General features: G+C 41.0%; 7 protein-coding genes and 2 pseudogenes across 29 annotated transcripts in view; 6 read left to right on the top strand and 3 right to left on the bottom strand.

Moving 5' to 3' along the window:
- mapkap1 (MAPK associated protein 1) overlaps window positions 1-14,775 on the top strand; it is an 82,058-nt gene extending 67,283 nt beyond the window's left edge. For all 5 annotated transcript variants that reach the window (XM_088416880.1, XM_088416881.1, XM_088416882.1 and 2 more), the window contains one exon: window positions 7,454-14,775. In XM_088416880.1, coding sequence (XP_088273006.1) covers window positions 7,454-7,576 — 123 coding nt within the window. In that variant the 3' untranslated portion in view covers window positions 7,577-14,775. The remainder of the gene's footprint in view (window positions 1-7,453) is intronic.
- An 11,795-nt stretch (window positions 14,776-26,570) lies between these two features.
- LOC148421784 (uncharacterized) lies at window positions 26,571-28,570 on the bottom strand. 2 transcript variants are annotated; one of them, XM_088416236.1, is made up of 2 exons: window positions 27,149-28,570; window positions 26,571-26,998 (listed from the first exon to the last, which is right to left on the bottom strand). In XM_088416236.1, exons 1-2 carry the CDS (start codon window positions 27,530-27,532, stop codon window positions 26,582-26,584), a joined length of 801 nt encoding a protein of 266 aa, XP_088272362.1. In that variant the 5' UTR covers window positions 27,533-28,570; the 3' UTR covers window positions 26,571-26,581. The 2 variants fall into 2 exon arrangements, with proteins under 2 accessions (XP_088272362.1, XP_088272361.1); XM_088416235.1 differs by having other exon boundaries at window positions 26,571-27,028.
- Window positions 28,571-51,568: 22,998 nt separating this feature from the next.
- On the top strand, window positions 51,569-52,318 carry LOC148421785 (uncharacterized). The gene has a single exon (XM_088416523.1). The coding sequence runs from the start codon at window positions 51,569-51,571 to the stop codon at window positions 52,316-52,318; it is 750 nt and encodes a 249-aa protein (XP_088272649.1).
- Window positions 52,319-53,884: 1,566 nt separating this feature from the next.
- On the top strand, window positions 53,885-56,181 carry LOC148421786 (uncharacterized; annotated as a pseudogene). Its single transcript, XR_015865919.1, has 2 exons — window positions 53,885-53,969; window positions 54,201-56,181. The product of XR_015865919.1 is annotated as an uncharacterized LOC148421786 (transcript).
- Window positions 56,182-60,344: 4,163 nt separating this feature from the next.
- LOC148421787 (uncharacterized) lies at window positions 60,345-168,434 on the top strand. 15 transcript variants are annotated; one of them, XM_088417452.1, is made up of 8 exons: window positions 60,345-60,959; window positions 62,056-62,492; window positions 62,578-63,042; window positions 63,860-63,982; window positions 64,061-64,113; window positions 64,191-64,292; window positions 159,318-159,534; window positions 165,363-168,434. In XM_088417452.1, the coding sequence occupies exon 8, from the start codon at window positions 166,016-166,018 to the stop codon at window positions 167,606-167,608; it is 1,593 nt and encodes a 530-aa protein (XP_088273578.1). In that variant the 5' UTR covers window positions 60,345-60,959; window positions 62,056-62,492; window positions 62,578-63,042; window positions 63,860-63,982; window positions 64,061-64,113; window positions 64,191-64,292; window positions 159,318-159,534; window positions 165,363-166,015; the 3' UTR covers window positions 167,609-168,434. The 15 variants fall into 15 exon arrangements, with proteins under 15 accessions (XP_088273578.1, XP_088273571.1, XP_088273585.1 ...); XM_088417445.1 differs by having other exon boundaries at window positions 62,578-63,982; XM_088417459.1 differs by lacking the exon at window positions 159,318-159,534 and having other exon boundaries at window positions 165,363-166,467.
- A 2,551-nt stretch (window positions 168,435-170,985) lies between these two features.
- Window positions 170,986-175,303, bottom strand: pdf (peptide deformylase, mitochondrial). The gene is made up of 3 exons (XM_088416774.1): window positions 174,934-175,303; window positions 171,941-172,538; window positions 170,986-171,862 (listed from the first exon to the last, which is right to left on the bottom strand). The coding sequence occupies exons 2-3, from the start codon at window positions 172,494-172,496 to the stop codon at window positions 171,705-171,707; spliced, it is 714 nt and encodes a 237-aa protein (XP_088272900.1). The 5' UTR covers window positions 172,497-172,538; window positions 174,934-175,303; the 3' UTR covers window positions 170,986-171,704.
- A 436-nt stretch (window positions 175,304-175,739) lies between these two features.
- On the top strand, window positions 175,740-182,259 carry polr2c (RNA polymerase II subunit C). The gene is made up of 9 exons (XM_088416773.1): window positions 175,740-175,946; window positions 176,057-176,106; window positions 177,265-177,333; window positions 177,411-177,463; window positions 179,542-179,670; window positions 179,744-179,795; window positions 180,979-181,147; window positions 181,260-181,334; window positions 181,954-182,259. Exons 1-9 carry the CDS (start codon window positions 175,861-175,863, stop codon window positions 182,096-182,098), a joined length of 828 nt encoding a protein of 275 aa, XP_088272899.1. The 5' UTR covers window positions 175,740-175,860; the 3' UTR covers window positions 182,099-182,259.
- A 17,887-nt stretch (window positions 182,260-200,146) lies between these two features.
- Window positions 200,147-200,936, top strand: LOC148421790 (uncharacterized; annotated as a pseudogene).
- Window positions 200,937-214,612: 13,676 nt separating this feature from the next.
- The window catches only part of tat (tyrosine aminotransferase), a 27,276-nt gene continuing 6,888 nt past the window's right edge, over window positions 214,613-235,000 (bottom strand). For all 3 annotated transcript variants that reach the window (XM_088416410.1, XM_088416408.1, XM_088416411.1), the window contains 6 exons: window positions 234,991-235,000; window positions 226,353-226,505; window positions 220,781-220,909; window positions 218,260-218,343; window positions 214,902-215,000; window positions 214,613-214,811 (listed from right to left, as the gene is read on the bottom strand). The exon at window positions 234,991-235,000 is cut by the window's right edge and continues 43 nt beyond it. In XM_088416410.1, the coding sequence (XP_088272536.1) occupies window positions 214,671-214,811; window positions 214,902-215,000; window positions 218,260-218,343; window positions 220,781-220,909; window positions 226,353-226,505; window positions 234,991-235,000 (616 nt within the window). In that variant the 3' untranslated portion in view covers window positions 214,613-214,670. The remainder of the gene's footprint in view (window positions 214,812-214,901; window positions 215,001-218,259; window positions 218,344-220,780; window positions 220,910-226,352; window positions 226,506-234,990) is intronic.

Here is a 235,000-nt window from a genome sequence, read left to right on the forward strand (position 1 = left end):
CGTGAGTTATCCAATGTGGAAGCACGCAAAGACGACAGGTTAATGTTCAAGGATTGCTGATCTTATTTTGTTTTGCCTTGGACGAAAATTATCCGTAAGTACGCAAGTTGTCAAAAAAACCCGACACTTCGGAGTGAGGACGGCATAAAGATCTTGTATAAAAGTTTGTGTTTGATATACAATATATACAATATATATATAATTGTATTTATAATACTAGAGCTGCAAGAAGCTATAACGGGCCCTTGCAGACCTGAGCACGTTGAAGTATGAACAGTTCGAGGTATGAACATATTTGGGTATGAATGTATTTGTGCATATGCAGGCGAACTGTGGAAGTCAATGTTTTAGAAAAGGTCATATTTTCATTAGCATTTGTTCAATGGGCGCAACTAAGTAATTAGAATTCTGAAATCGGTAATATATTATTTTCTGCCACAAGGTGATTATCGCACTACGATAGAATATATGTTTGTTGATGTCTGTTGGAAATGACTTTTATTCAACATGTGAAGTCGTGACAAGATGAGATCATCTGGGTCAAACTACATCAGCATTTACTGTTACGATAAATCGTTGTAATGAGCACTGCTGTATAGGCCACGGCCATTATCAAAACATTGTAATATTTAGTGGAGGAAATTAGGCGTGTCTGAAGGCCTGTCAGAAAAAATTCTGTAATATTACTTCTCCAGGCTCGACAAGTTACATAAGAATCAAAGTGTAATTGTTTTTTTGTTTTTTTGTTTTTGCTGCCACCAGGTGGCGCCCGCACAAGGGAAAAAAGTGTGTTTAGCATTGGACTCCCATGAAATTACATTAAGTTTTATCGGTCTGGCCAGACAAACTTGAGATCCTTAATGTTATCTCAATATTCCCCTGACTAATTTTCCATTAATTGACTGAAAAGGTATAGCACAGAACATGAATGGGTAAAAATTAACTTTTTTGTCTGCCACCAGGTGTCGCTATTGGTAATTAGAAAACATGTCCCGGAGAAAATGTAGACCATGAATCTTAATGATGCTGTAAAGTTTCAGATTTTTCAAAGCTTGTTCAGCTGAGTTATAAAGGATTTTGTTACGGTGGGCGAAGGAAACATTGTTTCATATGATGAAAGCCCACCTCCGTCATATATTTCATGAAATATATGGAAATGGAAATCCCATGGGATCGTGATTATTTTTGGACCAGTTGTGCCTCTAACTCTGATATTGGTCTAGGCCAAATTGAAAGTTTATGGGGTCAACAGTATAAGAGAATGTGGCAGCAGTGGAAGACTTACAAATGGCTACCTCGTGGTGCGATGGCGTCTATTGCCGACTCAGTACTTGTCAATGCTACAGAATTAGTCCTTTTGTTTCCATTGATTACGTGCAGCTGCGTGATTAACGTGCTCGGCTTGTGCTAACGTGACAGCTGTCAAAAACAGGGGCGTTCGCCGTGACAATGCCACTTTTGCCATTCCATTTACTTTGTTGCGCCAGTTGCACAAATGCTAATGAAACTATCATTTGAAGAAAAGGATATGGTGTCTGTGAGAGAGAAGTCTTTTGAGTGGTCTAAAGGAGAAGATTCAACAGAAGAAAAGTAATTTTAAAAATGAATTGCGTAATGCTGTTCTTATCTAGTTGTATTAAAGCTTCATTATATTAAAAAATTGAAATTTGAATCACGACTGCCACAAATGACCAGAAAATGAAACTACAAACTCCTTTCTTCACTGAACCTGCAAACTCCCTTCTTCACGCGCAAGTGATTTGTGAACAGCTTAAGTGGTAGACTGCAAATAAGGGAATTGTAAAGATGCTGTATGGTAAAATCTTGCATAATGCCGCTTAAACTACAATGTTCAGGTCAGTGAGATTAGTTACATTTTATTCATTAAAAAAAAAGTCAAATTCAAAACTCAGAACAAGAGGTTACCTTCATCTGAAGTAGAAGTAAGATTTTAAGCCCAAGCCCACACCCCCTACTTGAGTGAGAACTCGATGTTGAGCAAACGCGATGTTGAGCAAGGGAGAGAGGAGTATCGCGAACAAGAGCAAGATGTTGAGCGAGAGAGGGCTATCGCGAGCGAGCAAAAAGGAATTTTGAGTGAGCAACTTTTTTTTTGTGTTCAAAATCCATCGGCGCTCGCTCAGACTCTTATTTCGCGCTCAGGTTTTTTTCTTGCGCTCAAAATCTGTTTTCGCTCGCTCCGTTTTATTTTCTGCGCTCAAAATGTTTTTTTTTTAGCACGCTCGCAATTGTGGCACAACTATAATTTTTTCTCCTCCAAGATGGCGGCGCGTGTGGACGCAACGGCCACTCGCTCTTCCGACAATGCGTTGTTTTGTTCGTCAAACAAGTGTTTGTCTGAAAGTTTTTCCGGTCAGTTTACGCCACAATACGCGTACAATCAACGGGTCTTCTTACAAATCCGGAGAAGCAAGATTTGCCAAGTTTTAAACACGAAACTGGAGAACTCGCTAAGGGAACTGGGGCTGCTACGCCGGCCTGCTAATTCACCGGACTCGCCTGCTACCCCGCCGGAAGCGGTGCGCCAGGACGAGGAAGCGGGGCAAGCGCGGAGGTCTCCGAGCTAGGCTAGAGGCTAACCCATCTCGCCCGGCCATACCATCTATCCTTTTGGCGAACGTTTGTTCACTGGACAACAAAATGGCCAATATCCGGCTTTTGAGATCAGCAAACTGAAAAGTGAGTGACTGTTGTGTGTTAGTTTTCACTGAAACATGGCTAAATAGTAACATTCCGGATTCCGCTATACAACTAGAGCAGCTAACATGCTACAGATCCGACAGGGCTCTCGCGGAGGGGGGAGTCGTACGGTGGCTGCGTGTGTGTTTACATCCGCAAAGCGTGATGCCGGGATGCCACTGTAGTATACAAACACTGCTCACCTCTGGCGGAATTCATGATCGTGAAGTGTCGCCCCTTCTACTTGCCAAGGGAGATAAGTTCAATCCTGCAGTTCGCGACCTATATCCCCCCCAACTAACAACAGCAACAGAAGTGCGGCGCTGAACGAACTTTACCAGGCTATCAGTGAACCACAAACAGCACAACCAGACTGCTTCATCATCCTCGCTGGGGATTTCAACCATGCTGATCTCAAAACTGTTCTCCCCATGTTTCATCAACAAATCCACTTTGCAACAAGAGGACATAACATTTTGGACTGTGTTTACACTCAGCACAAAGGAGTGTACAAAGCCACCCCCCTCCCCCACATTGGTGCCTCTGACCACCTCACTATTATGCTATACTGCCTGCATACACACCAAGAGTGAAAGTCATCAAACCTGCACTGAAAGAAGTAAGGGTGTGGCCACAGGAAGCGACCTCAGCCCTAGAGGACTGCTTTGAGTCAACAGACTGGGACATTTTTAAGGAAGCAGCCACCTACAACAGCGTCACAGATATTGAGGAGTACACAGACACAGTGACCTCCTACATCACTAAATGCATGGATGACGTGACCCACATCAAGAGGATCACCACACGGGCCAACCAGAAGCCATGGCTAACAGGAGGCGTCCACAGGCTGTTGAGGGCCAGAGACGAGGTTTTCAAAGCTGGGGATAAATCAGCCCTGAGAACAGTGAGAGCCAACCTGTCCCGTGGCATCAGGAAAGCCAAACAAGAATACACAAGATAACTTCTCACTTCAAGGACAGCAAGAATGCACACAGCCTATGGCAGGGCATTCAGGCTATCACAGACTACAAACCTGCACCACAAAGCTGTGAGAGTGACATCACTCTGCTCAACAACCTAAACAGTTTCTTTGCACGCTTTGAGGAACAGAACACCACCCGCCCACAGAAAACACCACCACCTTTGCACGACCAGCCTCGTGCCTGTCTGCTGCCAGCGTGAGGAGGACACTCTCCACCATCAACACCCGGAAAGCAGCAGGTCCAGACAACATCCCTGGCAGGGTGCTTAAAGAGTGTGCAGAGGAGCTGAAAGATATTTTTACAGACATCTTCAACACCTCCCTGAGGCAAGCCATTGTGCCATCAGGCTTCAAAGCTGCCACCATCATACCTGTGTCAAAGAAATCCTCCCCATCCTGCTTCAACGACTATCGTCCGGTGGCACTGACACCCATCATCATGAAGTGCTTTGAATGACTAATCTTGTCACACTTAAAATCCATCCTGCCCCCTAGCCTGGACCCGTATCAGTTCGCCTACAGGGCAAAGCGATCCACAGAAGACACAATCTGCTCTGCCCTCCACCGCCCTCCACCGAGAATGCTGTTCATAGACTTCAGCTCAGCGTTCAACACCATAATACCACAACAACTCACCTGCAAACTGGACAAACTGGGCCTCAGCTCCTCACTCTGCAACTGGCTGCTGGATTTCCTCAGCCAGAGGCCTCAGGTGGTGCGTGTTGGCAACAACATCTCAGGCAGAATCACCCTGAGCACGGGGGCCCCACAAGGCTGTGTGCTCAGCCACCTCCTTTTCACCCTATTGACACACGACTGCACAGCAACCCACAGCTCCAACCACCTCGTGAAGTTTGCTGACGACACAACACTGGTGGGCCTCATCTCCAACGGCGACGAGACCCACTACAGGAAAGAAGTGGAGCTTCTGACCAAATGGTGCAAAGACAACAACCTCCTGCTAAACATCAGCAAGACAAAGAGATGGTCGTCAGCTTCCAGAGAGGCCATACCCAACACCCCCCACTGACCATCGATGGTGCTGCAGTGGAGAGGGTGAGCTGCACCAAGTTCCTGTGGGTGCACATCAGCGATGACCTCTTCTGGACCAACAACACTGCATCTCTGGCCAAGAAAGCACAGCGGCGTCTCTACTTCCTGCGCAAACTGAAGCGAGCAAGTGCCGCACCACCCATCATGACCACATTCTACAGAGGAACCATCGAAAGCATCCTCATCAGCTGCATCACCGTGTGGGGCGGGAGCTGCACTGACTACAACAGGAAGGCTCTGCAACGCATCGTGAGGACAGCTGAGAGGATTATTGGTGCTTCACTCCCCTCCCTGCAAGACCTGTACACCACCCAAGCCATCACGATTATCACCGATACAAGCCACCCTGCACACAGTCTGTTCATCCGGAAAGAGGTATAGGAGCCTCCGCTCCCGCACCACCCGACTCAGGAACAGCTTCACCACCAGGCCGTAAGACTGCTGAACTCTCCCCCCTTCCCGCCCGTGAAACTGCTGAACTCTCTCTCTCCCCTCCTCTCTCCCACACTCAGCCCCAGCCAGAAGAAACACCTAGCTGGCAGACAAAGTTTACCCCCCCCCCCCCCCCCCCCCCTAAACTCATACTTGGTCATGCACTGGCAAAATTTGGACAGACTTGCTGCTGCCATATTTATTTATAATTAGACTTCTATTGCACTAGCGATTACACTTAGAACTATAACAACTACCTCAAATGCACACAACTGGGACAATCACAGTCAGAGTTGTCTTGCTTTGTCTCGTACTGTTGGATTGTTTTGTCATATGCTGCTACTTATGTCTTGTCTTGGGGTACTCTTGCCATACCTGTTATTTTGTTTTTAGTTTTAGTTATTAGTTTAGTCGCTCTAACATACTGCACATTACTATGGATAAGAATCTAGGTTTTAGGATTGTCTCGTCTTGCGCACCTGCACTTAGTTATTGTACATGTAAAACGCAGAGGATAGTGAGAAACGCAATTTCAATTCCTTTTAATGCTAAGCACATGTGAAGAAATTGACAATAAACTTGATTTTGACTTTGACTTGACTTTGATAAAGCGGTACTTGGCTGTAAAGATATTGCACAGGGGGTACGTGACTAAAGGTTGAGAACCACTGTCCTACACGGTTCATCAGATGGACTTCAAATTTGGACTTTACCATCTCAAGACCAGACACAAAAACTGAAAAAAAAATACCTTGTCTTTTCAAAATACAGTGGGCCCCCGTGTTACGAACTTAAGCCGTTCAGCGGCTGCGCTCGTAACTCGAACTGCTCGTATGATGGGCAATCCAAACCTATGTTAATTAGTGAATGCGTGCAACGCGTGCAAAAACCTTAGGTAAAAACATCACGACTTTATACACATATTAAAAATTAGTAACAATCTACTGTACAGTTAAATTAAATAACATATACAAAGGAAAAATGACATTTACCTTTGGGGCGACGTGACTTGAGCTGGGTGGAGGCGGAGGGGAGCAGAGACCAACCCGCAGAATTTATTTATTTATTTTCTTAAACGAGAACATATCACCGGTGATTTCCTTCTCTTTAATCCATAATAGAAGAAGCCTCTCCATTTTGTTGTCGACCGAGGTCCGTCCCCCGGCAAGGAAAGTCTAGCCCTTAGGAGATTGCCGAGCGGTTACGGCCATACTCACGAGCAAGGTTAACTATGTGTGCGCCTCCTTCGTGTTTTTTTATTATCTCCTGCTTCGTTTCTATTGTCATCATCCTCTTACTTCTTCCTTTACCGCCACTAGCACAGCGGCATCGTGCCGCGGCACAGATATTGTCAGTTGTGCCGCGGGAAATTATCCCCCCGGTCCGCTGTCTAAATTTACGGCATTGACTGAGCCGCGGTGATCAAAAGGTTGGGAAACACTGAGCTAGATGAAGGCGTTCGGCCAAGCATATCGGCATTTCTATGATTGACGTGACGCCGGCCAATAGTATATCCGCATCTCCGTGAGTGAGACCGAGACTGTGACCTTAATCGACCAATAGCATATCGGCATCTCCGTGACTGACACCGTCAACTGTGACATTGTAAGAGCAATAGTGTTCATCGTGACCATGACAAGCGTGAACAATTGATTTTGTTGATGCAGCAAAGCGAAAATAATTGTGCGAACATATTGACCGGCGGCATGTCGGATTGTTCGTTAGACGAAAGGTTTGTGCGTAAGTGGGGGACAAAAAACGCCGCGGTCCACTCTCGTAAGTCGAAAAGTTCGTAAGGGGGAGTTCGTAAACCGGGAACCCACTGTATTACATATGTGATGGGGGGCATCAATGCTGGCATTTCATAATTCATTTGCCATGAATGATGTGGCTCATCTTTTAAAGAACCTTCTGATCTGATTTTGTCAACTTGCAGATTTACAACACATTTGTGTCTTCTGGAGTGCTATAACCCACCTGTTATACAACAAGCCAACACCAACCCTGTTCCCACACAATCACAAAACCCATATGTTCCCCGCTCTTTGTACCATCAAATATGTCTGTCAAAGCCCTGAACTTCTTATTCTAGAATCTAGAATAAGAAGTGTAGGATTAGATCTAGAATCTAGATATTGCCTAATCAAAACAGTGTTTTAATATGTTCAGCATTTTTGTAGCTGTGTGAACACACTCTAATATTGTACTTTATTTTTTATGTGAAGTGAATAATTGAAGTGAATAATTTTAATTTTTCATTTTTCATGAAATGCTCTTTATCAACAGGTGAATTATATCCTTGAGTCACGGGCCAGCACCACACGTGCCGATTATTTTGCCCAGAAGCAGAGGAAACTCAGCCGTCGGACAAGTTTCAGTTTCCAGAAGGACAAGAAGACTTCCCAGTAGAGAGACTACATTTGTGCAGCTACCATTTTGTCAGGAACTGTACAGCCGCGCACACACAAACTTCACAAAGACTTCATTATCATTTTACAGAGTAACTCACCAACCGCCTCAGATACTGTAGATATTCGGTCAGTAGAGAGAAGTGGTGGGTCCTCACTCCTTGTGTCATTTTTTTTCCCCAGCATTCTGGGTTCCACACTTTAGTCTTCTACTTCTTCGACTGTTATTAGTCTTCTACTTCTTCGACTGTTATAAATGAGCACAATTTGTTCTGTAATTAATATGGCATAGGTCTAACCCAGGGGTGGGCAAACATTTTGACTGGAGGGCCACAGTGAGTTATAAAATTTGACAGAGGGGCCAGGCCATGAACAGATGGATGGAGTGTTGCTGTAAATCAGTGGCGGTCCGTGCATTTCACACTTAGGGCTTCAGTGATTCGACCCCTCATGCGCACAGGTATGCATTACTGGGTTTCACAGGCTATTTTTCTGAGCATTTAAACATCAATCAACTTGCATCAGCAATTAAAACGTATCATTATACGTGATACTGCCAATACTTAAAATAATTAACAATAATGTAAAATGATTTGTCCACAAAGTTTCGTGAAGTCCACCAAGTGTCATATCGTCGTGGCATGTTGGTGATGAGTGTGGGAAGCTGCATTAAAATGCAGATAGGCATGATATGAGATGAGCTAAACAAAAATATCTATTACTCGCAGAAGCTGGGCAAAACACGAAAAAATGCCGGATCAAAAGTAACAACAGCAACAAAATACAAAACCAAACTCACAGGGAGAACAACGACAGCGAGACAAGGAATTTGCGGAACTGGCACAAGTGCTGCGGTCAGCAAATACAGCAATGTTTTAGACAACTAAATAACTAAACTGGCATTTTAACGGACAAAATGACGCAAACACAAAACAGCTGAACGGAACGAGAGGCGCCGTGGAGGAGACATAAGAGCTGGAACACGCTCATGACACGAGACACAAATTACACTAACAACAGACAGCAGCCAAAAATAACATGAACTCAAAAGCGAAATAATTCCACAAAATAAAGCCACAACAGGAAAAGCCCAGACAGAATGTGACACCAAAAGCAGGCAAGCTTTAACAAGATTGTACGCCAAATTACAAATCGCACTTTATTATGAGAACACCTTTTTATTTCTTTACCACTAATTGAATATGAACTAAATAAAATGACGAAAACATAATAAAAATGAAAAAAAAAAGATTGACTCACCCAAACAGTGGTCCAGCACTTACTTCAATACAAAATCCATTCGTCTTTCTTTCCTCAGAAAGACTTCAGTGACTTGCTTGCTAGAGTTTCTGTGTTTCATTTTCAATAATAAATACTTTTGTATTACTTAAGTAAAATTGGCAAGATATTGGCAGATTCTGACTTTCGCGATCAATACCTTTCAGCCAAAACGTCTATATTGATCAATAAGCATAAATAAATCCTTAAAATAACACAAAGGGATTTATTAGAAAACCAGGGATTGTAGCATGAAGGGAGGGATGTGTCAGATATGTGTGGTGATTTTAAGGTCTCTAAACTAATCAACAGCAGAGCTATTGATCAATATATTTGTAAATTATTGCTCAATAAGCATAAAAAAATCCTTAAAATTATGAAGAGGAATTTATGAGAAAACCAGAGGTTGCAGCATGAAGGGAGGGAGTTCAGTGATGTGTTTGGGGATCTTGGGAGTCCCTAATCCAATCAACAGCAGATCTATTGATCAATATATTGGTAAATTATGGTCAATATGCATTTAAAACAATCCTTAAAAATAGGAGTTTATTAGAAAACCAGCAGTTGTAGCATAATTGGGGGTACTTCATTGATGGTTGTAGTGATTTAGGAGTGTTTACCCCAACTCAATAAGGGGAGCCAGTGATTTATTTTGAGGGTATAAATGATTAACAAGCATTTAAAATAAATCCCCCAAATTTAACAAAATAATTTATTTAAAAAACGACTGTTGTAGTGTGATTATGAAAACGTCATTGATGTGCCCAGTGATTTTGGACTCCTTATATTAAACACTATTGGAGCTATAGATGAATATTGTTTATTAATGATTTTTAAGAACAAAACTTGTACAAAATTAAACGTTTTTTTTTAAATCCAAAAGCACTGTTCCAATATGATTATGTTAATGTCTTTAATGTGTTACTTTATTTCATAATCACAAATTGTGGCGTTACTGTTTTTCCCCCTCCTCATCTAGTAATTGCAGACGGCCCCTGCGCACTTCCCAGCCTCTGCTGCTCATAGAGATCAATTGCGTCTTTTCAGCGAATCAAACGGTTTGAATATTTTACAAATGTCTTTTTATTGACATTGTAGCAAGTAGTCCGTGTTGTGAAGAAGGGACAATGGCAACTTTCGTGTTTAGGCAACGTTTTGCCTGAGAGGTATTGATCGCGAAAGTCCGAATCTGCCAATATCTTGCCAACTTAACAAGTTTTTGTATTGACATTGACGCCAATGCTGTAAGTTGCGTCGGTCCGATTTCCGTTTTGCTCTTCTACAGCTTGGGTTAAAAAAAAGCGAATAGATTTGAATTTTCTGCTAAATGTCCGTGGCTCTGGCTTCAACGTACACTCAAGGGTTGCACAACCATGAGCTAACCGTTAGCTCATGTCTATGTCTACTGTCGAATGTCTCTTCAGCTTCTGCCTGTTGAACAACAGCGCCGGGGTGCGCTTCATTAAGTTCTACGGCGAGTGCCTGTGAGGTTTCAATCTACTCCTGCCCCATAGGCACGTTCGTGTCAGTCATGAAGCGCACCCACAGCAAAAGACGCACGCACACACATACACCTTGTTGAGGCAGAGAGAGACACACTAAGGAGCAGCCGTTTGCCAGACCGTTGGAAATGTCTTACCTAGATTTATTTTATAATAAAATGGTATTTCAAGTGTAAACTCTCCATGGTAATAATCTTTAATCATGTACAGATTAGATTTTAATTCAATGTCCGGGCTGGTGCTAATATGAATGCAGCTGCGCGAGACTTCAAAGGAAAAGGGGAACAGTTCACTACTGTTCAGTGTATAAGGTTTCATAATTTAAGATTTAAGTAAATATGTGTACTGCAGTAATATTTGTCTTAATATGTAAAGCATGGAGACTTTTCACGTTTTTTTTTTTTTTTTATGTGAAAAGTGGCTCTACTTCGCCGGATTTTGAGTTCCAGAATGTATCATGATAAACAAGGGTTCACTGTATAGCCAAGATTCGCCCTATTCTGTCTCCTAGTAAGGCTGAAACATTAATTCATGCATTTTTTTTACGTCCCACCTTGACTTCAGTAACACATTTTTTTTCTGGACTTTCCATGTCTTGCATCAAAATATTGCAGTCAGTGCAAAATGCAGCAGCAAGTCTCTGGACAAGTATGATCACATTACCCCAGTAGTGGCCAACCTGCATTGGCTTCCAGTACACCTGCAATTTAAGATGATAATTACTTGTGAAATTGTACACGGTTTAGCTCCTTCCTATCTCATGGACTTAATATCACCATATGTTCCGTTCAGACACCTTCAATCACAAAACGCTGTTCAAAAAGAAGTCTGCTGGATCCCTGGCTATTTCCATTCGCGCGACAGTGCTCTGGAACCTATGGAAGTTCATGCAACCTCCTCAGTAGAAATACAGTATTTAAATCCCATTGAGTTAATGGGTCTGTCTGACCGCAGCTTTCTTTTCTTTTCCTTCCTGTCTCCTTTTCACGGTTTGAAGAGGGGGCTAGATATGGACATGCGTTGATCCACCGATGCAGGTTTTGCGATGGACCTCCTCCGCTGTGGCGATTTTGTTGGAATGGACCCACAGGGCCGGACTCTTGAGGAGGCTCTTACCCGATGGCTTCTCCTGACATCATGGAATCTTCACACTGGACACTTACTGCTTAATATGGCGCAATGTGTTTTGGCACTTGGCATCTCGTGCAACCTGTTGAGCCTGGAAGGAGGGGGGGGGCTCCATCTGCAGTCCTTTCTCAGGGTTTCTTTTTTTTCCCAATTGAGGTTTTTTCTTCCTCTTATGGGAGCACTTGGAGACTGTGGTGATTCAGGGCTATAAAAAATAGACTTGATTTGACTTGAGTCACAAACTCGTTATCGGGGGAGTTGTGTGTTGCTCCATAGCAACAATTTCTCACTCAATTTACTCTTCATTCATACATGGTTTCAAGGTTGAAACATTAAATCAATGGTACTTAAGAGTCGATAGAAGATGTGTCCATGATTTTTGTTTTTTGTGAAAAACAAAATCCAAACAAACATGTTTGATTAGTTTGTCAACAGGACTGCTGCCATTTTGTAAATTTTTGTGGTACTACCTCTGGTGGTCTGAATGAGTTACTACTGAGCAATACACAACGGGCGGCATGGCTCAGTGGTAGAGTGGCCGTCTCCCGACCGAAAGGCTGTGGGTTCGATCCCCCGACCATCAAGACCATGTCAAAGTGTCCGTTAGTAAGACGCTGAACCTCCAATTGCTCCTGCGTCATCAGTAGGTAAATGACTAGTTAGTGTAAAGCGCTTTGAGTACCTAAGGTAGAAAATTGCTATATAAGTGAAAGTCCATTTACCAACTCACCAGGTATGCATTTGTGACTCCTGTGCAACAGGAATTTAGCAAAAGTCACATGTAAGAAAACCACCAATCCGGAGGCCCAATGATCACAGATCACCCTGATTACAAATCTATGTATGCATTCAACTTTGTGTTTACGCATAAATTCTTTGGATTCTTGTGGATTGAACTACGAATGTTAACTTTTGCTACAATGATTGTCCAACATTTATCACACATCAGCAAGACTATTACAGACAGGTAATACAGACAGGTTTGGTCTATTTATTTAATCATTTATTTATTTCTAATGCTTTACAAAATCAACTTGTCATACGTTTGACACTCCTGGATTTAAGATTGCCAACCCCTGTTACAGTCTTTGAATTGTGTGCACACATTGCACACGCGCGCGCACACACACACACGTATATATATTTATACAGCAGTGTTTTCTCGTTACGTCTGGCTTCATCTTTGATGCTGCGTCCTCAGTGCTTCAGGTTTTTTTTTTAAAGGTATATTGCGGACAGATGCACTTTAAAGTTTACCTAATGCCAAACAAACAAGTCAATTGTAATCGCACATGCCATGGGCACTCCTCCGACATCAACCTAGAGTGGAGTCTGTAGCTGAACAGGGAAGCGAAGATGACTCCTGGGCAATGTACGCGTCGACACAAATCCTGACAATGTTGCAACAATAAAATGACTTGAAGTTTAATATCTCTAAAAACCCTAAAATCATCACTATCTGAAATGGTATATAGCTTCTCCTATTTTAACCTGAGGATGTAAAGCCCAAATGCTCTTCTTCATCCTCACCTCTGTTTAAACATCCTCGTTACTCTTCCACAGGAAGTCATCTTCAGCCCTGTCCAATTTGTTTGAAATGAAGGTGTTCAGAAATGGTTTATTTATCATCTTACTTGGGATATTCTCCCAAGCTTTTCTTCACCCAAGTGACGACTATGGTGAGATCAGAGTGTGGAAGGTTTCACCTCGCTTTGTTTTTCTCCCCACGTGCAGACATCCATGTGTGCCACTGCTTGTTCAAGCACAAGTCCAAGTGCTGAAGGAGACAAGTCCTTTTCATGATGCACCAAAGTCTGCCAAAAGAAATTAGCCACGCAGCCTTGTCGACAAAAAAAAAGGCACGTAGGCGGCGTTTGACAAAATGGATGTTCCAATATTCTGTGCAAATTTTCTAAAACGGATTTATACTGTATAGAAACACAGGTATATTTACTTATTTTAAGCCCTGTACATGACATGATTTGATTTTGCATTCTTATTATCGTTATTAAAACACAGATATGCAGAGAAAATTGGTCTGGTCTTGAGTTATGTAGTTATTAGTCGACTCCTACTAATATAGACGTTAAAAATGAGGGGGAAAAAAAACTCGACTTGTTAATATGTGTATTGCAGTCTCAAATGTGTAAAGTATAAATACTTAACACATTTTAAAAATTCTACATACATTCAGATTCATGAAAATTCCTGGGGGGTGGGGGGTCCTGCTTTGCAAATTTCACTTTTTGCAGGAGGTTTTCCCAGGAATCCCATTTGCGTTGTGCCATCTTTCCTTATAATGGAATTTCCTTATGTGGGAAATGACAGTATGTGTCCTGCATGAACGTGCAAGTACGTTAATAAAATACAGTACGTGTAACAACACAAGCAGTAAAATGCAAAATTGTATTGTCCAAAACCAGTTTGTTAAACAAAAACTGCAATATTCAGAACACTTTCGCCATCACGCATTAACAAGAAAATGTGCAATTGCTGCACGCACAGGGATGAGCGTGCTGTGTGGGCTCACATAAAACCAGTCATTGAAGACCTGCAGTCAGCATGACAAACATTTTCTGTCTCTCCACATGATCAGCGATGGCCCTGTGACACAGTATCTCTTTCCTTATGAGTACTGTGCCATTTACCTGGGGATTCAAGAGTCTCACATGGAATTTCGGTGAACGAGGACATGTAAAAGGTGCTCCAGATGGTGTTGATGCATGTGTGAAAAGGATGTTAGATCAATTTTTTATTAATGGAAATGATCTGCAAACTCCAGAAGCCCTTTTTGACTCGCTTTGCAACAAAGGCATGACATCATTGTTCAATATGATGAGATATTTTGGGCCTAATCTGTGACATTCATGGAAATAACATAAAAGTAAACTGTATGGCCCAACATGGGCAAAAGAATGCTTTTCAGTGGCCTGAAAAGGAAGACTCCATCTACTACTCCCGAGATGACTTTCTGAGCCTGAGCCCTGTGGCAGGGCAGCTAAATTAACAAACCTGGCCTCACCCATGTTCAACTTCTAGCTGCAAAATGATGGTCACAAGTCAAGACAAACATTTGTCAAAGCTGTTCAAATTGGTCATAACATGGTCTAAAAATGTTGATAATCCTAGATTTTCTGAGGTAAAAATGTTAGGTCAAATGTTATGAGCCTGATGTTTTCAAATACAATAATTACAGAAAGAGACAATGATTTATCTACATTTTTGTATATTGTCACATGATTTGAATTTCTGATTGTTGTAGTTGTACCTTAATACATTTCTACGAATTGTACAGCGTCTCGTCTTGTAATGTTGTCATGTGGGGTGACATCATGTCATGGTGTGACACTAATTCAAATGCAATTAAAAGGTTTTTCGGAAGGTTTAGTACAGGGGTGGCCAAGTTCGGTCCTCAAGAGCCACAATCCAGCCTGTTTTCATTGTGTCTCTTCAACTAACACACCTGATTCAAATGATTAGCTCATCAGCATGCTTTGCACAATCCTGATAACGACGCTGATTTGACTCAGGTGTGTTGGTTGAAGAGATACATTGAAAACAGTCTGGATTGTGGCTCTTGAGGACCGAACTTGGCCACCCCTGGTTTAGTAGATCCAGTGAGGTGTATTTTTAAAACAAGGCGACGTAAATGCTGTTGGCAACGCATGAGAATGTGCGCCAGGTGTGGGCAATTCCAGGCCTCGGGGCCCTGCATGTTTTCCCGTTTTCTCTCTCAAACACACCTGATTCAAATGATTATGATTATTTTCAAGCTCCAGCAGAGCTTGTTGATGAGCTAATGGTTTAAATCAGGTGTGTTAGGGAGAGAAAACTGGGAAACATGCAGGACACCAGCCCTCGAGGACTGGAGTTGCCCACCCCTGATGTACGCCAAGCTTTTCCCTTTGCCTGGGCGGAGAAAGGTCAGTCTTGGCTGGTCTGAGTTACTCTTTTGCTGCTTAGCAGCTCGGCTTGGCCTAGTCTTCTTTTAGAGATTTCTCTGACAGGTGGCAGCTGTCTTCCTAATGTTCATCTTGTCCTTCTTAATGTATGTGTATATATGGAGCCTCAGTGATTTTGAGATAGTGGCATAGCTCTCACATCCATTTTTTGTGTATGCTACCACTGTGTGAATGGTCGCCTGTTGCCGGTTAACCACCAAAGTGGAAAACTTGAATTTCAGAATTTAGTTTACAGGCATATATATATATATATATATATATATATATATATATATATATATATATATATATATATATGAGGGTAGTCTAGCCTAGCTTAGTCTTCTTCATATTTCTTGATTAGCTCCAGCTTCGTTTCCATATAAACTATCTTCTTACTTCTGTCTTTAAGATCACTGACAATCGTGGGACCCATGGCTGATCAATTCAAGTTTGAATTAAGGACTAAAATGCACTTGTAAATGCACTTGTAAATGCACTTGCAAGCACTCACAGGCGAACAAAGCTTCAACATTCCACCATTTTGGAAACCGTGACGCCAAGCAAAAGCAGAGCAGCATATATGTGCTTCCATGAAGCCAAGACCAGACCAGTATCTTCAGGAGTCGTGATGCCGACCAATAGCAGACCTGCATTCAAGTGACATAAGCGGTGATGCATGTATAGATGTACGAGCACGGAACGAATCACGCACACAAACTGATCACCACGTTTTGAAGAGGAGTATTTGTTGTGTGTATATATATATATATATATATATATATATATATATATATAATATATATAGATAGATATATAGTGGGCCCCCGTGTTATGAACTTAATCCGTTCAGCGGCTACGCTCGTAACTCGAATTGCTCGTATGATGGGCAATCCAAACCTATGTTAATTAGTGAATGCGTGCAATGCGTGCAAAAACCTTAGGTAGAAACATCACGACTTTATACACATATTAAAAATTAGTAACATAATCTACTGTACAGTTAAATAACTAATATACAAAGGAAAAATGACATTTACCTTTGGGGCGACGTGACTTGAGCTGGGTGGAGGCGGAGGGGAGCAGAGACCACCCCGCAGAATTTATTTATTTATTTTCTTAAACGAGAACATATCACCGGCGATTTCCTTCTCTTTAATCCATAATAGAAGAAGCCTCTCCATTTTGTTGTCGACCGAGGTCCGTCCCCCGGCAAGGAAAGTCTTGCCCTTAGAAGATTGCCGAGCTGTTACGGACATACTCACGAGCAAGGTTAACTATGTGTGCGCCTCCTTCGTATTTTTTTATTATCTCCTGCTTGGTTTCTATTGTCATCATCCTCTTACTTCTTCCTTTACCGCCACTTGCAATTTTAGAAGCCATGTCTAACAGATGTTGGCAAAGTCTTCACAACATTCCTTCCTTCGGTTTTTCACTCATTTTCTCTCCTTCCTTCCATCCCGACCAGCTGTGCCATCAAGCTAGATAAAGGCGTTCGGCCAATAGCAAATCGGCATTTCGGTGATTGACGTGACGCCGGCCAATAGCATATCCGCATCTCCGTGAGTGAGACCGGGACTGTGACCTTAATCAACCAATAGCATATCGGCATCTCTGTGACTGACTCCGTGACTGAGACAGTGACTGTGACATTGTAAGAGCAATAGCGTTCAGCGTTACCGTGACAAGTGTGAACATTTGATTTTGTTGATGCAGCAAAGCGAAAATAACTGTATGAATACATTGACCGGGCTGTTGGATTGTTCGTAAGATGAAAGGTTTGTGCGTAGGAGGGGGACAAAAAAACGCCGCAGGCCAAAAAAACGCCGCAGTACACGCTCGTAAGTTGAAAAGTTCGTAAAAGAGGGAGTTCGTAAACCGGCAGCCCACTGTACATATATATATACATATATATATATATATATATATATATATATATATATATATATATATATATATATATATATATATATATGCCATACATTTTGAAATACAAGAGACATTACAAAAACAGTACAACAAAATATTGTTGTATGAGAACACCACACCAGAGGTACCAGCAGGAGCTGCAGCTCCAGAACCAACCACCAAAAACTCCATCTCTGCCTCTTTCAGACATAAGATATAGAGAGAATATGGATTGATGGGCAGATGCAGACACCTCCGAGCAACCCGTCCGTGGTTCTACCCTGTGGTAGAACAGCATGATGTCACCTACCATAGGGTAAAACCACTGACGCGACACCGGAGACAGTGATACAAAGCAAAAAAAAAAAAAAAAAACACCAGAAAGAAGACACGAACACAGTGGTGTTGGATGGAGAACTGAGGAAGACAGAAGTTACATTTGAACATTTTATTCATGCCTACATGAACAAACGTGAACCAAATTTGGAATTAAGGCCACCATCCCACTGAGGAGCGAACATTGGTTTGAAACGGTGAGGGCAGCGGCTCATTTGTTCTTTTCAGCTTTTGTTCGAGGTCACTGGCGTTCAACGGGTGTTGAAAAAATAGTTACAGCTGATATGTGCTTCTTTTTCACAAGGTAATTTATAAAATGGGAGTGGAGAAGGAGCAGCCTGGAATGTCTTGCAACTGCCCAGCGAATTCCCAGTAAATCTAGAGTCATGAGCCTCACCATTGCTTGCCAATGTTCGCTTTTCAGGGGGATAGTGACTTTAAAAGCTTACGGCATGAATATCTTAATACTTACAATATTGACAATTAACTTTCACCTGCTAGTGCCAGCATCGTGAAGGTTCTTCTTTTCCCTCATGAGCCTCAAACGAGAGTAGAGTCTCAGACGAATTGCTTCACATTCGTGATCTAATGATGCAGAGTAGATGATGCTTCTTGGTGTGGACAACAATTTATCTTACAGAATTTATCAACAGAGAACTGATCTCAAACTACAGTAACGTTTCAAAGGGTGCATTGAAACGAGTTCACAAGCAACATCTGTCTGGATAATGATATTTTCACATGGCTTGAAAAAAGCATTGGGCTGAAAAACCGAATATTCACATTCAGTCAAGAAACCGTCAACAAGGACTTGATTGGGACAAGGTGGACATCTTTGGAAACAATGTATGGGCATTAATTTAAATATTATTATTTTTCTGTCCCATTAGAGATTTTGTACTTTAATGATATAAGTCCACAAGTCTGTACTTTTACTAGCTCTGACTGACTCCGACTGACTGCTCTCAACCACATCATCCTTCTCACTCTGTAATATCAACAGCGGCCAGAAGCGGCGCCAAATAAAAGGGAACAGGTCCAAAACATTATTTCGGATATTGTGCCACGAGGGCTTGGTATCCACTTACAACAGTGGTGTCAAACAATTTATTATTTTGGGCCGCAATGCAGTGATAGTTTCTGTCAGAAGGCCGGAATGACTGTGAATTCAAATACATTTTAAGTGTGTTGATCACACATTTACCAAGATTTGATATCAGAAGCCGGCAAAAACTGTTCAAAAGAGATTTGGAGAATAAGAAAATGTTTGTTTTTCTTCCCAAATTTTTAAAAGTTAAAGACAACTTGCAATTTTGGTATTTTAGTCAGAAACCTGAAGTCAAATCAGCATTTCAAGGGCCACAAAAAGTGAGGCGGGGCCGGATCTGGCCCCCGGGCCTTGACTTTGACACCTGTGACTTACAAGAACATTGTACTGTCATCTCGTGGTGGAACGGGTGTAAAACACATTACAGGTTAGATTCAAGATGGCTGTCAAGAGTCAAAAATGAAGTCAGTCACTCCCAGTAAAAACCTTGACCAGGTAAAAAATGGAATCAAATTCTAGTCAGTCCAAGAAAAGGTGTGGAGTGCAGTGAAGAGCATCTCCACTAAAATCAAATGAAGCCCAAATTGAGCATGAGGGGGGAAACAGTAGATGATAGAGTTGGACCCCATTGGACTACATAAAACAGTAAATTGATAAAGATTTGATGAAGTTATCTCTGATTGAAGTTATCTCTGATTGCTCTAATGCTGTGACTGCATAGAAGCAGAAGTACTCCATTCAACACATCAAACTGAAGAAATATATGTCTTTTGGTGATTGTATTCTGATGTCTTATGTACTGTACCTTGTAGCCAAGATGTACTGGACTAGAACCTTGAGATTTGATGCTATTAATGAAAGGTTTACACATAACAGATTATTCAGACTGAGAAAATTATTTAAAGTGGTCATATGACATTCTTGACGATTTGAAAGAATGATACATTTTGGAAGTAAGGTCTTTTCTGAGCTGCCTTCTGAAAGGTTGCGAGTCTCAGGCAGGGTGAGAATACATTTCTATTGATGAACAATGATTCCATTCACGGGAGAGTGTCTGTGACGATAATATCTGCCGTTGAAACCGAACCCAGATGGCATTAAAAATTTTGCACAACAGCCATATTGCTCACAGGGATACAGTTAATGTTTCCTCTTTGTTTTTTGCAATTAGGGTAAATACTGCTGTGTTCAGGCACCAAATATAGAGTTTTGCCACAGTATAAAGTGAATATCCGCATATATGGACATGCTATTTCTCAAAAACTACATCATGTAAAAGTATTTTTGTGCATGTATAGCCAAATAGCCAGAAGAAATTCAAATTGTTAATTTTAAGGTCTAATTCTGGTATTTTCTATGTTATAGGATGCACCAAGCGTTTGGTGCCAATGTAAAAACTATAGCAAAACAGAATTAATCTCATTTTTGTAAATTCTGCATATTTTCTTGTGTTCAAATCTGTAAATTAGATATTTGTAATGGTTCAGATTGTTTCAGATTTCCCTCATTGTGAGCAGTCTGTGAGCACCTCGCCATGTAACGTTGAATGTGCTGCTGTCTTAAACATACCTGATTCAAAAGATAAAGATCATTTTCAAGCTCCTGCAGAGCTTGCTGAGCTAATAATTTGAATTAGGTGTTTTTAAAACAGAAGAATCAAAACATGCAGGATTGCAGCCCTCGAGGACAGGATTTTGAGACCTATGAAAGGATCTATTCCCTTTTAATAATACATATGCCAATGTGTAAACAAGGATAGACTTGGACGTCAGTTCAGTCTGCTCGCTTCTTTTATTGAAAATAATTCTATAACAACCTCAGCTAACACGAGCTGCTGTTTGCTGCAAGTGGCACTTGCTGCTAACAGCCACCTGACATCCACCGTCTATCTCGTCCCGTTATGGTAATTGTTGGAAGGAGGAATACAGCCGAGATAAAAATCTGCATCTGTGCGTCAAAACTCAGTTTATGTGGCTGACAAATCAATCGTCCTTGAATGGTGTAAAAATAAATAAATAAATCTAATCTGTAAATTTGTGGCTGGATAACAAGCTGGACTGGTCATGCAACTCAGGCCACCTGTAGAAGTGAAGCAAGAGTAGAGTGTATATTTTGAAGGGACTACTATCCTTTAACATCTGCAGGAAACTCCTGTGGATGTTCTTCCAGAGTGTGGTCGCTAGTGTCTTCTTTTATGCTATGGTGTGTTGGGGAGGAAGCATGTCAAAGAGGAACTCCAAGGCTGGATACATTTATCCGGAAGGCTGGCTCTGGTTGGTATGAGCCTGGACCCCCAGGTGACAGTGGTAGAGAGGAGGTCCATGAAACCTCTTGGCTATTATGGACAATGCCAGTCACCCTCTACACTGTCAGTGCTCAAGAAAGCACATTTAGTAACAGGCTGCTTCTCCCTAGGTGCAGAACCAACAGAATTAAAGACTTCTTTGTCTCACGAGCCAACAGACTATACAACTCTGTACTCGGTGGGAGGGGGAGAGACCGTGGGAGGAAAAGGGAGGGAGAACCTACTGCAATGTAGTACTTAGAATTTCAGCACTCAGCACTTTCTCCTGCCATCTTTGACTGTGACTGACCAATACTACATTGATAGCCGGTTGTGTTTATCATGATGTTTTTTTAGTGCATATTGGCGTGTTATTTGACCCACGTATTAAAATTACTGTTTTCAATGAATAATATCAATATCGAAAGACAGTACCAAATAGTGCTGTAGTGATCTCCAAATGTCACCACACAACGTTATCATTATAGGAAACTCCCGTAACAATAATTCACAATAACAATAAGCCATCCATAATCTTAACTGCTTATCCTTACGACTGTCACAGGGGCACTGGAGCCTATCCCAGCTGTTTTTGTGCAAGCTAATCGCAGGGCACACAGAGGAACAACCACTCACACTCGGTCAAATAAAATCATGGTATATATTTATATACAGTAAATTTAATCCAACAACTGCAATTTTATTCTTCTTCTTTAATATTGTCCAAAGTATCACTATAAAGCATCACTATAAATCATAAAATATTAACGTTGCTGTTAATCATAAAAAAATTCAAGTTTTTCATTGATAAAAAAATTAAAAAATTCAGCTCATTTTTGTACTTTAGAAAATCATCTCTCAGTCTGGCTTAAACCCATTTGTGGGCCAGAACCGGCCTGCAGACACTCCTGGTCCATGTAGTTCACAGTGCCATGACCACCTGAATTGGAAAGTACTGTTTTTGTTTCACAAAGATGTGCTAATTTTAACATTGTAAAATAATGATGATATCATGGCAACCTTAAAACAGCAATATGACATTAAAGTTACATTTCTACAGCCAGACAAAGTATGCAACACGACAAGGTGAATGAACGCCATTAAAATCTTTGTAAAACATTTAGTCACCTTTGTTATTTGCGACTAGCCTAGAGAAGGCTATAATTTGTGCTGTCGTACCGACCAAACAACAGTGCTGACCTGTCTGCCTGGCTATCGTTCTATCTATCTTTCTATCTTTCTAACTGCCTGCCTGCCTGTCTATTGTTGCTGCTCAGGTAATATATATATATATATATATATATATATATATATGCACACACACACACCCTCCATTGTGGAGGTTGTGTTCCAGAACAAGTTAAAATCTGCAAAATGAAAATACAACATTTAAAATACACCTTAGGTATGTTTAAGCAAAGTTTTAAAACAATTACAGAGCAGGAATAATGGTATGGTACAGAAACAATGGTACAGAAAAGACAAAAACCCAGTTTGTTGTACTTATTTGTAAATTTTTCTAGTGTGTTTGTATTTTCTCGGGCTGTCTGCAGTCAGGTCAGCATTGTATATGAGAGAGACTGTTCTCAATTGTCATAGCTGCTTAAATGCATAAATAAATAAGTTAAAGGATGTGAAATACAGGTAATGTAGAAACTCAACTACATTACACTTATCACTGCACTAACTAAATTCTAAGTACTCAAAGCAAAATTGGCTAGAGTGAAGTGCGAGTAAAACGAAGGATACTTACCTCATCTCAGGGGCATGAGCCAGAGGGTCTTTTTGTTTTACAGGAGCACTGGACAGCTGAAAGATCAACCTGAGAGTTAAATCTAATAAGAAAATAAAATAGGGCTAGGCACTGTTCCGTTTCTCATCCATCCACTTTTCAATGGTAAATTTTCACATTGCCTTCATGATTTCACATGAAGGCATGGAAGTATTGCACAGTTTCATATCCTTTCTGTCTTTTTGGTTGTTAGCACGAATTGAGAATATGGAATAACACAACAAAAATTAAACAATACATGAAAAGAGGGGGTCAAACTTACTCAAGAAGCCATCCAAGTCCTCGCAGTGTCAAGATTATACATCTGAGTGCCAACAGATACGAGTAAGGCAGGTTGAGTGTCACAAAATGTGTGAGGATGTTTAGCATTGCGAGAGTCTCTTCTCTGCTCCTTGTGGTCTGGGGGAACTGAGGGAGCTGGTGTATTAGTGGCTTGTATGCCTTCCAAAAAAGACATGCTTTGCTTGGTAGGAGGATAAACCAACACTACTGTTCCAATGAGTGCACTTGCCTGTATGGCTAAACCCACCCCTTCACTTTCCACAACCTCACTTCAAACTCCCTCCACCTTCAACATGGTGCCCCTCCTTAATGCACAATAAGGTTTACCTCCTCTCTTCTCGTGCCGCTGTGAAAGTTGTCATGGACGTGCAATGTCTGAAGGAACTGAGGGCACATTCATGTTTGTTCTAGACTGGCTAGCCTCTGCCCCACCCAGTCAGTTTCCTCAACCTAGCCACAGTTCTGAAAAAGGCACTTTATTCATTTTGGGCCTAGACCACGATGGGGTTTACTCAGACAGCAAATGCATAGACACATGACACACACACACACGCGCACGCGCACACACACATGAAAACAGCATTTGAGTGCCAAAAAGTGGGAAATTTGTTCATGGCACACAGTCATTCAGTAGGTAGCTTTGCTCGTTATTACTCAGAGTAACTGCCAGACAAATCCACTGAGTCAAATAGTAACTGAAAAGATGTTAAATTGTTTTGGATTATTTTACCAACAAATGTTAAAATTACAAATTAAATGAATGAATGAATGTATAAAGAATTATCAAATATTATATAAAACAGGTATTTCTATTTATTACTTGATGTACCATACTTATTTTAAGAATGTGGGAAGAAGGGAGAGCACAATGGATTCAAAACTGTCACGGGGGAGTACGGCGGTTGAGGAGGCCGGCATGGTTGCAGAGGAGGAGGACCCAAAAGCAGGGGAGCGTCGGGACAGGGGGTTGATTAAATCCATTTATTTATAAACGAACGGGAACAAAAGCGAGAAAAACAGGACGGCAAAAAACTCGAACTAAGGGCGCAGGCAGGCTGGCAAAACAGAAAGCAAAACACTATGGACAGGCTGGCAGGAAAACACGGAGCTGAGGGACTCGGGGCAAGACGGGACTACGAGACAACAATACGATAGAGACAATATGACATGACGTGACAGAGACAATGATCCGACACGGGCTGTAACAGACACTAGGCTTAAATACATTCACAAACTAATCAAACTAACACATGGCAGCTGGGCAGGGACAACAGGCAAAGGGAGCAGATTGGAGGACACGAGGCGCAGGTAACAGACAGGTGGACTAAATCAAAACTAACGCAGGCAGACGCGACAGGGGCAGAAACCGGAACTATAAACGTAAACAGAAACAGAACCCCTCAAAATAAACCCACAACCCAACAAACCATGACAGAACCCCCCTCTCAAGGGACGGATCCCAGACGTCCCAAAACAAACCGACAAGCAACCAAAACCGAGGCAGGGTGGGCGGAAGGGGGACCGGAGGAGGGCACAGGAGAAAAACAAAAACAGTCCAAAGGCACCCCTGGTGCCAAACGGGATGCACCCGAGGGGGAAAGTCCAGAGGACGACCCGGTCGCCAGAGCGAGTCAGGCGGGCGACCCGGTCGCCAGACGAAAGGTGCCCTGCGGGGCGAATCAGGTGGGCGGCCCGGACGCCAGACAAGAGGCGCCCGGCGAGGCGAATCAGGCGGGCGGCCAGGACGCCAGAGCAGATGTGCCCGGCGGGCCGAGTCAGGTGGGCGGCCCGGACGCCAGACAAGAGGCGCCCGGCGAGGCGAATCAGGCGGGCGGCCAGGACGCCAGAGCAGATGTGCCCGGCGGGCCGAGTCAGGCGGGCGACCTGGGCGCCCGATGGCGAACAGCAAGCCACCCCAGGTAGGCTTGTATCCCGGTTGCCCCTGAAGATCGGCAGGCGGGGCGTCAGGCGAGAGCGGAGACGTCAGCAGGGCGGCGTCAGGCGAGAGCGGAGACGTCGGCTGAACGCCGTCAGGCGAGAGCGGAGGCGTCGGCTGGACGCAGTCAGGCCAGAGCGGAGACGTCGGCTGGACGCAGTCAGGCCAGAGCGGAGACGTCGGCTGGACGCAGTCAGGCCAGAGCGGAGGCGTCGGCTGGACGCAGTCAGGCCAGAGCGGAGGCGTCGGCTGGACGCAGTCAGGCCAGAGCGGAGGCGTCGGCTGGACGCAGTCAGGCCCGAGCGGAGGCGTCGGCTGGACGCCGTCAGGCCGGTGCGGAGGCGTCGGCTGGACGCCGTCAGGCCGGTGCGGAGGCGTCGGCTGGACGCCGTCAGGCCGGTGCGGAGGCGTCGGCTGGACGCCGTCAGGCAGGTGCGGAGGCGTCGGCTGGACGCCGTCAGGGAACAGCCACTGGGTGCAGACCACAGACACGAGTGAGAGCACAAGACTGACCTGGGACAGGGGCGACCACAGGGAACCGTCTGGCATCTCTGTCGTCTGCGGCAATGGTGGCATGGCTGATAGCTCAGGCGACTGCGGCTGCCGCGCCGAGGCTGGCGGCTCAGGAGGCTGTGGCAGCGGCGCAGAGGCTGGCGGCTCAGGAGGCTGAGGCGCCGTGGCTGGTGGCTCAACAGGCTGAGGCTGCGGCGCCGTGGCTGGTGGCTCAGGAGGCTGAGGCAGCGGCGCAGAGGCTGGCGGCTCAGGAGGCTGAGGCGCCGTGGCTGGTGGCTCAACAGGCTGAGGCTGCGGCACCATGGCTGGCAGCACTGGGAACGGCAGGCTGGACAGAGACAGCCACTGGGGGCCAATCAGAAACGGCGGGGATGCCAGGAGACTGACTTGGGATGACCGAGGCAGACGGGCGACTGGCTTTGGAGTCAGACGGGCGACTGGCTTGGGAGTCAGACGGGCGACTGGCTTGGGAGGCAGACGGGCGACTGGCTTGGGAGGCAGACGGGCGACTGGCTTGGGAGGCAGACGGGCGACTGGCTTGGGAGGCAGACGGGCGACTGGCTTGGGAGGCAGACGGGCGACTGGCTTGGGAGGCAGACGGGCAGGGTTCACAGAGCCTGGGGTCCGGCTCGCAGGGTGCACAGAGCCTGGGGTCCGGCTCGCAGGGTGCACAGAGGCCGGGGTCCGGCTCGCAGGGTGCACAGAGGCCGGGGTCCGGCTCGCAGGGTGCACAGAGGCCGGGGTCCGGCTCGCAGGGTGCACAGAGGCCGGGGTCCGGCTCGCAGGGTGCACAGAGACCGGGGTCCGGCTCGCAGGGTGCACAGAGGCCGGGGTCCGGCTCGCAGGGTGCACAGAGGCCGGGGTCTGGCTCGCAGGATGCACAGAGACCGGGCGCTGGCTCGCAGGGTGCACAGAGACCGGGGTCCGGCTCGCAGGGTGCACAGAGGCCGGGGTCCGGCTCGCAGGGTGCACAGAGGCCGGGGGCCGGCTCGCAGGGGTCACAGAGGCCGGATGCCGGCTCGCAGGGGTCACAGAGGCCGGGCGCCGGCTCGCAGGGTTCACAGAGGCCGGGGACCGGCTCGCAGGGTTCGCAGAGGCCGGGGACCGGCTCGCAGGGTTCGCAGAGACCGGGGACCGGCTCGCAGGGTTCGCAGAGGCCGGGCGCCGGCTCGCTGGGACAGGGGCGGTCTGCCGCCTTGGCGCTGGGACAGGGGCGGTCTGCCGCCTTGGCGCAAGGACAGGGGCGGGTAGCCGCCTTGGCGCAGGGACAGGTAGCCGCCTTGGCGCAGGGACAGGTAGCCGCCTTGGCGCAGGGACAGGTACGGGTAGCCGCCTTGGCGCTGGGACAGGTACGGGTAGCCGCCTTGGCGCTGGGACAGGTACGGGTAGCCGCCTTGGCGCTGGGACAGGTACGGGTAGCCGCCTTGGCGCTGGGACAGGTACGGGTAGCCGCCTTGGCGCTGGGACAGGTACGGGTAGCCGCCTTGGCGCTGGGACAGGGGCGGGTAGCCGCCTTGGCGCAGGGACAGGTAGCCGCCTTGGCGCAGGGACAGGTAGCCGCCTTGGCGCAGGGACAGGTAGCCGCCTTGGCGCAGGGACAGGTGGCCGCCTTGGCGCAGGGACAGGTAGCCGCCTTGGCGCTGGGACAGGGGCGGGTGCCGCTTCAGCCCGCCGGCAGGAAGTTTGGGGAACAGAGACCGGTGGTACAGACGCGACAGGAGCTTGGGACAGGGTGCAAGAAGAGGGTGGTACAGGACAGGAGGAAGTAGGCAGGGCGCGGCAAGAGGGGGACACAGAGACAGGAGGGAACGGATCGGAAGGCTGAACAGATGGGTTCTGGTGGTCACTGGGGCGGTGGCCTTTTCGCGGGCCCCTCCACCGGCGGCCACGAAATGCCAACCGGGAGCCCACGAAAAGGTCACGGTCAAATAGGGGCTCTGAATCGGAGTCTTCGGACGAACTGTAAAAGGACTGGCCGGACTGATAGTCAAAATCTGAATCAAAATCATAATCAGAGGTGCACGGGCTCGAATACGGAATATGATAAAATGTGTTGACGCAAGAGGGACGCGGGTAAACAAAATCAGGACCGGTACTGGAACGAAACGTGACGAAAGGAGGGCAATCCTCGATATCGGAAAAATCTGAGTCCAACGTACAGTAAGGTGCGCGAACAGGAGAGGAAGGGTGATCGGGTGTGCGGACAGAAGGTGAACTACGCAAATCAGAAAAATCGGAACTACAAAAAACGTGCGGGGACAGAATCGTGTCGTATGGGAGGTCGGAGGAACACGAGGGAAACGCGGAAGTAACAGACGCGGGGGGCGGATCAGAAGCGGGGACAGACGCGGACTCGGAGGGGAGAAACACGGAAGAAAAAACAAGAGGTCTCACACTGGGGGAACGGGGCTGACCGGCGGGCTGAGAACGGATGCGGGCGGGGCGGCGGCGTCGAGTCCGCCGACGCGGACTTCCCGCTGGGTCCTGTGCTGGTCGGAACATTCTGTCACGGGGGAGTACGGCGGTTGAGGAGGCCGGCATGGTTGCAGAGGAGGAGGACCCAAAAGCAGGGGAGCGTCGGGACAGGGGGTTGATTAAATCCATTTATTTATAAACGAACGGGAACAAAAGCGAGAAAAAACAGGACGGCAAAAAACTCGAACTAAGGGCGCAGGCAGGCTGGCAAAACAGAAAGCAAAACACTATGGACAGGCTGGCAGGAAAACACGGAGCTGAGGGACTCGGGGCAAGACGGGACTACGAGACAACAATACGATAGAGACAATATGACATGACGTGACAGAGACAATGATCCGACACGGGCTGTAACAGACACTAGGCTTAAATACATTCACAAACTAATCAAACTAACACATGGCAGCTGGGCAGGGACAACAGGCAAAGGGAGCAGATTGGAGGACACGAGGCGCAGGTAACAGACAGGTGGACTAAATCAAAACTAACGCAGGCAGACGCGACAGGGGCAGAAACCGGAACTATAAACGTAAACAGAAACAGAACCCCTCAAAATAAACCCACAACCCAACAAACCATGACACAAAACATAAGAACTGTGAGGTAGAGGTGCTAGACGTGCTTTCACGCTCAAATCTCACAACCGTCATCACTTGGATGAAGAAAGTTTGATATATTATCCTATTGTCCTGAAGACAAATCTTCGAACAGTAACGAGGATATTGGAACAAATGGTGAGAAGGAAGATAAGTACGTCTGTGAGTTAAATGGAAAGAGCTATTTGGCGTATCAGATATTGATGATGACTTTAAGGGCTTTTTAAAAAAAAAATATATATATATATATATATTCAGCCTTTAGCACATCCGCCCCACAGCTCCGGCCTTCCTGTGTCAAGTTTGCATGTTCTCCCCCAAACCGTTTGAGTTCTCTCCAGGTACTCTGGCTTCCTCCCACACTGTCAAAAAGTTAATTAATTGAAACTTCAAATCATTTCGTTGTTGCAACATTAGTTTAAGCGTTTGGTCTACAGTGTAGACTCTACACCAGGGGTGCCCAAAGTCGGTCCTCGAGGGCCGCTGTCCTGCATCTTTTCCAGGTTTCTTTTCCTGACACACCTGATTCAAATAATCAGGATCGTTATCAGATTTCTGCTGATCTTGCTGATGAGCTGATCATTCGAATCAGGTGTGTCAGGAAAAGAAACCTGGAAAACATGTAGGACGACGGCCCTCGAGGACCGACTTTGGACACCCCTGCTTTACACGCTTTGCAGTCTTGTCTCACTCCCGCCCCACCTCCGCCCCCATAACCTCAGCATTATATTATTTTATATAAAATGTAGAAATGCCTCCAAAAGTACCATAATTCCGTTGATCTCTGTAACCACTAAGGTCAGAGGTAGACTTATAATTGCATTTTTGTAAAATTCACCCACATTGAAGTAATAAAAAAAAAAAAGGGGGGGGGGGGGTCAATTTATAAGTAAGGTCGAAATACGGTAATAATAATAATACAGAGAAAATCATTAGTGACTCAGCAGTCACTGCTCAGGGCCTAATAATCCAGAGAAAAACAATAGGGACATCACAGTAATAATCCAGAGAAAAACAATAGGGACCTCACAGTGGTCGCTGCTTGCGCACTAAATAGAGCTGCAAGCAGCTATAAAAGGCCCTTGCAGCCCTTGGATTGTTGAGGTACTGACACGTTGGGATAATTACACAATGGAACTGAATGTATTTGAAAATGACAATGTTCAGGATGTAATTTTCCTTCAGTTTCATTCAGCACTATGATGATATGTAAGTTTATAGAGGTCTGTAACACATGACTTGTCTCTCTCATTGTGATATTTGCTGTGTTCTAATTATTTATTTTACTTGACAGTGTTTACTATCAAGTAAAATAATAATAATAATAATAATAATAATATGGAGAAAAACAATTGAGACCTCACAGCGGTCACTGCTCAGACCCTAAAAATAATAATAATAATCAACATCATCATCATCATAAAATATCACCTGTTATACTGTCAAATATTACTTTCTATCGAAGTCGTTTTTTTTAAGACTTCTACAAAGAATATACAGGCACAAAAACATTGGTGTCTAGTCAACAGTATTCACCTTTCAGATGCTAGACTAAAATTTACTCTCATTTGTGGGTTGGAAGCAAAGACACAGTTTGTAAGATGCTTTTATAAACACATACAGGCATGCACACTAGTCACACAGAGTCCAGTGTATTCTGATGAATGAACACAGGGCCGACAGTAATTGGTGGGCGCTGCAACTGCTTGAACACTATAAATGTGCGTCTTTGTGACTTTATGCTGTGAAGGTATGGTAAGCCTATTTGTGTTTGGTTTACCGACATGCCACATACTTTCACAATCAGAGCATGCAGGACTGCCAAAAGTACAGTATATGTTGAGTTTTCTCAAGATCATTTCCAAGGTGCTCCTTAACACAGAAGTTTATAGTAATGGGATCAGATTCAGAAAGACTATTTGTCATTCTAGTAGTTATAGATGTGCATCAATTGAAATGTTGTTTGATAGAAAAATAATGAATATAGAGTAACAGAATATAATACTGTACACAGTATATGAAATATGCAATGATATTGCACCCATTCAGTGTACTGTGCAGCGCAGAACTAAAAAATAAACAGGACACTGAGGCAGAGGTGGGAGTAACAGAGAAGGGAAATCTTCCATGCTGTGATCTCACAACAGTCGTCACTTGGGTAAAGAAAGCTTCAAATTGGCCAGGTCAGAAGATGGCCCTAACCCTAACCCATCAAAGAGTATTGGGGATGTTTGAATGAATGACAAGAAGGAAGATTAGAACATTGGTGAGTTTAAATGGGAGGAGCTATAGTGATGATGAAGTTTAGGGCATTTTGACAAATTAATATTCAGCTGTGTCAAAAAATAAAGCAATGAAACTTCAAATCATTTTATTGTAGCAACATTAGTTTCATATTTTGTCTACGTCTACATTGCTGTCTTGTCTCGCTCTTGCCCTGTGGGAGTAAGTCAATTATGTATGTGCAAGTCACAATGTAGTCTCACTTTGTAATTGAGAATCAAGAATCTAGTAGGCCCGGAACTATAATTCTGGTTCTCTCAGAACTATTTGTATTTTAACATTTTGGTGCTAAATCTGAAATCCCAATTTAAGATTCAAGAGATTTATCATCATATGTACCATGGAATGAAATTTTTATTCTGTTCACTTCCCTGAGCAGCAGACTACAGTACATAATTGAGTAATAAATAAATAGCAATAAACAACAGAGACAATGGTGCTCATAATGTAGAACAGAATATCATGTAGTGCAAAAAAAAATAAAAACATAAATTCGATATGGTTTTATCTTTCCTAGGGATGACTTGCAAAATATAATTGAGAATCATTGCTCTAGACCAGTGGTCCCCACCCCCGGTACCGGGCCACGTGGGCTGCACCCGAAATAATGTTTTGGAGATGATTTAGACGATTTAGTGCACACCGAACGCAAACGAGGCGAAAAAGCGGAGCATTTTGTATTGTAGTCAATGGAGTTCGCGTGACTGGGCGCGAATGCACTTCGAGCGACGCGAATGGCCGCGCGCGGTCACGAGAAGCGAAATTTCGCCTTTCACGTGAAGTTAAATATTTTTACTTTTTCCGCGTTTTGCGTCGCAACAGCCAATCAACTTCGGGAACATTCAACGGCAAGAATGAATCATGGCGGCCGCTTTGCGGTCACTGGGAGTGATCCAACACGGCCAGCTGAGCTTTCAATACAAAACAGAGCCAAGCAAGAGCACTCACCTAGCTTGTAGAAAGGCTGAAGCGAGAACTTGGGACAACTGGTATGTGCAGCGTTTGCTTCACTTAACAGCTGTTGAACTGTAGTTACAGTGCTAAGCTAACGATAGCGCAGCGTTGTCAGCACAATATTTAGCACGGTCTCGCCACTGCGAGATTGCGACATTGAAAACTTTTGGCGCCGCCTCTGGCTGCTGTTGATATTACATATATTAATTACATACATAGTGAAAAGGATGATGTGGCTTTTGCAGCCGCACCCCTCGCCCCTGTCCACAATATAAATCTAAGGCGTTGACTGGTCCGTGGTGATCAAAAGGTTTGGGGACCACTGCTCTAGACAGTAGTCAGGGTACACCCTGAACTGGTTGCCTGCAAATCACAAGGCCTGATACAACTCAATGATAAAAATATTTGTTACTTTTTTGTGAACAAAATTCAAACTTAACTGAATTAATGTGGTCACAGTAGTTTGCATTTTCTCTCATAACTAGGGGACATGGCTGTGTTCAGAAATAAACTAATTCTAAAAGGAATCAGCACACACCCATCATTATTTAACCTGCTACGGTTTGAATTGCAATTCAAGTTTTTTTTTTTTTTTGTTTTTTGTTTTTTTTTTAAGTCATATTCACACATTGGACACTCTCCCTCTGAAACAGAACATACCCAGAGGACACTGTGTAAGTAGGACACACACTATGGTTGATCCATAATGATAATGCAGAAGACCTGGACCATGCTGCTTGGTGCACCATCAAGGACTCTCTGCAATCATCAAGGGCGCACACGTGTTCAATCTTTTTTCTCTGTACAACTGACTGTTAGCAAAAGCCACTTAACTTGTTTTGCATTCAGCAGCTGGCCTCTATGGTTGAGACCCACAATAAGAACTTTGAAGTGCACTTTGTTTTGCATTGTAGGGTGTGTCTATGCATGTGTGGTTGATGTTTTTGTATGATTGTGTGAACCAAACCACAACACTGAAAAACAAAAACAAAAAAATGTATTTAAAAAAATGTTTTTATTGAACCTTATGCCCCTGTTACCTAGGTGCACTTACCTACTAGTGTTAACAGCAAAGTTGAGCTAATGTCTTTTGTAGGTTTTATAGTAATTAAATAAGAGACATTGTATTTGTGGTGTCATTGTTTGGTCACAAACCATGCATTTGGCCATCCTCTTTTTGTAAACTTAATATATGTACAACATAATCCATTGATCCATTTTCTTTAACCGCTTATCCTCACAAGGGTTACAGACTTGCTTTTGCCTATCCCAGCTGACTTCTTGTAGTAGGCAGGGGACACTCTGAACTGGTTGCCAGCCAATTGCAGGGCACACAGGAACAGACGGCGCTTCAGGCACCCAATCACACCTAAGTACAATTTAGTGTCCAACACACCTGCCTTGCAGGTTCTTGGAGTGTGGGAGGAAGCTGGAGTACTCAGCGAGATCCCATGTGAGCGGGGGTGGAGAACGTGCAAACCCCACACAGGAAGGCCGGAGCCAGCTGGAACTGAACTCAGATCCCTTAACTGCCCCCTTTCTGTCATCATCGGTCCGCCATTTGTTTCATGTCGTAAATTGTAATCGTCAGTCTGTCAGACCGTTGGTTGGTCATTTTCATGGCCTGCTGAGTGCATTTTGACTTAAGTGAACTTCACTGTACAATGAAATTATTTCCTGGATATGTACTAAAACAACGTTTTGCGATGAATACATTGTTGTTTCAGTTGTTTGAGTTGTTTCAGCTGTAATGCAATTTTGTTTTAAGCAGCGTGGCATTTAACCTTAGCACCTTAGTGCTTAAAAATGTGAAATTTATTCTCCCTGAGAGAACATGGGGCGTCACACACAAAGTATTTTTAAAACCCCCATGTCACAATGTCCCTGACTTACTTATTTTGGCTGTATTTGTGTTGTTTCGTCTCCATCTGCAGGCGTTTCTATTTAATTGTCACTACAATTCTGCTATTGGTTGGCGTCTGCTCAAGGAGATGGTGGTCTGCTATTGGGCGGCCTCACTTGCTTCAAAATGGCGTAACTGTACAGCTTTGTTTGATTGTGAGTGGTTACAAAACTGTATTTATAGTGCATTTTACTGCTTAAATCAAAGAAGAAAGGGTTAGCAAAGGGTCCCAGGATTGCTAATGATGTTAAAGAGAGAAGTAAGAAGATTATTTATATGGATTTATATTCCCTTATTAGGGACAATGGGCATAACAAACGGCACTCAAAGGTAAATAAATCCTTTCTATATTTTTAATTTGTGATGATTTGTGATTGTATACATGTAAATTATATATATGTGGCACTTACTATACTATTTTGGTACCAATTTTTAATATGTAAGTAAAATTTTAATGTTTTTCCCAGGGGTTCTAAACGCATTAGCTATTTAACATAGGTTTGTTCGTTCATTCATCAGACTTGATATGTTACTAATGCGAAAAAAAGTCATTAAAATTTCGTGTGTTTTTTTTTAAACAGTTTTAAGCACCGTACCTTTTAAAATATCTGTTACATTTAAAGGATATCTTTTAAATCAGCTTATTTTAGCAAAGCTGATTACTTGTACAAGAAAGCACCCAGGAAGACTAGACTCTACTTTGGTATTTAAGTATGTTGCAGTTATTTCAGTAGTGGCATACTGACAAACACAGATGTCATATTTAAAAGCAACGATGTTGATTTACACTGTACAGTATATGGAGGACGCTTAGGCTATTACCAGTCATGAGTCCTTGCTCATCCTACACTGTCATTTTATGTTTTTGCAAAGGAAAAAAAAAGTCGTGTGTGCACAAAACATTCTTGTCCCTACAGAACATGATTTAGTCCTAAATTTCCTATTACATGCACCAATCTAACACAATACTTAAATGTATACAGTTTTTTTTGGAACATGGGGAGATCTAAAACATGCAAGAGAATTGTTGCATTGGTTCCTGCTTTTTTAAAATAATAATAATAATAATTATTATAAAAAATAAAAGCGGGGGAAGTAGCATTATTCAAGGATTCTGTGTTGCTTTGGCTGCTGAAATTATGCAAGAAAGTGCTTGAGTAGGCGTGCTTTTATAGTCTACAGTAGTGCATCAGATAAGTACAAAGATGGAATACTGATGTACGCTGAGATTGTATCAACTTTAGAAACGTACCTAGCACACTTGTCTGCTTCTGCTCGCTCTAGCGTTTGTACTGTCATTCGTGAATACTTGGATTTGTTTGGTGATATTCCCTCGCAAACTAATGTGATCAAACATGACATTGATGTGGGAAATCACAAGCCTATTAAACAGCATGCATATTGTAGTAATCCAGCGAAACGCGCTGTGATGGAAAAAGAGGCAAAGTATCTGCTTGACCATAATTTGGCAATCCCAAATTGCAGCGCTTGGAGTTCACCTTTGCTGCTTGTACCCAAACCTGATCAGGCACCACACTTCTGTAATGATTACCGAAAGGTTAATGCAATCACAAAACCAGACTCATTCCCGCCGCTCCGGATGAATGACTGTGTCCATTGTGTGGGATCTGCGAAGTAAAGTAATCCCTTGTTTATCGCGGGGGTTACGTTCCAAAAATAACACGCAAAATCCATGTGGTCAACTTTATTTTTTTTATTATTTTACAATGCAATACTGAAATAAAAAAAATAAAACCAAAAATCAAAACCAGTTTTAAAGCCCAAAATTAGTAATTAGCAAATAATAAGTAAGTAATTAGTAATAAGTAATTAGTAAATATAGTAATACAAGGTTGGAAACATTGTCACTCGCGTATTTCACAGTCCCAGCTGTGCCTATTTGTCATAGTGTGTGTGTTTGCTCTCGGCACGCCTACCAGTCAATTGATCGAGTCAATTGATCGGCTCCCAGCGACCAAGCTGCCAATCAATGTGCTTACTAGCATGTTGGTAACGTACAGAAGAGACACGGGAGAGACGAAAGCAAGCCTTTGGATCCTCTTGCCTTATGTCATAAATTGACAAGTGAAAAACCAATACAGTACAGCAGCAATATTTTAATTTTAGACAACAGTAAAGCTCCTGAGCCTATCAGGATTCAGAGCACAATGCACTATAAAAAATATCCACACTGTAAAAAATCCATGAAGCAGCGAAGCCGTGAAAGATGAACCGCGATAGAGCGAGGGATTACTGTACGTCACAAAATTAGACCTTCTTAAAGGCTATTGGCAGGTGCCTCTAACCAAACGTACCTCTGAAATTAGCGCCTTCGTCACGCCTGATCACTTTTTACAATACACAGTCATGCTTTTTGGACTGCGTAATGCACCAGCCACCTTCCAGCGGTTAATGAACAAGGTTCTTGGTGCTGTGAGGTCTACCTCAATGATATTGTGGCATCAGAATCAGTGAAGGGACTAACGGACGAGGAGCAGTCGTCGAAATCAGAAAAAAACAGACTCAAGAAAGCGTGAAGGAGGGAAAATAGTTGGGTATGGGAGCTTGGAAAGAGAGAGCACAGAGTAACAAAACAGGGCTGATATGAGGAAAATTAGGGTGAAGGGCTGTCATGTTTGGTTGAGTTTTGTTGTTTTTGGGGTTGTGTGGGTTTTTTTCATGTTCTTAAGTTCATCCTTATGTTCTCTTGCTTTTGCCTTTCCTGTCTGTCTCGTGAGTTTGATCTTGTCCACCTGCCTGTTTACCTGCCCTCCTCATGTCATTCAATCACCTTCCCCTGCCTTTTGTCTCTCTACAGCTGTTTCGTGTTTTTTCGTTCAGTGTGAAATTTAAGTCCCCAGTTTTCATTCAGTTCTTGTTGGGTCATTGCTTGCCGTAATCTCGTTTTGTAGCTACCACCTCGCTCCAGTTATTTCGTGTTTTCTGAGAAGCCTTGTTGTTGTTTGACTGTTTTAATGACTGATAATTTAAATGTAATAGCTTGGCCTATGCAGTTTTTCTCTCTGGACGAATCGAAATATTTCAAACTGTTGGTTGGTTGTGAGTTTTGACAGCACTTTTGTTGTATTCCTCCTGTTACCTGGTTGCACCTGGTGAGTTGGTTCATGTTTTGGTTGGACTTTGTATTGTTTTTTGTTCCATATCCTCCTTCCCCCATCTGTGATTAAACCTACAGTATATTATTTGAGCCACATCCCTTCAGTCTTGCATTTTTTTGTGAGGTTGTTTGCATTCCAAATAAATGCGACCTGTATGACCTGTGTTTGAAGGCTAAACAGGACAGTTTGGGCAACTCTCCTGCATGCGCATTGAGGACACTGTGACATGACACACAGTGGGTGTTCTTAACGCTAGTATTTATGGAAGTACCTGGCAATGTAGAAATGGCTGTCATACCATTGCCTGAATATTTCCAATCTGTTCAATTTAATGAGTAAATTACATTGAGGAGCGGGATTTTTTTTTTTTTTTTGCCATAGCGTTTTGTGCAATGCCAGTAACGTCTCTCTGGCTTGTGAGAAGAAGAGACCTCACTCTCCCTTCAATGAGTTGTCTTCACCTCATCTGATATTGCTTTGTTTTTTTCTATTTGCTCCCACCTTTTTGAGCGAGGAATTGTGATGACACACTTCAGCTAATTGCAATTTTTTTTTGCACCAATGCACATATAATCAATCTTGTGACATGCAACTTCTTCTGAACAGCCAAGTGTCCATTTCCAAAAGCAGGTTCAATAAACTCTGAGTTTAACCCTGAGCTGTGAGTTGCCTTACCCCTGTACGGGAAACTCTTGAGTTTTCGGTTCCAGAAAAACTGAGCTGCGTTAGTTCCATAAACTCTGAGTTTGTTCACCCTGTTAAACGCGTGCATGACGACAATAAAAAGCCATCATCAGTGGAGCACCGATACTACAAGTCACTATGGCAAATGAAACCAAAATACGATCAACTCATTACACTCCACTAGAACTGGAAGTACTAGTGTGTGCTTATGATGAGTATGAACAGATAGTATTTTGGAAAAAAAGCAACACTGCTGCAGCGGCTAAGGAGAGACAATCGGCGTGGGAGAAAATTGCTGCCCGAGTCAATGCGTAAGTTAATGCAGTATTCATTTAACATTTAATCACACTGTTTATAATATTATAGGTGAAATCAGTGATGTTCAGGTATAAATTTTATTGTCATTTAGGTGCAATCTCACAGGCATAAAGCACACTTGGCAGCAACTGAAAATTAAATGTAAAAACATAATTCAAGCAGGTGAGGCACAATTTGTTTATACCCAGAGGCCCTTGATTGTAATTCACATCGGCTGTAGATATATTTAACATTAAACAAAGTCGCATACATATTGTACAGCCTTTGCCTATAGGCTGGACAGCAGGGCAACTGGGTAAGTTTTGTTTTGACGCGTGCGTCGATCAAATAATTTCAATAGTCTCTTTGCGTTGCGTTGGATATGCCAATCCGTTTATTTCGTCCACATTCCTTTTCGTTCAATATCTTGATAAAACAATAATTCGGGTTACAAACCAAACTTAAAGACCACTCACGTTCGCACGTTCGCACGGTCGAAAACTGTTTGTGTCTTGCCCTGTCGCACCTGAGTGCAATCACCAACTGGCACGTATTTATGTAACCATGGCAACCATGGTTCCACCCACCATAGATTGGCATGTCTTCAGACAATTTGTTTAACTTTCTTAATATAAACAAATTAGAATACACAAAAGGCTTTTTGGCTCCAACACACCGGCCCCTAATTGAGAACGGCAGGAGACCGTGAACAATTCAAACCAATATTAACATAAATGGAGCCAACAAGTCATGTAAACGAAAACAAAACAAACCTCTTAGAAGCTTAAGAGTCTGCTTCTTGAATCAAGCAAAGCTTAGTTATTGGTCTGTCCAGTGTGCTGGTTTTTGTTTTAACTCATGCAGAACGCACTAGTCCCTTCTTGTCAGCATAGATCTCTAAGACCCTTCCCAGCAGCCAGGATACACGTGGGGCTGTTGCATCCGCGATCAATACAATGTCCCCCTGCTCCAGAAAGGTCTTTGAGTTCTTTCCAATGTTCTACAAACTGCGACAGTCTCTGCTGCATCTCCTCCTGGCCAATGGTGTTGTCATCAGACAGCTTCTTTCCAGTATCAAGCACAGACTTAATTGCCGGCTCATGGGCTCCCAATTCAGCCTCAAGCGTTTCTTCCTCAGATTCTGCACTCCAGTCAAATCACGCCCATAGTCTTCTGAACTTACAAGCAACTTCTTCTCTTTGATCCAAGACTCCTCATCATCTAAGTCCCTGAAGAACTGATGTAGACGGTGAGACTCATTCAGCTTCGCGTGGCGGCTGGCTGCCATGCTCTTTATTTTGTTGAAACGACCATTAACAGCACCACGCTTGTCCTTCACTTGAGAGGTATCAAAGGCGTTGCTTGCCATCAGATTGTCCATTTAAATCTTTCAGACGATCTTCATGGGCTGAAATATCAGCCTCCAGCAACTGATGTTTTTTCAACAGGTTGTTGACTGAGGCCAGATCTTTCCCATAGTCCTCTGAAGCAAGAAGTGCTTCCACCTCAGAGAGCCAAAAATCAAAGTCTTTGATGCCAGTGTTAAAGTTCTGTTGTTTATTGGCTTCTTTGAGTTTTTGGCTCTTTTCAGCAGATTTGTTGACGAGAAATTGCCACTGTTCATCCAGCGCACCAAGGCTTACCTTAACTGCATCTTCACTGCCAGCACAGGCACCTCTCTGGATGACTGTGTTACCAGTATCTATGACGCCACGGATTCGATCAGCATTGGCATGGAGCTCCGCCTCAAATGCTTGGTGCTTCTGATGTTTACTCAGAAGCTTGGATAGCTGAATGTTGGTAGGGTCCTTGTAGGACTCATCAGAAGCAGTCTGCAGTTTCTCACTGATCCAAGCTTCTATTTCATCCACATCTCGGCTGAATTGCTGCAGGGTCTGGGATTCACCAAGTTTTGAGCGCTTTTCAATCATCTGGGTCTTCAGCCGACGCCACCTGTCAAGAACTTCATTGCGTCGACTGCAGATCTCAGATTTGGCATAATGGTCCGCTCCTATGAGTTGATTGGCAAAGGATTGGAGAGCAGCAATTTTCTCTTCCTGCACATTAATGGCTTTATCAAAGTCTTCATGTTTTTTGACTAGTGCCTCAACACTATCAAGGGAGTCTCCCTTGTCGTCACTTGCAAGAAAGGCTTCACGAGCTGCCATCCAATTCTCAGCTTGTTCACAGTCTCTGCTAAAGAGCTGGAACTCCAAGCATTGGTCCAGCATCATGCGGCGCTGTACCCAGGCCTTTTCCAGGTCAGCCCGCTCCATTTCTAAAGTTTCCAATCTTTGCTTGATCTCGGGAGTCGCATAATGTCCTTGCACCAAAAGCTGGTGCCCGAATTGCTCAAAAGCCTGGAATGTACCAAGACGAGCATCTATTTCTGTGCGATGTTCCTGATGTCTTTCTAGAAGTGCTTCCGCTCCAGTCACATCTTTGGCTAGCTCCTCAGAGGACACCAGTCCTCGGATACCATTAACCCAGGACACGAGGTCTCTGAAATCAGATAGAAAGCGCTGCAGGTCATGTGAATTTCCCAGCTTGTCTTTGCGCTGATCAGCACGTCTGACAAGGCTGCTCCAGGCAGAGTTGAGCTCAGTACATTTCTCTAGAATGTCATCCACTGCTTCTGGGTGGGACTGTATGAGACGTTGTGCGGTTTCACCAAGAGAGTTCACCTTGTCACCTAGGTCTCTTTCAAAGCCCTCATGCTTGCGCTGCAAAGCCTGAACACTTGCCAAATCATGACCGTAGTCTGTGTTGAGAGCCTGGGTTTTTTTCTCAATCCATTCTTTAGTTTCATCAGCATCTCTGTGGAATTTCTTATCTCTCCCAAACCTCCTCTTCAATCCAAATATGCGTTGCCTAGCAACACACCGATTGTTTGGCAGACAGACTTCCTTTTTTCTGAAAGGGAGGTCCAGGGTGTAATGTCCATCTTGAAGTTTACAAGAATCAGTCATGATTTTCATGAACTTCTTATCATCCTGTGACATTTCCTCTTTGTCCTCCGATGTCGTTTCATTAAAATCATGGTTGTACTGATTGTGCAGCAATTCCTCCAAATGTGTTATGGAGGTCCTGTTGACAGTAACGCACTCAGCCTGCTCACTGTAGCCGGAAAGGGGACCATTAACAACCCACCCCAATAGGGTCTTAATGGCATATGGCCGATTACCACGACTGTTCACAACTTCCCACGGTTCAAGTAGTTTAGAGGCATTGGTACCAATCAATAGCTCAACATCAGCTTGAATGCGTGGAAGAACCACCCCATTTAAATATGGCCACTTAGCCAGCTCCTCTTCTTTAATGATGTTACTGGTTGTAACAGGCATTTTCTTTTGAGTGTAGACCTTGGGCAGGTCAAAGAACTCTTCTCCAGTGAGGCTTGAGATTTTTAAATCGGTCAACATGTAACTGGATACAGATGCCTTTGGGCCCATGGTTAGAAGGCTGATTTTGGCCTTTCTTCCATTCAAATTCAACTTCCTCATGAGGGCTTCTGAACAAAAGGTATCTGTGCTGCCGGGATCGAGGAATGCATAGGTTTTAATTACTTTATGTCCCTTGCTGGACTTCACCTGCACAGGTAGGATTGACAAAACGCCATTACTGTCACCGGCCCCTGTTTGTCCACAAGTTTGCAAGGAGATCTGCGCGTTGCTCACTGAAGGCTTATTTGGCTGACTTGCGTTGCTTGACCTCTGCTTTTGGTCAAAGTAAATATGAAGAATACTGGGATGCTTTTTATTGCACACCTTGCAAATCAAACGGTCAGCACAATATTTGCTTAAATGGCCTTTGCGAAGGCAGCCAAAACAGACTCCATTTTGTTTTATAAAAGCAAGTTTGTCTCTGTGTGACTTCTTCTCCATTGTTGGACACTGATCCAGAGTGTGGTCTTTAGAACAGCATATACAAGAGGCGGTGTTGTGAGCAGTATTACTTGGCTTGGGACTAGGTGGAAATCTTGCTTGCTCTTCTTCAGGCGGAGGGGTTTCGATAGTAGTTGCAAAGCTGTCTCCTTTAAACCTGGGTTTGCCTTGGGACTTCAATTTGTTCATTGGCTTTCCTGTGCCCGGTGTGTTATTCTGAATGTCACCAAAGACTGGATCTGATATTATCTTTACCTGGCGCTCTATAAAGGTGACGATGTCTGTGAACTGGGGTCTGCGGTAGTGTCTTTCCATTATGCCGCATGCAGAGACTCTCCAAATCTCTCTTAGCTTATATGGAAGCTTTGAAATGATGACTTTCATGTTGGCTGGCATGTCAAGTTCTCTCATATACTGTACCGTTTCCATGGCATTACAACACTGACGAAGGAAGAGTGAATATGCTCGAAGGGATTTTGGATCCTCAGATTTCAGCAGCGGCCAGTTGTGCACCTTCTCCATATATGCTGCTGTAATTTTATATTCATCTCCAAAGTTTGTCAAGAAGATATTTTGCCATGTCATACCCTCTGTCTGGTGCCATGTGTTGACAGCTCCGTACAAGCTCGTTCGGCTGACCCTTGGTGTACCTCTCCAGATAGTACAGACAATCCCCTTTGTTGCTTGCGTTTCTCTCAACGCAATGTACAAAGGCTCTAACAAAGGTTCTATATTGTAGAGGATCCCCATCAAAACATGGTATCTCCCTGGGTGGCAGTAAATGAGAGGTTTGCTGTTCCATTAGCATGGCTGTGATTTCATTTTGTTTTTGGAGCAAGTTGCACACCGTTGAAGTGTCATTGAATTGAGAAGCATTTTGTTCCACAGGGGGGTTCCTGTGGGTAGTATGGCCAATGTCCCATGCTGCATTCATAGGCATGTGTGATTGTGAAAAGGGTGGTGGTTGTACACGTCGGGGTGGTGGTTTTGTTTGAATATACGTTTGCTGCTGTGGTGGTTGTGAAATAAGTCCTTGCTGCTGTTGTATAGGAGGCGGTTGTTGTTGTACATAGGATTGTGCAGATTGTTGTCGGGGTGGCTGCGGTTGGATAGGTTGTGTGACTGGTTCATGTTTTCTGGCTAGGGTGTGTTGTGCCACCGAAGGTTCTTTTGGTCTTGCACCTTTCCTAAAGTAGGAGTCCATTCCATCAGATGGTGCTTGTGAGAGGGTTTGGTGAGTGGGAGATTGTAGCACTGATATTTTGGCATTGGCAGCAGCCAGTTCTGCCTCCAGCTCCAATGTTTCCTTTTTCTTTCGCAGCATTTCCTCCATCTCCTCAAGCGCATGCTTCTCCTTTAATGCTGCTGCACGAATTACAAGAGCAGCTCTGTCTGCCTCTACCTGCTTGCGAGCTCGCAACGAAGAGGTGCTGGACCTACTCGCTTCACTCCAGGTGTGACCTTTAGTGGATTTTGTGGTTTCAACATTAGAGATGCTGTCGTTGGGATTGATTTCATTTTCCACATCATCGCCACTTTGCACAGCTTGGGTCCTTTTTGTCCAATCATTGACCTCCTCAATAAATTGATCGTTATTGATCATTTTAGCCTTGAACCAAATGTCATGTTTGTATTGTTCTTCTTGAGGTATTAGTGGTAGAAGAGCACACTGTGCCTCTCTGGCATCTTTGCATAGGTCCAGATATTTCACAAGTGCACTTTGCACCTCCTGTTTGCATCCTCCATTTTCCATTAATTCTCCAATTGTTTTCTGCATGTTGGATGCCCTTTTTAAATTTAGAATTTCTCTCCTTTTGCAATGAATCAATTTTCTCCATTAAGGCCCTTGGTGTTAGTTTCACCTTGCGTTTGGAGCCAACCTGTGACCCAACTTGAGATTTAACCTGTGAAATTTCACTGCGAGCACTTTGACCTGTGGTGGTCACATTAGACCGTTTTTCACCCTCTGAAGGTTCATCCATTATTTGCATTGCATCACCATTTGAGCGCATAACATGCGCTTCAGCCATGGAGGGCTGTGCAACCACGTTTGGCTCGTTTGGAACCATAACACATTTACCTGAATCCATTTTTGCAATACAAAACCCAACCAGCAGTGTGAAATGTAAAACAGTACCTTGTTATTTCAGTCGAACCCCACAGAAATTCATCACATTACAACCAAGACCTTGTAAAACGTAACGGAGATGAAACCATAAAACCACCAATGCATTGGATTTTACCAGAGCGCTCGTATTGACACCTTTTTTTATCCTCAAAGTCCCCTATGTGTGCACACAGTATTTTAAATGGCCATATATTGTTAACCAGCTGGTAGCGCGCTACATACCTTTATGTGCACAGTGTACCTGTCCAAGTTTGGAAAAGTGCCCCAATGCAAAGTTCAAGCACCGGGCCGTTGTCCTGGTCGTGTGATGCGATGCGATGCGAGGTGGCTGGGCAGCGCGGCCGTCCGCTCACCGTGGATGTTCTGGCTGGCTGCCTTGCTGGTCCTGACGTTCGCGGTGCCTCCGCTGAGCCAAGCCAATGGCCCGCACGCCGTGTCTCCCCTGGCGTAGTCTTGTGGTCCGTTCAAGTTTCGCAACAACTCAGCGAAACAGCACTAATTTGTCCTTTCATGCAACGATCGGATGCCGTCCAAACCGAGCAGCCGTCACGTTGCGTTTCCTCTCTGTTTCCAATATACTTTAAACTGGTAGTCCGTCTCAAACTAAGACTACAGTTTTCGACATTGTACAGCCTTTGCCTATAGGCTGGACAGCAGGGCAACTGGGTAAGTTTTGTTTTGACGCGTGCGTCGATCAAATAATTTCAATAGTCTCTTTGCGTTGCGTTGGATATGCCAATCCGTTTATTTCGTCCACATTCCTTTTCGTTCAATATCTTGATAAAACAATAATTCGGGTTACAAACCAAACTTAAAGACCACTCACGTTCGCACGGTCGAAAACTGTTTGTGTCTTGCCCTGTCGCACCTGAGTGCAATCACCAACTGGCACGTATTTATGTAACCATGGCAACCATGGTTCCACCCACCATAGATTGGCATGTCTTCAGACAATTTGTTTAACTTTCTTAATATAAACAAATTAGAATACACAAAAGGCTTTTTGGCTCCAACACATATCATTCAGTGGCCATTTCAACGTGTCGTAGCTGTGTCCAGTTTAGATTAACAGGTCAGTTCTACTCAGACAACAGAAAGAAGGCAGAGGATTAGGGATTAAATACTGTAGGAAATATTATATTTTATTTATATATTATATAATATATTGCATATATAAAATTTTATATATACAGTTTTATAAAAATAGGAGCCTTACAAAATAAAACCGTTTTACGGATCCAAGTCAGAGGTCACAGAAGAATGTCATTAATAGAATACAGTAATCCCTCGTTTATCGCGGGGGTTAAATTCCAAAAATAACACGCGCAAAGTGGAATCCGTTAAATTGCCAGCTTTTTTTTAATTATTATTTTACAATGCAGGACTAAATTATAGAATAAAACCAAAAATCAAAACCTGTTTTAAAGCCTCAAATTTGTTTAAAACAATAATTTTAATATAGTAATACAAAGTTGGAAACATTGTCACTTGTGTATTTCACAGTCCCAGGTATGCCTCTTCGTCTTGAACCCGCACATTGTTGTGAGCAAGTGTTAGGGTCTTTCTTTTTATGAACAAGAAGATTTTTATAAACGGATATGCCCGGACATCGAATTAAAATGAAGCCTTTTATATCACAACAATACATTTGAAATTTCAATTTATTGTAAAAGAAAATAAAAGTCAGATTTCCAAAGCTGCAGATTTCTCCGATGCTGTCTGTGTCTACATAGTGTGTGTGTTTGCTCTCGGCACGCCTACGAGTCACGTGATTGGCTCCCAGAGACCAAGCTGTCAATCATTGTGCTTACGAGCATGTTCACACAGGGCAGTTGGAGGAGAGACACAGCAGAAGAAAGCAAGCTTTTGGATCCTCTTGCCTTTTGTAATAAATTAACAAGTGAAAAAACAATACAGTACAGTGTCGATATTTTATTTCGAGACAACAGTAAAGCCCGTGAGCCATTCAGAATTCAGAGCACAATGCGCTGTAAAATATCTATATAAAATAATATATATCCACACTGTAAAAAAATCCGTGAAGCAGCGAACCCGTGAAAGATGAACCGCGACACAGCGAGGGATTACTGTATAAATTAAAATGTGGTCGTTAACTTCAACAGAATGGTTGCTATATCAGTCACTTGCAATCCTGTAGAATTCCTCCTTAATTATCCATAAAGGTTTGTGCCCGGGGAGCACCACAAAATTGTGGAGCGTATGTTTGAGTGCCAGTGACTCTTCTCTTATCGCACAGCAGACAGTCGCTTTGCCCAAGAGCTCTAAGTCACCAATCTAATCAAGAAAACTACCATTTACATAAAAACGTAAAGGAGCGCAGAGAACTCAAAGCACATCCACGGTGTGTAAGATTACAAATGTGTGGATCGGAGAATGTTGGTCATACAAATGATGGAGTTAGATGAAAAACGGTAACGTTCAATTAAATTTCACCAACAAAATATCGATCCGTGGTTGGAAAATTCTCTCTTGACGCAAGACTCTGCGGATTAATTATCGCTTCAATATCGACGGGATTTCGGATAAACGGACACCCCGCGTTGCTCAACAGGAGGGAGAAGACAGAAATAAACTCGAGCGTTTATTTGATAAAACCTGCCAGCGAGCAGGTTAGGTTCACCAAGTAGGTTACCGTAGTAACAGACTCAGAGTTTAAATTAGCTCTCTTTCTGGAACGGGTTAAAACACCGGGGTAAAGTTGGTTTGTTGTTCAATATTTGCTTGACATTGGGTTTCATCTGCGTTTTCAATTGGAGACCATGGCAATGTCCGTGTAATTAAAGTGTGTAGTTTATAGCATAATCATCCCACTTTTATATACTATAGGATTACTGTCAACTAGTCTCAAGATTTCAGGTTAAATGAGAAAACAGGAATCTACATTGTGAAAAGAACATTCACTGTGGTACATGTTAGGGACCGTCAGCAAATTACAGGTTTCAATATGAATTTAGTCATTTAAAATATTCACTAAAAAACAATACAATTACTTTATACCATTCTTTTTGCTGTAGTACATCATACAGTGGGCCCCCGGTTTACGAACTCCCTCTTTTACGAACTTTTCGTCTTACAAACGAACAAAATGGAGAGGCTTCTTCTATAGTGGATTAAAGAGAAGGAAGTCGCCGGTGATATGTTCTGGTTTGAGAAAAGTTCTCGTTTAAGAAAATAAATAAATAAATTCTGCGGGTTCGTCTCTGCTCCCCTCCGCCTCCACCCAGCTCAAGTCACGTCGCCCCAAAGGTAAATGTCATTTTTCCTTTGAATATTTATGTTATAAAACTGTACAGTAGATTATGTTACTAATTTTTAATATGTGTATAAAGTCGTGATGTTTTTACCTAAGGTTTTTGCACGCATTCACTAAATAAAATAGGTTTGGATTGCCCGTCATATGAGCAATTCGAGTTACGAGCATAGCCGCTGAATGGATTAAGTTCGTAACACGGGGGCCCACTGTACTTGTAATGTCATGACTACTACATGGGAGGTTATTGAGAAAAAACACTTAATACACTTTATATAGACATACCATGCAAATAACTGAAAATATTCACTGAAAAGCAATTAAAAGACTTTTTAATCTTCCTTTTTGCTGTAATAGATCAAACTTGTAATGCTCTAACTACTACAGGTCACGTATTTGTGAAAAAAAAACACTTCATATGAACATACTATGCATTTAATAAATGACAATATTCACTAAAAATCAATGAAAATACTTTTTATCTTTCTTTTTGCTTTAGTAGGTCATACTGTTAATGTTCTACCACAGATGAGGTCATTGTGAAAAAAAAACACTTTGTATGGACATACTATGCATTTTAAAACTGAAAATATTCACAAAAAAATGAATGAAATTAGTTGTTCTCTTTCTTTTTGCTGTAGTAGGTGAAAACGTTAATGCTCTAACTACTGCAGGTGAAAAAACACTTCATATGGGCATACCTATGCCTTTAATAACTGAAAATATTCACTAAAAATCAATAAAATTACTTGTTTTCATTCTTTTGGCTGGAGTGATTCATTCTGTACTTGATATTTGGGGCAGGACCTCATTCACGAGCTGGAGAGTGCATTCCACCCTTTTCCGACAGAGCACCATGGTCTTAGATCTAGAAGTGCTGATCTTCATCCCAGCCTGCTGCGAACCGCTCCAGTGAGAGGTCACAGCCTGAAGAAGACAACAGCGCCACATCATCCGCAAAAACCAAAGATGCAATGCTGAGGCTCCCAAACCGGACTCCCTCAACGCTTTGGCTGCGCCTAGAAATTCTGTCCATAAAGGTAATGAACAGAATCGGTAACAAAGGGCAGCCTTGTCCAACACTCACTGGAAACAAACACGACTTACTACCGGAAATGCGGACCAAGCTCTGACATCGGTTGTACAGGGACCAAACAGCCCATATCAGGGTGTCCAGTACCCCAAACTTCCGAAGCACCCCCCACAGAGATCCCCAAGGGACACGGTTGATTGCCTTCTCCAAGTCTACAAAGCACATGTAGACTGGTTGGGCGAACTCCCATGCACCCTCGAGGACCCTGCCGAGGTTGTAGAACTGCTCCACTGTGCCACGACCAGGACGAAAACCACACTGCTCCTCCTGAATCCGAGATTCGGCTTCCAGATGGACCCTCCTCTCCAGCACCCTTGAATAGACCTTACCGTGGAGGCTGAGGAGTATGAGTCCTTGAAGCTCTCTATTTACCAGTCGATCTACGTTCCTGCCCTCACCTATGGTCACGAGCTGTGGGTCGTGACCGAAAGAACAAGTTCCAAAAACAGTGGCCGAAATGAGCTTCCTCTGCAGGGTGTCTGGGCTCTCCCTTAGAGATAGGGTGAGAAGCTCGGTCATCCGGGAAGGGCTTAGCGTCGAGCTGCTGCTCCTCCGCGTTGAGAGGAGCCAGTTGAGGTGGTTGAGGCATCTGGTTAGGATGCCTCCGGGACGCCTCCCCGGTGAGGTGTTTCGGGCATGTCCCACAGGAAGGAGGCCTCGGGGACTACCCAAGACACGCTGGAGGGACTATGTCTCTCAGCTGGCCTGGGAGCGTCTGGGGATTCTTCCAGAGGAGCTAGACGAAGTGGCCGGGGAGAGGAAAGTCTGGGCTTACTTGCTCAAGCTGCTGCCCCCGTGACTCGACCCCAGAACACAGAGATAGAAGAGGGATGAACGGATGGATGGATTCATTCTGTAAATAATACCCTATAATTCATTCTAATGTATTACCAATAAATATTCTCATAAAATAAAAAGTCAGTACTTTGATTTCTAGTGAATATTTTCAGTTATTAAATGCATAGTATGTCCATATGAAGTCTTTTTTCACAATAACCTCACCTGTAGTAGTTAGGACATTAAAATGTTGACCTACTACAGCAAAAATAAAAAGAAAAGGTAATGTCATTGATCTTTAGTGAATCTTTTCAGTTGTAAATTGTCCTTATAAAGTGTTTTTTTTCTTCTTTTTTTTTTTTTTTACATTAACCTCGCCTGTAGTAGCCAGGGCACTACAAGTATGATCTGCTACAGCAAAAAGAATAGTGAAGTTATTTTATTGATTTTTAATGAACATTTTTTTCGCGCTGAAATGTGTCAGTTGCAGACGGTCTCCACCGAATGTCAACCGACAATCGACAGCAGCTAGGGACGGACGAGTTTGAGAATCGCTTTCTTTCAATAAAAGTGATCGGACAGAATCACAACTGCCTTGTCTACATATAACCAGCCTATTTAAATCCGCATAGACTCACTCTCGTCGTTGTTTATTTTAAAAAGTCTCGTCTATATGAAACCGCATAGTGCAGTTTCAAATTTGTGCACAAGCATGCCAAGTCGCTAGGCGGCAGGTAATGTCGCAAATTCTGTTCAATCAGAAAGAACTTCTGCCTGTGACGAAATCGGTATCCGTGTCTTCGGCGGGAAAAAGAACAGCGTGATGACGCAAACCTCCGTTAAAGCTGGTCACAAGAAACCACGAAACCGGAGTTGGGCAAATCTCCACTTTGGCCAGAGGGTTTGAAACATTTGATTTTTGATCAGAAAAAAGCCCATCCACATTTAGCAAATAGGGCAAAACGGAGACATTTTACGGAGCCCCTAAAGGGACATGGAGGAAAAAAAAATATTGCGAGATCTCGCAATACTTTTGCGGAATCCCGCAATAAATATTGCGAGATATCGCAATAAGTATATCCCGCAATACTTATTTTCCGAGGCCAGCGAACCGGAAGTAAAATTACAATACAACCGACAACGGCCCTGACAACAATGGAGGACGATTTGGAGCGGTTCTTGGTGCCTCGTGTCTCGAGAGGTCCCAAAGGAGGACATTAGAAGAATGAAGAAATACAAGGTGAGGATAAATTTCATTCGGTGACTTTAACGTCCTTTAAGCTAATGCCATGCTATCGTAAGCTAATATTAGTATTTTAATACTAATAGTCATTTTAATATTGGACAGGCGCACTTGATAGCCTTGTTATCCGTTCCCGTTCATCTGGTGGTAGTAGATACCAGATACGGGGGAAACCTCATTTCCAGGGCCGGAGTTGCCCGGCCGGGTAAATAGCCCTCGCAGGACGGCTCGAACGGTACAGACGGCAACGGGGAGGCAGCGGCGGTCTCAACCGTCACTTTTATTTTAGTAAATACAACAGAGAGCTGCACAGCACTTACACAGATGTTTTTATACGTCAACGCGGTTTTATTTCAGACACAGAACTCCTCATGCGCATGCGTCGTCTTCTTTTCACATTCTCCTTCTCTCTCGCGTGATCAACCACTCTCTCTCTCCGCAACAGCCTAATAACAGTGATGACGTGATGTGACGAAACTTGAATAAAGAACAAAAACGATTGCCATGGTAACTTCATGGTTGTTCATACCCGTAACTTGTTTGGTGACGAGAAGTTGGTCAAATATTCGTCTCAGTAAACTATCATCGTGATCAGCTGATTACCGTTCCGTTCCAGTGACGTAAAACGCTAGAGAAATTAATGTAGCCTACACATTTGTTGTAGTTTACGGGTGGCTTAAAGAGCTGGGCTTTTTCTAGTCAGCATTGCATGATGTCCAGTTACAAACTAATTAGAACAATCAAATTCAATTTTTATTTTAAATAAATAATTGTAAGGATTCATGTATTCTAAATTTATTACATTTAATATAAGTAAGTGGGTGTTGCTTATGTTAATTAATTGGTTACTGTATACCTGCCCCAAAATGTTTGGTTATTGGTTGAGTTTTAGTTATACAGATCAGCCAGCATACCCGTGGAGGTCAGCCTTCGGCTTTGTTCAGGTTGAGACGAACTGGACGCAGAGTGTATTTTGACGATGATGTGTTGATGGTGAACCATGGAATCCTCATCTGCCAGATAAATGATACATTAACAGCACACTTGTGAATAATGAAATTATTCAAAAAATGACAGTGGATATGCATCAGGTCACCAGTCAAGATTGTATTATTCAGGTGTCTTTTAAAACTCTTAAAGAGGAATCTATCTAATGTAGACCAGTTATGTCCAGTACCACTGAAACACTATTGACATTATTTTCTCTCTCTCTCTCTCTCTCTCTCTCTCTTTCTCTCTCTCTCTCGCTCTCTCTCTTTGTCTCTCACTCTCTCTTTGTCTCTCCCTCTCTCTCTCTTGCTCTCATTTTTGCAGGTTGACAAGGCAGTATTGCGCATCATGACTGATGAGCAAATGGCAAAATACTTAACGTCATATGGTGACAGAATAGCTGCTCTGTCTTTCTGTGAACAAACACAGTACCACAACACTAATAAAGATACTCTTCTTCATAGATTAAGAGATAAAATAGGGGCACGCAAAATGAAGTCAAAAACAAAAAGAGCAGTGACTGGTCCCCTAGATAATCTCCAAAGTGCCATGGCCAGAGAACAAAAAAGGTCAGGAGAGAAGACTTCTAGGAAGGTTGAAATTGGATGGCTTCATTTTGGCGGTAATAGATACTCTCAAGTACGAACCAACAATGGTGGAGGCACAAGACACGCTGCTTTGACAAAAACAACAACTGTTTCTCAGATCATGGAATTAGGAAAGGAACTATTTTTTCCTGATGGACATTCAACAAAAGGGCCATCTGAAGACTTCACATTTGACATCTGTGATTTTAAAATGAATACTATTCCCTTGGATAGCACAAATGGCAAAATGTATGAACAAACTAAACTGAAGCTACTCAGATTTTACCTTTGCACAAAAGGGGGAGCTTCAACAGATCACTCTTCATCTGAAGAAACTAAAATGATGGAAGATGAAGAAAATGACCTGCTTGAAGATGGATCTCTCTCAGATGATCCCATTGCACATCTGCAGGATTATTCACATTCATCTGACAGTGTCGGAACCACATGTGTTTATGGAACAAGGCCAGATGTAAATAATTTTGCTCAAAGATTACTCTCCAGTCAATAAATGTATTATAATTTTCTATCTACATATATCTTCAACCCCTTAATAGAGTTGTGTTTTGATGTGTAATTTTATATCGCATTTAATATTAAATGTGGAGCATGTGTTCTGACGTTACAGCTGACAACATTTAAAGGTTTCGTCTGTTTTTTCGTTTGTAAATAATGTAAATAATTTTGCTCAAAGATTACTCTCCAGTCAATAAATGTATTATAATTTTCTATCTACATATATCTTCAACCCCTTAATAGAGTTGTGTTTTGATGTGTAATTTTAAATAGCATTTAATATTAAATGTGGAGCATGTGTTCTGACATTACATCACGAAACATTTAAAGGTTTCGTCTTTGGTTTTTTTGTTTTTTTCAGATGCTAAAAAAAAGAGAAGGGCAACATCCAAGACAGCATAAAGTCCAGGTCCATCACATCCCTTTGAATCAATCCCAACAGACATAAAATACACTACTGAGGTTAGTTTACTTGACCCCTTGTTTGATGAGGCAGATACACATGTATGGAATTCAGACGATGACCTGGTGACTATAAACTTGGATGTTGAGGAGAATACAGATGTTACACAGGTAATGTTTTATCTAGAATTTCTGTGCAAACATTCTTGAATTTTCATTTTAGTGGTGTGTCATGTACAACTTGTATTAAAAACAAATACCAATGGTTTTCTTAAGTGAAAGTGAAAATCCTTTTCAGCTAATTCCTGGGATTGTAACACTGTTTTTATCATACTGTACTGTAGGGCTGCATTATTATTTCCAAAATTAATAATCACGATTATTTTGGTCAGTATATCATCATGATGATTCATTATGGTTGGTCAAACATGTCTATTTTTTGCCCTTTTTTTTAGACAAACAGTACATAATCAAGGTTTCAAGCCTTGATACTTACAAATAATAATATTAAAATAAAATAAGTAAATAATAATGAATGGCAAAAATTAGCACATAGGGCAACACAGCCAACTTACTTGCTGAGTGTAACCCAATGAAAAAAAATTAAAGCCTACTTAGAACCAAGCACAATATTTTAATCAAATTTTGATTAAAAGCAAATTAAAAGCAAATTTTAATCAATTAGCAAAATGTCAGTTTCGGTCATTTCAAACTGAATTTATTCAATTTTTTTGTCAATTGGATTTTTCAAAATGGCTCTCAATTGACAGCTAGCACTTAAGAATCAGGTGAGTAACTCAATGCACACTGGTAAATAATATATTCGGATGAGAAAATAAGAGGCTTTTGTCATGGAAACATGTGGGAAACATTGCCCCTGGTGGTAGTACTTGATTTGATTTGTAATTTAAAAAGAAAGTGCTTGACTTTTTTAATGTTAACGTCACCGTGGATCAGCTTAATTAATCGTGGCAGCCAATATTATGATAATGATTAAAACTCTGGAATGTTCTTAATTTTGACTCAGAGTTATGCTGATGGATAAAACTAATTTAGAAAGATTTTTATAAATAATAGTCTGCAATGATTTTCTTATATTTTATGATTAATGTGTCGCTGATTGTATTCCTCAGAGCGCTGAGATGAGTGGAGCACCTATGCAGCTCCTACTGCTCTCAGGTGAAGGCTTGCTTACACAGGATGAGCAGCAATCCATATATGATGAGACAGTGCAAACAGCCCAGGTAAAACACACCACTTCACGCAACTCTGATGTTTTCAGGGTTTTCAAAAGAAGGCAGTTTGAGGAGGGCTGTAGTTTGAAAACAAAAATATATTTGAGTTGTGTCTTTGCTACATAAGATACACAGGACCCCAAATTATTTTAATCTTGGTGCAAACATGTCAAAAGCTAGGATACTTTGGCCTCTGCTTTATTCATTGACCTTCCTATTTTTACCTGTGTGTTCTTCTAGCTGGACAGTGGACTGAATTTGCCCTCTGATTCAAGAAGCCAGTTGTCGTCAACAACAAGAGCCAGCAACCCAGGAGTTCTAGAGACAAGATGTGCTTCAATATGCAGGGTAATGGTTGTTGGTGATCTGTATGTGGCTGTATTTATGGACAGTGGAATTATGAATATGAGTTTAAAGGTGGACTTCCATCAATGACAAGGCTGTTGATTATGCCGGCGTGTCCAGAGAGGTGTACACAGCCTTCTGGCAACAATTTCTGGAACAGTGTGAAGGGGAAACGGAGAGAGTTCCGAGGCTTAGGCCAGATTTTTCTGAGACTGAATGGCAAGCTGTGGGACGTATTTCGGTGAAAGGGTTCTTGGACCATGGTGTCATGCCAGCAATGCTGTCGACTGCGTTCATTTTAGCGTGCATCACCGGAATTGAGTCTGTTGATACAGACATCTTGACGTCATCATTTCTAAATTTCTTACCGCCCATCGAGAGGTCAGATGTTGAGAATGCTCTTCTGGGAAGAAAAGAAGAAGGGGATCAAGAGGATTTGCTTGACCTTTTCACACGAAAGAGAACTAGAGAACGGCATGAGGTCTGCCATTGAAATAATGGCACATAAGGCAATTCTCCAAGAGCCAAAGTTTGTAATTGATTGTTTTTCTAGTCCAATGTCACTTGTTAAGTTGAAACTACCAGATAAGAAAAGTGTGTCGTATCTGTATGAGCTAAAGAAGCCCACAGGCAAAAGAGTGATGCAGATGCTTGAAGCAACAAGGATGGTGCTCTCTTAAAGAGAACAACCAACTCTAAACCATCTCCAACGTTACGTCAAAAATGCTGATCAATCAAAAGCAGAGAAGTTCCTGCGCTTCTGCGCAGGTTCTTCAGTTATATGTGTTGAGAAAATTATGGTTAGCTTTAATGCTGAAACTGAACTCAACAGAGAGCCTGTTGCGCATACCTGTTTCGCTACACTCAATCTGCCATGTACATATAGTTCCTACCCAGAGTTTCGTACAGAGTTTGATAACATTCTGTCCAGCAATTACCTGGAGATGGACATAATTTAAACTTGACAGCAAGCTTGATTTGATCAGGCCAAATAGTAGCCATCTCCATCTCTCTTCCCTTTATGCTCTTTCCTTGCATTCTGTCTCTGCTCCTTTCATGTTTTTCTGTCCTCTCCGCTGCTCTCTTCACTTTTGCTGCCTCTCTCCTCCCTCAGTGTTTTTCTCGCCTCCCCCCGCCATCCTTCTTGTCTCTTTTCTCACATCTCCATGCCTCGCATCTGTCTTTTTGTCTCATCATCATCATCATTATTTGAACTTGAGAGCAAGCTTCATCAGGTCAAACAACAACAGGCTTTATTGTATGGTTGATTCTATTTTATTGATTTTTATGTGTCTGTTTTTGTTGCCATTTAAGCATTTGATGCACTGAACATAGTGGTACACAGTCTTTAATTCATATCAGCCTGTAATAGTATTTTTCCCTAGGCGAAATAGAACATTATGTTGATTTTGTTGATACATTAAGTGTACACTTTATGTTGATTTTATAGTTTGAATTATACTTCAAAAATGACAGTATTAATTTTCACTTGTTCCAAAAAAGCATATTAGGGTAATTTCCTAGTTGTCCATCACTGGCAATTTGTTAATTATTATCGTTATAAGTCATTACAGTTGGTCATTACAGTTGGTTGGCTCATTCATTAACATTCTGAAACTCAATGTTGAGATACCAATGAAGGAACGTTCCTGTTTATAAAATGTCTAAGCTAATTTTTATCTTTGTGAGATGGCCTTCAGAATCATTGTATTATTTTCATTATAATGCTTTAATTTACTGCTGGAACTTCTGTTGAATGTGAGTTCATTTTGCCACAAAGTGACATATAAGTACTCTAGTGTACATATTGATGTCAATTCTTTTTTTATTGACAGATAAGACAACATTTACATTTATTCATTATTGCAGACTCCAAATGTTCATTTCATTTAATAAAGAATAAGAAATAAATGTCCTGCTCTACTTTGATGTTACAGTGCTTGGCTACAAAGTGTGTTTACTCTCAAATACATCACATGATTCGGGCTCCAACTAATGATTATCCCCCATCTGAGAATAGGAAAACATTTTGTGACTTTTTTACAAAAACATTTGATCTGAACAACCAACTGTCACCAATTGCTGATGAACTGTTACCCAACAGGGCAAAATGAAATATCCTTGACTTAAAGAGATGCCGTGATTGCCTCGCTTAGGTGCCTATACAAGTCCACAGACTGATAGGGATCTCTTGGTAGAGTTAGATGTGACTCTGCCATTAAGATGTTGCGTAGTTCATACACATCCGGGTCGCATGGTATTGCCCGACGAAAGACACTTTTTTCTTTGCACAGCTGAAGATGTTCACCTTCAACAGGGGAAAGGAAGTCTCATGGTCCCATAGAGTTGAGGCAATGCATACATCACATTGGGTCGACCACTGGAGACACCAATGTTTTTTGATGGTCTGATTGTGCGTGAATTCCAGACCTGTGCAGTATCATCCAACTCAACCTGTTAAAAAGTATATACAAAACAGAATTCGCTGTAAATACACAGTAAAACAATCAATTATGTCTCAGTCTTTCCTCTCCCATGCTCTCTCCATCCTTCCTGTCTTTTCTCACCTCCTCTCCCTCTCTTCCCCTGAGCTCCTCTCCCTCTCTTCCCCTGAGCTCCGCTTCCTCTCTTCCTTCCACGCACGCACTCACTCACTCACTCACTCACTCACTCACTCACTCACTCACGCGCGCGCGCGCGCACACACGCACGCACGCATGCACCTGGATGAGTCCCATGCAGCAAAATTGAAGAATGGCCTTGTCCAGAAACCCCCCGCCAAAGAATCCATTGTCTCTGATGTCTGCAAACAATGACATCCAGAACTCCACACACTGGACTAAGGTAAAGTTGGCAAGATATTGGCAGATTCGGACTTTTGCGATCAATACCTCTCAGACAAAACGTCGTCGAAACACCAAAGTTGCCTTTATGCCTTCTTCATAACACGGACTACCAGCTACAATGTCAAAAAAAGAAATTTGTAAAATATTTAAACCGTTTGTTTCGCTGAAAAGACGCAATTGATCTCTATGAGCAGGAGAGGCTGGGCGAGTGCGCAAGGGACCGTCTGCAAATTACTAGATGAGGAGGGAAAAAAAAACAATAACGCCACAATTTGTGATTATGAATTCAACGAATACATCAAAAACATTAACATAATCATATAGGAACATTGCTTTGGATAAAAAAAGCGTTTGTTTAATTTTGGACAGGTTTTGTTCTTAAAAATCATTAATAAAGTATATATTCATCTATACCTCCAATATTGTTTAATGTAAGGAGTCCAGAATCACTGGGCACATTAATGACATTTTCATGATCACATTACAACACTCGTTTTTTAAATAAATTATTTTGATAAATTTTGGGGATTTATTTTAAATGCTTGTTAATCATTTATACCCTCAAAATGAATCACTGGCTCCCTTTTTGAGTTGGGGTAAACACTCCTAAATCACTACAACCATCAATGAAGTACTCCCAATTATGATACAACTGCTGGTTTTCTAATAAATTCCTTTGCCTAATTTTAAAGATTGTTTTTAAATGCTTATTGACCATAATTTACCAAATATATTGCTCAATAGCTCTGCTGTTGGTTGGGTTAGGGACTCCAAAATCACCACACACATCAGTGACATCCCTCCCTTTATGCTACATTCTCTGGTTTTCAAATAAATCTCTTTTCCAAATTTTAAGGATTTTTTTATGAATATTGATCAACATTTACACATATATTGATCAATAGCTCTGCTGTTGGTTGGATTAGGGACTCCAAAACCACCACACACATCAGTGACACCCCCCCCCCCCCCCTTATGCTACCTTCTCTGGTTTTCAAATAAATCCCTTTGCCAAATTTTAAGGATTTTCTTTATGATTATTGATCAATATTTACAAATATATTGATCAATAGCTCTGAGTTTGGTTGGGATAGGGACTCCAAAATCACCACACACATTAATGACACCCCTCCCCTTATGCTACATTCTCTGGTTTTCAAATAAATCCCTCTGCCAAATTTAAATGTTTTTTTTTTATGATTATTGATCAATAATTACCCATATATTGATCAATAGTTCTGCTGTTGGTTGAGTTAGAAACTCCAAAATCACCACACACATCAGTGACATCCCTCCCCTTATGCTACATTCTCTGGTTTTCGGATTAATCCCTCTGCCTAATTTTAAGGATTTTTTTATGATTATTGATCAATATTTACACATATAATGATCAATAGCTCTGCTGTTGGTTGGGTTAGGGACTCCAAAATCACCACACTCATCAGTGATATCTCTCCCCTTATGCTACATTCTCTGGTTTTCATATTAATCCCTTTGCCTAATTTCAAGGATTTTTTTTATGAATATTGATCAATATTTACACATATATTGATCAATAGCTCTGCTGTTGGTTGGGTTAGGGACTCCAAAATCACGACACACAACAATGAAACCCCTCCCTTATGCTACATTCTCTGGTTTTCAAACAAATCCCTCTGTCTAATTTTAATGATTTTTTTTTATGATTATTGATAAATAATTGCCCATATATTGATCAATAGCTCGGCTGTTTGTTGGGTTAGAGACTCCAAAATCACCGCACACATCAGTGACATTCCTCCCTTCATGCTACATCCTCTGATTTTCTAATGAACCCCTTTGATTAATTTTAATTATTTTTTTGTGACTATTGATCAATGTTTGCCAATATATTGATCAATAGCTCTGCTGTTGGTTGGGTTAGAGGTATTAATTTGAAAACCAGAGAATGTAGCATAAGGGGATGGATGTCATTGATGTGTGTGGTGATTTTGGAGACCTCAACCCAACCAACAGAAGAGCTATTGATCAATATATGTGTAAATATTGATCAATAATCATAAAAAATTCCTTAAAATTAGGCAGAGGGATTTATTAGAACACCAGAGAATGTAGCATAAGGGGATGGGTGTCACTGATGTGTGTGGTGATTCTGGAGTCCCTAACCCAATCAACAGCAGAGCTATTGATCAATATATGGGTAAATATTAATCAATAATCATAAACTAATTCTTAAAATTAGGCAGAGGGATTTTTTTTGAAAGCCAGAGAATGTAGCATAAGGGGAGGGGTGTCATTGATGTGTGTGGTGATTTTGGAGTCCCTAACCCAACCAAACTCAGAGCTATTGATCAATATATTGATAAATATTGATCAATAAACATAAAAAAATCCTTAAAATTAGGCAAAGGGATTAATCTGAAACCCAGAGAATGTAGCATAAGGGGAGGGATGTCTCCACTGATGTGTGTGGTGATTTTGGAGTCTCTAAATCAACCAACAGCAGAGCTATTGAACAATATATGGATAGTTATTGATCAATAATCATAAACAAAATCATTAAAATTTGACAGAGGGATTTATTTGAAAACCAGAGAATGTAGCATAAGGGGAGGGATGTCACTGTTATGTGTGGTGATTTTGGAGTCTCTAACTCAGCCAACAGCAGAGCTATTGATCAATATATTGGTAAATTATGGTCAATATGCATTTAAAAAATCCTTAAACTTAGGCAAAGGAATTTATTAGAAAACCAGCAGTTGTAGCATAATTGGGAGTACTTCATTGATGGTTGTAGTTATTTAGGAGTGTTTACCCCAACTCAAAAAGGGGAGCCAGTGATTCATTTTGAGGGTATAAATGATTAATAAGCATTTAAAATAAATCCCCAAAATGTATCAAAAAAATGTATTTAAAAAACGAGTGTTGTAGTGTAATCATGAAAATGTCATTAATGTGCCCAGTGATTTTGGACTCCTTATATTAAACAATATTGGAGCTATAGATGAATATTAAGGATCTTTAAGAACAAAACTTGTCCAAAATTAAACAAATGCTTTTTTTATCCAAAAGCACTGTTCCAATATGATTATGTTAATGTCTTTGATGTGTTCCTTGAATTCATAATCACAAATTGTGGCGTTATTGTTTTTTTTCCCTCCTCGTCTAGTAATTTGCAGACGGTCCCTTGCGCACTCGCCCAGCCTCTCCTGCTCATAGAGATCAATTGCGTCTTTTCAGCGAAAGAAACGGTTTAAATATTTTACAAATGTCTTTTTTGACATTGCGTTTCGACGACGTCTTGTCTGAGAGATATGGATCGCGAAAGTCTGAATCTGCCAATATCTTGCCAACTTTACTTAAGTTTTCGCATCCTGGGCGTGGAGAGCGGGTTTGGAGTACCCTCTCTCCGGCATTTTTCGGAGGGGCTTAAAGGCCAAACTTAAGGACGAGCTCGCGGCCCGCGATGAGACCACCACGCTCGAGGAGCTCATCGCCCTGGCCATTCGTCTCGACAACCGTCTGCGGGAACGAGGGCGGGAGAGATACGTGGAGCGAGGGTCAGCCTACACGCTTCTTCAAGGGAGCACCGTTGCCCGCGAGAGGAACTCCACCACTCCCACACCGCTGTCCGCCGGGTTTGCGACCGACGGTGAACCCATGTAACTCGGCGGGGGGCGCCTCACATCCCGCGAAAGGGAGCGCCGGATGCGTTCTCGTCTATGCCTCTACTGCGGACAACCAGGTCACGTGATCGCAGCCTGTACGGAGAGACCGTATCGCTGCTCCACCCGGCAATCCTCACTGCGGGAAGGGTTCTCTGGGAACTGTGAGTACCGACACGTTGGAGCAATGGTTGCCGTGGTGGAGCGACCAACGCGTAAGCGGCTGCAGCTTGCAGGAGAGGTCATCCACGCAGACAATCGGCAAGCAGTCACTGCACTGATCGACTCAGGCGCGGACGATAATTTCATTGATCTTGCGGTAGTTAAGAGACTGGGATGCCTGTTGGCCCCGCTAGACGAACCCAAACAAGTTAATGATCTAGATGGGCGCCCCTTGGCAGTTGTGACCCACCAAACCGAGTCGGTATCGCTAGTAGTATCGGGCAACCACCGCGAGAAAATCAGGCTATTAGTCATGCCGACTCGCCATGCGTCCATCGTTCTCGGTATGCCGTGGCTGCAGCTCCACAATCCAAACATTAATTGGACGAAAACGCTTCTCACGGGTTGGAGTCCATTTTGCCATGCACATTGTTTGAGAGCGGCGGAATACACCTTAGTTCCGCGTCCACTTCCCATAATGGAAGAAATCAATTTGGAAAACGTGCCAAAAATCTATCATGACTTGCGGTAAGTATTTAGCAAAGACCAAACGCTAGCATTGCTGCCTCACCGGCCCTATGACTGCGCGGTTGATATCGTTCCGGGATCAGCCTACCCAGTGGCAAAACTATACAAGATTTCTTCCCCTGAGCAGGAGTCGCTTCGCGAGTACATCTCCTCCTCTCTAACTGCTGGGCACATCCGTCCCTCAACCTCTCCCTTTGGAGCTGGGTTCTTCTTCACGGGCAAGAAAGACAAAACCCTCTGACCCTGCGTCGATTATCACGGGCTCAATGAGATCACTATAAAAAACAAATACCCTCTTCCGTTGCTCGATGACGCGTTTTCGGCATTGCATCGGGCTAATGTCTTCTCTAAACTAGACATTCGAAGCGCGTACCACCTTGTCCGCATTCGGGAGGGTGATGAATGGAAAACTGCCTTCAACACCCCCCTGGGGCATTTTGAATACCTAGTAATGCCATTTGGTCTCACCAACGCCCCAACAGTATTACAGAATATGGTCAATGACATACTCCGCGACATGCTAAACGTCTTCTGCTTCGTCTACTTAGACGACATTCTAATTTTCTACAGAACCCTGCCAGAGCACCAACAACACATCCGCCTGGTCCTACAGCGCCTGCTCGAAAATTGGCTATTCATTAAGGCGGAGAAGTGCGAGTTTCACCTTTCCTCTGTATCGTTCCTCGGCTTCATAGTGGAGAAGGGCCAATTACGTGCCGATCCGGCCAAAATCCAGGCTGTGGTCGACTGGCCTTCTCCTACAACAAGAAAACAGCTGCAGAGGTTCCTTGGGGTTCACCAACTCCTATAGGCGTTTCATTCGCAACTATAGTATGCTGGCCGAACCCCTGACAAGGCTCACGTCTAACAAGGTGCCGTTTAAGTGGGGAGCCAAGGCAGAGGACGCGTTCACACACCTCAAAACTAGGTTCACGAGCTTGCCGGTTCTCCTGCACCCGAACCCCCGACTCCCGTTTACGGTCGAGGTCGACGCTTCTGACTCAGGTGTAGGTGCTATACTGTCACAGCAATCTTCCCTGGATGGCCAACTCCATACGTGTTCATTTTTCTTTCATCGCTTGTCACCAGCAGAATGAAATTATGACGTGGGCAGTCGGGAACTTTTGGCAGTTGTCCTGGCGTTGGAGGAGTGGAGGCACTGGTTGGAGGGCACTCAGCAACCCTTCACCATCTACACCGATCACAACAACCTCGCTTACCTACGGACTGCATTCCGCCTGAACCCCCATCAAGCCAGGTGGGCATTATTCCTAACGCGGTTCAACTACCTCATCACCTTCAGGCCCGGGTCGAAGAACGGGAAATCGGACGCCCTCTCCTGCGTGTTTGAGGAAGCGGCCAGTGAAACTCCACCGGAAACCATCGTTCCGAGTGCACTGGTCATTGGCGCCCTCCAGTGGGATTTGAAGGACCGCGTTCAACAAGCAGCAGGCTCCGGGCATCCCGATTGTCCCGCCAACAAACTGTTTGTCGCAGCAGCACTCCGGACTGCTGTGTTGGAATGGGGGCACAGTTCCAAGTTGGCACGCCATTATGGTATGAGCCGGACGGCCTTCTTGGTCAACCAGCGTTTCTGGTGGCAGGCTGTGTCATGATCTGTCTGTGTTTTGTTGTGGGTTTTGAGTTGTTTAGTTTTAGTTATATGTTCACTGTGTTTTCCCCCGCGTGTCATTACCTTAATCAACCTCACCTGTCGCCCGTGTGTGTCCTCCTGTCAGCTACCCCGCCCCTTGTTCCCAGGTGTCTCGCGTTTTCATTAGTTCTGTTAGTATTTAAGCCCCAGTGTTTTGCCTCATTCCTTGTCGGGTCTTTGTATGTCTTCCCCTCGCCGTCGTGCCTCACGTTGCCCTCCTTCCTGTGCTGCCTCCCGTTCCTTGTCGCCCCCAGCCAGCTTCAGTTTAACGTTTTTGGTTTGTACTTTGTATTTTTCGATTCTTTCACCCTGTCTTTGTTAATAAATCACCTTCCCTCGAGCCTTTCCCCAGTTAGTCCTGCATTTTTATTGGTTCCGCCTTTCCCACATCCTGCGCCTCTTCGAACCGCCATGCCCCGACGTGACAGGCTGGTGTAAAGACATCATCGATTTCATTGCTGCCTGCCCTTCATGTGCCCGGGTAAAAGCCACCAACCGACCACCGGCCGGCCTGCTACAGCCACTCCCGATTCCTTCCCGTCCGTGGTCCCATGTGGCCCTTGACTTTATTACTGGTCTGCCAGTTTCTCGGGGAAAGTCTGTCATCATGACGATGGAAGACCAATTCTCAAAGATGGTTCATTTCGTGGCACTGATGGGGCTCCCGTCCGCTCTGGTGACCGCTCAACTACTCGTTCAGCATGTAATCTGCCTGCACAGGATCCCTGTGGACATCGTTTCTGACCGTGGACCACAGTTTGTCTCCCGGCTATGGAAAGCCTTCGGGCGAGTCATAGAAGCCTCCAGGAGTCTAACCTCGGGCTACCACCCGCAGTCTAATGGGTAGGTCGAGCGTGCAAACCAAGTGTTGGAAGCGACGCTTCGCTGCGTGTGTCAGCAAAATCCATCATCCTGGTCTAGACATCTCCCTTGGGTCGAGTATGCCCACAACTCCGGACCTTCGGCGGCTACAGGCAAGTCCCCATTCCTGGTCGTTTACGGCTTCCAACCACCGGTTTTCCCTTCCCAAGAGAAAGAGGTATATGCGCAGGGCACAGAAGGTCTGGAGGGACACCAGGGCCGCGTTGGCTAGGACGACTGAGCGGAACTGCAGGCGGTGAGCGGGGCTCCTCAGTACCAGCCCGGGCAGGAGGTATGGTTGTCTTAAACGGTTCACCCCATTACCTTCAACTTTGGCATGGATCATTGTCCGACTGAGGGGCACACATAGTCCAAATATCTTGAAGATCTCATGACTAATTTAGATGGGGGTGAAGCTTGAAATTATGTTTAATATTTCCTTCGCCAAGAGTGACAAAAACCTTAATAACTCAGCTGTAACAGCTTCAAACAATCTGAAACTTTGCAGGGACTTTAAAAGTCATGCCCTAATACAACTATGTGATAAAATTCCAAATCATTTACAGCGCCACCTAGTGGTGGACAAAAATTACATTTTTTACACTTTTATGTACTGTGCAATCCCTGTTTGACTAAATGAACTAAAAAATGGACAGAAAAGCTTTGAGACATTGGAACATGAAGGTTCTTAACTTTTATGACTTTTCAATAGAGGGCGTAGCCTCTATGCCAACTCAAAGTCCGATGTCTCGTCAAAACGGTTAAAGTTGTTGTAATTGGACCTACATGATCTGATATTTTCATAAACGTCATATATGGGATGGGAGTCCAATGTCCAACACACCTACAAGCCTATTTTTTATTGTAGTGCAAGCGCCACCTAGTGAAAGAAAAAATATAGCAATTCCTTAACGTTTTTATGTCCTGAGCCCCTTGAAGTGATATCCCTTAAATGTTGTCTGTAAAGCCATTGGCCATGCCTAATGCCCTCCACCAAATAGTACGATGTTTTGACAATGGCCGTGGCCTGTACGGCATTGAAAGTCACACAACTGTAACAATAAAAGCTGCAGTAACTCAACCCACATTGTCCCACCTTCTCTAAAATTTACATATTTGATACAAGTCCTGCACTGAAGTCATCTACAACTAATTTTTCATCGTTCATACTCCTTGTTCATACCCCGTCCTGTTCATACCCCAATGTGCACAGGTCTGCGAGGGCCCTTTATAGCTGCTTGCAGCTCTAGTTATTAGGGCCCTAGCAGCTACCGCTGCGAGAGCCCTCTTGTTTTTTTCCGGATTATTATTATTATTATTAGGGCCCGAGCAGCTACCGCTGCGAGAGCCCTCTTGTTTTTCTCCGGATTATTATTATTATTATTAGGGCCCGAGCAGCTACCGCTGCGAGAGCCCTCTTGTTTTTCTCCAGATTATTAGGGCCCGAGTAGCTACCGCTGCGAGAGCCCTCTTGTTTTTCTCCTGATTATTATTAGGGCCCGAGCAGCTACCGCTGCGAGAGCCCTCTTGTTTTTCTCCAGATTATTATTCTTATTATTAGGGCCCGAGCAGCTACCGCTGCGAGAGCCCTCTTGTTTTTCTCCGGATTATTATTCTTATTATTATTAGGGCCCGAGCAGCTACCGCTGCGAGAGCCCTCTTGTTTTTCTCCGAATTATTATTCTTATTAGGGCCCGAGCAGCTACCGCTGCGAGAGCCCTCTTGTTTTTCTCCAGATTATTAGGGCCCGAGCAGCTACCGCTGCGAGAGCCCTCTTGTTTTCTCCAGATTATTATTCTTATTATTAGGGCCCGAGCAGCTACCGCTGCGAGAGCCCTCTTGTTTTTCTCCAGATTATTATTAGGGCCCGAGCAGCTACCGCTGCGAGAGCCCTCTTGTTTTTCTCCAGATTATTATTAGGGCCTGAGCAGCTACCGCTGCGAGAGCCCTCTTGTTTTTCTCCAGATTATTATTCTTATTATTAGGGCCCGAGCAGCTACCGCTGCGAGAGCCCTCTTGTTTTTCTCCGGATTATTATTCTTCTTATTATTAGGGCCCGAGCAGCTATCGCTGCGAGAGCCCTCTTGTTTTTCTCCGAATTATTATTCTTATTAGGGCCCGAGCAGCTACCGCTGCGAGAGCCCTCTTGTTTTTCTCCAGATTATTAGGGCCCGAGCAGCTACCGCTGCGAGAGCCCTCTTGTTTTTCTCCAGATTATTATTCTTATTATTAGGGCCCGAGCAGCTACCGCTGCAAGAGCCCTCTTGTTTTTCTCCAGATTATTATTAGGGCCCGAGCAGCTACCGCTGCGAGAGCCCTCTTGTTTTTCTCCAGATTATTATTAGGGCCCGAGCAGCTACCGCTGCGAGAGCCCTCTTGTTTTTCTCCAGATTATTATTCTTATTATTATTATTATTATTATTAGGGCCCGAGCAGCTACCGCTGCGAGAGCCCTCTTGTTTTTCTCCGGATTATTAGGGCCCGAGCAGCTACCGCTGCGAGAGCCCTCTTGTTTTTCTCCAGATTATTATTCTTCTTATTAGGGCCCGAGCAGCTACCGCTGCGAGAGCCCTCTTGTTTTTCTCCAGATTATTATTATTAGGGCCCGAGCAGCTACCGCTGCGAGAGCCCTCTTGTTTTTCTCCAGATTATTATTCTTATTATTATTAGGGCCCGAGCAGCTACCGCTGCGAGAGCCCTCTTGTTTTTCTCCAGATTATTAGGGCCCGAGCAGCTACCGCTGCGAGAGCCCTCTTGTTTTTCTCCAGATTATTATTATTATTATTATTATTATTATTATTATTATTATTAGGGCCCGAGCAGCTACCGCTGCGAGAGCCCTCTTGTTTTTCTCCAGATTATTATTATTATTATTATTATTATTATTATTATTATTTACTGTGCAGCGCTTTTCCATTTTTGAGGGCCTAAACATGCACGAAAAGTCACCAAAATTTGCACATTTGTCGGGCCCGGTGAAAAATTGGATATTTTTGTGTTTCCCAAAACAATGCAAAAAAAATGGCTCTGCAGCGCCACCTAAGGTCGAAAAAGTGCACCTGGTCCCGGCCCGTTTGACCTAGAGCTACGAAAATTTTTAGGCATATGTAGGACCTAGAGAGCTACAAAAAAGTCAGCGCGAGCCATGTGCTCAGATGTACAGAAAAAGAGTTATGCATTTTTGAATGTGCATTTTTGGCCCATTTTTGCACGTTTGCAGGTCCCAAACTGCTCCTTGTTTCTCCCAAACGCTTTACTCAATCGCCTTCAAATTTGCTGTGGTCCATATTCACACATAGGGGCACAATTGGGCAAAATTTGGTGCAGATCCGCTGACATATATGATAGGGGCGTGGCTTCAAATTATGTGTTCAATTTTTCCTTCGCCAAGAGTGACAAAAACCTTAATAACTTTGATGTACTAGCTTAAAAAAATCTAAAACTTCATAGACACATGGAAACTTATATCTTTAACACCTTTAAAAAAAGTTTTTTTAAATACCTACTAGCGCCGCCTAGTGGTTGATTAAAATGTCATTTTTTACACTTTCATGTATTGTGCTCAGTCTGTTTGAGTAAAACAAATGAAAATTGGTCAGAATATCATTAAGACATGGAATATTAAGGTTTTAAAATTTTACGACTTTTCGATAATGGGCGTAGTCTGCACGCCACCTCAAAGTCAGATGACTCGCCAAAACGAAAAAAGTGGCTGTAATTGGCCCCAAAATGGCCTTATGAGTGGAAAATAGCCTCTCACTCCCGGCCCGTTTGACCTAGAGCTCCAAAAATTTGTAGCCTTATGTAGGACCTCGAGCCCTACAAAAAAGTCAGCGCGAGCCCTATGCTCAGATGTACAGAAAGAGAGTTATGAATTTTTGAATGTGCACCTTTAGCCCGTTTTTGCTCATTTGCAGGTCCCGAACTGCTCCTTTTTTCTCCCTAACGCTTGACCCGATCGACTTCAAATTTGCTGTGATGTTTTATCTGACTGTCAGGCACAATTGTTCAAATTTTTGTGATGATCCGCCATCAAATATGTTGGGGGCGGGGCTTTATATTATGCCTTTGATGATTACTTTGCCACATGTGAAACAAACCTTTATAACTCAGCTTTACAAGCTTAGAAAAATCTGAAACTTCACAGACACATGGAGACTCAAGCCCTTAACACAAGTGTTTAAAAAAATATTCAATTGCTTATAAGGCCATCTAGTGGCAAACAAAAATGTCAGTCTGATGTCTCGCCAAAACGAACAAAGTTGCTGTGTTTGGTCCCAGATGGTCTTATCTTTTCTAAACTTCATATATTTGATGGGTTTCCAATGCGGAATACACCTATCAACGTATTTTTTGTTATAGTGCGAGCGCCACCTAGTGGCAGCCAAAAATATAGCATTTTTTAAACGTTTTTAAATGTTTAGCTGAGCCCTTTGAAGTAATATCGCTGAAATTAAGTCTGAAAAGCCTCTAGACAGCCTTGATGACCTCCACCAAATTTTACGAAGTTTCGATAATGGGCGTGGCCTCTACGACCATTTTCATTCCGAAGCTTTATCTGTCCAGTAAAAGTTGCGGTAATTTGACCCAGATGATCTGATCTTCTCACAATTTCACACATTGGATGAAAATATTCTCCTGAACATATCGACAAAAATATATTCCAGTTTAAAGCTAGCGCCACCTAGTGGCTGCAAAAAATGTCATTAGTCGAAAGATTACAGTCAATCCTGTTTGGTTTGACCTACAGCTATGAAACTTTGTAGGCAAATGAAGGACTGCAAGACCTACAAAAAAGTCAATAGAAGTGATGTGCTAGGATGTACAGAGAAATTGTTAAGAATTTTTTTAATGTGCAGTTTTGTCCCATTCTTAGACATTAGCTGGTCTCAAACTAGTGCCTTTTTCTCTTAAACGATTCACCCCATTACCTTCAACTTTGGCATGAATCATTATCCAACTGAGGGGCACACATAGTCCAAATATCGTGAAGATCTCTTGACAGAAAAGATGGGGGCGGAGCTTCAAATTATGTTTAATACTTCCTTCGCCAAGAGTGACAAAAATGTTAATAACTCAGCTATGACAGCTTCAAACCATCTTAAACTTTCCTGGGACTTTAAAAGTCATGCAATAATACAGCTATGTGATAAACTTTCAAATCATTTACAGCGCCACCCAGTGGCGGACAAAAATCTCATTTTTTATACTTTTATGTACTGTGAAATGCCTGTTTGACTAAATGAACTAAAAAATGGTCAGAAAAGCTATGACACATTGGAAAATTAAGGTTCTCAACTTTTATGACTTTTCATTAAAGGGCGTGGCCTCTATGCAAACTCAAAGTCTGATGTCTCCCCCAAATTGTGAAAGTTGCTGTAATTGGACCTAGATGATCTGATGTTTGCAAAACTTCATATATGGGATGGGAGTCCAATGTGAAACACACCTACAAGCCTATTTTTTATCATAGTACGAGCGCCACTTAGTGGCAGCAAAAAATATAGCAAATCCTTAATGTTTTTATGTACTCTGCTGAGCCCCTTGAAGTGATATCCCTTAAATGTTTTCTGAAAAGCCAGTGGCCATGCCTTATGCCCTCCACAAATCAGTACGATGTTTCGACAGTGGGTGTGGCCTATATGGCATTGAAAGTAACAAAATTGGAACAATAAAAGCTGCAGTAACTCCACCCACATTGTCCCACCATGTCTAAATTTTACATATTTGGTAAGAGTCCTGCACTGAAGTCATCTACAACTACTATTTCATTGTTCATAGTCCTTGTTCATACCCCGACCTGTTCATACCCCAACGTGCACAGGTCTGCGAGGGCCCTTTATAGCTGCTTGCAGCTCTAGTTATTATTATTATTATTTACTGTGCAGCGCTTTTCCATTTTTGAGGGCCTAAACATGCACGAAAAGTCACCAAAATTTGCACATTTGTCGGGCCCGGTGAAAAATTGGATATTTTTGTGTTTCTCAAAACAATGCAAAAAAAATGGCTCTGCAGCGCCACCTAAGGTTGAAAAAATGCACCTGGTCCCGGCCCGTTTGACCTAGAGCTACGAAAATTTTTAGGCATATGTAGGACCTAGAGACCTACAAAAAAGTCAGCGCGAGCCATGTGCTCAGATGTACAGAAAAAGAGTTATGAATTTTTGAATGTGCATTTTTGGCCCATTTTTGCACGTTTGTAGGTCCCAAACTGCTCCTTGTTTCTCCTAAACGCTTTACTCAATCACCTTCAAATTTGCTGTGGTCCATATTCACACATAGGGGCACAAGTGGGCAAAATTTGGTGCAGATCCGCTGGCATATATGATAGGGGCGTGGCTTCAAATTATGTGTTCAATTTTTCCTTCGCCAAGAGGGACATAAACCTTAATAACTTTGATGTACTAGCTTAAAAAAATCTAAAACTTCATAGACACATGGAAACTTATGTCTTTAACACCTTTGAAAAAAGTTTTTTCAAATACCTACTAGCGCCGCCTAGTGGTTGATTAAAATGTCATTTTTTACACTTTCATGTATTGTGCTCAGTCTGTTTGAGTAAAACAAATGAAAATTGGTCAGAATATCATTAAGACATGGAATATTAAGGTTTTAAAATTTTACGACTTTTCGATAATGGGCGTAGTCTGCACGCCACCTCAAAGTCAGATGACTCGCCAAAACGAAAAAAGTGGCTGTAATTGGCCCCAAAATGGCCTTATGAGTGGAAAATAGCCTCTCACTCCCGGCCCGTTTGACCTAGAGCTCCAAAAATTTGTAGCCTTATGTAGGACCTCGAGCCCTACAAAAAAGTCAGCGCGAGCCATGTGCTCAGATGTACAGAAAGAGAGTTATGAATTTTTGAATGTGCACTTTTGGCCCGTTTTTGCTCATTTGCACGTCCCGAACTGCTCCTTTTTTCTCCCAAACCCTTGACCTGATCGACTTCAAATTTGCTGTGATGTTTTATCTGACTGTGAGGCACAATTGTTCAAATTTTTGTGATGATCCGCCATCAAATATGTTGGGGGCGGGGCTTTATATTATGCCTTTGATGATTACTTTGCCACATGTGAAACAAACCTTTATAACTCAGCTTTACAAGCTTGGAAAAATCTGAAAATTCACAGACACATGAAGACTCAAGCCCTTAACACAAGTGTTTAAAAAAATCTTCAATTGCTTATAAAGCCATCCAGTGGCAAACAAAAATGTCAGTCTGATGTCTCGCCAAAACGAACAAAGTTGCTGTGTTTGGTCCCAGATGGGCTTATCTTTTCTAAACTTCATATATTTGATGGGTTTCCAATGCGGAATACACCTATTAACGTATTTTTTGTTATAGTGCGAGCGCCACCTAGTGGCAGCCAAAAATATAGCATTTTTTAAACATTTTTATGTGTTTAGCTGAGCCCTTTGAAGTAATATCGCTGAAATTAAGTCTGAAAAGCCTCTAGACAGCCCTGCTGACCTCCACCAAATTTTACGAAGTTTCGATAATGGGTGTGGCCTCTACGGCCATTTTCATTCCGAAGCTTTATCTGTCCAGTAAAAGTTGCTGTAATTTTACCCAGATGATCTGATCTTCTCACAATTTCACACATTGGATGAAAATATTCTCCTGAACATATCGACAAAAATACATTCCAGTTTAAAGCTAGCGCCACCTAGTGGCTGCAAAAAATGTCATTAGTCGAACGATTACAGTCAATCCTGTTTGGTTTGACCTACAGCTATGAAACTTTGTAGGCAAATGAAGGACTGCATGCCCTACAAAAAAGTCAATACAAGTGATGTGCTAGGATGTACAGAAAAATTGTTATGAATTTTTTTAATGTGCAGTTTTGTCCCATTCTTAGACATTAGCTGGTCTCAAACTAGTGCCTTTTTCTCTTAAATGATTCACCCCATTACCTTCAACTTTGGCATGAATCATTATCCAACTGAGGGGCACACATAGTCCAAATATCGTGAAGATCTCTTGACATAAAAGATGGGGGCGGAGCTTCAAATTATGTTTAATACTTCCTTTGCCAAGAGTAACAAAAATCTTAATAACTCAGCTATGACAGCTTCAAACCATCTGAAACTTTCCTGGGCCTTTAAAAGTCATGCAATAATACAGCTATGTGATAAACTTTCAAATCATTTACAGCGCCACCCAGTGGCGGACAAAAATATCATTTTTTATACTTTTATGTACTGTGAAATGCCTGTTTGACTAAATGAACTAAAAAATGGTCAGAAAAGCTATGACACATTGGAACATTAAGGTTCTCAACTTTTATGACTTTTCATTAAAGGGTGTGGCCTCTATGCAAACTCAAAGTCTGATGTCTCCCCAAAACGGTAAAAGTTGCTGTAATTGGACCTAGATGATCTGATGTTTGCAAAACTTCATATATGGGATGGGAGTCCAATGTGAAACACACCTACAAGCCTATTTTTTATCATAGTACGAGCGCCACCTAGTGGCAGCAAAAAATATAGCAAATCCTTAATGTTTTTATGTACTCTGCTGAGCCCCTTGAAGTGATATATCCCTTAAATGTTTTCTGAAAAGCCAGTGGCCATGCCTTATGCCCCCCACAAATCAGTACAATGTTTCGACAGTGGGTGTGGCCTATATGGAATTGAAAGTCACAAAATTTGAACAATAAAAGCTGCAGTAACTCCACACACATTGTCCCACCTTGTCTAAATTTTACATATTTGGTAATAGTCCTGCACTGAAGTGATCTACAACAAATTTTTCATCATTCATAGTCCTTGTTCATACCCCGACCTGTTCATACCCCAACGTGCACAGGTCTGCGAGGGCCCTTTATAGCTGCTTGCAGCTCTAGTTATTATTATTATTATTTACTGTGCAGCGCTTTTCCAATTTTGAGGGCCTAAACATGCACGAAAAGTCACCAAAATTTGCACATTTGTCGGGCCCGGTGAAAAATTGGATAATTTTGTGTTTCCCAAAACAATGCAAAAAAAATGGCTCTGCAGCGCCACCTAAGGTTGAAAAAGTGCACCTGGTCCCGGCCCATTTCACCTAGAGCTACGAAAATTTTTAGGCATATGTAGGACCTAGAGATCTACAAAAAAGTCAGCGCGAGCCATGTGCTCAGATGTACAGAAAAAGAGTTATGATTTTTTGAATGTGCATTTTTGGCCCATTTTTGCACGTTTGCAGGTCCCAAACTGCTCTTTGTTTCTCCTAAACGCTTTACTCAATCGCCTTCAAATTTGCTGTGGTCAATATTCACACATAGGGGCACAAGTGGGCAAAATTTGGTGCAGATCCGCTGACATATATGATAGGGGCGTGGCTTCAAATTATGTGTTCAATTTTTCCTTCGCCAAGAAGGACAAAAACCTTAATAACTTTGATGTACAAGCTTAAAAAAATCTAAAACTTCATAGACACATGGAAACTTATGTCTTTAACACCTTTAAAAAAAGGTTTTTTAAATACCGACTAGCGCCGCCTAGTGGTTGATTACAATGTCATTTTTTACACTTTCATGTATTGTGCTCAGTCTATTTGAGTAAAACAAATGAAAATTGGTCAGAATATCATTAAGACATGGAATATTAAGGTTTTGAAATTTTACGACTTTTCGATAATGGGCGTAGTCTGCACGCCACCTCAAAGTCAGATGACTCGCCAAAACGAAAAAAGTGGCTGTAATTGGCCCCAAAATGGCCTTGTGAGTGGAAAATAGCCTCTCACTCCCGGCCCGTTTGACCTAGAGCTACAAAAATTTGTAGCCTTATGTAGGACCTCAAGCCCTACAAAAAAGTCAGCGCGAGCCATGTGCTCAGATGTACAGAAAGAGAGTTGTGAATTTTTGAATGTGCACTTTTGGCCCGTTTTTGCTCATTTGCAGGTCCCGAACTGCTCCTTTTTTCTCCCAAACGCTTGACCTGATCGACTTCAAATTTGCTGTGATGTTTTATCTGACTCTGAGGCACAATTGTTCAAATTTTTGTGATGATCCGCCATCAAATATGTTGGGGGCGGGGCTTCATATTATGCCTTTGATGATTACTTTGCCACATGTGAAACAAACCTTTATAACTCAGCTTTCCAAGCTTGGAAAAATCTGAAACTTCACAGACACATGAAAACTCAAGCCTTTAACACATGTGTTTAAAAAAATCTTAAATTGCCTCTAAGGCCACCTAGTGGCAAACAAAAATGTCAGTCTGATTTCTCGCCAAAACGAACAAAGTTGCTGTATTTGGACCCAGATGGTCTTATCTTTTCTAAACATTACATATTTGATGGATTTCCAATGCGGAATACACCTATCAACTTATTTTTTGCTATAGTGTGAGCGCCACCTAGTGGCAGCCAAAAATATAGCATTTTTTAAACGTTTTTATGTGTTTAGCTGAGCCCTTTGAAGTAATATCGCTGAAATTAGGTCTGAAAAGCCTCTAGACAGCCTTGCTGACCTCCACCAAATTTTACGAAGTTTTGATAATGGGCGTGGCCTCTATGACCATTTTCATTCTGAAGTTTTATCTGTCCAGTAAAAGTTGCTGTAATTTGACCCAGATGATCTGATCTTCTCACAATTTCACACATTGGATAAAAATATTCTCCTGAACATAGCGACAAAAATATATTCTAGTTTAAAGCTAGCGCCACCTAGTGGCTGCAAAAAAAGTCATTAGTCGAAAGATTACAGTCAATCCTGTTTGGTTTGACCTACAGCTATGAAACTTTGTAGGCTAATGAAGGACTGTAAGACCTACAAAAATGTCAATAGAAGTGATGTGCTAGGATGTACAGAAAAATTGTTATGAATTTTTTTAATGTGCAGTTTTGTCCCATTCTTAGACATTAGCTGGTCTCAAACTAGTGCCTTTTTCTCTTAAACGATTCACCCCATTACCTTCAACTTTGGCATGAATCATTATCCCACTGAGGGGCACACATAGTCCAAATATCGTGAAGATCTCTTGACATAAAAGATGCGGGCAGAGCTTCAAATTATGTTTAATACTTCCTTCGCCATGAGTGACAAAAATCTTAATAACTCAGCTATGACAGCTTCAAAACATCTGAAACTTTCCTGGGACTTTAAAAGTTATGCAATAATACAGCTATGTGATAAACTTTCAAATCATTTACAGCGCCACCCAGTGGCGGACAAAAATCTCATTTTTTATACTTTTATGTACTGTGAAATGCCTGTTTGACTAAATGAACTCAAACATGGTCAGAAAAGCTATGACACATTGGAACCTTAAGGTTCTCAACTTTTATGACTTTTCAATGAAGGGCGTGGCCTCTATGCCAACTCAAAATTCGATGTCTCGCGAAAACGGTAAAAGTTGCTGTAATTGGACCTAGACGATCTGATATTTTTAAAACTTCGTACATGGGATGGGAGTCCAATGTGAAACACACCTACAAGCCTATTTTTTATCATAGTACGAGCGCCACCTAGTGGCACAAAAAAATATAGCAAATCCTTAACGTTTTTATGTACTCTGCTGAGCCCCTTGAAGTGATATCCCTTAAATGTTTTCTGAAAAGCCAGTGGCCATGCCTTATGCCCTCCACAAATGAGTACGATGTTTCCACAGTGGGTGTGGCCCATACGGCATTGAGAGTCACAAAACTGTAACAATAAAAGCTGCAATAACTCAACCCAAATTGTCCCACCTTGTCTAAATTTTACATATTTGGTAAGAGTCCTGCACTGAAGTCATCTACAACTACTTTTTCATCCTTCATAGTCCTTGTTCATACCCCGACCTGTTAATACCCCAACGTGCACAGGTCTGCGAGGGCCCTTTATAGCTGCTTGCAGCTCTAGTTAGGGCCCGAGCAGCTACCGCTGCGAGAGCCCTCTTGTTTTTCTCCAGATTATTATTATTATTATTATTATTATTATTATTATTTACTGTGCAGCGCTTTTCCATTTTTGAGGGCCTAAACATGCACGAAAAGTCACCAAAATTTGCACATTTGTCGGGCCCGGTGAAAAATTGGATATTTTTGTGTTTCCCAAAACAATGCAAAAAAAATGGCTCTGCAGCGCCACCTAAGGTCCAAAAAGTGCACCTGGTCCCGGCCCGTTTGACCTAGAGCTACGAAAATTTTTAGGCATATGTAGGACCTAGAGACCTACAAAAAAGTCAGCGCGAGCCATGTGCTCAGATGTACAGAAAAAGAGTTATGATTTTTTGAATGTGCACTTTTGGCCCATTTTTGCACGTTTGCAGGTCCCAAACTGCTCCTTGTTTCTCCTAAATGCTTTACTCAATCGCCTTCAAATTTGCTGTGGTCCATATTCACACATAGGGGCACAAGTGGGCAAAATTTGGTGCAGATCCGCTGACATATATGATAGGGGCGTGGCTTCAAATTATGTGTTCAATTTTTCCTTCGCCAAGAGTGACATAAACCTTAATAACTTTGATGTACTAGCTTAAAAAAATCTAAAACTTCATAGACACATGAAAACTTATGTCTTTAACACATTTGAAAAAAGTTTTTTTCAATACCTACTAGCGCCGCCTAGTGGTTGATTAAAATGTAAATTTTTACACTTTCATGTATTGTGCTCAGTCTGTTTGAGTAAAACAAGTGAAAATTGGTCAGAATATCATTAAGACATGGAATATTAAGATTTTAAAATTTTATGACTTTTCGATAATGGGCGTGGTCTGCACGCCACTTCAAAGTCAGATGACTCGCCAAAACGAAAAAAGTGGCTGTAATTGGCCCCAAAATGGCCTTATGAGTGGAAAATAGCCTCTTACTCCCGGCCCATTTGACCTAGAGCTACAAAAGTTTGTAGCCTTATGTAGGACCTCGAGCCCTACAAAAAAGTCAGCGCGAGCCATATGCTCAGATGTACAGAAAGAGACTTATGAATTTTTGAATGTGCACTTTTGGCCCGTTTTTGCTCATTTGCAGGTCCCGAACTGCTCCTTTTTTCTCCCAAACGCTTAACCCGATCGACTTCAAATTTGCTGTGATGTTTTATCTGACTGTGAGGCACAATTGTTCAAATTTTCGTGATGATCCGCCATCAAATATGTTGGGGGCGGGGCTTCATATTATGCCTTTGATGATTACTTTGCCACATGTGAAACAAACCTTTATAACTCAGCTTTACAAGCTTGGAAAAATCTGAAACTTCACAAACACATGAAGACTTAAGCCCTTAACACAAGTGATTAAAAAAATCTTCAATTGCTTATAAGGCCATCTAGTGGCAAACAAAAATGTCAGTCTGATGTCTCGCCAAAACGAACAAAGTTGCTGTGTTTGGTCCCAGATGGGCTTATCTTTTCTAAACTTCATATATTTGATGGGTTTCCAATGCGGAATACACCTATCAACGTATTTTTTGTTATAGTGCGAGCGCCACCTAGTGGCAGCCAAAAATATAGCATTTTTTAAACGTTTTTATGTGTTTAGCTGAGCCCTTTGAAGTAATATCGCTGAAATTAAGTCTGCAAAGCCTCTAGACAGCCTTGCTGACCTCCACTAAATTTTACGAAGTTTCGATAATGGGCGTGGCCTCTACGACCATTTTCAATCCGAAGCTTTATCTGTCCAGTAAAAGTTGCTGTAATTTGACCCAGATGGTCTGATCTTCTCACAATTTCACACTGGATGAAAATATTCTCCTGAACATATCGACAAAAATATATTCCAGTTTAAAGCTAGCGCCACCTAGTGGCTGCAAAAAATGTCATTAGTCGAAAGATTACAGTCAATCCTGTTTGGTTTGACCTAGAGCTATGAAACTTTGTAGGCAAATGAAGGACTGCAAGACCTACAAAAAAGTCAATAGAAGTGATGTGCTAGGATGTACAGAAAAATTGTTATGATTTTTTTTAATGTGCAGTTTTGTCGCATTCTTAGAAATTAGCTGGTCTCAAACTAGTGCCTTTTTCTCTTAAACGATTCACCCCATTACCTTTAACTTTGGCATGAATCATTATCCAACTGAGGGGCACACATAGTCCAAATATCGTGAAGATCTCTTGACATAAAAAATTGGGGCGGAGCTTCAAATTATGTTTAATATTTCCTTCGCCAAGAGTGACAAAAATATTATTAACTCAGCTATGACAGCTTCAAACCATCTGAAACTTTCCTGGGCCTTTAAAAGTCATGCAATAATACAGCTATGTGATAAACTTTCAAATCATTTACAGCGCCACCCAGTGGAGGACAAAAATCTCATTTTTTATACTTTTATGTACTCTGAAATGCCTGTTTGACTAAATGAACTCAAAATTGGTCAGAAAAGCTTTGACACATTGGAACATTAAGGTTCTCAACTTATATGACTTTTCATTAAAGGGCATGGCCTCTATGCAAACTCAAAGTCTGACGTCTCGCCAAAACAGTAAAAGTTGCTGTAATTGGACCTAGATGATCTGATGTTTGCAAAACTTCATATATGGGATGGGAGTCCAATGTGAAACACACCTACAAGCCTATTTTTATCATAGTACGAGCGCCACTTAATGGCAGCAAAAAATATAGAAAATCCTTAATGTTTTTATGTACTCTGCTGAGCCCCTTGAAGTGATATCCCTTAAATGTTTTCTGAAAAGCCAGTGGCCATGCCTTATGCCCTCCACAAATCAGTACGATGTTTCGACAGTGGATGTGGCCTATATGGCATTGAAAGTCACAAAATTGGAACAATAAAAGCTGCAGTAACTCCACCCACATTGTCCCACCTTGTCTAAATTTTACATATTTGGTAAGAGTCCTGCACTGAAGTCACTACAACTACTTTTTCATCGTTCATAGTCCTTGTTCATACCCCGACCTGTTCATACCCCAACGTGCACAGGTCTGCGAGGGCCCTTTATAGCTGCTTGCAGCTCTAGTTATTATTATTATTTACTGTGCAGCGCTTTTCCATTTTTGAGGGCCTAAACATGCACGAAAAGTCACCAAAATTTGCACATTTGTCGGGCCCGGTGAAAAATTGGATATTTTTGTGTTTCCCAAAACAATGCAAAAAAAATGGCTCTGCAGCGCCACCTAAGGTTGAAAAAGTGCACCTGGTCCCGGCCCGTTTGACCTAGAGCTACGAAAATTTTTAGGCATATGTAGGACCTAGAGACCTACAAAAAAGTCAGCGCGAGCCGTGTGCTCAGATGTACAGAAAAAGAGTTATGAATTTTTGAATGTGCATTTTTGGCCCATTTTTGCACGTTTGCAGGTCACAAACTGCTCCTTGTTTCTCCCAAACGCTTTACTCAATCGCCTTCAAATTTGCTGTGGTCCATATTCACACATAGGGGCACAAGTGGGCAAAATTTGGTGCAGATCCGCTGACATATATGATAGGGGCGTGGCTTCAAATTATGTGTTCAATTTTTCCTTCGCCAAGAGTGACAAAAACCTTAATAACTTTGATGTACTAGCTTAAAAAAATCTAAAACTTCATAGACACATGGAAACTTATGTCTTTAACACCTTTAAAAAAAGTTTTTTAAATACCTACTAGCGCCGCCTAGTGGTTGATTAAAATGTCATTTTTTACACTTTCGTGTATTGTGCTCAGTCTGTTTGAGTAAAACAAATGAAAATTGGTCAGAATATCATTAAGACATGGAATATTAAGGTTTTAAAATTATACGACTTTTCGATAATGGGCGTAGTCTGCACGCCACCTCAAAGTCAGATGACTCGCCAAAACGAAAAAAGTGGCTGTAATTGGCCCCAAAATGGCCTTATGAGTGGAAAATAGCCTCTCACTCCCGGCCCGTTTGACCTAGAGCTCCAAAAATTTGTAGCCTTATGTAGGACCTCGAGCCCTACAAAAAAGTCAGCGCGAGCCCTTGGCTCAGATGTACAGAAAGAGAGTTATGAATTTTTGAATGTGCACCTTTAGCCCGTTTTTGCTCATTTGCAGGTCCCGAACTGCTCCTTTTTTCTCCCAAATGCTTGACCCGATCGACTTCAAATTTCCTGTGATGTTTTATCTGACTGTCAGGCACAATTGTTCAAATTTTTGTGATGATCCGCCATCAAATATGTTGGGGGCGGGGCTTTATATTATGCCTTTGATGAGTACTTTGCCACATGTGAAACAAACCTTTATAACTCAGCTTTACAAGCTTAGAAAAATCTGAAACTTCACAGACACATGGAGACTCAATCCCTTAACACAAGTGTTTAAAAAAATATTCAATTGCTTATAAGGCCATCTAGTGGCAAACAAAAATGTCAGTCTGATGTCTCGCCAAAACGAACAAAGTTGCTGTGTTTGGTTCCAGAGGGTCTTATCTTTTCTAAACTTCATAAATTTTATGGGTTTTCAATGCGGAATACACCTAACAACGTATTTTTTGTTATAGTGCGAGCGCCACCTAGTGGCAGCCAAAAATATAACATTTTTTAAACGTTTTTATGTGTTTAGCTGAGCCCTTTGAAGTAATATCGCTGAAATTAAGTCTGCAAAGCCTCTAGACAGCCCTGCTGACCTCCACCAAATTTTGCGAAGTTTCGATAATGGGCGTGGTCTCTACGACCATTTTCATTCCGAAGCTGTATCTGTCCAGTAAAAGTTTCTGTAATTTTACCCAGATGATCTGATCTTCTCACAATTTCACACATTGGATGAAAATATTCTCCTGAACATATCGACAAAAATATATTCTAGTTTAAAGCTGGCGCCACCTAGTGGCTGCAAAAAATGTCATTAGTCGAAAGATTACAGTCAATCCTGTTTGGTTTGACCTACAGCTATGAAACTTTGTAGGCAAATGAAGGACTGCAAGACCTTCAAAAAAGTCAGTAGAAGTGATGTGCTAGGATGTACAGAAAAATTGTTATGAATTTTTTTATTGTGCAGTTTTGTCCCATTCTTAGACATTAGCTGGTCTCAAACTAGTGCCTTTTTCTCTTAAACGATTCACCCCATTACCTTCAACTTTGGCATGAATCATTACCCAACTGAGGGGCACACATAGTCCAAATATCGTGAAGATCTCTTGACATAAAAGATGGGGGCGGAGCTTCAAATTATGTTTAATATTTCCTTCGCCAAGAGTGACAAAAATCTTAATAACTCAGCTATGACAGCTTCAAACCATCTGAAACTTTCCTGGGCCTTTAAAAGTAATGCAATAATACAGCTATGTGATAAACTTTCAAATCATTTACAGCGCCACCCAGTGGCGGACAAAAATCTCATTTTTTATACTTTTATGTACTGTGAAATGCCTGTTTGACTAAATGAACTCAAAAATGGTCAGAAAAGCTATGACACATTGGAACATTAAGGTTCTCAACTTTTATGACTTTTCAATAAAGGGCGTGGCCTCTTTGCAAACTCAAAGTTTGATGTCTCCCCAAAACGGTAAAAGTTGCTGTAATTGGACCTAGATGATCTGATGTTTGCAAAACTTCATATATGGGATGGGAGTCCAATGTGGAACACACCTACAAGCCTATTTTTTATCATAGTACGAGCACCACCTAGTGGCAGCAAAAAATATAGCAAATCCTTAATGTTTTTATGTACTCTGCTGAGCCCCTTGAAGTGAAACCCCTAAAAATTTTCTGAAAAGCCAGTGGCCATGCCTTATGCCCCCCACAAATCAGTACAATGTTTCGACAGTGGGTGTGGCCTATATGGCATTGAAAGTCACAAAATTGGAACAATAAAAGCTGCAGTAACTCCACACACATTGTCCCACTTTGTCAAAATTTTACATATTTGGTAATAGTCCTGCACTGAAGTGATCTACAACAAATTTTTCATCATTCATATTCCTTGTTCATACCCCGACCTGTTCATACCCCAACGTGCACAAGTCTGCGAGGGCCCTTTATAGCTGCTTGCAGCTCTAGTTATTATTATTATTATTATTTACTGTGCAGCGCTTTTCCATTTTTGACGGCCTAAACATGCACGAAAAGTCACCAAAATTTGCACATTTGTCGGGCCCGGTGAAAAATTGGATATTTTTGTGTTTCCCAAAACAATGCAAAAAAAATGGCTCTGCAGCGCCACCTAAGGTTGAAAAAGTGCACCTGGTCCCGGCCCGTTTCACCTAGAGCTACGAAAATTTTTAGGCATATATAGGACCTAGAGACCTACAAAAAAGTCAGCGCGAGCTATGTGCTCAGATGTACAGAAAAAGAGTTATGAATTTTTGAATGTGCATTTTTGGCCCATTTTTGCACGTTTGCAGGTCCCAAACTGCTCCTTGTTTCTCCTAAACGCTTTACTCAATCACCTTCAAATTTGCTGTGGTCCATATTCACACATAGAGGCACAAGTGGGCAAAATTTGGTGCAGATCCGCTGACATATATGATAGGGGCGTGGCTTCAAATTATGTGTTCAATTTTTCCTTCGCCAAGAGTGACATAAACCTTAATAACTTTGATGTACTAGCTTAAAAAATCTAAAACTTCATAGACACATGAAAACTTATGTCTTTAACACATTTGAAAAAAGTTTTTTTCAATACCTACTAGCGCCGCCTAGTGGTTGATTAAAATGTCATTTTTTACAGTTTCATGTATTGTGCTCAGTCTGTTTGAGTAAAACAAGTGAAAATTGGTCAGAATATCATTAAGACATGGAATATTAAGATTTTAAAATTTTATGACTTTTCGATAATGGGCGTGGTCTGCACGCCACTTCAAAGTCAGATGACTCGCCAAAACGAAAAAAGTGGCTGTAATTGGCCCCAAAATGGCCTTATGAGTGGAAAATAGCCTCTCACTCCCGGCCCGTTTGACCTAGAGCTACAAAAGTTTGTAGCCTTATGTAGGACCTCGAGCCCTACAAAAAAGTCAGCGCGAGCCATATGCTCAGATGTACAGAAAGAGAGTTATGAATTTTTGAATGTGCACTTTTGGCCCGTTTTTGCTCATTTGCAGGTCCCGAACTGCTCCTTTTTTCTCCCAAACGCTTGACCCGATCGACTTCAAATTTGCTGTGATGTTTTATCTGACTGTGAGGCACAATTGTTCAAATTTTCGTGATGATCCGCCATCAAATATGTTGGGGGCGGGGCTTCATATTATGCCTTTGATGTTTACTTTGCCACATGTGAAACAAACCTTTATAACTCAGCTTTCTAAGCTTGGAAAAATCTGAAACTTCACAGACACATGAATACTCAAGCCCTTAACACATGTTTAAAAAAAATTCTTCAATTGCTTATAAAGCCACCTAGTGGCAAACAAAAATGTCAGTCTGATGTCTCGCGAAAACGAACAAAGTTGCTGTATTTGCACCCAGATGGTCTTATCTTTTCTAAACTTCATATATTTAATGGGTTTCTAGTGCGGAATACACCTATCAACGTATTTTTTGTTATAGTGCGAGCGCCACCTAGTGGCAACCAAAAATATAGCATTTTTTTAACGTTTTTAAGTGTTTAGCTGAGCCCTTTGAAGTAATATCGCTGAAATTAAGTCTGAAAAGCCTCTAGACAGCCTTGCTGACCTCCACCAAATTTTACTAAGTTTCGATAATGGGCGTGGCCTCTATGACCATTTTCATTCCGAAGCTTTATCTGTCCAGTAAAAGTTGCTGTAATTTTACCCAGATGCTCTGATCTTCTCACAATTTCACACATTGGATGAAAATATTCTCCTGAACATATCGACAAAAATATATTCCAGTTTAAAGCTAGCGCCACCTAGTGGCTGCAAAAAATGTCATTAGTCGAAAGATTACAGTCAATCCTGTTTGGTTTGACCTACAGCTATGAAAATTTGTAGGCAAATGAAGGACTGCAAGGCCTACAAAAAAGTCAATAGACGTGATGTGCTAGGATGTACAGAAAAATTGTTTTGAATTTTTTTAATGTGCAGTTTTGTCCCATTCTTAGACGTTAGCTGGTCTCAAACTAGTGCCTTTTTCTCTTAAACGATTCACCCCATTACCTTCAACTTTGGCATGAATCATTATCCAACTGAGGGGCACACATAGTCCAAATATCGTGAAGATCTCTTGACATAAAAGATGGGGGCGGAGCTTCAAATTATGTTTAATACTTCCTTTGCCAAGAGTGACAAAAATCTTAATAACTCAGCTATGACAGCTTCAAACCATCTGAAACTTTCCTGGGCCTTTAAAAGTAATGCAATAATACAGCTATGTGATAAACTTTCAAATCATTTACAGCGCCACCCAGTGGCGGACAAAAATCTCATTTTTTATACTTTTATGTACTGTGAAATGCCTGTTTGACTAAATGAGCTAAAAAATGGTCAGAAAAGCTATGACACATTGGAACATTAAGGTTCTCAACTTTTATGACTTTTCATTAAAGGGCGTGGCCTCTATGCCAACTCAAAATCCGATGTCTCGCGAAAACGGTAAAAGTTGCTGTAATTGGACCTAGACGATCTGATATTTTTAAAACTTCGTATATGGGATGGGAGTCCAATGTGAAACACAACTACAAGCCTATTTTTTATCATAGTACGGGCGCCACCTAGTGGCAGCAAAAAATATAGCAAATCCTTAACGTTTTTATGTACTCTGCTGAGCCCCTTGAAGTGATATCCCTTAAATGTTTTCTGAAAAGCCAGTGGCCATGCCTTATGCCCTCCACAAATGAGTACGATGTTTTCACAGTGGGTGTGGCCCATACGGCATTGAAAGTCACAAAACTGTAACAATAAAAGCTGCAGTAACTCAACCCAAATTGTCCCACCTTGTCTATATTTTACATATTTGGTAAGAGTCCTGCACTGAAGTCATCTACAACTAAGTTTTCATCGTTCATACTCCTTGTTCATACCCCGACCTGTTCATACCCCAACGTGCACAGGTCTGCGAGGGCCCTTTATAGCTGCTTGCAGCTCTAGTTATTAGGGCCCGAGCAGCTACCGCTGCGAGAGCCCTCTTGTTTTTCTCCGGATTATTAGGGCCCGAGCAGCTACCGCTGCGAGAGCCCTCTTGTTTTTCTCCAGATTATTATTATTATTATTATTATTATTATTATTATTATTATTATTATTATTATTTACTGTGCAGCGCTTTTCCATTTTTGAGGGCCTAAACATGCACGAAAAGTCACCAAAATTTGCACATTTGTCGGGCCCGGTGAAAAATTGGATATTTTTGTGTTTCCCAAAATAATGCAAAAAAAATGGCTCTGCAGCGCCACCTAAGGTTGAAAAAGTGCACCTGGTCCCGGCCCGTTTGACCTAGAGCTACGAAAATTTTTAGGCATATGTAGGACCTAGAGACCTACAAAAAAGTCAGCGCGAGCCATGTGCTCAGATGTACAGAAAAAGAGTTATGAATTTTTGAATGTGCATTTTTGGCCCATTTTTGCACGTTTGCAGGTCCCAAACTGCTCCTTGTTTCTCCTAAACGCTTTACTCAATCACCTTCAAATTTGCTGTGGTCCATATTCACACATAGGGGCACAAGTGGGCAAAATTTGGTGCAGATCCGCTGACATATATGATAGGGGCGTGGCTTCAAATTATGTGTTCAATTTTTCCTTCGCCAAGAAGGACAAAAACCTTAATAACTTTGATGTACAAGCTTAAAAAAATCTAAAACTTCACAGACACATGAAAACTTATGTCTTTAACACGTTTAAAAAAAGTTTTTTTAAATACCTACTAGCGCCGCCTAGTGGTTGATTAAAATGTCATTTTTTACACTTTCATGTATTGTGCTCAGTCTGTTTGAGTAAAACAAATGAAAATTGGTCAGAATATCATTAAGACATGGAATATTAAGGTTTTAAAATTTTACGACATTTCGATAATGGGCGTAGTCTGCACGCCACCTCAAAGTCAGATGACTCGCCAAAACGAAAAAAGTGGCTGTAATTGGCCCCAAAATGGCCTTATGAGTGGAAAATAGCCTCTCACTCCCGGCCCGTTTGACCTAGAGCTCCAAAAATTTGTAGCCTTATGTAGGACCTCGAGCCCTACAAAAAAGTCAGCGCGAGCCATATGCTCAGATGTACAGAAAGAGAGTTATGAATTTTTGAATGTGCACTTTTGGCCCGTTTTTGCTCATTTGCAGGTCCCGAACTGCTCCTTTTTTCTCCCAAACGCTTGACCCGATCGCCTTCAAATTTGCTGTGATGTTTTATCTGACTGTGAGGCACAATTGTTCAAATTTTTGTGACGATCCGCCAACAAATATGTTGGGGGCGGGGCTTTATATTATGCCTTTGATGATTACTTTGCCACATGTGAAACAAACCTTTATAACTCAGCTTTACAAGCTTGGAAAAATCAGAAACTTCACAGACACATGGAAACTTAAGCCCTTAACACAAGTGTTTAAACAAATCTTCAATTGCTTATAAGGCCATCTAGTGGCAAACAAAAATGTCAGTCTGATGTCTCGCCAAAACGAACAAAGTTGCTGTGTTTGGTCCCAGATAGTCTTATCTTTTCTAAACTTCATATATTTAATGAGTTTCCAATGCGGAATACACCTATCAACGTATTTTTTGTTATAGTGCGAGTGCCACCTAGTGGCAGCCAAAAATACAGCATTTTTTAAACGTTTTTATGTGTTTACCTGAGCCCTTTGAAGTCATATCGCTGACATTAAGTCTGAAAAGACTCTAGACAGCCCTGCTGACCTCCACCAAATTTTACGAAGTTTCGATAATGGGCGTGGCCTCTACGACCATTTACATTCCAAAGCTTTATCTGTCCAGTAAAATTTGCTGTAATTTGACCCAGATGATCTGATCTTCTCACAATTTCACACATTGCATGAAAATATTCTCCTGAACATATCGACAAAAATATATTCCAGTTTAAAGCTAGCGCCACCTAGTGGCTGCAAAAAATGTCATTAGTCGAAAGATTACAAACAATCCTGTTTGGTTTGACCTACAGCTATGAAACTTTGTAGGCAAATGAAGGACTGTAAGACCTACAAAAAAGTCAATAGAAAACATGTGCTAGGATGTACAGAAAAATTGTTATGAATTTTTTTAATGTGCAGTTTTGTCCCATTCTTAGACATTAGCTGGTCTCAAACTAGTGCCTTTTTCTCTTGAACGATTCACCCCATTACCTTCAACTTTGGCATGAATCATTATCCAACTGAGGGGCACACATAGTCCAAATATCGTGAAGATGTCTTGACATAAAAGATGCGGGCGGAGCTTCAAATTATGTTTAATACTTCCTTTGCCAAGAGTGACAACAATCTTAATAACTCAGCTATGACAGCTTCAAACCATCTGAAACTCTCCTGGGCCTTTAAAAGTAATGCAATAATACAGCTATGTGATAAACTTTCAAATCATTTACAGCGCCACCCAGTGGCGGACAAAAATCTCATTTTTTATACTTTTATGTACTGTGAAATGCCTGTTTGACTAAATGAACTAAAAAATGGTCAGAAAAGCTATGACCCATTGCAACATTAAGGTTCTCAACTTTTATGACTTTTCATTAAAGGGCGTGGCCTCTATGCAAACTCAAAGTCTGATGTCTCCCCAAAACGGTAAAAGTTGCTGTAATTGAACCTAGATAATCTGATGTTTGAAAAACTTCATATATGGGACGGGAGTCAATGTGAAACACACCTAGGAGCCTATTTTTTATCATAGTACGAGCGCCACCTAATGGCAGCAAAAAATATAGCAAATCCTTAACATTTTTATGTACTCTGCTGAGCCCCTTGAAGTCATATCCCTTAAATGTTTTCTGAAAAGCCAGTGGCCATGCCTTATGCCCTCCACAAATCAGTACGATGTTTCGACAGTGGCTGTGGCGTATATGGCATTGAAAGTCACAAAATTGGAACAATAAAAGCTGCAGTAACTCCACCCACATTGTCCCACCTTGTCTAAATTTTACATATTTGGTAATAGTCCTGCACTGAAGGGATCTACAACTAATTTTTCATCGTTCGTAGTCCTTGTTCATACCCCGACCTGTTCATACCCCAACGTACACAGGTCTGCGAGGGCCCTTTATAGCTGCTTGCAGCTCTAGTTATTATTATTATTATTATTATTATTATTATTTACTGTGCAGCGCTTTTCCATTTTTGAGGGCCTAAACATGCACGAAAAGTCACCAAAATTTGCACATTTGTCGGGCCCGGTGAAAAATTTGATATTTTTGTGTTTCCCAAAAAAATGCAAAAAAAATGGCTCTGCAGCGCCACCTAAGGTCGAAAAAGTGCACCTGGTCCCGGCCCGTTTGACCTAGAGCTACGAAAATTTTTAGGCATATGTAGGACCTAGAGACCTACAAAAAAGTCAGCGCGAGCCATGTGCTCAGATGTACAGAAAAAGAGTTATGAATTTTTGAATGTGCATTTTTGGCCCATTTTTGCACGTTTGCAGGTCCCAAACTGCTCCTTGTTTCTCCTAAATGCTTTACTCAATCGCCTTCAAATTTGCTGTGTTCTATAATTAGACATAGGGGCACAAGTGGGCAAAATTTGGTGCAGATCCGCTGACATATATGATAGGGGCGTGGCTTCAAATTATGTGTTCAATTTTTCCTTCGCCAAGAGGGACAAAAACCTTAATAACTTTGATGTACTAGCTTAAAAAAATCTAAAACTTCATAGACACATGGAAACTTATGTCTTTAACACCTTTGAAAAAAGTTTTTTTCAATACCTACTAGCGCCGCCTAGTGGTTGATTAAAATGTCATTTTTTACAGTTTCATGTATTGTGCTCAGTCTGTTTGAGTAAAACTAGTGAAAATTGGTCAGAATATCATTAAGACATGGAATATTAAGATTTTAAAATTTTATGACTTTTCGATAATGGGCGTGGTCTGCACGCCACTTCAAAGTCAGATGACTCGCCAAAACGAAAAAAAGGGCTGTAATTGGCCCCAAAATGGCCTTATGAGTGGAAAATAGCCTCTTACTCCCGGCCCATTTGACCTAGAGCTCCAAAAATTTGTAGCCTTATGTAGGACCTCGAGCCCTACAAAAAAGTCAGCGCGAGCCATGTGCTCAGATGTACAGAAAGAGAGTTATGAATTTTTGAATGTGCACCTTTGGCCCGTTTTTGTTCATTTGCAGGTCCCAAACTGCTCCTTTTTTCTCCCAAACGCTTGACCCGATCGACTTCAAATTTGCTGTGATGTTTTATCTGACTGTGAGGCACAATTGTTCAAATTTTTGTGATGATCCGCCATCAAATATGTTGGGGGCGGGGCTTCATATTATGCCTTTGATGATTACTTTGCCACATGTGAAACAAATCTTTATAACTCAGCTTTACCAGCTTAGAAAAATCTGAAACTTCACAGACACATGGAGACTCAAGCCCTTAACACAAGTCTTTAAAAAAATCTTCAATTGCTTATAAGGCCATTTAGTGGCAAACAAAAATGTCAGTCTGATGTCTCGCCAAAACGAACAAAGTTGCTGTGTTTGGTCCCAGATGGTCTTATCTTTTCTAAACTTCATATATTTGATGGGTTTCCAATGCAGTATACACCTATCAACGTATTTTTTGTTATAGTGCGAGCGCCACCTAGTGGCAGCCAAAAATATAGCATTTTTTAAACGTTTTTAAGTGTTTAGCTGAGCCCTTTCATGTAATATCGCTGAAATTAAGTCTGAAAAGCCTCTAGACAGCCTTGCTTACCTCCACCAAATTTTACGAAGTTTCGATAATGGGCGTGGCCTCTACGACCATTTTCATTCCGAAGCTTTATCTGTCCAGTAAAAGTTGCTGTAATTTGACCCAGATGATCTGATCTTCTCACAATTTCAAACATTGGATGAAAATATTCTCCTGAACATATCGACAAAAATATATTCCAGTTTAAAGCTAGCACCACCTAGTGGCTGCAAAAAATGTCATTAGTCGAAAGATTACAGTCAATCCTATTTGGTTTGACCTACAGCTATGAAACTTTGTAGGCAAATGAAGGACTGCAAGCCCTACAAAAAAGTCAATAGAAGTGATGTGCTAGGATGTACAGAAAAATTGTTATGAATTTTTTCATAATGCAGTTTTGTCCCATTCTTAGACGTTAGCTGGTCTCAAACTAGTGTCTTTTTCTCTTAAATGATTCACCCCATTACCTTCAACTTTGGCATGAATCATTATCCAACTGAGGGGCACACATAGGCCAAATATCGTGAAGATCTCTTGACATAAAAGATGGGGGCGGAGCTTCAAATTATGTTTAATACTTCCTTCGCCAAGAGTGACAAAAATCTTAATAACTCAGCTATGCCACCTTCAAACCATCTGAAACTTTCCTGGGCCTTTAAAAGTCATGGAATAATGCAGCTATGTGATAAACTTTCAAATCATATACAGCGCCACCCAGTGGTGGACAAAAATCTCATTTTTTATACTTTTATGTACTGTGAAATGCCTGTTTGACTAAATGAACTAAAAAATGGTCAGAAAAGCTAGGACACATTGGAATATTAAGGTTCTCAACTTTTATGACTTTTCATTAAAGGGCGTGGCCTCTATGCCAACTCAAAATCCAATGTCTCGCGAAAACGGTAAAAGTTGCTGTAATTGGACCTAGATGATCTTATATTTTTAAAACTTCATATATGGGATGGGAGTCCAATGTGAAACACACCTACAAGCCTATTTTTTAATCATAGTACGAGCGCCACCTAGTGGCAGCAAAAAATATAGCAAATCCTTAATGTTTTTATGTACTCTGCTGAGCCCCTTGAAGTGACATCCCTTAAATGTTTTTTGAAAAGCCAGTGGCCATGCCTTATGCCCTCCACAAATCAGTACGATGTTTCGACAGTGAATGTGGCCTATATCGCATTGAAAGTCACAAAATTGGAACAATAAAACCTGCAGTAACTCCACCCACATTGTCCCACCTTGTCTAAATTTTACATATTTGGTAAGAGTCCTGCACTGAAGTCATCTACAACTACTTTTTCATCGTTCATAGTCCTTGTTCATACCCCGACCTGTTAATACCCCAACGTGCACAGGTCTGCGAGGGCCCTTTATAGCTGCTTGCAGCTCTAGTTATTATTATTATTATTATTATTATTATTATTATTTACTGTGCAGCGCTTTTCCATTTTTGAGGGCCTAAACATGCACGAAAAGTCACCAAAATTTGCACATTTGTCGGGCCCGGTGAAAAATTGGATATTTTTGTGTTTCCCAAAACAATGCAAAAAAAATGGCTCTGCAGCGCCACCTAAGGTTGAAAAAGTGCACCTGGTCCCGGCCCGTTTGACCTAGAACAACGAAAATTTTTAGGCATATGTAGGACCTAAAGACCTACAAAAAAGTCAGCGCGAGCCATGTGCTCAGATGTACAGAAAAAGAGTTATGAATTTTTGAATGTGCATTTTTGGCCCATTTTTGCAAGTTTGTAGGTCCCAAACTGCTCCTTGTTTCTCCTAAACGCTTTACTCAATCACCTTCAAATTTGCTGTGGTCCATATTCACACATAGGGGCACAAGTGGGCAAAATTTGGTGCAGATCCGCTGACATATATGATAGGGGCGTGGCTTCAAATTATGTGTTCAATTTTTCCTTCGCCAAGAGTGACATAAACCTTAATAACTTTGTTGTACTAGCTTAAAAAAATCTAAAACTTCATTGACACATGGAAACTTATGTCTTTAACACCTTTGAAAAAAGTTTTTTTTAATACCTACTAGCGCCGCCTAGTGGTTGATTAAAATGTTATTTTTTACACTTTCATGTATTGTGCTCAGTCTGTTTGAGTAAAACAAATGAAAATTGGTTAGAATATCATTAAGACATGGAATATTAAGCTTTTAAAATTTTATGACATTTCGATAATGGGCGTAGTCTGCACGCCACCTCAAAGTCAGATGACTCGCCAAAAAGAAAAAAGTGGCTGTAATAGGCCCCAAAATGGCCTTATGAGTGGAAAATAGCCTCTCACTCCCGGCCCGTTTGACATAGAGCTCTAAAAATTTGTAGCCTTATGTAGGACCTCGAGCCCTACAAAAAAGTCAGCGCGAGCCATATGCTCAGATGTACAGAAAGAGAGTTATGAATTTTTGAATGTGCACTTTTGGCCCGTTTTTGCTCATTTGCAGGTCCCGAACTGCTCCTTTTTTCTCCCAAACGCTTGACCCGATCGACTTCAAATTTGCTGTGATGTTTTATCTGACTGTGAGGCACAATTGTTCAAATTTTCGTGACAATCCGCAATCAAATATGTTAAGGGCGGGGCTTCATATTATGCCTTTGATGATTACTTTGCCACATGTGAAACAAACCTTTATAACTCAGCTTTCTAAGCTTGGAAAAATCTGAAACTTCACAGACACATGAAGACTCAAGCCCTTAACACATGTTTTACAAAAAATCTTCAATTGCTTATAAAGCCACCTAGTGGCAAACAAAAATGTCAGTCTGATGTCTCGCGAAAACGAACAAAGTTGCTGTATTTGGACCCAGATGGTCTTATCTTTTCTAAACTTCATATATTTAATGGGTTTCCAATGCGGAATACACCTATCAACGTATTTTTTGTTATAGTGCGAGCGCCACCTACTGGCAGCCAAAAATATAGCATTTTTTAAACGTTTTTAAGTGTTTAGCTGAGCCCTTTGAAGTAATATCGCTGAAATTAAGTCTGAAAAGCCTCTAGACAGCCTTGCTGACCTCCACCAAATTTTACGAAGTTTCGATAATGGGCGTGGCCTCTACGACCATTTTCATTCCGAAGCTTTATCTGTCCAGTAAAAGTTGCTGTAATTTGACCCAGATGCTCTGATCTTCTCACAATTTAACACATTGGATGAAAATATTCTCCTGAACATATCGACAAAAATATATTCCAGTTTAAAGCTAGCGCCACCTAGTGGCTGCAAAAAATGTCATTAGTCGAAAGATTACAGTCAATCCTGTTTGGTTTGACCTACAGCTATGAACATTTGTAGGCAAATGAAGGACTGCAAGGCCTACAAAAAAGTCAATAGAAGTGATGTGCTAGGATGTACAGAAAATTTGTTATGAATTTTTTTAATGTGCAGTTTTGTCCCATTCTTAGACATTAGCTGGTCTCAAACTAGTGCCTTTTTCTCTTAAACGATTCACCCCATTACCTTCAACTTTGGCATGAATCATTATCCAACTGAGGGGCACACATAGCCCAAATATCGTGAAGATCTCTTGACATAAAAGATGGGGGCGGAGCTTCAAATTATGTTTAATATTTCCTTCGCCAAGAGTGACAAAAATATTATTAACTCAGCTATGACAGCTTCAAACCATCTGAAACTTTCCTGGGCCTTTAAAAGTAATGCAATAATACAGCTATGTGATAAACTTTCAAATCATTTACAGCGCCACCCAGTGGCGGACAAAAATCTCATTTTTTATACTTTTATGTACTCTGAAATGCCTGTTTGACTAAATGACCTCAAAAAAGGTCAGAAAAGCTATGACACATTGGACCATTAAGGTTCTCAACTTATATGACTTTTCATTAAAGGGCGTGGCCTCTATAAAAACTCAAAGTCTGATGTCTCCCCAAAACGGTAAAAGTTGCTGTAATTGGACCTAGATGATCTGATGTTTGCAAAACTTCATATATGGGATGGGGGTCCAATGTGAAACACACCTACAAGCCTATTTTTTATCATAGTACGAGCGCCACCTAATGGCAGCAAAAAATATAGCAAATCCTTAATGTTTTTATGTACTCTGCTGAGCCCCTTGAAGTGATATCCCTTAAATGTTTTCTGAAAAGCCAGTGGCCATGCCTTATGCCCCCCACAAATCAGTACGATGTTTCGACAGTGCCTGTGGCCTATATGGCATTGAAAGTCACAAAATTGGAACAATAAAAGCTGCAGTAACTCCACACACATTGTCCCATCTTGTCTAAATTTTACTTATTTGGTAATAGTCCTGCACTGAAGTGATCTACAACTAATTTTTCATCATTCATAGTCCTAGTTCATACCCCGACCTGTTCATACCCCAACGTGCACAGGTCCGCGAGGGCCCTTTATAGCTGCTTGCAGCTCTAGTTATTATTATTATTTACTGTGCAGCGCTTTTCCATTTTTGAGGGCCTAAACATGCACGAAAAGTCACCAAAATTTGCACATTCGTCGGGCCTCGTGAAAAATTTGATATTTTTGTGTTTCCCAAAACAATGCAAAAAAAATGGCTCTGCAGCGCCACCTAAGGTCGAAAAAGTGCACCTGGTCCCGGCCCGTTTGACCTAGAGCTACGAAAATTTTTAGCCATATGTAGGACCTAGAGACCTACAAAAAAGTCAGCGCGAGCCATGTGCTCAGATGTACAGAAAAAGAGTTATGAATTTTTGAATGTGCATTTTTGGCCCATTTTTGCACGTTTGCAGGTCCCAAACTGCTCCTTGTTTCTCCTAAACGCTTTACTCAATCGCCTTCAAATTTGCTGTGGTCCATATTCACACGTAGGGGCACAAGTGGGCAAAATTTGGTGCAGATCCGCTGACATATATGATAGGGGCGTGGCTTCTAATTATGTGTTCAATTTTTCCTTCGCCAAGAGGGACAAAAACCTTAATAACTTTGATGTACTAGCTTAAAAAAATCTAAAACTTCATAGACACATGGAAACTTATGTTTTTAACACCTTTAAAAAAAGTTTTTTTAAATAGCTACTAGCGCCGCCTAGTGGTTGATTAAAATGTCATTTTTTACACTTTCATGTATTGTGCTCAGTCTGTTTGAGTAAAACAAGTGAAAATTGGTCAGAATAACATTAAGACATGGAATATTAAGGTTTTAAAATTTTACGACATTTCGATAATGGGCGTAGTCTGCACACCACCTCAAAGTCAGATGACTCGCCAAAACGAAAAAAGTGGCTGTAATTGGCCCCAAAATGGCCTTATGAGTGGAAAATAGCCTCTCACTCCCGGCCCGTTTGACCTAGAACTCCAAAAATTTGTAGTCTTATGTAGGACCTCGAGCCCTACAAAAAAGTCAGCGCGAGCCATATGCTCAGATGTACAGAAAGAGTTATGAATTTTTGAATGTGCACTTTTGGCCCGTTTTTGCTCATTTGCAGGTCCCGAACTGCTCCTTTTTTCTCCCAAACGCTTGACCCGATCGACTTCAAATTTGCTGTGATGTTTTATCTGACTGTGAGGAACAATTGATCAAATTTTTGTGACGATCCGCCATCAAATATGTTGGGGGCGGGGCTTCATATTATGCCTTTGATGTTTACTTTGCCACATGTGAAACAAACCTTTATAACTCAGCTTTACAAGCTTGGAAACATCTGAAACTTCACACACACATGGAGACTTAAGCCCTTAACACATGTGTTTCAAAAGATTTTCAATTGCTTATAAGGCCATCTAGTGGCAAACAAAAATGTCAGTCTGATGTCTCGCCAAAACGAACAAAGTTGCTGTGTTTGGTCCCAGATGGTCTTATCTTGTCTAAACTTAATATATTTGATGGGTTTCCAATGCGGAATACACCTATCAACGTATTTTTTGTTAAAGTGCGAGCGCCACCTAGTGGCAGCCAAAAATATTGCATTTTTTAAACGTTTTTATGTGTTCAGCTGAGCCCTTTGAAGTAATATCGCTGAAATTAAGTCTGAAAAGCCTCTAGACAGCCTTGCTGACCTCCACCAAATTTTACGAAGTTTCGATAATGGGCGTGGCCTCTACGACCATTTTCATTCCGAAGCTTTATCTGTCCAGTAAAAGTTGCTGTAATTTGACCCAGATTATCTGATCTTCTCACAATTTCACACATTGGATGAAAATATTCTCCTGAACATATCGACAAAAATATATTCAAGTTTAAAGCAAGCGCCACCTAGTGGCTGCAAAAAATGTCATTAGTCGAAAGATTACAGTCAATCCTGTTTGGTTTGACCTACAGCTATGAAACTTTGTAGGCAAATGAAGGACTGCAAGACCTATAAAAAAATCAATAGAAGTGATGTGCTAGGATGAACAGAAAAATTGTTATGAATTTTTTTAATGTGCAGTTTTGTCCCATTCTTAGACATTAGCTGGTCTCAAACTAGTGCCTTTTTCTCTTAAACGATTCACCCCATTACCTTCAACTTTGGCATGAATCATTATCCAACTGAGGGGCACACATAGTCCAAATATCATGAAGATATCTTGACATAAAAGATGGGGGCGGAGCTTCAAATTATGTTTAATATTTCCTTCGCCAAGAGTGACGAAAATCTTAATAACTCAACTGTGACATCTTCAAACCATCTGAAACTTTCCTGGGACTTTAAAAGTCATGCAATAATACAGCTATGTGATAAACTTTCAAATCATTTACAGCGCCACCCAGTGGCGGACAAAAATCTCATGTTTCATACTTTTATGTACTGTGAAATGCCTGTTTGACTAAATGAACTCAAAAATGGTCAGAAAAGCTATGACACATTGGAACATTAAGGTTCTCAACTTTTATGACTTTTCATTAAAGGGCGTGGCCTCTATGCAAACTCAAAGTCTGATGTCTCGCAAAAATGGTAAAAGTTGCTGTAATTGGACTTAGATGATCTGATGTTTGCAAAACTTCATATATGGAATGGGAGTCCAATTTGAAACACACCTACAAGCCTATTTTTTATCATAGTACGAGCGCCACCTAGTGGCAGCAAAAAATATAGCACATCCTTAATGTTTTTATGTACTCTGCTGAGCCCCTTGAAGTGATATCCCTTAAATGTCTTCTGAAAAGCCAGTGGCCATGCCTTATGCCCTCTACAAATCAGTACAATGTTTCGACAGTGGGTGTGGCCTATATGGCATTGAATATCACAAAATTGGAACAATAAAAGCTGCAGTAACTCCACACACATTGTCCCACCTTGTCTAAATTTTACATATTTGGTAATAGTCCTGCACTGAAGTGATCTACAACTAATTTTTCATCATTCATAGTCCTAGTTCATACCCCGACCTGTTCATACCCCAACGTGCACAGGTCTGCGAGGGCCCTTTATAGCTGCTTGCAGCTCTAGTTATTATTATTAGGGCCCGAGCAGCTACCGCTGCGAGAGCCCTCTTGTTTTTCTCCAGATTATTATTATTTATTATTAGGGCCCGAGCAGCTACCGCTGCGAGAGCCCTCTTGTTTTTCTCCGGATTATTATTATTATTATTATTATTAGGGCCCGAGCAGCTACCGCTGCGAGAGCCCTCTTGTTTTTCTCCAGATTATTATTCTTATTATTATTATTATTATTATTATTTACTGTGCAGCGCTTTTCCATTTTTGAGGGCCTAAACATGCACGAAAAGTCACCAAAATTTGCACATTTGTTGGGCCCGGTGAAAAATTGGATATTTTTCTGTTTCCCAAAACAATGCAAAAAAAATGGCTCTGCAGCGCCACCTAAGGTTGAAAAAGTGCACCTGGTCCCGGCCCGTTTGACCTAGAGCTACGAAAATTTTTAGGCATATGTAGGACCTAGAGACCTACAAAAAAGTCAGCGCGAGCCATGTGCTCAGATGTACAAAAAAAGAGTTATGAATTTTTGAATGTGCATTTTTGGCCCATTTTTGCACGTTTGCAGGTCCCAAACTGCTCCTTGTTTCTCCTAAACGCTTTACTCAATCACCTTCAAATTTGCTGTGGTCCATATTCACACATAGGGGCACAACTGGGCAAAATTTGGTGCAGATCCGCTGACATATATGATAGGGGCGTGGCTTCAAATTATGTGTTCAATTTTTCCTTCGCCAAGAGTGACATAAACCTTAATAACTTTGTTGTACTAGCTTAAAAAAATCTAAAACTTCATAGACACATGGAAACTTATGTCTTTAACACCTTTGAAAAAAGTTTTTTTAAATACCTACTAGCGCCGCCTAGTGGTTGATTAAAATGTTATTTTTTACACTTTCATGCATTGTGCTCAGTCTGTTTGAGTAAAACAAATGAAAATTGGTCAGAATATCATTAAGACATGGAATATTAAGGTTTTAAAATTTTACGACTTTTCGATAATGGGCGTAGTCTGCACGCCACCTCAAAGTCAGATGACTCGCCAAAACGAAAAAAGTGGCTGTAATTGGCCCCAAAATGGCCTTAGGAGTGGAAAATAGCCTCTCACTCCCGGCCCGTTTGACCTAGAGCTCCAAAAATTTGTAGCCTTATGTAGGACCTTGAGCCCTACAAAAAAGTCAGCGCGAGCCATGTGCTCAGATGTACAGAAAGAGAGTTATGAATTTTTGAATGTGCACTTTTGGCTCGTTTTTGCTCATTTGCAGGTCCCGAACTGCTCCTATTTTCTCCCAAACGCTTGACCCGATCGACTTCAAATTTGCTGTGATGTTTTATCTGACTGTGAGGCACAATTGTTCAAATTTTTGTGATGATCCGCCATCAAATATGTTGGGGGCGGGGCTTTATAGTATGCCTTTGATGATTACTTTGCCACATGTGAAACAAACCTTTATAACTCAGCTTTACAAGCTTAGAAAAATCTGAAACTTCACAGACACATGGAGACTCAAGCCCTTAACACAAGTGGTTAAACAAATCTTCATTTGCTTGTGAGGCCATCTAGTGGCAAACAAAAATGTCAGTCTGATGTCTCGCCAAAACGAACAAAGTTGCTGTGTTTGGTCCCAGATAGTCTTATCTTTTCTAAACATTACATATTTGATGGATTTCCAATGCAGATTACACCTATCAACGTATTTTTTGCTATAGTGCGAGCGCCACCTAGTGGCAGCCAAAAAAATAGCATTTTTGAAACATTTTTACGTGTTTAGCTAAGCCCTTTGAAGTAATATCGCTGAAATTAAGTGTGACAAGCCTCTAGACAGCCCTGCTGACCTCCACCAAATTTTACGAATTTTCGATGATGGGCGTGGCCTTTACGTCCATTTTCATTCCGAAAATTTAACGGACCAGTAAAAGCTGCTGTAATTTGACCCAGATGATCTGATCTTCTCACAATTTCACACATTGGATGAAATTATTCTCCTGAACATATCGAAGAAAATATATTCCAGTTTAAAGCTAGCGCCACCTAGTGGCTGCAACAAATGTCATTAGTCGAAAGATTACAGTCAATCCTATTTGGTTTGACCTACAGCTATGAAACTTTGTAGGCAAATGAAGGACTGCAAGACCTACAAAAAAGTCAATAGAAGTGATGTGCTAGGATGTACAGAAAAATTTTTATGAATTTTTTTAATGTGCAGTTTTGTCCCATTCTTAGACATTAGCTGGTCTCAAACTAGTGCCTTTTTCTCTTAAACGATTCACCCCATTACCTTCAACCTTGGCATGAATCATTATCCAACTGAGGTGCACACATAATCCAAATATCGTGAAGACCTCTTGACATAAAAGATGGGGGCGGAGCTTCAAATTATGTTTAATACTTCCTTCTCCAAGAGTGACAAAAATCTTAATAACTCAGCTATGACAGCTTCAAACCATCTGAAACTTTCCTGGGCCTTTAAAAGTAATGCAATAATACAGCTAGAAGATAAACTTTAAAATCATTTACAGCGCCACCCAGTGGCGGACAAAAATCTCATTTTTTATACTTTTATGTACTGTGAAATGCCTGTTTGACTAAATGAACTCAAAAATGGTCAGAAAAGCTATGACACATTGGAACATTAAGGTTCTCAACTTTTATGACTTTTCATTAAAGGGCGTGGCCTCTATGCAAACTCAAAGTCTGATGTCTCGCCAAAACGGTAAAAGTTGCTGTATTTGGACCTAGATTATCTGATGTTTGCAAAACTTCATATTTGGGATGCGAGTCCAATGTGAAACACACTTACAAGCCTATTTTTTATCATTGTACGAGCGCCACCTAGTGGCAGCAAAAAATATAGCAAATCCTTAATGTTTTTATGTACTCTGCTGAGCCCCTTGAAGTGATATCCCTTAAATGTTTTCTGAAAAGCCAGTGGCCATGCCTTATGCCCTTCACAAATCAGTACGATGTTTCGACAGTGGGTGTGGCGTATATGGCATTGAAAGTCACAAAATTGGAACAATAAAAGCTGCAGTAACTCCACCCACATTGTCCCACCTTGTCTAAATTTTACATATTTGGTAATAGTCCTGCACTGAAGGGATCTACAACTAATTTTTCATCGTTCGTAGTCCTTGTTCATACCCCGACCTGTTCATACCCCAACGTACACAGGTCTGCGAGGGCCCTTTATAGCTGCTTGCAGCTCTAGTTATTATTATTATTTACTGTGCAGCGCTTTTCCATTTTTGAGGGCCTAAACATGCACGAAAAGTCACCAAAATTTGCACATTTGTCGGGCCTGGTGAAAAATTGGATATTTTTGTGTTTCCCAAAACAATGCAAAAAAATTGGCTCTGCAGCGCCACCTAAGGTCGAAAAAGTGCACCTGGTCCCGGCCCGTTTGACCTAGAGCTACGAAAAATTTTAGGCATATGTAGGACCTAGAGACCTACAAAAAAGTCAGCGCGAGACATGTGCTCAGATGTACAGAAAAAGAGTTATGAATTTTTGAATGTGCATTTTTGGCCCATTTTTGCACGTTTGCAGGTCCCAAACTGCTCCTTGTTTCTCCTAAACGCTTTACTCAATCGCCTTCAAATTTGCTGTGGTCCATATTCACACATAGAGGCACAAGTGGGCAAAATTTGGTGCAGATCCGCTGGCATATATGATAGGGGCGTGGCTTCAAATTATGTGTTCAATTTTTCCTTCGCCAAGAGGGACAAAAACCTTAATAACTTTGATGTACTAGCTTAAAAAAATCTAAAACTTCATAGACACATGGAAACTTATGTCTTTAACACCTTTGAAAAAAGTTTTTTTTAATCCTACTAGCGCCGCCTAGTGGTTGATTAAAATGTCATTTTTTACAGTTTCATGTATTGTGCTCAGTCTGTTTGAGTAAAACAAGTGAAAATTGGTCAGAATATCATTAAGACATGGAATATTAAGATTTTAAAATTTTATGACTTTTCGACAATGGGCGTGGTCTGCACGCCACCTCAAAGACAGATGACTCGCCAAAACGAAAAAAGTGGCTGTAATTGGCCCCAAAATGGCCTTATGAGTGGAAAATAGCCTCTTACTCCCGGCCCATTTGACCTAGAGCTCCAAAAATTTGTAGCCTTATGTAGGACCTCGAGCCCTACAAAAAAGTCAGCGTGAGCCATGTGCTCAGATGTACAGAAAGAGAGTTATGAATTTTTGAATGTGCACTTTTGGCCCGTTTCTGCTCATTTGCAGGTCCCGAACTGCTCCTTTTTTCTCCCAAACGCTTGACCCGATCGACTTCAAATTTGCTGTGATGTTTGATCTGACTGTGAGGCACAATTGTTCAAATTTTCGTGATGATCCGCCATCAAATATGTTGGGGGCGGGGCTTCATATAATGCCTTTGATGATTACTTTGCCAAATGTGAAACAAACCTTTATAACTCAGCTTTACAAGCTTAGAAAAATCTGAAACTTCATATACACATGAAGACTTAAGCCCTTAACACAAGTGTTTAAAAAAATCTTCAATTGCTTATAAGGCCATCTAGTGGCAAACAAAAATGTCAGTCTGATGTCTCGCCAAAACGAACAAAGTTGCTTTGTTTGGTCCCAGATGGTCTTATCTTTTCTAAACTTCATATATTTGATGGGTTTCCAATGCGGAATACACCTATCAACGTATTTTTTGTTATAGTGCGAGCGCCACCTAGTGGCAGCCAAAAATATAGCCTTTTTTAAACGTTTTTAAGTGTTTAGCTGAGCCCTTTCATGTAATATCGCTGAAATTAAGTCTGCAAAGCCTCTAGACAGCCTTGATGACCTCCACCAAATTTTACGAAGTTTCCATAATGGGCGTGGCCTCTACGACCATTTTCATTCCGAAGCTTTATCTGTCCAGTAAAAGTTGCTGTAATTTGACCCAGATGATCTGATCTTCTCACAATTTCACACATTGGATGAAAATATTCTCCTGAACATATCGACAAAAATATATTCCAGTTTAAAGCTAGCGCCACCTAGTGGCTGCAAAAAATGTCATTAGTCGAAAGATTACAGTCAATCCTGTTTGGTTTGACCTACAGCTATGAAACTTTGTAGGCAAATGAAGGACTGTAAGACCTACAAAAAAGTCAATAGAAGTGATGTGCTAGGATGTACAGAAAAATTGTCATGAATTTTTTTAATGTGCAGTTTTGTCCCATTCTCAGACATTAGCTGGTCTCAAACTAGTGCCTTTTTCTCTTAAATGATTCACCCCATTACCTTCAACTTTGGCATGAATCACTATCCAACTGAGGGGCACACATAGGCCAAATATCGTGAAGATCTCTTGACATAAAAGATGGGGGCGGAGCTTCAAATTATGTTTAATAATTCCTTCGCCAAGAGTGACAAAAATCTTAATAACTCAGCTATGACAGCTTCAAACCATCTGAAACTTTCCTGGGCCTTTAAAAGTCATGCAATAATACAGCTATGTGATAAACTTTCTAATCATTTACAGCGCCACCCAGTGGCGGACAAAAATCTCATTTTTTATACTTTTATGTACTGTGAAATGCCTGTTTGACTAAATGAACTTAAAAAATGGTCAGAAAAGCTATGACACATTGGAACATTAGGGTTCTCAACTTTTATGACTTTTCATTAAAGGGCGTGGCCTCTATGCAAACTCAAAGTCTGATGTCTCCCCAAAACGGTAAAAGTTGCTGTAATTGGACCTAGATGATCTGATGTTTGCAAAACTTCATATATGGGATAGGAGTCCAATGTGAAACACACCTACAAGCCTATTTTTTCTCATAGTACGAGCGCCACCTAGTGGTAGCAAAAAATATAGCAAATCCTCAATGTTTTTATGTACTCTGCTGAGCCCCTTGAAGTGATATCCCTTAAATGTTTTCTGAAAAGCCAGTGGCCATGCCTTATGCCCCCCACAAATCAGTACAATGTTTCGACAGTGGGTGTGGCCTATATGGCATTGAAAGTCACAAAATTGGAACAATAAAAGCTGCAGTAACTCCACATACATTGTTATACCTTGTCTAAATTTTACATATTTGGTAATAGTCCTGCACTGAAGTGATCTACAACAAATTTTTCATCATTCATAGTCCTTGTTCATACCCCGACCTGTTCATACCCCAACGTGCACAGGTCTGCGAGGGCCCTTTATAGCTGCTTGCAGCTCTAGTTATTAGGGCCCGAGCAGCTACCGCTGCGAGAGCCCTCTTGTTTTTCTCCAGATTATTCTTCCTATTATTAGGGCCCGAGCAGCTACCGCTGCGAGAGCCCTCTTGTTTTTCTCCGGATTATTATTAGGGCCCGAGCAGCTACCGCTGCGAGAGCCCTCTTGTTTTTCTCCAGATTATTAGGGCCCGAGCAGCTACCGCTGCGAGAGCCCTCTTGTTTTTCTCCAGATTATTATTCTTATTATTATTATTTACTGTGCAGCGCTTTTCCATTTTTGAGGGCCTAAACATGCACGAAAAGTCACCAAAATTTGCACATTTGTCGGGCCCGGTGAAAAATTGGATATTTTTGTGTTTCCCAAAACAATGCAAAAAAAATGGCTCTGCAGCGCCACCTAAAGTCGAAAAAGAGCACCTGGTCCCGGCCCGTTTGACCTAGAGCTACGAAAATTTTTAGGCATATGTAGGACCTAGAGACCTACAAAAAAGTCAGCGCGAGCCATGTGCTCAGATGTACAGAAAAACAGTTATGAATTTTTGAATGTGCATTTTTGGCCCATTTTTGCACGTTTGCAGGTCCCAAGCTGCTCCTTCTTTCTCCTAAACGCTTTACTCAATCGCCTTCAAATTTGCTGTGGTCCATATTCACACATAGGGGCACAAGTGGGCAAAATTTGGTGCAGATCTGCTGACATATATGATAGGGGCGTGGCTTCAAATTATGTGTTCAATTTTTCCTTCGCCAAGAGGGACATAAACCTTAATAACTTTGATGTACTAGCTTAAAAAAATCTAAAACTTCATAGACACATGAAAACTTATGTCTTTAACACCTTTAAAAAAAGTTTTTTAAAATAGCTACTAGCGACGTCTAGTGGTTGATTAAAATGTCATTTTTTACACTTTCATGTATTGTGCTCAGTTTGTTTGAGTTAAACATATGAAAATTGGTCAGAATATTATTAAGACATGGAATATTAAGATTTTAAAATTTTACGACGTTTCGATAATGGGCGTAGTCTGCACGCCACCTCAAAGTCAGATGACTCGCCAAAACAAAAAAAGTGGCTGTAATTGGCCCCAAAATGGCCTTATGAGTGGAAAATAGCCTCTCACTCCCGGCCCGTTTGACCTAGAGCTATGAAAATTTGTAACCTTATGTAGGACCTCGAGCCCTACAAAAAAGTCAGCGCGAGCCATGTGCTCAAATGTACAGAAAGAGAGTTATGAATTTTTGAATGTGCACTTTTGGCCCGTTTTTGCTCATTTGCAGGTCCCGAACTGCTCCTTTTTTCTCCCAAACGCTTGACCCGATCGACTTCAAATTTGCTGTGATGTTTTATCTGACTGTGAGGCACAATTGTTCAAATTTTTGTGATGATCCGCCATCAAATATGTTGGGGGCGGGGCTTTATATTATGCCTTTGATGATTACTTTGCCACATGTGAAACAAACCTTTATAACTCAGCTTTACAAGCTTAGAAAAATCTGAAACTTCACAGACACATGGAGACTCAAGCCCTTAACACAAGTGTTTAAAAAAATCTTCAATTGCTTATAAGGCCATCTAGTGGCAAACAAAAATGTCAGTCTGATGTCTGGCCAAAACGAACAAAGTTGCTGTATTTGGACCCAGATGGTCTTTTCTTTTCTAAACTTCATATATTTAATGGGTTTCCAATGCGGAATACACCTATCAACGTATTTTTTGTCATAGTAGGAGCGCCACCTAGTGGCAGCCAAAAATATAGCATTTTTTAAACGTTTTTATGTGTTTAGCTGAGCCCTTTGAAGTAATATCGCTGAAATTAAGTGTGAAAAGCCTCTAGACAGCCTTGCTGACCTCCACCAAATTTTACGAAGTTTCGATAATGGCCGTGGCCTCTATGACCATTTTCATTCCGAAGCTTTATCTGTCCAGTAAAAGTTGCTATAATTTGACCCAGATGATCTGATCTTCTCACAATTTCACACATTGGATGAAATAATTCTCCTGAACATATCGACAAAAATATATTCCAGTTTAAAGCTAGCGCCACCTAGTGGCTGCAAAAAATGTCATTAGTCGAAAGATTACAGTCAATCCTGTTTGGTTTGACCTACAGCTATGAAACTTTGTAGGCAAATGAAGGACTGCAAGATCTACAAAAAAGTCAATAGAAATGATGTGCTAGGATGTACAGAAAAATTGTTATTAATTTTTTTAATGTGCAGTTTTGTCCCATTCTTAGACATTAGCTGGTCTCAAACTAGTGCCTTTTTCTCTTAAACGATTCACCCCATTACCTTCAACTTTGGCATGAATCATTATCCAACTGAGGGGCACACATACTCCAAATATCGTGAAGATCTCTTGACATAAAAGATGGGGGCGGAGCTTCAAATTATGTTTAATACTTCCTTTGCCAAGAGTGACAAAAATCTTAATAACTCAGCTATGACAGCTTCAAACCATCTGAAACTTTCCTGGGACTTTAAACGTAATGCAATAATACAGCTATGTGATAAACTTTCAAATCATTTACAGCGTCACCCAGTGGCGGACAAAAATCTCATTTTTTATACTTTTATGTACTGTGAAATGCCTGTTTGACTAAATGAACTCAAAAATGGTCAGAAAAGATATGACACATTGGAACATTAAGGTTCTCAACTTTTATGACTTTTCATTAAAGGGCGTTGCCTCTATGCAAACTCAAAGTCTGATGTCTCGCCAAAACGGTAAAAGTTGCTGTAATTGGACCTAGACGATCTGATATTTTTAAAACTTCGTATATGGGATGGGAGTCCAATGTGAAACACACCTACAAGCCTATTTTTTATCATAGTACGAGCGCCACCTAGTGGCAGCAAAAAATATAGCAAATCCTTAATGTTTTTATGTACTCTGCTGAGCCCCTTGAAGTGATATCCCTTAAATGTTTTCTGAAAAGCCAGAGGCCATGCCTTATGCCCTCCACAAATCAGTACAATGTTTCGACAGTGGGTGTGGCCTATATGGCATTGAAAGTCACAAAATTGGAACAATAAAAGCTGCAGTAACTCCACCCACATTGTCCCACCTTGTCTAAATTTTACATATTTGGTAATAGTCCTGCACTGAAGTGATCTACAACTAATTTTTCATCATTCATAGTCCTTGTTCATACCCCGACCTGTTCATACCCCAACGTGCACAGGTCTGCGAGGGCCCTTTATAGCTGCTTGCAGCTCTAGTTATTATTATTATTTACTGTGCAGCGCTTTTCCATTTTTGAGGGCCTAAACATGCACGAAAAGTCACCAAAATTTGCACATTTGTCGGGCCCGGTGAAAAATTGGATATTTTTGTGTTTCCCAAAAAAATGCAGAAAAAATGGCTCTGCAGCGCCACCTAAGGTCGAAAAAGTGCACCTGGTCCCGGCCCATTTGACCTAGAGCTACGAAAATTTTTAGGTATATGTAGGACCTAGAGACCTACAAAAAAGTCAGCGCGAGCCATGTGCTCAGATGTACAAAAAAAGAGTTATGAATTTTTGAATGTGCATTTTTGGCCCATTTTTGCACGTTTGTAGGTCCCAAACTGCTCCTTGTTTCTCCTAAACACTTTACTCAATCGCCTTCAAATTTGCTGTGGTCCATATTCACACATAGGGGCATAAGTGGGCAAAATTTGGTGCAGATCCGCTGACATATATGATAGGGGCGTGGCTTCAAATTATGTGTTCAATTTTTCCTTCGCCAAGAGGGACAAAAACCTTAATAACTTTGATGTACTAGCTTAAAAAAATCTCAAACTTCATAGACACATGGAAACTCATGTCTTTAACACCTTTAAAAAAAGTTTTTTTAAATACCTACTAGCGCCGCCTAGTGGTTGATTAAAATGTCATTTTTTACACTTTCATGTATTGTGCTCAGTCTGTTTGAGTAAAACAAATGAAAATTGGTCAGAATATCATTAAGACATGGAATATTAAGGTTTTAAAATTTTACGACTTTTCGATAATGGGCGTAGTCTGCACGCCACCTCAAAGTCAGATGACTCGCCAAAACGAAAAAAGTGGCTGTAATTGGCCCCAAAATGGCCTTATGAGTGGAAAATAGCCTCTCACTCCCGGCCCGTTTGACCTAGAGCTCCAAAAATTTGTAGCCTTATGTAGGACCTCAAGCCCTACAAAAAAGTCAGCGCGAGCCATGTGCTCAGATGTACAGAAAGAGAGTTATGAATTTTTGAATGTGCACTTTTGGCCCGTTTTTGCTCATTTGCAGGTCCTGAAATGCTCCTTTTTTCTCCCAAACGCTTGACCTGATCGACTTCAAATTTGCTGTGATGTTTTATCTGACTGTGAGGCACAATTGTTCAAATTTTTGTGATGATCCGCCATCAAATATGTTGGGGGCGGGGCTTTATATTATGCCTTTGATGATTACTTTGCCACATGTGAAACAAACCTTTATAACTCAGCTTTACAAGCTTAGAAAAATCTGAAACTTCACAGACACATGGAGACTCAAGCCCTTAACACAAGTGTTTAAAAAAATCTTCAATTGCTTATAAGGCCATCTAGTGGCAAACAAAAATGTCAGTCTGATGTCTCGCCAAAACGAACAAAGTTGCTGTGTTTGGTCCCAGATGGTCTTATCTTGTCTAAACTTCATATATTTGATGGGTTTCTAATGCAGATTACACCTATCAACGTATTTTTTGTTATAGTGCGAGCGCCACCTAGTGGCAGCATAAAATATAGCATTTTTTAAACGTTTTAATGTGTTTAGCTGAGCCCTTTGAAGTATTATCGCTGAAATTAAGTCTGAAAAGCCTCTAGACAGCCCTGCTGACCTCCACCAAATTTTACGAAGTTTCGATAATGGGCGTGGCCTCTACGACCATTTTCATTCCGAAGCTTTATCTGTCCAGTAAAAGTTGCTGTAATTTGACCCAGATGATCTGATTTTCTCACAATTTCACACATTGGATGAAAATATTCTCCTGAACAAATCGACACAAATATATTCCAGTTTAAAGCTAGCGCCACCTAGTGGCTGCAAAAAATGTCATTAGTCGAAAGATTACAGTCAATCATGTTTGGTTTGACCTACAGCTATGAAACTTTGTAGGCAAATGAAGGACTGTAAGACCTACAAAAAAGTCAATAGAAGTGATGTGCTAAGATGTACAGAAAAATTGTTATGAATTTTTATAATGTGCAGTTTTGCCCCATTCTTAAGACATTAGCTGGTCTCAAACTAGTGCCTTTTTCTCTTAAAAGATTCACCCCATTACCTTCAACTTTGGCATTAATCATTATCCAACTGAGGGGCACACATAGGCCAAATATCGTGAAGATCTCTTGACATAACAGATGGGGGCGGAGCTTCAAATTATGTTTAATACTTCCTTTGCCGAGAGTGACAAAAATCTTAATAACTCAGCTATGACAGCTTCAAACCATCTGAAACTTTCATGGGACTTTAAACGTCATGCAATAATACAGCTATGTGATAATCTTTCAAATCATTTACAGTGCCACCCAGTGGCGGAAAAAAATCTCATTTTTTATACTATGTACTGTGAAATGTCTGTTTGACTAAATTAACTCAAAAATGGTCAGAAAAGCTATGACATATTGGAACATTAAGGTTCTCAACTTTTATGACTTTTCATTAAAGGGCGTGGCCTCTATGCCAACTCAAAATCCGATGTCTCGCGAAAACGTTAAAAGTTGCTGTAATTGGATCTAGACGATCTTATATTTTTAAAACTTCATATATGGGATGGGAGTCCAATGTGAAACACACCTACAAGCCTATTTTTTAATCATAGTACGAGCGCCACCTAGTGGCAGCAAAAAATATAGCAAATCCTTAATGTTTTTATGTACTCTGCTGAGCCCCTTGAAGTGACATCCCTTAAATGTTTTTTGAAAAGCCAGTGGCCATGCCTTATGCCCTCCACAAATCAGTACGATGTTTCGACAGTGAATGTGGCCTATATCGCATTGAAAGTCACAAAATTGGAACAATAAAAGCTGCAGTAACTCCACCCACATTGTCCCACCTTGTCTAAATTTTACATATTTGGTAAGAGTCCTGCACTGAAGTCATCTACAACTACTTTTTAATCGTTCATAGTCCTTGTTCATACCCCGACCTGTTAATACCCCAACGTGCACAGGTCTGCGAGGGCCCTTTATAGCTGCTTGCAGCTCTAGTTAGGGCCCGAGCAGCTACCGCTGCGAGAGCCCTCTTGTTTTTCTCCAGATTATTATTCTTCTTCTTATTATTATTATTATTATTAGGGCCCGAGCAGCTACCGCTGCGAGAGCCCTCTTGTTTTTCTCCAGATTATTATTATTATTATTATTATTTACTGTGCAGCGCTTTTCCATTTTTGAGGGCCTAAACATGCACGAAAAGTCACCAAAATTTGCACATTTGTCGGGCCCGGTGAAAAATTGGATATTTTTGTGTTTCCCAAAACAATGCAAAAAAATTGGCTCTGCAGCGCCACCTAAGGTCGAAAAAGTGCACCTGGTCCCGGCCCGTTTGACCTAGAGCTACGAAAATTTTTAGGCATATGTAGGACCTAGAGACCTACAAAAAAGTCAGCGCGAGCCATGTGCTCAGATGTACAGAAAAAGAGTTATGCATTTTTGAATGTGCATTTTTGGCCCATTTTTGCACGTTTGCAGGTCCCAAACTGCTCCTTGTTTCTCCTAAACGCTTTACTCAATCGCCTTCAAATTTGCTGTGGTCCATATTCACACATAGAGGCACAAGTGGGCAAAATTTGGTGCAGATCCGCTGACATATATGATAGGGGCGTGGCTTCAAATTATGTGTTCAATTTTTCCTTCGCCAAGAGTGACATAAACCTTAATAACTTTGATGTACTAGCTTAAAAAAATCTAAAACTTCATAGACACATGAAAACTTATGTCTTTAACACATTTAAAAAAAGTTTTTTTCAATACCTACTAGCGCCGCCTAGTGGTTGATTAAAATGTCATTTTTTACAGTTTCATGTATTGTGCTCAGTCTGTTTGAGTAAAACAAGTGAAAATTAGTCAGATTATCATTAAGACATGGAATATTAAGATTTTAAAATTTTATGACTTTTCGATAATGGGCGTGGTCTGCACGCCACTTCAAAGTCAGATGACTCGCCAAAACGAAAAAAGTGGCTGTAATTGGCCCCAAAATGGCCTTATGAGTGGAAAATAGCCTCTTACTCCCGGCCCATTTGACCTAGAGCTACAAAAGTTTGTAGCCTTATGTAGGACCTCGAGCCCTACAAAAAAGTCAGCGCGAGCCATATGCTCAGATGTACAGAAAGAGAGTTATGAATTTTTGAATGTGCACTTTTGGCCCGTTTTTGCTCATTTGCAGGTCCCGAACTGCTCCTTTTTTCTCCCAAACGCTTGACCCGATCGACTTCAAATTTGCTGTGATGTTTTATCTGACTGTGAGGCACAATTGTTCCAATTTTCGTGATGATCCGCCATCAAATATGTTGGGGGCGGGGCTTCATATTATGCCTTTGATGATTACTTTGCCACATGTGAAACAAACCTTTATAACTCAGCTTTACAAGCTTAGAAAAATCTGAAACTTCACATACACATGAAGACTTAAGCCCTTAACACAAGTGTTTAAAAAAATCTTCAATTGCTTATAAGGCCATCTAGTGGCAAACAAAAATGTCAGTCTGATGTCTCGCCAAAACGAACAAAGTTGCTGTGTTTGGTCCCAGATGGTCTTATCGTTTCTAAACTTCATATATTTGATGGGTTTCCAATGCGGAATACACCTATCAACGTATTTTTTGTTATAGTGCGAGCGCCACCTAGTGGCAGCCAAAAATATAGCATTTTTTAAACGTTTTTAAGTGTTTAGCTGAGCCCTTTGAAGTAATATCGCTGAAATTAAGTCTGCAAAGCTTCTAGACAGCCTTGCTGACCTCCACCAAATTTTATGAAGTTTCGATAATGGGCATGGCCTCTGCGACCATTTTCAATCCGAAGCTTTATCTGTCCAGTAAAAGTTGCTGTAATTTGACCCAGATGATCTGATCTTCTCACAATTTCACACATTGGATGAAAATATTCTCCTGAACATATCGACAAAAATATATTCCAGTTTAAAGCTAGCGCCACCTAGTGGCTGCAAAAAATGTCATTAGTCGAAAGATTACAGTCAATCCTGTTTGGTTTGACCTAGAGCTATGAAACTTTGTAGGCAAATGAAGGACTGCAAGACCTACAAAAAAGTCAATAGAAGTGATGTGCTAGGATGTACAGAAAAATTGTTATGATTTTTTTTAATGTGCAGTTTTGTCCCATTCTTAGACATTAGCTGGTCTCAAACTAGTGCCTTTTTCTCTTAAACAATTCACCCCATTACCTTCAACTTTGGCAAGAATCATTATCCAACTGAGGGGCACACATAGTCCAAATATCGTGAAGATCTCTTGACATACAAAATTGGGGCGGAGCTTCAAATTATGTTTAATATTTCCTTCGCCAAGAGTGACAAAAATATTATTAACTCAGCTATGACTGCTTCAAACCATCTGAAACTTTCCTGGGCCTTTAAAAGTCATGCAATAATACAGCTATGTGATAAACTTTCAAATCATTTACAGCGCCACCCAGTGGCGGACAAAAATGTCATTTTTTATACTTTTATGTACTCTGAAATGCCTGTTTGACTAAATGAACTCAAAAATGGTCAGAAAAGCTATGACACATTGGAACATTAAGGTTCTCAATTTATATGACTTTTCATTAAAGGGCGTGGCCTCTATGCAAACTCAAAGTCTGATGTCTCGCCAACACGGTAAAAGTTGCTGTAATTGGACCTAGATGATCTGATGTTTGCAAAACTTCATATATGGGATGGGAGTCCAATGTGAAACACACCTACAAGCCTATTTTTTATCATAGTACGAGCGCCACCTAATGGCAGCAAAAAATATAGCAAATCCTTAATGTTTTTATGTACTCTGCTGAGCCCCTTGAAGTGATATCCCTTAAATGTTTTCTGAAAAGCCAGTGGCCATGCCTTATGCCCTCCACAAATCAGTACGATGTTTCGACAGTGGCTGTGGCCTATATGGCATTGAAAGTCACAAAATTGGAACAATAAAAGCTGCAGTAACTCCACCCACATTGTCCCACCTTGTCTAAATTTTACATATTTGGTAAGAGTCCTGCACTGAAGTCATCTACAACTACTTTTTCATCGTTCATAGTCCTTGTTCATACCCCGACCTGTTCATACCCCAACGTGCACAGGTCTGCGAGGGCCCTTTATAGCTGCTTGCAGCTCTAGTTATTATTATTATTTACTGTGCAGCGCTTTTCCATTTTTGAGGGCCTAAACATGCACGAAAAGTCACCAAAATTTGCACATTTGTCGGGCCCGGTGAAAAATTATATATTTTTGTGTTTCCCAAAAAAATGCAAAAAAAATGGCTCTGCAGCGCCACCTAAGGTCAAAAAAGTGCACCTGGTCCCGGCCCGTTTGACCTAGAGCTACGAAAACTTTTAGGCATATGTAGGACCTAGAGACCTACAAAAAAGTCAGCGCGAGCCATGTGCTCAGATGTACAGAAAAAGAGTTATGAATTTTTGAATGTGCATTTTTGGCAGATTTTTGCACGTTTGTAGGTCCCAAACTGCTCCTTGTTTCTCCTAAACGCTTTACTCAATCACCTTCAAATTTGCTGTGGTCCATACTCACACGTAGGGGCACAAGTGGGCAAAATTTGGTGCAGATCCGCTGGCATATATGATAGGGGCGTGGCTTCAAATTATGTGTTCAATTTTTCCTTCGCCAAGAAGGACAAAAACCTTAATAACTTTGATGTACTAACTTAAAAAAATCTAAAACTTCATAGACACATGGAAACTTATGTCTTTAACACCTTTAAAAAAAGTTTTTTTAAATACCTACTAGCGCCGCCTAGTGGTTGATTAAAATGTCATTTTTTACACTTTCATGTATTGTGCTCAGTCTGTTTGAGTACAACAAATGAAAATTGGTCAGAATATCAATAAGACATGGAATAATAAGGTTTCAAAATTTTATGCCTTTTCGATAATGGGCGTAGTCTGCACGCCACCTCAAAGTCAGATGACTCGCCAAAACGAAAAAAGTGGCTGTAATTGGCCCCAAAATGGCATTATGAGTGGAAAATAGCCTCTTACTCCCGGCCCATTTGACCTAGAGCTACAAAAATTTGTAGCCTTATGTAGGACCTCAAGCCCTACAAAAAAGTCAGCGTGAGCCATATGCTCAGATGTACAGAAAGAGAGTTATGAATTTTTGAATGTGCACCTTTGGCCCGTTTTTGCTCATTTGCAGGTCCCGAACTGCTCCTTTTTTCTCCCAAACGCTTGACCCGATCGACTTCAAATTTGCTGTGATTTTTGATCTGACTGTGAGGCACAATTGTTCAAATTTTCGTGACGATCCGCAATCAAATATGTTGGGGGCGGGGCTTCATATTAAGCATTTGATGATTACTTTGCCACATGTGAAACAAACCTTTATAACTCAGCTTTCCAAGCTTGGAAAAATCTGAAACTTCACAGACACATGAAGACTCAAGCCCTTAACACATGTGTTTAAAAAGATCTTAAATTGCTTATAAGGCCACCTAGTGGCAAACAAAATTGTCAGTCTGATGTCTCGCCAAAACGAACAAAGTTGCTGTGTTTGGTCCCAGATGGACTTATCTTGTCTAAACTTCATATATTTGATTGGTTTACAATGCTGAATACACCTATCAACGTATTTTTTGTTATAGTGCGAGCGCCACCTAGTGGCAGCCAAAAAAATAGCATTTTTTAAACGTTTTTATGTGTTTAGCTGAGCCCTTTGAAGTAATATCGCTGAAATTAAGTCTGACAAGCCTCTAGACAGCCTTGCTGACCTCCACCAAATTTTACGAAGTTTCGATAATGGGCGTGGCCTCTATGACCATTTTCATTCCGAAGCTTTATCTGTCCAGTAAAATTTGCTGTAATATGACCCAGATGATCTGATCTTCTCACAATTTCACACATTGCATAAAAATATTCTCCTGAACATATCGACAAAAATATATTCCAGTTTAAAGCTAGCGCCACCTAGTGGCTGCAAACAATGTCATTAGTCGAAAGATTACAGTCAATCCTGTTTGGTTTGACCTACAGCTATGAAACTTTGTAGGCAAATGAAGGACTGCAAGACCTACAAAAAAGTCAATAGAAGTGATGTGCAAGGATGTACAGAAACATTGCTATGAATTTTAATTAAAGTTTTGTCCCATTCTTAGACATTAGCTGGTCTCAAACTAGTGCCTTTTTCTCTTAAACGATTCACCCGATTACCTTCAACTTTGGCATGAATCATTATCCAACTGAGGGGCACACATAGTCCAAATATAGTGAAGATCTCTTGACATAAAAGATGGGGGCGGAGCTTCCAATTATGTTTAACACTTCCTTTGCCAAGAGTGACAAAAATCTTAATAACTCAGCTATGACAGCTTCAAACCATCTGAAACTTTCCTGGGCCTTTAAAAGTCATGCAATAATACAGCTATGTGATAAACTTTCACATCATTTACAGCGCCACCCAGTGGCGGACAAAAGTCTCATTTTTTATACTTTTATGTACTGTGAAATGCCTGTTTGACTAAATGAACTCAAAAATGGTCAGAAAAGCTATGACACATTGGAACATTAAGGTTCTCAACTTTTATGACTTTTCATTAAAGGGCGTGGCCTCTATGCCAACTCAAAATCCGATGTCTCGCGAAAACGGTAAAAGTTGCTGTAATTGTACCTAGACGATCTGATATTTTTAAAACTTCATATATGGGATGGGAGTCCAATGTGAAACTTACCTACATGCCAATTTTTTATCATAGTACGAGCGCCACCTAGTTGCAGCAAAAAAAAAAGCCAATCCTTAATGTTTTTATGTACTCTGCTGAGCCCCTTGAAGTGACATCCCTTAAATGTTTTTTGAAAAGCCAGTGGCCATGCCTTATGCCCTCCACAAATCAGTACGATGTTTCGACAGTGGGTGTGGCCTATATGGCATTGAAAGTCACAACATTGGAACAATAAAAGCTGCAGTAACTCCACCCACATTGTCCCACCTTGTCTAAATTTTACATATTTGGTAAGAGTCCTGCACTGAAGTCATCTACAACTACTTTTTCATCGTTCATAGTCCTTGTTCATACCCCGACCTGTTAATACCCCAACGTGCACAGGTCTGCGAGGGCCCTTTATAGCTGCTTGCAGCTCTAGTTATTATTATTATTATTATTTACTGTGCAGCGCTTTTCCATTTTTGAGGGCCTAAACATGCACGAAAAGTCACCAAAATTTGCACATTTGTCGGGCTCGGTGAAAAATTGGATATTTTTGTGTTTCCCAAAACAATGCAAAAAAAATGGCTCTGCAGCGCCACCTAAGGTTGAAAAAGTGCACCTGGTCCCGGCCCGTTTGACCTAGAGCTACGAAAATTTTTAGGCATATGTAGGACCTAGAGACCTACAAAAAAGTTAGCGCGAGCCATGTGCTCAGATGTACAGAAAAAGAGTTATGAATTTTTGAATGTGCATTTTTGGCCCATTTTTGCACGTTTGTAGGTCCCAAACTGCTCCTTGTTTCTCCTAAACGCTTTACTCAATCACCTTCAAATTTGCTGTGGTCCATATTCACACATAGGGGCACAAGTGGGCAAAATTTGGTGCAGATCCGCTGGCATATATGATAGGGGCGTGGCTTCAAATTATGTGTTCAATTTTTCCTTCGCCAAGAGGGACATAAACCTTAATAACTTTGATGTACTAGCTTAAAAAAATCTAAAACTTCATAGACACATGGAAACTTATGTCTTTAACATCTTTGAAAAAAGTTTTTTCAAATACCTACTAGCGCCGCCTAGTGGTTGATTAAAATGTCATTTTTTACACTTTCATGTATTGTGCTCAGTCTGTTTGAGTAAAACAAATGAAAATTGGTCAGAATATCATTAAGACATGGAATATTAAGGTTTTAAAATTTTACGACATTTCGATAATGGGCGTAGTCTGCACGCCACCTCAAAGTCAGATGACTCGCCAAAACGAAAAAAGTGGCTGTAATTGGCCCCAAAATGGCCTTATGAGTGGAAAATAGCCTCTCATTCCCGGCCCGTTTGACCTAGAGCTCCAAAAATTTGTAGCCTTATGTAGGACCTCGAGCCCTACAAAAAAGTCAGCGCGAGCCATATGCTCAGATGTACAGAAAGAGAGTTATGAATTTTTGAATGTGCACTTTTGGCCCGTTTTTGCTCATTTGCAGGTCCCGAACTGCTCCTTTTTTCTCCCAAACGCTTGACTCGATCGCCTTCAAATTTGCTGTGATGTTTTATCTGACTGTGAGGGACAATTGTTCAAATTTTTGTGACGATCCGCCAACAAATATGTTGGGGGCGGGGCTTTATATTATGCCTTTGATGATTACTTTGCCACATGTAAAACAAACCTTTATAACTCAGCTTTACAAGCTTGGAAAAATCTGAAACTTCACAGACACATGGAAACTTAAGCCCTTAACACAAGTGTTTAAAAAAATCTTCAATTGCTTATAAGGCCATCTAGTGGCAAACAAAAATGTCAGTCTGATGTCTCGCCAAAACGAACAAAGTTGCTGTGTTTAGTCCCAGATGGGCTTATCTTTTCTAAACTTCAGATATTTGATGGGTTTCCAATGAGGAATACACCTATTAACGTATTTTTTGTTATAGTGCGAGCGCCACCTAGTGGCAGCCAAAAATATAGCATTTTTTAAACATTTTTATGTGTTTAGCTGAGCCCTTTGAAGTATTATCGCTGAAATTAAGTCTGAAAAGCCTCTAGACAGCCCTGCTGACCTCCACCAAATTTTACGAAGTTTCGATAATGGGTGTGGCCTCTACGGCCATTTTCATTCCGAAGCTTTATCTGTCCAGTAAAAGTTGCTGTAATTTTACCCAGATGATCTGATCTTCTCACAATTTCACACATTGGATGAAAATATTCTCCTAAACATATCGACAAAAATATATTCAAGTTTAAAGCTAGCGCCACCTAGTGGCTGCAAAAAATGTCATTAGTCGAAAGATTACAGTCAATCCTGTTTGGTTTGACCTACAGCTATGAAACTTTGTAGGCAAATGAAGAACTGCAAGACCTACAAAAAAGTCAATAGAAGTGATGTGCTAGGATGTACAGAAAATTGTTAAGAATTTTTTTAATGTGCAGTTTTGTCCCATTCTTAGACATTAGCTGGTCTCAAACAAGTGCCTTTTTCTCTTAAATGATTCACCCCATTACCTTCAACTTTGGCATGAATCATTAACCAACTGAGGGGCACACATAGTCCAAATATCGTGAAGATCTCTTGACAGAAAAGATGGGGGCGGAGCTTCAAATTATGTTTAATACTTCCTTCGCCAAGAGTGACAAAAATGTTAATAACTCAGCTATGACAGCTTCAAGCCATCTGAAACTTTCCTGGGACTTTAAAAGTAATGCAATAATACAGCTATGTGATAAACTTTCAAATCATTTACAGCGCCACCCAGTGGCGGACAAAAATCTCATTTTTTATACTTTTATGTACTGTGAAATGCCTGTTTGACTAAATGAACTCAAAAATGGTCAGAAAAGCTATGACACATTGGAACATTAAGGTTCTCAACTTTTATGACTTTTCATTAAAGGGCGTGGCCTCTATGCAAACTCTAAGTCTGATGTCTCCCCAAAACGGTGAAAGTTGCTGTAATTGGACCTAGATGATCTGATGTTTGCAAAACTTCATATATAGGATGGGAGTCCAATGTGAAACACACCTACAAGCCTATTTTTTATCATAGTACGAGCGCCACCTAGTGGCAGCAAAAAATATAGCAAATCCTTAATGTTTTTATGTACTCTGCTGAGCCCCTTGAAGTGATATCCCTTAAATGTTTTCTGAAAAGCCAGTGGCCATGCCTTATGCCCTCCACAAATCAGTACGATGTTTCCACAGTGGGTGTGGCCTATATGGCATTGAAAGTCACAAAATTGGAACAATAAAAGCTGCAGTAACTCCACCCACATTGTCCCACCTTGTCTAAATTTTACATATTTGGTAAGAGTCCTGCACTGAAGTCATCTACAACTACTATTTCATTGTTCATAGTCCTTGTTCATACCCCGACCTGTTCATACCCCAACGTGCACAGGTCTGCGAGGGCCCTTTATAGCTGCTTGCAGCTCTAGTTATTATTATTATTTACTGTGCAGCGCTTTTCCATTTTTGAGGGCCTAAACATGCACGAAAAGTCACCAAAATTTGCACATTTGTCGGGCCCGGTGAAAAATTGGATATTTTTCTGTTTCCCAAAACAATGCAAAAAAAATGGCTCTGCAGCGCCACCTAAGGTTGAAAAAGTGCACCTGGTCCCGGCCCGTTTGACCTAGAGCTACGAAAATTTTTAGGCATATGTAGGAGCTAGAGACCTACAAAAAAGTCAGCGCGAGCCATGTGCTCAGATGTACAGAAAAAGAGTTATGAATTTTTGAATGTGCATTTTTGGCCCATTTTTGCACGTTTGCAGGTCCCAAACTGCTCCTTCTTTCTCCTAAACGCTTTACTCAATCGCCTTCAAATATGCTGTGGTCCATATTCACACATAGGGGCACAAGTGTGCGAAATTTGGTGCAGATCCGCTGACATATATGATAGGGGCGTGGCTTCTAATTATGTGTTCAATTTTTCCTTCGCCAAGAGGGACAAAAACCTTAATAACTTTGATGTACTAGCTTAAAAAAATCTAAAACTTCATTGACACATGGAAACTTATGTCTTTAACACCTTTAAAAAAAGTTTTTTTTAAATACCTACTAGCGCCGCCTAGTGGTTGATTAAAATGTCATTTTTTACACTTTCATGTATTGTGCTCAGTCTGTTTGAGTAAAACAAATGAAAATTGGTCAGAATATCATTAAGACATGGAATATTAAGGTTTTAAAATTTTACGACTTTTCGATAATGGGCGTAGTCTGCACGCCACCTCAAAGTCAGATGACTCGCCAAAACGAAAAAAGTGGCTGTAATTGGCCCCAAAATGGCCTTATGAGTGGAAAAAAGCCTCTTACTCCCGGCCCATTTGACCTAGAGCTCCAAAAATTTGTAGCCTTATGTAGGACCTCGAGCCCTACAAAAAAGTCAGCGTGAGCCATATGCTCAGATGTACAGAAAGAGAGTTATGAATTTTTGAATGTGCACCTTTGGCCCGTTTTTGCTCATTTGCAGGTCCCGAACTGCTCCTTTTTTCTCCCAAACGCTTGACCCGATCGACTTCAAATTTGCTGTGATGTTTTATCTGACTGTGAGGCACAATTGTTCAAATTTTCGTGACGATCCGCCAACAAATATGTTGGGGGCGGGGCTTCATATTAAGCCTTTGATGATTACTTTGCCACATGTGAAACAAACCTTTATAACTCAGCTTTCCAAGCTTGGAAAAATCTGAAACTTCACAGACACATGAAGACTCAAGCTCTTAACACATGTGTTTAAAAAAATCTTAAATTGCTTATAAGGCCACCTAGTGGCAAACAAAAATGTCAGTCTGATTTCTCGCGAAAACGAACAAAATTGCTGTATTTGGACCCAGATGGTCTTATCTTTTCTAAACATTACATATTTGATGGATTTCCAATGCGGAATACACCTATCAACTTATTTTTTGCTATAGTGTGAGCGCCACCTAGTGGCAGCCAAAAATATAGCATTTTTTAAACGTTTTTATGTGTTTAGCTGAGCCCTTTGAAGTAATATCGCTGAATTTAAGTCTGAAAAGCCTCTACATAGCCCTGCTGACCTCCACCAAATTTTATGAAGTTTCGATAATGGGCGTGGTCTCTACGACCATTTTCATTCCGAAGCTTTATCTGTCCAGTTAACGTTGCTGTAATTTGACCCAGATGATCTGATCTTCTCACAATTTCACACATTGGATGAAAATATTCTCCTGAACATATCGACAAAAATATATTCCAGTTTAAAGCTAGCGCCACCTAGTGGCTGCAAAAAAAGTCATTAGTCGAAAGATTACAGTCAATCCTGTTCGGTTTGACCGACAGCTATGAAACTTTGTAGGCTAATGAAGGACTGTAAGACCTACAAAAATGTCAATAGAAGTGATGTGCGAGGATGTACAGAAAAATTGTTATGATTTTTTTTAATGTGCAGTTTTGTCCCATTCTTAGACATTAGCTGGTCTCAAACTAGTGCCTTTTTCTCTTAAACGATTCACCCCATTACCTTCAACTTTGGCATGAATCATTATCCAACTGAGGGGCACACATAGTCTAAATATCGTGAAGATCTCTCGACATAAAAGATGGGGGCGGAGCTTCAAATTATGTTTAATACTTCCTTCGCCAAGAGTGACAAAAATCTTAATAACTCAGCTATGCCACCTTCAAACCATCTGAAACTTTCCTGGGACTTTAAAAGTCATGGAATAATGCAGCTATGTGATAAACTTTCAAATCATATACAGCGCCACCCAGTGGCGGACAAAAATCTCATTTTTTATACTTTTATGTACTGTGAAATGCCTGTTTGACTAAATGAACTCAAAAATGGTCAGAAAAGCTAGGACACATTGGAACATTAAGGTTCTCAACTTTTATGACTTTTCATTAAAGGGCGTGGCCTCTATGCCAACTCAAAATCCGATGTCTCGCGAAAACGGTAAAAGTTGCTGTAATTGGACCTAGACGATCTTATATTTTTAAAACTTCATATATGGGATGGGAGTCCAATGTGAAACACACCTACAAGCCTATTTTTTAATCATAGTACGAGCGCCACCTAGTGGCAGCAAAAAATATAGCAAATCCCTAATGTTTTTATGTACTCTGCTGAGCCCCTTGAAGTGACATCCCTTAAATGTTTTTTGAAAAGCCAGTGGCCATGCCTTATGCCCTCCACAAATCAGTACGATGTTTCGACAGTGAATGTGGCCTATATGGCATTGAAAGTCACAAAATTGGAACAATAAAAGCTGCAGTAACTCCACCCACATTGTCCCACCTTGTCTAAATTTTACATATTTGGTAAGAGTCCTGCACTGAAGTCATCTACAACTACTTTTTCATCGTTCATAGTCCTTGTTCATACCCCGACCTGTTAATACCCCAACGTGCACAGGTCTGCGAGGGCCCTTTATAGCTGCTTGCAGCTCTAGTTCTTATTAGGGCCCGAGCAGCTACCGCTGCGAGAGCCCTCTTGTTTTTCTCCAGATTATTATTAGGGCCCGAGCAGCTACCGCTGCGAGAGCCCTCTTGTTTTTCTCCAGATTATTATTCTTATTATTATTATTATTAGGGCCCGAGCAGCTACCGCTGCGAGAGCCCTCTTGTTTTTCTCCAGATTATTATTATTATTATTATTATTATTATTATTATTTACTGTGCAGCGCTTTTCCATTTTTGAGGGCCTAAACATGCACGAAAAGTCACCAAAATTTGCACATTTGTCGGGCCCGGTGAAAAATTGGATATTTTTGTGTTTCCCAAAACAATGCAAAAAAAATGGCTCTGCAGCGCCACCTAAGGTCGAAAAAGTGCACCTGGTCCCGGCCCGTTTGACCTAGAGCTACGAAAATTTTTTGGCATATGTAGGACCTAGAAACCTACAAAAAAGTCAGCGCGAGCCATGTGCTCAGATGTACAGAAAAAGAGTTATGAATTTTTGAATGTGCATTTTTGGCCCATTTTTGCACGTTTGTAGGTCCCAAACTGCTCCTTGTTTCTCCTAAACGCTTTACTCAATCACCTTCAAATTTGCTGTGGTCCATATTCACACATAGAGCCACAAGTGGGCGAAATTTGGTGCAGATCTGCTGACATATATGATAGGGGCGTGGCTTCAAATAATGTGTTCAATTTTTCCTTCGCCAAGAGGGACAAAAACCTTAATAACTTTGATGTACTAGCTTAAAAAAATCTAAAACTTCATAGACACATGGAAACTTATGTCTTTAACACCTGTAAAAAAAGTTTTTTTAAATACCTACTAGCGCCGCCTAGTGGTTGATTAAAATGTCATTTTTTACACTCTCATGTATTGTGCTCAGTCTGTTTGAGTAAAACAAATGAAAATTGGTCAGAATATCAATAAGACATGGAATATTAAGGTTTTAAAATTTTACGACTTTTCGATAATGGGCGTAGTCTGCACGCCACCTCAAAGTCAGATGACTCGCCAAAACGAAAAAAGTGGCTGTAATTGGCCCCAAAATGGCCTTATGAGTGGAAAATAGCCTCTTACTCCCGGCCCATTTGACCTAGAGCTACAAAAATTTGTAGCCTTATGTAGGACCTCAAGCCCTACAAAAAAGTCAGCGTGAGCCATATGCTCAGATGTACAGAAAGAGAGTTATGAATTTTTGAATGTGCACCTTTGGCCCGTTTTTGCTCATTTGCAGGTCCCGAACTGCTCCTTTTTTCTCCCAAACGCTTGACCCGATCGACTTCAAATTTGCTGTGATGTTTTATCTGACTGTGAGGCACAATTGTTCAAATTTTCGTGACGATCCGCAATCAAATATGTTGGGGGCGGGGCTTCATATTAAGCCTTTGATGATTACTTTGCCACATGTGAAACAAACCTTTATAACTCAGCTTTCCAAGCTTGGAAAAATCTGAAACTTCACAGACACATGAAGACTCAAGCCCTTAACACATGTATTTAAAAAAATCTTCAATTGCTTATAAGGCCACCTAGTGGCAAACAAAAATGTCAGTCTGATTTCTCGCGAAAACGAACAAAATTGCTGTATTTGGACCCAGATGGTCTTATCTTTTCTAAACATTACATATTTGATGGGTTTCCAATGCGGAATACACCTATCAACTTATTTTTTGCTATAGTGTGAGCGCCACCTAGTAGCAGCCAAAAATATAGCATTTTTTAAACGTTTTTATGTGTTTAGCTGAGCCCTTTGAAGTAATATCGCTGAAATTAAGTCTGAAAAGCCTCTAGACAGCCTTGCTGACCCCCACCAAATTTTACGAACTTTCGATAATGGCCGTGGTCTCTACGACTATTTTCATTCCGAAGCTTTATCTGTCCAGTAAAAGTTGCTGTAATTTGACCCAGATGATCTGATCTTCTCACAATTTCACACATTGGATGAAAATATTCTCCTGAACATATCGACAAAAATATATTCCAGTTTAAAGCTAGCGCCACCTAGTGGCTGCAAAAAATGTCATTAGTTGCAAGATTACAGTCAATCCTGTTTGGTTTGAACTACAGCTATGAAACTTTGTATGCAAATGAAGGACTGGAAGACCTACAAAAAAGTCAATAGAAGTGATGTGCTAGAATGTACAGAAAAATTGTTATGAATTTTTTTAATGTGCAGTTTTGTCCCATTCTTAGACATTAGCTGGTCTCAAACTAGTGCCTTTTTCTCTTAAACGATTCACCCCATTACCTTCAAATTTGGCATGAATCATTATCCAACTGAGGGGCACACATAGTCCAAATATCGTGAAGATATCTTGACAGAAAAGATGGGGGCGGAGCTTCAAATTATGTTTAATACTTCCTTCGCCAAGGTTGACAAAAATATTAATAACTCAGCTATGACAGCGTCAAACCATCTGAAACTTTCCTGGGACTTTAAAAGTCATGCAATAATACAGCTATGTGATAAACTTTCAAATCATTTACAGCGCCACCCAGTGGCGGACAAAAATCTCATTTTTTATACTTTTATGTACTGTGAAATGCCTGTTTGACTAAATGAACTCAAAAATGGTCAGAAAATCTATGACACATTGGAACATTAAGGTTCTCAACTTTTATGACTTTTCATTAAAGGGTGTGGCCTCTATGCAAACTCAAAGTCTGATGTCTCGCAAAAACGGTCAAAGTTGCTGTAATTGGACCTAGATGATCTGATGTTTGCAAAACTTCATATATGGGATGGGAGTCCAATGTGAAACACACCTACAAGCCTATTTTTTATCATAGTACGAGCGCCACCTAGTGGCAGCAAAAAATATAGCAAATCCTTAATGTTTTTATGTACTCTGCTGAGCCCCTTGAAGTGATATCCCTTAAATGTTTTCTGAAAAGCCAGTGGCCATGCCTTATGCCCCCCACAAATCAGTACAATGTTTCGACAGTGGGTGTGGCCTATATGGCATTGAAAGTCACAAAATTGGAACAATGAAAGCTGCAGTAACTCCACACACATTGTCCCACCTTGTCTAAATTTTACATATTTGGTAATAGTCCTGCACTGAAGTGATCTACAACTAATTTTTCATCATTCATAGTCCTTGTTCATACCCCGACCTGTGCATACCCCAACGTGCACAGGTCTGCGAGGGCCCTTTATAGCTGCTTGCAGCTCTAGTTATTATTATTATTATTATTTACTGTGCAGCGCTTTTCCATTTTTGAGGGCCTAAACATGCACGAAAAGTCACCAAAATTTGCACATTTGTCGGGCCCGGTGAAAAATTGGATATTTTTGTGTTTCCCAAAACAATGCAAAAAAAATGGCTCTGCAGCGCCACCTAAGGTCGAAAAAGTGCACCTGGTCCCGGCCCGTTTGACCTAGAGCTACAAAAATGTTTAGGCATATGTAGGACCTAGAGACCTACAAAAAAGTCAGCGCGAGCCATGTGCTCAGATGTACAGAAAAAGAGTTATGATTTTTTGAATGTGCATTTTTGGCCCATTTTTGCACGTTTGCAGGTCCCAAACTGCTCCTTGTTTCTCCTAAACGCTTTACTCAATCGCCTTTAAATTTGCTGTGGTCCATATTCACACATAGGGGCACAAGTGGGCAAAATTTCGTGCAGATCCGCTGACATATATGATAGGGGCGTGGCTTCAAATTATGTGTTCAATTTTTCCTTCGCCAAGAGGGACACAAACCTTAATAACTTTGATGTACTAGCTTAAAAAAATCTAAAACTTCATAGACACATGGAAACTTATGTCTTTAACACCTTTAAAAAGAGTTTTTTTTAATACCTACTTGCGCCGCCTAGTGGTTGATTAAAATGTCATTTTTTACACTTTCATGTATTGTTCTCAGTCTGTTTGAGTAAAACAAATGAAAATTGGTCAGAATATCATTAAGACATGGAATATTAAGGTTTTAAAATTTTACGACTTTTCGATAATGGGCGTAGTCTGCACGCCACCTCAAAGTCAGATGACTCGCCAAAACGAAAAAAGTGGCTGTAATTGGCCCCAAAATGGCCTTATGAGTGGAAAATAGCCTCTCACTCCCGGCCCGTTTGACCTAGAGCTCCAAAAATTTGTAGCCTTATGTAGGACCTCGAGCCCTACAAAAAAGTCAGCGCGAGCCATGTGCTCAGATGTACAGAAAGAGAGTTATGAATTTTTGAATGTGCACTTTTGGCCCGTTTTTGCTCATTTGCAGGTCCCGAACTGCTCCTTTTTTCTCCCAAACGCTTGACCCGATCGACTTCAAATTTGCTGTGATGTTTTATCTGACTGTGAGGCACAATTGTTCAAATTTTTGTGATGATCCGCCATCAAATATGTTGGGGGCGGGGCTTTCTATTATGCCTTTGATGATTACTTTGCCACATGTGAAACAAACCTTTATAACTCAGCTTTACAAGCTTAGAAAAATCTGAAACTTCACATACACATGAAGACTTAAGCCCTTAACACAAGTGTTTAAAAAAATCTTCAATTGCTTATAAGGCCATCTAGTGGCAAACAAAAATGTCAGTCTGATGTCTTGCCAAAACGAACAAAGTTGCTGTGTTTGGTCCCAGATGGTCTTATCTTTTCTAAACTTCATATATTTGATGGGTTTCCAATGCGGAATACACCTATCTACGTATTTTTTGTTATAGTGCGAGCGCCACCTAGTGGCAGCCAAAAATATAGCATTTTTTAAACGTTTTTATGTGTTTAGCTGAGCCCTTTGAAGTAATATCGCTGAAATTAAGTCTGAAAAGCCTCTAGATAGCCATGCTGACCTCCACCAAATTTTACGAAGTTTCGATAACGGGCGTGGCCTCTATGACCATTTTCATTCCCAAGCTTTATCTGTCCAGTAAAAGTTGCTGTAATTTGACCCAGATGATCTGATCTTCTCACAATTTCACACATTGGATAAAAATATTCCCCTGAACATATTGACAAAAATATATTCCAGTTTAAAGCTAGCGCCACCTAGTGGCTGCAAAAAATGTCATTAGTCGAAAGATTACAGTCAATCCTGTTTGGTTTGACCTACAGCTATGAAACTTTGTAGGCAAATGAAGGACTGTAAGTCCTACAAAAAAGTCAATAGAAGTGATGTGCAAGGATGTACAGAAAAATTGTTATGAATTTTTTTAATGTGCAGTTTTGTCCCATTCTTAGACATTAGCTGGTCTCAAACTAGTGCCTTTTTCTCTTAAACGATTCACCCCATTACCTTCAACTTTGGCATGAATCATTATCCAACTGAGGGGCACACATAGTCCAAATATCGTGAAGATCTCTTGACAGAAAAGATGGGGGCGGAGCTTCAAATTATGTTTAATACTTCCTTCGCCAAGAGTGACAAAAATATTAATAACTCAGCTATGACAGCTTCAAACCATCTGAAACTTTCCTGGGACTTTAAAAGTCATGCAATAATACAGCTATGTGATAAACTTTCAAATCATTTACAGCGCCACCCAGTGGCGGACAAAAGTCTCATTTTTTATACTTTTATGTACTGTGAAATGCCTGTTTGACGAAATGAACTCAAAAATGGTCGGAAAAGCTATGACACATTGGAACATTAAGGTTCTCAACTTTTATGACTTTTCAATAAACGGCGTGGCCTCTATGCCAACTCAAAATCCGATGTCTCGCCAAAACGGTAAAAGGTGCTAAAATTGGACCTAGATGATCTGATATTTTTAAAACTTCGTATATGGGATGGGAGTCCAATGTGAAACACACCTACAAGCCTATTTTTTATCATAGTACGAGCGCCACCTAGTGGCAGCAAAAAATATAGCAAATCCTTAATGTTTTTATGTACTCTGCTGAGCCCCTTGAAGTGATATCCCTTAAATGTTTTCTGAAAAGCCAGTGGCCACGCCTTATGCCCTCCACAAATCAGTACGATGTTTCGACAGTGGGTGTGGCCTATATGGCATTGAAAGTCACAAAATTGGAACAATAAAAGCTGCAGTAACTCCACCCACATTGTCCCACCTTGTCTAAATTTTACATATTTGGTAAGAGTCCTGCACTGAAAACATCTACAACTACTATTTCATTGTTCATAGTCCTTGTTCATACCCCGACCTGTTCATACCCCAACGTGCACAGGTCTGCGAGGGCCCTTTATAGCTGCTTGCAGCTCTAGTTATTATTATTATTATTATTTACTGTGCAGCGCTTTTCCATTTTTGAGGGCCTAAACATGCACGAAAAGTCACCAAAATTTGCACATTTGTCGGGCCCGGTGAAAAATTTGAGATTTTTGTGTTTCCCAAAACAATGCAAAAAAAATGGCTCTGCAGCGCCACCTAAGGTCGAAAAAGTGCACCTGGTCCCGGCTCGTTTGACCTAGAGCTACGAAAATTTTTAGGCATATGTAGGACCTAGAGACCTACAAAAAAGTCAGCGCGAGCCATGTGCTCAGATGTACAGAAAAAGAGTTATGAATTTTTGAATGTGCATTTTTGGCCCATTTTTGCACGTTTGTAGGTCCCAAACTGCTCCTTGTTTCTCCTAAACGCTTTACTCAATCACCTTCAAATTTGCTGTGGTCCATATTCACACGTAGGGGCACAAGTGGGCAAAATTTGGTGCAGATCCGCTGTTATATATGATAGGGGCGTGGCTTCAAATTATGTGTTCAATTTTTCCTTCGCCAAGAGGGACAAAAACCTTAATAACTTTGATGTACTAGCTTAAAAAAATCTAAAACTTCATAGACACATGGAAACTTATGTCTTTAACACCTTTAAAAAAATTTTTTTTAAATACATACTAGCGCCGCCTAGTGGTTGATTAAAATGTCATTTTTTACACTTTCATGTATTGTGCTCAGTCTGTTTGAGTACAACAAATGAAAATTGGTCAGAATATCAATAAGACATGGAATAATAAGGTTTCAAAATTTTATGACTTTTCGATAATGGGCGTAGTCTGCACGCCACCTCAAAGTCAGATGACTCGCCAAAACGAAAACAGTGGCTGTAATTGGCCCCAAAATGGCCTTATGAGTTGAAAATAGCCTCTCACTCCCGGCCCGTTTGACCTAGAGCTCCAAAAATTTGTAGCCTTATGTAGGACCTCGAGCCCTACAAAAAAGTCAGCGCGAGCCATATCCTCAGATGTACAGAAAGAGAGTTATGAATTTTTGAATGTGCACTTTTGGCCCGTTTTTGCTCATTTGCAGGTCCCGAACTGCTCCTTTTTTCTCCCAAACGCTTGACCCGATCGACTTCAAATTTGCTGTGATGTTTTATCTGACTGTGAGGCACAATCGTTCAAATTTTTGTGATGATCCGCCATCAAATATGTTGGGGGCGGGGCTTCATATTATGCCTTTGATGATTACTTTGCCACATGTGAAACAAATCTTTATAACTCAGCTTTACCAGCTTAGAAAAATCTGAAACTTCACAGACACATGGAGACTCAAGCCCTTAACACAAGTGTTTAAAAAAATCTTCAATTGCTTATAAGGCCATCTAGTGGCAAACAAAAATGTCAGTCTGATGTCTCGCCAAAACGAACAAAGTTGCTGTGTTTGGTCCCAGATGGTCTTATCTTTTCTAAACTTCATATATTTGATGGGTTTCCAATGCGGAATACACCTATCAACGTATTTTTTGTTATAGTGCGAGCGCCATCTAGTGGCAGCCAAAAATATAGCATTTTTTTAAACGTTTTTAAGTTTTTAGCTGAGCCCTTTGAAGTACTATCGCTGAAATTAAGTCTGAAAAGCCTCTAGACAGCCTTGATGACCTCTACCACATTTTACGAAGTTTCGATAATGGGCGTGGCCTCTACGACCATTTTCATTCCGAAGCTTTATCTGTCCAGTAAAAGTTGCTGTAATTTGACCCAGATGATATGATCTTCTCACAATTTCACACATTGGATGAAAATATTCTCCTGAACATATCGACAAAAATATATTCCAGTTTAAAGCTAGCGCCACCTAGTGGCTGCAAAAAATGTCATTAGTCGAAAGATTACAGTCAATTCTGTTTGGTTTGACTGACAGCTATGAAACTTTGTAGGCAAATGAAGGACTGCAAGACCTACAAAAAAGTCAATAGAAGTGATGTGCTAGGATGTACAGAAAAATTGTTATGAATTTTTTCAATGTGCAGTTTTGTCCCATTCTTAGACGTTAGCTGGTCTCAAACTAGTGTCTTTTTCTCTTAAACGATTCACCCCATTACCTTCAACTTTGGCATGAATCATTATCCAACTGAGGGGCACACATAGGCCAAATATCGTGAAGATCTCTTGATATAAAAGATGGGGGCGGAGCTTCAAATTATGTTTAATAATTCCTTCGCCAAGAGTGACAAAAATCTTAATAACTCAGCTATGACAGCTTCAAACCATCTGAAACTTTCCTGGGACTTTAAAAGTCATGGAATAATGCAGCTATGTGATATACTTTCAAATCATATACAGCGCCACCCAGTGGCGGACAAAAATCTAATTTTTTATACTTTTATGTACTGTGAAATGCCTGTTTGAGTAAATGAACTCAAAAATGGTCAGAAAAGCTATGACACATTGGAACATTAAGGTTCTCAACTTTTATGACTTTTCATTAAACGGCGTGGCCTCTATGCCAACTCAAAATCCAATGTCTCGCGAAAACGGTAAAAGTTGCTGTAATTGGACCTAGACGATCTTATATTTTTAAAACTTCATATATGGGATGGGAGTCCAATGTGAAACACACCTACAAGCCTATTTTTTAATCATAGTACGAGCGCCACCTAGTGGCAGCAAAAAATATAGCAAAGCCTTAATGTTTTTATGTACTCTGCTGAGCCCCTTGAAGTGACATCCCTTAAATGTTTTTTGAAAAGCCAGTGGCCATGCCTTATGCCCTCCACAAATCAGTACGATGTTTCGACAGTGAATGTGGCCTATATCGCATTGAAAGTCACTAAATTGGAACAATAAAAGCTGCAGTAACTCCACCCACATTGTCCCACCTTGTCTAAATTTTACATATTTGGTAAGAGTCCTGCACTGAAGTCATCTACAACTAAGTTTTCATCGTTCATACTCCTTGTTCATACCCCAGCCTGTTCATACCCCAACGTGCACGGGTCTGCGAGGGCCCTTTATAGCTGCTTGCAGCTCTAGTTCTTATTAGGGCCCGAGCAGCTACCGCTGCGAGAGCCCTCTTGTTTTTCTCCGGATTATTATTATTATTATTATTATTATTAGGGCCCGAGCAGCTACCGCTGCGAGAGCCCTCTTGTTTTTCTCCAGATTATTATTCTTATTATTATTAGGGCCCGAGCAGCTACCGCTGCGAGAGCCCTCTTGTTTTTCTCCAGATTATTATTATTATTATTATTATTATTATTATTATTATTATTATTATTATTATTTACTGTGCAGCGCTTTTCCATTTTTGAGGGCCTAAACATGCACGAAAAGTCACCAAAATTTGCACATTTGTCGGGCCCGGTGAAAAATTGGATATTTTTGTGTTTCCCAAAACAATGCAAAAAAAATGGCTCTGCAGCGCCACCAAAGGTTGAAAAAGTGCACCTGGTCCCGGCCCGTTTGACCTAGAGCTACGAAAATTTTTAGGCATATGTAGGACCTAGAGACCTACAAAAAAGTCAGCGCGAGCCATGTGCTCAGATGTACAGAAAAAGAGTTATGAATTTTTGAATGTGCATTTTTGGCCCATTTTTGCACGTTTGCAGGTCCCAAACTGCTCCTTGTTTCTCCTAAACGCTTTACTCAATCACCTTCAAATTTGCTGTGGTCCATATTCACACATAGGGGCACAAGTGGGCAAAATTTGGTGCAGATCCGCTGACATATATGATAGGGGCGTGGCTTCAAATTATGTGTTCAATTTTTCCTTCGCCAAGAGTGACATAAACCTTAATAACTTTGTTGTACTAGCTTAAAAAAATCTAAAACTTCATAGATACATGGAAACTTATGTCTTTAACACCTTTGAAAAAAGTTTTTTTAAATACCTACTAGCGCCACCTAGTGGTTGATTAAAATGTTATTTTTTACACTTTCATGTATTGTGCTCAGTCTGTTTGAGTAAAACAAATGAAAATTGGTCAGAATATCATTAAGACATGGAATATTAAGGTTTTAAAATTTTACGACATTTCGATAATGGGCGTAGTCTGCACGCCACCTCAAAGTCAGATGACTCGCCAAAATGAAAAAAGTGGCTGTAATTGGCCCCAAAATGGCCTTATGAGTGGAAAATAGCCTCTCACTCCCGGCCCGTTTGACCTAGAGCTCCAAAAATTTGTAGTCTTATGTAGGACCTCGAGCCCTACAAAAAAGTCAGCGCGAGCCATATGCTCAGATGTACAGAAAGAGAGTTATGAATTTTTGAAGGTGCACCTTTAGCCCGTTTTTGCTCATTTGCAGGTCCCGAACTGCTCCTTTTTTCTCCCAAACGCTTGACCCGATCAACTTCAAATTTGCTGTGATGTTTTATCTGACTCTGAGGCACAATTGTTCAAATTTTCGTGACGATCCGCAATCAAATATGGTGGGGGCGGGCCTTCATATTATGCCTTTGATGATTACTTTTCCACATGTGAAACAAATCTTTATAACTCAGCTTTCCAAGCTTGGAAAAATCTGAAACTTCACAGACACATGGAGACTCAAGCCCTTAACACAAGTGTTTAAAAAAATCTTCAATTGCTTATAAGGCCATCTAGTGGCAAACAAAAATGTCAGTCTGATGTCTCGCCAAAACGAACAAAGTTGCTGTGTTTCGTCCCAGATGGTCTTATCTTTTCTAAACTTCATATATTTGATGGGTTTCCAATGCGGAATACACCTATCAATGTATTTTTTGTTATAGTGCGAGCGCCACCTAGTGGCAGCCAAAAATATAACATTTTTTAAACGTTTTTAAGTGTTTAGCTGAGCCTTTTGAAGTAATATCGCTGAAATTAAGTCTGAAAAGCCTCTAAACAGCCTTGATGACCTCCACCAAATTTTACGAAGTTTCGATAATGGGCGTGGCCTCTACGACCATTTTCATTCCGAAGCTTTATCTGTCCAGTAAAAGTTGCTGTAATTTGACCCAGATGATCTGATCTTCTCACAATTTCACACATTGGATAAAAATATTCTCCTGAACATATCGACAAAAATATATTCCAGTTTAAAGCTAGCGCCACCTAGTGGCTGCAAAAAATATCATTGGTCGAAAGATTACAGTCAATCCTGTTTGGTTTGACCTACAGCTATGAAACTTTGTAGGCAAATGAAGGACTGCAAGACCTACAAAAAAGTCAATAGAAGTGATGTGCTAGGATGTACAGAAAAATTGTTATGAATTTTTTTAATGTGCAGTTTTGTCCCATTCTTAGACATTAGCTGGTCTCAAACTAGTGCCTTTTTCTCTTAAACGATTCACCCCATTACCTTCAACTTTGGCATGAATCATTATCCAACTGAGGGGCACACATAGTCCAAATATCGTGAAGATCTCTTGACATAAAAGATGGGGGCGGAGCTTCCAATTATGTTTAATACTTCCTTTGCCAAGAGTGACAAAAATCTTCATAACTCAGCTATGACAGCTTCAAACCATCTGAAACTTTCCTGGGCCTTTAAAAGTAATGCAATAATACAGCTATGTGATAAACTTTCAAATCATTTACAGCGCCACCCAGTGGCGGACAAAAATCTTATTTTTTATACTTTTATGTACTGTGAAATGCCTGTTTGACTAAATGAACTAAAAAATGGTCAGAAAAGCTATGACACATTGGAACATTAAGGTTCTCAACTTTTATGACTTTTCATTAAAGGGCGTGGCCTCTATGCCAACTCAAAATCCGATGTCTCGCGAAAACGGTAAAAGTTGCTGTAATTGGACCTAGACGATCATATATTTTTAAAACTTTATATATGGGATGGGAGTCCAATGTGAAACACACCTACAGGCCTATTTTTTAATCATAGTACGAGCGCCACCTAGTGGCAGCAAAAAATATAGCAAATCCTTAATGTTTTTATGTACTCTGCTGAGCCCCTTGAAGTGACATCCCTTAAATGTTTTTTGAAAAGCCAGTGGCCATGCCTTATGCCCTCCGCAAATCAGTACGATGTTTCGACAGTGAATGTGGCCTATATCGCATTGAAAGTCACAAAATTGGAACAATAAAAGCTGCAGTAACTCCACCCACATTGTCCCACCTTGTCTAAATTTTACATATTTGGTAAGAGTCCTGCACTGAAGTCATCTACAACTACTTTTTCATCCTTCATAGTCCTTGTTCATACCCCGACCTGTTAATACCCCAACGTGCACAGGTCTGCGAGGGCCCTTTATAGCTGCTTGCAGCTCTAGTTATTATTATTATTATTATTATTATTATTTACTGTGCAGCGCTTTTCCATTTTTGAGGGCCTAAACATGCACGAAAAGTCACCAAAATTTGCACATTTGTCGGGCCCGGTGAAAAATTGGATATTTTTCTGTTTCCCAAAACAATGCAAAAAAAATGGCTCTGCAGCGCCACCTAAGGTCGAAAAAGTGCACCTGGTCCCGGCCTGTTTGACCTAGAGCTACGAAAATTTTTAGCCATATGTAGGACCTAGAGACCTACAAAAAAGTCAGCGCGAGCCATGTGCTCAGATGTACAGAAAAAGAGTTATGAATTTTTGAATGTGCATTTTTGGCCCATTTTTGCACGTTTGCAGGTCCCAAACTGCTCCTTGTTTCTCCTAAACGCTTTACTCAATCACCTTCAAATTTGCTGTGGTCCATATTCACACATAGGGGCACAAGTGGGCAAAATTTGGTGCAGATCCGCTGACATATATGATAGGGGCGTGGCTTCAAATTATGTGTTCAATTTTTCCTTCGCCAAGAGTGACATAAACCTTAATAACTTTGTTGTACTAGCTTAAAAAAATCTAAAACTTCATAGACACATGGAAACTTATGTCTTTAACACCTTTGAAAAAAGTTTTTTTAAATACCTACTAGCGCCGCCTAGTGGTTGATTAAAATGTCATTTTTTACACTTTCGTGCATTGTGCTCAGTCTGTTTGAGTAAAACAAATGAAAATTGGTCAGAATATCATTAAGACATGGAATATTAAGGTTTTAAAATTTTACGACTTTTTGATAATGGGCGTAGTCTGCACGCCACCTCAAAGTCAGATGACTCGCCAAAACGAAAAAAGTGGCTGTAATTGGCCCCAAAATGGCCTTATGAGTGGAAAATAGCCTCTCACTCCCGGCCCGTTTGACCTAGAGCTCCAAAAATTTGTAGCCTTATGTAGGACCTCGAGCCCTACAAAAAAGTCAGCGCGAGCCATATGCTCAGATGTACAGAAAGAGAGTTATGAATTTTTGAATGTGCACTTTTGGCCCGTTTTTGCTCATTTGCAGGTCCCGAACTGCTCCTTTTTTCTCCCAAACGCTTGACCCGATCGCCTTCAAATTTGCTGTGATGTTTTATCTGACTGTGAGGCACAATTGTTCAAATTTTTGTGATGATCCGCCATCAAATATGTTGGGGGCGGGGCTTCATATTATGCCTTTGATGTTTACTTTGCCACATGTGAAACAAACCTTTATAACTCAGCTTTACAAGCTTGGAAAAATCTGAAACTTCACACACACATGAAGACTTAAGCCCTTAACACAAGTGTTTAAAAAAATCTTCAATTGCTTATAAGGCCATCTAGTGGCAAACAAAAATGTCAGTCTGATGTCTCGCCAAAACGAACAAAGTTGCTGTGTTTGGTACCAGATGGTCTTATCTTTTCTAAACTTCATATATTTGATGGGTGTCCAATGGGGAATACACCTATTGACGTATTTTTTTTTATAGTGCGAGCGCCACCTAGTGGCAGCCAAAAATATAGCATTTTTTAAACGTTTTTAAGTGTTTAGCTGAGCCCTTTGAAGTAATATTGCTGAAATTAAGTCTGAAAAGCCTCTAGACAGCCTTGCTGACCTCCACCAAATTTTACGAAGTTTCCATAATGGGCGTGGCCTCTACGACCATTTTCATTCCGAAGCTTTATCTGTCCAGTAAAAATTGCTTTAATTTGACCCAGATGATCTGATCTTCTCACTATTTCACACATTGGATGAAAAAAAATCTCCTGAACATATCGACAAAAATATATTCCAGTTTAAAGCTAGTGCCACCTAGTGGCTGCAAAAAATGTCATTAGTCGAAAGATTACAGTCAATCCTGTTTGGTTTGACCGACAGCTATGAAACTTTGTAGGCAAATGATGGACTGCAAAACCTACAAAAAAGTCAATAAAAGTGATGTGCTAGGATGTACAGAAAAATTGTTATGAATTTTTTCAATGTGCAGTTTTGTCCCATTCTTAGACGTTAGCTGGTCTCAAACTAGTGTCTTTTTCTCTTAAACGATTCACCCCATTACCTTCAACTTTGGCATGAATCATTATCCAACTGAGGGGCACACATAGGCCAAATATCGTGAAGATCTCTTGACATAAAAGATGCGGGCGGAGCTTCCAATTATGTTTAATACTTCCTTTGCCAAGAGTGACAAAAATCTTAATAACTCAGCTATGACAGCTTCAAACCATCTGAAACTTTCCTGGGCCTTTAAAAGTAATGCAATAATACAGCTATGTGATAAACTTTCAAATCATTTACAGCGCCACCCAGTGGGGGACAAAAATCTCATTTTTTATACTTTTATGTACTGTGAAATGCCTGTTTGACTAAATGAACTAAAAAATGGTCAGAAAATCTATGACACATTGGAACATTAAGGTTCTCAACTTTTATGACTTTTCAATAAAGGGCGTGGCCTCTATGCCAACTCAAAATCCCATGTCTCGCGAAAACGGTAAAAGTTGCTGTAATTGGACCTAGACGATCTGGTATTTTTAAAACTTCGTATATGGGATGGGAGTCCAATGTGAAACACACCTACAAGTCTTATTTTTATCATAGTACGAGCGCCACCTAGTGGCAGCAAAAAATATAGCAAATCCCTAATGTTTTTATGTACTCTGCTGAGCCCCTTGAAGTGATATCCCTTAAATGTTTTCTGAAAAGCCAGTGGCCATGCCTTATGCCCTCCACAAATCACTACGATGTTTCGACAGTGGGTGTGGCCTATATGGCATTGAAAGTCACAAAATTGGAACAATAAAAGCTGCAGTAACTCCACACGCATTGTCCCACCTTGTCTAAATTTTACATATTTGGCAATAGTCCTGCACTGAAGTGATCTACAACTAATTTTTCATCATTCATAGTCCTTGTTCATACCCCGACCTGTTCATACCCCAATGTGCACAGCTCTGCGAGGGCCCTTTATAGCTGCTTGCAGCTCTAGTTATTATTATTATTATTATTTACTGTGCAGCGCTTTTCCATTTTTGAGGGCCTAAACATGCACGAAAAGTCACCAAAATTTGCACATTTGTCGGGCCCGGTGAAAAATTGGATATTTTTCTGTTTCCCAAAACAATGCAAAAAAAATGGCTCTGCAGCGCCACCTAAGGTCGAAAAAGTGCACCTGGTCCCGGCCCGTTTGACCTAGAGCTACAAAAATGTTTAGGCATATGTAGGACCTAGAGACCTACAAAAAAGTCAGCGCGAGCCATGTGCTCAGATGTACAGAAAAAGAGTTATGATTTTTTGAATGTGCATTTTTGGCCCATTTTTGCACGTTTGCAGGTCCCAAACTGCTCCTTGTTTCTCCTAAACGCTTTACTCAATCGCCTTTAAATTTGCTGTGGTCCATATTCACACATAGGGGCACAAGTGGGCAAAATTTCGTGCAGATCCGCTGACATATATGATAGGGGCGTGGCTTCAAATTATGTGTTCAATTTTTCCTTCGCCAAGAGGGACACAAACCTTAATAACTTTGATGTACTAGCTTAAAAAAATCTAAAACTTCATAGACACATGGAAACTTATGTCTTTAACACCTTTAAAAAGAGTTTTTTTTAATACCTACTTGCGCCGCCTAGTGGTTGATTAAAATGTCATTTTTTACACTTTCATGTATTGTTCTCAGTCTGTTTGAGTAAAACAAATGAAAATTGGTCAGAATATCATTAAGACATGGAATATTAAGGTTTTAAAATTTTACGACTTTTCGATAATGGGCGTAGTCTGCACGCCACCTCAAAGTCAGATGACTCGCCAAAACGAAAAAAGTGGCTGTAATTGGCCCCAAAATGGCCTTATGAGTGGAAAATAGCCTCTCACTCCCGGCCCGTTTGACCTAGAGCTCCAAAAATTTGTAGCCTTATGTAGGACCTCGAGCCCTACAAAAAAGTCAGCGCGAGCCATGTGCTCAGATGTACAGAAAGAGAGTTATGAATTTTTGAATGTGCACTTTTGGCCCGTTTTTGCTCATTTGCAGGTCCCGAACTGCTCCTTTTTTCTCCCAAACGCTTGACCCGATCGACTTCAAATTTGCTGTGATGTTTTATCTGACTGTGAGGCACAATTGTTCAAATTTTTGTGATGATCCGCCATCAAATATGTTGGGGGCGGGGCTTTCTATTATGCCTTTGATGATTACTTTGCCACATGTGAAACAAACCTTTATAACTCAGCTTTACAAGCTTAGAAAAATCTGAAACTTCACATACACATGAAGACTTAAGCCCTTAACACAAGTGTTTAAAAAAATCTTCAATTGCTTATAAGGCCATCTAGTGGCAAACAAAAATGTCAGTCTGATGTCTTGCCAAAACGAACAAAGTTGCTGTGTTTGGTCCCAGATGGTCTTATCTTTTCTAAACTTCATATATTTGATGGGTTTCCAATGCGGAATACACCTATCTACGTATTTTTTGTTATAGTGCGAGCGCCACCTAGTGGCAGCCAAAAATATAGCATTTTTTAAACGTTTTTATGTGTTTAGCTGAGCCCTTTGAAGTAATATCGCTGAAATTAAGTCTGAAAAGCCTCTAGATAGCCATGCTGACCTCCACCAAATTTTACGAAGTTTCGATAACGGGCGTGGCCTCTATGACCATTTTCATTCCCAAGCTTTATCTGTCCAGTAAAAGTTGCTGTAATTTGACCCAGATGATCTGATCTTCTCACAATTTCACACATTGGATAAAAATATTCCCCTGAACATATTGACAAAAATATATTCCAGTTTAAAGCTAGCGCCACCTAGTGGCTGCAAAAAATGTCATTAGTCGAAAGATTACAGTCAATCCTGTTTGGTTTGACCTACAGCTATGAAACTTTGTAGGCAAATGAAGGACTGTAAGTCCTACAAAAAAGTCAATAGAAGTGATGTGCAAGGATGTACAGAAAAATTGTTATGAATTTTTTTAATGTGCAGTTTTGTCCCATTCTTAGACATTAGCTGGTCTCAAACTAGTGCCTTTTTCTCTTAAACGATTCACCCCATTACCTTCAACTTTGGCATGAATCATTATCCAACTGAGGGGCACACATAGTCCAAATATCGTGAAGATCTCTTGACAGAAAAGATGGGGGCGGAGCTTCAAATTATGTTTAATACTTCCTTCGCCAAGAGTGACAAAAATATTAATAACTCAGCTATGACAGCTTCAAACCATCTGAAACTTTCCTGGGACTTTAAAAGTCATGCAATAATACAGCTATGTGATAAACTTTCAAATCATTTACAGCGCCACCCAGTGGCGGACAAAAGTCTCATTTTTTATACTTTTATGTACTGTGAAATGCCTGTTTGACGAAATGAACTCAAAAATGGTCGGAAAAGCTATGACACATTGGAACATTAAGGTTCTCAACTTTTATGACTTTTCAATAAACGGCGTGGCCTCTATGCCAACTCAAAATCCGATGTCTCGCCAAAACGGTAAAAGGTGCTAAAATTGGACCTAGATGATCTGATATTTTTAAAACTTCGTATATGGGATGGGAGTCCAATGTGAAACACACCTACAAGCCTATTTTTTATCATAGTACGAGCGCCACCTAGTGGCAGCAAAAAATATAGCAAATCCTTAATGTTTTTATGTACTCTGCTGAGCCCCTTGAAGTGATATCCCTTAAATGTTTTCTGAAAAGCCAGTGGCCACGCCTTATGCCCTCCACAAATCAGTACGATGTTTCGACAGTGGGTGTGGCCTATATGGCATTGAAAGTCACAAAATTGGAACAATAAAAGCTGCAGTAACTCCACCCACATTGTCCCACCTTGTCTAAATTTTACATATTTGGTAAGAGTCCTGCACTGAAAACATCTACAACTACTATTTCATTGTTCATAGTCCTTGTTCATACCCCGACCTGTTCATACCCCAACGTGCACAGGTCTGCGAGGGCCCTTTATAGCTGCTTGCAGCTCTAGTTATTATTATTATTATTATTTACTGTGCAGCGCTTTTCCATTTTTGAGGGCCTAAACATGCACGAAAAGTCACCAAAATTTGCACATTTGTCGGGCCCGGTGAAAAATTTGAGATTTTTGTGTTTCCCAAAACAATGCAAAAAAAATGGCTCTGCAGCGCCACCTAAGGTCGAAAAAGTGCACCTGGTCCCGGCTCGTTTGACCTAGAGCTACGAAAATTTTTAGGCATATGTAGGACCTAGAGACCTACAAAAAAGTCAGCGCGAGCCATGTGCTCAGATGTACAGAAAAAGAGTTATGAATTTTTGAATGTGCATTTTTGGCCCATTTTTGCACGTTTGTAGGTCCCAAACTGCTCCTTGTTTCTCCTAAACGCTTTACTCAATCACCTTCAAATTTGCTGTGGTCCATATTCACACGTAGGGGCACAAGTGGGCAAAATTTGGTGCAGATCCGCTGTTATATATGATAGGGGCGTGGCTTCAAATTATGTGTTCAATTTTTCCTTCGCCAAGAGGGACAAAAACCTTAATAACTTTGATGTACTAGCTTAAAAAAATCTAAAACTTCATAGACACATGGAAACTTATGTCTTTAACACCTTTAAAAAAATTTTTTTTAAATACATACTAGCGCCGCCTAGTGGTTGATTAAAATGTCATTTTTTACACTTTCATGTATTGTGCTCAGTCTGTTTGAGTACAACAAATGAAAATTGGTCAGAATATCAATAAGACATGGAATAATAAGGTTTCAAAATTTTATGACTTTTCGATAATGGGCGTAGTCTGCACGCCACCTCAAAGTCAGATGACTCGCCAAAACGAAAACAGTGGCTGTAATTGGCCCCAAAATGGCCTTATGAGTTGAAAATAGCCTCTCACTCCCGGCCCGTTTGACCTAGAGCTCCAAAAATTTGTAGCCTTATGTAGGACCTCGAGCCCTACAAAAAAGTCAGCGCGAGCCATATCCTCAGATGTACAGAAAGAGAGTTATGAATTTTTGAATGTGCACTTTTGGCCCGTTTTTGCTCATTTGCAGGTCCCGAACTGCTCCTTTTTTCTCCCAAACGCTTGACCCGATCGACTTCAAATTTGCTGTGATGTTTTATCTGACTGTGAGGCACAATCGTTCAAATTTTTGTGATGATCCGCCATCAAATATGTTGGGGGCGGGGCTTCATATTATGCCTTTGATGATTACTTTGCCACATGTGAAACAAATCTTTATAACTCAGCTTTACCAGCTTAGAAAAATCTGAAACTTCACAGACACATGGAGACTCAAGCCCTTAACACAAGTGTTTAAAAAAATCTTCAATTGCTTATAAGGCCATCTAGTGGCAAACAAAAATGTCAGTCTGATGTCTCGCCAAAACGAACAAAGTTGCTGTGTTTGGTCCCAGATGGTCTTATCTTTTCTAAACTTCATATATTTGATGGGTTTCCAATGCGGAATACACCTATCAACGTATTTTTTGTTATAGTGCGAGCGCCATCTAGTGGCAGCCAAAAATATAGCATTTTTTTAAACGTTTTTAAGTTTTTAGCTGAGCCCTTTGAAGTACTATCGCTGAAATTAAGTCTGAAAAGCCTCTAGACAGCCTTGATGACCTCTACCACATTTTACGAAGTTTCGATAATGGGCGTGGCCTCTACGACCATTTTCATTCCGAAGCTTTATCTGTCCAGTAAAAGTTGCTGTAATTTGACCCAGATGATATGATCTTCTCACAATTTCACACATTGGATGAAAATATTCTCCTGAACATATCGACAAAAATATATTCCAGTTTAAAGCTAGCGCCACCTAGTGGCTGCAAAAAATGTCATTAGTCGAAAGATTACAGTCAATTCTGTTTGGTTTGACTGACAGCTATGAAACTTTGTAGGCAAATGAAGGACTGCAAGACCTACAAAAAAGTCAATAGAAGTGATGTGCTAGGATGTACAGAAAAATTGTTATGAATTTTTTCAATGTGCAGTTTTGTCCCATTCTTAGACGTTAGCTGGTCTCAAACTAGTGTCTTTTTCTCTTAAACGATTCACCCCATTACCTTCAACTTTGGCATGAATCATTATCCAACTGAGGGGCACACATAGGCCAAATATCGTGAAGATCTCTTGATATAAAAGATGGGGGCGGAGCTTCAAATTATGTTTAATAATTCCTTCGCCAAGAGTGACAAAAATCTTAATAACTCAGCTATGACAGCTTCAAACCATCTGAAACTTTCCTGGGACTTTAAAAGTCATGGAATAATGCAGCTATGTGATATACTTTCAAATCATATACAGCGCCACCCAGTGGCGGACAAAAATCTAATTTTTTATACTTTTATGTACTGTGAAATGCCTGTTTGAGTAAATGAACTCAAAAATGGTCAGAAAAGCTATGACACATTGGAACATTAAGGTTCTCAACTTTTATGACTTTTCATTAAACGGCGTGGCCTCTATGCCAACTCAAAATCCAATGTCTCGCGAAAACGGTAAAAGTTGCTGTAATTGGACCTAGACGATCTTATATTTTTAAAACTTCATATATGGGATGGGAGTCCAATGTGAAACACACCTACAAGCCTATTTTTTAATCATAGTACGAGCGCCACCTAGTGGCAGCAAAAAATATAGCAAAGCCTTAATGTTTTTATGTACTCTGCTGAGCCCCTTGAAGTGACATCCCTTAAATGTTTTTTGAAAAGCCAGTGGCCATGCCTTATGCCCTCCACAAATCAGTACGATGTTTCGACAGTGAATGTGGCCTATATCGCATTGAAAGTCACTAAATTGGAACAATAAAAGCTGCAGTAACTCCACCCACATTGTCCCACCTTGTCTAAATTTTACATATTTGGTAAGAGTCCTGCACTGAAGTCATCTACAACTAAGTTTTCATCGTTCATACTCCTTGTTCATACCCCAGCCTGTTCATACCCCAACGTGCACGGGTCTGCGAGGGCCCTTTATAGCTGCTTGCAGCTCTAGTTCTTATTAGGGCCCGAGCAGCTACCGCTGCGAGAGCCCTCTTGTTTTTCTCCGGATTATTATTATTATTATTATTATTATTAGGGCCCGAGCAGCTACCGCTGCGAGAGCCCTCTTGTTTTTCTCCAGATTATTATTCTTATTATTATTATTAGGGCCCGAGCAGCTACCGCTGCGAGAGCCCTCTTGTTTTTCTCCAGATTATTATTATTATTATTATTATTATTATTATTATTTACTGTGCAGCGCTTTTCCATTTTTGAGGGCCTAAACATGCACGAAAAGTCACCAAAATTTGCACATTTGTCGGGCCCGGTGAAAAATTGGATATTTTTGTGTTTCCCAAAACAATGCAAAAAAAATGGCTCTGCAGCGCCACCTAAGGTTGAAAAAGTGCACCTGGTCCCGGCCCGTTTGACCTAGAGCTACGAAAATTTTTAGGCATATGTAGGACCTTGAGACCTACAAAAAAGTCAGCGCGAGCCATGTGCTCAGATGTACAGAAAAAGAGTTATGAATTTTTGAATGTGCATTTTTGGCCCATTTTTGCACGTTTGCAGGTCCCAAACTGCTCCTTGTTTCTCCTAAACGCTTTACTCAATCACCTTCAAATTTGCTGTGGTCCATATTCACACATAGGGGCACAAGTGGGCAAAATTTGGTGCAGATCCGCTGACATATATGATAGGGGCGTGGCTTCAAATTATGTGTTCAATTTTTCCTTCGCCAAGAGTGACATAAACCTTAATAACTTTGTTGTACTAGCTAAAAAAAATCTAAAACTTCATAGATACATGGAAACTTATGTCTTTAACACCTTTGAAAAAAGTTTTTTTAAATACCTACTAGCGCCGCCTAGTGGTTGATTAAAATGTTATTTTTTACACTTTCATGTATTGTGCACAGTCTGTTTGAGTAAAACAAATGAAAATTGGTCAGAATATCATTAAGACATGGAATATTAAGGTTTTAAAATTTTACGACATTTCGATAATGGGCGTAGTCTGCACGCCACCTCAAAGTCAGATGACTCGCCAAAACGACAAAAGTGGCTGTAATTGGCCCCAAAATGGCCTTATGAGTGGAAAATAGCCTCTCACTCCCGGCCCGTTTGACCTAGAGCTCCAAAAATTTGTAGCCTTATGTAGGGCCTCGAGCCCTACAAAAAAGTCAGTGCGAGCCATATGCTCAGATGTACAGAAAGAGAGTTATGAATTTTTGAATGTTCACTATTGGCCCGTTTTTGCTCATTTGCAGGTCCTGAACTGCTCCTTTTTTCTCCCAAACGCTTGACCCGATCGCCTTCAAATTTGCTGTGATGTTTTATCTGACTGTGAGGCACAATTGTTCAAATTTTTGTGACGATCCGCCAACAAATATGTTGGGGGCGGGGCTTTATATTATGCCTTTGATGATTACTTTGCCACATGTGAAACAAACCTTTATAACTCAGCTTTACAAGCTTGGAAAAATCTGAAACTTCACAGACACATGGAAACTTAAGCCCTTAACACAAGTGTTTAAAAAAATATTCAATTGCTTATAAGGCCATCTAGTGGCAAACAAAAATGTCAGTCTGATGTCTCGCCAAAACTAACAAAGTTGCTGTGTTTGGTCCCAGATAGTCTTATCTTTTCTAAACTTCATATATTTAATGAGTTTCCAATGCGGAATACACCTATCAATGTATTTTTTGTTATAGTGCGAGTGCCACCTAGTGGCAGCCAAAAATATAGCATTTTTTAAACGTTTTTATGTGTTTAGCTGAGCCCTTTGAAGTAATATCGCTGAAATTAAGTCTGAAAAGCCTCTACACAGCCCTGCTGACCTCCACCAAATTTTACGAAGTTTCGATAATGGGCGTGGCCTCTACGACCATTTTCATTCCAAAGCTTTATCTGTCCAGTAAAATTTGCTGTAATTTGACCCAGATGATCTGATCTTCTCACAACTTCACACATTGGAAGAAAATCTATTCCTGAAGACATTAACAAACATATATTCCAGTTTAAAGCTAGCGCCACCTAGTGGCTGCAAAAAATGTCATTAGTCGAAAGACTGGAGTCAATCCTGTTTGGTTTGACCTACAGCGATAAAACTTTTTAGGCACATGTAGGATTGTAAGACCTACAAAAAAGTCAATAGTAGTGATGTGCTAGGATGTACAGAATAATTGTTATGATTTTTTTTAATGTTCAATTTTGCCCCATTCTTAGACATTAGCTGGTCTAAAACTAGTGCCTTTTTCTCTTAAACGGTTCACCGCATTAACTTCTACATTGGCATGGACTATTAGCAGATATAGCGGCACAAATATGCCAAAAATTGTGAAGATCCCATGACTTGTAAGATGTGGGCGGAGCTTCAATTTTTTTTGAATATTTCCTTTGCCAAGAGTGACAAAAACCTTAATAACTCAGCTGTTTTAGCAGCAAACCATGTGAAACTTTGCAGGGACTTTAAAAGTCATGCCCTAATACAGCTATATGATAAACTTCCAAATCATTTACAGTGCCACCTAGTGGCGGACAAAAATCTCATTTTTTACACTTTCATGTGCTGTGCAATGCCTGTTTGACTAAATGAACTCAAAAGTGGTCAGAAAAGCTATGAGAGAGTGGAAAATGAGGGTTCTCAACTTTTATGACTTTTCCATAGAGGGCGTGGCCTCTATGCCAGCTCAAAGTCCGATTTCTCGCCAAAACGGTAAAAGTTGCTGTAATTGGACCTAGATGATCTGATATTTGCAAAACTTCGTATATGGGATGGGTGTCCAATGTGAAACACACGTACAAGTGTGGACACCTAATTTTTTATCATAGTACGAGCGCCACCTAGTTGCAGCAAAAAATATAGCAATTCCTTTACATTTTTATGTACTCTGCTGAGCTCCTCGAAGTGATTTTCCTTTAAATAATGTCTGAAAAGCCATTGGCCACGCCTAATGCCTTCCACCAAATAGTACAATGTTTCGATAATGGGCGTGGCCTATATGACAGTGCAAAGTCACACAACTGTAACAATAAAAGCTGCAGTTATTCAACCCACACTATCCCACCTTTTCTAAATTTTACAAACTTGATAAGAGTTCTGCAGTGAAGTCAACTACAACTAATTTTTCATCGTTCATAGTCCTTGTTCATACCCCGACCTGTTCATACCCCAACGTGCACAGGTCTGCGAGGGCCCTTTATAGCTGCTTGCAGCTCTAGTTATTATTATTATTATTTACTGTGCAGCGCTTTTCCATTTTTGAGGGCCTAAACATGCACGAAAAGTCACCAAAATTTGCACATTTGTCGGGCCCGGTGAAAAATTGGATATTTTTCTGTTTCCCAAAACAATGCAAAAAAAATGGCTCTGCAGCGCCACCTAAGGTCGAAAAAGTGCACCTGGTCCCGGCCTGTTTGACCTAGAGCTACGAAATTTTTTTGGCATATGTAGGACCTAGAGACCTACAAAAAAGTCAGCGTGAGCCATGTGCTCAGATGTACAGAAAAAGAGTTATGAATTTTTGAATGTGCATTTTTGGCCCATTTTTGCACGTTTGCAGGTCCCAAACTGCTCCTTGTTTCTCCTAAACGCTTTACTCAATCACCTTCAAATTTGCTGTGGTCCATATTCACACATAGGGGCACAAGTGGGCAAAATTTGGTGCAGATCCGCTGACATATATGATAGGGGCGTGGCTTCAAATTATGTGTTCAATTTTTCCTTCGCCAAGAGTGACATAAACCTTAATAACTTTGTTGTACTAGCTTAAAAAAATCTAAAACTTCATAGACACATGGAAACTTATGTCTTTAACACCTTTGAAAAAAGTTTTTTTAAATACCTACTAGCGCCGCCTAGTGGTTGATTAAAATGTTATTTTTTACACTTTCGTGCATTGTGCTCAGTCTGTTTGAGTAAAACAAATGAAAATTGGTCAGAATATCATTAAGACATGGAATATTAAGGTTTTAAAATTTTACGACATTTCGATAATGGGCGTAGTCTGCACGCCACCTCAAAGTCAGATGACTCGCCAAAACGAAAAAAGTGGCTGTAATTGGCCCCAAAATGGCCTTATGAGTGGAAAATAGCCTCTCACTCCCGGCCCGTTTGACCTAGAGCTCCAAAAATTTGTAGCCTTATGTAGGACCTCGAGCCCTACAAAAAAGTCAGCGCGAGCCATATGCTCAGATGTACAGAAAGAGAGTTATGAATTTTTGAATGTGCACTTTTGGCCCGTTTTTGCTCATTTGCAGGTCCCGAACTGCTCCTTTTTTCTCCCAAACGCTTGACCCGATCGCCTTCAAATTTGCTGTGATGTTTTATCTGACTGTGAGGCACAATTGTTCAAATTTTTGTGATGATCCGCCATCAAATATGTTGGGGGCGGGGCTTCATATTATGCCTTTGATGTTTACTTTGACCTAGAGCTACGAAAATTTTTAGCCATATGTAGGACCTAGAGACCTACAAAAAAGTCAGCGCGAGCCATGTGCTCAGATGTATGGAAAAAGAGTTATGAATTTTTGAATGTGCATTTTTGGCCCATTTTTGCACGTTTGTAGGTCCCAAACTGCTCCTTGTTTCTCCTAAACGCTTTACTCAATCACCTTCAAATTTGCTGTGGTCCATATTCACACATAGGGGCACAACTGGGCAAAATTTGGTGCAGATCCGCTGACATATATGATAGGGGCGTGGCTTCAAATTATGTGTTCAATTTTTCCTTCGCCAAGAGTGACATAAACCTTAATAACTTTGTTGTACTAGCTTAAAAAAATCTAAAACTTCATAGACACATGGAAACTGATGTCTTAAACACCTTTGAAAAAATTTTTTTTTAATACCTACTAGCGCCGCCTAGTGGTTGATTAAAATGTTATTTTTTACACTTTCATGCATTGTGCTCAGTCTGTTTGAGTAAAACAAATGAAAATTGGTCAGAATATCATTAAGACATGGAATATTAAGGTTTTAAAATTTTACGACATTTCGATAATGGGCGTAGTCTGCACGCCACCTCAAAGTCAGATGACTCGCCAAAACGAAAAAAGTGGCTGTAATTGGCCCCAAAATGGCCTTATGAGTGGAAAATAGCCTCTCACTCCCGGCCCGTTTGACCTAGAGCTCCAAAAATTTGTAGCCTTATGTAGGACCTCGAGCCCTACAAAAAAGTCAGCGCGAGCCATATGCTCAAATGTACAGAAAGAGAGTTATGAATTTTTGAATGTGCACTTTTGGCCCGTTTTTGCTCATTTGCAGGTCCCCAACTGCTCCTTTTTTCTCCCAAACGCTTGACCCGATCGACTTCAAATTTGCTGTGATGTTTGATCTGACTGTGAGGCACAATTGTTCAAATTTTCGGGATGATCCGCCATCAAATATGTTGGGGGCGGGGCTTCATATTATGCCTTTGATGATTACTTTGCCACATGTGAAACAAACCTTTATAACTCAGCTTTACAAGCTTAGAAAAATCTGAAACTTCACATACACATGAAGACTTAAGCCCTTAACACAAGTGTTTAAAAAAATCTTCAATTGCTTATAAGGCCATCTAGTGGCAAACAAAAATGTCAGTCTGATGTCTCGCCAAAACGAACAAAGTTGCTGTGTTTGGTCCCAGATGGTCTTATCTTTTCTAAACTTCATATATTTGATGGGTTTCCAATGCGGAATACACCTATCAACGTATTTTTTGTTATAGTGCGCGCGCCACCTAGTGGCAGCCAAAAATATAGCATTTTTTAAACGTTTTTATGTGTTTAGCTGAGCCCTTTGATGTAATATCGCTGAAATTAAGTCTGCAAAGCCTCTAGACAGCCCTGCTGACCTCCACCAAATTTTACGAAGTTTCGATAATGGGCGTGGTCTCTACGACCATTTTCATTCCGAAGCTTTATCTGTCCAGTAAAAGTTGCTGTAATTTGACCCAGATGATCTGATCTTCTCACAATTTCACACATTGGATGATAATATATTCCTGAACATATCGACACAAATATATTCCAGTTTAAAGCTAGCGCCACCTAGTGGCTGCAAAAAATGTCATTAGTCGAAAGATTACAGTCAATCCTGTTTGGTTTGACCTACAGCTATGAAACTTTGTAGGCAAATGAAGGACTGCAAGACCTACAAAAAAGTCAATAGAAGTCATGTGCTAAGATGTACAGAAAAATTGTTATGAATTTTTTTAATGTGCAGTTTTGTCCCATTCTTAGACATTAGCTGGTCTCAAACTAGTGCCTTTTTCTCTTAAACGATTCACCCCATTACCTTCAACTTTGGCATGAATCATTATCCAACTGAGGGGCACACATAGCCCAAATATCGTGAAGATCTCTTGACATACAAGATGGGGGCGGAGCTTCAAATTATGTTTAATATTTCCTTCGCCAAGAGTGACAAAAATATTATTAACTCAGCTATGACAGCTTCAAACCATCTGAAACTTTCCTGGGCCTTTAAAAGTAATGCAATAATACAGCTATGTGATAAACTTTCAAATCATTTACAGCGCCACCCAGTGGCGGACAAAAATCTCATTTTTTATACTTTTATGTACTCTGAAATGCCTGTTTGACTAAATGAACTCAAAAATGGTCAGAAAAGCTATGACACATTGGAACATTAAGGTTCTCAACTTATATGACTTTTCATTAAAGGGCGTGGCCTCTATGCAAACTCAAAGTCTGATGTCTCGCCAAAACGGTAAAAGTTGCTGTAATTGGACCTAGATGATCTGATGTTTGCAAAACTTCATATATGGGATGGGAGTCCAATGTGAAACACACTTACAAGCCTATTTTTATCATAGTACGAGCGCCACCTAATGGCAGCAAAAAATATAGCAAATCCTTAATGTTTTTATGTACTCTGCTGAGCCCCTTGAAGTGATATCCCTTAAATGTTTTCTGAAAAGCCAGTGGCCATGCCTTATGCCCTCCACAAATCAGTACGATGTTTCGACAGTGGCTGTGGCCTATATGGCATTGAAAGTCACAAAATTGGAACAATAAAAGCTGCAGTAACTCCACACACATTGTCCCACCTTGTCTAAAGTTTACATATTTGGTAATAGTCCTGCACTGAAGTGATCTACAACTACTTTTTCATCATTCAAAGTCCTTGTTCATACCCCGACCTGTTCATACTCCAACGTGCACAGGTCTGCGAGGGCCCTTTATAGCTGCTTGCAGCTCTAGTTATTATTATTATTATATACTGTGCAGCGCTTTTCCATTTTTGAGGGCCTAAACATGCACGAAAAGTCACCAAAATTTGCACATTTGTCGGGCCCGGTGAAAAATTGGATATTTTTGTGTTTCCCAAAACAATGCAAAAAAAATGGCTCTGCAGCGCCACCTAAGGTCGAAAAAGTGCACCTGGTCCCGACCCGTTTGACCTAGAGCTACGAAAATTTTTAGGCATATGTAGGACCTAGAGACCTACAAAAAAGTCAGCGCGAGCCATGTGCTCAGATGTACAGAAAAAGAGTTATGAATTTTTGAATGTGCATTTTTGGCCCATTTTTGCACGTTTGCAGGTCCCAAACTGCTCCTTGTTTCTCTTAAACGCTTTACTCTAACGCCTTCAAATTTGCTGTGGTCCATATTCACACATAGGGGCACAAGTGGGCAAAATTTGGTGCAGATCCGCTGACATATATGATAGGGGCGTGGCTTCAAATTATATGTTCAATTTTTCCTTCGCCGAGAGAGACATAAACCTTAATAACTTTGATGTACTAGCTTAAAAAAATCTAAAACTTCATAGACACATGGAAACTTATGTCTTTAACACCTTTAAAAAATTTTTTTTTAAATACCTACTAGCGCCACCTAGTGGTTGATTAAAATGTCATTTTTTACACTTTCATGTATTGTGCTCAGTCTGTTTGAGTAAAACAAATGAAAATTGGTCAGAATATCATTAAGACATGGAATATTAGGGTTTTAAAATTTTACGACTTTTCGATAATGGGCGTAGTCTGCACGCCACCTCAAAGTCAGATGACTCGCCAAAACGAAAAAAGTGGCTGTAATTGGCCCCAAAATGGCCTTATGAGTGGAAAATAGCCTCTCACTCCCGGCCCGTTTGACCTAGAGCTCTAAAAATTTGTAGCTTTATGTAGGACCTCGAGCCCTACAAAAAAGTCAGCGCGAGCCATATGCTCAGATGTACAGAAAGAGAGTTATGAATTTTTGAATGTGCACTTTTGGCCCGTTTTTGCTCATTTGCAGGTCCCGAACTGCTCCTTTTTTCTCCCAAACGCTTGACCTGATCGACTTCAAATTTGCTGTGATGTTTTATCTGACTGTGAGGCACAATTGTTCAAATTTTTGTGACGATCCGCCATCAAATTTGTTGGGGGCGGGGCTTCATATTATGCCTTTGATGTTTACTTTGCCACATGTGAAACAAACCTTTATAACTCAGCTTTACAAGCTTGGAAAAATCTGAAACTTCACAGACACATGGAGACTTAAGCCCTTAACACAAGTGTTTAAAAAAATCTTCAATTGCTTATAAGGCCATCTAGTGGCAAACAAAAATGTCAGTCTGATGTCTCGCCAAAACGAACAAAGTTGCTGTGTTTGGTCCCAGATAGTCTTATCTTTTCTAAACTTCATATATTTAATGAGTTTCCAATGCGGAATACACCTATCAATGTATTTTTTGTAATAGTGCGAGTGCCACCTAGTGGCAGCCAAAAATATAGCATTTTTTTAACATTTTTATGTGTTTAGCTGAGCCCTTTGAAGTAATATCGCTGAAATTAAGTCTGAAAAGCCTCTAGACAGCCCTGCTGACCTCCACCAAATTTTACGAAGTTTCGATAATGGGCGTGGCCTCTACGACCATTTTCATTCCAAAGCTTTATCTGTCCAGTAAAATTTGCTGTAATTTGACCCAGATGATCTGATCTTCTCACAATTTCACACATTGCATGAAAATATTCTCCTGAACATATCGACAAAAATATATTCCAGTTTAAAGCTAGCGCCACCTAGTGGCTGCAAAAAATGTCATTAGTCGAAAGATTACAAACAATCCTGTTTGGTTTGACCTACAGCTATGAAACTTTGTAGGCAAATGAAGGACTGTAAGACCTACAAAAAAGTCATAGAAAAGATGTGCTAGGATGTACGGAAAATTGTTATGAATTTTTTTAATGTGCAGTTTTGTCCCATTCTTAGACATTAGCTGGTCTCAAACTAGTGCCTTTTTCTCTTAAACGATTCACCCCATTACCTTCAACTTTGGCATGAATCATTATCCAACTGAGGGGCACACATAGTCCTAATATCGTGAAGATCTCTTGACATAAAAGATGCGGGCGGAGCTTCAAATTATGTTTAATACTTCCTTTGCCAAGAGTGACAAAAATCTTAATAACTCAGCTATGACAGCTTCAAACCATCTGAAACTTTCCTGGGTCTTTAAAAGTAATGCAATAATACAGCTATGTGATAAACTTTCAAATCATTTACAGCGCCACCCAGTGGCGGACAAAAATCTCATTTTTTATACTTTTATGTACTGTGAAATGCCTGTTTGACTAAATGAACTAAAAAATGGTCAGAAAAGCTATGACACATTGGAACATTAAGGTTCTCAACTTTTATGACTTTTCAATAAAGGGCGTGGCCTCTATGCCAACTCAAAATCCCATGTCTCGCGAAAACGGTAAAAGTTGCTGTAATTGGACCTAGACGATCTGATATTTTTAAAACTTCGTATATGGGATGGGAGTCCAATGTGAAACACACCTACAAGCCTATTTTTTATTCATAGTACGAGCGCCACCTAGTGGCAGCAAAAAATATAGCAAATCCCTAATGTTTTTATGTACTCTGCTGAGCCCCTTGAAGTGATATCCCTTAAATCTTTTCTGAAAAGCCAGTGGCCATGCCTTATGCCCTCCACAAATCAGCACGATTTTTCGACAGTGGGTGTGGCCTATATGGTATTGAAAGTCACAAATTGGAACAATAAAAGCTGCAGTAACTCCACCCACATTGTCCCACCTTGTCTAAATTTTACATATTTGGTAAGAGTCCTGCACTGAAGTCATCTACAACTACTTTTTCATCGTTCATAGTCCTTGTTCATACTCCGACCTGTTCATACCCCAACGTGCACAGGTCTGCGAGGGCCCTTTATACCTGCTTGCAGCTCTAGTTATTATTATTATTTACTGTGCAGCGCTTTTCCATTTTTGAGGGCCTAAACATGCACGAAAAGTCACCAAAATTTGCACATTCGTCGGGCCCGGTGAAAAATTGGATATTTTTGTGTTTCCCAAAACAATGCAAAAAAAATGGCTCTGCAGCGCCACCTAAGGTCGAAAAAGTGCACCTGGTCCCGGCCCGTTTGACCTAGAGCTACGAAAATTTTTAGGCATATGTAGGACCTAGAGACCTACAAAAAAGTCAGCGCGAGCCATGTGCTCAGATGTACAGAAAAAGAGTTATGAATTTTTGAATGTGCATTTTTGGCCTATTTTTGCACGTTTGCAGGTCCCAAACTGCTCCTTGTTTCTCCTAAACGCTTTACTCAATCACCTTCAAATTTGCTGTGGTCCATATTCACACATAGGGGCACAAGTGGGCAAAATTTGGTGCAGATCCGCTGACATATATGATAGGGGCGTGGCTTCAAATTATGTTTTCAATTTTTCCTTCGCCAAGAGTGACATAAACCTTAATAACTTTGTTGTACTAGCTTAAAAAAATCTAAAACTTCATTGACACATGGAAACTTATGTCTTTAACACCTTTAAAAAACGTTTTTTTAAATACCTACTAGCGCCGCCTAGTGGTTGATTAAAATGTCATTTTTTACACTTTCATGTATTGTGCTCAGTCTGTTTGAGTAAAACAAATGAAAATTGGTCAGAATATCAATAAGACATGGAATATTAAGGTTTTAAAATTTTACGACTTTTCGATAATGGGCGTAGTCTGCACGCCACCTCAAAGTCAGATGACTCGCCAAAACGAAAAAAGTGGCTGTAATTGGCCCCAAAATGGCCTTATGAGTGGAAAATAGCCTCTCACTCCCGGCCCGTTTGACCTAGAGCTCCAAAAATTTGTAGTCTTATGTAGGACCTCGAGCCCTACAAAAAAGTCAGCGCGAGCCATATGCTCAGATGTACAGAAAGAGAGTTATGAATTTTTGAATGTGCACTTTTGGCCCGTTTTTGCTCATTTGCAGGTCCCGAACTGCTCCTTTTTTCTCCCAAACGCTTGACCCGATCGACTTCAAATTTGCTGTGATGTTTGATCTGACTGTCAGGCACAATTGTTCAAATTTTTGTGATGATCCGCCATCAAATATGTTGGGGGCGGGCCTTTATATTATGCCTTTGATGATTACTTTGCCACATGTGAAACAAACCTTTATAACTCAGCTTTACAAGCTTAGAAAAATCTGAAACTTCACAGACACATGGAGACTCAAGCCCTTAACACAAGTGTTTAAAAAAATATTAAATTGCTTATAAGGCCATCTAGTGGCAAACAAAAATGTCAGTCTGATGTCTCGCCAAAACGAACAAAGTTGCTGTGTTTGGTCCCAGATGGTCTTATCTTTTCTAAACTTCATATATTTGATGAGTTTCCAATGCGGAATACACCTAACAACGTATTTTTTGTTATAGTGCGAGCGCCACCTAGTGGCAGCCACAAATAGAGCATTTTTTAAACGTTTTTATGTGTTTAGCTGAGCCCTTTGATGTAATATCGCTGAAATTACGTCTGAAAAGCCTCTAGACAGCCCTGCTGACCTCCATTAAATTTTACGAAGTTTCGATAATGGCCGTGGCCTCTACGACCATTTTCATTCCGAAGCTTTATCTGTCCAGTAAAAGTTGCTCTAATTTGACCCAGATGATCTGATCTTCTCACAATTTCACACATTGGATGAAAATATTCTCCTGAACATATCGACAAAAATATATTCCAGTTTAAAGCTAGCGCCACCTAGTGGCTGCAAAAAATGTCATTAGTCGAAAAATTACAGTCAATCCTGTTTGGTTTGACCTACAGCTATGAAACTTTGTAGGCAAATGAAGGACTGCAAGACCTACAAAAAAGTCAATAGAAGTGATGTGCTAGGATGTACAGAAAAATTGTTAAGAATTTTTTTAATGTGCAGTTTTGTCCCATTCTTAGACATTAGCTGGTCTCAAACTAGTGCCTTTTTCTCTTAAACGATTCACCCCATTACCTTCAACTTTGGCATGAATCATTATCCAACTGAGGGGCACACATAGTCCAAATATCGTGAAGATCTCTTGACAGAAAAGATGGGGGCGGAGCTTCAAATTATGTTTAATACTTCCTTCGCCAAGAGTGACAAAAATGTTAATAACTCAGCTATGACAGCTTCAAACCATCTGAAACTTTCCTGGGACTTTAAAAGTCATGCAATAATACAGCTATGTGATAAACTTTCAAATCATTTACAGCGCCACCCAGTGGCGGACAAAAATCTCATTTTTTTATACTTTTATGTACTGTGAAATGCCTGTTTGCCTAAATGAACTCAAAAATGGTCAGAAAAGCTATGACACATTGGAACATTAAGGTTCTCAACTTTTATGACTTTTCATTAAAGGGCGTGACCTCTATGCCAACTCAAAATCTGATGTCTCGCGAAAACGGTAAAAGTTTCTGTAATTGGACCTAGACGATCTGATATTTTTAAAACTTCGTATATGGGATGGGAGTCCAATGTGAAACACACCTAGGAGCATATTTTTAATCATGGCACGTGCGCCACCTAGTGGCAGCAAAAAATATAGCAAATCCTTAATGTTTTTATGTACTCTGCTGAGCCCCTTGAAGTGATATCCCTTAAATGTTTTCTGAAAAGCCAGTGGCCATGCCTTATGCCCTCCACAAATCAGTACAATGTTTCGACAGTGGGTGTGGCCTATATGGCATTGAAAGTCACAAAATTGGAACAATAAAAGCTGCAGTAACTCCACACACATTGTCCCACCTTGTCTAAATTTTACATATTTGGTAATAGTCCTGCACTGAAGTCATCTACAACTACTTTTTCATCGTTCGTAGTCCTTGTTCATACCCCGACCTGTTCATACCCCAACGTGCACAGGTCTGCGAGGGCCCTTTATAGCTGCTTGCAGCTCTAGTTATTATTATTATTTACTGTGCAGCGCTTTTCCATTTTTGAGGGCCTAAACATGCACGAAAAGTCACCAAAATTTGCACATTTGTCGGGCCCGGTGAAAAATTGGATATTTTTGTGTTTCCCAAAACAATGCAAAAAAAATGGCTCTGCAGCGCCACCTAAGGTCGAAAAAGTGCACCTGCTCCCGGCCCGTTTGACCTAGAGCTACGAAAATTTTTTGGCATATGTAGGACCTAGAGACCTACAAAAAAGTCAGCGCGAGCCATGTGCTCAGATGTACAGAAAAAGAGTTATGAATTTTTGAATGTGCATTTTTGGCCCATTTTTGCACGTTTGCAGGTCCCAAACTGCTCCTTGTTTCTCCTAAACGCTTTACTCAATCGCCTTCAAATTTGCTGTGGTCCATATTCACACATAGGGGCACAAGTGGGCAAAATTTGGTGCAGATCCGCTGACATATATGATAGGGGCGTGGCTTCAAATTATATGTTCAATTTTTCCTTCGCCGAGAGAGACATAAACCTTAATAACTTTGATGTACTAGCTTAAAAAAATCTAAAACTTCATAGACACATGGAAACTTATGTCTTTAACACCTTTAAAAAAAGTTTTTTTAAATACCTACTAGCGCCGCCTAGTGGTTGATTAAAATGTCATTTTTTACAATTTCATGTATTGTGCTCAGTCTGTTTGAGTAAAACAAATGAAAATTGGTCAGAATATCATTAAGACATGGAATATTAAGGTTTTAAAATTTTACGACTTTTCGATAATGGGCGTAGTCTGCACGCCACCTCAAAGTCAGATGACTCGCCAAAACGAAAAAAGTGTCTGTAATTGGCCCCAAAATGGCCTTATGAGTGGAAAATAGCCTCTCACTCCCGGCCCGTTTGACCTAGAGATCCAAAAATTTGTAGCCTTATGTAGGACCTCGAGCCCTACAAAAAAGTCAGCGCGAGCCATGTGCTCAGATGTACAGAAAGAGAGTTATGAATTTTTGAATGTGCACTTTTGGCCCGTTTTTGCTCATTTGCAGGTCCCGAACTGCTCCTTTTTTCTCCCAAACGCTTGACCCGATCGACTTCAAATTTGCTGTGATGTTTTATCTGACTGTGAGGCACAATTGTTCAAATTTTTGTGATGATCCGCCATCAAATATGTTGGGGGCGGAGCTTTATAGTATGCCTTTGATGATTACTTTGCCACATGTGAAACAAACCTTTATAACTCAGCTTTACAAGCTTAGAAAAATCTGAAACTTCACAGACACATGGAGACTCAAGCCCTTAACACAAGTGTTTAAAAAAATATTCAATTGCTTATAAGGCCATCTAGTGGCAAACAAAAATGTCAGTCTGATGTCTCGCCAAAACGAACAAAGTTGCTGTGTTTGGTCCCAGATGGTCTTATCTTTTCTAAACTTCATATATTTGATGGGTTTCCAATGCGAAATACACCTAACAACGTATTTTTTGTTATAGTGCGAGCGCCACCTAGTGGCAGCCAAAAATATAGCATTTTTTAAACGTTTTTATGTGTTTAGCTGAGCCCTTTGATGTAATATCACTGAAATTAGGTCTGCTAAGCCTCTAGACAGCCCTGCTGACCTCCACCAAATTTTACGAAGTTTCAATAATGGGCGTGGCCTCTACGACCATTTTCATTCCGAAGCTTTATCTGTCCAGTAAAAGTTGCTGTAATTTGACCTAGATGATCTGATCTTCTCACAATTTCACACATTGGATGAAAATATTCTCCTGAACATATCGACAAAAATATATTCCAGTTTAAAGCTAGCGCCACCTAGTGGCTGCAAAAAATGTCATTAGTCGAAAGATTACAGTCAATCCTGTTTGGTTTGACTGACAGCTATGAAACTTTGTAGGCAAATGAAGGACTGCAAGACCTACAAAAATGTCAATAGAAGTGATGTGCTAGGATGTACAGAAAAATTGTTATGAATTTTTTTAATATGCAGTTTTGTCCCATTCTTAGACATTAGCTGGTCTCAAACTAGTGCCTTTTTCTCTTAAACGATTCACCCCATTACCTTCAACTTTGGCATGAATCATTATCCAACTGAGGGGGACACATAGTCCAAATATCGTGAAGATCTCTTGACCTTAAAAAATGGGGGCGGAGCTTCAAATTATGTTTAATACTTCCTTTGCCAAGAGTGACAAAAATCTTAATAACTCAGCTATGACAGCTTCAAACCATCTGAAATTTTCTTGGGCCTTTAAAAGTAATGCAATAATACAGCTATGTGATAAACTTTCAAATCATTTACAGCGCCACCCAGTGGCGGACAAAAATCTCATTTTTTATACTTTTATGTACTGTGAAATGCCTGTTTGACTAAATGAACTCAAAAATGGTCAGAAAAGCTATGACACATTGGAACATTAAGGTTCTCAACTTTTATGACTTTACAATAAAGGGCGTGGCCTCTATGCCAACTCAAAATCCGATGTCTCGCAAAAACGGTAAAAGTTGCTGTAATTGGACCTAGATGATCTGATATTTTTAAAACTTCATATATGGGATGGGAGTCCAATGTGAAACACACCTACAAGCCTATTTTTTATCATAGTACGAGCGCCACCTAATGGCAGTAATGAATATAGCAAATCCTTAACGTTTTTATGTACTCTGCTGAGCCCCTTAAAGTGATATCCCTTAAATGTTTTCTGAAAAGCCAGTGGCCATACCTTATGCCCTCCACAAATCAGTACGATGTTTCGACAGTGGGTGTGGCCTATATGGCATTGAAAGTTACAATATTGGAACAATAAAAGCTGCAGTAACTCCACCCACATTGTCCCGCCTTGTCTAAATTTTACATATTTGGTAATAGTCCTGCACTGAAGTCATCTACAACAAATAGAAAATTCTTAATGTTTTTATGTACTCTGCTGAGACCCTTAAAGTGATATCCCTAAAATGTTTTCTGAAAAGCCAGTGGCCATGCCTTATGCCCCCCACATATGAGTACAATGTTTCGACAGTAGGTGTGGCCTATATGGCATTGAAAGTCACAAAATTGGAACAATAAAAGCTGCAGTAACTCCACACACATTGTCCCACCTTGTCTAAATTTTACATATTTGGTAATAGTCCTGCACTGAAGTCATCTACAACAAATTTTTCATCATTCATAGTCCTTGTTCATACCCCGACCTGTTCATACCCCAATGTGCACAGGTCTGCGAGGGCCCTTTATAGCTGCTTGCAGCTCTAGTTATTTTTATTATTCACCCGAATGAATCACATTTTTGAGGGCCTAAATGTTGGAGAAATTTAGGAATCCTTTACATATGTGTACTGAATCAATGTTTTTTTAAAACTAAGGGGAACGAGGAGGTACCTCAGAGCGCGGCAGTACTGCAGCCTTTGTGGTCCTGTCTCGTTCTCCTCATGCATGAGCATAACCGGTGCCTCCTCTCTTTCTTTTAGACAAACGCTCGGGTTGACAGTAATTGGCTTGGTGAACCTGACATTTTTCTCGGTCCTTCGAGCCGGATTGCAATATACCTAAGGTTTCCAGAGGCCGAGTCGACTTCCAGGAAGACCGTGCGCACGGCAGCAAGGACCCTGTTGGGGGGCTGGCTTTCGGCTCCGCGTCTGGGGACCAAGGGTTGACGCAAAGCCAAAGGGGTGAAGGCATCGTCCGGTGAGTGAGTCGACGTCTCACTGTTGAGTGTGTGTGTGTTTTGTGTGAATGTAATCGTGTGTTAGACAGAGTAGTCTTAAAAACTGGTAAAGACAGAGTAGTCTATAAAACTGGTAAAGACAGAGTAGTCTATAAAACTGGTAAAGGGCGGCGGTGTCCTGTACGTACTTAAACTCCGTGTGTGCATGTGTGTGTGATTGTGCCGGGGGTGTGAAAGGAGACGGGGGTCTCATATAAACAAACGAGTGGGATTGTAAGTGACAACTCGTGGTGGAAGCAAAGGCAAGAATACTCCGCCCTTCATTGGGGTAGAAGCTTGAGTATTACCACTCCGAGAATTTTTTTCACCCCACTTGAACAGGTATCTCAGTGCTTAGGCAACCCCAGGTTCACAGACTGAGCCAAATTTACATCAAAATGGGGAACCGGTTCAGTAAAAAGCAGTCCGTATACGAACCGAAACAACAGCTTGCAAGCAAAGATTGGAAGTTCGTCAAACATCAAAACCCCGATAGAATAAAGCATTTAAACCTATGGATAACAAAATATAATTTTGCTGGCCAGCTTAATACCCAAAAAAATCGCAGATCTGCGGGATAGAATAAAAACAAAAGGAAGAGGAGACGTAAAGAAAATGTATAAAGATGGTTATGGTGATACAGTGTATTGGATGGTGGCGGCGCAACGGCGGAAGGCGGGTAAAAAGAGAAGAGGTGTGGATTTGGTGGTAAATGCTAAGCTTGAAGGGAGCGAGGTCTTGTTTCATAGAGAGGAAGACGACGAGACTGGGCCTGTGGGCATTGACCCTTGCGATGTTTCTGGTGATGTTTCTGGTGAAGCAGCTAAGTGTGTGTTAAAGCGTGGCATTAAAAGTGTGAAATGGGAAAGCGAGGAGAAGGACTGCGGTGCCGGAGCAGGGGAGTTCAGCGTAGCCTCCCTGTATCCACCGCTCCCTCCTTCTCCTTTCCCATCGTCGCCTCCGTTGCCGGAGGAAGCCGCTTCCTCTCTTCCTCTCCCTCCTCCGCCTCCTTGCGCGCCTTTGACGCCCGAGTACAGCCGAGGCGGCCACCCTATGACAACTAGGGTGAAAGGGGATTTGGGAGTAAAATTCTCCAAAACATGGGGGCAGCTTTTTTCCCCGGCCTCTTCTATTCCTCAGGCGACATGTGGAAGTGCACCCACATGCTCTCCAGAGGAGTACGAGACGTACCCCATGATAGAGGTGGCGAATCCAAACGTCACTGATGATTCCCCCACTATTTTAGTATATAGAACCTGGACGCAAAGCGATGTGAAAAAGGCCGTAGAAGGTATCACGTCCCATAAAGTAAATGTAGAAGAGTTCCTGCAGCAAATAGAAGACCTTAGAGGGGCCTATCATTTAAACGGCATAGAGGTTCAGCAGTTTTGGATGGCTGCTTTAGGAGGTGATTGGCTCGGTGTTAGAGGTGATTGGGAACCAACCTTAGAGCATGATGCTAGGGAGCTCACACATCGTGTGGGGCGCTTAACTGAGCGCACAAGAGAGCGGTTTAAGCAGAGAGCTAATTTTACTGCCATTGGGAGAGCAGCACAAAAAGAAAATGAACCCTTTGAAGAGTACAAAACTAGAATGGTCGAGTGTTTTAAGAAAAATAGTGGTATTCCCGAAGATCATAGTCCGGGGGGTTTTTATGAGGAGCAGTTAAAAAATGCCCTCATGCCCACTCACATCACACTATTCGGCAGTGGGTGTTAAGCATTGGGTAGACAAAGTTACGGAGACACTCGAACAATACATTAATCAAGCGATCCATGCCTAGAGAGTGTTGCAATCTTAAAAGAAAAAGGCAGACGCTTTTGTTGTGCGTGTCGAGGGAAGCGAAATATATTTTCAGGATAGAGGTCGTGGGTTTGGCCGTGGTGGCAGGAGCAGGGGACGCGGAAGAGGTCGCAGAGAGGGGACTGGTAGGGAGTCAGCTGGATCCTGGGGGGAACGTGGGGGACCAAGGTTTTCAAAGGAAGTCCTATGTTGGTGTTGTGGTGAGAAGGGTCATATTTCTCGTTATTGTCCAGACAATAAGGATATCCAATGACTAGCGGAACCATCCTCCCAGCAGGGCAACCGGCAACTAAAACGTTTCGATACCGACAAACGGCGACTAATTGATTTCAACATTGGCGACTCTCATATTGTTGATCATGAGCAGATCACAGAGGAAGAAATAGAATTGAACTTACAACAACTCCTAACCTTTGATGTGTCTAAACCAGAGATCGAACTGATTCTAGATTGGTAAAAAAATGATCTTCCTCTGTGACACAGGTGTGTGTAAAACTGCCTGTCGAGAACACATTCCGGGGGCGGTAATAACCCCTAAGAAGGTGTTTGTGAGGACTGCACAGGGGCATCTCTCTGCAGTATCAGAAACACAACCCGTGTGGGTGAGAGACCCACTAGGGAAAACATGCAAATTGCCGGTTCTATTAGTGCCCGATTAACCTGCTGGGAAGGGATGGGTTGTGTAGAATGGGACTAGCAATAGTACTGACGACCGAAGGACGCATGGTAGTAAAAAGACAGGCCGAGCTGACGCGTGCGGATTTGTGTGTGTTGCGCGGTTACAGAGAGCCGCTCCTGTACTACGCCCTTGACGTAAGTGAGAAGCCCCCACATTGCGCAGGAAAAGCATTACTGGAGGAAGCACTGCTCCTCACGCCTGACAAACAAAGCAAAATGACCGCGGACACTTCATGTAACCTTGTGGTATAAAACGACCTGCTGGACACTACATGTAACCTTGTGGTATAAAACGACCTGCTGTAGCGGGAGTGAGGCTCCCTCCAAGGTTGCGAGAGTTGTGCAGATGGGTGCCACATGTGTCGTTGTGCAAATCGCGCGAGGAAAAGTGGGAACAGCTAGAGAATCTTGTTTGGAGAGGTGAAAACGCAACAGATTGGCAACCGGACGAGAACAAGCCCGAGGCAGAGTGGAGTGAGAGTGCTGAACGCCACTTTCACCCATCAATGTGAAACAGTGCAGACCTCTGCCTCCTGGGAGAGGAGGAGGAAATGCTTCTTGCGAAAGTGCCAAAGAAATTGTGGTCAACGGGTCCCTCTGATGTCGGTTTGGTCAAAAGCGCGCAGCCGGTACAAATTAGGCCAATAACAGAGTATAGACCATGTGTAAAACAATATCCCTTGAATCCGAACGCTCGTGAGGGAATTAGGCCAGTAATGAAAGCATTGTTTGAGGCTGGTGTAATAATTGAATGTCCTGACTCGCCTTGCAACACACCTATCTTTCCAGTGAAAAAAGCGCCACCCTCCGTAGGCTGGAGGATGGTTCAGGACTTACAGGCAGTAAATGCCGCTGTCTTTCAGCGGGCGCCCTGTGTCCCAGATCCGCATACCTTGCTCAATTCATTAAGGTCAGACGCAATTTTTTTTACCATGGTGGATATCAGCAATGCATTTTTCTCTGTTCCAGTAGAAAAGATAGTCAATTCTGGTTTGCTTTCACTTTCGAGGGGAAAAAGTACACGTACACTCGGTTGCCTCAGGGGTATTGCGAAAGTCCAACAATATATTCCCAAGTTATGTCAGCCAGCATGTCCACCTTTGTGCCTCCAGGAGGAAGTCAAGTGTTGCTCTATGTTGATGACGTGTTGCTCGCCTCACCAGATGAAGGAACTTGCAAAATAGACACAGTCGCTCTCTTGATTCATTTGGCAAATGAGGGTCACAATGTAAGCAAAAATAAACTGCAGCTTTGTAGAGAGCAGGTAAAATACCTGGGGCATAATTTAAGTGGTGGGAGCAGGGCAATATTAGAGGATAGGAAAACAACCGTTTTACAGGCCCCCAAACCCTTAACAAAAAAGCAAATGATGTCGTTTTTGGGATTGACAAATTACTGCAGGTCATGGATCCCAAATTATGCTGAAATCACTACTCCTCTCTCCAAATTGATGTATGAAGAAAACATGACAATGTCCTCACCTGTAAAGTGGACGCCTGAGGCTGAGAAGGCTTTTTGTGAGGTCAAACAAGCACTAGTTTCAAGCACAGCCTTGGCGATCCCAAACTATTCCAAATCTTTTGTTCAGATGGTAGATTGCAAAGGTAATTATATGACGTCAGTGTTAGTGCAAAGTTATGGGGATCAAATGAGGCCTGTTTCATATTATTCCTCCAAACTAGACAGTGTGGCTTGTGCACTTCCTCACTGTGTGAGGGCTGTGGTGGCGGCCTCTATGGCCGTGGGGTGTAGTGCATCGATCGTGCTTTTCCATCCTCTCACTTTAAGGGTTCCACACACGGTTGCCGCACTGCTCCTTCAGACAAACATGGTCTTTCTGTCACCGGCAAGACACTTGTCTTGCATGGCGATATTATTGTCACAGCCGCACCTCACGCTGGAAAGGTGCACGGTTTTGAACCCAGCCACCCTCATGCCACTTCCTGAAGATGGCGACAAACACGATTGTCAGGCGCTAGCCGAAAGTACAACAAAATGTAGGCCCGATCTAAAAGATCAACCATTGCAAACGGGACATGTGCTTTTTGTGGATGGCTCCTCGAAAAAGAATGGCTTGGGGAAAACGCAAACTGGCTATGCCGTGGTTACAACAGAGGTTGTGTTGAAAGCGGAGCCGCTTCCGGCTCGTTTCTCGGCTCAGGCGGCTGAGCTCATAGCACTCACACAGGCTTGCATTATTATGGAAGGGGAAACAGTGACGATCTATACCGATAGCCAATATGCCTTTTCCACTTGTCATGTGTTCGCGCAATATTGGAGAAACTGGGGAATGATAACCTCCACAGGGAAGGCCGTAACGCACGCCGACGTATTAAGTCAATTGCTAAACGCAGTGCAACTACCCAAACAAATCGCAATATGTAAGTGTGCGGCACACACCACCGAAGCGGATCAGGTCTCGCGAGGCAACGCTTTCGCCAACAAAATTGCAAAACAGGCGGCCGAGAAGCCCTTCATAGGGATGGCTGATGAAACGCAATTACCTCCAAGCGCCATCTTACAGGACGATGTCCTAATCGACATGCAACAACAAAGTCCTGCCCAAGAGCAAAAACAATGGGTCGCGAAGGGGGCCATACTCTAAAAGAGGGTTTATGTCGGTCCAGGTGACAAGCCCGTTCTTCCGAAAAATCTCTACAGGTGGGCAGCCATTTTGAGTCACGGGAAAACACATGTCTCAACCGCAAGAATGGTCGGAATTGTTAACCAACATTTCTCAACTTATGGGTTCAGTCTATACTCAAAACATTTCTGCAGGGCTTGTACGATCTGTGCACGACATAATCCCCAGGGGAACGTTCAGACAAAACGGGGTCAATACCCTCCCGCATCCTACCCATTCCAACGAATCCACATGGATTACATAGAACTAAGCAAAAGTGAAGGAAAGAAATACTGTCTTGTAATTATAGACGCGTTTTCAAAATGGGTTGAGATATTTCCAACAAAGCAGCCCGATGCGCTAACTGTAGCCAAAGCGTTGTGTAAAGACATCATACCTAGATATGGTATCCCGGAAACCATCTATAGCGACAACGGAACACACTTTGTGAATAAAGTGATTGACAAAATTGGCCAAATGTTTCACATTGCATTAAGCACCACTGCTCTTATCATCCGCAAAGTGCAGGATTAGTGGAAAGAATGAACGGCACAATCAAAAACAGGCTGAAGAAATGTATGGATGAAACAAATCGGCCTTGGACACAGTGCGTCTGACTATATGCGAAAAACCCTAGAAAAAAGGTCTGAACGAACACCAGTAAGCGATTGCATAACAGGAAGCGATTGCGTTTCTTCCCCACAGGACAACCAGGTCGTTCCAGGTGACTGGGTCTTGGTGCGGAGCATCAAACGGAAGCATTGGCACTCGCCACGGTGGGAAGGACCACACCAAGTGCTGCTGACCACGCCGACGGCCGCGAAAATCGCGGAACGACAAACTTGGATACATCTCACGCATTGTAAAAAGGTGATCTCGTTCGATTTACCCAAAAAGGAGGGGTGAGCAAAGTCCGACCAACCGGTGGGTGCAGACTTGTAGTGTCTGAAAACATTGACGGTCTGTGAAGAATTTTAAAGACACCCTTCCTGTTTAGGGGTACGTCGAGCGACATGGCCACACCTACATGGGCAAAGGCATTACTGTGTCTTACATTGGTGGGATGCTGATAACAGGTGCATTCCTCTATGGGGTGCAAGTGGGGGGCATTCATAACTGGAGAGTCATAAGATATGGTAAACCGGCTGTCAAAACTATCGGCAATACTACCATAGAAACCAACTCCACCGACATGCCTAGCCATGAAAAACGCGAAATAAAACCAAAATCAACACGTATTGAGTACCCCACACGGAGAAATTTCTCATCTTGTAATCAGTTTGATGTGGGTCCCGTGACAAATACCATGATCTGCCTTCTTGAAAACAGCATCTCAACAATCTTTCTGCCATGGACATATGTACATAAAACTCCAGGGACTCGTCGGTAGCGGTAAAGCATATTTGCGCAATGGTCAGGAATACGGGAAAAGATATGAATGGTATCTGACTGCAAAAGCCACCAGGTGGAGTGCTTTGGTTGCGGAAACAGGTGCAAATTGGAAAAGTTGGACAACCGACGCCTGTGCCAAACTTCTCTATCCACAGGTCACTCTCGCCAAAGTCGCAGCAGGCCTCCAAATCATTGTGAACACTTCAATCCGGTTTTGCACTCCTGACCCTTGTGTAGAGCTTGCTCTGTTTCCGTACACACACAGCATGCCTCCACACCACGTGATCTCAATTTGTGTATCAAATGCGCTGAAAGAGCCACAGGTGGCTACACACGTGCACCGGGACTTGGCCACAGTGACTGACGCGTCGAAGGTGACGGTAAAATCAAACAAAAGAATGACTGTTGATGAAAAATTTTTAACCGTCACCGGAGTCACGCAGCAAGGTAACAACTGGCTGTTCCTGATGGAAACGACTGCCAAAACAGTAAATTACAGCTGTGTTTTCTGCATGGAGGCCAGGCCGTTGCTGCGTGTGATCCCTGCTTCCATTCCATCCAAGTGCCTCGTAGAGGTGATGACCAAAATGCGGCCGAGAGGTGAGTGTGCAAATTCCACTTGGCGCAGTACGACCGTTGACCAGACAGGGCTAATACCACGTAGCGACGTGTGGTGGTGGTGTGGCGACAACAAACTCTATGACACATTGAGAAATGCCAAAGGCACTTGTGCTCTTATATCTCTGCTGTTGCCTGTAACAATCTTCCCCTCCACGGCAGAGGAAATCCTAGCGGCCGCTTCACAGATCACTCCGCGCCCTTTTCCACCAAAAGTGAAGCATTTCAGGAGACGGCGTGCTGCCTGGAGTGCCGGGGAACCCACCTACATTGACGCTATCGGTGTGCCTCGCGGAGTACCAGATGAGTATAAGTTGGTCAAGCAAATTGCAGCGGGTTTAGAATCCATTTTCATATGGATCACACCAAATAAAAATGTAGATCGAATCAACTACATCCATTACAATGTGCAGAAGCTGGGCAACTATACAGAGGAGGGGCTACTTGCTATAAAAGAACAACTCGCGGCAACCTCACTCATGGCATTCCACACTCGCATCGCAGTGGACATGCTCCTGGCAAAGGAGGGCGGCGTGTGCGCCATTTTCGGAAACCAGTGTTGCACCTGGATTCCCGACAACACCGCCCCTGACGGGGCGCTGACCAAAGCCATCGATGGCTTGCACACTCTGAACAGGAAAATGCGAGAGCACTCCGGGGTAAACACAACCCCGTGGTCTGAGTGGTGGGACAAAATGTCACCTTCATGCTGTCAGTTGCCATTTTCACTTCTGTTCTCACATTGTGTGGCTGTTGTTGCATTCCCTGCATTCGCGCATTGCTTGGCCGACTTATCTCAACTGCTATTGCCCCGACTAAAACCAGGTTGGATGAGGTGTACCCGTTATTTCTCCAACCCGGTCCGGACCCGGATCTCGGTGTGCGCACTCCTCCTCAAGGTAGCGAGGGGACTACAATTTCGTACCTCCTCATCTGTATGAGGAAATGTGCCCTGTCTTCCCGGAGTTGACCTCACGTGATGATGCAGCTGAATAAAGCCGATTGGAGGTTCCGCTGTTGATGCTTTGTGGTGGTGGTAAATGCAGAATCAAGAGGAGGGAATTGTTTAGGAATTTAGGAATCCTTTACATATATTGTGTACTGAATCAATGTTTTTAATCGGATGTGCCAATCAAATAGGACATGTCAATTTATGTCCTTAATGTAGCAATCAGTAATACTCAGGGAAGTAGAGCACATGTACTAATCACTCACGTGTTAGACATTATGTTGATCAGATGTTCCTGTTTGATTGATGAAGTGATTTATTAATGTTTTTGATTCAATGTGATTATACATTTGACACCCTGTCCTTATCATTAGGATAGCAACATGTTCCACTCATGACAAGTGTACTCGAGGCCGTGTGCTGGTGGTTGTTGAAATCTTTTTCAGACAGGGCCTGTCAAACAACAATTGAACAACATCCTGGACCGGGGTCACCTGGAAGGCTCCCCAAGAAAGAAGAAGTCGGGTGGGGAAATGCGGTGGACCCGAGCACCCGTCTTACTGGAACGTGTTGCTGCATACTGCATTGAGCCACACACCTGCACGCGCGCGCTTAGCTGTCACAAGATGTATTACAAGATTTTGGGTTCCGGTCACATAAATCGCTCCCCCATGCATCTCTACCCTTTAGGGCCGGAACCTACATGTAACCTAGGGACCTCTGAATAATAAAACTAAGGGAAACAAGGAAGTACCTCAGAGCGCGGCAGTACTGCAGCCTTTGTGGTCCTGTCTCGTTCTCCTCATGCATGAGCATAACCGTTGCCTTCTCTCTTTCTTTTAGACAAACGCTCGTGTTGACAGTAATTGGCTTGGTGAACCTGACACTAAACATGCACGAAGTCACCAAAATTTGCACAATCATTACGCCTGCTGTAAAATTGGATATTTTTGTGTTTGCATACATGAAATCTAAAAACTTAATTTTTAGTGCCATCTAGTGTCGAATAAATATACTGGGTAACAGCCGGTTTCACCTAGAGCTATGAAATTTTTTAGGCATATGTAGGACCTCAAGACCTACAAAAAAGTTATGGAGCGCCATATGCTAAGATGTACAGAACCAGCGATATGAATTTTTTATGTGCCTTTTTGGACCGTTTTTGGATGTTTTCAGGTACCAATTTCCTCTTAATAGCTCCTAAACGGTTGACCAGATCAACTTTAAATTGGGCATGCTCCATTATCAGGCATTGGGCCACAACTGGGCAACATTTCGTGAAGATCGGCCAACGTATATGATGGGGGTGGGGCTTTAAATTACTGTGTCAAATTTTCTTGGCCATGAGCAACATAAACCTTAATAACGCCAATGTGGAAGCTTCAAAAATTCTGAAATTTTACAGAAAATTTATTAGTTATAGCCTTAAAGAATTTGCATGATAAATTTCGAAATATTTCATAGCACCACCTAGTTATAGACAAAAACGTCAGTTTTTAAACTTTCGTGTATTGTGCTAAACCCGTAGGATTAAATGAACAGAAAGTTTGTCCGAATAGCATCGAGACTTGAAGAATGAGGGTTTTCAATTTTTACGACTTTGTGATAAAGGGGGTGGTCTGTATGCCACTTCAAATTTGGAGTTTGCCCAAATCAGCAAAACTTGCTGTAATTGAGCCCAGATGATCCTAAAACGGCAGCTAGTTCCGACCCGTTTGACCTAGAGCTACGAAATTTTCTACGCATATGTAAGACATAGAGACCTACAAAAACATAGAGCACCATGTGTTAGGATATACAGAACCAGTTATCAACTGTTGAACGTAGCATTTGGCCCGATTTTGTAAATTTTTCGGTACCAAAACTCTTGACCCGATCAACTTCAAATTTGGCATACCCCATTATCTGACATAGGGGCACACCTGGGCAGAATTTTTTGAAGATCAGCTAACATATATGATGGGGGTGGGGCTTCAAAATATGTGTTTCCAAATCAAATTTCCTTCGCCATGAGCTACAAAAACCTTAATAACTGCAATGTGCAAGTTAAAAAAAATCTGAAACTTTACAGAAAACTTACTAGTTATAACTTTAAAATATGTGCATGGTTAATTTTCAATTTTTTTATAGCACCACCTAGCTACAGACAAAAACATCAATTTTTAAACTTTCCTGTATTGCTAAGCCTGTAAGAATAAATGAACTGAAAATTTGTCCGAATAGCATCGAGACTTGGAGGATAAGGGTTTCCAAATTTTAATACTTTGTGATAAAGGGGGTGGTCTGTACACCACTTCAAAGTCAGCGTTTTCCCAAATCAGCAAAAGTTGCTGTAATTGAACCCAGATGATCCTAAAACAAGAAGCCAGTTGAGACCTGTTTGACCTAGAGCTGCGGAATTTTTTATGCATATGTAATACTCAAGACCTACAAAAACATTTAGAGCGCCATATGTTTGGATGTACAGAGCCAGAGTTATCAACTGTTGAATATGCCAGTTACCAGTTTTTGTACATTTTTCGGTCCCAAAACCCTTGAACCAATCAACTTCACATTTGGCGAGCTCCATTACCACGCATAGTGCCACAACTGTGCAAAATTTTTTGCAGATTCGCCAAAATATATGATGGGGGCGGGTCTTCAAAATATGTGTTTCAAATCTCCTTTTCCACCACTGACAAAAATCTTAACTCAGTTTTTGCACTGTGCTAATCCTGTTTGAGCAAGTTAACTGAAAATTGGCCAGAATAGCGTTGAGGCATGGAACATGAAGGTTCTCCAATTTTACAATTTTTCGCAAATGGCCGTGGCCAGTACTTCGTCTCAAGGAAGAAAATAAGCACCTCAAAATTGTAGATTATTGGTAAGAAAGGGTATAATAGGCTCTTTTGGGGTCAAGATAGAGATCCTGTCCCAAGTGAAGGACTATCTTGGGGTCTTGTTCATGAGTAAGGTGAGGATCGGTGCAGCATCTGCAATCTGAAAAGTTGGCTTCATGAAAGCCACACCTAAAATGCAGTTGAGTATGTTGTGAAGAAAACACTATGTGTACTGTATGTCGGTACATACTGTATTAGCGAGGTATAACTGGGTGAATGACCCAAAAGAGTAAGTCAAATTGCAGTACCGTGACATCTACCATTGCCCTTCCACCAAATACAGGACCATTTGCTTTATTGTTGGTCACATGACATTTTCAAACTTTTCAGAAGTACAGAATGTTTATTATGGTGTCTTTCTACCACAATACAAATTGAAACAAAGGCTTGAAATTGTTCACTTTGTATGTAGTTAACAGAAACTGATTTTTATGTATTTGAAACAAACTGCAAGCTGTATTTGAAACAAACATAAGCACATGAAGGATAATTCTGTGGGAGGATGAAGCCTTTATTGGGTAAATCAGTGGTCACCAACGTGGTGCCCGCAGGCACTGGGTAGCCCCCGAGGATCAAATGATTAGCCCGCAGACCTGTTCTACAGTTTACAAGTGATAGAACATTGTGATTTTCCAAGTATTTTACTAACGATTATGCATATATGACATATACATTACATATTACTCTTGGTTCACATATTTACTACAGCTGTTGCTTTTTTTGTGATAAATCAATAACATGATCAGGGTCTTCACATAAACTGGTAGCCCTCCGTATTACTCAGTACCAAAGAAGTAGCTCTCGGTTTCAGAAAGGTTGATGACACCTGTTGTAAACTGATACTTGATATATGGGTGGTGGTTGGAGCAAGAAACGCAAACATTGTCAACACAAACAACTCAATGTTTCCTGGCCAATATGCCATTTTGATTATTGCCCATGGAGGTTGAGCTCACAACAAATAACGTGTAGTATTTTTTTTAATAGCAATGCATCATACCTGAGTGTTCTCTTCAAAACTTGACGCAATACGGTACAATACACCAGAAGCAATCACAGTTTTACCAAGAACAGTTTACACAATTTACACTTTCCTAAGTATTGTGTATGAATGTACTTACAAACGGTTGATGTGAAATGTTTTTATAAAATGCTAGTGTTGGATACAATCTTTGTTTCTAAAAAAGAACACATTTTAGGCCTATTTTTCTATTCATTGTATTCCTGCCAGTTGACATTTATGAAAGTCTTGCTGTCCATGCGATCAATGTAAAGCACCCCATCCAAATGATCCATCTCGTGCTGGAGGATTCGAGCAGGCCAACCACTCCCCTGCCAAGTTGTAGCTTCTCCTTTTTCATTCAGTCCTAAAATTAACAGGAAAAAAATGTTTTAGAGTTATTGAAGATTTGTTTGACTATAAATTCTGATCTAAAATGGTATACCTGATACTTCCACTGACCGGTAACGTGGAACTGTGGCAGAAAAGCCCTTTAAGCTCTCACAGGCTTCTTGAAAGAGCAAAGTCTGCCAATCCAACACCCTCATCTGAGGGTTGACAAATATTCTCAGTGGCTGGATGGAGAGGGCACGAACCTCTCTCGACACAGGTGAACTCTCATCCAACATCTTCTGAGGATATTCCAAGGCCAGGATTCTAAGTGGCACTCCGATCTGTGGTGCACTAATACCAACACACTCAAATCGACGCATTACTTTGACCAGTTTGCTTATAACCTTCTGGATCTCAGGTCCTTTAATAGCTGCAGGGTCAACTGATACAGCTTTTGATCGTAGCATTGGGTCCCCTACCTGACACACATGATCATATGGAGGGCTGGGAGGGGATATGATCTTGTGTTTAATATACTGAAGGTAGGAACGCACCTTGATGTCAGTGGAGTAACAGTTTGTTAAAATGTGCTGAAAACGAGTGGAAAAACCTGAAGAATGTATCAAACCCATATGAAACTGCCGAAGCCTTGAAGAACATCTCGTCATTGTGAGGCCAGAGTCGGGAAATTGGGAAAAAGTATCACAATCCTACAAGAACATGATGCATGGGAACTGATTCAGAAAGATTTTTGTCTCTGATATATATATATATATATATATATACATACACAGTGGCTTGCGAAACTATTTGGCCCCCTTGAACTTTGTGACCTTTTGCCACATTTCAGGCTTCAAACAAAGACATAAAACTATAATTTCTTGTGAAGAATCAACAACAAGTGTGATACAATCAAGAAGTGGAACACACTTTATTGGATATTTTAAACTTTTTAACAAATAAAAACTGAAAAATTGGGCGTCCAAAATCATTCAGCCCCTTTACTTGCAGTGCAGCAAACTCTGTCCAGAAGTTCAGTGAGGATGTCTGAATGATTCAATGTTGACCTAAATGACTAACGATGATAAATTGAATCCACCTGTGTGTAATCAAGTCTCTGTATAAATACACCTGCACTGTGATAGTCTCAGAGGTCTGTTTAAAGCGCAGAGAGCATCATCAAGAACTAGGAACACACCAGGCAGGTCTGGAGAGGCACCAGAGAGGTACTGTTGTGGAGAAGTTTAAAGATGGATTTGGATACAAAAAGATTTCCCTAGCTTTAAACATCCCAAGGAGCACTGTGCAAGCAATAATATTGAAATGGAAGGAGTATCAGACCACTGCGAATCTACTAGATCTGGCCGTCCCCCTAAACTTTCAGCTCATACAAGGAGAAGACTGATCAGAGATGCAGCCAAGAGGCCCACGATCACTTTGGATGAACTGCAGAGGTCTACAGCTGAGGTGGGAAAATCTGTCCATCGGACAACAATCAGTCGTATACTGCACACGTATACTGCACAAATCTAGCCTTTATGGAAGAGTGGCAAGAAGGAAGCCATTTCTTCAAGATATCCATAAAAAAGTGTTGTTTAAAGTTTGCCACAGGCCACCTGGGAGACACACCAAACATGTGGAAGAAGGTGCTCTGGTCAGATGAGACCAAAATCGAACTTTTTGGCAACAATGCAAGATGTTATGTTTGGCGTAAAAGCAGGACAGCTCATTACCCTCAACACACCATCCCCACTGTCAAACATGGTGGTGGTAGCATCATGGTTTAGGCCTGCTTTTCTTCAGCAGGGACAGGGAAAATTGTCAAAATTGATGGGAAGATGGATGGAGCCAAATACAGGACCATTCTGGAAGAAAACCTGATGGAGTCCGCAAAAGACCTGAGACTGGGATGGAGATTTGTCTTCAAACAAGACAATGATCCAAAACATAACGCAAAAGCTACAATGGAATGGTTCACCAAAAAACATATCAAGGTGTTAGAATGGCCCAGTCAAAGTCCAGACCTCAATCCAATTGAGAATCTGTGGAAAGAACTGAAAACTGCTGTTCAAACGCTCTCCATCCAACCTCACTGAGCTCCAGCTGTTTTGCAAGGAGGAATGGACAAAAATATCAGTTTCTCCATGTGCAAAACTGATAGAGACATACCCCAAGCGACTTGCAGCTGTAATTGCAGCAAAAGGTGGCGCTACAAAGTATTAACTCAATGGGGCTGAATGATTTTGCATGCCCAATTTTTCAGATTTTATTTGTTAAAAAAGTTTAAACTATCGAAGAAAGTGTGTTCGGCTTCATGATTGATTCCCACTTGTTGAATCTTCACAAGAAATTAGTTTTATATCTTTATGTTTGAAGCCTGATATGTGGCAAAAGGTCACAAAGTTCAAGGTACAAGGGGGACAAATATTTTCGCAAGCCACTGTGTGTGTGTGTGTGTGTGTGTGTGTGTGTGTGTGTGTGTGTGTGTGTGTAATATATATATATTACACGCACACAGTATATATATATATATATATATATATATATATATATATATATATATATATATATATATATATATATATATATATATATATATATATATATCAGTTAAAGTAAACTGTGCATGAGTGCGTGGGGGAAAAAAAAGAAATGGTTTTTAAATCTGCGACAGTCATGCTTTTTCGGCAGCGGAGGCAACCATAACCATAGCCTCAAGATTTTAACCAACACTACTTGAAATAGCGAGACTCTTTACAATCAAATCCGAATGATCAATAACTGATTTAGAACATTTAAATGCTAACTACGGCCTTTTTGTTTAATGGATTCTATGTTTTTTAAGGCATTAGGAAACCGCGAGAACCTTAAAGAGTACGTTTTGGTGTTATCTAAATCAATTAAACTTGAGATTTTTGTACAAATACCTACTCAAAGTGATGTACGGCTGTTGGTCAGAACACGAAATGCAAACATTCTCAACGCAAACAACTCCGTTTCTTCCCCGTTCAATTATGCCGTTTTATGATTGCCCATGGAGCTTGAGATTACAACAAATAACGTGTAGTTTTGTGTGTGTGTGTTTTTTTAAGCAATGCATCGTACCTGAGTGCCCTCTTCACAACTTGCCGCAATACGGTACAATAAAACAGAAGCAACCACAGCTTTTAATAAGCCGTTACGGTTCAACTGGGTCCGGATCTTCGAGCTCGTCGTTTGTCCACAGTCCAGTAATTTGCTGTTTCCTGTCTGCAGATTCGTCAAAAATCAGGTCGAAATTGTTCATCTGCACAACTGCGAACACTGTCGATGCAATTTTTTTTCCAGCCACTCAGTCCGGTTGTGGCGCTCCAGGCAAATTAAAGAGGAATTTGTTAGAAGATGGCCTTGAGCGATATTCTGTCGAGTTTAGTGTTGGCCATTGTTAATATCCTGTTGATACGTGACAGTGTAAGACAGGGGCGTCAAATTCATTTAAGCTCAGGGTTCGCTTGGAGGAAAGTGTACGCTAATGCGGGCTGGACAAGTTAAAAAAAAAAACGCTAAATGTACGTCCACACAGAAGACTACAAAAACATTGGGATGAGCCAAACAAAACAAACAAACAAAAACAATAACGCAAACGCGTCAAAATGCACCAACAAAAAATGTATAAAAACAAACAAACAAACAAACGAATTTAAGGCACATATACACAAAACAAGTGAAAAAAACACAGATGAACACAGTTGAAAACAAACACATACATGAAAAAAAAAAGATTTGGGTACAAACTCAAAGCAAAAATTAAACGCAAAAAATAACTTTAATTTGAAAGTATCTTCTCACGTAGGTATCCTCTCACATTTTAAACCCTTTCCTCTTGTGTTTCGAAAATTACATCTCCAAAACATTGATCAGAGAGTGGCGCTCGAGAGATGAAGGCTTGGGTCGAGTATTTGAGAACGACATCAGCGAAGAAGAGCAAGACGCTCCAGCACTTAGGTGAAGTCGTGGGTGTTTTAGCCGCTTTGGACCCATTTCTCTACTACGATGCCTTATGCAAACCAACCAACCGTAAAAATCTCTGAGCTTACAGATGAGAACGTGAAGTTTGTAATTGAAAATACCGATTTGGCGTGAGTATGAGTTAATTTTTGTTTGCAATTAGCTTTTATCAAAGTACTTCGCGTCTGTGAACAGTGCAATACTTTGTTTTGATTTCTGGTTGCATGTTGTTTGGTTTTAGGGTTGCCAATTCTATTAGACGCGTCTTCATGTCTGAAGTGCCCACAGTAGGTAGGATTTTTATTGATGGCTAAAATTTGGTCAGACTTTCGATGTCTCTTACCAGCTCTTACAGCCTGTAATAGGAACCATCCACAGACTGCAGGCTGACATTTTGGACGAATCTCCATAAAGCATATATACAGAGTTGATCAATAAACAAGACCAGTTGAAATAATAGCTAGAATTTACTCTTTGCACATTTGCATCTTAATGAGTTTTTAAAAAGACAGTGTGTAAGATTTAAACCGTTTTTCATTAAAAAAAAATCCATTAAATGATTATAAACTTCTAAAACCTTCAAATGAATGTGTTCTTATTGACCGACAGCATCTTTTAAATGTAATTATAGGTCCAATTATCATTACATTATTTTATATGGGGGGCAGCACTTCTCAAGAGGCGGCCATGTTTGTAATAGCTACGGACAATGGAAAATGCAGCACATGCAGCACCTGCTGTCCGTCATGAAAAACGGTCTAAATCTTACACACTATCCCTTTAAGTAGAGCTACACTATGCAAAAGCAGGAAAGGGTGGTAAAACAAAAAATATTTGGAACTTGTAATTTGAAAGAAAAATAAATTAAACTGAAACAGGCTGTGTATCAAAATAAATGTAAGGCCATTGCGGGAATAAAAAAACAAAAAAAACAACACACCAAACCAGCGCAAAAAATGTCTCAATAGGACACACACACACACACACACACACATAAATATATATATATAATATATATATATATATATATATATATATATATATATATATATATATATATATATATATATATATATATATATATATATATATATAAGCCACTGTGTGTGTGTTTGTGTGTGTGTGTAATATATATATATATATTACACGCACACAGTATATATATATATATATATATATATATATATATATATATATATATATCACAGACACACAGTATGTAAAGTAAACAGAAGTGGGTCCTTTTAAGATCAATTGGTTAGACTTAAGACAATTTAAAATCACATGTTGTGGGCTGTCACATATCAAATATGTTTAATCTATAAAATTTAAGTGATATGGACTATAATTGAAGAAACGCAGTGGAGCAGTGTGTCATGTTTTAATAATAATGTTGTACACTCTCAGCTATGTACCAGGTAATATTCTGATATTTCTACTACTTCACAGCGATTGACTGGATCCAGATTGATGCCAATTCATCAGTACTTCATGATGAGTTCATCGCCCACCGAGTTGGTATGTTAGACTTTTTTATATAGTTGGCTACCGCTGGATACTGTTTTCATATTTAGAGGTCTCTCTTGTTTACTCAGGTCTCATTCCACTCACCAGTGATGATATTGTAGAAAAAATGCAGTACTCAAGGGTAAGTTCTAGTCATGATTTAACAGCTTTGTATTTTTCATAAACATCCCGTTTGTCTCCATACTACAGGTAAAATCATGCTATATATCTCAAAAATAACATTTTATTATGTTCCCTGTCAGTATAGCACTTTCCTTAGGTTGCATGGAATTAATAGAAATTTATTATCTTCCGTAACCATTTTTTTTTCATACAATTAATGCTCTTGTCCTAGATGCATACATTTTGACAGTGTTCCACTGAATGCAACGATTTTTGTAAAAAAAAAAAAAAAAAAAAGATTCACATAATAACTGGGATACTTATTTACTACGGTTTAAATCTATTTAAAACATCACTATATGGATATTGAAACATAGACTTCACTATTATTTGATGGGAAACAGGGCCAATTCGTAGGCCGATCCTGAGGACCATGATCTCAGATTTGGAGGAGCTGATCTTCATCCCATCTGCTTCACAATTGGCTGCGGATCGCTCCAATGAGAGTTGGAAGTCACAGCCCGAGGAAGCCAGCAGCACTTCATCATCCGCAAATAGCAGAGATGCAATGCTGAGGCTCCCAAACCAGACCATGCTTCGGCTGCACCTAGAAATTCTGTCCATAAAAGTAATGAACAGAATGGGAGACAAAGGGCAGCCTTGGCGGAGTTCAACCCCCATTGAACACTGATTCGACTTGCTGCCGGATATGCGGACCAAACTCTGACATCGGTCATACGGGGACCGAACAGGCCATATCAGGGCGTCCGGTACCCCATACTCCCAAAGCAAGAGTTCTCCAAGGGACACGGTCAAATCCCTTCTCCAACCCTAACCCTAAGCACATGTAGACTGGTTGGGCGAACTCCCATGCACCCTCGAAAACCTTGCCATGGGTATAGAGCCGGTCCACTGTTCCATGCTGGGATGAAAACCGCACTGCTTGTGCAAGTGCAAGTTGTCAACTAAAAATTTTGGAGGGAAAAAAAAATTGTTCCCAATTTTCTTTTTTGAAGAGTTTTTACTGGCCTCTGATCTCAAAACTAGGTGTGTGACAAACACACAAATTTTATTTAACAGTATTTCATCTTATTTTTTCGTCACCAAATAATGGGACCAGATTTTGTCATTTTGGGAGAGTGCCTTAAATTACAGGTGTCAAACTCAAGCCCGACATCATTTTATGTGGCCAGCGAAATGATGATTTGACTTCAGGATTCTGGCAAAAATAAAAACTTGCAAGTTATCTTCAACTTTTAAAAGTTTTGAGAGGGAAAAAAAAAAATGTGTTCCCAATTTCTCTTTTGTATAGTTTTTATTGACCTCTGATTTCCAAACTCGCTAAGTGTGTGGCAAACTTGAAACATTATTTGATTAATACCGGCCCGCTGACAGAAACTGTAACCACAATGTGGCCCACAGTAAAAATGAGTTCGACACCCCTGATTAAAGCAAGATTAAATAAATAAATAAATAAATAAACGATTTCAGCAAATTAAATTGATTCATGCATACATATTGCTCACGTATATGTAAATGAATGAAAATATTGATTATACTGTACTAAGTAATAGGCTACCATTGGGATTGATAATGCTCCCAATATGCTGAGAGGCTTTCCCCATGTTCATGTTTATTTTCATATCTTGTAGACTGCAATTACTAAACAAGTCAAAAGGAATACCTTTTTGTGTTCTCGAACCAGTGCACACAGGGTCCATACCATGCCACTCTTAGTGAGCTGGAGACATCATAATTTTTACATGATCTTTTAACAATATTCCTGTGTGTGGACAAGGATGGCCTCGGACGGTGGTTCAGTCTGCTTGCTTCTTTTATTGAGAATAATGTCATAACAACCTTAGGTAACTGGCTGCTTTTAGCTGCAAAAGGCACTTGCTGCTAACAGCCAATTGACATCCACCCTCTTGCTCGTACCGTTACAGTAATTATTTAAGTAAGAATACGGCCGATATACTGTAAACATGCACATCTGTGCAACAAAACACGACTTATGCAGCCGACAGGTCAATCTTCCATGAATCTCTCAGTTTGGTAAGGTGACTAATCTTCCTGTCATTCTTATATTTTCTTCAGGATTGTACCTGCGATGAATTCTGTCCAGAGTGCTCTGTGGAGTTGACTTTAGATGTTCGTTGTACTGATGAAAAGACGCGCAATGTGACCTCACGCGACCTTTTATCCAATAACCACAGAGTCATCCCGGTGGGTCTATTAACTATTTTGTTGTTGTACTTGTCGGTTGGCACATTCCATGACACCAAGACTCTCTTTTCAGGTAACCTCCAGAAGTCGAGACAATGATCCTAATGACTACGCTGAACGAAATGGTAAACTTCAAGCCCATCCATACATTTATCAATCCATACTTTGCATCCAATTTCTTTCAATTATTTGTGGTTAAGTTCATTAACTTAATGAAGTTAAAATAACATTCTTGTCATTTTTGTTTGTGTCAACAGTAATTGAATCACACGAGATTTCTCTCTCGGGCATGCCACAAGATTCATTTTCATTATATATATATATATATATATATATATATATATATATATATATATATATATATATATATATATATATATATATATATATATATTCTAATAATAATAATAATAATTCTAAGCCTTGTAAATGACATACTATTACTTATCCCGCATTTGAATAAATATTATTCAAACACAGATATGTGGAGAAAATTGGTCTGGGTTTGAGTTATGAATTATAACATGAATTTGACTGCAAAATAAGAAGTTAGTCACAAGGCTTAAAGATTAAATATACTCACAATTCGATATAATATGTCTGCATCCGTTTGAGAGTGCAAACAAACATCGCAAAATGCATTTTCGTCAAACGCCGCCTTATTGCCTCTTTGTTGTCCATTGGCGGACTTTGACGCATATTGTATAGAATACTTGACCTGTCTCCTACAGAGCCCTTGGACGAGTCCTTAAACAAGCTGTTGAAGACAAAAATGCGAGAGCAGCGGCTTGGATGTCAGCATGGGGGGGGGGGGCAGGCAAAGGGCAGACTTGCATGCTCTGATCTCACCAGCTCACTTGCATAAAGAAAGCTTGGGAGAATATCCTGAGTAAGATGACTAGGAAATCTTTTGTAAACCTTTTGTAAATCTTGTGTAAACCTGTGGAGTTACGAGCATGTTTGAATAGATGACAAGCAGGTTCGAGCCATACATTGAAATGGGAGAAGCGAGTTGGCGTGTCAGATAGGGATGATGATTTTTAGGGCTTTTAGACACTCATATTCAGCTGTGAAAAAGTAAAGCATTGAAACTTCCAATCATTTTATTGTTACAACATTAGTTTCCGCATTTGCATCTATGCGCACGCATACATGGCCCTGTTATAATTGAAGGGCACCTGTAATGCTTTTATCAGGTTTAGATCGGAAATAACAAATTGCTACCTATGCAAACCTTACAATTGGCTGTTATTTCATCTGTGAGCTCAGTTTTTTTATTCACTAATTCTATTCATATTTCATACACAGAAATTTTGCTGGTGAAGCTTCGCAAAGGGCAGGAATTGCGACTGAGGGCTTACGCCAAAAAAGGTTTTGGTAAGGAACATGCCAAGTGGAACCCAACAGCAGGAGTGGCGTTTGAGTATGACCCAGACAATGCTCTGAGGCACACAGTCTACCCCCGACCTGAAGAATGGTGGTTGCTTGTTTCTATACCCCCCCAAAAAAAAATCATCATCATACAGTTGGTTGAATAATTAAGATTTTCTCTCACTTCATTTATTGCTTTGTTGACATGCTGGTTATAGGCCCAAGAGTGAATATTCCGAAATTGAGGAAGATGAGGTCCAGGCTCCCTATGACCCTAATGGAAAACCAGAAAGGTGAGAAAAGCATTTGTCATATATGAGCCTATACACACGTGGACAAAATTGTTGGTACCCCTCAGTTAAAGATGGAAAAACCCACAATTCTCACTGAAATCAATTGAAACTTACAAAAGTAACAATAAATAAAAAATTATTCAAAATAAAATAATCAAAATCAGCCATCACTTTTGAATTGCTGATTAACATAAATATTTCAAAAAACAAACTAATGAAACAGGCCTGGACAAAAATGATGGTACCCATAACTTAATATTTTGTTGCACAACCTTTTGAGGCAATCACTGCAATTAAGCGATTTCTGTATTTGTCAATGAGCGTTCTGCAGCTGTCAACAGGTATTTTGGCCCACTCCTCATGAGCAAACTGCTCCAGTTGTCTCAGGTTTGATGGGTGTCTTCTCCAAATGACATGTTTCAGCTCCTTCCACAGATGTTCAATGGGATTCAGATCCGGGCTTATGGAAGGCTACTTTAGAATAGTCCAACGCTTTTCTCTCGCTCAAGTGATTTCAGTGAGAATTGTTTTTCCTTCTTTAACTGAGGGGTACCAACAATTGTGTCCACGTGTGTACATAGTTTGGAATCAAATCATACTATGACTCTTCCCTCTAAAGGTTCTACTACAATGTGGAGTCTTGTGGCTCCCTACGACCTGAGACAATTGTCATGTCTGCACTGGCTGTCCTCAAGAAAAAGTTGAGTGACCTCCAGACACAACTCAACCATGAAATCCAGAGTGATGTGCTCACTATTAACTGAGGACACATTGATATTTAAAAAAAAAAACAAAAAAAAAAAACGCCTTGAAGGGATCTTTATCTAAGTCTTTGGTTTTCTCATTGAATATTTTGTTTTTGTTTTTTGGGAAGTCTTATGGATCATCATGCAGTATAAAACTCAAATTGTGCTGTGTGTGTGAATGTGTGTGTCTGTGTTTGTTTTTCTTATATTTTTTTTTTAAAGAATTTTTCTGATCATGGACATATTCATCCACGACCCACCATATTGTTAGATGAGCACGACTTATGTGAAATAGGGGGGAATTGCACCAGCAGCCCTAATTTTCTTTATTATTTGGGGAGGGAGGAAGCACCAGTTACTTTGTACAGTGGGACCCCTGCAAGGATCTTACAAGACAGGCTACCCTGAGCTTACACAGAGAGTACCAATTGCTTAAGGCACTGTTGTCAAACTCATTTTTATCGTGGGCCACATTGTAGTTAAAGTTTCTGTCAGAGGGCCAGAATAAAGTGTGTTCCTCACACATTTGCCGTGTAATGAAATCAGAGGCTGGCGAAAAACTGTTCAAAAGAGAGATTAGGAATAAGAAAATGATTGTTGAATGATTTGTTTTGGGGTTTTTTTCCCCTCCAAATTTGTAACTTGCATGTTTGACATTGAAGTCAAATTAGCATTTCGCGGGCCACATAAAATGATGTGGGGGGCCAGATCATAATGGGGCGTGCCCCAGGGCCTTGAGTTTGACACTTGTGCCTAGTGAATTATACCAAGAAAGTTTGACTAGCATGAGTTAAAAACATGCTTCAGATTTTTTTTTTTTAAACCATGAGCATTTAGACTCGCCTTTTTTGAGGTTGCGCTTTGAGAGCCATCTTGTAAGTACCCCCCCCACAGAAAAAAAGCATGAATGGCGTGCCAAGCATCATAACTTGATTGGTAATGCTTCATCCAATCATCTCCCAGAAGTGGGCAACATCATAATTCAGCATGTCCATTAGTTTAGACATGTAAACGCATCATGTTTAAGTATGATTTTTCACACATTTACCTAGAATTTCGATGAAGAGGCCTGTAAAGGTGAATTGGTAACAAAAAAACATTGGTAACAAAAAACAACATGCACATTTGGAATTGAAGCCCAAAAGTTGAAGTCATGATTTGTGAATTCTCGGGCCACATGTGACTGGGCATACCTGGCACCCGGACCTTGAGTTTGACGCCTGTGCCTTAAGGTAAATACACTGGTCTGTCTTTGTCTCTTTCTGCCTTTTGCATTTTTTTAAGCGGCTCGTTAATTCTGTCCATGTCCCTTTAAGAAAATTACATAGACCGATTTTAAAAAAATAAAATATTTGTAACTGTAGAACTACAGACATGGTGTTAACTTTAAGTGTAAGTACTAACACTGAAAAACATAACTAGCATGAGTGCAGACAGAAGTAGACCCGCGCCTGACGAATGACAGACCAGAAAAAAAAAAGTCAATTGTCATCCCCTTTGGGGGGTCAAAAGGTTGGGCATAAATATACTGATGGACCAAAGACTACAAGTTTGTCTTGCCTGAAAAGATGATGGACCGACCATGAGGGGGCAGGGCTCAGATGAATGACAAATCTCGCACCACCAGAAAATGAAAGTTGCCCACCTCTGCCAGAAACTGTGTCCTTTATAACATTTACACAGGGAAAAAGCAATTTATATATATTAGGAGTGGGAATCTTTGGTTGTCTCACGATTCAATCCCTATTTAGGGTCTCTGATTCGATTCAGAATAGATTTTTACTTCTCCATGATTTTTGATTCAAAAACAATTCAATTACAAAACTTATTAAAAATATTTCTGCTTCAATCTATATATGTGCGAAAAGTCATACTATATGGGCCATTTTTGCAAGACAATAACAAAGGGAGATAGTGTAATTTTTTTAAAGTTTTGATTTGTAAGGAGCATACCTTTTCCATAAAAAAGAGCATGTTGACAACTGCTATTTTTTAAGCTATCTATATACGGTATTTTATAGTATAAAATAGGGTGAAACAAAAAAAGAACAAGATTTGCAGGTCATATAAGATGGTCATTTCATAATTCCAAATTATTATTTTATTAATATTATTCTATTTTAAACAGTTACCCAAATGAAAACTATTGATATTTATCAGTACATTTATGATAAACACCATATAAATCAAAATCTTTTTCAAGTGAGCAGCTAAATTGATAGTACGATTTATCACGGTTGGGCATGGCGGCTTGAGGCGGTGTGGGACGTGGGAAAGGTGGAACCAAAAAGATGCAGGACAGACTGGGATGTGGCTCAAATGAGGTGAATTTAATAACAAACAAAAGCAGGGTTGGAAAGAACCAAAAAATACAAAGTACAACAAAAAATGCTAAACTCAACTTACTGGGGCAACAAGGAATGGGAGGCAGCACGGGAAGGATGGGCACAAGGGAGCGTGAGGCAAGACAGCGGGAAGAAGACGTACAATAACCCGACAAGGGACAGGGCTAAACACTGGAACTTAAATACTATCATAACTAATCAAGAGACGTAAGACACCTGGGAACAACAGAGCGGGGGAAAATGGGCTGGTGGAAAACAGTAGGCTAGAACACATGGTTGACAAGTGATGCTAATAACAATAACAACCGAGGAGGTGGAAACACAGAAAACCTATAACAGAAACTACAAACTAAATCTCACAACAAAGATGGACAAAACATGACACGATTAAAGTTACGGGGAAAATGTCATGAGCATTCTCAATCACAATTGTTTGTGAAGTACTTTAGGTCAAATTACTCCCTCACCTCACCTCACTGAACCTTTCTCCAGAGGATGCACACGCAGCCGCAGAATTAACAACCCCCGACGCTACGACGTGTCCTTCAATTTAAATTCCCTAGTTTACAACCTATGATACTCATTACAAATTTCAGTGCAATCCTCTTGGAGGGGACAGATATTTGCTGGTACCCGTCGAAAAACCACTCTCAAACTGGGAAAAAGAGGGGCCCCATACCAAAGACCTCAGGGAGTCTTCCTCCACGAGCCAATCAGGAAGAAGGAACCCTGTCACAAAGCTAATCATGTTCAAAAGCAAAACAGTACAACATCCAAAAAGGAATTACTTTATAGAACCCTTATGCGAACATCAGATCCTCCAAATGACACAAATATTCAGACACAGTACAACCAAAATACCAATCTATAGTACCCCCAGTGTTGTCCTGCCCCACTTTGATCACTACAGCCATCCAGTCATAATTTAACACAACAGGTGAGGCTGGACAACACTGTAGTATCAACATAAAAAAGAATGTAGCGTGAACAGTCCAGCATGACCATCCTACAAAGTCTTCTTCCTCCGACGACGTAGACCAGACATGTCCAAAGTCCGACCCAGGGGCCAAATGCGGCCCATGGTCAATTTCCATCCGGCCCGCAGCTTCCATCATAAAATCAATAACGTCTGGCCCGCATGAAGAATTATTACATTGGGCAGCAGCGCTGTTACCCGCATGTGCTAAATGCTGTTATCTATAGGCTCAATTAGGAACAGCAAATTAGTATATGAGTAATAGACTGTATGAGCCCCTAATTTTCTAAAACGGTGACAATCAACAAAAGGAGGAAAGTTGAGCTGTAGTGTGACGCAGTGAGCTGCGGTCAGCACCAGCAGCTTTATATCGCCAACTTTTACTGACAGCTGGATAAGGATATGTTTCCGAGAGATTCGAGCATTTGGTAAGAAAATGCTATGGACTCTCACTTACAAGACATCTTGCGCATCCATAGAGCCACACCTGGCCTTTGTCCTGCACTCCAGATCTCAGTTTCACCCATCACACTCATGCGGACAAGTCATTTTTCATTTACGATAAGTGTGAAAACATTTTTTTTTTTTTTTAGTTTTTGCTCCAGAATAATAACCATTTAAAAATCCAATCAACATTTGTAGTTACTAATTTCATATTTTAAATGAGCCCTGCACTTGTTGATATGATGATTACTTGTTCATTTCTCTGTTATTGTGTTTAAAAATTCTATAAATATTAAATTGCCATGGTGAGATATTTTTTTTGTTTCAAATGTAATTTGCACCTAAGAGTACAATTACTTCTGTTCAACTGTTACAAAAAAGTTAAAGTGTTAAAAAAAGTGAAGTTAAGTGAATATTCAATTTCGATGTTTAATGTCTATTCATTTTTGATGTGCATGTTTCAAATTAACCAAAACACATGCTTAAGATAGCTGAAATTAAAATTAAAAAAAGCTAAACACGGAACGGTTTGCTGAAATGTATTTAAATTAATTGGTGTTATATGTAAAGAATGCCTGCCCCACTACATTTTTAACTCACCAAATCTGGCCCACTTTGCCAAAAGTTTCGACACCCCTGATGTCGACCTTCTCGAATGTCCTGATCAAAGTCTGATGTCAACATCAAAACCCTCCCAAAGAGGCTTCAGAGTCCACTCCAACACACGTGCTGTCACTCCTTCTGGTTCTACACTCAATCAGGCATTTCTCTCCTGCCCTGAAACACATCAAGCTAACACACAAAGCACACAAATAACAAATGCACAAGGAGGCCTTTTTCGCCTCACATCCAACAGAAAACATCACACAACGACAAACAACCCCCATACAAACCTGATGCTATGTCAACATAAAACTCACCCTTCGCTGTAGCCTGTTTGTTTGGTTCCTCAGCAAGACAATTTAATTTCACACAAACAAACTAAAACACTCTTAATCTAATCTTTATTTTCAATTGATGAAAACTGATTTTAGATTTTCTTTTTCTACACCTTCATTAAATATGACTATACTACAAACACCAGTTCTAACATATTGAAAAATGAACATTTAATGCTGTATTTGCAACATGCTTTTCCTCACTCTCTTTGAGGCAATTTATTTTTCTCTCCACAGTAATCATGTTTTCTTATTTTAATGTTCTCTGTAACTTTATAATTTGATGGTCTTCACTCATTGTACAAACGTCAACTAATTTACTCAAATATTAAATGGTCCTATTTCACATAATATGTAACCTCCAGACATAATGTCACATCCTGTTTTAATCTCTAATCACATTTTATTCCCACTGGCAGTTTATCTGTTTACTCCTACTATGTTCAGTTGCCTTTTAGTCATACCTTTGCAATTCATCCTCCTTCTGTTTTAACACTTTTAGTGACCCAATTGCTCCTGATTTTTCATAATTGTTGCTTTAAGTTTTCACAATAAAATTTACTCCTTCCTTTTGAACGAAAAACCTTTTCTGACCACAAATTTTAACTCTGTACCCTACCATACTGAGGAGTTAATTTCCAGCATGCTTTTTACTGCTCCTCTCAAGCTTATCTGTTTAGACTACTCTTTATGTCTGCACAATGCTCACATTATTAACTACTCCTTTGGCAATATAAATTTAATCAAACCAATAAAAATGTGTCAACCTGCTCATCAAATAAATCATGCAATCTTATTTTATGTAATCCTTAACGATTTATGTCCACAAATGTTCTGCTTTATTTTCCTTTATTTTGTTCTCTTATTATCTATCTTCAACAATGAATCACTTATTTAGTAAGCTGTTCACCAATATTCACAAGTAGTGATACCCCCCTTTCACATCGACTCCTTTTATTTTACAGTCAAATTTCCTAATCTTTGTATTTACCGCGATCTTTATATTTATCATAGAGCTCTCCACTTTTCTTTTATTATTATTTTTATATTAGTTGTAATCTATGTTTTCTTCTCAATCTTTTTTTAAATTCACCCGTTCTGTGATGAAATGATGCTCCAACACTCCAGCAGCCTTCTGATTTTGTTCAGGTTATTTCCATCAATTAAAGAGCAAACAAAGTTAAACCAGCCTGAGGTTAGGGACGACTGGAGCTTTACAAACTGGGATAAAAGTAATTAGGCTCATTTTTAAGTAAAAATAAAAAAAAAATCGCTATCTTCCATGAGGGCTTTATTTATTAAAAGTGTTCTCCAATTATTATCAACCTACTTATCAGTCTCTTTTCACATGACTGCTATTTTATTCAATTTATTTTCTCTTCTAATTTATCTCTCCAAACAACCTTTAAAGTTCTTTCAACAAGTTCTATCATTGAAAATTTTCAATTTTATTGGGTAATTGTAGGTGTTGAGCTACCATCTATTCTTTGTCCTTTTGTCTTAAGCGTAATAACCCCTAAGTGGCCTTCCACCATTCTAGAATGCTCCTCCTTTTACGACCGCCAAAAACTTACTTACGACCACATAATATTCTCTTGGCTTCTCTTTTATAGTGTTCCCATATTACATAAAAATAGTACAATTCAAATTCTAACTCAATAATCTATTGGTAAGATTTCCCCTTGTCTATATTTCCCAGTGTTAAACCTATCCTAGTACCATGTTCTAAATATCATCAATTACCACGTTATTCAAATTTAAAGTCTTTCCCACGACATTTTAAGTTATTTCCATGATTTGCTCGCTCTCTGCTAACTCCAAATTTTGTTAGATAAGTTATTTATTGAGCATTTTCTTTTCACCTATTCTTCAAATTGTTGGCTAATCAAAATCAGACCTTAAATTTTACTTAACTTTGCTTACTCATATTTGCTACTGCTTAGTTAAATCATCAAATTCTTTAGAATTGGTCAGCAATGACCAAATCAATAATTCTTTCACGCAGCTATCACAAGCTGACACTCAATGTTAAAATTAAAATTCGTCCCCCTTTTCTGCATTATACTATAGTCTACATTTTTTGTAATTTTTCCGATTTGTTTGCTTTGAAAGCACACGCACAACAGATATAGTAATTATCAGCAATTATATGAGAATCTTTCACCATTTCAAACTTTTGTTTCACGATTGATTCACTTCAATGATCAATCCTATTGTCACTCTACTCTTTTTCCTTCATTCAATAATTCGACTAACAAACAGATTTTAAATCCAGGAAACAAAACAAACACCTCTATTAAAAAATTCTCCCCATTAAATTTCATCTAACATATGTGACTCTTGATTAATCAGTAACCAGTCACACAACTTTATCCCTGATTCAACCCAACCAAATTAATCATCCATACTTCTCACTTTTACTAAGTTTCAATATGGTCTTATTTCATCAACCATGTGGGAGGTAATTTTATCTCAAAGTACTTATTTGCTTCATTTAACTTAATTCCTTTTTGAATATCCACCACTTGCAACATATATCTGCAACAAAACCTCTTATTTTATTTAAGTAACAATTGTTATAATTACTACTCTTAAATATGTAATTTGCAACTTCTGAATTCAACAGTTAGTTCTATCCCATCCAACAATGTATATTTTCTTTTATGTTTCCCAATTTTCTAAAGTTCTAAAAGTTGGACCCTAAACCTCCCTTTGAGGGGACCAGTTTTGGCCCACAACCCTTGGGTTTGATACAGCCCAAACGTTCTCTTTAAAAATGTTCAAGGGTGCAGATCTGATAAAGCCCAATCGGGAAACTCCTGAATGTAGAATCTTTGATGCATCTAATTCTCTTCCAACAAATAAGACACAGACAGAATATACGCACATACTGCCCCAACACACTTCAAGACAAAAACGCCACATGCCAACAGTTTGTGGCGACTAGTCAGAGGCAGAGGTGTGGGTCCAATAAATATGACAATTTTATTTCAATACAAATAAGTGGTGGCTGGTATCAATTCAAAAAGGGCTGGAGCTTACCAGATTCGGAACACTGGAGAGGGGGGAAGGGGACCCCAAGGAGCAAAACGGGACACCCAAGCGGTACACACACAGAAATACACACTCTGGTGAACACTCAAATCCAAACTAAAATAAAACAACAACTCAAAAGGGGAACGCTCTACCAGGACCGCCAACAAGGAGTCTTCAGCCTTGACAATAAATGACAAATTAACACAAAGATAAACTAAGAACACCCAACCTGTCAACACAAAAGTGTTGTCAGTGGATAAAATGATTAAAACATCCTTAACAGGACTAAAACATTCTAAAAACAATAAAACAGGGTTGACTGAGTCCACGACGTTTTCCCAACTGCTGAATGGGCGCTGGTTGTCGGGGGGGGGGGGGGCAAAAACAACAAAGCTGTGTCCTGCTACAAATCAAACCCTCCCAACCAGCTCAATGAAGCACATGGCAAGGGACTGGAGTGCAGACATTCCCTGGCTGCGTCGTGACCTGACGGCCATGGAGTGCGCACCTAATAGAGGTGCATTTCTTCTGGAGGCTAAACAAAACGGCCAGCTTAAGTGTGTGAGTCCAGAAGGAGCCAACCAAGGTGCCCTCAGGTTGTGGGCAGACCCAGGAATTAAGGAGTAGCACCTGCAGGAGTGAATCAGGTAACCTCCTTTTATTAAAGGCCATAATTAATGGATTGACAACAGCCTGTAGGATATACTTTGCTACGCCAGGAGGGAAGTGAGGAACTTTGCCCCTCTCGCTACAATCAATAACTACAGTCAATCAAATATCTTTTTTTTTTCCTAAATTTAAGCAATAACCGCTGGGGATTGTATACTAATACTCATCTGTATGTAGAAAGCATTAACATTTGCAGATGTAACAAATTGCTGTGCATCCATATAAAACAATAATTGGAACTAGAATATGTGCAATTCCTGAAGAAATTGCGTGTGAAGGTGAAACACCTGAAAGGAGAGGTGATGAATGAGGTGGAATGGCGGGAATTGGGGGAATCAATTAAATCGGATTAAGAATGGCAAAGATATAAGGGAAAAACTGAAAAAGTGGAATTGTGGGTAAATTTTAAATTCTGGGAAAAAAGCGGATACCACCATGGAATGGCGGGACTTGGGGGAATCGATTAAAGTTGGAATGGTAGGAATCAGATAAAGAATGGCAAAGAAATAAGGGAAAAATTTAAAAAGTGGAATTGTGGGTAATTTTTGAATTCTGGGAAGAAGTAAATGGATATCACCATGAAATGGCAGGACTTGTGGGAATCGAATATAGTTGGAACGGTTAGAATCGGATGAAGAATGGCAAAGATATAAGGGAAAAACTGGAAAAAAGTGGAATTGTGGGTAATTTTTGAAATGTGGGTAAAAATGAATGGGGGGCATTGGGGGAATTGATTAAAGTTGGAACGGTAGGAACCGGATGAAGAATGGCATAGATACAATGGAAAAACTGAAAAAGTGGAATTGTGGGTAATATTTGAATCATGGGAAGAGTAAAATGGATGAACCAATGGAATGGCTGGAATTGGGGGAAATCAATTAAAGTTGGAACGGTAAAAATCGGATGAAGAATGGCAAAGATATAAGGGAAAAACTGACAAAGTGGAATTGTGGGTAATATTTTAATCATGCGAAGAGAAAAATGAATAAACCAATGGAATGGCGGGAATTGCAGGAATCGATTAAAGTTGGAACGGTGGAAATCGGAACAGGAATGGCCAAGATAGAAGGTTACAAAGTTTTGGTGAGGAAAATAGGAATGAGGAATTATGGGTAAAATTATTAAAATTGTTATGAATTACTGGAAGGTGTGAAAATGAGTAATGTTGAGTGTGAAATGTATTAACTGAATGATGTGAATGTGAAGTGGCGAAGCTTCACGTAAGAAATGTTAAATCTGCCATTGGGAATGAATTACGAATTGTTATAGGTGAAAAATATGGAATTATGGGAAAATATGAATAATTATGAACTATCGGAATGATTGGAATGAGCCATAAGGCAGAATGAATGAGTTAATTGTTATTAATATGAAAAAGGAAAGCTCAAAATGTGAAATGTTCAATCTCCTATTGCAGGGGTGGCCAAGTTCGGTCCTCAAGAGCCACAATCCAGCCTGTTTTCATTGTTTCATTGTGTCTTCAACTAACACACCTGATTCAAATGATTAGCTCATCAGCATGCTTTGCACAATCCTGATAACGACGCTGATTTGACTCAGGTGTGTTGGTTGAATAGATACATTGAAAACAGTCTGGATTGTGGCTCTTGAGGACCAAACTTGGCCACCCCTGTCCTATTGGGAATGAATGGGAAGCCCTCCCATTGGAAATGAATTATGAATATTTACAGATGGAAAAATATGGAATTATGGGAAAATATTGAAATGTATTAATTACTGGAATGATGGGAAGGATCCCTAACACGAGATGAATGAGTTAAATATTGAAAATATGAAAAAGGAAAGGTGTAATAATGAAATGAAAAATGACCCAATGTAAGTCAATGGAACTTTTTGGGGTGGAAAACCGGGAATTCTGGGAAAACTGAATATTTGGAATGTGAAAAATGGAAGTCCCTCATTCCTGAATAAGTGGAATAACATGAAAGTGGAACAAGTTGAATTAAATAAACTGGGAATGAGTTGAAACGTGCCGAAAAACAGGGCGGAATAATAATAATAACTAGAATATGTGCAATTCCTGAAGAAATTGCGTGTGAAGGTGAAACACCTGAAAGGAGAGGTGTTGAATGATGTGGAATGGCGGGAATTGGGGGAATCGATTAAAGTAGGAACGTTCGAAATCGGATGAAGAATGGCAAAGGTATAAGGGAAAAACTGAAAAAGTGGAATTGTGGGTAATTTTTGAATTGTGGGTAAAGATGGATGGGCGGGCATTGGGGGAATCGATTAAAGTTGGAACGAAGGAAATCGCAGCAGGAATGGCAAAGATACAAGGGAAAAACTGAAAAAGTGGAATTGTGGGTAAGTTTTTGAGTTATGGGAAGAAAGCGGATACCACCATGGTATGGCGGGACTTGGAGGAATCGATTAAAGTTGGAACGGTCGGAATCGAATGAAGAATGGCAAAGATATAAGGAAAAAACTGAAAAAGTGGAATTGTGGGTAATTTTTGAATTGTGGGTAAAAATGCATTGGCGGGCGTTGGGGGAATTGATTAAAGTTGGAACGGTCGGAATTGGATGAAGAATGGCAAAGATATAAGGGAAAAACTGAAAAAAGTGGAATTGTGGGTAATTTTTGAATTGTGGGTTAAAATGGATAAACCAATGGAATGGCGGGAATTGCGGGAATCAAATAAAGTTGGAATGGTGGAAATCGCAGCAGGAATGGCAAGTAGACGGTAGTAAACGGATGAAGAATGGCAAAGATATAAGGGAAAAACTGAAAAAGTGGAATTGTGGGTAATTTTTTAATTCTGGGAAGAAGGAAATGGATACCACCATGGAACGGAGGGACTTGGAGGAATCGATTAAAGTTGGAACGGTAGGAATCAGATGAAGGATATCAAAGGTATAAGGGAATAACTAAAAAGGTGGAATTGTGGGTAACTTTTGATTTGTGGGTAAAAATGGAATGGCGGGCATCGGGGGAATCGATTAAAATTGGAAGGGTCAGAATAGGATGAAGACTGGCAAAGATAGAAGGGAAAAACTGAATGAGATCAGATATGCTGATCAGATATCCAAGATGGTCGCCCCTGAGGGTTGATGGGAAATGGAGACTCAGTGTATGTGGGCAATTGTCCTAGATGGCCGCTTGACGACCCCATGGGAAATGGAGTACTTTGTCTACCTGAACAGTCGTCACCGAAGACCAAACGCCCACACAATGAATGACCTCATTGAAAATGAATTGGTTGATTAAAGGTACAGTGTGTGGAATTGTGGGAAATCTTTGAATTCTGGTAAGAGGTAAATGAATACACCAATGAATTGGCGGGGATGAATGGAATCATATAAAGTTGGAACGGTGGGAATCGGATGAAGAATGGCGAAGACAGAAGGTTACAATGTTTTGGCAAGATCAATTAACTGAGGAATTATGGGTAAAAAAATGGGAAAAACTTGAAATTTTTCGTGCAAGGGTGTTCTTGGTAATCTAACCCAGAATAGGAAACACTTAAAGTTGGAATGATAAGTATAGGTCGAAAGCAAAAGGAGATATCACAAGAGGAAGCATCAAAAATCGGATTTTTCGCGAGTTTTAGGGGGCTATTACTTATGCAAAAAAGATGCATTGTGGGTAATTGACACTCTGAGGTCATAGGCAGGGTCAAGATGAACGGTTAAACGCTGAGTCGGACTGAATTGGACAAACACCTGTAGTCATTTAAGTGAAAAAAACAAAAAATTTTTGAATTTTGTAAAATATCACAAAATTTCAAAAAGAGAGAAAAAAGTACACTTAAAGTTCAAATTCTGAATTTTGGGGGATTATATTTAATAGTTTGGATGTTCAACATTAGGAGAGTGTTGTTTTTATTGTTCTGAGTAAACCAAGATGGCCGCCATCCTGGGTGGAAGTTGAGCTGAACCCTCATGAGATGTCTGATCAGATATCCAAGATGGCCGCCCCAGAGGGTTGATGGGAAATCGAAACTCAGTGTATGTAGTCAACTGTCCAAGATGGCCACCTGACGACCCCATGGGAAATTGAGTACTTTGTCTACCTAAACAGTAGTTACCGAAGGCAAAACGCCCACACGATGAATGACCTCATTGAAAATGAATTGGTTCATTAAAGGTGCAGTATGTGGAATTGTGGGAAAAATTTGAATTCTGGTAATAGGAAAATGAATACACCAATGAATTGGTGGGGATGAATGGAATCGATTAAAGTTGGAACGGTGGGAATCGGATGAAGTTTGGCGAAGACAGAAGGTTACAATGTTTTGGCAAGAATATTTAACTGAGGAATTATGGGTAAAAAATGGGAAAAACTTGAAATTTTTGGTGCGAGGGTGTTCTTGGCAATCTAACCCATAATGGGAAACACCTAAAGTTGGAACGATAAGTATAGGACGGACGCAAATGGAGATATCACAAGAGGAAACATAAAAAATCGGATTTTTCGCGAGTTTTAGGGGGCTATTACTTATGCAAAACAGATGCATTGTGGGTAAATGACACTCTGAGGTCATAGGCAGGGTCAAGATGAATGGTTAAATGCTGAATCGGCCTGAATCGGACAAACACCTGTAGTCATTAAAGTGAAAAAAACAATAATTTTTCGAATTTTGTAAAATATCACAAAATTTCAAAAAGAGAGAAAAAAGTACACTTAAAGTTAAAAATCTGAATTTAGAGGGATTATATTTAATAGTTTGGATGTTCATCATTAGGAGAGTGTTGTTTTTATTGTTCTGAGTAAACCAAGATGGCTGCCATCCTGGGTGGAAATTGGGCTGAGCGCTCATGAGCTGTCTGATCAGATATCCAAGATGGCCGCCCCTGAGGGTTGATGGGAAATGGAGTCTCAGTGTATGTGGGCAAGTGTCCAAGATGGCCGCTTGACAACCCCATGGGAAATGGAGTACTTTGTCTACCTAAACAGTAGTCACTGAAGGCCGAACGCCCACACAATGAATGACCTCATTGAAAATGAATTGGTTCATTAAAGGTACAGTGTGTGGAATTGTGGGAAAATTTTGAATTCTGGCAAGAGGAAAATGGATACACGAATTGAATGGCGGGCATCAGGGGAATCGATTAAAGTTGAAACGGTGGGAATCGGAGCAGGAATGGCCAAGATAGAAGGGTACAAAGTTTTGGTGAGGAAAATGGGAATGAGGAATTATGGGTAAAAATATGAAAATAGTTATGAATTACTGGAAGGTGTGAATATGAGTAGTATTGATATTGTGGAATGTATTAACTGATTAATGTGAGTGTGAAGTGGAGAAGCTTCAAATTAAAAATGTTAAATCCGCCACTGGGAATGAATTATGAATTGTTATACATGAAAAGTATGGAATTATGGGAAAATATTGAAAATTATTAACTGTTACAATAGTGGGAATGAGCCATAAGGTGAAATGTATAAGTCAAAAGTTATGAATATGATATAGGAAAGCTCAAAATGTGAAATGTTTAATCTCCCATTGGGAATGAATGGGAAGCCCTCCCATTGGAAATGAATTATGAATTTTTGAAGGATGAAAAATATGGAATTATGGGAAAATATTGGAATGTATTAATTACTGGAATGATGGGAAGGATACCTAAAATGAGATGAATGAGTTAAATTTGAAAATATGAAATGGAAAAGCTGTAATAATGAAACAAAAAAATGACCCAATGTAAGTCAATGGGTCTTTTTGGGGTGGAAAACCGGGAATTCTGGGAAAACTGTGAATACTTGGAATTCCAAAAATGGAAACGCCCTTTGGGCGCTTAACTGGAATAATGTGAAATTGGAACGGTGTGAATCGGATAAACTGGGAATGAGCTGAAACTCGTCGAAAAACAGGCAGAATAAGAAGAAGAACTAGAAAATGTGCAATTTCTGAAGAAATTGCGTGTGAAGGTGAAACTGTTGAAGGTTTGGGAGTTGAAAAGTGGAATTATGAGGAACGATTGAATGGTGTGAATCTGTGAAGAAATATGAATACGAAGTTGAAAAACTGAAAAAACGTTGAACTGTGGAATTTGAAGATGAATGAAAAACTGAAAAAAGTTGAACTGTAGAATGATGTGAATCTGTGAAAATTTATGAATCCTACAAAGTTGAAAAATTGAGAAACTGAAAAAAACCGAATGTTTGAATCATAAAAAAGTGTGGATGATCCGAAGTAAAAGCAGAAGAGAAAATACAAAGTTATTCAACTTTGTATTATTCACATTTCTTCACTGTTTCACATCAATCCACAATCCACCTTATTCAAATGATTAGCTCATTATCAGGAGTTTAAAAATGATCCCTAATCAAACTTTTTCAGTTTTTTTTACTGCTTTAAATATGAATAATACAAGGTTGAAAAACTGAAAAAAACTGAATGTATGAATCAAGCTGAGTTAACCAAGCCAGATGCTGTACTAGGTGGAAGCAGTAGTGAGAGGTAATGAGACGGCTAATAAAATATCCAAGATGGCCGCCCATGAGGGCAGATGGGAGTTGGAGTCTTCAGTGGTCTAAGATGGCCGCCCGATGGCATCATGGGAAATGGAGTACTTTGTGTAACAAACTATAGGTGTCAAACTCCAGTCCTCGAGGGCTTGTATCCTGCATGTTTTTGAATCACACCATTCACTTAACATTAGGCCATTTTTACGGTAGAAAAACTTGAATTGTAGCTGAAAGTTGAACTGTGGAATAATGTAAATGTAAAGAAATATGAATAATACAACGTTGAACTGTGGAATGGTGTGAATGTGTGAAAAAATATGAATAACACAAAGTTGAACACTGAAAAAAAACGAATGTTTGAATTATAAAAAAAAAGTGTAGATGATCCGAAGTAAAAGCAGAAGAGAAAAAACAACTGTAAACGTGAAACGCGATTTGCCCGAACCGGGGCACGGACATGTTGAAGATGACAACTCTACCACTGGGCCACGAGGGGGCGATGTCAACCCACACTGTGAAAGCTTTAAATAGAGAGAATTAAGTATGTTTGAACGTGAATCTGTGAAGAACTACGAATAATACAAAGTTAAAAAACTGAAAAAAGTTCAACTGTGGAATGAAAAGTAAGATGAAATGAAAGTAAGAACAGTTTGAAAAGGCTAAATTCTTTAAATATGAATAGTATAAAAAAACGTGAATTGTAGGAAAACGATAAATAGTTGAACCTTGAAAAATACAAAAGCACTTCACGTGAATATGTGGAATGATATGAAGTTTGAACGGCATGTATTGGATGAACTGGGAAGGAGTTGAAACCAAAAGAAAATACGGAATTAACTGAAAAAAAAAAACACTGAATGTGCAAAAAGACGCAGCCTGGGATTGAACCCACGAACATGAAGTGGGAATAGGGGACACAATACCCATGAGCCACGGAGACACAGGAAATGCGGAATAATAAAAAAAATAACTAGAAAATGTGCAATTTCTGAAGAAATTGCGTGTGAAGGTGAAACCGTTGAAGGTTTGGGAGTTGAAAAGTGGAATGATGTGGAACGATTGAATGGTGTGAATCTGTGAAGAAATATAAATACAAAGTTGAAAAACTAAAAAAAAGTTGAACTGTGGAATTTGAAGATGAATGAAAAACTGAAAAAAAATGAACTGTAGAATGATGTGAATCTGTGAAAAATTATGAATCCTACAAAGTTGAAAAACTGAGAAACTGAAAAAAAACGTATGTTTGAATCATAAAAAAGTGTGGATGATCCGAAGTAAAAGCAGAAGAGAAAATACAAAGTTATTCAACTTTGTATTATTCACATTTCTTCACTGTTTCACATCAATCCACAATCCACCTCATTCAAATGATTAGATCATTATCAGTTTAAAAATGAGCCCTATTCAAAGTTTTTCAGTTTTTTTACTGCTTTAAATATGAATAATACAAGGTTGAAAAACTGAAAAAAAACTGAACGTATGAATCAAGCTGAGTTAACCAAGCCAGATGCTGTACTCGGTGGAAGCAGTAGTGAGAGGTAATGAGACGTCTAATAAAATATCCAAGATGGCCGCCCATGGGGGCAGATGGGAGTTGGAGTCTTCGGTGGTCTAAGATGGCCGCCCGATGGCATCATGGGAAATGGAGTACTTTGTGTAACTAAACTATAGGTGTCAAACTCTAGTCCTCGAGGGCTTGTATTCTGCATGTTTTTGAATCACACCATTCACTTAACATTAGGCCATTTTTACAGTAGAAAAACTTGAATTGTAGCTGAAAGTTGAACTGTGGAATAATGTTAATGTGAAGAAATATGAAGAATACAAAGTTGAAAAATTGAAAAAAGTTGAACTGTGGAATGATGTGAATGTGTGAAAAAATATGAATAACACAAAGTTGAAAACTGAAAAAAAAAAACGAATGTTTGAATTATAAAACGTGTGGATGATCCGAAGTAAAAGCAGAAGAGAAAAAACAACTGGAAACGTGAAACGCGATTTGCCCGAACCGGGGCACGGACATGTTGGAGATGACAACTCTACCGCTGGGCCACGGGGGAGCGATGTCAACCCACACTGTGAAAGCTTTAAATAAAGAGAATGAAGTATGTTTGAACGTGAATCTGTGAAGAACTACGAATAATACAAAGTTAACCCTTTGATGCACAACATGGGTCAAAAGTGACCCGACCAAGTTTTTATGAGCTGTATCTTTGTAATAACTTAATCTTTCAGCATTCCACGTATTCCTCAATTAACTTGTTTTAGGTTAATAATTAATCTTACTCAATTATTTATCTTCATACTTTTGGAATAAAAACATTTTTTTTACTGCTACCCTTCCAATGCACAACATGGGTCAAAAATGACCCACATCTATTTTCTATGCTATCTCATGTAAGCCCGACTGTTGCTTAGCTATACATCTGAAATAAATTTATTTTATCGTTTACTATCACATATATTCCGTAAATATCATGTTTTTGTTCAGCACTAATCATCATTTTTATGTTTCCTTTCTTACTCTATGAACAAACACAACTTTTGTATTCGCTCATCAACTTCATTCACATGGGTCAGAAATTACCCACCTGCCTTCACTGTGGTTCTTGGTATGAACCTTTTGAAATTTGGCATGTTTGTAATTAGGGATGTATTTGGTGCGAACACCTGGTCATCTAACACTTGCAAATCTCGTCAATGTGCATTTCTACTCAACACATCTGTTTAGTAAAGCCACTCGGCAATTTACAGCTGAGATTGCTCTAAAGATGCTGTTTGAAGAAAAAGATGAGGAGGCGATTGGGAATGATTCAGAGTCTGAAGTATCTGAGGATGATGACCCGGACTATGTGCCACTGGCCCAAGTTGAAGATGTGAGTGTGTCTTCAAGTCCAGCTCTCCAAGACGAAGAAGACATAGACCTAGGTGACTCATCCGATGATGAGTCCTCAGAAGAGGAAACGCAGACCAAGTCCAATAGACCCAGTAAAAAGGGGTCTTACTGGAATGAAAATCCCCCCACTTCCAGCAGAATAAAAAGCTATAGCGTTCTCAGAAGTTACCCAGGACAAACCTACACCTGGATCCAGAGCTGTTTCACCAAAAGATCAATGAAACATCATATGGAGCCCTGACACTTAGGAAAGTGTGGAGGAATATAAAGAAAGAGAAATTCATGGCCTTTATTGGTTTGACCCTGCTTTCAGGGGGGGAAGAAGAACTGGGATGTGGCCTTGCAGGAGCTGTTCTACTTCACTAGTGTCACTCTGGCTGAGAAGCTCCATGAGAAGAACCTGACTATTGTAGGGACTCTTCGCCAGAACAAGCCAGACATACCACCAATCATGAAACCATCCAAATCACGGCTGATTCATAGCTCAGAATTCGGGTTCAATGGTAACATGACCATGGTGAGCTATGTGCAGAAGAAAGGAAAGGCTGTTGTACAATGCACAATGACGAAGCAGTGGATGACACTCAGAAGAAGAAACCCGAAAGTGATTCACTACTACAATAGAACAAAAGGGGGAGAAGAACTGGCATGTGGCCTTGGGAGACCTGTTCGCATGGAGAGATGGTTGACACCTACAAATGCAAGCCGAGAACATGAAGATGGCCCATGGTTCTGTGGTACAATATATTGCCACTCTCAATGCTTACACATGCTACACCACAGAACACCCTGGTTACATGGCTGGTGTCACTAATGCACGCCGACTGTTCATCAAGTTTTGCTGGGCAAAGAGCTGGTCATGCCACATATGAAGAGCCGCTTGGAGTGCACACCCACACCCCAAAAGCATATGATAGAAGCAATGGGAAGATGCCGAATAGAAAAACAAAGCAGCACTGGACAACAACAGGACAAGGGCACAGCAAAGAGGAAGAGGTGTGCGATTTGCCCATCTGCCAAAGACCGAAAAGCAGCTGCTGTTCCCGGTGCAAGAAGCCCGTGTGCAAGGAGCACAAACGTACAGTGGTCATTTGTGATACTTGTGAGGAATTGTAAGAACTGAATTTAAAGTTTGTGCTCTTATGATGTAATCAGTGCTGTTTTATTTTCCTCTGATCAAATTCACGTTCATTGTTGGTTATCTGTCAGATGTTTGGCAAAATTACAAATAAACACGTTTCTTATAACAAATGTATGGATTGTTTGCCCTGGATAGCATCTAAAATAACTATTTGAAGAAAAATATTACACAATATGCCTTCGTTTGTTTTTAAATTGCACTTGGATAAATGGGTCATTTTTGACCCATGATTGTAAACTTGATGTAGTGTCATAAAAATAACTTTTGTTCATAAGATATGGCAGAAAAAATATAAATAATGATTTGTGGCAATGAAAAACAATATTTTTAAAGAATACTTGGATTAATAAATCATGAAATACATCAATTTCAAAAGATGCAGCAAAGAAAAACTTCGGCGGCAGGAAATAACATGAGAACTAGATGGGGGTCATTTTTGACCCATGTTGTGCATTAACAGAGGTGTGAATATGTTGTGCATCAGAGGGTTAAAAAACTGAAAAAAGTTGAACTGTGGAATGAAAAGTAAGATGAAATGAAAGTAAGAACAGTTTGAAAAGGCTAAAATCTTTAAATATGAACAGTATAAAAAACGTGAATTGTAGGAAAACGATGTATAGTTGAACCTTGCAAAATACAAAAGCACTTCACGTGAATATGTGGAATGATATGGAGTTTGAACGGCATGAATTGGATGAACTGGGAAGGAGTTGAAACCAAAAGAAAATAAGGAATTAACTGAAAAAAAAAAACTGAATGTGCAAAAAGACGCAACCTGGGATTGAACCCACGAACATGAAGTTGGAAGACGTCACACAATACCCATGAGCCACCGGGACACGGGAAATGCGGAAACCGTTAAAGTTTAAAAATAAAGTACGAAGACCACCCCATTCACTTAACATTAGGCCATTTTTACGGTACAAAAACTTAAATTGTAGGAAAACGATGAAAAGTTGAAACTTGAAAAATAGACCTGCACTAAACATGACTATGTGGAATGATATGAAGTTTGAACGGTATGAAATGGATGAACTGGGAAAAAGTTAAAACGAACCTAAAAAACGGTCGGAATAATAAAAAAAATAATAACTAGAAAATGTGCAATTTCTGAAGAAATTGCGTGTGAAGGTGAAGCCGTTGAAGGTTTGGGAGTTGAAAAGTGGAATGATGTGGAACGATTGAATGGTGTGAATCTGTGAAGAAATATGAATACAAAGTTGAAAAACTAAAAAAAAGTTGAACTGTGGAATTTGAAGATGAATGAAAAACTGAAAAAAAATGAATTGTAGAATGATGTGAATCTGTGAAAAATTATGAATCCTACAAAGTTGAAAAACTGAGAAACTGAAAAAAAACGAATGTTTGAATCATAAAAAAGTGTGGATGATCCGAAGTAAAAGCAGAAGAGAAAATACAAAGTTATTCAACTTTGTATTTTTCACATTTCTTCACTGTTTCACATTAATCCACAATCCACCTCATTCAAATGATTAGATCATTATCAGTTTAAAAATGATCCCTATTCAAAGTTTTTCAGTTTTTTTACTGCTTTAAATATGAATAATACAGAGTTGAAAAACTGAAAAAAAACTGAACATATGAATCAAGCTGAGTTAACCAAGCCAGATGCTGTACTAGATGGAAGCAGTAGTGAGAGGTAATGAGACGTCTAATAAAATATCCAAGATGGCCGCCCATGAGGGCAGATGGGAGTTGGAGTCTTCGGTGGGCTAAAATGGCCGCCCAATGGCATCATGGGAAATGGAGTACTTTGTGTAACTAAACTATAGGTGTCAAACTCTAGTTTTCGAGGGCTTGTATTCTGCATGTTTTTGAATCACACCATTCACTTAACATTAGGCCATTTTTACAGTAGAAAAACTTGAATTGTAGCTGAAAGTTGAACTGTGGAATAATGTAAATGTAAAGAAATATGAATAATACAAAGTTGAAAAATTGAAAAAAGTTGAACTGTGGAATGATGTGAATGTGTGAAAAAATATGAATAACACAAAGTTGAAAACTGAAAAAAAAACCGAATGTTTGAATTGTAAAACGTGTGGATGATCCGAAGTAAAAGCAGAAGAGAAAAAACAACTGGAAACGTGAAACGCGATTTGCCCGAACCGGGGCACGGGCATGTTGAAGATGACAACTCTACCACTGGGTCACGGGGGGGGCGATGTCAACCCACACTGTGAAAGCTGTAAATAAAGAGAATGAAGTATGTTTGAACGAGAGTCTGTGAAGAACTACGAATAATACAAAGTTAAAAAACTGAAAAAAGTTGAACTGTGGAATGAAAAGTAAGATGAAATGAAAGAAATAATAAAGGTGGAGAAAAACATAAGTGTGAAGGTTTCACCTTCACACAATAATAAAAAAGGTGGAGAAAAACATAAGTGTAAAGGTTTCACCTTCACACAATAATAAAGGTGGAGAAAAACATAAGTGTGAAGGTTTCACCTTCACACAATAATAAAGCGGTAGAATAACATATGTGTGAAGGTTCCACCTTCACACAATAATAAAGCGGTGTGGCGGACACTAGGACCATGTCTCTCACCCAGTAGGCATGTCGCTATGATTCTTTGATGCTTTGAACCTGTTGGCTTTGTCTTTGCTGTTTTGGACTTTGTTGTATCAGTTTTGTGATGGCATGCGAAGAGTTTTGTGATGGCATGCGAAGAGTAAAGATCTCCACTAGCACAGCAACGTGTGGTTTCTTCGCCTCGCCACAGCGGTAGAATAACATATGTGTGAAGGTTCCACCTTCACACAATAATAATAAAGAAAATGGCCGAGCAAAATAACATATGTGTGAAGGTTCCACCTTCACACAATAATAATAATAAAGCGTAAAGGAATCAAGAGTTTGAGCTTAAAGTAGTTCATTAGATGTTGCTACATTCTGTGTATGAGAGTGTGAGACTGTAAAGTGAACAAAACAATATGGGGTGCAAGGGAGTGTAAGAATGGAATGTTTCAGAGCAAGCGGTGCTAGTCGCGGGGACGAGATGACCTTGGCACCTGGTGAAAAACAACTTTGAGGAAAACTACAACCAGGAGGAGTAAGCAAGCAATTCTGCAGGGGAAGAAAGACCAATGAGAGCAAGCTAAAGTTAACAACAGTATACATATAGCCAATAAAATAACGCCAGGATGCCTTTGTTGATGTTCCATTTGCATATTGTGTAGTATAACTCATTGCTGGCCAACTTGAATGAGAGTACGTCTGCTGGTGGCAACAGCGGCGTACAGGGCTGTATTGAGAGGGACCCGAGACCCAGGTGCTTGTATTAGATCTGCGTGTTAGGAATAAATCCACTCGTGTGTGAAAATGCCGGCTTCCTGATACCTTTCTATTGCAGAACGAGCGCGCAAATTGTTGGATGAGTGGCAGTTGGGTAAGGTCACAAATTGGAGTTAGATTACTAACTTGAGTTCATGTTAATTTAGCCATAAAATTCCAACAAGCGGTAGAATAACATATGTGTGAAGGTTCCACCTTCACACAATAATAATAATAATAATAATAAAGTCAAGGAATAACATATGTGTGAAGGTTTCACCTTCACACAATAATAAAGTCAAGGAATAACATATGTGTGAAGGTTTCACCTTCACACAATAATAAAGGTGGAGAAAAACATAAGTGTGTGTGAAGGGAATCATATATTAGGTTGTTATCATTATGTTCTTAGTTCATTGTTACCCATTTATGCAATCCTAGTTCATCTTGACCCTGTCCTTAGATAGAGCTGTTGACGCACGAAAGTGTGAGCCGGGACCTTGGCCCAGCTGCCGGTGGCGCCCGGCTGGCTCTTTTGTTGTGTCTTGTAATCTGCTATGCTTCTACTCAATAAAAGCCAGGGGGGGACGGCTGGGCAGTGGAAAACTAGCGTTGGAAGACCCACGAGTTACATTTGCCCAAGCTTTTTCCCTATGCCCGGCATAGAAAAGTCAATCTTGGCTGGTCTGAGTTACTCTTTTTGCTGTTTAAGCAGCTAGGCTTGTCCTAGTCTTCTTTTCTGAGATTTCTCTGACATTCTAACTTGGTTCGTTCGAGCCGGATGGTTAAGAAGCCTTCTCTTCGGTGGACGATCGACGACAGCTGAACCAATCGGTATACCGTCGGAATCCGTTAGATTCTGGAAGCCCTCCTTTCCACGAGGCCAGACATCGGACACCGCTCACCGGAGGAACGCAAACACCATCCAACGAACCAGAGTGACTCGACCAGCGGAGAGATTGCAAGAACAAAAGGTCAGTCTGACGAGTCTGAATTGTCCACCGGATGTTAAACGGGCGGTCCATCGGACCTTAAACGGGCGGTCCATCGGACCTTAAACGTGCGGTCCATCGGACCTTAAACGAGCGGTCCAACGGACCTTAAACGTGCGGTCCATCGGACCTTAAACGAGCGGTCCATCGGACCTTAAACGAGCGGTCCATCGGACCTTAAACGTGCGGTCCATCGGACCTTAAACGTGCGGTCCATCGGACCTTAAACGAGCGGTCCATCGGACCTTAAACGAACGTCTTGACGGGTTCAGTCTGACGAGACTGGCTGGTCCATTGGACTTTAAACGTATAGTCAATTGGACTTTAAACAAACAGCCTGACTAAAAAAAGAGAAAGTTTAACATCCGGTGCACAGTTACTGATCATTTCTGTGATGTATGAGTGTGGAATGAATGTGGAGTGGTTGTCCTGAGTGACGGGAAATCTAAAACTGGTGAAACGGTCGTGAGTATAAACACCTGGGGATATCCGCCTTTCGAGGTAGAAGCTCGGTATCCGACACAACACCAGGCACGTAGCATTTCTCCCGTGATGAAGGAAACATAGTTAATCATGAGAAAAAAAAAAAGAAATAAGTCCTCCGAGGCCGCAACTCGGCCCAAGGAGGCAAAATGGGAAAAGGAATGTTGTTGTTTTGTGGATGAATCGAAGGAAAAAGTACGTCGGGCAGAGATAGATAGCAGAGAAAGTACTAAGTATGTGGAAAAATGGAAAATCCAATACGGTTTTTCAGGAGACGTGAATGATTGTGGTGGATTGGAGAAAGTGTTGCGGAAGTTGTCATTGAAGGACAGGGAAAGGATTGAAAACAGTGATGGTTAACAGTGGTTTAAATGCAAGGCTTTAGTTGATAGAGCCAAACCGAAACGACCATGGAAGGTGGCTGAGAAAAAAAGGAAAGCAGATGATGATTTGACCGCAGCCACTAACCTGTCGGCAACTAACACAGCCAGACAGTAAACCCAAATTAACGGTGGAAAACAGACACCAACAATTCGTACCTGAGTTTACCACCATATTCTTAAACCCAGACACCTGAGGTTTTCAGAGGCGGAGTTGACAACCAGGCAAGACCGTGACCCTTTTCGGGACTGGGTCTCAGCTCCACATCTGAGTACTGAGGGTTGACATGAAGCCAAAGGAGTGATGCCATTTGAAATGGTGTGTGCAAAAAGTGTGTCTTGTACGTGCTTAACAAAGTCCGCATATACGTTGTAAACTGCATGTTGTGTGATGTGGATCTGCGTGTGTATCTGTCAGTTTGCTGGTGTGTAACTATTGGTGTGTTACATGTTTGTATGTTAGATTGTTAGAAACAAACAATGATATTTGTTGAAATTTGGCTAAAATACATTGTTAGATCGGGCTTGATCTAGTCTGCATGGTTAAAAGTCAAAATGACAAATTTGGGATGGTTTCAAACCTGAGGTTTGTGGGCAGAAACTGGTCCATTCACAGGGTTAATTCTCAGCACACAGGTGAAATGAGAAAAATGGAAAAATATATTATGGGATCAGTTGAGACTAAATTAAGAATTAGGATGTTTCCAAATGCTAGATTCAATGCTAATCAAAGCGTGTGAAATTTTTGAAAGCAAAGATGTTACAATATGGACAGACAGCGAGTATGGCATGTGTTTTATCAACTTTGGGCTAACCGCGGCTTCCAAACCACAACAAGAAAAGAAATGACCAAATTACAGCAGGAAACCGATTAGGCAAACGAAGCAGCCAAAGAAACAGTCATAGGTGTGCCCACAGTTGCCAAAGCACAAGACAACCGCTTGATATCAAGGAAAACATCAGCTCCTAAACTGTAGCAGCAAAAATGGCTAAATAAAGGAGCATAACAAGAAGTTGAAGAAAAAAGTAGATTGGCGGTTAGAAAACCATGGTTACTAAAATTCTGATTTGAATGAGCAGCAAAGTTGACACATGAGCTTTGCCATGTGTCAACAGGGGGGAATATGCATGATCAGTTGCATATGGGTTCACTTTGTATACTCAAAATGTTTGTGTTTTTAGTAAATGTTCTGATATCTGTTTTTGCAATAATGCGCAAGTTTATTTGTGACCACATAGAGGCAAATTTCCAGAACCACCCGAAGCATTTCATATGATATATATATGGATGACATTGAATCAAATAAGGCATTAGGAAAGCAATATTGTTTCGTCATATTAGATGCATTCTTAAAGTGGGTTGATTTATTCCCAACAGCGCATTGTGATGCAAAAACAGTTGTCAAAGCATTGTGTGATCGAATCATACTGACATTTGGCAGTCTGAGAGTAATTAGAAGTGACAATTGATTGCATTTTGTGAAAAAAGCTGTTACTAAAGTTGGAGAACTGTTGAATATCAGAAGGGCTTGTTAAAAGAACAAATGGGACAGTATACGCATAAAAACAATGCAAGTGATAAAGAGACAGCGACCAGATTGCATTCTTATTGTGGCCACAGAAATGAGATTTGTTCCGCTGAAGGAAAAACTTTATCACCATTTGAAATAGTATATGGAGGACCATACGGACTAGCAGACTTAACCCATGACCAGCCACCTAGTGGATGTTCTATTCCAGTTCACATGAAAAGACTGTTTGGCACAAGGGAGATGCATAAGCACAATGACTGGCCAGTGTGTTCTATCCCACAGAAAACCCGGGTCCAGATCGGAGACCAGGTGTTCCTCAAGGTGCTGACGACCTCGTTGGGACAGTGAACGCTGGGATGGCCCGTTCCAGATGATTGCAGCGACACCAACTGCGGTGAAAGTTGAAGGACGCGACGGGTGGATCCACCAGTCGCAGTGCAAGATCCTTCGACCCCCTGTTGACGGGCCTAGCGACGCCAGTCCCTCGAAGTGAGGATCAGCGCCCCCAAGTGCACGGACGGTGCACCAACGAAAGACCACAGTGGAAGAAAGGGTTTTTGTGGTAAACACACCCCTCTCAGGAGGATGGCCTGTCCGCCAGCACTCCTCCGAGCAGCATGCTGCTTGATGCTGGGCGGCGCCCTTGTGTCCGGACGACCAACAACGCCTACCTCAGACAGACAGCGTTTGCCCACCAGCGTCATGGGCAACCTCCAGCTCCAGACGGACATCACAGGAACAGCAATAAACGCTACTTTTGTTTCAGTGTTGAGAACTCCACCCATTGGTCCAAATGCAACACTGACAAACCACCAGTCCCAATCACCAGACAAACTTCCGTCTATTTTTGATGCGATTGGCATATGCCTTGGAGCATTCCTGACAGAGACAAATTGATTGACAAAGCAAATGCAGCGGGTTCGCATTTGCCATATTTGGTGCTCTATTTCCAGTGACTGTGTACAAACACACCGATTTTTTTTCAATGATGTCAATCATAAAGTATACTCGTCGACTGATATCGCGGACGCACCTTCTACGCACACAGCTTCACAACTACATGCTACTTCACTTATGACTATTCAAAACAGACAGGCACTCGACATGACTGGCAGAAAAGGGTGGCGTGTGCAAGCTTTTGCCATCAGGTGAATGTTGCGCATTTATTCCTTTACACACTTTGTCTAATGGCTCGTTGTCTGAGACACTGACACTGCTCAGGGAGTGCAGACTGAGGACTCTAAGTATAGAGGGAGTTGAAGCTCAACCCCTTCCTGCATTGGTTGCAGGACTTCTTTGGCAATTGGAAGGGCGTGGCTGTAGCCATTGCTTCTGTCATCATCTGCATTCTCTTGCTGTCATGTTTCTGCATAACCTGCGGTGTGCCCTGTGTAAGATCTGTGCCACCAAAATCATGGATGCTGTTGGGGTTAGCAGAGCAAGTGACCGTGACCATGACTGACTATCAACCTGTTGACTCTGACGACGATTCAACAACTGTCAGAACCATTCAAGATGCACCCACGGAAAAGATTTTAGGCATAGGATGTTGATTTGTGATGTGTATATACATGTTTTGGACCAAAAGGAGCTTTAGCTTTTGCTTTTTTTTTTTTTTTCCTTGTAACAAGCTCTTGCTTGGGAAGGGTTTCTACCTTTTTCCCACTGGGTTTTTGGGTAGTTTTCTTCCCACTCAAGCAATAGCTTTCGATATCGTTTGATGTGTTTCAATAATGATAATCAGGGGGGATATGTGAAGGGAATCATATATTAGGTTGTTATCATTATGTTCTTAGTTCATTGTTACCCATTTATGCAATCCTAGTTCATCTTGACCCTGTCCTTAGATAGAGCTGTTGACGCACGAAAATGTGAGCCGGGACCTTGGCCCAGCTGCCGGTGGCGCCCGGCTGGCTCTTTTGTTGTGTCTTGTAATCTGCTATGCTTCAACTCAATAAAAGCCAGGGGGGGACGGCTGGGCAGTGGAAAACTAGCGTTGGAAGACCCACGAGTTACATTTGCCCAAGCTTTTTCCCTATGCCCGGCATAGAAAAGTCAATCTTGGCTGGTCTGAGTTACTCTTTTTGCTGTTTAAGCAGCTAGGCTTGTCCTAGTCTTCTTTTCTGAGATTTTCTGAGATTTCTCTGACAGTGTGAAGGTTTCACCTTCACACAATAATAAAGTCAAGGTGTGAAGGTTTCACCTTCACACAATAATAATAAAGCGGTAGAATAACATATGAGTGAAGGTTCAACCTTCACACAATAATAACTAGAAAATGTGCAATTCCTGAAGAAATTGCGTGTCAAGGGGTAACCTTTGAAGGTAGCGGTGCTGAACGCTAGAGTGATGTTGAAAGTTTGAGTGCTTGAGTCTGTGACATCATGTGAATGATACAGATTTGGAATTGTTTGAATAGGCCAAACTCTGTAGAAGATACAAGAAACACTGAAAAATGAGGAATTGTGGAAAAATCTAGAATTGTGGGAAGAGGAAAATAGATACACGAATGGAATGACGGATATATGGGCAATCGATTAAAGTTGGAACGGTAGGAATCGGATGAAGAATGGCAAAGACATAAGGGAAAAACAGAAAACGTGGAATTGTGGGTAATTTTTGAATTGTGGGTAAAAATGGATGGGCGGGCATTGGGGGAATCGATTAAAGTTGGAACGGTGGAAAGGTTTCACCTTCACACAATAATAAAAACTAAAGTCAAGGAATAACATGTGTGAAGGTTTCACCTTCACACAATAACAATGCAATTCCTGAAGAAATTGCGTGTGAAGGTGAAATCTATGAATAATAGGAATTCTTCACTGTTTCACATCAATCCACAATCCACCTCATTCAATCCACCTCATTCAAATGATTAGCTCATTAACAGGAGTTTAAAAATGATCCCTAATCAAACTTTTTCAGTTTTTTTACTGCTTGAAATATGAATAATACAAAGTTGAAAAACTGAAAAAAACTGAATGTATGAATCAAGCTGATTTCACCAAGCCAGATGCTGTACTAGGTGGAAGCAGTAGTGAGAGGTAATGAGACGTCTAATAAAATATCCAAGATGGCCGCCCAGATGGGAGCTGGAGTCTTCGGTGATCTAAGATGGCCGCCCGATGGCATCATGGGAAATGGAGTACTTTGTGTAACTAAAACTATAGGTGTCAAACTCCAGTCCTCGAGGGCTTGTATGCTGCATGTTTTTGAATCACACCATTCACTTAACATTAGGCCTAATGTCACAGATTCACATTATTCCATTACATTATTGGCCCTGCTCATCATCAGCACTTCCTTAAGAATACCACGCTGAACCTGGAAAACTGTATTATTTCCCAAAGTAGTTCTGCAAAAAATCTCGGCGTGATATTTGACTCAACTCTCTCCTTTCGAATACATATTAATAACATGACAAGAACAGCGTTTTTTCACCTCCGCAATATAGCTAAAATTCGCCCTATTCTTTCACTTAACGATGCAGAAACATTAATTCATGCATCTGTTACGTCGCGCCTAGACTATTGTAAGGTTTTGTTTTCTGGACTCCCCATGTCCTACATTAAAAGCCTGCAGTGTGTACAGAATGCAGCAGCGAGACTATTGACAAGGATGAGAAAGTTCGATCATATTACTCCTATTGTAGCTGACCTGCACTGGCTTCCAATACACGTGAGATGTGATTTTAAGGTGCTGTTAATTACTTATAAAATTTAACATGGTTTAGCTCCTTCCTATCTCGTCGACTTAGTATCAATATGTGTTCCGTCCCGACAACTTCGATCACAAAATGCCGGCTTGCTATTGACCCCACGGGCTAAAATGAAGTCCGCGGGATCAAGGGCATTTTCCATTCGCTCGCCAGTACTATGGAATGCCCTACCTATGGAAGTTCGTGCATCCACCTCAGTAGAAATCTTTAAATCCCATCTAAAAACACATTTATATTCAAAAGCATTTAGTTAATTGAGCTTGTCTGCAGCTTTCTTCTTTTTTCCTGCCCCCCCTCTTCCGACCGGGGGAGGGGGCTAGCTAGAAGGTGAGGGTTGAATTGACCGCCTCCATTGGGTCCTGCGCTGGTCGACCATCACGGGTTAGGAGATCGGCCTTCTGCGGTCCACCTGGCTGGAATGTGGGATGGTTCCTGCCCAATGGCTTTGCTTGCTGTCAAGAAATCACTGCACTAAATAGCACAATATGTTTTCTGTAATTTATATTGTTTCTGTATTTGGTACATGCAGCATCCACTTCAACATGTGGGCCTGGAAGGAGGCTCCTCCCACCTGTGGTCTCTTCTGGAGGTTTCTGATTTTCCCCTAATTGGGGTTTTTGAGTTTTTCCTTCCCCTTCTGGGAGCTTTGACAGGGGATGCTGTTGTGTACCTTACACTGAAAAGATGTCTCTGTATGACTTCTTTTCTCGAAAGAGGTCTCCACATGACCTCTTTTCGTCTGTGAAGCCCTTTGAGACTTCGGTGATTTAGGGCTACATAAATAAAATTTGATTGATTGAGTGATAAAATGGAGATGGGGCGCTGCTGACCTCAACTCAGGACGTTGTGAACCAGTGGGAAGAATACTTCGAAGACCTCCTCAATCCCACCAACACGTCTTCCTTTGAGGAAGCAGAGTCTGGAAGCTCCGAGGTGGGAGATTCTATCTCTGGGGTGGAAGTCACGAGGTAGTCAAAAACTCCTTGGCGGCAAGGCTCCAGGGGGTGGATGAGATCCGCCCGGAGTTTTTAAAGGCTCTTGATGTTGTGGGGCTGTCTTGGTTGACACGCCTCCAAAATATCGCGTGGACATCAGAGACAGTGATCCTGGATTGGCAGACAAGGGCGGTGGTCCCCCTTTATAAGAAGATGCACAGGAGCGTGTGTTCCAACTACACTCCTCAGCCTTCCCAGTAAGGTTTATTCAGGCGTGCTGGAGAGGAGGGTCCGTTGGGAAGTCGAATCTTAGATTCAGGGGGAGCATTGTGTTTTTCGTCCTGGCAGTGGAACATTGGACCAGCTCTTCACCCTCGGCAGGATCCTTGAGGATACATAGGGGTTTGCCCAACCAGTCTATATGTTTTTTGTGGACTTGGAGAAGGCTGTGGACTGTGTCCCTCATGGAGCTCGTGGTGGGTGCTTTGGGAGTATCAGGTTCCACACGCCCTGATACAAGCTGTTCAGTCCCTGTATTACCGATGTCAGAGTTTGGTCAACATATCCGGCAGTAAGTCGAATCCGTTTCCAGGGTTGGACTCCACCAAGGCTGCCCTTCACCACCAATTCTATTCATTACTTTTAAGGACAGAATTTCGAGGCACAGACGAAGCGTTGCGGAGGGGTCGGGTTTGGGAACCTTAGCATTGCATCTCTGCTAATTGTGGATGACGTGGTGCTGTTGGCTTCTTCAGGCCATGACCCCCAAGTCTCACTGGAGCGGTTCTCAGTGTTAATCAGCTGTGATGAAGATCAGCACCTCCAAATATGAGACCATGGTCCTCAGTCGGAAAAGGGTGGATGCCCGGAATGAGGTCACAACTGAGGGCAAAATGGAACAGGAGATCGAATGGTGAATTAGTGCAGCGTCCGCTGTGATGCAAGAGAGAGAGACAAGCCAAAAGGCGAAGCTTTCTGTATATCGGTTGATCTATGTTCCTGCTCTCACCTATGGTCATGAGCTGTGGGGTCGTGACTGAAAGAACGAGATCCCGTACACAAGTAGCCAAAATGAGTTTCCTCAGCTGGGTTTCTGGGCTCTGAGAGATCGGGTGAGAAGCTTGGTAATCCGGGAGGGACTCGGTGTTGAGCCGCTGCTCCTCCGCGTTGAGAGGAAGGAGTTGAGGGGGCTTGGGCATCTGATTCCAGGCATGTCCCACGGGGAGGGGGCCCATGGGTCGACCCAAGACATGCTGGAGGGATTATGTCTCTCGGCTAGCCTGAGAGCGCCTGGGTGCCCTCCCAGAGGAGCTGGACGAAGTGGCCGGGGAGAGGGAAGTCTGGGCTTCCCTGCTCAAGCTGCTGCCCTCGCGACCCAACCCCGGACGGATGGATGGATGGATAGATGGATGGATGGATGGATGGATGGATGGATATCAACAGTCAATGGCATGATTAAAATAAATAAAAGTGGACGTGCTGCTTTTTTTTTTAAAGAATGTTTAATGTGTGCTCAATCATAGACGCCAATGATGTGTGGCTTCTGAAAAAGAATATTTAGAATATGTCTATTCTAATAATTTCTTTTTAGTTAATTTAGTTTAGTTTTTAATTTAGTTTTTATTTTTACAAAATTTGTCCAATATATCACTATACATCTTGCTGTATCACAATACATCGCATCACACTTTTAAGACACAATATCCAGCACTAAATTTTAACATTACTAGCTGGCTTTAAAAATTATGCTGAACCATTAGGTAAATAAACAGGTGTATATGTGAAGGGAATCATATATTAGGTTGTTATCATTGTGTGCTTATTTCTTGTCTAGAATAATGTGCATTGTTATCCATGTATGCAGACCTAGTTCATCTCGTCCCAGTCCTTAGATAAAGCTGTTGACGCAGGAAAGTGTGAGCAGGGACCTTGGCCCAGCTGTTGGTGGTGCCCTGCTGGGTCTTTTTGTTATGTCTTGTAACGTGCAATAATTTGCTGAGTGAATAAAAAGCAAGCGGGGACGCTCGAGTGATGACAATGCTGTTGGCAATGCATGAGAATGTACGCCAAGCTTTTCCCTTTGCCGGCAAAGAAAAGTCAATCTTGGCTGGTCTGAGTTACACTTTTGCTTGGCTTAGGCTTGTCTTAGTCTTCTTTTGGACATTTCTCTGACAGTATACCAAATATAACGTGTCCTTTCAAAATACAAATTAAAAAATGTATAGAAATAAACAAACTTTGCTGGGTCAAGTGCTCTTTTGAGCACTACTTGATGGGTAAATTTTAGATTAGCACATAAAATTAGTCGAATGTAGATTGCTGCTCAGTATGGATAATGCATTTTAATTGTCATGCCATCATATTATTCAAACTCTTCTACATCACTGATCCATGTCGTTATTGTCATGATGTGGTTGCCGATAGTGTCTCTGGCAAAACTCCCTGATCCGAGCACATGCTTCCACCATCATCTGCTCTGGAACTGTTACCACGATGCGGAAGAAGTTGGGATACTCAAAAGCCTGTGACAAAAGAAGTTATGAATGTCAAACCACAGCCAAATGTGTGTATTTTTATGATGAAATTATCAAAAACTGCTGGTGGAAACTTACAATGGCAGGCAGACAGAAAACTGACTGCTCGGTTACCAGCCGTTCAGTAAAGTCAACATCATCTTGAAAACCTGGGAAGTGGTCTATGTCAATTCCAACCTGAAAAAAAGACATGTAACTGTCAGATAAGGGAAAAGATTGTGTAATTTCATCATTTCAATGTGTGTTCACCAGCTGGCAACTGGACGCCAGAGCAAGCTCTCAAATTGCACACCGGAATTACAATAGCTGGTGATGATGGGAAATTGAACAAGAAGGTTAATAGTAAGATGATTTTAGGAAAACCCCACAAACTGCTCCACAACAAGGCAGTTATTTGCAGTATAGCCACTGACGTTCACAGTGGTGCACTATGAAGTATTCGATGTGGGTTCAATTTCCACTCAGTGGCAGTGTTACCTGCTTTCTGTGTGTGACATGTGACTAAATGTCAATTTATCCAGGGTGTAGTCTACCATTTTTCTAGTCAGTTGAAATAGGTTCTAGCTCAACCACGATCCTGAGCGGGGTAAGCGGTATAGAGTTACAATTCAAAAGCCGTATCGAAACATCTGGCTGTATAGAGATGTCAATGTTCTTTTTGTTTATTTCTTGCTTGGTTTTGTTTGGTATAATTATTACATCATTTAGGTACATGAGAGAGGTACTCACATATATGAGTTACTGCATATGTAAGCAGAGGTTAGGTCAGGCCTGGTAACCTTCAGGGAACTCCTGGGGCTCGTCCTTTCCACATTTTCCTTCACAACAATTGAGATTCCACCAAGAAGGCCACCAGTTCACTATCTTGGACTGTTTGCCATTGACAGGACCTCGGAGCCACTATATACAGTGGACCCCCCGGTTACGGTGTCCATGGCTTACATTTTTTTTTTCACGTTACTAAGTGAAATACCACGTTTTTTCATCCCTTCTTTACAGCATTTTTCTAGCTTTACGGCATCAACAACAATTACAAAATCCAAACATGGGGGTCAGCGTATGACTGCAAGTCGCACCGCGCTCATATGTCACTACGTGTCACTGCAAAGGGTTATTGCGTCACCAAAATCCTGGTTTCCTATTGGTCGCCGTCACTACTCCTAAGATGTTGGTCTCCTATTGGTGGGCGTCACTAAGATGCTGGTCTGCTATTGGTCATCGTCACAATGTCACTAAAATGCTGACAAGCTAAAGACTTGATTTCGTGTGAGCACTCACAATATCGTTTTTATTTTGCATTTTAGTGCTTGCTTTAATTGGTTAGCCATGGGTCCCAAGATTGTTATTGATGTTAAAGGGAAAAGTAAGAAGATGATTAGTATGGAAACGAAAGTGGAGATAATCAAGAAATACGAACAAGGCTAGGCTAGGTTACCCTCGCTAGGGAATATAGCTGTAACTCGTCACATCTCTCCAAAGGTAAATAAAATGTAATTTTTCCTATATATATTTTTATGTATGTTATTTAATTAGATACATGTATATTATACATACATTTAATAAATTACTATACTATTTTGTTACTAATTCTAATTAAGATTCTAATTCTAATCTTGATGTTTTTACCTGGGGTTTTATACGCATTAGGAAATTACCATAGGTTTTTATCGTCGGCCATATGATTTCTCCTTACGATCCTAACTCCAGAACGGATTAATTTTGTATAGCAGGAGTCCACTGTAGTCGAAAGCGATATCAGCTTGCTGACATTTCTGAGTTCACTATAGACATCCAGCATGAGACTGGCAAGGACAACGACGTCACAGGCTGAATATCCCCTGGTCGCTAGCAAGGTCCCGTTCACCTGGAGATTGATTATGCTGTTGTGCCCATCTGGCATTCAGGACACCTGGCAACCACATCTCCTGCTGCCGTTAGCTGATGGTGCCACTACTTTGACAGCAACCACAACCTTTCCTACCCATTTGTGAAGGCCTCCACTAAGCTGATGGAGGCAAAGTTAGTCTGATTGGGCTAGCAACCTAGCGGAGTACTCATTTACAAAGATTTACATGATTCAAATACTAAAACAGCATTACAGGGCAGTGGTGGGACGTCAGGGCCAGCAAGGCCTTCTCAGCTCTCCTTATATAACCTGACATAATCATAACTATAATAAACTTAAAAAATATATATAAAAACTATGAAAGTCAATTTAATTTTGAAATTGTATATATATATATATATATATATATATATATATATATATATATATATATATATATATATATATATATAACATTTTAATATTTTTGTACTTATTTTTATTATTTATTTTTTAAAACTATTCTTCATATTCGGTTCATTTCATGTCATACTATATCCATTTGGTTATACTCCTTCAAGTGTTGCAGTTTTAAGTTGGAGTTTTTAGACAATTAGAATTCAGCTAACTTGTGCTACCAGGCTGTATGTAATCTGCTGCTCCCGGAGGCTAGGGCATTTGCTTCAATAGTTGCGGGCTTCCTCGCATGCACAAATGGATTTGTGAACGGGCCCATATACTGTACTGGAGTTAATAGATGGCTGCCATTGCCAATCGAGTCATAAGATTGCCATTTAGAGGTCTCACATTGAACATGACATGAGTGGATGCTCCCTGCAGGAAGGCGGTGTAATACTCAAAAACCAAGTTGGCTTTGATTGATTGTGTTAAAGGCGTAGTGTAGCTATGAGCTAACATGTCCCGACTTGGCCATTTTTCTGACTGGGCTAGCAAGGGCGTGAGCTAGACTGCCGTTTTTCCAGCTGGGAATGCCTTTTGTTTGCAAAGGATCGATTTGGTGTTTGGAGCTACACTGGATTTGAAAACTTCAATTGTTTAACCAAGGCAGCAACAAGACACCAAAGCACGGCTGCACAGGGTTACGCTATGGTGCTTTTAAAAACTTTTGGGAACACCCAAGTAGATACACTCTACATTTCAGTGCCAAGAGGAAGAGACCATGAAGAGGTCAAGAAAAATCGAGAGATATTGAAAAGACTGATCGATTGTGACCGCCGTTTGTTTTGGTGAATTCAAAGCCTTTTCTTTATTTGTTTCATTTTTAATACGTTTGTGCGATTTTATTTTGTTTATATTCAAGTAATAGTAAAGAAAAAAAATGATGTTCTAATTATATTACACTGTATTTGTAATTTAGACAATAAAATTTCGGTGATATTTATTTTAAGTTATTAATTGTTTTAAAGTTTTGACAGCATCACGTATAATGACTAGTTTTAATGCCTGATGTGGGTTTATTGGCATTTAAAAGCTCCGGAAAATATCCTGTGTCGCCAAGTAATGCGTACGTTTGCGCATGAGGGGTATTTATTCGAGAGTCTGACATCACAGAAGGCGTATGTGTGAAAGTCACTGACTTGTGATACTCACCATCAAGTACATGGCTCCTGAGGGCATGATGGGATTCAAACCAGGCACAGTGGACAGCTCATTAAAACAAATTTCAGCATTGGACTGTGGAAGAAAAAGTTACATATTTTACATCCTAGTGAGTGGAATGTCAGCCCCAACATCGTCAGAAATGTAAACATACATTATATTTAAAATCCAACTCAAAACAGTTACTTGACAATCAAAAATATTAAAGCCAATATGGCCTATTTCTCCCACCACCCTGCTGGCATCTTGCTTTGAGAAGGTTTCCATGTTTTATAAGTACAGTGGGCGCCCGGTTTATGAACTCCCTGTTTTACGAATTTTTCATCTTATGAACGTGGACTGCAGCGTTTTTTGTCCCCCTCTTACGCACAAACCTTTCGTCTAACGGACAATGCGACATGCCGGTCAGTGTGTCCGCACTATTTTTTTCACTGAGTCACGGTCTCAGTCACCGAGATGCCGATATGCTATTGGTCGATTAAGGTCACAGTCACAGTCTCAGTCACGATATGCTATTGGTCGATTAAGGTCACAGTCACGGTCTCAGTCACGGAGATGCAGATATGCTATTGGTCGGCGTCACATCAGTCACAGAAATGCCGATATGCTATTGGCCGAACGCCTTCCTCTAGCTTGATGGCACAGCTGGTCGGTGTGTTGTGAAGACTTTGCAAACTTTATCTGTTAGACATGGCTTCTAAAATTGCAAGTGGCAGTAAAGGAAGAAGTAAGAGGATGATGACAATAAATACGAAGCAGGAGATAATAAAAAAATACAAAGGAGGCGCACGCATAGTTAACCTTGCTAGTGAGTATGGCCGTAACCGCTCGGCAATCTTCTAAGGGCAAGACTTTCCTTGCCAGGGGACGGACCTTGGTCAACAACAAAATGGAGAGGCTTCTTCTATGATGGATTAGAGAGAAGGAAATCGCCGGTGATATGTTCTCGTTTGAGAAAAGTTCTCGTTTAAGAAAATAAATAAATGAATTCTGCGTGTTCGTCTCTGCTCCCCTCCGCCTCCAACCAGCTCAAGTCACGTCGCCCCAAAGGTAAATGTCATTTTTTCTTTGTATATTTATTTTATTTAATTTAACTGTACAGTAGATTATGTGAATGAATTTTAACATGTGTATAAAGTCGTTATGTTTTTACCTAAGGTTTTTGCACGTGTTGCACGCATTCACTAAGTATCATAGGTTTGGATTGTCCGTCATACGAGCAATTTGAGTTACGAGCATAGCCGCTGAACGTATTAAGTTCGTAACACGGGGGCCCACTGTATATGTCTTAATGGTCTTGTTTCTAATGCACAATTTGGCTAATTCTGGCATATTTATAGGTACCATTTTTGATTAAATCAAAGATTATGATGTAGTGTATCATAGAATGGAACCTCTAAAATTGATTTAATATTTGGACGTTTAATAATTCCTGAACTAATATTCTTTCAAAAAGATTAATTCTAATTTGAATCGTCCCTACCAGATTCGTACATGTCCTTCTATTTCTATCCATTGCACGCGTGTGTGTGTGTACGTGCGTGTGTGTGCGTGTGTGTGTGAGTTGCGAGAAAGAAAAGAGGACAAAAGTGCCAGAAACGAACAGGAGAAAGAGCAGATTAGCCTGGATGAAAAAAAACTTGTCATGTGTCTGTTTGCTCTGTGCCTAGGCAGTGTTCAATTGTGCAACGAGGGGGCGGGGTCACCAGCCTTGCACACCTGTTCCCCATCACCCATCAGGGTCTTCTTAAGGCTGGTCGCTACAGGAGAGTGACGCTGGGTTATTCCTTCGCCATACTCCCTGCGCCCAGTGAACTCTCCTGCCTCGCGTCCTTCTTGCTTGTGATCTTTTTGTTGGTACTTTTACCTAGTTGTATTTTTGCTCGCTTAATGTTTTCTGTTGTTACTTTGTTCCTAGTCGTTCTCCTGTAGCCGCTGCCCCCTCGTTGCCTTACTCCTCAGTTGGACTGATCCCACCTAGACCTTCTCATCTCTCCCTTATTTCGTACTTTGTGACTTTTGTTTGTACTTTCCCGTTCCCTTTTTGGACGCCCGTATTTTCCATGCCTGACGTGCGCCTTCTGTTGTAATAAACTCTTTGAACCCAACCCCTCGGTTGTCGGTCGTATCCTGTTCGGGCTCGGGGTCCCCCGTGACAAAACTTTGACGATTGTAACCTGTGGATACCGCTTACTGATTACGAAGGATGAAAAATACACTTCTTAATGTGTCTTTTTTTATGTAGCATTCCTGTCATTCATTGGTCTGTTGGCAAAACTGGCGTCCATCGGCAACGAACCGGCGGACAGTCCGTCATTGTTGATGGACTGCCGCCTCTGGAAAGATCTGCTCACCGCCGTGTGCCCAAGTCATTTCCAGATGGCCTGTTCAGTTTTTTTTTTCTTCAATATCTACAAATTTTTGGAGATTATATAAGATTGTGCAACCTGGGTGTTAAATTTTGGAATTTCACCTGTGCTAAATTGTAACCATGTTAAAAATTCTTCCTTACCTTAAGGAATCGAATGGTGTCGTCATAGAAACCTGGACGTGTGCTGTTGAGGATTCCCTCTAGTGCACCCTGGACAATTGTGCAAGGTCCAAGAATACGTTGGCAAAGCTTGACAAGGCCATGTCGAATCTGCAGATGTTACACAGTTGAAAATGTGACTTTTTAAATTTTCTTCAGTGTACAGATACAACTGCAATACAAAGTAAATTCACATTCTATATACTGTTCATAAGTCACTATCAGCCTCTGCCTTTCTGCCATGGAGTACAGTATTTTACTCCACTGCAGTACAAAAGCTGTAGTGTTGGCGCTTCATCTTTCACGCCCTCAGTGTTTTTTTTTTTCATTGAAAAGAAAAAAAATTATCGTAGAGAAGTGCTGTGAATGTTTCCTCCATGCCAAACAGACAAGTTGATTGTAAATGCACATGCCACGGGCTCTCCGACGCCCACGCAGATGGAGCCTGTAGCTGACCAATCATGACAACAGGGAAGCAGAGTTTCCACTAGAAAGTCCAATTTATTACAACTTGTAACATCCTCTCAACACTTTGTTGACAATTAGTCAATCAACCCACACTCTACAAGACAAGTGATTGGCTCCCGGCGCGACATTGACCAATGAAGGGAGTTGTAACCCACTAACCCACTCTATCTTCTGACCACCCATGGTGATAAAAAGGTTGGGGAGTAGATTACAGGCAGCACATTCTCCCTGAGTATTCATTGCACTTCTGTAAAAAAAAAAAAAAAAAAAAAAAACAGAACCCCCTTTGACCAGATTTGGTCATTTTGCGACATATACTATGCAAGCACCTTTCTGTGATAAATTTACATTTGAAATTAATAGGTTCTGCCACACAAAAGTGATGCTTGTCTATGTTTATGCTCTTATTATTGGGGCACCCATATGTTTTGCATTGCATGTTTATAACATTGACTTACCTACACTACATCACGGTTTTACCTACAGGAGCAAATATGGCTGTGGCCACACGGTTTTACCCACAGGAGCAAATATGGCTGTGGCCATGGCGTGGCGTCTACAACCTAAAATGTTCATAGGCTCGCTTGCTGTAATAAAGCCAGTGTAACCAAAACACAATTTGGATGCCATTTTTACCATTTTAAACATTGGTATGTTTGGAATTTGGTGATGTCATCGCTAAGAATTGCTGGTCTAGCAGATAGCTTACGAAAGATTTTCGCGAAAACGTTCCGTAAAAGTGACCATTTTCATTTTCTACTATAATTGATGAGGGGTAAATGGGGCAAGAAAATGGGTAAAAGAGATGGAAGTGTTAAAGCTACTAATGAAGAAAGAAAAAGGACAGAATATACACCAGTGCCTCAAGACGGTAGCTTTGCTACTGCAAACGAAGCTATGAGCTTCCCTGATACCACATCCATAAGAACTAAGGGAATTTCAGAAAGATTTTCAAGCCTTTAAATTGGAGCGAACCAGAGGATAAGTTCACAACATGGAGCAGGTGCTAGCCAAAATTCTAGGAGCCATGACTGAACAGGAAAACAAACTTTTATTGATCAAGGAAGTAGAGCTCGGAAGGTGAATTTGAAACTGCACAATGTCTGCAAAGGGGCTGAGACCGGATCCAGGAAGATGGATTATGTGGAGAAACCTTTCCAAAACAGCTCGGATATCCTGAGTACAACTCCCTGCGTCGAGGGAGCACATAGAGCACTAAGCCATTCAAGCCATCAGAGAACAGAGAGGACAAGCCATGTACCATAAAAGATACTTTGGGATGCACTTAAGGCAGTACTAAGAGGGAAAATTATAGCAATAACTGCATCGAAAAAAAAAGAAACAATGAGAAACGGATCATTAGAGGACTTATAAGACAAACTAAAATAATTGGAAAAGGAACATCAATTATCAATAGTGTGAAATATTACTGAATAAAATAGAATGATTAGAAATAAAATAAATAATCTAAAACAGTGCTTTCAAATAGAGGGGTGGGCCCCCTGGAGGGGAGCGAGGTGATGCCAGGGGGAGCGTGGATGATCCCGGGAAAAAGGCTTTGTTTTTGTCATTTGGAATGTAATTGCAATATAGTAATAATCTTCATCATTTTCTTTTAGTTCCAGGCACTTGTGTACTTTTTTTCCATTTTAGACTAAGCTGTAACTCGTATAAACGCGATAAAAATAAATAACAGTTGGTGAAAGTTGATTTATATTACGTTTCTGTTGTTAATGTTAAAAACGATACATGTGTAGGTATACTTAAACAATTTTCATCAATAATAATCTTATATATCTTATATAGTCAGTGCATCGACTGGGGGGTGGGGGGCAAAATGCTTTCTCTTTTCTAGGGGGGGCCTGGCAAAATATAGTTGAGAAACACTGCTCTAACAACCCAAAACATTCAGAAAAAGTAATATTTTTCAAAGAAAATATGAAAGTGGGTCAAAATTGATTAAAATATGAAAAATGAACAATATTTCAGAACGTATGGTGACGAAAGTTAAAGACCCCAAAACACAAAAGATAAGAACAATTTACAAGAAATTCATAAAGCATTTGTGTAATTTTATAAGTCATTGCATGAAAGAGTCCAGGGAAGAATATAATCAAGTAGACATCTTATTAAACTTTTGAATCTGCCAGTTATAACTGAGGAACAGAATGAAAAATGGACATCAGACATATCGAAAGTGGAATTAAAAAAGGGGGAATTGGTCATTTAAAGTCAAATACATAACCTGGCATGGAAGGCTATACAGAAGCATGGTATAAGGAACTGAAAACAGCTGATTCCAATACTACTAACTACTGGCTCTTGAAAAAGGCACAAATACCACACAGGTGGAAGGAAGTAATTATTACAGTAATACCAAAGGAAGGAAAGGTTAAAATTGAGTATATTTCATATAGACCTATTTCAACTAATAACATAGACTTTAGATTGTTCCTTCTGTGGGCAGTCATCTTAACGTGGTGGAGGAGTTTGGGTGTCCCAATGATCCAAGGAGCTAAGTAACTCAGATTCAGGAGGAGCAGTGTGGTTTTTGTCCCGGCCGTGGAACAGTGGACCAGCTCTTCCCCTTCGGCAGGGCATTCGACCACGTCCCTCAGGGAGGTCTGTGGGGGGTGCTTCTGTGGGGAGTACGGCATTATGTCGAATCTGATTCCAGTGGGGGTTGGACTCCGCCAAGGCTGCCTTTTGTCCCCAATTTTGTTCTTTACTTTCATGGATAGAATTTTGAGATACAGCCAAAGCGTTGAGGTGTTCGGTTTGGAAGCCTCAGCATTGCATCTCTGCTATTTGGGGATGATGTGGTGCTGTTGGCTTCCTCAGGCCATGACCTCCAACCCTCACTGCAGCGATTCATAGCTAAGTGTGAAGCAGCTGGGATGAAAGTATCTGAGACCATGGTCCTCATTCAGAAAAGGGCTGCCCCAAGTGGAGGAGTTCAAATATCTTGGGGTCCTGTTCACGAGTAGGGGCAGGATGGAACAAGAGCCTGACAGGCGGATCGATGCAGCGTTTGCTTTAAATAGTTATCTTATCAAAGCTATATTTATTTCAGACTCAGATCCGATACAGATTGATTAAACTCGACTTAATAATTGGGATAAATATTGAAGGAACATAAGAGTTTGAGCTTAAAGTAGTTCATTAGATGTTGCTACATCTTGTGTATGAGAGTGTGAAACTGTAAAGTGCTGGGCGTGTGACTGGTGGAGCAAGACAGAATGTGTATTGCAAGGGGGTGCAAGAGTGGAATTTTGCAGAACAAGCGGTGGTGGTCGCAAGAAAGATGCAGTGACGAGATAACCCCGAGTCAGCTGTTGGAAAACTACTACCAGGAGGAGCAAGCAAGTGATTCCGCAGGGGAAGAAAGATCAATGAGAGCAAGCTAAAGTTAACTGCAGTATACACATAGCCAATAGAATAATGCCAGGATACCTTTATTGCTGTGCCATTTGCATATTGTGTAGTATAACTCATGGCTGGGCAACTCGGATGTGGAGTACACCTGCTGGTGGCAACAGAGGCATACAGAGCTGTATTGAGAGGGACCCGAGACCCAGGTGCTGTGTGTTAGGAATAAATCCACTCGTGTGTGAAAATGCCGGCTTCCTGATACCTTTCTATTGCAGAACGAGCGCGCAAATTGTTGGATGAGTGGCAGTTGGGTAAGGTCACAAATTTGAGTCAGATTACTAACTTGAGTTTATGTTGATTTAGAAATAAAATTCCAACAATATAAATACATCGGCAGCTCAGTGGAGCAGCGAATCGCAAGTCCGCCTCACAGTATAAAGGTCCCAAGTTCAAATTCAACTGGCTCCAGCCTTCCCGCGTGGAGTTTGCGTGTTCTCCCCGAGCCCGCGTGGGTTCTTCGGCATCCTGCCACACTCATAAAATATGCATGGCAAGTGTAGTGGACATACTAAATTGTCCTTAGGTGTGATTAGGTGTGTGAATGGTTGTTCGTTTCTGTGTGCCCTATGATTGGCTGACAACCAGTTGCGGGTGTCCCCTGTCTACTACTTGAAGGCAGCTGGGATAGGCAAGAGCATGCCCACGACCCTTGTGAGGATAAGCGGCTAAAGAAAATGGATGGATGAATGGATGAATATAAAACATCCGCTCACAAAGCAATAAAATGCAAACTGTATAACTGAAAATAAATATTATATCATGGAATTGACCGTATTATTATGTAGTCATTGTAGGTTATCGGTTCAGACAGTGTGTCTACCTGCCACTGACAGATATACAGTAATCCCTCGTTTATCGCGGGGATTACGTTCCAAAAATAACACGCGCAAAGTGAAAACCGTGAAGTAGCCAGCTTTATTTTTTACAACGCAATACTAAACTATAGAATAAAACCAAAAATCAAAACCAAAAATCAAAACCTGTTTTAAAGCCCCAAACTTGTTTAAAACAATCATTTTAATATGGTAACACAAAGTTGGAAACATTGTCACTCACGTATTTCACAGTCCCAGCTATGCCCCTTCTTCCTGAACCCGCACATAGTTATGAGTAGTTGTTTGAGTTCTTTCTTTTTCTGAGCAAGAAGATTTTTATTAACGGATATGCCCGGACATCGAATTAAAGTGAAGCCTCTAATATCATAATATCATATCAGAATATCACAATACGCTTGAAATTTCAATTTATTACAAAAGAAATCTAGGTAAAAATCAGATTGGAAGCTGTGCGTTTCTTCTTGGCATGCCTACGAGTCACGTGATTGGCTCACAGAGACCAAGCTGTCAATCAATGTGCTTACTAGCACATTTGTGTGTGTGCTGAGCTGAGCACACACAGGAGAGACACAGGAGAGACGAAAGCAAGCTTTTGGATCCTCTTGCCTTTTGTAATAAATTGACAAGTGAAAAACCAATGCAGTACAGCGTCAATATTTTATTTTGAGACAACAGTAAAGCCCCTGAGCCAATCAGGATTTAGAGCACAATGCGCTGTAAAAAAATATCCACACTATAAAAAATCCTTGAAGCAGCGAACCCGTGAAAGATGAACCGCGATACAGCGAGGGATTACTCTACAAGATTTTCTAATGAACCTCAGATCCAAAGATGTTGTTCCTGTCATGAATGAGGATCCATCCCATCCTCCAACCAGGTACCAGCCAGCGCTTAGCCAGGCCCCCACAGGAAAGGATTGGTACATCACTGCTGAGAGAAGCCAGGGAGGGGCAGTCACAACCTGGGAACACCTACGAAAAAAAAAACATTCAGTATTAATTCAGTTTTGCATTTGTGCATGGAAGTCGGTTTTTCAAACAAACACAGAAAGACAAATATTCTGTGAATCTTTTGCATGTAGGATGGTATTAGCGCTGAATTATATTCAAGTTAGAATGGTATTCCCTGATTGGCATTTTGCCTGTCGCACCTCCTCCAGTGCACTTTAGGTGCGATGCAAGGTCGTCAGCTGGTACCACCCTTCTCTGATGTTTCGCCTCCAAGCCAGTACATCTCCAAGTGGGAGGGCAAAAGGCATCTAGAGACGTCTCGCTACCAATCCCTGCATCTGACCCTACTGGGGTGTCTGACCCCATCTACTGTCCTTCCTCTGAACTACAACCACGTAGGATGGTATTAGCACTGAAGTTTCATTTTGTTGTGACTTCTCCTTTCGCCTCTGTAGCCACAACCATGTAGGATGGTATAAGCACTGAAGTTTTATTTTGTTGTTACTTTTCCTTTTGGCTTTTTCCTTCATTTTGTTGTAGCAATGAATTTCGGTTACCTTACTAATTTTGCCAATTCAATATTTTAACAAAATTACAGATTAAATTTTGATTGTTTTTGTCGTTGTATTGTTTTATTGATTTTATTGATTTTATTTCATTAAGTATATTCACCACCAGGTGGTGATCGGTTGACAGCTCCGCCCCTCTCTTCACCCGAGTGTCCAAAACATGTGGCCACAAATCCGATGATACAACCACAAAGTCGATCATCGAATTGCGGATTAGAGTGTCTTGGTGCCAAGTGCATATATGGACACCCCTGCGTTTGAATTTGGTGTTTGTTATAGACAATCTGTGACAAGCACAGAAGTCTAATTACAAAGCACCACTCGGGTTCAGATGGGGGGGGGGGGGCATTCCTCCCAATCACGCCTTTCCAGGTCTCACTGTCATTGCCCACGTGAGCATTGAAGTCCCCCAGCAGTCCACGGAGGGAGCGCTCTAAAGCACACCCTCCAAAGACTCCAAAAAGGATGGGTACTCTGAACTGCTGTTTGGTGTAGAGGCACAAAAAATAGTCAGGACCCGTCCCCCCACCCAAAGGCGCAGGGAGGCTACCCTCTCGTCCACTGGGGTAAACCCCAATGTACAGGCGCTGAGTTGGGGGGGGCAATAAGAAGCTGCTCTGTACCTCTCACCGTGGGCAACTCCAGAGTGGAAGAGAGTCCAACCGCTCCTGAGAGGACTGGTACCAGAGCCCAAGCTGTGTGTGGAGGCGAGTCCGAATATATCTAGTCGGAACTTCTCGGCCTCGCACACCAGCTCATGCTCCTTCCCCACCAGAGGGTAACATTCTATGTCAGAGCTAGCTTCTGTAGCTGGGGATCGGTGCGCCAAGGTCCTCGTCTTTGTCGCCGCCCAGCTCACTTCGCACCCGACCCCTATGGTCCCTCCCACAGGTGGTGAGCCCATGGGCGGAGGGACCAACATCATCCCATCTGAGCCTGGCCGAGCCTGTGGGTGCAGGCCCGGCCACCAGGGGCTCGCCAACAAGCCCTACCTCCAGGCTTGGTTCCAGAGGGGGGCCCGGTGACCTGTGTACGGGCGAGGGAAACTCGAATCCATTTATCTTATTCGCCGTAAGGGGCCTATGAGCCGTGTTTAGTCTAGAACCTCACTTAGGACCTGTTTGTCATGGGTGACCCTACCATGGGCATAAAGCCCCCGACAATTTAGCTCCTTGGATCACTGGAACACGCAAACCCCTCCACCACATTAAGGTGACGACTCACGGAGAGGAAAAAAGTCAGGAGGAGTTTCAACTCCCACCTCTGGCAGAATTTCTTCCACGTCCCGGGGGAGGCGGAGGACATTGAGTCTGGTGGACCATATTTCGCGCTTCCATTGTCGAGGCGGCTCATGGGAGTTGTGGCCGTAAGGTCGTCCGTGCCTGTCGTGGGAGCAATCCCCGAACCTGGTGGTGGACACTAGTGGTAAGGGATGCCGCCAAGCTGAAGTAAGAGTCCTATTGGGCCTTTTTGGCCTGTGGGACTCCACATGCAGCTGACAGGTACCGGCTGGCCAAGCGGCGTGCAGCTTTGGTGGTCGCCAAGGCAAAAATTCAGGTGCCTTGAGGAAATTCTGGTCCACCATCCGGCGTCTCAGGAGGGGGAAGAGGTGCACCATTAACACAGTGTACAGTGGAGATGGGGCACTGCTGACCTCAACTCGGGACGTTGTGAACCTGTGGGCAGAATACGTCGAAGACTTCCTCAAATCCCACTGACACGTCTTCCTCTGAGGAAGGAAGACTTTGGGCTCCAAGGTGCTCTCTCCCATCTCTGTGGCCGAAGTCACCGAGGTGGTCAAAAACCTCCCTGGTGGCAAGGCACCCGGGGTGGTTGAGATTCGCGTGGAATTCCTGAAGGCTTTGGATGTTGTAGAGCTGTCTTGGCTGACACGCCTCTGCAACATCACGTGGACATCTGGGACAGTGGCCCAGGATTGGCAGACTGGGGTGGTGGTCCACCTTTTTAAGAAGGGGGGGTGTGTTCCAACTGCAGAGGAATCACACTCCTCAGCCTCCCCGGAAGGTCTATTCAGGGGTACTGGAGAGGATGGCCCGTCAGAAAGTCCAATCTTAGATTCAGAAGGAGCAGTGTGGTTTCGTCCCAGCTGTGGAACAGTGGACCAGCTATACACCCTCCGCAGGATCCTCGAGGGTACATGGGAGTTCGCCCAACCAATGTACATGTGCTTTGTGGACTTGGAGAAGGCGTTCGACAGTGTCCCTCGGGATCTCTGTGGGGGGTGCTCCGGGAGTATGGGGTACTGGACGCCCTGATATGGGCTTTTTGGTAATAACTTGGTCCGCATTTCCGGCAGTAAGTCGAATTCGTTTCCGGTGAGGGTTGGACTCCGCCAAGGCTGCCCTTTGTCACTGATTGTGTTCATTACCTTTATGGACAGAATTTCTAGGCACAGCTGAAGCGTTGAGGGGGTCCGGTTTGGGAGCCTCAGCATTGCATCTTTGCTTTTTGCGGATAATGTGGTGCTGTTGGCTTCTTCAGGCCTGACCTCCAACTCTCACTGGAGCGGTTCGCAGCCGAGTGTGAAGCGGCCGGGATGAAGATCAGCACCTCCAAATCTGAGACCATAGTCCTCAATCAGAAAAGGGTGGAATGCCTTCTCCGGGTTGGGGATGAGGTCCTCCCCCAAGTGGAGAAGCTCAAGTGTAGTGGGGTCTTGTTCACGAGTGAGGGTAGGATGGAACATTAGATTGACAGGTGGATCTGTGTGGCATCTGCTGTAATGTGGACTCTGCACCAATCTGTCATGGTGAAGAAAGAGCTGAGCTGAAAGGCGAAGCTCTCTATTTACCAGTCCATCTACGTTCCTGCTCCGACGCTGTGGGGAGTATGTCCCTCGGCTGGCCTGGGAGCGCCTGGGGATCCTTCTGGGGGAGCTGGATGAAGTGGCAGAGGGAAGTCTGGGCTTCCTTGCTCAAGCTGCTGGCCCCACGACCCGACCCGGGAACACAGCGGTAGAAGATGGATGGATGGATGGATGGATGGATGGATGGATGGATGGATGGATGGATAAGTATATTTTTCTCACAATCAACATAAAAATAAAAACAATTCCATTAACACAAAATAAATGTAATAGCAGTTGGTAATGTTTGCTCCGGTAATTGAACTGAGGGTCATCAGATTGGAAGCACAATGTGGGAAAGTTAATGTATCAACATGATTTATAAGCTGCATTATATTTGAAGGTATATTATATTGTATTATGATTGACATCAATCATTAAAACACATTGAAGGTGAACGCACTATCAATCTGAATCATTAACAGTCTTTGAAGTACAAGTAATGAAGGAAATTTGAAGTCTTTGAAGCTTAGAATATCATTAGTTGTGCTCTAGCACCACCTGCTGATTCAAATGTCATCACAGTACTGTACAATATTTATTTTCTTCCCCATCTGTTACGTGCAGTTGAAATAATTAAAACAAAAATCCATTACAATGCATCAAGTTACATTATATATATATATATATATATATATATATATATATATATATATTTATATATATATATATATATATATATATATATATATATATATATATATATATATATATATATATATATATAAAGAGAGAGAGAGAGAGAGAGAGAGACATACCCCAAGCGACTTGCAGCTGTAATTGCAGCAAAAGGTGGCGCTACAAAGTATTAACTCAATGGGGCTGAATGATTTTGCACGCCCAATTTTTTTTCGTTTTTTATTTGTTAAAAAAGTTTAAAATATCCAATAAAGTGTGTTCCACTACATGATTGTGTCCCACATGTTGATTCTTTGCAAGAAATTACAGTTTTATATCTTTATCTTTGAAGCCTGAAATTTGGCAAAAGGTCACAAAGTTCAAGGGGGCCAAATAATTTCACAAGCCAATGTGAACACACTTTATTGGATATTTTAAACTTTTTTAACAAATAAAAAATGAAAAAAAATTGGGCGTGCAAAATCATTCAGCCCCATTGAGTTAATACTTTGTAGCGCCACCTTTTGCTGCAATTACAGCTGCAAGTCGCTTGGGGTATGTCTCTATCAGTTTTGCACATGGAGAAACTGATATTTTTGCCCATTCTTCCTTGCAAAGCAGCTCGAGCTCAGTGAGGTTGGATGGAGAGTGTTTGTGAACAGCACTTTTCAGTTCTTTCCACAGATTCTCAATTGGATTGAGGTCTGGACTTTGACTTGGCCATTCTAACACCTTGGTATGTTTTTTGGTGAACCATTCCATTGTAGCTTTTGCTTTGTGTTTTGGATCATTGTCTTGTTGGAAGACAAATCTCCATCCCAGTCTCAGGTTTTTTGCGAACTCCATCAGGTTTTCTTCCAGAATGGTCCTGTATTTGGCTCCATCCATCTTCCCATCAATTTTAACCATCTTCCCTGTTCCTGCTGAAGAAAAGCAGGCCCAAACCATGATGCTGCCACCACCATGTTTGACAGTGGGGATGGTGTGTTGAGGATGATGAGCTGTGCTGCTTTTACGGCAAACATAACATCTTGCATTGTTGCCAAAAAGTTCGATTTTGGTCTCATCTGACCAGAGCACCTTCTTCCACATGTTTGGTCTGTCTCCCAGGTGGCTTGGGACAGACTTTAAACGACACTTTTTATGGGTATCTTTAAGAAATGGCTTCCTTCTTGCCACTCTTCCATAAAGGTCAGATTTGTGCAGTATACAACTGATTGTTGTCCGATGGACAGATTTTCCCACCTCAGCTGTAGACCTCTGCAGTTCATCCAAAGTGATCATGGGCCTCTTGGCTGCATCTCTGATCAGTCTTCTCCTTGTATGAGCTGAAAGTTTAGGGGGACGGCCAGATCTTGGTAGATTCGCAGTGGTCTGATACTCCTTCCATTTCAATATTATTGCTTGCACAGTGCTCCCTGTGATGTTAAAGCTTGGCAAATCTTTTTATATCCAAATCCAGCTTTAAACTTCTCCACAACAGTATCTTGGACCTGCCTGGTGTGTTCCTTGTCTTTATGATGCTCTCTGCACTTTAAACAGACTTCTGAGACTCTCACAGTGCAGGTGCATTTATACAGAGACTTGATTACACACAGGTGGATTCCGTTTATCATCGTTTGTCATTTAGGTCAACACTGAATCATTCCGAGATCCTCATTGAACTTCTGGACAGACTGGAGTTTGCTGCACTGAAAGTAAAGGGGCTGAATGATTTTGCATGCCCAATTTTTCATTTTTTATTTATTAAAAAAGTTTAAAATATCCAATAAAGTGTGTTCCACTTCATGATTGTGTCCCACTTGTTGTTGATTCTTCACAAGAAATTAGTTTTATATCTTTATGTTTGAAGCCTGAAATGTCGCAAAAGGTCACAAAGTTCAAGGGGGCCAAATAATTTCGCAAGCCACTGTATATTAACCCATTTACATTTAAAAAGTATTTATCCTGTATTTTTATCCAACCAAATACCAATAGAGAGCAACTGTTCCGTTGACAAGGAAATAATCTTCAAAGATTATAGCCCACCCTGACTTTAATTCAGTCATATTAGTCAAATGTCACTGGGAGAAACTGGTTAAAAAGAAAATATTAATTATGTGTGTGTTTTTTTTAAGTCATAAACCCACACCTATTCCTCCTTCAACACAATCATTTGTTTGCACCTGCTAGCATGTAAATTTAGTTTAGCAAGGGTGTGGCACGTTCCTGTCACAGTAGGTTTTTCAACTTTGCATGAATAGGTTTACATTAATAAAAGAAGAATTCATCATTTATTTTTTAACTTATCATTCTGATCGCGGTCCAATGGAGAATGCTGTGAAAAAGTAAGTAAATTATTTTTAAAGAAGAAATCTTGTTTTGTTATTTTACTTTGTTTGATAGTTTCCCCACTTTCATGTTAAAGATACTCAAACAAATGCAAATATCAGCCAATTAAACATGCTCACCATTCATTGGATGTGCTGGTGCATGACTTGAAGCTTTTTTTTTTTTTGACAGGGACAATGCAATCAGACATAGTTACAGATTTACAGCTGATGCGATGCATGTGGAGGTTATATCTAATGCTAATTCTAAACTCTGGTGCCAAGGTGGGCTTATTCACAACATTGGAATAGAGTATCCATTGATTTTCTACAGGCACTTATCCTCACTAGGGTTACAGGTCTGCTGGTGCCTATCCCAGCTTTCTGGGAGATACCCTCAACTGGTTGCCGGCCAATCACAGGGCACAGAGGGAACAACCACCCAATCATGCACCCAAACACATCTGAGGACAATTTAGTATGTCCACTACATCTGCACTACATTACATCTTTTTGGAGCGTGGGAGGAAACCGGAGTGTCCGGAGGAAACCCACGCAGGCTCGGGGAGAACATGCAAACTTCACACAGGAAGGTGGAATTGAACTCGGGTCCCTAAACTGTAAGGTGGGTGTGCTAACCACTTTGCCACCAAGTGCCCCTGGAATACAAAATAATACTACTACTCAATTTAAACAGAAATATTCAAAATGTACATAAATATTTGTGGCAAAGCTACACCTTAAACTGGTCACCAAACAATCATAGGGTTGGATTTGCAAGGCAGACCAATAAAAACAAGACAGCAGCAGAAAAACAAATGAACCAAGATGCAAGCAGTCGAATCTAGGCAACCTGCATTACCAACTGAGCCAAGGGGACCCATTCAAGACCAACATGTTTTCATTACTCTGCTGCTGGTGCTGTCAGCAAAACCAGCTGGTCACCAGAAATGCCCTGGTCCTGTTGGACAGCCGGGGCACAGTACCTAAAGCGAATTGCCAAGTGACCAAAGGTTCGTCTGTTCAAATCTTGACTATTTTGTTTGCTACTGCTGCTATTTTGCTCTTCCTGGTGATACCAGTAAAGATTGGCATAAAAAACAATAAAACAATGCTTGTCTATGCTGTTAGTTTTTTTTCTTTCTCTGTTTTGTATTAGGCATATTCTGTTTGAAAGAACCATACCATAGTGACAAAACATCTAGGCGTTGTGCATTATACAATTCCAAAGGGATGATGCATTTGGAGGGCACAAAGTTTATGTTAAAGAACTGGGTAAAAATATTTAGTAGGGGAATGAGCTTTTGATTTTGGTGGTAGTGATAGGTTTTAGGGATTAGTGAAAGAGTAGACTTCAGGTCTGGATCTGCAAAAGTTACGTTAGTCACCGGCCAAGGCCTATCTTGGGCAAGATAATTGATGGTCACTACGCTTTCCGTCGTAGTGCTAGCTGCATTTTTGGTCAGCCACGCGCTTGCTAATTCTCTCTGCAGGCTGGGGACTAGCTCTGCCATTCATGCAGATGAACGGCCAAGCTGGTCCCCACTTGCGACTTGTCTTGGTCGGCCTACCGTGGAAAGCAGTCAACACGGAGTCTACCAATAAAGCTGCAACAGAAAACCAGTTCTGCCGTTCATTCGGTGTGGATAGGTGCACTTCTACATTGTCGCAAGTTTGAGCTGCCGGCTCCGACTTCCCTCCACATCTGCCCTTTTTTCTTAAAAAAAAAAAAAAGTGTTGTTTAATTCTTCTCCCCTCTGCACTCTGTCAGTCCTTGACTTATTACAATATATTTAAAATGCTTCTCTTCCATGGCACTGAAGCAGTGAGCTTTGCAGGGCACATGGGATTTTGTTGTGTACTTGGTCCAGAGCTAAAGCCCTGCTTACAACTGCATGAAGCTTATGCTAAGATGTGCCTCTCCAGGAGCAAGGGAGTAGGGGCGCAGGAAGTGAACAATTTTTGTAAAGACTCGATTCCTATTGTTCACAGTGAAGAGAAATTGAAAAGATTGTTCATTCACATGACTATTTGAGCGAGCTATCACTGTTTGGCCAGTGGATGCTTGCCAAGTCCAGATGCCATCTGGATACAGTAACAAACACATTGTAATGGATACATTAGAAACCATACAGTGGACTCACCATGTTGCTA

The sequence above is a fragment of the Hippichthys cyanospilos genome, chromosome 6 (assembly GCF_059441005.1).
Source record: "Hippichthys cyanospilos isolate Australia breed blue-spotted pipefish chromosome 6, RoL_Hcya_1.0, whole genome shotgun sequence".
In the NCBI taxonomy this organism is placed as follows: Eukaryota; Metazoa; Chordata; class Actinopteri; order Syngnathiformes; family Syngnathidae; genus Hippichthys; species Hippichthys cyanospilos.

Bases quoted from the DNA above. Each gene is read 5' to 3' on its own strand.
- LOC148421784 (XM_088416235.1), bottom strand. From the start codon at position 27,532: ATGATTTTGATTCAGATTTTGACTATCAGTCCGGCCAGTCCTTTTACA. The intron at 27,029-27,148 runs CTGTCCCTGCGC...CAAGGCGGCTAC, and splicing joins CCCAGCGCCAAGGCGGCTAC to CCGCCCCTGTCCCAGCGCCA.
- LOC148421785 (XM_088416523.1), top strand. From the start codon at position 51,569: ATGACTGATGAGCAAATGGCAAAATACTTAACGTCATATGGTGACAGA.
- LOC148421787 (XM_088417449.1), top strand. From the start codon at position 166,016: ATGTACATAAAACTCCAGGGACTCGTCGGTAGCGGTAAAGCATATTTG.
- pdf (XM_088416774.1), bottom strand. From the start codon at position 172,496: ATGACGAGATGTTCTTCAAGGCTTCGGCAGTTTCATATGGGTTTGATA. The intron at 171,863-171,940 runs GTATACCATTTT...TGTTAATTTTAG, and splicing joins CCGGTCAGTGGAAGTATCAG to GACTGAATGAAAAAGGAGAA.
- polr2c (XM_088416773.1), top strand. From the start codon at position 175,861: ATGCCTTATGCAAACCAACCAACCGTAAAAATCTCTGAGCTTACAGAT. The intron at 175,947-176,056 runs GTGAGTATGAGT...GTTTGGTTTTAG, and splicing joins ATTGAAAATACCGATTTGGC to GGTTGCCAATTCTATTAGAC. The intron at 179,671-179,743 runs GTGGGTCTATTA...CTCTCTTTTCAG, and splicing joins ATAACCACAGAGTCATCCCG to GTAACCTCCAGAAGTCGAGA.